The sequence below is a fragment of the Heptranchias perlo genome, chromosome 7 (genome assembly GCF_035084215.1).
Source record: "Heptranchias perlo isolate sHepPer1 chromosome 7, sHepPer1.hap1, whole genome shotgun sequence".
NCBI classification, from domain to species: Eukaryota; Metazoa; Chordata; class Chondrichthyes; order Hexanchiformes; family Hexanchidae; genus Heptranchias; species Heptranchias perlo.
Window position 1 is genome coordinate 56,896,530 of NC_090331.1, and position 288,358 is coordinate 57,184,887.

The 288,358-nt window shown below is 41.4% G+C and overlaps 2 protein-coding genes across 6 annotated transcripts in view; both read right to left on the bottom strand.

Annotated features, from left to right (window-relative positions):
- Positions 1-17,419: 17,419 nt before the first annotated feature.
- On the bottom strand, positions 17,420-159,748 carry ccdc141 (coiled-coil domain containing 141). 2 transcript variants are annotated; one of them, XM_067987652.1, is made up of 26 exons: positions 159,479-159,748; positions 159,062-159,184; positions 139,380-139,571; positions 139,100-139,208; positions 137,220-137,473; positions 134,424-134,543; positions 132,099-132,293; positions 118,064-118,236; positions 110,811-110,952; positions 87,248-87,367; positions 85,764-85,955; positions 84,231-84,404; positions 77,172-77,351; positions 62,310-62,435; positions 60,467-60,655; positions 55,855-56,034; positions 55,608-55,757; positions 45,008-45,148; positions 44,683-44,880; positions 43,287-43,470; positions 33,566-33,684; positions 32,818-32,892; positions 28,809-29,363; positions 24,229-25,217; positions 20,779-20,951; positions 17,420-17,509 (listed from the first exon to the last, which is right to left on the bottom strand). In XM_067987652.1, the coding sequence occupies exons 1-26, from the start codon at positions 159,578-159,580 to the stop codon at positions 17,481-17,483; spliced, it is 5,184 nt and encodes a 1,727-aa protein (XP_067843753.1). In that variant the 5' UTR covers positions 159,581-159,748; the 3' UTR covers positions 17,420-17,480. The 2 variants fall into 2 exon arrangements, with proteins under 2 accessions (XP_067843753.1, XP_067843752.1); XM_067987651.1 differs by lacking the exon at positions 17,420-17,509 and having other exon boundaries at positions 18,360-20,951.
- Positions 159,749-176,881: 17,133 nt separating this feature from the next.
- Positions 176,882-288,358, bottom strand: part of sestd1 (SEC14 and spectrin domains 1) — a 129,094-nt gene continuing 17,617 nt past the window's right edge. For 3 of the 4 annotated variants that reach the window (XM_067987654.1, XM_067987655.1, XM_067987653.1), the window contains exons 4-19: positions 279,388-279,496; positions 262,635-262,725; positions 253,030-253,143; positions 241,130-241,243; positions 232,474-232,571; positions 228,784-228,839; positions 225,664-225,875; positions 211,374-211,496; positions 200,515-200,709; positions 199,123-199,237; positions 192,174-192,333; positions 188,274-188,355; positions 188,009-188,131; positions 185,531-185,722; positions 183,841-183,974; positions 176,882-177,919 (exon numbers count right to left, since the gene is read on the bottom strand). In XM_067987654.1, the coding sequence (XP_067843755.1) occupies positions 177,796-177,919; positions 183,841-183,974; positions 185,531-185,722; positions 188,009-188,131; positions 188,274-188,355; positions 192,174-192,333; positions 199,123-199,237; positions 200,515-200,709; positions 211,374-211,496; positions 225,664-225,875; positions 228,784-228,839; positions 232,474-232,571; positions 241,130-241,243; positions 253,030-253,143; positions 262,635-262,725; positions 279,388-279,496 (2,042 nt within the window). In that variant the 3' untranslated portion in view covers positions 176,882-177,795. Of the gene's footprint in view, positions 177,920-183,840; positions 183,975-185,530; positions 185,723-188,008; positions 188,132-188,273; positions 188,356-192,173; positions 192,334-199,122; positions 199,238-200,514; positions 200,710-211,373; positions 211,497-225,663; positions 225,876-228,783; positions 228,840-232,473; positions 232,572-241,129; positions 241,244-253,029; positions 253,144-262,634; positions 262,726-277,159; positions 277,258-279,387; positions 279,497-288,358 lie in introns of those variants that run through there. The other variant, XM_067987656.1, reaches the window with a different exon arrangement.

Sequence of the window (288,358 nt, forward strand, 5' to 3'; positions counted from 1 at the left end):
AATATTTCTAGGGTATCTGCATTTTTAACATGTCCACCTCATAGGTGCTTTTGTTCAATTTCAAATCCATTTTTGAACTGAAATTTGCGATCAGTGCAGATGCCAATAATGTGTCTTCCCCACTTTGTTGATGTGTAATGACATTAACTGAAGAATTGATATTTTGTGAATGGCAGCAAATTTGATAAATTTAAGTTAGATATTGAAAATAAAATGGTTAAATGATATATAAATCTTATCTTTTTATGCTGAATATATAAAACTGTCATCCAGTCATTAGCACTTATTTAACCACAAGCTGTGTATAGTGTAAAGTGTATATTACAGTCAATAACAGGAAGTTTTTCATTGCACTAAAACAATTCCATAAATACCTGTAACAACTATTGAAGCAGAACAGCAAACTTCTCCTCCTACATTTCTGGCAATGCAACTATATATTCCAGTATCAGCTGAGCCTATATTTCTTTTCATGAATACATGAGTTTTACCAAAATTCTTTATCTAAATAAAAACAATACACTTCATTGTTATATATATTACTAAACTATATAACACATTAGACCTTAAATGTCTGAAATAAATGGATAAATAAAATTAGTTAGCTCACATTGGATTTCTTGGGTGAAATTATCACAAGATTTTTTAACCATATAACACTTGGTTTTGGTTGTCCTGATATAATGGAATGGAGTATCAGGTCTTCCCCTTTCCTTAAAACTGAATCACCAAATTTCTTTTCAAAGACAGGAGGTTTGTCTTGTACTAGAAATAAAAATATAACAGGTGAGTATTTAAGAAAATATATTTATTTGCAGCTATATTAAGATATTTCATTTCGAAGACATCTTTAAAGCAGAACATTCCTCAATCAGGACTCAATATCCAGCCCCCCAACCCCTCCATCATCAGGGTATTGTGGCTGCAGTATGTACGAGCTACAGGATGCACTGTAGCAACTCACCAGGATTATTTCAACAGCACCTGTCTCTCCTGGAACCTCCCCCATAAAGAAGGACAAGAGCAGCAATGTCATGTTAACATTATCACCTCCAAGTTTCCCTCCAAGTCATTTACCATCCTGACTTGGACATATATTGCCGTTTTTTCATTGTCACTGGGTCAATATCCTCTACTTCTTTACTAAACACCATAAGGAGTGCAGCAGTTCAAGGAGAAGGCCCACCACCACCTTCTGAAGGCAAATAGGGAAGGGCAATAAATGCGGCCTTACCAGTATTACCCACATCACGAGAACAAATAATAACATTGATTATAACAGAGACTTCATTTGACCAAAAAAGAGCAGATTGCTCCACATTGATATTTGTGATGAATTTGCATGTATACATGTTACTGTAAAAAAGAGAAAATGAAATGTTTTTGATATAAAAAGTATATTACAAAAATATACAGTATAATAAATGGAGCATGGAGGAAAGCCTATACCATTTTTAAATTATTAATTAATTCATTAATTAAGTGTTGCATGGCTGGGCTATGAACACATGTACATTTTTGGTGAGTTTTTATATTCATGAAGCCACAATATACCAATATTAACGATGAGAGGACTTCTCCACTTATGGCAGTAGTTACCAGCATTAGGTACTCCTAGGTTAGGTAAAATACATACTAGATTGGGTAAAACTCCCTCTATTCTACTTTCAAAATGTGATTATGCATCTACTAAAACCTAAATTGAGATTGCCAAGCCTTCATTTCTTCATATAGCAGTGAGGGGAAACTTTCATACAAGTTTTAAAGATCAATGGGACTCCATTTCCCTAGCATTTCACTTGGTATTCTCTGTGGCTATGATGTGTTGCATCATCCCTCCTCACCTTCCTTGATGTCTCTGCAACCTTTGACACATCTGACCATGTCATCCTCCTCCAACAATTTCCCTCAAATTTTGACATTAAAGGGGGCCTTAAGGCAGCAGGTTCACTGCCACATAGAAACATAGAAAATAGGAGCAAGAGTAGGCCATTCAGCCCTTCGGGCTTGCTCCGCCATTCAAAGTGATCATGGTTGATTGTCTAACTCAGCACCCTGTTCCCGCTTTTTCCCCATATCCCTTGATCCCTTTAGCCACTTAATAGCAATGTCTGCACCCACTCCTTGCAGTCCAGTGGTGCTGGGTACAGGTTGGAATCATTACAGATGGATAGTTTCAATCAAGCCTTGGAAGCCCTGTGCAATGTGGCATTCACGCTGACCCTCAAGGCATCTATTCAAGTAATGGTAGCTGCCACTCCAGAAGCCACAAATATCATTTGAAGCTATTCCTGGCATCTTGATGCTGCAGAAATCTCCCAGGCTAGCAATGTCTCCCCAGTGTTCTGGAAGTCATGGGAAACTACCGCAATGTATTGCAGATGTGGGTGGCTTCCTATTTGCCCATCATTGCAACCACATGCATGGAAATCGCCACCACTGCCTGCACATGAGATTGATGCTCCCTAGTCAGACTGTACCACTGAGATCTGTGTCCCTCGACTTCTCAGCCAAGGGTAGTCATTTCGCCACCCTTTGTAGAGGAACCACCTGCTCCACCTCTTCTACTCCCAGGTCCTCATTGTCACTAGTGCTCAATGCTTCTCTGAGCAACAGCCCTTCTGACTCACTAACTACTCCCTCCCAAATGAATGTGAATGTGTAGTGCTTGCACAGACAAGATGCTATGACGGAGTTTGTATTGGCATGACTGAAGTTGTGGATATGGATGTCCCTAGTTTATCAGCTGACCAGCTAGTTCATTTTCCAAGGCACCTCCTAAGATATGAAACACAGAAAAGCTTGTTTATCTACGCATACAGGGCCATTTCCCCTTGAAGAAATAATTGTTGAGCATTAGGGAATTGCAGTACTTTGAGAAAGGACAGGAAGCCCAGACTATGTATGCGGACCTTTACCAACCCTTTATCAAACTTCTGTTGCCTCAAACCTCTCCACCCTCCACAGTCTCTCCTGTCTGAATGCCTATGAAGTCTAAGGCCACTTCTTCCTATGGAGTTTTGAGTGATGGCGCTCCTCCCGAGGTTGCTTATCTATTATTATGGTTATGGGTGATCTTTTCCTTTGGAGAAAGAAAAGAGAATGTTTAAGGCACATAATTGGCATGGACATTTGCCCCATAGGAGTGATTGCATTTCAAGATGAAATGCATTGTCCCTTTAAATGAAGTATCCTTTAAGACTAGCAGAAGCTCATGTGGTAGTCTATGTGAGTTGACAGAGTGGATGTTAATTAAGATGATGCTTAACTATTTTGAGAGGTCTCCCTATTGCATTAACGAGTTTCTCTGGCACTCAGGTGTGGAGAGAGAAATGATATATATGGGGATATGTGAAGTCAGTGTGAATGTAAGATGTGTACTGGCACCAGTGCCTAGACTTACCTTAGCTACCTTTGTGAGGTCATTGAACCTCTTTCTACATTGTGAGACAGTTCTTGGGGTAGTGGAAGTAGCATCCACCTCTGCCACATCCCTCCATACAGCATGAACCACCCTCCTGTCCTCAGTGCCCAACAGTGTTGCTTTTCTGGCCCTCACCTGCCAAAAGGACCTCCAAGAATGGCTTGAGAATCTGGGGCTTCTTCCAGCTGCTGATACCCTTGAGGCTGCTGCACTTTCAGACAGCTTGGCTACTGCTGTCTTCTACTTTCCAGAAATACCTGTGTCCTTTTAATGGCTGCAGCATTCTGAACACTGCAGTTCTGAATTTCCCTCTCTCCCCACGATGGTAAGCCTATCAGGACCAGTATTATCACTCCAAACCTACCTCACAAACCAAATGAGGGCCCCAGGAGGAAAGTGCAGTGGGAGGAGAATCCAGTCCAATTATTTCAAAAGAAAGCAAACATGTAGCCTTAAAGGTAAAAAAATAAATAAATAACTGTTAACTAAAATGGCAGGGCAGCTGGGACCCTTCGCATGCACGTCCTGTGCCATGTGGGAACCCCAGAACACTTTGTGTGTCCTGGAAAACCACATATGCAGGAAGCGCTAACAACTGCTTGAGCTTGAGCTCAGAGTTTCTAAGCTTGAGGGGCGGCTGGTGTCACCACAGTGCATACAGGAAGCTGAGAGTTTCGTGGATAGCACTTTTCAGGAGGTGGTCAGCTACAGAGAGTTCAGGAGGAGAGGGAGTGGGTGACCACCAGACAGACTAGGAGGAACAGATAGGCAGTGCAGGATTCCCCTGGGAGTGTGGCACTCAAAAACCAGCATTCAGTGTTGAATACCAGTGATGGTGATGACACCTCAGGGGAGTACAGTCAGAAGCAAATCCACAGCACTGTGGGAGACTCGACCGCATGGGAGGACCACAAGAAAGTGTAGCAATGGAGATGTTATGGAGGATTCGATAGTCAAGGGGATAGACAGGCGTTTCTGCAGCCGCAGACGTGAGTCCCGAATGGTGCGTTGCCTTCCCTGGTGCCAGGGTAAAGGATATCACTGAACGGTGCAGGACATTCTGTGGGGGGGAGGGGAACAGCCAGAAGTCATGGTCCATGTTGGAACCAATGACATAGGAAGGAAAAGGGTTGAGGTCTTTCAGGAAGAGTTTCAGGAGCTAGGAAAAAAATTAAAGAACAGGACCTCAAATTAATTTGGTAATCTCTGGGTTACTCCTGTGCCTCGTGCGAGTGAGCACAGAAACAGGGAGATAGTGCAGGTGAACGCATGGCTGGAGAAGTGGTGCAGGAGGGAGGGCTTCAGATTCCTGAGGCATTAGGGCCAATTCTGGGTCAGGAGGGGCCTGTACAAGCCAGGCAGGTTGCACCTGAAACAGAGCGGGAACTAAAGTCCTCGCCGGGAGGTTAACTAGTGCTGTGGGGGAGGCTGTAAATTAATTTGGCAGGGGGATGGGCACCAGAGCGCAGCAGCAGAGAGGAGAGACAAGGTGCATATAAAACTAAGAGGCACAAACAGCAACAGAACAAAGAATAGTGTAGAAAGAGCAGGAATTAGATGGAAGAGAAAAGTAAAGCCGACTAGCATGGTGTTGGAATGCATGTGTGTTAATGTGAGGAGTGTTAGAAGTAAGGTTGACGAGTTACAGGCGCATGTTGCCACATGGGGTTATGGTATAGTGGCTATAACGGAGACCTGGCTTATACATGGGCAGGAATGGAAACTAAACATTCCTGGCTACAATGTATTCAGGAGGGATAGGGAAGGAAAAAAGATGGGGGGTGGTGGCAGTAATGATCAAGGATAATATTACAGTTCTACAGACGGATGATATATTAGAGAGTTCAAAGACTGAATCTATTTGGTTAGAGATAAGGAACAGAAAAGGAGCTGTTACATTGCTGAGTGTTTACTATAGACTCCTAACTAGTGAGAAGGAGATAGAGGAGAAAATCTGTAGGCAAATTTCAGAGAAATGTAAAAATAATAGAACAGTAATAGTAGGGGACTTCAATTACTCTAATATAGATTGGGGAAAAACAGAGTAAAGGGCAAGGAGGATGAAGAATTCCTAAAATGTGTACAGGAGAACTTTCTTAATCAGTATGTTTCTAGCCCAACAAGGAAGGAAGCAGTGCTGGATCTAGTTCTGGGGAATGAAGTAGGGCAAGTGGAGTGTGTTTCAGTGAGAGAACATCTGGCTAATAGTGATCATAATATAATTAGGTTTCAAGTAGTTATGGAAAGGGACAAACAACAATCAAAGTGAAAATACACAAATGGAAGAGAGCAAATTTCAGTGATTTGAGAAGGGATCTAGCATAGGTAGACTGGAAATAAAGACTGGCCAGGAAAACAGTAAATAAGCAATGGCAGGCCTTCAAGGCAGAGATCGTTTGGGTACAAACCAAGCATATTCCCATACAGAGGAAAGATGTTGCATCCAAAGCTAGATCTCCCCAGATGACAAAGGAAATAGAGGTTAAAATAAAACAGAAAAAGGAGGTTTATGACAAATGTCATGTACAGAATATAGACGAAAACCAGACGGACTACAGAGAGTGCAGGGGAAAATTGAAAAAGGATATAAGAAGGACAAAGAGAGAGTTTGAGAAAAGATTAGCGGGTAACATAAAAGGGAACCCAAAAATCTTTTATAAACATTTAGAAAGTAAAAGGATAGTTAAAGGAATGGTGGGGCCGATTAGGGACAAAGAAGGAAATATTTTTGTGGAGGCAGAGGGCATGATTGAGGTACTGAATGAATACTTTGCATCTGTCTTCACAAAAGAAGAGGATGAAGTCAATGTCACAGTAAAGGAGGTGGGAGTAGAGATATTGGATAGGATAAAAATAGATAGAAAGGAGGTGCTAAATTGGTTGGCATTACTCAAAGTTAACAAGTCACCCGGTCCAGATGGGATGCATCCTAGTTTACTGAGGGAAGCAAGGGTGGAGATAACAGAAGCTCTGACCACAGTCTTTCACCGTTCTTCCTTCTTGGCTATGGAAGTAGTGCCAGAGAACTGGAGGATTACAAATGTTACATCCTTTTTCAAAAAAGGGGAGAGGGATAAACCTGCAGGACTAATTTGCAGGGTTACAGGGAATAAGATGGTGTGTGGGACTAAATTGGACAGTTCTTTCAAAGAGCTGGCACAGGCATGATGGGCTGAATGGCCTCCTTCTGTGCTGTAAGATTCTATGATTCTATGTGATGCAAGGAAGTCATGTAGAAAATTGGGGAACTGAAAAACAGTTTCAAGTTATTGCAATAAAAAAGTCAAAATGTCTTTTGGATATTGTTCAATTACAGCTAGCTTGGAAAGATAGTAAAATTTTAATGCTGGCTAGTCACAGTTTTAAATTATTTCAATAGAAGAAATTTGATGCTCAGCTGACAGGCTTTAGTTTATGTTTGGTATTGAAATGAAGTGAGATTTTGCTAGTAGAAAGTTAAGCTGTAGTTACGTTGTGGCTACCTCCCTCCGCTGTGTCCTCTAGCACTAAGAAGGATGAGTAACAATGTCATGGGAACATCATCAGCTCCAAATCACGCACCATCCTGACTTGGACGTAAACTGGGGTTGTTGCTGAGTCATCATCTTGGAATTCCCTACCTAACACCATCATGGGACCACCATCACGAGGACTGCAGTCCATCAAAGAGAAGTCCCACCACCACCTTCTCAGGGCAACTAAGGATTGTAAGGGTTATAAATGTGGTGTTGCCAGCATCACTCACATCCTGAGAACGACTTTGTTTTTTAAAACGGTCTCAGATTGGGATCTGTGTAATGCGATCTCCAACAACACACCTAAGTTATATGCCAACTGCAGATCACACGGAGGTCAACAATGAAAGAGCTCGGGGCATGGACATTTTAAACTGTGTCTTTGCACCAGGCTGGAGCTTTAATTTGTTAGTTTCCATTTCCTTGAGTAGTTTGCGTATTATGATAGCTTTTTCTCTTTCCCAAGTACGTTTATAGCCTCTCTATTTTAACAGTGAATCTTGCAATGAACCGTTATCCCAAATGCTCCTGTCAATCTGCGTATACTTATTTGACATTTAAAACAGCTGTCGTGATTAAATTTAGGAGCATGTTGATCCATCACTAGTGTTACCTCTGTATTGAATTTCAGGCCACTTAGATACAGGGAACATAAAAAGGAATTCTAAAACAGGCCCTTGAACTACATAAATTGTTGTGCCGGATCTAAAAATGCAGACTGTATGTGACATATTCGGGCACAAACTTCCTTTCAATCTTATGGTTCTCAAACTGATATTTATTTTAATGTCATTCTAACAAAGAATGGGATAACACCTGTTTTTCTCCATAATTAAGAATACAGTAAGGACTCAGTGGCTTTGAAACATGAGGGGCTGGAATATCCTCCCTGATCCTGCCTAAAGTCGAGTGGGATAGTGGCAGAAAATAGGGCAAGATTGAGCAGTAAGCCCGCCTCCCTGCCCCAAACTGGACATCCCTCCCCCTACCCCAGCTGGGACTGCTGCTGGCTGTCTCTTTCCCATCCACCACATGCAAATATCATCAGGGGGGGTGGGACTCAACTTCTCGTACCCCAGATTTTGTAATGTTTCTTTTTACGTGAGTCATCCATATTTGGTGTCCATGTCAGAAACTCTTAAACCATGGAATTAATTTTTATAAATTTTGAAATTGAAATTAGAAATATATAGAATTAAAGACAATAAGCACTAATACTTATAAATTGACATCAGTTTAACTTTTTTATGCCTATTTTCTTGGAGTGGTGAATGTGCTTCAGTTCTCCAATGGTCACCCTATTAAATTCTATTGTATGTACTATATCTAAGAAAAACATAAACTTTAACAATAATTACCTCATTATTACATTTTGAAAACACAGTAATATATTGTACTATAAATGGTATAAAAGAAATGTAATTAAAATACCAATACAATTTATAGTCAAATAAATTCAGTTAATTGGAAAAATTAGGTCATAAAAAATTTTGTGATTGAATCGTGCAGTATCATAGTACCTGTTATGCTTCACATAAAATTTGAGAAACAGGAAAATGTTTGGAAAGCACATAGTAACACATTGAAGTATGATCATTTTGCAAGCTCTGTAACCTTTTCAGCAGGTTGTAGTAGTGGTACACTGGCTATTTGTATTCTTAAATATCTGCTGGTAAAGAACTACACTATGATAATGTCAAAGAACAACAAATAATTTTATTTAACAGGTGGTCTGAAAGCAGGACTCCATTACCTTATTCCAAATTGCACCTCTCTACTTGCTACGGGACAAGATATTTGATGATATATCATTCATCCTTACACTTACAAGTTAATAGTTTAATACCCTTTATTCCCCTCATTCCAAATCTGGACTAACGCACTTTCATAACTGCTGGTCTCATGTATATGGATTACCCTACTGACTGATGACACAGTGACCACTTTGGTTGTCTGTGTCTTCCTCAAAGACACATGTATCTGGTGGAATTCTTCAGTCTGACTATCCGCTCTGCCACTTCCACACGCTCATCATTTCACCATTACTCTAAAGCTTGATCCTGCTACTCACAATCTTACTCGCCAGCCATAAATTTTGTCTCTTACACACATTACTGATCTCCTTTGTTTGTTTAAAAGCACTTGCATTTTCCAGTGCCTGTCTCCCTGCACTCACTCCTGTCACTGATTTTCATACAACACTCAGAGGTAATTTTCCTAGCTTCGCTCTGGCCCTGTGCTGGACAGGATCAGCGCCTTTCCTGACCCAGGCCATTAATATGGCTCAGGGGCAATCCCTGGCACAGGCCCACTTCCTGGCAAGGCCTCATGCCAATGGAAGAGGCAGGAAATTGAAGCCCTGAAAATCCTGAGGCAATGTAAAGGGAGTGGAGATGCAGCAAAACAAGTCTCCGCCCCCTTTGCACCCAGGGAATGAGTGCTCTCCGGAGGCAAAGGTCTGGAAAATCACTCCCACAAATTTACAATTTGGCGTGCTATGGACCTGCCTCTCCTCCATTGTCCACCTCAATGGGACTGCCTTTGTTTGATTCCACTCTTACTCATCCAATCATAACCAAAGCATCTCTAGTAATGGCTTCTCTTCCCAACCTGCACCATCACCCCTGGAATCTCCCCTTCCTCATGTATATGTTGCCCCGCGGTGACGTCAAACATGGGGTCAGCTTCCATATGTACACTGAAGACATCCAGTTCCATTTCTCCACTCTTTCTCTCAACCCCTTCACTGCCTCTCAGTCTGCTTACATAGAACTACGTTGAAATTACAGCACAAAAATAGGCCATTTGGACGAATTGGTCTATGCCAGTGTTTATGCTCTACACAAGCTTACTCCCACCCTACTTCATCTAACCCTATCAGCATAACCTTCTATTCCTTTCTCCCTCATGTACTTATCTAGCATCCATCATCTAGTCTTCGATGAGCCACAATTTCCTCCAGCTAAACATTGTAAAAAAGAAATCAAAGCCATTGTCTTTGCAGCCCCACCACAAAGACTTCTTACTTCTACCTCCTTAATATCTGCCACTTCTGCCCCAGCTCAACTTGGATTCTCTTTTGGTCCCTCATGTTTCAAATTTAAAATCCTCTATCTTGTGTTTAAATCGATCCATGGCCTCACCCCTCCCTATCTTTGTACCCTCCTCCAATGCTACAACCACCCTCCCGAACTCTCCATTCTTTTGACTCAAACCTGTTGTGCATTCCCCTTCTCTTAGCAGCTATCATTTCAGCCTAGGCTCCAAACTCTGGATTCCCTCTCGAGACCTCTCCGCCTCTCTCTCCTCCTTTAAGATCCTTCTTAAAACCCACCTCTTTGATCATACTTTTGGTCACCCCTCCTAGTAGCTCATTCTTTGGCTCTGAACCCATTTTTTTTTGCTTATGTCTCTGTGAAGTGCTCTGGAATGCTTTTTCTATAAGGGGGTTACCCACTTCACTGGCTTGGACAGCTTCTAAAGGCCAGTATGCCACATCTGACAAGGTGTACCATCTACCAGACGTACATTGAGTTCCACGTGGGCTGGGGAGGAGACAACTCCCAGCATAGGGATTCCCTGTCCATGGTTCCGCCCCTGCATGTCAGTGACTTAGTAAGGGGTGGCAGAGGCCAACTTACAAAGCCAAGCACAAAATCCTAGTTTAGGTTGGGACCTGGTGTATCTGGGATCTGGCCTATTTTTGAGTCATTGCCCGGGACTCCCGTCGGAATTACAGTAGGAGTCCACTAGAACGGCCAAGAAAATTCATCCCCATTTATTTTTCACCTTACTGCATTTAAGTATAGAAGGAGCTTGCAAAGTATGTGGGTACACTAGGCTGATTTAAAGTTGTGCTTCTACTTAAAATTGAGAATGAAAATCCTGCCTTGACACACTTATTGGAAAAAGAAGACACCTGTGCACGGATTTAAAGGACTAAGACTTGAGCATTGTTCAAGGAGTTTTTAGTCTTATGCATTGTATTTTAACAGTATCTTGTGTCCTTTGATTCTTTTACAGTGCTTTCATTCCTTAGAGCACTTTGATTTCTAATGGTACCTTTCCTGGTTGAATTTTAATATGCATCTTGTTTTGAAGCTTAGTTCCTTTTGGGTGGTATTGTGCATATGGTGAATACAGTCAGGGAGGTATTGTATGCTTTTAAGAGGTACAGTTTGGACACTTAATTGAAAGGCACTGTGCACATTACAAAGTTATAGGCTTTTGCAATTCCTCAAGAATTGTACATTGTGCAATTGCTGCAGAAATTAAATTACACATAATACTTAGAAAAGGTACTGCTTACATGAAAAATACACATTAGAAAGCAAATCTTTAAAAAAGAACTTGAATGGAGTATGACAACCATTTCTAATGATTGTGTTAGACCAAGATTTTATGCCATATTTATGCCCAAGCAATGTAAATTTGATGTGAAAGTCCCAGTTGGTGCTCCAATTTATCTGCTCTGTCAACTATTGAGACTCACTAAACAGATGGCTCCGGGCTGGTGTAGCATTTTATTAGCCTCGGTGTATAGCTGGACCCAACACAGTGCCAAAGAAATCAATGATCATCCTGATGACACTCACAAGTGGGCCAATTACGTGCATGGCTGACTGCAATGGTCCACATGAAATAGATACTCCGGTTTTCTACTAAACTGGGGCTGCCATCGGTCATGTGCAGACATTTAAACATCTCTATACATATATATAGTGGTGCTCTGCATTTCTATGGAAATCAGACTAGCATTATATGGAGGCAGCATCGTCCACCCCAGTTACTCAATGACTGGGAAAGACAAAAAAAAGAGAAAAAAACTTAGGCCAATTAGAATCATAGAAGGGTTACAGCAAGGAAGGAGGCCATTCAGCCCATCGAGTCTGTGCCTGCTCTATGCAAGAGCAATCCAGCTAGTCTCACTCCCCTGCCCTATTCCCGTAGCCCTGCAAATTTTTTCCTTTCAAGTACTTGTCCAGTTCCCTTTTGAAAGCCACGATTGATTCTGTCTCCAGCACCCACCCTGACAGTGCATTCCAGATCCTAACCATTGGCTGTGAAAAAAAGTTTTTCCTCATGTCACCTTTGGTTCTTTTGCCAATCACATTAAATCTATGTCCTCTGGTTCTTGACCCTTCCACCAATGGGAACAGTTTCTCCTTATCCAATCTGTCGAGAACCTTCATGATTTTGAATACCTCTATCAAATCTCCTCTCAACCTTCTCTGTTCCAAGAAGAACAATCCCAGCCTCTCCAGTCTATCCACATAACTAAAGTCCCTCATCCCTGGAATAATTCTAGTAAATCTTTTCTGCGCCCTCTCTAAGGCTTTCACATCTTTCCTAAAGTGCGGAGCCCAGAACTAGACACAATACTCCAGTTGTGGTCGAACAAGTGTTTTATAAAGGTTCATCATGACTTCTTTCCTTTGTACTTTATGCCTCTATTTACAAAGCCCAGGATCCCGTATGCTTTTTTAACCGCTTTCTCAACCTGCCCTGCCACTTTCAACGCTTTGTGCACATAAACCCCCAGATCTCTCTGTTCCTGTACCCCTTTTAGAATTGTGCCCTCTAGTTTATATTGCCTCTCCTCGTTCTTCCTACCAAAATGTATCACTTTGCATTTTTCTGCATTAAATTTCAACTGCCATGTGTCTGCCCATTTCACCAGCCTGTCTATATCCTCTTGAAGTCAATCACTATCCTCCTCACTGTTCACTATACTTCCAAGTTTGGTATCATCTGCAAAATTGTAAATTGTGTTCTGTACACCCAAGTCCAAGTCATTAATATATATTAAGAAAAGCAGTGGTCCTAGTACTGACCCCGGGGGAACACCACTGTATACCTCCCTCTATTCCAAAAAACAACTATTCACCACTACTCTCTGCTTTCTGTTACTTAGCCAATTTTGTATCCATGCTGCTACTGCCCCGTTATTCCATGGGCTTCAGTCTTGATGACAAGCCTATTGTGCAGCATTTTATCAAGCATAAGAACATGAGAAATAAGAGGAGTAGGCCATCCGGCCCCTTGAGCCTGTTCTGCCATTCAATAAGACCATGGCTGATCTTCTACCTCAACTCCACTTTCCTGCTCAATCCCCATATCCCTTGATTCCCCTAGAGTCCAAAAATCTATCCATCTCAGCCTTGAATATATTCAGTGACTCAGCATCCACAGCCTTCTGGGGTAAAGAATTCCAAAGATTCACAACCCTCTGCGTGAAGAAATTCCTCCTCATCCCAGTCTTGGATGGCGGACCCCAGATCTTGCAATTATGCCCCCTAGATCTATAGCCAGGGAAACAATCTCTCAGCATCTACCCTGTCAAGCCCCCTCATAATCTTATATGTTTTAATGAGATCACCTCTCATTCTTCTAAACTCCAGAGAGTACAAGTCCATTCTACTTTTGAAAGCCTTTTGAAAGTCCATATACACCACATCAATCGCTTTGCCCTCATCGACCCTCTCTGTTACCTCATCAAAAAACTGTATCAAGTTAGTAAACACGATTTGCCTTTAACAAATCTGTGCTGGCTTTCCCTAATCAATCCACACTTGTCCAAGTGACCGTTAATTCTGTCCCAGATTATCGTTTCTAAAAGTTTCCCCATCACTGAGGTTAAACTGACTGGCCTGTAGTAGCTGGGTTTATCCTTACATCCTTTTTTGAACAAGGGTGTAACATTTGCAATTCTCCAGTCCTCTGGCACCACTGACTGTATCTAAGGATGTTTGGAAGATTATGGCCAGTATCTCCGCAATTTCCACCCTTACTTCCCTCAGCAACCTAGGATGCATCCCATCCGGACCGGGTGACTTATCCACTTTAAGTGTAGCTAGCCTTTCTAGTACCTCCTCCTTATCAATTTTTAGCCCATCCAGTATCTCAACTACATCTTCCTTTACTGAGACTCTGGCAGCATCTTCTTCCTTGGTAAAGACAGACGCAAAGTACTCATTTAATACCTCGGCCATGCCCTCTGCCTCCATGAGTAGATCTCTTTTTTGGTCCCTGACTGGACCCACGCCTCCTCTGACTACCTATTTACTGTTTACATGCCTATAGAAGATTTTTGGATTCCCTTTTATGTTTGCTGCCAGTCTATTCTCATACTCTCTCTTTGCCCCTCTTATTTCCTTTTCACTTCCCCTCTTAACTTTCTTTATTCAGCCTGGTTCTCACTTGTGTTATCAACCTGACATCTGCCATATGCCACTTTTTTCTGCTTCATATTACTTTCTATCTCTTTTGTCATCCAGGGAGCTCTGGCTTTAGTTACCCTACCTTTCTCCCTCATGAGAATGTACCCAGACTGTACCTGAACGATCTCCTCCTTAAAGGCCGCCCATTGTTCAATTACAGTTTTGCCTGCCAATCTTTGATTCCAATTTACTCGGGCCAGACCTGTTATCATCCCACTGAAATTGGCCCTCCTCCAATTGAGTATTTTTACTTTAGAGTGGTCCATGTCCTTTTCCATAGCTATTCTAAACCTTATGATGTTATAATCGCTGTTCCCTAAATGTTCCCTCACTGACACTTGCTCCACATGGCCTGCCTCATTCCCCAGAACCAAGTCCCGCAATGCCTCCTTCCTGAAATGTACTGGTCAAGAAAGTTCTCCTGAACAAACTTCAAAAATTCCTCCCCCTCTTTGCCTGTTATATTATTGCTATCCCAGTCTATATTAGGATAGTTGAATTCCCCCGTTATTACAACGCTATGGCTTTTGCACCTCTCTGGTAATTTCCCTGCAAATTTGCTCCTCCATCTCTTTCCCACTAGTTGGTGGACTATAGAATACACCAGTAGTGTAACGGCAGCTCTATTGTTTCTTAAGGAAAAAAACTCTGGGAAATTCTTCTCCAACCTCCCAAGGCAATCAAGCAAGCTCCAGGAGACTGCAGTAATTGATAAAACTAGTCCCAGCTAACCCACCTACCTTCTCTAAACCGAGGTACCTTCCACTTGCAGGAACTCATCCAGCTCCATTGGCAACTTATTTCAGAGGTTGGGGGGGGTGGGGTTAATTTTCAACATCACTTCCTGGGCAGTAATGTGGCAGAGCAGATCACCCACTTGTTTATTTCAATGAGATGAAAATTTGATGAGTTCTATAACAGGGGAGCGATGCACTCTGCCACATTACTGCCCAGGCGGTGAAGTTGAAAATTACCCTCAATGATTCTCTGCAAAAATAATTACTTCATGGCAGCTAACCGAACTTTATGCTTTTATACCTTGTACAGATGCTCCCTGGTTTTCTCCTGACTAGCTCAAATAACCTGCCAAGATGGACAGAATCTAATCCCTTCATTATTTTGAAGACATTAATCATATATCATTGAAGTCCCAGTTCCTTAAGCCTATTATTATAACTAAGTGTCCGTAAACTAGGTATCAATCAAGTGACCCTTCACTGGATCGTTTCTAGGGCCAGACGAGCGGACCAAAACAGGGTACAGTGTTCTAGATGCAGCTAAATCGTGCCCTTGTACAAGGTAAGAATTGCATTTCTAGTTTTATATTTAATGGTCCTAGCTGTACATCCCAACACTCTACTCACTTTCACTACAGCCTTGCAACACTGGCCATGGACCTTCAATGTTTTGTGAACTACAACCTTTCCCACTCCGCAGTCTTGAGTGAACAACCCTATATGGTGTGTACATGCTTGGAATTACCTCAGCCCAAATATATCAAGCTGCACTGGTCTATATTGAAAGGCATCTGTCACACACAGTCCATTTCCCAGTGCATCTGAAACTACCTGCAAACTATTTATTTCATTTAAGGTGCTTAATCTCATACACACTTCATGTCATCAGCAAACTTATGGACTGTTCTCCCAATGCCTTCATCCAGATCGTTACTAAAGATGGCGAAAAGTAACAGATCTAACACAAATCCTTGCAGGACTCACTATGACTGGCCCTGATGCAGAGTCGCCACCATTAATAGCTACCCTCTCTCTATGTGAATGCAACCAATGCGCTATTCGATGTAAAATCTCTCAATGTTGATCCCTCAAGACTCCACCTTACTTAGCAACCTTTTGTGCTGCACTTTATCAAAGGCTTTTTGAAAATCAAGGTACACAGGGAGTAAAATTTAACTTTGGCGGCGGCACAAAATGGGTGGTAGTGGATTGACCGCTGTTATATACTCTGCCTTATTTTCCTTTCCATTGACTTCAATGACAAGGAAAATCAGGCAGGGTGTATAATGGACAGTTGATCTGCTACCACCAATTTTACCCCCATAATATTTACCGGACTTCCATCATCCATCAACTTGCAACCTGTTCAAAAAATTGATCAGGTTCATGAGAGAGGACCTCCTTTTCCAGAAGCCATGCTGTGATTCCATGATGACCTCTGTTCTTTCTGGATGATCATATAACACATCTCCAATAATCCCCATTAGCAATTTGCCCGTAACTGAAGTTAAACTAACGGGCTTAATAGTTTCTTGGTTCTGTTGACTTACTGCCCGTTTTAAATATAGACAACCCATAGGCTTCTCTGCTGTCCATGGACAAAATCCCAGTCCTCAGTGAGCTGTTAAATATGAGCCAACTAGTACAGCCCCCGTTTCTTTGATCATCCTAGGGTGAATAACATCAAGGCCAGCAGCTTGATTTATATTTGGAGCCCTAATTCTAGAGAGGACTCTTTCTGCATCCACTTCTCGACATTCAATTTTAGCATCACAACTATGTAACAGCACTAGTAACTTAGCATCATCTTTAATATTGAAGACTGATGCAAAGTAATCATTTAATACCTCAACCATACCTTGGGGCTTCACTCAAATTCACCCTTCAGAACCCCTAAGGGGTCATATAGAGTCCTTGATGGTTCTCTGACACTTAACATAGCTAACAAAGGCCTCACTATTATTACCACGCCTATCTACTATCCTTTTATCTATTGCTCTTTTGGCCAAACTCATAGCAAGTGCCCGCACACTGAAGCCGATACCTAGCCCTATTCTTTTGAGAGTTAAAATATGATTTTAGAAGAGGGGCCAATGGAAAATGGGAAGGTTGTATCTCAATTGTTCTGCAGAGAAATCTTTTATGTCAGTGAAGGGAAAAGGAGATGCATATTTTTCTTTTCTCTGTGCCATGTCTGCTATTTACTAAGATAGAGACAGCAACTGAAAGAACAGTCATGACAAATAATTCTGAATAATTAAGGGAAACCCATTGAAAATGCCTTATAGTGCATTAATGGTGAATAATTGTGGTGTATAATTTTCTAAATGTTCCCAGGGAGAGTCAACAGATCAGTGAACGGTGTTCTCATGTATTGCATACATTTTCTAACTTGTATTTCCTTTTTATAAAAATTTGCTAATGGCTTAAAATAAACTTTTGTAACACAAGTGAGCTTATTGGTGCAAAATACCCCCAATAATCAGTAAGAAGTATGGTTAGAAAAATGAGTACTAATCTCCACAGTTTTTATTCTGGTTTTTGCAGGTGTTCAGAGTTATACTTCATGTGGAAATGTCATTATTCACCATCCCTCAAGTAATAAATCAGAATCTGATTTTAAAAAAAGATCAAGAGAAATAATAACATAGTAAGTCAAATGAACATGGTGACATCCATTAAAATATTCAAAGATGTAATTCTTTTGCTGAAGTTTTAGCACAAGAATAGGTTAAGGAAAGACACATGTAGGCATTCAGGGGCAGCATGGTGTTGGGTAAGAGTAAGGTTATTGTGTGCATTTGTAATTATTGTATTAAAATAGACTGTTCACTGACACAGCATTTTGTTATACATGGAAGTTACAGTCATACACACCACTCATTTGGTGCTGATTTATTTATTCAGATGACGATTACTGGCACAGTTATGTACAGGCAAAGAGAGCTGATGTGTTGTCAAGTGGTGGGATGGGTAATGATTCAAAGGAATGTTGGGTAGTGATTCAAGGGAATGATGGGTAATGATTCAGGGGAATGTCTCTTTATTTAGTGAAGGCACTGTTTTCTCTTTGTGACCGCTCTCATCATAGTTTTTATTTGTTATTGAGATACCTAAATGAGGGGCCAAGGCCTACAGTGTAGGACATCGACAAAGTTGAAAAGAGTAAGAGAAAAATAATGTTTATGTAACACCAAATTTGTGTTTTAAAAGCATGAGGATTGTAGAGGAAGGAAAGATTGGATGAAGAAGGAGTTCGACAGGTTTGAAGTCCCATGAAAGCATGAGTTACAGAAGGGAACAGTGAAATAAGGCTTGATTTGCATAATGAGTTTTCATTTAAACACAGTGAAGATGCAGGTAGGAGGAGGACTGTATATGACGGTGTAGGAGAAACAAGACAGGAAAGTTAAGAGGAGCAATAGCCATGGTAGTGTCAATTAAATAGACAGAGACAAAAAAGTTGTAACTTTTCAACATTCAATTATTATTTTCAGTATTATATTATTCAACATTCTCAATGACCCCTGAAATACACGGGCCACAGGATTACCACTGTAGCCCCCAAAAATTGCAGTTGATGTTTGTACGCAATACTATTGATGCGTTTGTGAGGATTTATTTTATGTGCTCCTCTACTGTTTTGGTACCTGTCAACTTTTTATTTTTGGTTTATGAAAACATCGTGTAAAAGTTCTTTGATCCAACCGATCATTTTTAACTGAAAGAAATTATTATTTCTCCATATTGCATTTTATTTCATTTACATTTCTTCTGATGTATTTGACACGACAGAGAATCTCCAGCCATACATTTTCATGACAAATGGTATTTAAACTGCCAAAATTATCAACGCACAGCTAAATTTTACATTACTAATTAGTTTTATGTTGTGCTACAAAACATTTACAGAAGAACCATCTTATATCTAAACCTGCTTGTGAATCTCGTTCAAAGGTCATCTCCAATGTACTGTACATTCACACATTACAGTGAGTAAAAAACATACTCTGTTTATCTCAAATGTTTCAGGGTGCAGTTATAATGCCACTTTCATGTCAATGTGGTTTCAGGTATGAGTCAATATGAAAGTGACCGCATAACTAAAAATCAAGTCTCAATCTGACTTCCAAGCAAACTAAAGCCAAGTGATGCGAGTCTCACATCAGCTGTAGTATGACTCCAGCTTCATGTGAAACTATATTTTGATGGTGCTCAACTGGTCCTTTTAGACATTATGTGAAATGCTGAGAGAGTTGAGTCTCTGACCCATTTTTTCCTAGCTTTAAATATGAACTGCCCAGGAGCGGAGCATGCACAATGTTCCTTTGTGGTTGCCCCAGTGCGACCTGCAGCACGGTTCAGTCATCCAGTCTGCAAACTTTGCATCGTGCTTCATTCATGCCAGTCAGTATATAACTGCAGCCTAAGTGCTTCTTGGTCACTTTGACTAAACAGAGTTCTGCTGCACAAGTACAACGTACTTCCAGCAATATGGATTTCATTGGTATCACAGTATTAAAGAGAGGAAACCAAATGTAGGTAATGACAATTAAATATACTTAATTCCAAATGTTAATAATACTATGAAGAAATACAAATAGAATTAATCATGTGTTGTCAATACATTGTTACTTGTGATTTGTTAGCATAATTATACAGGTAAAACAAAATGAAATGCAATTCATTATTAATACATAATGTTTCCATAATTATGAAATTATTTTGGAAAATTCACTTCTGGGAATTCTTAATGGTAGTTTTTAAATGACATGGAGAGAAAATATTGAAAGGAAGAACACTGGAGACCTGCCATGCATAATGAGTGGCCCACATAAACATTGTTATAACAATGCACATTTCATCTGCATGTTTTTAAAATTGTACGTTATTATTTCTATTTCCTTATCCATGCAATCTGCTAGATTTTATATTTTAGAGACTATTCTCTGACTGTGTGGGCTGGCTTTTGCCAATGCTACTTTATACTTGGCTGCTGGGAAGTGTGCTTATGATATGTGATATCAGCCAAGAGGTACCACCTGGGGCAATTGCCCTCTAATTTTCTCTCGTTCACTGTTGGAAGGCGCCTGGTCTCTGCTCGTCATCTTCTGCCCACAGACAGGGAACTGACCATGCGGCGATCAATGGCTAAGCACATCTTACATATTAGATGGCCAACCTGATGCACCACTGTGCCACCCATTCATTTCCAATTTTAACATGTTTTTGCAATGCCTCTAATCCAAAAATATTAAGTATTGAATGATAGTAGAAATTATGTGAATAAAGAATACATATTTGACTGTAACTAATTTTCAAAAACGTTTCTATATAAGAACATAAGGATATCCAAAGATTGCAATAAAAAAGGCCTTTAAAGTCATCATCCTTTTTCAGTCTTTTACAGATATTCTTCTTTTACTGATTTCCACTTATATCACTATAATTGGACAATCACAGATACGTTCTTATTGGTGTCACTGATTGCAAACAACTAGTGTTGTTCCTGTTTGTTGAATTACTAAGGATCTACTTTACTGGAAAAATATTAAATTAGAATATTAGTACTTTTGACAAATTAATTTTGTGTCTTAAATGAGCAACAGTAAAGAAATAACAATTCCTGAACAAGTCAGCAGCAAAAATACATTACTAAAGTTATTAGAAAAATCACACAATGATATTGCTTGTGATAAGTGCAGATATTTTAGAACACACAGTGATAGGCAGCTAGGTGGCAGGAACAGTGATATATATTTACAGTAGTTAGGTTAACAGCATATACATAAGAAACAAGCTAACGTATAGTATACACAACACACCAAGACAAGTGAACCAATCTATAATGTCAATGTGGAAACATCTGAGACTGCAGTTACCTTGCACTTGAAGGATAGCACTGGAACTGACAGTACCATTAGAATTTTTAGCTCGTACAACATAAATGCCAGCATCTTTATCAGACACCTTCTCAATGAAAAGAATGTTTTTGCCTTCCTTTTGTGAAATTTTTAAATGCTGATCTGTTGTCAGCTTCTGTCCATTCTTGTACCTGAAGTAAAGAGTGCATTTTTAAGTCAAGCAACTTCCAACACCATTTTAATATTACCATATTTATTTTTAAGAATGTCTAAAAATTAGAAAATTAATTGTATATAAAAGTGTTTTCTGTATAAAGGCAAAGTATGTAATATTTTTAGTATCACATATTTAAAATTTGTTAAGTATTAGCAACAGTCTTAAATGACTTATGACATGCTTTACAAAACATTTTCAATCTCACAAATTCATAGGAGCATAGAATGTTACAGTGCAGAAAAAGCACATTTGGCCCATCAAGTGTTTTCTCCATGAGCCATCTATTCTAATTCAACTCTCTTACCCACTCTCCATATTCTAATATTCCTCTTTTTCAAGCAACTGTCTCATTCCCTGTTAAGTACACTCAGTGACTCAGCATCAACAACAGTTTGTGGCAGAGAATTCCATATTCTAACTGCCCTCTATCTATAAACTACATCCTAACCTTGCTTTTAATTCTTGTTATTATTTTAAATTTATGCTTTCTTTTTACGCTAAGGGAAGGGAGACAAGACTAATCCCTCATCTCAAAGGACTGAGCTATTAGAAAACTTAAGAAAAATGTGAATCCTTCAGCTGTGAATTGAGGTAAATGAAATTGGACTTTATAGAGGAATATAAGATAATGTATCTAAGATGTGGCAGTGATTATTTCACATTCTGAAAATGCATTGTTTTCCAAGCTGTGTAAAAGACATATGCAAAATTTAACATTCAAATTGTCATGGCTATGTGCTTGCAAACTTGCTGCATCTTCACAGTATATTACTTCAAGCCACATTTTCTCAAAGTCAGAACAATTGAACAAAATAAATGAGATCAGGTTTTCAATATTCTAAAGTAATCCAAACGTAATATAAACTAGGACTTTAAAAAACCATACAGAATTATGATATCCCAGGTCATATGCTCTCTATCTATAGTCAGAATCACCCATTAGATGCTATTTTACTACAATTTTCTTTGTACTGCCGTTTTGAGTAAATCCCTCATTGTTTCCTGGAATTGGGATTTTTTGATAAGTGATGACATAATGACTGGAATGATCAAGCCTTATTTTTGTTCCTGCAGATAATCTTGTTCTTTGTACAAAATATAAATACTGAAGAAAATATAGAGTTTATTGAAGTGGTATATAATCATCTGTACAAAAGAATATAGTTCTACAGCTTAGAAGATTACTGATTGTTTGAGACTTGGTTGATGGATGTGTGTTGTATATAGTATCATATAGTATCCATGACCCTATTATGGATAATTGCATTGATGTCATGGCCTTGATGGAAACTTGGTATATGGGTGATGACACCTTTCCCTTACTGAAGGCTCCATGCCTGACAATACCTTTCACCACCTGCTCCACCCAAACCACCACGATGACAGTGTGGCCCTTCTCACCAAATCTCACCTTGGTCTGTCCCTTTATTCCTCTGGCACTTTCTCCTCTTTTGTGCACCTCACCTTTTTTCAAACCTCTCATCTCTCCTTCAAAATTCTCACAGCCCAGCCAAGCACCACCCATGTTTCTCACTGTGATATCCTCATTCCTTTCCTCCCTCAGCATCTGCACTGAGCAATTTTTTTATCCACAGTGATTTCAACCTCCATCTCAACTTATCTTGTCCTCTCTTCTCTGCATTCACTCCCCTTTTGTCCTCCCCCTTAATCTCTCCCTCCATATATACTCACCTACCCATATTCACAGCCACCCCCTCGACCCTGCCATCTCACGTGGCCTCTCTATTCCTATCATCTCAATCACAGACAAGGCCATCTCTGATCACCTCCTTGTATAGCTCCCCATTCACATCTCCCTTCTGCATCCACCCGTGGAAAAAAAACTCTCCTCCAAGTCACTTACAACGGCATGTTTAAACTCCCAGCTGTCATCACCCCCCACCTCAAAAAACCCACCCTTAACCCCTCAGTCCTTGAAAACTACCTTTCTTGAAAACTTCCCTTTCCTCTCCAAAGTTCTTGAACGTGTTGTCACCTTTAAAATCCGTAATCATGTTTACCACAACTCTGTTTGAATCCCTCCTATCAGATTTCCGCCCCTGCCACATCACTGAAACAGCCCAAATCAAATCACAAATGACATCCTCTGTGACTGTGACCATGGTAAACTATCCCTCCTCATCCTTCTCATTCTGTCTGTAGCCTTTGACATGGTTAACCACACCATCCTCCTCCAACACCTCTCCTCTGTTATCCAGCTGTGTGGGACTGCCCTCGCCTAGATCCATTCTTACTTATCCAGTTGGAGCCAGAGAAACTATTGCAATGGCTTCTTTTCTCTCCTCCACAATGTTACCTCTGGAGTGCCCTAAGGGTCTATCCTTGGCCCCCTCCTATTTCTCACTCACTCACTCATTCGCATGATGTTTATTAAAAAGTCTGTTTATAATACGGAATGGTAAGTTATAATGCCACTTATAATCATGCAAGTGCAGAGCTGTCTCCCGGTGGGGAAATTGCAAGTCACAGTCTGCAGTATAACTCTGGTCTTAAACTCGCTTCTTTCTCCAGTTTCTTTCCCCTCATGCCCTCTCCGAGCTCACCTTGTTCATGAGTCCCACGTCCTGCTCTCTTGACCCTATTCCCGTTAAACTGCCGACCACCCAACTTCCCATCCTGGCCCGAATGCCAGCTGATATTGTAAACAGATCCCTCTCCTTAGGTACTGTCTCTCCCCCTTTCAAGTCTGCTGTTATCATCCCCCACCTCAAAAAGCCCACTTTTAATCCCTCTGTCCTTGAAACCTCCCTTTCCTCTCCAAAGTTGTCCTCTCCAAAGCTGTCCTTTTCCTTCCAGAGCTACCAGTCATAGTAAGTGTAACATAACTGTAGCCTAATGCACCTTGTGATAATTGTTTAAGCAAGTTATTCATCTGTTCTGATTATTATGCACAGACAATTTCCATTTCTAAAGGCTCATGAAAGCTTTACCAGTAATTGCCATGCAGCTAATTTGCACATAATTTTTGTGCATAATGGAAGATTTGCATAATTAATTTACTTGTGTCATTTCACTAGTTATCAAAATTCTCATACATTCTTCAAAGTTTTTTGAAAATTTGTCACAGCTGAAAACAACTAGAGTTAGGCTGTAATTGCACTGAAAAAATCAGGCCCATAGTCAACAGCTCATGCTGATCAGCTAAATATATGTTAATGTAATATGAAATGTTCCTAGTCAGAATCAGTTTTACTTGTACATATTATTGCTGTTTGTTATAGATTACCCACCACATCAAAGTTGGTTCTGGGAATCCTGTTACTTCTATTTCCAAGGTCACAGGAGAACCTTCTACCACACTGACATTAGACAAGAACTTGGAGAAGTTGGGAGTGTTGCTAGCCAGGTTGCAAATGGCTGTGCTTCTTGATGTACATCTGAGTTCCTCACAGATGACAGTATCCATATGATGGCCTGTTTCATGCACTGATTTGTGTACACCGAGCGGAGCCGTTAGTGGTTCAGGTGAAGCATGTAAACTATTTCTGTTAGAATCCATTTCTTTTCTAAATCGGCCACTATTAGAACCATGCAGTGACTCCTGTGTTTCAGTCACACTCTCATGCACATCGTAAGTCTGCAGCTGTGTCTCATGCACTTCACAGATCGAATCACAGGCTGATGAATTAGTTACCGTTTGGGATTTTAAGATATGTGAAAGAGTGCTCGAAACAATATTGGATGCAGGAATTGACAGTGGGCTATGGTTAAAAGAAGAAGACCCAGATCTGTATTTTGTGCAGGGCTCGGTACTGAGATTTGGATGAGATGAGGGATGGCATTCTGATCCACTATAAACTTGTGGTCTTGAGTGATTTACTTTATCAGCAGTGGCAACAGGTGCTAGTAGATCAGAGTTGTCAGTCATTCTGCTACAGCTTGTTTGCATCTGTGGTTGGCCACTGTAAGACCCAGCATGCAGACTGTGGGAACTTAATCTGGACATTTTGTCCACTTCTGTTTCAGAATGGAGGATGTTCGATTCAGGAGTCTCAGGAAGTGGAGGCAAAGAAATGTCATCAGGTGACATGCATTCATATTCTTCTACAGATAGGGTTTCATCTACTGAAAGCTCATTTTGTAGATCTGCATCAGTCACTGTGCTGCCCTCAGTGGAAGGATGAAATAGCTCTGTAGCTTCTTGTGAATATGGATCTTCTGCAACTGAATCTGTGGTTTGATTGTTCAGTAATCCATCCAAGTTGACATTTAAAGGTTCCTTAAAAAACAAAAACAAATTCTATCTATAATTTATTTAATTTGCTACATATGTCATGCACTCCTTATTTGAGTATCACTATTTCTGTCATGCCTCGAGGTGGCACCTTGATAATTTTCCCAATATTGTTGCACAGTCACGTCTGCAGTTTCTACTACTGAATCCCAACTAATTAAAGACAGGAATCCACAATACTTGCATCAGATAACCAGGGAGCAGGGGAGATAAGTTCACTTCGTGTCTGCTGTTAAATTCACTGGTGGTAACAAACAAGAACAAAGAAAAACAGGATATTGGCCAACAAGCTAACTATATTATATTCATAATATGCTTAGTCTTCATAAAGAAAATATTTTTTTTACCTGGAAACTTATTTCTTTTAAGGACACCAGAAAGACAAAAGTGGCATCAAGTAAGGAAACCTTCTGTGTTATATGTGAAGCCCATTGGATTAAAGGGATAATGGCAATGTGGATACTAAATTGGCTAAGGGGCAGAAAGCAGAGAGTAGTGTTGAATGGTTATTTCACAGACTGGAGGGAAGTATACAGTGGTGTCCCCCAGGGGGCGGTATTAGGACCACTGCTCTTTTTGATATACATTAATGACCTGGACTTGGGTATACAGGGCATAATTTCAAAGTTTGCAGGTGACAAGAAACTCAGAAAAGTTGTAAACAGTGAGGAGGATAGTAACAGACTTCAGGAGGACATAGACAGACTGGTGAAATGTGCAGACACGTGGCAGATGAAATTTAATGCAGGCTGAAGTGAAGTGATGCATTTTGGAAGGAAGAATGAGCTGAGGCAATAATAAATGGTACAATTTCAAAGGGGGTGAAGGAACAGAGAGACCTGGGGGTTTGCATACAGAAATCTTTGAAGGTGGCAGGACAAGTTGATAAGGCTGTTAAAAAGGCAGATGGGATCCTTGGCATTATAAATAGAGGAATAGAGTACAAAAGCAAGGTAGTTATGCTAAACCTTTATAAATCACTGGTAAGGCCTTAGCTGGAGTGTTGTGTCCAATTCAGGATACCACACCCTTTAGGAAGGATGTCAAGGCGTTAGGGGTGCAGAGGAGATTTACTTAAATGATACCAGGGATGAGGGACTTCAGTTATGTGGAGAGACTGGAGAAGGTGAGATCGTTGATCTTAGAGCAGAAAAGGTTAAGGGGAGATTCAATAGACACGTTCAAAATCTTGAAGGGTTTTGTTAGAGTAAATAAGGAGAAACTGTTTCCACTGGTAGAAGGGTCGGTGACCAGATGAGGTGAATTTTTTTCATGCAGCGAGTTATTGGCCCAGATTTCCCTGTCAAAATAACAGTGAGACAAATGGCACTCACCATTATTTATGCGCAAATGGTACAGCAACTTCAGGCAAGGGGCAGATGCGCGATTAAATACAAATATCCAAAAGTTGCTGTCCAAGTTGCGACCCTCCGCTGTTAGCTTCGCGAAAATGGCACATGGCTGTCTTGCTCACCATTGAAATGCATTAAGAACATAAGAACATAAGAAATAGGAGCAGGAGTAGGCCAATCGGCCCCTCGAGCCTGCTCCGCCATTCAATAAGATCATGGCTGATCTGATCCTAACCTCAAATCTAAAGAACACAAGAAGTAGGAACAGGACCCGGCCACTCAGCCCCTGAGCCCGCTCCACCACCCACAGGGCCTTGACCGATCCGAACTCAGCTTCATGTCCAATTTCCTGCCCGCTCCCCATAACCCCTAATTAAACTCGAGAAGTTGCTGTATTTGTGCGGTAGGTATGAACTAAACTCACCACAGAAAGCTAAGTCTTGTCCATCCAGTCTAAATACCCTTTTAACGACTGCAAAACAACCTATCTGGCACTGAAAATTAACTATTACAAGTGTGGAGACTCATTCTTTCAGGTTTTAATTGTTGGAGATTTTACAAACGTAAAATTATTTTTTTCTAACTTTTCCTTTCTGTCTCTTTTTTTTCTCTCTTAATCCAATCCTTCTTTCCCTCTCTTTATTTCTCATTCTGAACCTGATTTGACATTGAATTCACTCACTTTAACTTACACTTCCTTCTCAGTCCTTGCGTTGTTAATTTCACAATCCTTCAATCTGATTGGTTAAGGAGATATACAGTTACTTGCCCTGTTCACTCAGATCCCAGATGACTTGTTTCCCTCGCTGCGACATTATCCGCTCACACTTCCAGCAACTTGCCATGCAAAAATGTAAAAACCTAAACATGCAAGGGCAAGTCTAACTGTAGCAGGTGCCATTAGATGCCCTGCTACAGCAAAATCTGGGCCATTATGGTCTGGAATGCACTGCCTGAAAGGGAGGTGGGAGCAGAGTCAATAGTAACTTTCAAAAGGGAATTGGATAAATATTTGAAGGGGAGAAAATTGCAGGGCTACGGGGAAAGAACAGGGGAGTGGGACTTTCAAAGATGGCCTCTTTCTGTGATGTAAGATTCTTTGATTCTATATATTTTTTTTTAATATGGCATTAGATACAGGGAAAAATGATTTCAAAATTGGCTTTAGCTAGCTGTAGCTGAATAGAATTATTTTTCCCTGTCAGAAGAGTGGCCAATACACACAATTGTTCAGACATAGCTATAATTTTAACAGCAGAGGTTAGTCCTTGTTACTGGCATTGCCTGTACTCAAGCTAATTGGATCGCTGGGCAATCCTTAGAATCATAGAATCATAGAAGTTTACAACATGGAAACAGGCCCTTCGGCCCAACATGTCCATGTCGCCCAGTTTATACCACTAAGCTAGTCCCAATTGCCTGCACTTGGCCCATATCCCTCTATACCCATCTTACCCATGTAACTGTCCAAATGCTTTTTAAAAGACAAAATTGTACCCGCCTCTACTACTGCCTCTGGCAGCTCGTTCCAGACACTCACCACCCTTTGAGTGAAAAAATTGCCCCTCTGGACCCTTTTGTATCTCTCCCCTCTCACCTTAAATCTATGCCCCCTTGTTATAGACTCCCCTACCTTTGGGAAAAGATTTTGACTATCTACCTTATCTATGCCCCTCATTATTTTATAGACTTCTATAAGATCACCCCTAAACCTCCTACTCTCCAGGGAAAAAAGTCTCAGTCTATCCAACCTCTCCCTATAAGTCAAACCATCAAGTCCCGGTAGCATCCCAGTAAATCTTTTCTGCACTCTTTCTAGTTTAATAATATCCTTTCTATAATAGGGTGACCTCATTCTTTGAAAATGTTTCTCTGCCGTGAGTACCAGGCAGTTGTGTTGGAAGACAGTCCAAACTATATCATTTTGTTCCAATAATATTTACATTGTAAAAAATTAATGTATTTACGATCAACCAATCTGAAAATACATACCTGCCAATACCCTGAACAGCTCAAAATTGCCATGAATCTTTCTTTAAGACAACTAAGTAAAATATTCTTTTTCAGGAATTGAAAATATGCCTTTGAAATAATTTATCATCTATGTGCACTCAGGAATTTTGAAGTGAATTTTAGTAAATATGTTCAGGTCCTGTTCTGGCGATACAGTAATTACCCTTTTTACTACAGCACTAATTCAGGAATATTTTAAAGGAGTACATACATGATCGTATGACAACTGGTCTTCTTGCAGTTCTGTCTGACTATCCAGTGTTGCTCTGTCTTCAGTTTCATCCATGTGATACTCTTTGGAAGAATTTGGAACTGATACTTCTGAATTGTTCCCAAAAGGTGCCATGGAAGGTTTTGTATTTTCTGATGTGTTTTCTATTAGCTGGAGGGCAAAAACCCTTCTTTCTGAGTCAGTGGAATATGTTGATGAAAAGAGCAATTTTGTCTGGGATGGCTTCATACTAAATGGCTGGGACAAGGTGGTGGTATAACACTGAATATTTATCCCCCTTTCACTGGAGATCTTCATGGTATCTCTTACTGTCTGGATATCTTCTGTGGGTGGTCCAAGAACATGACTGTGATCTGTGACATGTATAGAAGCTAGCTTTAGCTCTTTGTTTTCTTTTGCCACTTCAGTTGAGTCCACAGCAAGCTTTGATGAAGCCTCGATCATCTTTTCTTGTTCATGGTTGTGCACTGTTTGATACACTATTTTTAAGCCTGTATCTACAGGTGATGATTGAGTAAAATCACTGGTTTCCACCTAACAGCAGTTAAAGAAACATAACAATTCAGACATTTCATAAGAACATAAGAACATATGAAATAGGAGCAGGAGTAGGCCATTCGGCCCCTCGAGCCTGCTCCGCCATTCAATAAGATCATGGCCGATCTGATCCTAACCTCAAATTTAAATCCATGTCCAATTTCCTGCCCGCTCCCCGTAACCCCTAATTCCCTTTACTTCTAGGAAACTGTCTATTTCTGTTTTAAATTTCTTTAATGATGTAGCTTCCACAGCTTCCTGGGCAGCAAATTCCACAGACCTACCACCCTCTGAGTGAAGAAGTTTCTCCTCATCTCAGTTTTGAAAGAGCAGCCCCTTATTCTAAGATTATGCCCCCTAGTTCTAGTTTCACCCATCCTTGGGAACATCCTTACCGCATCCACCCGATCAAGCCCCTTCACAATCTTATATGTTTCAATAAGATCGCCTCTCATTCTTCTGAACTCCAATGAGTAGAGTCCCAATCTACTCAACCTCTCCTCATATGTCCGCCCCCTCATCCCCGGGATTAACCGAGTGAACCTTCTTTGTACTGCCTCGAGAGCAAGTATGTCTTTTCTTAAGTATGGAGACCAAAACTGTATGCAGTATTCCAGGTGCGGTCTCACCAATACCTTATATAACTGCAGCAATACCTCCCTGTTTTTATATTCTATTCCCCTAGCAATAAAAGCCAACATTCCATTGGCCTTCTTGATCACCTGCTGCACCTGCATACTAACTTTTTGATTTTCTTGCACTAGGACCCCCAGATCCCTTTGTACTGCAGTACTTTCCAGTTTCTCGCCATTAAGATAATAACTTGCTCTCTGATTTTTCCTGCCGAAGTGCATAACCTCACATTTTCCAATGTTGTATTGCATCTGCCAAATCTCCGCCTACTCACCCAGCCTGTCTATATCCCCCTGTAGGTTTTTTATGTCCTCCTCACTCTCCACTTTCCCTCCCATCTTTGTATCATCTGCAAACTTTGATATGTTACACTCGGTCCCCTCCTCCAAATCGTTAATATAGATTGTAAAGAGTTGGGGACCCAGCACCGACCCCTGCGGAACATCACTGGCTACTGGTTGCCAGTCCGAGAATGAACCATTTATCCCATTTCAGTGTGTTTGTCAGTATTATTCTTCAATAAAGTAAGTTTGTGGATTTCCTTTTAACAGTCACCATGTAGGAAAGTACAAAGAATTTTAGTCATTGATGATGTACAGTTAGATACATAGCATGACTCATTCTTTGTTTTTCAGGTTTTAAAATCACATCTTATTTATTAACTTAAAAGCATCATTAAAAGAGTTGTATGCTACCACTATAACAGAGATTTTTTTCCCCATTTAATTTATAGCAGCTCTTTAAAAGTGAGACAAGTTGAGAAAACTGTTTAAAAAAGCAAATGATTTCCTGATATAAACACGAGCATAAAGTATAAAAGCAAAGTAAAAATGCTAAATCTATGCAAATAATTGGTTCGTCCACAGTTAGAATAGTGTGTCCAGTTCTGGGTCTCGTACTTTAGGAAAGTTGTCAAGGCCATGGAAAGGATACAGAAGAGATTTATTAAGATGATATCAGAGACACCAGTGAAAAACTAGAGAAACTGAGCTACATTCTGGACCCCACCAAAATTTGCAGTGTTAGGGGGAAGTCCTTTAATTATCATGCTTATGGCACATGCTTATGCCACTAAGGGCACATCTTGAGTACGTGCCACTTTAATAATATGCCAAAGTCGGTCCGAAGTTGGCTAGCCTGGGGGGGCGGTGCTGTGTGCCGGGTGCCCCACTGAGAAACAAGTTACTGGTGCTCTCGTTTAAAAATTATATATAAAGATGGTTGATGCCAAATCTTCAAGGGTCTGGGACATGATCCCAGCTTGGACCCCCAGGTGGGCCCCACAAGCACCAGTGAGGTGAGGTACATCTGGTCTGACCATCATAATCTCACCAAGCTCATTTTTGAGTGGCCCATCTTCCTCCTTAATGATTCTTTTGTTTTGCTAAAGTGTTTGCAAAAACCTTTGCAACTTCTTTTTATTTTGTCTCCATTTTTTTCTTTTGTACTGTCCTTACCTCTTTTTATTTCTATTTGTAAATTACAGTATTTACATGAGTCTCCTTTGAATCACTAACTAGCTTTCTTGTATGCTTGCTTGTTAGCCTTAATTTTCAGCCTAATCTGACTGTGCAACAATGGAATCACGCTAGGCATTCCCGCTCTTTGGCGCTGTCAGGACGCCAGTATGCTGAGTGAGTTGAGGCATACTGGCCTCTAGAAGGGCAAATGTGGGCCCCACTGATGGTGTCCAGGACAGCGAGATGCACTAGACCCCCAAAGATTTGTTTTAAAACATTACTCCCATAGCTGGGGTTAAAAGGGGGATGGGGGGGGGGGCAAGGCTACCCCAACGTTTCTGGCTGCCATGAGCAGCTGGGTGCTGGGAATGTCTCTAAAGTAGTACTTGTCTCAAGCTAATAAGATGCCCTCCCACTGACCATGAGCATCCTAACATTCAAGGGTATGGTCCCAACGTAACCAACAAGATTGCAACCCGTGGATTTTCGGCCCCTCTACCTGTTGCAATATCCTACCTTTCTAATGCTAATTTCCCTTCTTGAATGAGTAATTAGTCCCCTCTCTTTTTGCTTTCCCTATTTCTTCTAAAAATGTTATAACCTGCAATCTTTAATCTTGAGACAACCAAGCTTCACTTAAAGCAATTATATCATTTTTTCTACTGCAATTATTGCTTCTAGTTTTCTAATTTTATTCCTTATGCTTCCTGCATTAGGGTACATACATTTGAGCCTTTTACCTTTGTTGCTTATAGTAATTATTGTTCCTTCACTGCTTGTCTTCTTTTTCTCAGTGCTATCCTTTTTGTTTGTCCCCTTTGAGTTAAATCTCTTTATCCCTCCGTCCTAACCTCTCCTAAAGCTATCAGGTTTGTGTATTTTCTCCCTCCCCTTTGTTACTCTTGAAGGCATCTTAATCTATAATTATGATGTTGGGGGCTTCAATGCTCATCAACTTTCCTAGTTTTTGGTGTGGCTTGTCTGTCCCTCCCCCATCGTACAAGTTTAAAACCTCCTCCATCATCCAATTAATTCTCTCTCAAGGGCACTGGTACCATTAAATTTCAGATGAAGACCTTCTCTGTGCAACTTCCAAGTTTCCAGAGTTTGCCCCAATGCCCCAGGAATCTGGAACACTCGCTGAAATAGTTTAATTTGTATTTGATAGAGTAACTTTGACATGGTAGGAGTTGGGCTAAAACATTGTCTCTTGGACCAGGATTTGAATGCAGCTAAGAGAATTGGAATGAATGCATTATTTCCCACTTTGTGGCAAAATAAGTGATCATTTTCCTAGCTACTAACAATCAATTTCTGAATTACTTTGTTATTTTTCTGGCAAGCTTATAAATGTTTACCTGTTTTTCCTTCTGAACATTTCTTTCTTCATCTGCTTTGCTTGGATTTTTTGCTGGTTTTTCTGCAGCTTCAGCCTGTTTGATATTAACATGCAGAATGTCAACATAGTCCAAGCTATGTGAAAATGTGTTAGTTCAAGGCACTTGGTTATCATTTGCAGGATGTTTCCTTTGGGTAGGCTCAGTTCTAGGACAGACAAGAATAGCCTGTGCCTAAAGCCAGCACATTTGCTAATTGGAAAAAAATTGTGTGGTGCAAACATCCTAATTTCACCCAAATTTTGTTTTTTTGAAAAAAATGGATTCACTTGCTTCAAGAATTTAACATTTATTGGAGGAAATACAAAAAGTATTGCAATGATGACATCATGTAGACATGTTTACAAATGAACTAAGTGACGCATTAGTTCTACAAAAGTTCCTTTAAACTGTAAGGGTAAGAAAACGAGGGAATTTATTTACATACTTGAGCTGTGGACATTTTAACGTGGTTTTGTACTTTATTTCAAATGACTGATGGAACAATTCATTGTTGAAACAATAGTGGAAACTATGATTGAATAATATTGGACTCTGCTTGCACTATAATAGAGAATTGAGGACAGCAGGACAATTAAAGGTTGTGATCTGTGGTCTCTTCCATCAGATCAATCTGCTTATCCTCAATTCCTTGTAACAGTACAGACAGTCATCCATTATAATCAACAATAAGACTGGAAAATAATACCTAAACAATTTTTGTGCTTACCACATTGTGAAGTTTTGATTCAAGCTCTCTTAAGCCATTGCATAGTTCCTTTATAGATTCAAGGATTTCATTGTGCTTTGTTACCATTTTCTTCACAAGTTTCTTTGCTTCTTCAGGACCTTTAGATGTGAATATAGACATGTTAAGCCAGCGTTGCCTTTCAGAATGAAGGAAGCCAAATCTAATTCCATTCTCAAATACACATTTCTCAGTTGCAGGTAGTTTTTATTTGCAATGTATATTACATTCAATACGGTACATGATTACTCTTTAAACTACAGATGGTGAATAACCAGTACCTCACAACATAAAATAATCTTTAAATATCTCTGCATCAGCCACATAGTCATTATCATGCAACTGTGTGAGCAATAAAAGCTTACCATGTCAATAAGTTATCTAAGGCAATAAATTACTCAGAAATTTATGAACTGATAATATAATAGAGTGGTTACAGCACAGGAGGAGGCCATTTGGCCCACCAAGCCCGTGCCAGTATATAATAAAAAAAATCTTGGGATAGGAGAAAGATAAAGACCAAATAATGGCTGAGATTTCAGGTACAGTAAGATTTCATACAAATTCAGTAGCATTACTGGTTTGTATGATTACCTTTAATTGTGGATTAGTCTGTACATTATAAGCATTAATATTGAGAATTCAAAAAAATTTAGCGAATGCTGATTTTGCTGCTTGGCAAGTGTTGGCATATTGACAACACAAGGGCATTTTTGAATCCATGGAACAATTGTAGCCTGGGGAAGCTTACTATAAAAATGGTAATTACAGGCTAATTAAAGTAGTTATAAAACAACATCCTCTTGCAATTTGAAGTTACCGATCTGTAAGAAGTATTATGATTAAGGTCACTTTGAACAGAAAAGTGAAACCCAAAGTCATAGATATCTAAATGCATTAGTGGCTATTCCAATGCATTTTTTAAAGATGATTTTACAGTACTTGATACAAATCAAGTCAGAAGTCGATTGTCTTTCCGTAAGTTCTGAAAGGGTAGGGGGTGGGGGGAGGAAGGACAGAGGAAAATCAGCTTTTATACGTCCAGCGCAGTTGGTCACTTCTTTACACAGATAGATAAATCTTTACCCAAAGCAACTTGTATCTTTAAAGCTAATTGCTTATCCGTCCAATTATTAACTATAATGCAAACTCTGGAGTTATCTTGGCATTTCACTATTGTAAATAATACCATAGAAAGGGTAGATGGAATAACCATTAATCAGCCAACTTAGAAAGAAGCAAGCAGAAATAGAGTGCAAGAATTACATTACAACTATTAATGCTTGCTGTCAGAATAATTGTGTAAATATAGGTAGACAAGATTTTACTTGCAGACAGTTTAAATATGTTGCCTTTGATAGTAGTGAACTAGATAACTGCACCTTTATAATTAATCTGTGAGATCTGACTAGATTACAAATGAGACCTATTCATATACTGCATTGCTAAAATTTTAAAAAAACAGATTGGAGCAGATTTTCCTGAGGTTGTGCCTGGGTGTAATGGATCACCCAGGCATAGTGAATAGAGGAATATCGGATGGGGAGGAGCGAGCGCTCATCAGGGAGCCCACCGAATTTTCTGTCCATTTAGGTTAGCAGACTGAAAATTGGCAGGCTCCCTTACAGGTGTTTACACAACCACCCACCCCCCCCAACTCCTAATTCTAAATCCTAACGCAGGGGCAGTGTAAAAAATATTGCTAAGCAGAACACTATCAGTGGTGACAGTGAAATTTAGTAGCATGGCACATATGTCCACTTTAAATCACGGTGACAAATGAGACTGCAATGCATTTCTTTACAAGGGAAATTCCTCCTGTCTGCCTGGGTGATCCAGTATAGATGTACACATACATTAAAACCCACTCATGATGAGCTGACAGGAAATTATACCTTAACTTATATGGTGCTCGACAGTTGTCATGCTTGCAGCTACCTAAATCAAATTAATCTTGCAAATCAAGTATTTTGGAAGTATCTATGATTGAATGTTGAATCTGAAACAGCAATATGATAAGGAACCGCAACCTTGTATGCCATAAATTCCTATTTATAAATAGCAGTGAGTTTGGAATATCAAAAATGGTGACAGGTTTGGAAGCCGGACACCGGGACCATAGCAATTGGGTGCAGGGATGAGTGCAATTACTCCTTTTCAACGGGTATCCTGGAGGGGTGGAAAAAAGTCCAAATTTAGAACTGTAGGCCCCAATGATCTATGGGGCTATTTATACTGGCATTGCACGCTACTGACAGCACTTTCGGCCGATGATCCTCTCCATGCTGACCCCGCCATAAATCGTGGGGTCAGCTCATTTTCATATCCTTTGGCATTGGCTAAGCACAACTCCCATGTAACATGGGAGGACTTTGCTGCGGGCAATGCAATGGAAATTTCAGGCACAGGCCTTAAAGAACCTAGAAAGTCTGGAGATTTTAGCAGAGAACTGGGGTTGCTGGGGTTGCTGCAGGTGGTGGAGCTGGCAGAGGCACCCAAAGAAGGGAGCAGGACATTCTTTCATTACAACAGTAACTACAGTTCAAAAGTTCTTGATTGGTTGTAACGTGCTTTGGGACATCCTGAGGTCATGAAAGGCGCTATGTAAATACAAATCTTTTGTTTTCTTTCTTTAAAGAGGCAGGAGAGTACAAAGTTTTAATGAAGCTGACCTACAAACTCTCCTGGGTGAAATGTAGCAAAGGAAAGAAAGATTGCTGACTTTCCATGGTAGGAAGCAGCAAATAGGTATGAAGCCAGCCACGTGGGGGGAGGTAACAGTAGCACTGAGTGCCACCTCTCTCACCCCCAGAACTGCAGATTTGTACAGCAAGAGGCTCAATAACCTGAGGAGGGCAGGCAAAATAACACGCCGGCCACTCTCCCTTTTCTTCTTCGAACACCATGGGCACTAACACACTGTTCATCCTCTAAAACTAATAGCTGCACAAGTTACCCTTCACACTGCACCTGTGGCTGAGGGATTCAATAACAGGATTTGACAATGTATGTGTTTCCATCTCTTCTAACAGCAATTACTTGCATGCAGAACCTTCAAATCCCTTCCTTCACTTGGGCAACCACTAGGGTATAGGCAGACCTATATTATCAGGTCTGTGATGCCACCTGGGAGACATCCCTTAATGGGTAGCTTTCACCTAATTCAGTCAGTCTTGTTATAGGAAAAACTTGCCCATAATGCCTGTGAAAGGCAGGGGATCGAAGGGGTCATTCTGAACATCAGAAAGCTGACCCCCGACAATGAGCAGGCCATGGAACTGTTGGGGAGATAATCTGCTCTGTCCGTTGGGGATGGCGAAGTCTGTGGGACAGTGCAGGCAGGTTAGTGGGCACACACTTACACAGTCACCACGGCATCCCTGTGAAGTAGCACAGTGGCTTTTTCTGTCCTTATGGGTTATGATTACCCATTCTTAGCTTATGCCCTCTTTGACTGCAGATCTACTACAGTAACAAGGGGAAGAGGAGGATGATGATGATGATGATGATGATGATGATGAGGAGGAGGGCGGAAATTTTGTCTTCATCTACTATGATAATGATGATGAGAACAGGACGGTGAGGAAAAGACCACACAAACGTTCCAGGATCAACATTCTCCCAGATGTTTCTCTGCCATGACCACCTTGATCTCACCTCCCGCATCATTGCTTTCTCACTCCCATGCATCAGCTCAGATACTGCCACCTGGGCGGAAGTAGATAGTGTTAGTGAGGATGTGACACTGGGTGGTTCAGAGAACATGAGGGAGCTGGAGGAATGGGGAGTGGGAATGGATGCTCCACCTTCTCAGTGGAGGCAGAGGAGAAGGCTGCTGTGTGATCCAGATCTCACGGGTACTCACCTGAAAAGAAAGATATTTGAGGAACATCACACCTGAGGTCCGTTTCCAAGGATTTGTAGCAACTGACAGGTGTGACACTCATTTGTGGCAACATCCTGGATACTTCTTCTTCATTGTAGGCATCAATGGAGCATATGGTAGCTTCATTGGAATCCGCTACAGCCCCCCATCTCAGAAGCAGCCTGGAACCGGTTGCTCCATCTCCATGAAAGCACAGACTACTGTAGCGAAGAATAAACCATACCTGCATACTGGCTTTCAGATCCTCGGGGCTGGAAATACAGGCTGCTGCCTCTCAGAGCTTTGACAATCTGATAGCTAACATTGGACCAGCCAGCTCGCTGATGAGTGGACATACAGATCCAAGGCACAGTTCAATGGCAATGGCTGGAATGCACTTGCCTGAGGCTGAGGTGTCTCAGGACAGCAACACATCCCAGGCATTCAGCCTGCCCCCTCAGGCCATCATGCAAGTGGTACGTAGGAGGCTTCCTAGGTTCCAGCCCCAGAGTCGCAGCTAACAGCAGCTCCCTCTCAGTACAAAGTTTTCATGAGTGGAAGGCCACCTCAGTCCCATGAGTCTTTTGTACCACAGGAGCAGCCAACCACCTCTCAGGTTGAAACTAGAAGAGGAACTAGAAATGGAGAAAGAAGGTCATGTTCAGAAGTTCATTCACTAGCCATCTCAGGGAAAGCTAAAGGCAGTGTGGCAACTTACAGCAAATCTGACATTCACGTGAAAGATACTTAGCAACTGGTCACACACAATTTGGACATTACCCAAGTGGCAACTTCTTTCTATTACGAAAATTGAGGGAGTTAACAGTAGGAGCTCAGAAAAGTCTCTGCCCAGCCTTCAGGCTAATACTCATGACTTCTGCTCCTCCCCTCAAAGAATAAAATTCAGAGGCTTGACAGGGTAGATGCTGAGAAGCTGTTTCCCCTGGCTGGAGAGTCTAGAACTAGGGGGTCATAGTCTCAAGATAAGGGTTCGGCCATTTAGGGCCAAGAAGAGGAAACATTTCTTCACTCAGAGGGTTGTGAATCTTTGGAATTCTCTAACCCAGAGGGCTGTGGATACTCACTCATTGAGTATATTCAAGACTGAGATCGATGGATATTTGGACACTAAGGGAATCAAGGGATATGGGGTTATGGCAGGAAAGCGAAGGTAGAAGATCAGCCATGATCTTATTGAATGGCGGAGCAGGCTCGAGGGGCCGATTGGCCTACTCCTGCTCCAATTTCTTATGTTCTTATGTTCTTATGTTCTTATTTCTTATGTTCTTATGTTTGATAAAACGCTGCAGAATAGGCTTGTCATCAAGATTGAAGCCCATGGAATAAAGGGGTAGTAGCAGCATGAATACAAAATTGGCTAGGTAACAGGAAGCAGAGAGCTTCTATTTCTTATGTTCTTATGTTCTTTCTCAAAGGAAAAGGTGGCCCATATCATGGTGCTTTTCTTGATATATATTAACGACTTGGACTTGGGTGTACAGGGCACAATTTCCAAATTTGCAGATGACACAAAACTTGGAAGTGTAATGAACAGTGAGGAGGAAAGTGATAGACTTCAAGAGGATATAGTCAGGCTGGTGGAATGGGCAGACACGTGGCAGATGAAATTTGGTGCAGAAAAATGCGAAGTGATACATTTTGGTAGGAAGAACGAGGAGTGGCAATATAAACTAAGGGCACAATTCTAAAAGGGGTACAGGAACAGAGAGATCTCGGGGTATATGTGCACAAATCATTGAAAGTGGCAGGGCAGGTTGAGAAAGCAGTTAAAAAAGCATACAGATCCCGGGCTTTATAAATAGAGACAGAGTACAAAAGCAAGGAAGTCATGATGGAACCTTTATAAAACACTGGTTTGACCACAACTGGAGTATTGTGTCCAGTTCTGGGCACTGCACTTTAGGAAAGATGTGAAGGTCTTAGAGAGTGTGCAGAAAAGATTTACTAGAATGATTCAAAGGATGAGGGACTTTAGTAACATGGATAGACTGGAGAGGCTGGGATTGTTCTCCTTGGAACTGAGAAGGTTGCGAGGAGATTTGATAGAGGTATTTAAAATCATGAAGGATCTAGACAGAATAGATAGAGAGAAACTGTTCCCATTGGCGGAAGGGTCGAAAACTAGAGGACATAGATTTAAGGTGATTGGCAAAATAACCAAAGGTAACATGAGGAAAAACTTTTTTACACAGTGAGTGGTTAAGATCTGGAATGCACTGCCCGAGGGGGTGGTGGAGGCAGATTCAATCATGGCTTTCAAAAGGGAACTGGATAAGTACTTGAAAGGAAAAAACTTGCAGGGCTACAGGGATAGGACAGAGGAATGAGACTAGCTGGATTGCTCTTGCATAGAGCCGGCGCGGACTCGATGGGTCGAATGGCCTCCTTCTGTGCTGTAACCTTTCTGTGATTCTATAACCGTCGGGAATCTCAGGTCATGATTGGTGCTTTCCACAACAATAGACCTCTGAATCCCATGAAGTAGCAGCCCTAGAGACCACGGGGAGCCATGTGGGTGAACCGAGTAAGGAAGGAGATACGAGGGCCAGTGCAAAGGGGGTCGCTTCAAACCCCCTCCCAAAAAAATTTCTGGCCCTCTCATCTTCGGGGGTTCAGGCCCTGACCCCAGGCTGGACCCTCAGGTGGATCCCATTTCTGCTGTTTTCAGCTAGGCATACCTGATGAAGCCAGGCTTTTCTGCACTGATCGTACACTAGGTCCTTAAGGTTGGACCAGCATATCTGGGTCCCAGCCAAGTTTATGGCTGTTCCAATGGCCTACCCTGGCACTACTGTGGATTTTCAGGTCCAATGTATTTAGCCGTTTACAGGATTTCAGATACATTGTAAAATGGAACAGAGAACCTACGAGGCCTATCACTTTTACTACGGCTAGTGGTTTATTCTCATCTTCACTCTTTTTGTTAGGAGGTACTGAATGAAGTTTATCTCTTATCGCTTCATTCTAGTTATTTGGTAGACACATGGATGCATCTTCTCACAGCACAAAACATAAATCTTAACTTAAAGCAATGGATATTTTACTATTTATCTCCAGTTCCAATAAATCATCACAAGTTCCTGTGAAAATTGTTCCCTTCGTAAATCAATTGATCATTTTATTCAACTACATTATTACTGAAAGTAAGTAGTAAATATAAAGTTATCTTGTAATTACCATCATTCATAATGCTATCCAATGATGTTCATGGATATATAAATAATTAGAAAATTGTAAACAATAAGAAGTATGGAGCTGCCTGAATTGGTTCGTTACAAAGAATGTACAGCACAGAAACAGGCCATTCAACTCAACAGGTCCACGCCGGTGTTGATCCTCCACGTGAGCCTCCTCCCACCCTTCTTCATCTACATATTCTTCTATTCTCTTCTCCCTCATGTGTTTATCTAGCTTCCCCTTAAATGCATCTATGCTAGTCGCCTCAACTACTCCTTGTGGTAGAGAGTTCCATATTCTTACCACTCTCTGGGTGAAGGAGTTCCTGAATTCCTTATTGGATTTATTAGTGATTATCTTATATTTATGGCCCCTAGTTCTGGTCTCCCCCACAAGTGGAAAAGTCTTTTCTATGTCTACCCTATCAAACCCTTTCATAATCTTAAAGGCCTCTATCAGGTCACCCCTCAGTCTTCTCTTTTCTAGAGACAAGAGCCCCACAGCCTGATCAATGTTTCCGGATAGGTATAACCTCTCATTTCTGGTATCATCCTAGTAAATCTTTTTTGCTCCTTCTCCAGTGCCTCTATATCCTTTTTATAGTGTGGAGACCAGAACTGTTCACAGTACTCCAAGTGTGGTCTAACCAAGGTTCCATACAAGGTTAGCATAACTTCTCTGATTTTCAATTCTATCCCTCTAGAAATGAACCCTAGTGCTTGGTTTGCTTTTTTTAAAAAATGGTCTTACTAACCTGCGTCGCTACTTTTAGTGATTTGTGTACCCCTAAATCCCTCTGCTCTTCTATCCCATTTAGACTCATATTTTCCAAGGAGTATGTGGCCTCCTTATTATTCCTACCAAAATGTACCACCTCACACTTATCTATATTGAAATTCATTTGCCAATTACACGCCCATTCTGCAAGTTTATTGATGTCTTCCTGTATTTTGTCATAGTCCTCCTCAGTATTAACTGTACCCCCCAATTTGGAGTCGTCCACAAATTTTGAAATTATCCTTCCAATTCCCGAGTCCAAATCATTTATGTATATGGTGAACAACAGCACCGATCCTTGTGGAACACCACTTCCCACTTTTTGCCAGTTTGAGTAACTACCTTTAACCCCTACTCTCTGTTTTCTGTTTTGTAGCCAGCTTATTATTCATTCTGCTACTTGTCCCCTGACTCCACCTGCTCTGACCTTAGTCATGAGTCTACTATGCAGTACCTTATCGACGGCCTTTTGAAAATACAAATATATTACATCTACTACATTGCCCTTGTCTAAACTTTCTGTTACTTCTTCAAAGAATTCAGTATGATTGGTCAAGCATGACCTTCCCTTTTGAAATCTGTGCTGACTATTCTTTATTATATTTTCAGTTTCTAGATGTTTCTCTATTACATCTTTGAGTATGGATTCCATTATCTTTCCTAACACTGACGTTAAGCTAATTGGTCTATGGTTCCTGGACTTGTTCCATCTCCCTGCATAAATATAGGAATCACATTAGCTGTCCGCCAGTCCTCTGGCACTTTTCCCTTTTCTAATGAATTTTTATATATATGTAATAGTGCCTCTGCTATCTTTTCCCTAACTTCTTTTAATATGTGCGGATGCAATCCATCCGAACTTGGGGTTTTATCCTCTCTAAGTTTGATTAGTTTATCAATTATCTCTCCCCTTTTTATCTTAAATGCCTTTACATCTTTTTTGTTCTCTTCTTCTAATGTCATGCCCTCCATATTAGTCTCCCTGGTAAATACTGAAGCAAAGTTATTATTTAATATTTCTGCCATTTCGCTGTCATTGCCTGTGAATTTATTGTGTGTATCCCTTGGTGGCCCTATCCTGATTTTCCTTTTGTTATTTATGTGTCTGTAGAATACTTTACTTTTTTTGATATTCCTTGATAATTTAATTTCCTGGTTTCTTTTTGCCTTTCTAATTTATTTTTTGACTTCTTTCCTAACCTTTTCATATTCCCTTTTGTCATCCATAGTTGTTATGAAAAAGTATTCAACAACATTTGCATTCATATAGCACATTTAACATAGAAAAACATCCCAAGATGTTTCGCAGAGGCGTAATTTTTTTAAAAATGGCTGGTGAACCTTTAAACAACCATAAAAGCTATCAAACTAAGACTGGGTGTGCAATGGGTTAGACCCTGACCTTTCATCTCTAGAACCTGGGTTCAACTCCAGCCTAGACTGAAGGGATGAAATTTTTTTGGCCTGTTGTAAGGATCTTTTGTGAAATGAGCTTGGGCAGTGTCAATCCAGTTCATTCTAGGTATGGGGCCACAGCAAAAAACCTTTTCCTTAAGCGACTGTGGTTGGCATTCTCACCCAGAGAGGAAATGAGGCAGCTGGCATATCCAACTGCATCTTGTAAATATATACACTGGAGTAATAGGATGTGTTCTTTCTGCAGCTGAGGTTGAGGCACATTGTTGGGGAAGAGAAAGTTGAAGAATATTGTTGGGACAGAGTAAGGAAGATTTACTCTGCATCTAACCATTCTAGACTAATCTGGAGTGCCCAAAATGGCAAGAGTTCCAATCCCCTACATTAACGTTGCATAGCTTGATGAGTGTAAAAAAGTTTTAAAATACTGCAGTTATTAGCTCTAACCGTATAGTCGCATTGCCAGTTCTGTGATTTGCTGGATTCTCTCCTCCTGTTGTGGTACAGTAGGCCACACAAACTTTTCAAATTGCTTGTAGAGAATTCCCACTGCTTCCTTTGTCTTGCACTCAGCAGAATACTTCCCAACTCTAACAACTGTACCACTTGCTTCTTCACACCAAAACTGACTCTGAAATGTATATTGTAAATAAGCAAATTGTTAACTCTTGATATATTTAATAGTGCATATACATACACAAATTTATGAAAATGAAACATTACTGTCATCATTTTGTGTGTCCAGAAAATTTATTCTGTCTATCAAGGTTTACATAAGAACCTGTGGAACACTAAAAGGCCATTCAACACATCAAGCCCTTTCCTTCCACAGACCTTGAATAGTCTAGAAAAGTAGAAAATCTCTGTCACTTCTCCATGTACTCTCCATTATTGAAGGAGGCATAAATGCTGTATTATTTTAGATGCCACCATACACCACTTCATATAGTGAGGGGTTACTGTGCTTTTACTCGGTTTTTGATTTATAATCTGAGTACATCTGAAATCATCTTGTTGATAACAGCTTCAATTTGTTTTTACAGATGCATTCAATAAATGGTCAACAATCACATCCCTTATCCACCTTTGCTAATGAGTATATAACCCAACATTTACAATAAAAGCCATATGGCATTCCTTAAACTATCCACTTAATTGGACTAGGTCACTTTGAATGCTATCTGTCTCTCTTATATCCATCAAATTGCCATGTAGCTTGAAGCCATAAATATATTTTATAATGCACAAATACAGAACTACTATAATAGAAGTCCATAGCCCCATGCATTTCATTTTTCATCTGGAAGTAGGGGGAAAAAGGCCTTAAGGGGAAAAAAGTTACAGCACAGTAGCCCCTTCAGTAATGGAGACTACAAAGAGAAAGGACAGAGAAAAGCCAGTATATATTTGTTCGTAGAGATAAGTGAAAAACTTCCCAAACCAAACCCAGGCAAAAACAAAAATACTTAAACTTGGTGCCACTCCCTGTATTTCAAGGACAATTTGAAAATGTGGCTCATCTCCATGCTCCCGTTTCCGTACTGAAAAATAAAATTAGGATTCTCTGGTATTCAGATATGCATGGTTTTGATTGAAGGTTTTTGCTCATATTTAATATAAAAAGAATATACTGAGTTTTAAAAATGCTTGCAAAGCCTTTTCATTTCCCATCAGTCTAATGAGCAGAAAGCAGCTGTGGAGTGAATAATAGTCTGGCAACTTGATAATAAAATAAAGTTGGTAATATTCAACTAAGATAGTGATCTTTCCCATGTTGTTGTTCCTAAGGCAAAAATTAAATGAGGTCTAAATATATACCAGTACTTTAATCTGCATTACATACCTCCTCCATAGCCTGTTGCAAATGCATAGTCATGTCCAAGCTTTGTTTGTATTCCTCCACTGTCTTGTCAAGTTCATTCACCTGTTTTTGTAATTCATTTAGGGATTGTTCAAGTGGATTTACTTCTGCTCTGGGGATTTGCTTTTCTAGCACTGTAGTGATTTTTGTCACACACTGAATCATTTTCTTTTTGAATATCTGAACACAGAAAACACATCAGAAATTCATATATACACATGCGTGTGTGTAACAAAGGCAGAATTTAGTTACACCAAATGTTTAAGTGCAGTGGTTAAAAATGATGAAAATAAGTTCACAGCGTTACCTCAATTTTTTCAGTATATATTTCAACTTGCTGGGCTTGATTTCTGACAGCTTTCAGATTGCGAGATTTTTCATTTTTCTTCAGATAACTAAATTTCAAGTTGTTAAACCTTTTCTTGAGCTCTTTATAGGATTCCTTTAACTAAAGATATATATTTTTACAGGATTATTTATTCATCAGATCAACTTTAAAATTGAGCTATAAAGACTTAGATCAAAACATTCTTGATACAATCAGGGCAATGATAATTAAATACATTATAATTATGCAGTCATAAAGAAGCTGGTTGTCATTTGCCATTCCAATATTACCTAATAGGGATTATACCTAATTGTTAAAAGTAAGTCTTTACATAAATGAATCATTCTGTGGTACCGGTAACAGATATTGTAGCCTCAGTTTTCTGTGGTAATGCAAATATATATTAATTTTGCTGCATCTAGGAGAGAAGAATTTTTAAGTCTTTCAGAGCCCTGTCCCCTGAAGTAAGCTGACAGAGGCATAGGATGGGATGGACGCATTGTCAGCTTGTTTCCAACCTAGGATACTAATGCAGTAGGTCATAGCCAAAGAAATTTGTCACACTATACCAATGAGTGCCAATGTCAGCTGTTGTGGAAAGTCAAACTAACAATGGCAGTACTGTGTTTGAAGGGCATTAATGACTACACTGTAAGAAGCTCAACTGTAAATTAAAGGGTAAAAAAGGTGGTGTCATTGCAATATATTTTAGGACTTTTCCAGCTGTGTTTTTAAATCGTTCATTTAAGTCTTTACTTCTATAGAGAATGCTTTGTCGGACATATTGGGGTAGAAATTGGTATGTGTTGCATCTGTTTTTTAGGCATAAAACGGGCGCAAAGCGTACCAATTTAGCAGTAGGACTGCCTGTGCCCAATATGCGCAGGTTTGATCCCACTGCTAAATTCTTAATATGTTAAATATGTTAATGAGGGGCCTAATGCCAGTTGAAGGACCCCTCTATGACATTTGTTCAGGATTCTTTAGTGGTCCCTGTGGCCGCCAACTCCAGGTAAGTTTATAAAGTTTTTTAAAAACCTCTCTGTGGAGCCAGAAGGAGCAGGGGTCCTTCCCCTGCCCCCATAGTCCAGAAGATTGCACCCCTCTGCCACCCCCCTCCCCCCACCCATTGCCTGATCTGAATCCCTTCCCGGAACTTACCTGAGGCAGCTTCTGGCAGCCTGACATTGATTTTTTCTTGTGGGATGGGCTGCCTGTGGAGGCGTGTCAGGATCCGGCAGCTGGCCGCAAAGATATACTTTAGGCCCAAGGTGCAATCTTGGGAAGGTCTTGGGCGTGCATTGCTTGTGCAGCACCGAGTTGAACTGGCCCAGACTAATTTCTAACCCAATGTTGAAAATCTCTGGTCTTGAAATTATGCTGTGGGATTATAGTATATGAATGCTTTGCACATTCATCTGAAATGACTCTGTCCACTACTCTATCAAATGTATTAACCAGTTTAAAATAAATGGGCAAATTTACAACATTACTTCAAGGCCTATGATATTAATGTTTTATGCGTCATTGCTAGCCACAGATTTGGAACAAGTGCACTGATGTTTAGTGACATTTTCAAAGACAGCTACTGTATATCAAGAGGTAAAGTTACTACCCTTGCATTTTATTCACCCTCAAATTTCTCCCCATCATTTATTGTACCCTTCAGTTTCTCCAGATGACCCATCACCTTTGGTCAAGAGGTAAGGGGGTAACCTATTCCAGATGCTGTTCTAATTTAGATATAAGAATGGAGTGTAGGGATGACTGACCCTGTCATTTTTCCTCTCTCTGTGGGAAGATGAATGGTATCCAGTCTGAACCCCTCCCCCCACCACCCTGTCTCCTCCTACCACCACGGCATTGAATTTTACACTAAGAACTCAGTGGAGTGAGGAATAAAGTCTCTATCCCATCACTTCCTGGCAGCATATGTTGATACCCTAACATGCTGCATCACTGTTTAAATTTCATTTTAATGTCTATACTATGTGAATAAACTTAAAATTACAGCAGTCACAGAGTTGCATATCAAACATTTATGGTCTCATGATATAATTTCTTTGTAAACCAGCTTTTTTTTTTACTTGTCTATGGGTTTCCATGTTTGCATGATAAGCACATACTTCACACTGAAACAAAAAATCTTTCATTTGCAAATTTGCTATTTGCAAAGATTCATTGAAAACACTGGACAATAGAGGGTAAAGAGTAATGATTCATTTTAGTTAGCATTATAACTCTTGCTTAAGATTAGCAAATGACTTGAAATGTTGGAGTACAACTGCTAGAAATACAGAATTATTGGTATGAGAATCACACCATTAAAATTCAGACTCATGTCAAAGAAAAACAGCTGTTTGGGTGTCCTCTTCTCTACATCTTTTTATAGGTCTAAAGTCACTTGCTTCTTTTAAATTCCATGGCACTATTCCTAATGCAGTCTCTGAACTTATTTCAGTTGATGACATTTCACAAGAGCACAGACAATTAAACACACAGTGTAGTTCAGTGTGCATGTACATTATTCTTTCTGGATCAGATAGAATTGTCTAATCACTGGCTCAATGAGTTACATTTGCTGGTTCAATTTCAGTGTCGCCCTGAAAGTGACTGTTTCTAAATATAACTGTTGTGTCACAACTGTGGTATGGGCAGAGCTCCTGCTACCATCTGCTGAAATTTACCTCACTGAAAGCATCACCCATCTAATTTGGATAACATTTAGAAAACCTTTCTTCACATCAGAGCATGGTGGTGCTGTGGTTATATTGTTGGACTAGCAATCCAGAGGTTGTGAGGTCAAATCAAGAGATAAAAATGTTGCATTGCAAATTAGTATAGTGGCATTTTCTTCAACTGCAATGTTTGGTTATTGTATTCAAAGTATTTTAATTGCCTGTTCTCCCCCTTTCACACACCTCAATGAAGAGAGCATCACAAACATACTCAGGTATATTGATAGAAAAAAAAATTATGTATCATAGCGCCTTAGTTACACGTACACAATTTGTTATCTGTATTTGTACGTGTTCAGTTGGATGTAAAAGATTAGAAGAACCAGCTGCTGACCCTTCTGAGCAGCCCCACTTGCTGTGCTGATTATTTATTCACATCAGGAAGGTGTTAGGTAAAACATTAAGATTTTATCAAAGGCAAATACTTGAATGGTTGGCAGTACAACAGCTACCCAGACTTTAATAATTGAAGAAATAAACCCTGTATACATTAAAATAACCTGTTGCCTGCTAAGATATTAGAGAAAAAACATTGTTCTGGTGTATTTGACAGTCACTTTGAGAATCATAAAAGCAAATTAACCTGCAAGTAATGGCAAAATTATCACTATAAAGTTTGGATTATAAATCACATCTGTGTATACATTGCTGCTACATTTTTCTGGTTATCATGTAGGCAAAAACATCCATTTAATGGATAGATATGTAATTCACTCCTTATACTGTGTAAAAGCGTGCATGAAGGTCCAATGTAATGCAATTTTTACAATAATTGTAAGACAAGCTAAGATCAAAGTAATAATCTTCACAGTAACGCTTTTTCTGCATTTACTTGTACCAAGAGGCAAATCTAATAATTTGTTAATTTTTGTTGCTGAGATTACTGTCTTTTCGGCATTAACAAATTGGCAAACGTGTTCTCTGACCCCTTTTATTTTAGCATATACCTTGTACTAGGGACTGAGGGGCTCACTGCTACTTCGTGCCACATTCCTACATGCTCCATGATGACATTCCTTGGTCACATTAAATTACTCTCACCCACACAGTGCCAAAGTGTTCTTTAAGCTAACACTGTAATCACCTTAAAGTACCTAATGGGCTGGATATTGCTTTAAAAATAATGGAGAGGCTAACAGCGATCACCGTTATTTCTGTGCAAATTGGACCGTAACTTCCGGGGGCCACACAGTATCATAGTAGGTACAGCACAGGAGGAGGTCATTCGGCCCATCGTGTCTGTGCCAGCTCTTTGAAAGAGCTATCCAATTAGTCCCATTCCCCTGCTCTTTCCCCATAGTCCTGTAAATTTTTTCCCTTCAAGTATTGATCCAATTCCCTTTTGAAAGTTACTATTGAATCTGCTTCCTTTCATGCTTTCCAGATCATTATAACTCGCTGAGTAAGAAAATGTTTCCTCATGTAGCCTCTGGCTCTTTTGCCGATCACCTTAAATCTGTGTCCTCTGGTTACTGAACTGTCTGCCACTGGAAACAGTTTCTCCTTATTTACTCTATCAAAACCTTTCGTGATTTTGAATGCGTCCATCAAAACTCCCCTTAATTTTCTCTGTTCTAAGAAGAACAACCCCAGCTTCTCTAATCTCTCCACATAACTGAAGTCCTTCATCCCTGGTACCATTCTAGTAAATCTCTTCTGCACCCTCTCTAAGGCCTTGACATCCTTCCTAAAGAGTAGTGCCCAGAATTGAACACAATACTCCAGCTAAGGCCTAACCAGTGATTTATAAAAGTTTAGCACACCTTCCTTGCTTTTGTACTTTATACTTCTATTAATAAAGCCCAGGATCCCATTTGCTTTTTTAACAGCCTTCTCAAAATGTCCTACCACCTTCAAAGATTTGTGTACATACACCCCCAGGTCTCTGCATCCCCTTTAAAATTGTACCATTTGTGTACATACACCCCCAGGTCTCTGCACCCCCTTTAAAATTGTACCATTTAGTTTATATTGCATTTCCTCATTCTTTCTACCAAAATGTATAACTTCACACTTCTCTGCGTTAAATTTCATCTGCCATGTGTCTGCACATTTCACCAGTGTAGTTCAGTGTGCATGTACATTATTCTTTCTGGATCAGATAGAATTGTCTAATCACTATCCTTCACATTGTTTACTACATTTCCGAGTTTCGTGTCATCTGCAAACTTTGAAATTTTACCCACTATACCCAAGTCCAGGTTATTAATATTTATCAAAAAGAGCAGTGGTCCTAACACTGACCCCTGGGGAACACCACTGTATACTTCCCTCCAGTCTGTGAAACAACCGTTCATCACTACTCTCTGCTTTCTGTCCCTTAAGCAATTTCATATCCATGCTGCCACTGTCCCTTTAATCGCATGGGCATTAATTTTGCTAACAAGTCCATTATGTGGTACTTTACCAAATGCTTTTTGAAAGTCCATATACACATCAACCGCACTACCCTCAATTAACATGCACAGTTAAATGTGGAAATCTGGAAGTCCGAGATGCGCTGCTCCTCCAAAAGCTGCGCGAAAATGGCGTCTGACTCATTATTCAAATGTATTGAATGGTGTGAAATTCCTCTACTTACATTATAGATACGGACTAAACACGCCAAAAAAAGGTTAGTGCTTGTCCATTCCATTGTAAGTATCCTTTTAACTGCGTGGTGTCTTAATTACTGCCAAACAACCTCTCTGGCACTGAAAATTAACTTTTACAAGTGTGGAGTTTCATTCCTTCAGCTTTTAATTATTGTCAGACATTTAAAAAAAATTTAAATAAAAATGTTTTTTCTTACTTTTTCTTTCTGTCTCTTTTATCTCTGTCTCTTAATCCAATCCTTCTTTCCTTCTCTATTTCGCTTTCTGTACCTGATTTAACATTGAATTCACTATTCTAACTTACACTTCCTGGTTCAGACGCTGCATTGCTCATTATCAATGCTTCAATCTGATTGGTTAAAGAGACACACAATTGCTTGCCCTGTTCACACAGGTCCCAGATGCCCTGTAGAGGGCGCCGCGCTGAACGGTTCTCCAACTTCCAGTAACTTTCTGTGCAAAACCCCATAGAAAGTCTATGGGCACATGAAAGTCTAACGACGTCGTTCGTTCGCTGCTCACAGCAAAATCTGGCCCATTACCTTGTTTAAAGCAGTCAAAAATACTCATTGAATACCGATAAATCTTTCACTACATGGCTATAGACTACTAATTAAAATATCGCCACTCATATTGTTTTTTAAAAATTCATCTTAACTGGAGTCCATTTAATCACTCATACTGAATCTACAGTAACTGAATCTAAAATATAAGTAATTTATGATTTTTTGTGGCAACAAATGATATCATGTGAAAGAAAACTCAAGATATTTCGGAATGACGATATTCAAAGTGTTCAGCAATTAAAACATGAATAATTGGACTATGTTTTATGCTTGGATCAGATTAAATACTGAACTACCGTTTGGCCTGGATCAGAGTTTCCACAAGAGAAAGGCCATTCAACCCATTTTTGCTCATTCATCCAGAAAGATCCTCCAGTTCTCTCATCCATGGCATCCAACCACTTCTTAAATAATTCCTCGACTCTACTTGGAAGTCTAAATATATATTGTTCATTCCTCCTTTCAAAACAAAAAAGCCCAAGTTCATCCAATCCTGGCTTTTCTCTGTACTGCTTTCAGGCCCTAAATGTCCTCCTTGAGTTTCAGTAACCAAAACTGGACATATTACTCAAGGTGTGGAACATAACAAGAGCTGGTGCAGTGTGATTTACAACATTGAAATTCTATACATGCATCAGAATTATACTTCGCTCAAGAATGTTTATCTGGAACCACCTTTAAGGTTTTTTCTTAAAATCCATTTTTACTGTCAGCTGGTAACGAGCTTGCTTCTGAGTCAGAAGAATGCGGGTTCAAGCCCCACTCTAGGATTTGAGCACATAATCTGGGTTACCACTCCATTACAGTACTGAGGGAGTGCTGCAATGTCAGAGGTGCTGTCTTTTGTTGAAATGTTAAATCAAGGCCCTGCCTACCTGTTCCAATGGTTCAAGTGGACTTTATAGATCCCATGGCAGTATTCAAGGAATTGTAAACAATTTTACAACACCAAGTTATAGTCCAGCAATTTTATTTTGAATTCACAAGCTTTCGGAGGCTTCCTCCTTCCTCAGGTGAATGTTGTGGAAATGAAATCCTCGAAATGAAATCGCATTTATAAATCACAGAACAATGCTTGGTGATTACAGACAGTCTTTTCAACTGCCCGTTGCCAAGGCAATCAGTGTGCAGACAGACAGGTGTTACCTACAAGGTCTCCGAATATACAAATCACCAAAAGAAAACACAGAGATAGAGAGGTAGAAACATAGAAAAGACAGCAACTGACCAGTTATATTAAAAACAGATAACATTTGTTCGCTGGTGGGGTAACGTGGCGCTACACGTTACCCCACCAGCGAACAAATGTTATCTGTTTTTAATATAACGGGTCAGTTGCTGTCTTTTCTATGTTTCTACCTCTCTATCTCTGTGTTTTCTTTTGGTGATTTGTATATTCGGAGACCTTGTAGGTAACACCTGTCTGTCTGCACACTGATTGCCTTGGCAACGGGCAGTTGAAAAGACTGTCTGTAATCACCAAGCATTGTTCTGTGATTTATAAATGCGATTTCATTTCGAGGATTTCATTTCCACAACATTCACCTAAGGAAGGAGGAAGCCTCCGAAAGCTTGTGAATTTAAAATAAAATTGCTGGACTATAACTTGGTGTTGTAAAATTGTTTACAATTGTCAACCCCAGTCCATCACCGGCATCTCCACATCAGTATTCAAGGAAGAGTAAGGTGTTCTCCACTATGCCTGATCAATATTCTTCCCTGAGCCATCACTACTGAAAAAAAGGCTAACTGGTTATTCATCTCATTATTGTTTATGAAGCTTTACTATGCTTGAAATTGGGTGCTGCATTTGCTTATGTAACAACAATGACTCCACTTCAAATTAATTAATTGTATGTGAAAGACTTTGGGATTTTTTTTTATCCATTCATGGGATGTGAGCGTCGTTGGCAAGGCCGGCATTTATTGCCCATCCCTAATTGCCCTTGAGAAGGTGGTGGTGAGCCGCCTTCTTGAACCGCTGCAGTCCGTGTGGTGAAGGTTCTCCCACAGTGCTGTTAGGAAGGGAGTTCCAGGATTTTGACCCAGTGACGATGAAGGAACAGCAATATATTTCCAGGTCAGGATGGTAGTGACTTGGAGGGGAACATGCAGGTGGTCGTTTTCCCATGCGCCTGCTGCCCTTGTCCTTCTAGGTGGTAGAGGTCGCGGGTTTGGGAGGTGCTGTCGAAGAAGCCTTGGTAAGTTGCTGCAGTGCATCTTGCAGATGGCACACACTGTTGCCACAGTGCGCCGGTGGTGGAGGGAGTGAATGTTTAAGGTGTTGGATCGGGTGCCAATCAAGCTCTTACCTCATCTCTGGAATTCAGCTCTTTTCTTCATGTTTGGACCGAGGCTGTAATGAGGTCTGGAGCCGAGTGGTCCTGGTGGAACCCAAACTGAGCATCGGTGAGCAGGTTATTGGTGAGGAAGTGCCGCTTGATAGCACTGTCGACGGCACCTTCCATCACTTTGCTAATGATTGGGAGTAGACTGATGGGGGTGGTAATTGGCCGGATTGGATTTGTCCTGCTTTTAGTAGACAGGACATACCTGGACAATTTTCCACTTTGTTGGGTAAAGGGATGTTTTACGAAATGTGGTAAGATGCTTTATAAATACAAATTATTTCCTTCTTTAAACATTTTAATTAAAGCACTATGTTGTCTTTGGTGTTGAATCAATTTTTACAAGTTTGTTATTCTGCTTTTGATTACAATGCTTGCTGGGTGATGCAGGCTTGCCCTCCCAACCCCAGCTGCTCGACTTTCCAACGCAGTTAATTTTAGCCTGGGACTGCATAGATTACCTAAACCTTCCACCTGTTTCTATAGTGGGAAATTCTCCCAGATATTTCAAGAACCTCTTATCTATTCCTTTCATTAAAGCACTGTCTCCCAGTCTCACTGGAGCCAAATGAATATATCCACATGATAATCCATGTTTTCCTGATATGCTTTCATGATCTGTGTCCTCACTAGTCTTACTGTGGTGTAACTCTCCCTTCAATTGACCTCATGATAGTGGATTGGTGATTTTTAAAGAATGTTTATATTGTTCATTAGTTTGCTTTATTGGTAATAAATGCTAACCTTTTAAAAATCATCAGCCTAACACATGAAATCACCAAAAGTAGCGACACGGGTTAATAAGGCCATAAAAAAAGCAAACAAAGCACTGGGGTTCATTTCTAGAGGGATAGAATTGAAAAGCAGGGAAGTTATGTTAAACTTGTATAGAACCTTGGCTAGACCACACTTGGAATACTGTGAACAATTCTGGTCCATATCATAAAAAGGATATAGAGGCACAGGTGAAGGTGCAAAAAAGAATTACCAGGATGATACCAGAACCGAGAGGTTATACCTATCAGGAAAGATTGAACAGGCTGGGGCTCTTTTCTCTAGAAAAGAGAAGACTGAAAGGTGACTTGATAGAGTTCTTCAAGATTAAGAAAGGATTTGATAAGGTAGATGTAGAGAAGATATTTCTACTTGCGGGAAGAGACCAGAACTAGGGGCCATAAATAAGATAGTCACTAATAAATCCAATAGGGAATTCAGGAGAAACTTCTTTACCCAGAGAGTGGTAAGAATGTGAAATGCACTACCACAAGGAATAGTTGAGGCAACTAGCATAGATGCATTTAAAGGGAAGCTAGATAAACACATAAGGGTGAAAGGAATAGAAAAACATGTTGATGGGGTTAGATGAAGGGTGGGAGGAGGCTCATGTGGAGCATAAACACTGGCACAGAACTTTTGGGACGAACGACCTGTTTCTGTACTGTACATTCTAGGTAATTCTACGTAATGATGTTCACAACTGAAGGAAGAGTAAACTCACAGTATGAGTAGCCAGCAGGACCAATGCAATGCAGTGAGATCACTACGTGGATGTGGACTGGGCAACAATTGCTCAGCAAATAAATGCCCCTGTTTCTACAGCACCATTTTTAACACTGACAAATCCCTTAACACAAATTGCACCATTACAGAGGTCTTGGGTTAAAATTTTGTCTAGGTCCATTTTCGGACCTGAAATACACAATGGGATCACTGTGTGTGCCAGAAGCCCGAGGCTCGTCCCAAATTGGGCCTTTGGCCTCATCAGCATATTGTCGGTGTCCAGAAGTAGCTTACTGATTTGATGAGAAGCAATTTGCTAAGTCCTTGAGGGGGATAACGCCTGTTTCAGGCAGCTGCCAGGGATACCTGGATAGCTACCTTTAGCAATATGGCGGTACCTGTAACCCAGGCACAGATTGAGCGCGGGATGCTGCGCCCCGAAATTGATCTTTTTTGCACCGGTTTTCCACCCAGAAAATGGGCACCAGAACGACCAATTTTTTCTCCTTTGTGTCAGGTAAACAGTCCCTTTTAGTTTAATTTTGTAAACAGTACCATTGATTTTTTTTTCTCATTACTCTATATATAAAAATTTTGAGGACATCCATCGCATGGCAGACATCACACTTCAAGGTATCAAAATTATAAAAAAGAAAGGCAGTCATTTCATGCTTAGATCAATTCCAAGACTTTAATGAGGGAAATTTGCAGATTGACTTGAAGATGAAAATTTACACGGTCTGGCAATCTGCAAACTCTCCTCACCCACAGTATTTATGTTCTAAATTAACTGGTGCTATTTCCAAAGATTTCTCCTTGACTTTTCTACTAACCTCATTTATTTCTTCTTTCATGGTACAGTAATGCAAATTTGACTCCAGTATTTCCCCATATTGATCTGCCTTTGCACTCCACTGGATGCTGTCAGTCTTTAGAACTTCAAGTTTCTGCTGAAGAGAGTCCACTGAAGCCTCAATGAATTTCTACCCCCAAAAAAATATGAAAGATGAACAAGCTTGAGATGAGATGTCCTAATTTGTGTCAATGGAGAAATCTCTGTACAATCCAAATTTAACTTACAGAATGCTGTGTGATGGAGATGATATCCATTGCTAATGTGAGGGCCAATTTATACAAATAGCGCACATGTGCCTGTTTTTCTTGATGGTGACTAAGTTGGATCTTTGCTTGACTGCTATTGTCCGGTGTTGTTAGCAGTCCTGGATATTCCAGCTCTCCAGACTTCATCATGTCCTCAAACTGAAATGAAGATCCATTAATTTATAATTTATGTTAAAAATTAATACCAATATCATTAATAGTTTGGAGATATAACTAATCAGAGTCTAATGTAAAATTAAATCCCCAAATTAAATCAAATTAAGGAGAATATTTTAAATTCTGACAAATAATGCATTCCTTTCATAAATTATAATTTTCAAAAATGTCAAATTTTGAACATTCAGCAAAACACATACAAGTGAATACCTGATACATAAATACTGCTTAAATGAATGAAATCTCAAGTGTATCAATTATTTTCTTACAATTCCCCATTTTTTCAGACCAGTTAAGTGAATTCAGTAACTCATTTAAGGTTGCTTCGATGTTGCAAAAGCGTGGCTACATTCAGAAATATAAATGACTCAACTTACCTTGATCTGCCAGCAGTAGAGACTCACTTTGACTCACCGTGTTGGCCTGCTACATACATAGTTCAATGCACCAGCATGCTTCTGTCAGAATGCAAATTAGTGTCATGATGTGGACACACTAACACATGGGAGCTGCTTGGCTTGAAATTCCCTCTCCTGCTGGCAGCGTACAAATACATCACAACGCATAGAGGTTGACCTCTTGTCACTGATTTCCCAATCAGAGAAAATAGTTTTTCCCTTTACATCTATCAAAACCCTTCATAATTTTGAAAATCTCTATTAAATATCCTCTTACCCTTCTATGTTTCAGTGGAAATAGTCGCATTTCAAGTGTCTCTTCAAAATTATGGTTTCTCATCCCTGTATCATCCTGGTGAAGCTATGCTGTATGTCTTCTATGGCTTTAATGTCCTTTCTATAATGGGGTGCCCACAGTCATTCAACTGTGATATTTAACCATTGCCTTGTACAAATTTATCATAGCCTTTCTACTGTTATAGTCTATGCCCCTATTTATAAAACCCAAAAAGTTATTGGTCTTGTTTATGGCCTTATCTGCCTGCACTTGTGCTTTTAGGGAAATTATATATTTGCACCCTTATGTGTCTCTGTCCGTCCACACCCTTCACTGTCTTTCCTATTCATGTCTATGCCCCATGCTTGTTTTTCTTCTAAAATGCATTTTCTCTACATTAAATTGCATCTTCTATCTGTCAGCCATTTCCACGAACCTGTCTATATCTTCCTGAAGTCTTTTACAGGCATCATTGTTCCTTTCCAAACTCCCTATTTTTATGCTGTTAGCAGATTTTGATAGTGTCCACTATGCCCAAATCCAAATAATCCATACATACACTGAGAATATGGCATATCTGTTGATATTGAGCTCAGCTTCCCCCACACATCTGATCTAGAAAGACTACTTGCTTTTACCATTGCAACTTTGCCTGCATCTGCTCTTCAACTCCCCCTCTGTTGCCAAAACCTTAAACCATGTATTTTATCGCTGTGGCTGGATTTAACCAACAATATCTATGAATATCATTGCTGGCCTCCCTGCTACTAACTTTTATAAACTTCAAGTATTCCAGAATGCTGCTGTCCTTGCTAAACTTAATTGGTTTCCCCTGTTCCTGAAAATTGACTTCAGGATTTTTCTCATTAATTTCAAATCCCACCCTGGCCTGCCTCTTCTTACTTCCATGATGTCCTCCAGTCCTATATCCCTGTGTGCACCTCCAGACTTCCAACACTGGCCTATTTATTGATTCCCACTCCCTCTGCTCCCAACATTGGTAGTCACCCCTTCAGCTACTTTGTCCTTGCCAACTGGAACTCCCTCCTTCAGAATCTCCACCTTGCCACCACCCTCGCTGCTTTCAAAAACCTCTTTAAAACTCTCCTCTTCGACTTTGTTTTTGCCCTCTCCTCCATTCCAACACAGTGTCTCCATGTTATCCATTGCCCTAAGCGCTCAGAAATAATGAACACTGTACAAATATAAATTATTGCATATGTGATAACGGTTAATGAACTAAAATGTCATCATATGCAGCTGTGCTGAGCCATCAGCAGCCCATTTGAAATGGTTTCAGAATGATTAAATAACTGAAGCAAAGTAGTTAACACTGAATAAGTTCAATTTATATGCTAATGAGGTACACTGAATAGATCGCACAAGAGTGGGAGAAGTTTTTGTTCTGTTAGCAATACTTTATTGGAGAGCTAAGCACTCTACCTCTTCATTTTTTTTTTGCCAGGCTTTTGTTACTGTTCCAGTTCTAAACAGCGCAGAAGTTTTCAGCAGTACAGCTGACCAACTAATCAGCCAGTTGTGATATTCTTATGCATTCATTGTGTTAATAAATATACTATTGGTGCACAATGATTGAGATGAATGACTATTAGAACTTTAAAAACAGGACTGTCGCCAGGAGGAGGTTAATCATCGGAATTTGATGACTGGAAATGAAGTCACCATGAACCCTGGAACCAGAGAGAGCGACAGGGGCTGACAGTCAGAGGGACCAAGTGACAGCAGTAGATAACCCAGGGCAGAATGAGTGCACAGGAACATCACAATTGACTGAGCTGATCAAAAACTATGCTGGTTTAAAAAAAGCAAGGCCAGCAGAAGTAATGGCGAAATGTGAAGATCAGCTTGAAGAAGAAATTAATTTTTTGCTGGCAATTGAATAATCTCCACTGTATACCTTCAGTTCTGCGGCCCAATTTATGTTATATCACTGTTCTGAGTGGATTGTTCCACTTAAGCCATGCTTCATGTGTTTATCATTTTGACACACACTAGTAAGTGAGCAGTGAATAAGGCACCACAGAACATTTGTGGTGTAATTCTGAATTTTGACTAAAGTTTTGGTGAGGAACATTAAAAAAGTATTCTTTTAGGTCAAGATTTAAAATTATAAGCGGATTATTTACAGATTTATAGTTTATTATAGTACATCACCTCTAATCATCTCACTGTAATTCATTACAATCTACACATGTCCTGATGATATATTTAGTGGGCAAGGAAAAAATGCAAATAAGCTGAGAATGAGGAATGCATGGGGCTATCTCGCCTAGATGGTGAACAGAGTCTTCTGGTCCAAAAGTTGGAATTTGCACTTTAAAAGATATACATATAACAGCCACACTGACACAGAAAAATGCTATCAAGAATGTACGGTATTACAAATTCGAGAATTTGGAAAATGTGATTCTTTGGCAGTTGAAATAGACTGCAGAACACATGGACCATATGCACCATATTATTCCAATATTCTGTAATGTGCACATAAATGTGAACATACACACTGATTATGTACAAGCATATAAATATAACATGTAATAATGCACAACCGATGTGGATAAAAGAGCTTATTTACTTATGCACAAAGCAAATAGATGACAGTTAATCTCCTACAGAACCAGAAGAATCACAGTCACCAGGGTATCAACCTTTCACATCAACATTTACACCATGCAGCAGCACAGATACATATGCTGTGAGAGATATAGATAATAATGGTAGAGGTCGAATCACAGGTTGAAGTACAGAGCATGAGTGATGATGGGATGCCAGTGGAAGTGGTTCAAGAGGGGGCAGCTGGTGTAGGGTTAAGGTCCACAATGTTGAGTGCTCCTCCAGAGTTGTCTGAGGATATAGACCTTAGTGGACCTGCTTTGAAACTGACAATGATGAGCAATCACTTGAATCTTTCTGCACAAGCGTGGCAGATGGTCTCAGCAGGGCTCAGGAATGCAGTACCCTGATATGCAATGCCATCTCTCAGATGAATGATATCATGTAGGAATGGTTGTCTGGATTGCAGTCCATAGACACAACGACAAGCTGTTCTAGGCTCAGTAGGCCTCATGAGAATGTGCTCTTCAGCAGTGGCATGAGTATAGCAGCATGGTAGCAGCTGATTGGCATTAATGTCAGTGGCAGATCCGTGGCATCACTTAACCCTGCACAAGTGGCAGTAGGCGCTCTTTAAAACAATGAGCCCAAAGCGACTCCAACAAAAGACACCTGTGGCACTATTCCTTTTTCTGATGAATCTTTATATATATATATATATATATATATATATAAAATAGTGCCTCTGCTATCTCTTCCCTAACTTCTTTTAATATGTGTGGATGCAATCCACCTGGACCAGGAATTTTATCCTTGCTAAGTTTGATTAGTTTATCAATTATTTCCCCCCTTTCTATCTTAAATGTCTTATATCTTTTTTGATCTCTTCTTCTAATGTCATGTTATCATTATTTCACTAAAAAGTCAGCACTACTATGCTAATCTATAATAAGACAGATAAAACAGTAATATATAAAAGCCAAATTAGAAAATGGGGTAATGCCAATTTAGATGCAAAGATGTTATGTGAAAGCTATAGAAATAGGATAATTAATTTCCAAAATTATAATTACAATCAAAATTAGAGATGGGATAAAATAACAGAACTGAAAAGTATGTATGCATTTTCAAAGCCACCTTAAAGTATTTACATTTAAGTACATACCTCTTGTGTAGTCTTATGAAATTTAACTGCCATAAGAAGAACCATTTCATAATCCTTTATTTTATTCTTTACTTGCTGATGAAGATTAAGGAGCTCCATGATTTTTTCATTTTTTTCCTTTAGGGAGAAACCTCTCAGTGTCAAGAGCTCAGCTATTTTTATTCTGTATTCCACCTCAGCATTCAATTGCTAGCAAAAAAAAGAAAATTATCAAATGGATATTGTGGGATTAATAATTCATAGTAAGATACAGTAAAAGTAAGTCGTCACATTCCAGTCCAAGACTAACCATTGAAGGTAATTTCATGGTAAATATTTTACTACTATTAAAAACCATTACATTCAGACTGGGTTTCACGATATATACAATATTGCTTCCAACTTATGTTAAGATATATATAGCAACATTAGATCAATTTTACAATCATAATTTTAAAAAATGAATAAAGAAATTAGAGACTTCAAACAACAATTTTATTACAAACCTGAAAATGAATAATAAATACATCCTTTTGCATGCTATTATTTCTGTCTGGCTTACCACATATCTGGGACAATCTCTATGATAAATCATATGATATTTATGGATGAGAAAGGTTATTTAACCGATCTTAGTTCATCTTTCCAGAAAGACTCTAAAGTTCTGCCATTGCAGCGTCCAACTGGTTCTTAAAGGATGCCAGGGTTTTCACCTCCGCCACTCTATCTAGGAGTCCATTCCATGTATTGATCACTCTTTGTATGAAAAACAATTTCCTGATGTCCATCTTAAATTTGCTTTTTACTAGTTCAAACCTGGCTCAGTGGTAGCTCTCTCACATCTGATCCAGAAGGTCGTGGTTTCAAGCCCAATTCCAGAGACTTGAGCACATAATCCAGGCTGACACCTCAGCACTGAGGGAGTGCTGCACTGTTGGAGGTGCTGTCTTTCAGGTGAGACATTAAATCGAGGCCCTGTTTGTCCCCTTGGGTGGACATAGAAGATCCCATGGCACTATTCGAAGAAGAGCAGGGGAGTTTTCCCGGTGTCCTGGTCAATATTTATCCCTCAACCAACATCATTAAAACAGATTATTTGGTCATTTATTTCATTGCTGTTTGTGGGACCTTGCTGTGTGCAAATTTCTTACATTACAACAGGGACTACACTTCAAAAAGTACTTAATTGGCTGCAAAGCACTTTAGGATGTCCTGGGATTGTGAAAGACGCTGTATAAATGCAAGTTCTTCCTTTATTTCTGTGCTACCTTACCCTAATCTCAAATTCAGTTTAAAGTAATTTTCCAGATTTACATTTTCCATAAAATTTACTATCTTATATATCTCTACAAGATCACTTTTCAGATGCCTCCTTTCAAGGCTGAAAAGCCCAAGTTTCAGCAGTCTTTCGTCATTACTCAGACCTCTAATACCCAGGATCAGAATTACTTTATGCAGCACTTTTCCCCCTTAATTTTCTCCACTCCACTCCTGATGCCCTGCAGTACCTTGCCAATGTAACCAGTCTTCATATATGAACCTAGACACTAGGCAGCTTATCCACTTATGGGGGGATTGCATCCAAATCTATCTTGTCCTGGTCCAATGTCCACAGATGCGACTTTCCAGCAATCAGGAGTGTAACTCTGGATGAATTTTCCCTCCCTAGCCTGGGGTGCTGAAGCCAACCGTAGCATTTCTATCACTGCCCTGGTTATGATCAATTAATGTGACATAGACTGAGGAATGAACCTATGACCTTCCTGGTCTGCATGATTCAGTGTGTTTTTTTTTACATGAGCCATCAGGCTCTGTAGAACTTTTTAATTAGTTTCACAACTATTAGAAAGGCAGCACTCCTCACCTGCAAATGTGGCTTTGCTTTATTGAATTTATCTTGCAGTTCCACAATGACCTCAAGATTGCAACCAAGGTCAACACTAGACTTTGGGACAAGCTCATCTTCCAGCGTCTTCAAACTGTGAATTGTCTGAACAAAACAAAAGAATCCAGAGTGAGCCTTTCATTTCAGATAGCATTTAATTTGTCAAATTTCCTGACAATTGAACAATATTTTACTTTTGCAAATCTATGCCAAATTCTGTTTAAAGTTGTACATTGACAGACTCTCAAGTAATTCTGTTAGTGGATTTTCCGTTACTGTCTCACAACAAAAGGGTTGTTAATCCTTCAACAATAACTTCTGCTTGATTCTGGCCTGAGTGGCTATTAAACAACAAACTTTAATAGGTTGACTCACAACAGTATTATAGTTATAAAACAACTGTCTTCAGATTACATTAAATGGCAAGCAATCAATGCAACCTGGTTTGCCTGCGGACTCAGGTCGATCATATCTGGGCTCTGTGGCAGCCTGGGGCGGTAGACTTCTAACTGTCCTCTCGAGAGCTCTAACTTTTGGGAGGGAGCATGAACTATCTTCATATTATTTGGCTGCATTGTTCTGCACGTAAGCATCACTGGTTTTATCTCCTAGTTGTAAGTCCTCCCACTGCGCTGATGCCATGTTAGCAACTCAAGATAAGCTGTTTTACTTAACGTAACTAATGACCTCAACTTTCAACTCTGTTTACAAGCTGTTTGTTCCTCTGAGGAATGCATTGCTTTTCTTATCTGAGTACAGCCCCTATATTCGGCCTTGTATGGACCCACCGATGTCGGTTTCTTAGCAACTACATCGCTTATTTTGGTGTAACCACCTTCTGACGTAAATGTTGTCTATTGTATGGGGTATGGCCTCCCTGATGTTGTGCTGTGCAAGCTGTCCTTCTTCTCACAGAGATGTTGAACACTGCCCCCACTTTAACATTTGCCCTCTTGCTAAAACATTTTGGCGCTATGTGAGATGGGATATTTGACTATTCTTGTTTTAAGCCATATTCTTACAAATTCCATGATAAGTTTCCAAAGGTAAGAAAATGAGAACACACAGAGACAAAAAAAGAGCCACGTAGCTGGCCAAGCCCATTCCTTCTATAGGTCATACACTAATTTACAATTTATTTTAATTAACGTACTATTGGAGGACTGAGGGCCCAAAATTCGTGTTTTTTTAAGGGCAAAAATGGCGTAGTTCCAGCATAGGGGGCAAAAATTTGGAGTGTAATGTAGCTGTCGGATTGCACAACTCTGTCTATTGTATGCTGTTTTTGCTAAATAGCATGTGTATAGTCCTATGTTGCAGCTTCACCAGGCTGGCTCCTCATTTTCAGGGATGCCTGGTGCTGTTCCTGGCATGCTCTTCTACAATCCAATAATAGTGCAACATCAATTAAGGTCAAAGCAGGAAAAAATGGTAAAAAGTCAAAATTAAAGGCTCTTTATCTGAATGCATGACGCAACATAACAAGATAGATGAATTAGTGGCACAAATGGAGATAAATGGGTTTGACCTAATAGCAATTGCAAAATGACCAAGGTTGGGAACTAAATATTCCAGGGTACATGACATTTAGAAAAGACAGGCAGAATGGAAAATGAGGGGGTGTAGCCTTAATAATAAAGGATGACATAGGGACTGTGGTGAAAAAGGATCTTGACTCGGAAGATCAGGAAGTAGAATCAACATGGGTGGAAATTAGAAATAACAAGGGGCAGAAAACACTGTGGGAGTAGTTTATAGGCCCCCTAATAGTAGCAATACTGTTGGACAGAGTATTAATCATGAAATAATGGGAGCTTTTTACAATGGAAATGCAGTCATCATGGGGGACTTTAATCTGCACATAGACTGGGCAAATCAAATTGGCAAAGGTAGTTTGGAAGACAAGTTCATGGAATGTATTTGAGACAGTTTCCTAGAGCAATATGTCATGGAACCAACCAGGGAATAGACTATTTTAAATCTTGTATTATGTAATGAGATGGGGTTAATTAGTAATCTCACAGTAAAAGAACCTCTGGGGGAGAGTGATCATAATATGATAGAATTTCACATTGAGTTTGAAAGTAACATACTTAAGTCAGAAACTAGTGTCTTAAACATAAATAAAGCCAATTACATAGGTATGAGGGGCGAGTTGTCAAAGGTAGATTGGGAAATTAAAGGGTTTGACAGTTGAAAAGCAATGGCAAACATTTAAAGAAATATTTCAATATCCTCAACAAGTATACATTCCATTGAGAAATAAAAACTCCACGGGAAAAGTGATCCCTAAAGAAGTTAAGGAGAGCATAAGATTGAAAGAAGAGGCCTATAATGTTGCCAAGAAGAGTAATAAGCCTGGGGATTGGGAGAGTTTTAGAAACCAACAGAGGATGACCAAAAAAATAATGAAAAGAGAGAAAATAGAATATGAAAGTAAACTAGCAAGAAAATAAAAACAGATTCTAAGAGCTTCTACAAGTATGTAAAAAGGAAGAGAGTAGCAAAAGTAAACATTGGTCCTTAGAGGCTGAGACAGAAGAAATTATAATGGGGAATCAGGAAACGGCAGATGCATTGAACAAATATTTTGTATCTGTCTTCACAATAAAAGACACAAAAAGCATACGAAAAATAGAGGGGAACCAAGGGGTAAATGAGAGTGAGGAACTTAAAACAATTAACATCACTGGAGAAAAAGTACTGGACAAACTAATGGGATTAAAAGCCAGCAAATCCCCTGGACCTGATGGCCTACATCCTAGGGTTCTAAAAGAGGTGACTGCAGTGATAGTGGATGCATTGGTTATGATCTTCCAAAATTCTCTAGATTCTGGAACGGTCCCAGTGGACTGGAAAGTAGCAAATGTTACCCCACTATTCAAGAAGGGAGAGAGAGAGAAAGCAAGGAACTACTGGCCAGTTAGCCTAACATTGGTCATTGGGAAAATGTTGGAATCCATTATTCAGGAAGTGGTAACAGGGCACTTAGAAATTCATAATATGATTAGGCAGAATTAACATGGTTTTATGAAAGGGAAATCGATATAACTAGCAGGATAGATAAAGGGGAACCACTGGAAGTAGCATATTTGGATTTTCAAAAGGCATTCGATAAGGTGCCACATAAAAGGTGATTACACAAGGTAAGGGCTCATGGGGTTGGAGGTAATATAGTAGCATGGATAGAGGATTGGCTAAAGGGCAGAAAACAGAGAGTAGGAATAAACAGGTCATTCTCAGGTTGGCAAACTGTAACTAGTGAGGTGCTACAAGGATTGGTGCTTGGGCCTCAGCTATTTACAGTCTATATTAATGACTTAGATGAAGGGACCAAGTGTAATGTATCCAAATTTGCTGATGATACAAAGCTAGGTGGGAAAGTAAGCTGTGAGAAGGACACAAAGTGTCTGCAAAGGGATATAGACAGATTAAGTGAGTGGGCAAGAAGGTGACATGGAGTATAATGTGGGGAAATGTGAGGTTATTCACTTTGGTAGGAAGAATAGAAAAACAGATCATCTTTTAAATGGTGAGAAACTATTAAATGTTGGTGTCCGGAGAGACTTGGGTGTCCTCGTACAAGAAACACAAAAAGTTAGTATGCAGGTACAGCAGGCAATTAGGAAAGCAAATGGCATGTTTGGTCTTTATTGCAAGGGGGTTGGAGTATCATAGAATCACAGAAAGTTACAGCACAGAAGGAGGCCATTCGGCCCATCGTGTCAATCCTACTTTCCAGACTTGGTCCATAGCCTTGTAGGTTACGGCACTTCAAGTGCACATCCAAGTATTTTTAAATGAGTTGAGGTTTTCTGCCTCCACCACCCTTTCGGGCAGTGAGTTCCAGACCCCCACCACCATCTGGGTGAAAAGATTTCTCCTCAGCTTCCCTCTATTTCTTCTACCAATTACTTTAAATCTATGCCCCCTGGTCACTGGCCACACTGCTAAGGGAAGAGGTCCTCCCTGTCGACTCTATCTAGTCCCATCATAATTTCATATACCTCAATTAAATCTCCCCACAGCCTCCTTTGATCCAAAGAAAACAACCCAATCTTTTCTCATAGCTAAAATTCTCCAACCCTGGAGTACAAGAGTAAGGAAGTCTTACCACAGTTGTACAGGGCTTTAGTGAGACCTCACCTGGAGTACTGCGTACAGTTTTGGTCTCCTTATCTAAAGGAAGGATATACTTGTCTTGGAGGCGGTGCAATGAAGGTTCACTAGATTAATTCCTGGGATGAGAGGGTTGTCCTATGGAGAGAGGTTGAGTAGAATGGGCCTATACTCTCTGGAGTTTAGAAGAATGAGAGGTGATCTCATTGAAACATATAAGGTTATGAGGGGGCTTGACAGGGAAAATGCTGCGAGATTGTTTCCCCTGGCTAGAGAGTCTAGAACTAGGGGGCATTGTCACAGGATAAGGGGTCGGCCATTCAAGATTGAGATGAGGAGGAATTTCTTCACTCAGAGGGTTGTGAATCTTTAGAATTCTCTACTCTAGAGGGCTGTGGATGCTGAGTCATTGAATATATTCAAGGCTGAGATAGATAGATTTTTGGACTCCAGGGGAATCAAGGGATATGGGGATTGGGCGGGAAAGTGGAGTTGAGGTCGAAGATCAGCCATGATCTGATTGAATGTCGGAGCAGACTCAAGGGGCCATGTGGCCTACTCCTGATTCTAGTTCTTATGTTCATTGAACCAGGATGGTGAAGGAGAAGTGAAGGATAAGAGGTTACAGATTGTGGTGGTATACAAGTCTGCTGCTGCTGACAGCCCACAGCACCTCCTGGATGCCCAGTTTTGAGTTGCTAGATCTGTTCTTAATCTATCTTACCTAGCACAGTGGTAATGCCACACAACACAATGGAGGGTGTCCTCAGTGTGAAGACGGGACTTGGTCTCCACGAGGACTGTGTAGTGGTCACTCCTACCAATATTGTCATGGACAGATGCATTGGCAGCAGCTAGATTCATGAGGACAAGGTTATTCCCTCATGTTGGTTCTCTTACCACTTGCCGAAAGCCCAGTCTGGCAGCTATGTCCTTCAGGACATTGCCAGTTCGGTCAGTGGTGGTACTACTGAGCCACTCTTAGCAATGACAGTGAAGCCCCGCACCCAGAGTACATTCTGTACCCTAGCTACTCTAAGTGCTCCCAGTGCGCCAAGTGATGTTCGACATAGAGATGAGGGAAGATGGTCGGTTTATAGGTTTGTATTTGCCACTGATACCCTTACAGATATATATTGTGTGACTTTATTTAGTGTAACCACAGTAAAAAAAAATGAAAAAATCTTTTTTTAAAACACAGATCTGGACTATGCATGAATCTTGCATAAAGTCAAGGGAAAATGTAATGCGTGCCCTGGCAGGTAATTTAATATCTCCAGAAATACGCACTAACTTGTAGCCAGCCCTGGGGGATTGCATTCAAGATGGGTCATCCTGGCCTGAACTGAATGTGATCTCTGTAAGGCTTATAATTTATCCTCAAATTGAAACTGTATGTCAAGTTCAGAACAGTCTAAAATCCAGGGATTAGGAGCTACAGTAAGACTTTTAAATTTCATTCACTTAAATTAAATTAAAATTAAAATTGACCTATAAATCAATGATGAGAAACAAAGAAGTTCTTTATCTTTCTTAATTATAGTGCAAGATCCGAGCCTTTCAAGGTGAAGGATTAGGGTGTTAGCTGAACTTAACTAAAATTCTCTCAAGTGCTGAGGTGCATAGGACTATTGTGCAAATACTGATCAATTTCTTACAAATATCAGAATGGTACGACACCACTCAGTTCTAAACATGATTAAATCCATTTATAATTTAATAATTCATGAAAAGCCACTGCCCAATGATTCTTGCCATCACGATCTTGTTTAGGTAACAAACTCATCTCAGCCTCATGCTCTACTCCACAACTATCAAAGCTTCCACTTGGAGATCATTCTTAGAAATCTCCCTATTTCTCCACCTTAACCTCAAATCATTCTACACATACCCCAACTGTGATAAAAACATCTCACTGATAACAAATCTGACAACCTTCCGACTATTTAGGGGCATTGTGCCTCCCCTGGTTACCTAATCTTCTCTGCTCTTTCAATCTTAGCCCCCTATTTTTCCCCACAGTGAAGGAGGCTCTGAGGTGGCTTTCAGATGATTTGCAGCAAGAGCCTTGAGGAAATTCACATGGTACATCTTTGTCTTTGGTTGTGGGCTGTTTCCCATTTAAGAAGAACGAACGAATTAAGGCACGCTATCATATGGAATGCAACCCAGGATTCAGAAGACATTTCATAATAGAGGTGAGTTGACACTCATTACCAAGGCCTCCTTCCAAGGGCCTAAACATTGGGTCTTCCTTTGCTGAATTACAGACAGTAATACCTCAGCTGAAGAGTCTTTCAATTTGTGGGCTCAGTGACATGAAAAGCACCAACCTCTAATACTGCATTGAGTCACATTGTGACAGACACACAATGGCTGCTTCGGCCCTTTCAGCTGCTACATTGGCACTGGATTTTCCTTGCTCCCAGAGTCAAATTGCCTATAGAGGTTGCTAATAGTGCCAGGAATGCAACATGAATATGCAATGAAGATGCACTGAGGAAAGTTGGGCTGGTTTTGGGAGGAGTGCAGTTTTTAGGCTATTTCCGTGGCAAATCCATCATAGAGGAAAATCTAGCCCTATATGTCACACTGAATCTCGCCATCCTGTACCAAAGGAAGCCTCCTTTCCCCCAACCAGCACACTGGCCGAACTAGATGGAATAATCTAGCAATATCACTCGAGTAGGTGAACGAAATAACAATGAATAGTGTCCCCCATCTCCTCTATCTGTCCCAGATGATACCTGTCAAGGTTCCAGCCTGATAATTCTGTGACCTGAACATTTACATCACCAAATTCCTCTGGTTGGGCAAAGGGCTTTTAGCTGCCAAAACTTGAGCGGGGGGACTTGGCCTCCCAAATATCAGACACTACACTACAGTGTAGTCTAGATCACAGTGACTATGGCTTGGTCTCTGGACTCCAAACAAAACACATGGAGGTGGGGGCTTTCCTATCAAATCCCTGCACAACTTACTATTCATAGGCCCTGGACAAGGCTGTCAGGGAACCAGAAGCATCCTATTATTGTAACGCTCTAAGTCTAAAGAAGTGGGGGGGGGGGGAAATCTGCACCTCCCGAAGATCCCCATGGGTCTATCAATCCTCTCTCCAATCTGATGCAATGGGGAGCTCACCTCAGGTGTATTCAGAGCCCAGGATATGAAAAGGATTGTCAGATTAAGTCAGTTCCTTAAGGTCTTTCCACCAGTTAGCAACAAAGTTCACCTCTCCCAGTATAACTGCTATTTTCAAATGAGACACTGACTCCAGAAACAAACAATACTTTGCAAAGTCCACAATGAACCAAACCCTGTGGAACTCTTCCTCCACTCTCTAACAATCTCCTGCAGACACATCTTCACCCTGTCCACAATACTCATTTGCATGAGCAAAGACAGGTCAGAAAACCCAAGGGAAGCCTGGGAACAAGACTTAGGCCATCCATTAATGGAGGAGGAATAGCTAGAGGTATGGAGACAGGCCATCAACATCGCCATCTATAGCAAAATGCATGAAGGCCAACTTTAGTTCATACACTGTATATACCACACCACACAAGTGCCACAGATTTCACCGCTCCACATCAAATGACTGGGAAAGGCACTGTAGCTGTGGGGTACTCTCTTACACATCCATTGATCATGCCCCCTGGAGATTATAAGGACCATCTGCAATTCCAGAGAACCCAGCCAAGTGCTTGCTGCACCTAACCACTTGAGGGCTCACTGCAATGAGCAGGCAAGCAAAGCTCTCTCGACCAGCAGCAAGAACATGCATCCCCTCTGTAGCAGAATGCAGCCATCTCACAATACATATGTGGCTGAAGCATATGTAGGATGTATTCCACCAGGAAAGATGTTTATCCTCTGCCTGGAAAAAAATCAAGCAGTCTGGGCCTATTCTTGCAGGTTCACTCAATACAAACTCCCCCTTCTATCCCCACCAGCATGGCAACCCACCCACTGACAATGAAGGACAGTAACCCAAACCGACAGAATTACACTGGTGAATATGCCTCCTCGCAGTCCTTCCCCATCTCCAACTGATTCCTAAACAAATATCCTCCATGCCTAAACCTGCATTGCTCAGAGTACAAGCAGAGTAATTCACAGAAACTTGGATGTACTGCTCCTGCAAGCACCAAACCAAGCAAAATGTATAATGGCTTCACAAAATATATGTGTGACTGTACACTTATAAAAATATAGTTTAAAAAAAGATTTATTTTGTTCTGAGATTTGGAGTCACTGGCCTTTGAAACCATTTCACCCCAGACCAACTAAAATAGAATTCATTCAAGTTACACAATCTTTCCAGAGATAGCAGGGGGAATTTTAACCCCCCAGAATGGGTGGGTTGGGGACAGGTGGTTAGTTAAAATAATTGATTTTTAGAGCGTGACCGCAACCCGGCACCAACCCACCCACTTCTGAGTTTAACGGAGGTGCATTTGGATGCGTGCGAGTAACCTAATCACCGTAATTGGCACCTCAATTAGTTCAGGCCGGCGGATAGTTATCGCACCAATTAACGTCCTTATGAGATGCTAATTAGGTCTTTTTAAATTTAATTTTACTGACCTTTAAATTTAACGCCTCTAACGCAGGTTTCCAGGGGCTCGTGAACCTCACCAGAGAAAAGGATGTGAGAACGCACGGATCATCGGGTAAGTGCCTTTATTGCACTGTTTGTGGGCCAGGAGGAGCAGGAGGGTTTCCTAAAGGCCAACAAGCTTACTTGCTGCGATCGGACCCCTGTGATCCAACCCCCCATGTCCGAGACCCTCCCCCCCAATATCCAAGACCTCCCCCGGTGTACGAGACGCCCCCGCTGGTGTCCGACTGCCCACCTCCCCAACGATCTCCGACTTCTCATCACCCCAACGATCTCCGACTTCTCGCCTCCCCAACGGTCTCCGACTTCTCATCACCCCAACGATCTCCAACTTCTCGCCTCCCCAACGGTCTCCGACTTCTCATCACCCCAACGATCTCCGACTTCTCATCACCCCAACGATCTCCGACTTCTCATCACCCCAACGATCTCCGACTTCTCATCACCCCAACGGTCTCCGACTTCTCATCACCCCAACGATCTCCGACTTCTCGCCTCCCCAACGGTCTCCGACTTCTCATCACCCCAACGGTCTCCGACTTCTCGCCTCCCCAACGATCTCCGACTTCTCATCACCCCAACGATCTCCGACTTCTCACCTCCCCAACGATCTCCATCTTCTCACCTCCCCAACGATCTCCATCTTCTCACCTCCCCAACGATCTCCATCTTCTCACCTCCCCAGTGATCTCCAACTTCACACCTTTTTTTTTATTCGTTCATGGGATGTGGGCGTCGCTGGCGAGGCCGGCATTTATTGCCCATCCCTGATTGCCCTTGAGAAGGTGGTGGTGAGCCGCCTTCTTGAACCGCTGCAGTCCGTGTGGTGAAGGTTCTCCCGCAGTGCTGTTAGGAAGGGAGTTCCAGGATTTTGACCCAGCGACGATGAAGGAACGGTGATATATTTCCAAGTCAGTATGGTGTGTGACTTGGAGGGGAACGTGCAGGTGGTGTTGTTCCCATGTGCCTGCTGCTCTTGTCCTTCTAGGTGGTAGAGGTCACGGGTTTGGGAAGTGATGTCGAAGAAGCCTTGGTGAGTTGCTGCAGTGCATCCTGTGGATGGTACACACTGCAGCCACTGTGCGCCGGTGGTGAAGAGAGTGAATGTTTAGGGTGGTGGATGGGGTGCCAATCAAGCGGGCTGCTTTGTCCTGGATGTCGTCGAGCTTCTTGAGTGTTGTTGGAGCTGCACTCATCCAGGCAAGTGGAGAGTATTCCATCACACTCCTGACTTGTGCCTTGCAGATGTTGGAAAAGCTCCAGGGCGTTAGGAGGTGAGTCACTCGCCGCAGAGTATCCAGCCTCTGACCTGCTCTTGTAGCCACAGTATTTATATGGCTGGTCCAGATAAATTTCTGGTCAATGGTGTGCCCCAGGATGTTGATGGTGGGGGGTTTGGTGATGGTAATGCCGTTGAATGTCAAGGGGAAGTGGTTAGACTCTCTCTTTTGGAGATGGTCATTGCTTGGCACTTGTCTGGTGCAAATGTTACTTGCCACTTATCAGCCCAAGCCTGGATGTTGTCCAGGTCTTGCTGCATGCGGGCTCGGACTGCTTCATTATCCGAGGGAATGGAACTGAACACTGTGCAATCATCAGCAAACATCCCCATTTCTGACCTTATGATGGAGGGAAGATCATTGATGAAGCAGCTGAAGATGGTTGGGCCTAGGACACTGCCTTGAGGAAGTCCTGCAGCAATGTCCTGGGGCTGAGATGATTGGCCTCCAACAATCACTACCATCTTCCTTTGCGCTAGGTATGACTCCAGCCACTGGAGAGTTTTCCCCCTGATTCCTATCGACTTCAATTTTACGAGGGCGCCTTGGTGCCACACTCGGTCAAATGCTGCCTTGATGTCAAGGGCAGTCACTCTCATCTCACCTCTGGAATTCAGCTCTTATGTCCATGTTTGGAAAAGGCTGTAATGAGGTCTGGAGCCGAGTGGTCCTGGCGGAACCGAAACTGAGCATTGGTGAGCAGGTTATTGGTGAGTAAGTGCCGCTTGATAGCACTGTCGACGACACCTTCCATCACTTTGCTGATGATTGAGAGTAGGCTGATGGGGCGGTAATTGGCCGGATTGGATTTGTCCTGCTTTTTGTTGACGGGACATACCTGGGCAATTTTCCACATTGTTGGGTAGATGCCAGTGTTGTAGCTGAACTGGAACAGCTTGGCTAGGGATGCAGCTAGTTCTGGAGCACAAGTCTTTAGCACTACAGCTGGGATGTTGTTGGGGCCCTTAGCCTTTGCTCTATCCAGTGCACTCAGCCGTTTCTTGATATCACGTGGAGTGAATCGAATTGGCTGACGACTGGCATCTGTGATGGTGGGGATATCAGGAGGAGGCTGAGATGGATCATCCATTCGGCACTTCTGGCTGAAGATGGTTGCAAATGCTTCAGCCTTGTCTTTTGCACTCACGTGCTGGACTCCGCCATCATTGAGGATGGGGATGTTTACGGAGCCTCCTCCTCCCGTTAGTTGTTTAATTGTCCACCACCATTCACGACTGGATGTGGCAGGACAGCAGAGCTTTGATCTGATCCGTTGGTTGTGGAATCGCTTAGCTCTGTCTGTAGCATGTTGCTTCCGCTGTTTAGTGTGCATGTAGTCCTGAGTTGTAGCTTCACCAGGTTGGCACCTCATTTTTAGGTACTCCTGGTGCTGCTCCTGGCATGCTCTTCTGCACTCCTCATTGAACCAGGGTTGATCCCCTGGCTTGTTGGTAATGGTAGGCTGAGGAATATGCCGGGCCATGAGGTTACAGATTGTGCTGGAATACAACTCCGCTGCTGCTGGTGGCCCACAGTGCCTCATGGATGCCCAGTTTTGAGCTTCTAGTTCTGTTCTGAGTCTATCCCATTTAGAAGGAATCTTACAACACCAGGTTATAGTCCAACAAATTTATTTTAAAATCACAAGCTTTCGGAGATTATCTCCTTCGTCAGATGATTGAATGAAAAGGTTCTCAAATCGCATATCTTATACGATGTTGGGACAGCATCACACCAATCAAAAGGTGTCGTTGTTATTCAAACAGGCCAGTCACGGAGAACAGAACGTCCCAGTACACTCGATATACATTGTGTCTTTTACACAGGCAAGCAGAAAGAAACTTAAAATGGCAGAGAGAGAGAGAGAATTTTAAAAAACATATAAATTTTTTCCCCCTTTTTGCTGGTGGGGTTACGTGTAGCGTGACATGAACCCAAGATCCCGGTTGAGGCCGTCCTCATGGGTGCGGAACTTGGCTATCAACTTCTGCTCGACGATTTTGCGTTGTCGTGTGTCTCGAAGGCCGCCTTGGAGAACGCTTACCCGAAGATCGGTGGCTGAATGTCCTTGACTGCTAAAGTGTTCCCCGACTGGGAGGGAACCCTCCTGTTTGGCGATTGTTGCGCGGTGTCCGTTCATCCGTTGTCGCAGCGTCTGCATGGTCTCGCCAATGTACCATGCTCCGGGGCATCCTTTCCTGCAACGTATGAGGTAAACAACGTTGGCCGAGTCACAGGAGTATGAACCATGTACCTGGTGGGTGGTGTCCTCTCGTGTGATGGTGGTATCCGTGTCGATGATCTGGCATGTCTTGCAGAGGTTGCCGTGGCAGGGTTGTGTGGTGTCGTGGACGCTGTTCTCATGAAAACTGGGTAACTTGCTGCGAACGATGGTCTGTTTGAGGTTGGGTGGCTGTTTAAAGGCGAGCAGTGGAGGCGTGGGGATGGCCTTAGCGAGGTGTTCGTCGTCATCGATGACATGTTGAAGGCTGCGGAGAACATGGTGTAGTTTCTCCGCTCCAGAGTACCCTTCGTCGTCCAGTACTTCCCTGGAGCGGAGAAACCTGGTGTTGTAAGATTCCTTACATTTGTCCACCCCAGTCCATCACCGGCATCTCCACATCATATCCCATTTAGCACAGTGGTCGTGCCACACAACACATTGGATGGTATCCTCAATGCGAAGACGGGACTTCATCTCCACAAGGTCACTCCTACCAATACTGTCATGGACAGGTGCATTTGCAACAGGTAGATTGGTGAGGACGAGGTCAAGTAAGTTTTTCCCTCGTGTTGGTTCGCTCACCACCTGCCACAGGCCCAGTCTGGCAGCTATGTCCTTCAGGACTCGGCCAGCTCGGTCAGTAGTGGTGCTACCGAGCAACTCTTGGTGATGGACATTGAAGTCCCCCACCCAGAGTACATTCTGTGCCCTTGCTACCCTCAGTGCTTCCTCCAAGTGGTGTTCAACATGGAGGAGGACTGATTCATCAGCTGAGGGAGGACGGTAGGTGGTAATCAGCAGGAGGTTTCCTTGCCCATGTTTGACCTGATGCCATGAGATTTCATGGGGTCCAGAGTCAATGTTGAGGACTCCCAAGGCCACTCACTCCTGACTATTTATCACTGCAGCACCACCTCTGGTCAGTCTGTCCTGCCGGTGGGACAGGACATACCCTGGGATGGTGATGGAAGAGTCTGGGACATTGGCTGAAAGGTATGATTCTGTGAGTATGGCTATGTTCGGCTGTTGCTTGTCTAGTCTGTGGGACAGCTCTCCCAATTTTGGCACAAGTCCCCAGATGTTAGTGAGGAGGACTTTGCCGGGTCGACTGGGCTTGGTGTTTTGCCGTTGTCATATCCGGTGCCTAGTGGTCCGATGCCGGGTGGTCCGTCCGGTTTTATTCTTATTATGACTTTTTTTAAGCGAGATTTTACAACTGAGTGGCTTGCTAGGCCATTTCAGAGGGCAATTAAGAATCAACCACATTGCTGTGGGTCTGGAGTCACATATCGGCCAGACTGGGTAAGGACGGCAAGTTTCCTTCCCTAAAGGACATTAGTGAATCAGATGGGTTTTTACAACAATCCGGTAGTTTCATGGCCACCATTACTGATAATAGTATTTTAATTCCAGATTTTATTTAATTAATTGAATTTAAATCCCTCCCCAACGATTTCCGACTTCTCACCTCCCCAACGATGTCCGACTTCTCATCTCCCCAACGATCTCCGACTTCTCACCCCCCAACGATCTCCGACTTCTAACCCCCACAACGATCTCCGACTTCTCACCCCCCCCAACGATCTCCGACTTCTAACCCCCACAACGATCTCCGACTTCTCACCCCCCCAACGATCTCCGACTTCTCACCCCCCCAACGATCTCTGACTTTTCACCTCCCCAATGATCTCCGACTTCTCACCCCCCAACGATCTCCGACTTCTCACCTCCCCAACGATCTCCGACTTCTCACCTCCCCAACGATCTCCGACTTCTCACCCCCCAACGATCTCCAACTTCTCAACCCCCCAACGATCTCCGACTTCTCACCCCCCAACGATCTCCGACTTATCACCTCCCCAACGATCTCCGACTTCTCCCCTCCCCAACGATCTCTGACTTCTCACCCCCCAACGATCTCTGACTTATCACCTCCCCAACGATCTCCGACTTCTCCCCTCCCCAACGATCTCTGACTTCTCACCCCCCAACGATCTCTGACTTATCACCTCCCCAACGATCTCCGACTTCTCCCCTCCCCAACGATCTCTGACTTCTCACCTCCCCAACGATCTCTGACTTCTCATCTCCCCCCAACGATCTCCGACTTCTCACCCCCCCCAACGATCTCTGACTTCTCATCTCCCCCTAACGATCTCCGATTTCTCACCTCCCCAGCGATCTCTGACTTCTCAGCAGTCTCCGACTTGCCCCACCCCATCCAATGCCCAAAGATCACAATCTCTCCCTAACCCTCCCCCTTCCAAACTCAGACTTACCTTCCATCTGCTCCCCAGATACTTTCCCCTCCACAGGCTGCCAGCCTGTCAATCGAACTGGCTATTGGGCAGAAATCTGTTTGAAAAATTTTAAAGCAGGTCCTCCTGTTAAATTCAGTCGGACCTGCAGAAACCCTTCCTTCCGGGTTTCCCGTCCGCAAACCCCGCCTCCAAATTAAAATCCAGGCCAGCACGTTTTCAGAAATTAATAAATGACCCAATGAGAAATCAATTGAAGAAACCTATTTTTTCCAGATAAGCAAAAAGTTTACAAATAATGGTGGTGGTGTTTGAATGATTTATTCAGATGTATCTTACCTTTTTAAGTTCCTCTTTGAATTTCTTCCACATTTTTTTGACTGATTTAATTTGGTTTAGGTGAACTTGACAACTTGTCCACTGGTCTGTGAGAGCCAATTTTCTCTTGTCTAGCTGATCAATAGTATTTTCAACTACATTTACTGACTTTTTCAGGTTTAAATTCAAGCTTTCATCTGTCTGAAAAAAAAAAGAAAAATGCAGTTTGAGCCAGAAGCTATTACATTAAGATAAATGTTTTGCAATGATGATCTCACACTTAATGCACACTCATGGAACAATAAAGACAGTAATTAGTTACAAGCACTCTAAGATGCATCAACCTTGCCATAAAGTTTAGAAGATTAAATTAATTTACACTAATTCAAAGAATGGTATCAGAAAGTAATGATGAGCAGAAATGCAAATGATGAATCCAAACCTTCTTGATCTAGGCCCCTTCATTTGGAACAAACCAAAACCAAGCTTTGCTCAGTTTATATTTGGATTTTCCAGAAATGAACACTTTGAACTGCACAAGCTTTATCCTCGTCACTCAGCTGGAGGAGAGAACAATCTTCTCCTGTTATTCTTAAACAGCAATTTCTTTACTGAATTAACATCCATAGCAGTATATATTCAATATGAAATTATAGTGTAAAGAAACCAAGTCATACTTCATTTCTACGGAGTCGTACAACACCAGGTTATAGTTCAACAGCTTTATTTGAAATCACAAGCTTTCAGAGCTTTGCTCCTTCGTCAGGTGACCAACACAAAGTGACCACTTACTGAGTTCATGGGCAGACGACGGTGCTCACATGGTACAGTATTTAGGGAAAGGAGACCTCGTTCTAATTTGGGTCTTTTATGTGCATAAGCAGCATATATAAAACCAATTTAGGACTGTACATTTAGGTTAGTCATACATAGTGGAGATCAAATTTGTCTTGGATGGCAGCAGTTATGCTATTGTCCTAGTAATCCAGAGAATGTGAGTTCATAAGAACATAAGAAATAGGAGCAGGAGTTGGCCAGATGGCCCCTCGAGTCTGCTCTGCCATTCAATAAGATTATGGCTGATCTTCTACCTCAACTCCACTTTCCCGCCCAATCCCCATATCCCTTGATTCTCAGTCTTGAATATATTCAATGATTGAGCATCCACAACCCTCTGGGGTAGAGAATTCCAAAGTTTAACAACCCTCTCAGTGAAGAAATTTCTCCTCATCTCAGTCCTAAATGGCCAACTCCTTATCCTGAGATTATGCCTCCTAGTTCTAGACTCTCCAGACAGGGGAAACAACCTCTCAGCATCTATCCTGTCAAGCCCTCTCAGAATCTTATATGTTTCAGTAAGATCACCTCTCATTCTTCTACTCAATCTCTCCTCATAGGACAACCCTCTCATCCCAGGAATCAATCTAGTGAACCTTCATTGCACCCCCTCTAAGGCAAGTATATGCTTCCTTAGGTAAGGAAACCAAAACTGTACACAGTACTCCAGATGTGGTCTCACCAGAGCCATGTACAATTGCAGCAAGACTTCCTTACTCTTGTACTCCAACCTCCTTGCAATAAAGGCCTTCCTAATTGCTTGCTGTAACTGTATGTTTACTTTCTGTGTTTCATGTACAAGGACACCCAAATCCCGCTGAACACCAACATTTAATAGTTTCTCACTATTAAAAAATATTCTGATTTTCTATTCTTTCTACCAAAGTAAATAACCTCACATTTCTCCACATTATACTCCACCTACCACTGACTTAATCTGTCTATATCCCTTTGCAGACTCTTTGTGTCCTCCTCACAGCTTACTTTCTCACCTACCTTTGTATCAGCAGCAAACTTGAATACATTACACTCGGTCCCATCACTAAGTCATTAATATAGATTGTTAATAGCTGAGGCCCAAGCAATGATCCTTGCGGCACCGCACTAGTAACAGCCTGCCAACCTGAAAATGACCCTTTTATTCCTACTCTCTGTTTTCTGTCCGTTAACCAATCCTCTATTCATGCTAATATATTACCCCCAACCCCATGAGCCCTTATCTTGTGTAACAACCTTTTATGTGGCACCTTATTGAATGCCTTTTGAAAATCCAAATATACTACATCCACTGTTCCCCTTTATCTACCCTGTTAGTTAAATCCTCAAAAAAAATCTAATAGGTTTGTCAAACATGATTTCCCTTTCATGAAACCTCATTGACTCTGCCTAATCATATTATGATTTTCTAAGTGTCCTATTACCACATCCTTAATAATGGATTCCAGCATTTTCCCGATGACTGAAGTCAGGCTAACTGGCCTGTAGTTCCCTGTTTTCTCTCTCCCTCCTTTTTTGAATAGCAGTGTTACATTTACTACCTTCCAATCCACTGGGATAGTTCTAGAATCTAGGGAATTTTTGGAAGATCAAAACCAATGCATCCACTATCTCTGCAGCCACCTCTTTTAGAACCCTAGGTTGTAGGCCATCAGGTCCAGGGGATTTGTTGGCTTTTAGTCCCATTAATTTCTCCAGTACTTTTTCTTCACTAATATTCATTGCTTTAAGCTCCTCACTCTCATTAGACTCTTGGCTCCCCATTATTTCTGGTATGTCTTTTGTGTCTTCTACTGTGAAAACAGATACAAATATTTGTTTAATATCTCTGCTATTTCCTTATTCCTCATTATAATTACTCCTGTCTCAGCCTCTAAGGGACTCATGTTTACTTCCACTATTCTCTTCCTTTTTATGTACTTGTAGAAGCTCTTACAATCTGTTTTTATATTTCTTGCTAGTTTACTCCCATATTCTATTTTCTCCCTCTTTATCAATTTTTTGGTCATTCTAGCTGGTTTCTAAAACTCTCCTAATCCTCAGGCTTACTGCTCTTCTTAGCAACATTATAAGCCCTTTCTTTTAATTTAATACTCTCCTTAGCTTCTTTAGTTAGCCACAGATGGATCACTTTTCCTGTGGAATTTTTATTTCTCAATGGAATGTATATTCATTGAGAATTATGAAATATTTCTTTAAATGCTCGCCATTGCTTATCTACTGTCATATCTTTTAATCTAATTTCTGAATCTACCCTAGCCAACTTGTCCCTCATACCTATGTACTTAGCTTTGTTTAGTATGTCACTCTCGAACTCAATGTGAAATTCTATCATATTATGATCACTCTTCCCCAGAGGATCCCTTACTATGAGATTACTGATTAAACCTGTCTCATTATACTAAACAAGATCTAAAATTGCTTGTTTCCTGGTTGGTTCCACGATGTATTGTTCTAGGAAACTGTCTCGAATGCATTCCATGAACTCATCCTCCAAACTACTTTTGCCAATTTGGTTTGCCCAGTCTATATGAAGATTAAAGTCCCCCACAATTATTGCATTTCCCTTGTTACATGCTGCTCTAATTTCCTGATTTATACTCTGTCCAACACTATAACTACTGTTAGGGGCCTGTAAAATACTCCCATCAGTGTTTTCTGTCCCTTGTTATTTCTTGTCTCCACCCATTCTGATTCTACTTCCTGATCTTCCGAGCCAAGATCCTTTCTCACTACTGTCCTTATGTCATCCTTTATTATCAGGGCTAGCCCCCACCCCCACTCCCAACTTTTCCATTTTGTCTGTCTTTTCGAAAAGTCAAGTACCCTGGAATATTTAGTTCCCAACCTTGGTCACCCTGCAACCACGTCTCAGTAATGGCTACTAGATCAAACCCATTTATCTCTAATTGTGCAATTAATTCATTTATCTTGTTACAAATGCTTCATGCATTCAGATTAAGCACTTTTAATTTTAACTTTTTACTATTTTACCCTGATTTGACCTTATTCACTGATGCACTATTACCATTAAACTCTCTGTCCCTTCCTGTCACAATCTGCTTATCTTTACCCAAATTGCTACACTGGTCTATGGCCTTGACTTTTCTCTTTGAATGTATAAATTTCCCCTCACCTGAACCCTCCTGCCCCCCCTCTTTTTAGTTTAAAGTCCTATCTATGACCCTAGTTATTCGATTTGCCAGGACACTGGTCCCAGCCCGGTTTAAGTGGAGCCCATCCCAACGTAACAGCTCCCTCTTTCCCCAGGACTGGTGCCAGTGGCCCATGAATTGAAACCCCTGTCTCCCACACCACTTTTTGAGCCACACTGATCTGTTTGACCCTATATCAATTTGGGCGTGGCTCTGGTAGTAATCCAGAGATTACTACCATTGAGGTTCTGCATATTAATTTGGACCCTGGTTCTTCAAACTCCCTCAGCAGAACTTCATTCCTAGTTCTACCTATGTCGTTGGTTGCTACATGGACCACGACAACTGGATCCTCCTCCACATGCTTCAAGTTCTTTTCCAGCCGCGAGGAGATATCCTGACCCTGACACCAGGCAGGCAACACAGCCTTCGGGAGTCTCGGTCGCAGCTGCAGAGAACAGTATCTAACCCCCCTGACTATACTATCCTCTACCACCACCACACTCAAATCACACAGTGACAGTTTGATCATTTGAATTCAGTTTAAAAAGTCTGGAAATAAAAAGCTGGTACCAGTAAAAGTGTTCATGAAGCTGTCGGATTGTTGGAAAAATCAAACCAGTTCACTAATATCCTTTAGGAAAGGAAACTTGCTGATCTTATCTAGTTTGGCCTATATGTGACTCCAGTCCCACATCAACATGGTTGACTCTTAACTGCCCTCTGAAGTGACCTGGCAGGCCACTCAGTTGCATCAAACTGCCACAACTGAGGCAACTAAAGTTGGGCAATAAATGCCAGCCTTGCCATCGATGCCAACATCCCAAGAATATATTTTTAAAAACGGGCAATCGCGAATTGACAGCTTGTTTTACACCACACCCGATTTTCTTTTCCATTGAAGACCAATTTCAATTTCGCCCCCATTATTTCACAAGTATATGAATTTGCTCTTTAAACTTTAAGTCTAATTAGTTTTAATGTAATGACTTAAATCATTGCTTAGACATATCTTTCTTTGACATTTTAATGACAGAATTTTTTCCATGGCACTAAAGTTTCAGACCATTAGTACTTGTAGCGTTTGATACATGCACTCACCAGGCAGGCAACACAGAGTCATCACAATGGAATCCTCTTAAAGTATCTTGCAAGGCAGGCTTCCATGTTTATATACATAGAATGGTAAACTGACTCATCTAGAATGCAGATAATGTTTGGCATTATACATTATTACTTTTTAATCTTCATTCTAATAAAGACAAAGAAAACTTTTAAAACGACTTAGTGAAAATAGACTGCAGAAACATCAGTAGACAACTACAACATTTGGGATAAATATATCAGACAAGCACACTTAACAACTACAATTCATGAGGTTTGCAATGTTACCAATGCGCATTCATAAAGCAAGTCAAATAGTTAAACCCATAAAACTGCCCCCATGATGGCCCGCAGTATTATTTGTCTATTTCACTCAATGCATACACAGGACCTAAAAATATAAATATAATGCCACAATAGCAGTGAAGAAATAAGGATATGAACAAATGCATGGCACAAGAAATGGTCATTCAATTTGCTGTATTACGGACCCTACCTGAATTATTAAATCACCTGAGGGAAGTCAATAACCACAGATTGCTTTCAAAGAAAATAAAATTCCTAAAGGAAATCGAGTGAATGATCTAGTATATCACTCTTACATTCCAGCTTATATTCAGCTTTACCAGCTGCATTCACAGAAGACATTTTCATAGTCCCAACAGAAGCCACAGTTTTCCATAGACCATTTGTTCACCTAAGTCTATGTTTATCCATATAACCTTCACATTTTGACTTTGGGCACTGGTGTGAAACGGCTGATATTGAATCAACTGCTCGATATACATTTCTTCTGATTTTCATTTCCATTGACTTCTGAGTCTAGATCAAGGTTTGTTATGGTAACCTGTTAAAATTAAAGTTTTGTATGGCAAATAAGAATTGATCATAAAAGACAGTGTGCTATTAACAGGTTTTCATGCAGTTGCAGTTCCTGGAACAGAAATAGTCTGATTCAAACACCAGTTGCAGAGCTGCCATATTGTGTCTTGTATAGTGCAAGTTCTCACTAAGTCGTTTTAAAAGTTTTCTTTGTCTTTATTAGAATGAAGATAAAAAGTAACAATGTATAATGCCAAACATTATCTGCATTCTAGTTGAGTCAGTTTACCATTCTATGTATATAAACATGGAAGCCTGCCTTGCAAGATACTTTAAGAGGATTCCATTGTGATGATTCCAAACAAATAATGAATCTGAAAATAGACTGCAGAAACATCAGTAGACAACTACAACATTTGGGATAAATATATCAGACAAGCACACTTAACAACTACAATTCATGAGGTTTGCAATGTTACCAAATATAGTCTAGCATTGACATCTGATACTCAGCACTTTGGATGCCTTGTTAATAATGGAGCTGCCTTCTTTACTCTCTCAAGTGAGCTGACACTGTTTGTAATACAGTGAGATAAAACAAATGCTAGCTGTTAGCAAGTAGTCCCAAAGGAGACTATACCACATGAATTAGTCAGGCTTTATTTTAAACATCAAAGGAAAAAAGCTATCAATAACTAGCTTGCTAGCACACTTGTGGATGTATAAAAAAATCCATTAAAAAAACTAGAGGCAATTTAATGATTATAAATAGGTTTTAAGTTTAATTAGCTTAGTAAAAATATGTAATTCATTCCTGAATTCTATTATTTTGTATCATATTTAAGTTTATTTTTTCTTTCTTCTTTTCAAGAAAGCATCTGATGTCATCTGATTTGGTGACAGTGGTACATCCTAATATTTAAAATTGGCCACGTGACATTAAAACTACATTAATATAACAACTGACATAGAAGATACAAAACTTTTGGAACATAATTTGGGAATTCTGATTTGAGAATGTGCAGAATAAAGGTATCTTCTATAAAGACTACAGGGAAAGAAGAGGAACCCAAATATATCTAAATAAATTGGTGAAGCACAAAGAACCAAGAATCCAATATTTGCAAAATGAATTGCATTAAAACGGTTTAATTGAAAAACTTACCATATTTACTGCACTCTTGAAGTTGAACTCCAGATCTTGGAGCGAAAGAAAGCTCGTAAGGACCGATTGCCATTTGGTATCAGCAAGCTCCAAAACTGCCCTAACATCATCTTCATTGTCTTTTACAGATTGAGACTGGTAACAATCTTCTAAGCTTCGCATAGATGCTTCAACCTGATTCATGTTAAATGTGATGCAGATTACTTTCAAAACAAGACATCACAAAATTTAATCTTGAAATATTCTGATTGGTTTGATGAGGAACTAAAATATTTAATGCTGTTAATGAATTATAAACTAAAGAATTAATAAAAACAAATACAATGACAACATTTAGTCCACCTAATCATTTAAATAAATTCATAAAGCTTTAATTTAAAAACAAATAATGTTTTAATCAGAATAAATAAATACATTATAACATTGCACAAACTACAAAGATGTCTTTAAAAATGCATAATGCATTAAATCTCAGGAGATCATATTTTTCCAGATCTACCATTAATCTAATTGGTTACATAGCATATTTTGTGTTCATTATTAGTAGTAGTCTATTGAGTGCAAGTTAGCATCACAAAATTTCTCATAATGTGGTACAAGTTAGCACTAAATTGGTGGTCTCCCTCAGTGGATGGTGTGAGAAACGGAAACATTCTGTTGGGTAATTAAAGCACATTGGGAAAAATAGAGTTTTACTCATAATAAAATATTACATTTCCATTATTTGGGAAAAGCATTGTGGAAAGTTATGAAAATATATATATAGGTGATGACAATCTGATTTTGTCTAAGCTTTGTCACACATGTATATCAATAGTAAGATAAATATATTTTAAAACAAATATAAAACTGTTCTTAAAAATAAAGACTCGTTTGAATAGTGAATAATGAGGCAATGGTACAAACCAAAGAAAATGCCTTCATTAACAGTACTCTGTTCACTGAATACATGGCATAACATGCAGTGTTAGTGACAGTATTAACTGAGTATTCAAATAAATTTGCAGATATGTACTCAACTGATCATATAATTTTTCTGCACTGGTGGTGTCAACTACATGTCAACTATGATAAATTTAATAACCTGTACTCGCTTTAATTATTCAACATAATTGCTATGTTTTAAAAGTTGCATACAGTCTTGTAGAAAAACATGGCTCTGTCAAAAACAAAAATCCAATAATAATAAAAATAATTAATCTAACTCTCAATCCATGGATTTTAGCTCACACAATCTATTCCCTGATGAACTTTTGTCAATTTGATCAATAAAGTGTTCTTTTTGTTGTTATAAATTAGATTATCTGAGTGCATTGCTATATATTATATGTGTGCATTACTATATATTAATAATGTGAATGTTTTTAATAGTTTTGAAAATTGTAGAGCAACATAAGATTAATGTTATGCTAATCTCAGAACTAGAAAGTATTTGTTAATTTGAAATGATAATCAATAAATGCATTTTGAGCTCTGCACAACAATAATATAAAAAAAGCTTGAAATTTTTCAGTAAGATAAATAAAAAGTCACCTCTTCAGCTTGTTTGAAAAAGGTTGTGTAGGATTGTAAGTGTTCAACCCGTGCATTCAGGTTCCGACACAACACTTTCCATTCTGCATTCAAGGTATTAAACTTTTCAGAAAATGTTTTTACTTCTGGGACTTCAAACATTTCTGCCTGTTTGATGATGTCTGTGATGTGTTTTAATTCATTTGCTACCTCCTGAAACAAATATATCACTGCAGTAAGATGTGTTATATTGACAACAGAAAAACAACAATGTTCTAAAGCCTACACACTCTTAGAGAAGCTCGATTGCATCTCCGTTTATTCAACTCTGCTAAACTGCATTGGTGGCAGTCTTCCTTTTTTCATTATATTACTTTACTGTATTATGCACTACCTTAGAAATACCCGAACAAAGGATCACCCTTTATTTGCACAGTCGCACATTTATTCCTGATCATAAAATTGATAAGGGCTCCTTATTCATTTTTTTAACCAAAAATATTTCTATACAATTTTTAAAAATTCTAATATACTGTCAAAAATGAAACATAGCCAAAGAAAGCATTTCAATTCGCAATGCTGTTTTGTTTTTTAAAAAATCTACTATTAAAAGAGGCAAAGTAGCTGGAGGAGTAGCTTTTGTTCATAGTGCTCCTTTCCAGTTGTTACCTAAGACAAAATTATAAAAATATTTCCCAAGATTAAAAAAAGTGTCAAATTTCAAAGAACAATAGAGATCACTATTTCCGGACTCCTTCCCTCTCAGCTGCTTTGGTGACAGTAGAGATGGCGACGAGCACCCTGCATGACAGAGTGTCTCCATTAATTTTAATGGGGGTCACAACTAAAGACTGACTTTGGATCTAATCCAGTTCTGCCCGACCCCATGAAAAATGACTACCAAGTGGGCATGATGCATATTTTATTTGGAACAAGTTTCCTAGGGCTCTGTAGATCTAGATTGGGCCCCAGGCCACAGTGAATTCTTGTTCCCTCATTTAAATGACTGTAGCATCTCCAACACTGGCCTTACTGAAGCAGCCTGGCAAGAATGTGTTTTAAAACAGGGAAAAGGAAGTTCTCGGATCCTGCATAGGTTCCTGAATTGCAGTCCTCCTGAACACCAAGGAAACAGTGACCTGTCCTATGCTTTCCAGAATAATAAACTTCCTTAGTAAAAATAGAACATACAAGTAGACATTACATATATGTGTCCCATAAAGAAAGTTAAAGGAGGTTCTGTTCCTAGGGATTATACTTTCGGAAGTTGTACTGTGACCCATTTGTGACTGTATTGGATCATCAATGTGGCCTACAACAATGTGACCTATCACAGTACTGTGTTGGGCTCCCAACCATTAGAATCTAGTTCGACATTGGGCAGTATAGTTATTATTTTACGTTAAAACACCAATACATATATAGTTATTAGAAGTAGAAAAACCAATACAGCTCTCCCAGTATACACATGCAGCTTTACAAAAAGATCTGTAAATATATATTACCTTGGATTGATCAGACAGTTCCAGGTATTTGTGCAGAATGTCTTCAGCTTCAGAGAGAGAGGAACCTGGCTCTAACTTACTGGAAAGTCGTGATCTACATGTCTGTAGACATCCTGAGACCTTGAGAAATGGTACATTTATAGTCAAATCTATTTTCTGCAAATCTGTCTATAAAAACAGTGACTTACTTTATGTAACATTTTATTTGATAAATTTAAAGCAGTCACTTCTAATGATGAGAAATGGTGAAATATTTCATATAAGTATTAGTTATGATCAATTAATCTATTTGCTTCTTATCGTTCTGTTTAGCTTTTTCTGTTATTTGAAGGTATTATTTTACTTAGTTCCCATCATCAACATTACAAAAGTTTCTGACTGCTCTTACTTTATATTTGAAGTTCACTTTTGTTTACCATATGATTGCTCTAAAATATATAATTCCATTCAAGCGATAGTGACAAACCAAGAATACTTTGTAGAAAATATTGTCTATTTGCTTTGGTAACCTAAAATAAAAAAAATTGTTCAGTTTACAGCACTGGAAAGAAAAGTTGTTCTCTTAGCTGCTACCATGGTTTCTTTCTGTTGAAATAATTTCTCTTTTACTTTTGGCTTCTGCACAGCTATTTAGTATCATTTTTAAAACACCTCTAGCAACCTACCAGAATGGTTTCCTCTCAGTGCTTCACTTCACAGTCATGCAACTGCACTTGAAATATTTCCCAAGAGATTTCAAAACCTCAATTTTATTTAAGTTGTTATAATAGTTACAAATAACTGTCCCCAATACAGTTACCAAGTTGCTTGGTTGCGGAACTGTCATTCATGAAACCACTCCTACGACGTATGTGTCAACAAGTTTGTCCTTTGGTAAGAGCTAATAGCAGTTGTAACGACTATATAGACCAACAAAAGCCAACCTCCTAATGGGCCATTTATGGAAAGCAACTGCCCATGTTTATTTAATTGAGGTGTAAGGGCATATAAATATTGTGGAGCCTTTTTTTGCTTCGGTTCAGAGAGGAAATTTGTAGAACTTTTTGTTAGATGATCAACAAAGTGAGGTAGAGTCTGAAAGAACAAATTAGACAAGATCTGTGGAAGAAGTAGGCTTGATAGGCTGATTACTCACTGGACTAATGTTGGGAGAGGACTTCATGCACTGTCAGTGACCAACTTACATTATACAGCTGATCCATATCAGGACAAATGAATAATGCTTTTAATCAATTAAATCACTTTCGTTCTTTTCCATGGATTGATACTTCAATTCACTGAACGTGAAAAGTGAAATCTGAATAAACGACATACACAGGGACACAATGGGGGGAGAAATTCTCCTCTTGAGGTCGGAGTGCCAATGGGGCAGCACTTCCATCCGCCCCAACCCAGGTACTTACAGGAACTTGCTTTTCCATTTACCCTGAAATAACGGTGAGCCCTGATAGCCTCACCATTCTTTCATGACAAATTTCCAGACCATTAACTCCTTGAAATTAAAATAAATCTTTGCAATCTCTATGCTAAGTTATTATTTTAAGATTTATATACCCAGTTGTTCTTTGCTTTTAATTATATCAACTGTGGAAGCTAACTGACCTGACCTATCTCTTTGAAAGTTTCAATTGACTCAATGATTTGAACAGTCAACGCTCATAAATACTCTTCAAGTACTTATGGATTTGAATACCTGTCACCTTAACTGCCAGCCATCAACATAATTGAGGAAATCACACAGTGAGTTTTTGTTTGAATACAGCTTGGTCTTTCTTCCAACCCATAGCCTCAAAGAAATTCAAGCAAATTAGTTGAGTCATATGATCTGAATGCAGATGATTTTTAAATGCCTTATGCATCGTGACTTAATTAAAGAACTCACTACCAAGTTAAAATTAGAAAAGTGCTTCATTTTTGTCACAGCTAATACACAAATTTGGTGGAATAAACTTAAACTGCCAATTCTTTTTGATATATCCCATTCTATTTTTAATGAGTATTTCTTTTTAATTCAATTACTACCATCATTTTTCAAAAATTGATCATACATATACACTTTATTTTCTCATCACAGCAGTTAATATAAGCTTTAACAATTCCATATAAGTGGGTGATCTAGTCAAATTATTCACTGAATTATAATAGCGTCTATTATAAAAGTGTCCAACTATTTTTTTAATGGATTTATTGCATCTTGCAGTGCAGTGGCAAAGAGGAGAGGGTGACCTCAGAGCTCAGAAAGTGCACGATTTACAGCAGGCACTATTGTCGTTGGCAAGCAACAGAGTCAGGTACCTGGAGATGTTGGTGCAGCAGTGCACGACTCTCATTAAGGATCAGGAGGGCAGCTGTAATTGAGGTATGCTGACCAAAGAAGACCTACAGGAACATTCTACTATCTGCACTGCACTACCAGTATCAGGTCTCCACAAGGGACATGTCAGGAGTTAACCTCTCCACTAAGTTGGTAATTGAAGTCCTATAGTGCTATATACCCAGCTAAATAAACATCAGCATTGACCAGCATCAAAATAGTTACTGCAGCCAGGGAGACAGGCATGTAAGGTCTGTTACCATCACCCAGTACTTGCACTGAGCTCTGCAATTGGCCACTATCATTATTATTATTGAAATATATTTAACTTCTATTTGCTTTACCTGTATATTTCTTGGGAAGCTGCATATTTTCAGTTTATTTTTGGACAACCAGTGCACATTGAAAGAAAGACAGACAAGACAAGGTGAAAGTGGAAAAAAAAATTTGTGCTTCAATGCATGCGGTATTTTTTAATTATCTTCCACTTCTTTGTTTTTGCATTATACCGTTCTGTGCCATGGACTTCTGTATGTTGGTTTGTGATGCACCCTGCTACTGCATGATTCACTATCGAAGAAATACCAATAGTGAATCAAACAGTTGGATATTTGCATTGCCAAATGGCCAGCTTCATGAGATATAGAAGGCCTGTTATTTGAATCAACAAGTAACCCTGATATACATGCATCAAAGGCTAGGTCCTCTTTCCTTGAATTGATGTGGGCTCATTGCCTTTAGAAGAAGCATCAAGTGTCATTTGTACAGAGCTACATGATGGTGCCAACTGGCTTCTCTCGTGATACTCCACAGAGGCCACTGCTGGAGCCTTTGCTTCACAGTGCCCATTGATCTGTGTGAACACAACATACTGAGGGGACTAAATTAGGCCATGAAGCACCCAATTTTTAGGTGCAACGCAGTCACCTAAGGTTTCAAAATGGGACCCAAGGTCTGGGAAGTGCGCAGTATACTATCTTGGTAAAGGGATTTGCACATGCCCTAATGACAGATAGCAGCCAGAGCCGGCATGCTGATTTGAAGCCACTGTTGCCATTTTGGAACTCCACACTCCAGCCAAGGCCCTGCCTTAACCTCGCACTGTTGAACACGACATTAAACGGCATAAAGGAACCCCCAACCAGCGCTATTTAAAGGGATCGCGAAGTACTTACAGGTTAGTTGCTGGATTATTTCTTCTGGCTGCTGGTGCAATTGTACACATTTTTGGAGGTTTCCTATACTTGGCTGAAGTTTCAATACTCTACAGGGAGTTGTGTGACTTGTCTTGCAGTCCTTTTTGTGTCATTAAAAATATTGTGCTGAAAGAAGTTGATTCCAGACATGGGTGGCCTGGTAGGAATTCTTCTGGGAATTGAACATGACTGAGAGAATGAAGAGAAGCCAAGCTGCTAGAAGAGGGAGAAGGAGGGGGAGCAGGGCACTCAGCAGGAGGCCATATCCGTGGAGGTTCTTCAGGGGGCAGGTCCCTTACCTTACGTGCATGAGTCGTTTTTGGTTCACAAAAGAAGTCGTGACTGAAATCTGTCAACGGCTGCAGCCACAAAGCAGGACAAGGGCAGCATTGCCTGTGGTTGTCAAGGTGACCGTGGCTCTTAATTTTTGTGCCTCTGGTTCCTTTCAGGCTGCTGCTGGAGATTTATGCAACATCTCACAGTTTGCAGTGCACTGCAGTATAAGGGAGGTCACTGAGTTTCTCTATACAATGAGAAACACGTACATCTCATTCCCACTTGCCAGAGACAAGCAGGTGGAGCGAGCATGAGGTTTTGCACGGATTGCAGGCTTTCCCGTGGTGCAGGTTGCCATTGACTGCACGTATATTGCCATGCATGCACCTCATCTGAACTCGGCCATATTCATCAACAAAAAGAGATTCCACTCCCTTATTGTGCAGCTGGTGTGTGACCATAGGCAGCGCATCATGCAGGTGAATCCCTGCTATCCTGGCAGCAATCATGATTCTTTCATTCTGCGGCAGTCCTCTGTTCCACCTGTATTTGAACCAGCACGGCAAGTCAAAGACTGGCTCCTGGGCAACAAGGGTTATCACCTCATGACATGGCTCATCATCCTGGTCAGGAACGCATGCATACATGTACAGCAGGCCTAAAATGAGAACCATGCTGCCACAAGGAACATTATAGAGCACACCATCAGTGTCCTCGAGCAACGCTTCTTCTGCCTGGACCATTCTGGAGGAGCCCTGCAGTACTCAGCTGAGAGGGTATCAAGATTTGTGGTAGTATGCTGCATGCTGCACAACCTGGCCATTATGAGGGAACAGCCTTTGCCACCACCTAACAGACGAGAAGCTGAGGAGCAGGAGTATGAGGAGGAGTAAGTGCAAAAGGAAGAGGTTGAGGAAGGGATTCTACAACGTAGACAGCCCCTTTCTGCCAGGGCTCTATGTGATCAGATTATTCATGAGCAACACCAGTAACCTCAACTACACCTACCCATTCAGCAACAGTCCCACACACCTTACCTTTCCTCTCTCATTGTCCTCTTTCTGACAACACTTATTGGCTCGTCCCTCAGTTCCTTGCCGAAATAAAAACCACCATCAAATGCAAATTCAAATCCAAATTTATCAATTCAATCATTAAATAATACATACAAAATGGAACTAATCACCCTTGTGCATTCTCTTAGTGCCTGTCTTCTCTGTGCCTTTACCTTTCCTAGTGCTCCTATGAAGTGCTTCCCTAGTGGCTGCAGCATGGGATGTGGAAGGCTGCTCACCTTCAATTGAGGAGACTGCAGGTGGCCTTGGAGGAAGACCTCGAGCAGCTCTGGGCTGGGAGGGCCCAGCTTCAGACTGCACCATCTCGGCCTCGACTGCAGCAGTCTGGCCTGGCTGGCTGATAGGCAATAGCAAGGGCACTGGCAGAGTGGCAGGGATGGGAGCAGGAATGATGTCATACTGAGAGAAGACAGCAGATTCCTGTTCCATGGAGCCACTGCCACTCTCCCAGGGCGGTATCTCAGCAATCCTGGTGATGTGTTGGAGAACAGATTACCGGACTGCTGTGACGTCCTGGAAGCCCCTTTCAACAATGGAACGCAAAGCCACAATGGCAGCAGTCAAAGCTTCGATAGAAGCTGTTTGTGCTACAATGGAAGCTGTGACATAGGTCATCAGGCACTGCATCATGGTGGGTTCCAAGGGTGTGCCGATGGAGGTTCCCATGTTGGAAAGGATGGGCTCCAAGCTTTGCGCAAAGCCCTGTGCCAAGTTGGAGGTGAACTCCTCCATGCTCCTTGAAATTGTGCGCAAGCTTTCCAGTCCACCGAGCATATGGTTATGTATGCCCATCAGCCTTCTTCCGTCCGTAGCCTGAGCCATCGAAGTCATCATCTGACTCCTCTGCAGCAGAACTAGTGTGCGACCTCGCCCTCCGGCGAGCTAGCACCTGTGATATCCTTTCCTCCCGCCAAGGCTCCTGCGCACTTGTGCACGGTGTCTCACCATGTGTCGATCTTTCCTCTCTCCTATCCTCATAAGTATGCACAGTATCAGTCTCTGAGCTGGTGGCTGCGAGTGTAAGATCGAGTGACGGTGTTTCTTCATCATCACTGTCTTCTTCCTCTTCCTCCTCTGACTGGGAAGGTTCCAGTTCTTCGTTATCTGAAATGATAAAGGAACAAGGGTTGGTGGTGAGGGGAGAGGAGAAAGTAAGAAGTGTGTGCTTACACCGTCGGCAGCTTGTGAGTCAAAAGAGATTGTGGGATGAGGGAGAAGAGGGAAGAGAGAAGGAGGCTTAGGTATACAGAGACCCTCATAATTGATTCCTCCAGCACCACCAGTATCCACGGATATATACTGATGGCCTGGAAATGTACTTTAATTCCCTTGCTCACTATGCTGTGATGCACCATGCTGATCCACAGTCCTTATATAATTATGATCAGGAAGCATTAAATTTCAGAATTACGTAGTCAAGTTTTTTTTAAAATAGATTCTGTTTACCACAGACAGGATCTAATCACTTTCATTATCTAAAGAGTAAATTATTGTATATCAAGAAATAAACACAAAAAATGTTTTATACAAATGCCCTTCTTGGTTTTTGATCAAAATAATTTCCAAACAGCATACAAGCTTTTTAAAGAAGTAGAAATAATGTTTAACTGAAGATTAGTGGATGTAAATTTTATATAAATATGCTTGAATATGACAGAAATGTGATTTTGCATGATATTGGCTTCTTTAATTCTGTCGCAGTGCGTAAAAAGTTATAAAAGCAGCTTCACTCACAGAAAAACAGATTTGGAATTTCCTCTGTATTTGCGCCCAGTCACACTTAATCGAAGCATAAAGCACCACACGGCTGAAAAGATCAAAGAAAATTGGGCGTAGGTGTGTTACGCACGTAATTACATTACGTCTGAATTTCCCTGATCTTTTACACCAGTTTATCGCTCCTTGTGCCTGAACAAGTCTCAGCTCATTATAATGGCTCTGACTCCATGCTAAAGAGCCATACATGTGAATGTCCTGCAATTACGCTGGCTCAAAACGGGTGTAATATTAAGCCCAGAGCTTTAAGTGCAGCAGGAAACAAAGTGATTTTTCTGGTGTTGTATTGTGATTTTTAAAAATATTTATTGGCACTGAGGCCTGAATTGTATTTTTTGCTTCTTTGAATCCATTTTTTATGACTTCAGTATGAGTCACATTAAAAATGTAAAAACTTCCACGATTGCATGTTCTTAAATATGCTGTGCATAATGTGCATGGATGATGGTTAGGTGCCTCGGAAACATTAATTTTCATAGTTAAAGAAGGAACATGTGGTATGAATTCCGCACTTTCTATGGGTCCGATTTATGTTCTGGCATATGCTAATGAGATTGACGTAGAAATTTAACAGTAAATTGATCTCGACAAAATGGGTGCATGAACGGGTGCAATTTTGGGTGTAACCTCCGAATTATGCCCCAACCGTAAATTTCAACCCTTAGATATTAAGGCCTTGATATTAATCCCCGCCCCGATAGGCGGGAGAGGTTTGGGCAGGTGGTTAAAATGTAGACGTCGGCCAACCCGTCCAAAATCCGATGCAGATGCGGCAATTTTTAAAGTTGCTGTCAGCGGGTCCGACGAGAATCCCACTATTGCGAGGCGGGAGCCTCACAAACATGTTTAAATCAGGATCCTATGACGCAACAAAGACCCCGAACTGAAATGAACTACTGGAGTTCGGGTTTCCCGCAAGTCGGCAAGGTCACCAGGAAAACGGAGGCGGGATTGACATTATGGGCTGGATTTTCTGTAGCGAATGAACGGCACCCGCCGTTCATTAGACTTCATAGAATCATAGAAGTTTACAACATGGAAACAGGCCCTTCGGCCCAACATGTCCATGTCGCCCAGTTTATACCACTAAGCTAGTCCCAATTGCCTGCACTTGGCCCATATCCCTCTATACCCTTCTTACCCATGTAACTGTCCAAATGCTTTTTAAAAGACAAAATTGTACCCGCCTCTACGACTGCCTCTGGCAGCTCGTTCCAGGCACTCACCACCCTTTGAGTGAAAAAACTGCCCCTCTGGACCCTTTTGTATCTCTCCCCTCTCACCTTAAATCTATGCCCCCTCGTTATAGACTCCCCTACCTTTGGGAAAAGATTTTGACTATCTACCTTATCTATGCCCCTCATTTTTTTATAGACTTCTATAAGATCACCCCGAAACCTCCTACTCTCCAGGGAAAAAAGTCTCAGCCTATCCAACCTCTCCCTATAAGTCAAACCATCAAGTCCCGGTAGCATCCTAGTAAATCTTTTCTGCACTCTTTCTAGTTTAATAATATCCTTTCTATAATAGGGTGCCCAGAACTGTACACAGTATTCTAAGTGTGGCCTAACTAATGTCTTGTACAACTTCAACAAGACATCCCAACTCCTGTATTCAATGTTCTGACCAATGAAACCAAGCATGCTGAATGCCTTCTTCACCACCCTATCCACCTGTGACTCCACTTTCAAGGAGCTATGAACCTGTACTCCTAGATCTCTTTGTTCTATAACTCTCCCCAACGCCCGACCATTAACGGAGTAGGTCCTGGCCCGATTTGATCTACCAAAATGCATCACCTCACATTTATCTAAATTAAACTCCATCTGCCATTCATCAGCCCACTGGCCCAATTTATCAAGATCCCATTGCAATCCTAGATAACCTTCTTCACTGTTACCAGGGCTGGAGCGCTTCAGCTATGAAGAGAGACTGGGAAGATTGGGTTTGTTTTCCTTGGAGCAGAGGAGGCTGAGGGGGGACATGATTGAGGTGTACAAAATTATGAGGGGCACAGATAGGATGGATACTAAGGAGCTTTTTCCCTTCGTTGAGGGTTCTATAACAAGGGGACATAGATTCAAGGTGAAAGGCGGGAGGTTTAGAGGGGATTTGAGAAAGAACTTTTTCACCCAGAGGGTGGTTGGAGTCTGGAACTCACTGCCTGAAAGGGTTGTGGAGGCAGGAACCCTCACAACATTCAAGAAGCATTTGGATGAGCACTTGAAATGCCATAGCATACAAGGCTACGGACCAAATGCTGGAATATGGGATTAGAGTAGACAGGGCTTGATGGCCGGCGTGGACACGATGGGCCGAAGGGCCTCTATCCGTGCTGTATAACTCTATGACTGCCCACAACGCCACCAATCTTGGTGTCATCTGCAAACTTACTAACCATGCCTCCTAAATTCTCATCCAAATCATTAATATAAATAACAAATAACAGCGGACCCAGCACCGATCCCTGAGGCACACCGCTGGTCACAGGCCTCCAGTTTGAAAAACAACCCTCTACAACCACCCTCTGTCTTCTGCCGTCAATCCAATTTTGTATCCAATTGGCTACCTCACCTTGGATCCCATGAGATAGCCCATAGACTTGGGCTTTTGCATGGCAAGTTCCTTTCACTCGGCACTCAATCCAACACAGTGCCCTCTACAAGGCATCTAGGACCTGTGTGAATGGGGCTGTATTCCCTTAACCAATCAGATTGAAGCATTGTTAATGAGCGGCATGGAGTCAGAACCAGGAAGTGGAAGTTAGAATAGTGAATTCAATGTCAAATCAGGTCCAGAAAGTGAAATAGAGGATAAGAATTTTTGAATTAACTCTTGATAAAAGAGACAAAGAAAAAGCAAAAAAAATTAAAAATTAAAGCCCACTTCCTGGTTCTGACTCCATGCCGCTTATTAACAATGCTTCAATCTGATTGGTTAAGGGAATACAATTGTTTTTGGGAACATTTTTTTAAAATGTCCCCAAAAACAATTAAAATCTGAAGGAACGAGTCTCCACACTTGTAAAAGTTAATTTTCAGTGCCAGAGTGGTTGCTTGGCAGTCATTAAGACGTACCACACTGTTAAAAGGGTGTTTAGACTTGAAATGACTTGACTTAACTTTTTGTGGTGAGATTAGTTCATATCCATCAGGTCAGTGCAGGAACTTCACGCCGTTTCATTCATTTGCATGCAGAGCCAGCTGGCAAGATGTCATTCTCGCACCGCCTATGGAGGAGGGTCACAACTGGTAGAGCAATTTCCGGATTTCTGCATTTAACAGTACATGTGCAGTTGCTGGAACTTGCTCTAAAACTAGTCAAAAAGCAAACAAATCCCCTGGACCTGATGGCCCACATCCTAGGGTTCTAAAAGAGGTGGCTGGAGAGATAGTGGAAGCATTGGTTATAATCTTCCAAAATTCCCTAGATTCTAGAATGGTCCCATCAGATTGGAAGGTAGCAAATGTAACACAGCTATTCAAGAAAGGAGGGAGAGAGAAAACAGGGAACTACAGCCTGTTAGCCTGACTTCAGTCGTCAGGAAAATGCTGGAATCAATTATTAAGGACGTGGTAACTGGGCACTTAGAAAATCATAATATGATTAGGCAGAGTCAACATGGTTAAATGAAAGGGAAATCATGTTTAACAAATCTATTAGAGTTTTTTGAGGATGTAACTAGCAGGATATATAAAGGGGAACCAGTGGATGCAGTATACTTGGATTTTCAAAAGGCATTCGATAACGTGCCACATGAAAGGTTGTTACACATGGTAAGGGCTCATGGGGTTGGGGGTAATATATTAGCATGGATAGAGGATTGGTTAACAGACAGAAAAGAGAGTAGGAATAAACAGGTCATTTTCAGGTTGGCAGATTGTAACTAGTGGAGTGCTGCAAGTATCAATGCTTAGGCCTAAGCTATTTACAATCTATATTAATGACTTAGATGAAGGGACCAAGTATAATGCATCCAGATTTGCTGACGATACAAAGCTATGTAGGAAAGTAAGCTTAGAGGAGGACACAAAAGCGTCTGCAAAGGGATATAGACAGGTTAAGTGAGTGGGCAAGAAGGTGGCAGATGGAGTATTAAATGGGGAAATATGAGGTTATTCACTTTGGTAGGAAGAAAAGAAAAACACAATGGGCAGCATTTTAGCACCCGCTATCAGTTGCGTTCCTGGCTGGGGGGGCCCGAAAATCGGGAAACCCCGGAGCGGGACCGGAGCCCGCCTCGAAACCGCGCACTTCCGGGTTCCCCGCTGACGCGCCGGCATGTGCGCACGCAGCCCCCGCTGGTGGGAATCCCGCAGGCAATTAAAACCAGCGGGATGCCACTTGAAGCTATTTATTTGGCTTGTTCAGGTCATTAACTGACCTGATTAAGGGATTATGTGAGGAGGGGTGGGATTTTAGAGCAAACTGGGACTGTTTCCCACACTGGGGGAAACGCTCCCAGTTCAAATGGACCTGTTGCAGCTGTCAGCCTGTGGCAGCTGCAAAGGTCCATTTGACAGGTGGTGGGGGGAGACCCTCACTCATTGCAGGAGGCCACTCTGTCACTTGGGACAAAGTTTGGCCTCCACCACCCTCCTCCTGACAATCAAAGTCACCAACTTGCACACTTACCCCGGGGTCCAGAGACAAGTACCTACCTTGCGGACCCCCTCAGATGTACATCTTCCGGATGGGGGCCGCCGTAGCTGCAGTCATGACCTCCTCGGAGGGCGAACAGCATCACCAGCCTCACCAGCCTCGCCGTCCACCTCTGACATGTGGAGCTCCACAACAGAGTGCTGTGACACATCCACCTGCACAGCAGGAGGGAGGGCTACCGCAGAGAGAGATGCGTTGCAGAGGGCACTACCCTCGCCATAGGGTCCACAGGCCGAGGCTCAGCTTCCTGGACCTCTCTGAGCAGCAGTGCACACGGAGGCTCAGAGTCACTCGACATGTAGTCGTGGACATCTGCAGCCTCCTTCATGCCAAGCTGCTCCTGGCTGGCCCGAGCACCATCTTCTTACCTGTCGCTGTCAAAGTCACCACTGCCCTCAACAACCTCTCCTCCGCATCCTTCCAGGGTGCAACCGGGGACATCACCGACGTCTCTCAGCCGTCTGCACAAAAGAGCCCTGCAAATACACCTACACCCACTCTGCAGTGAAACAATGGGTGGCATCAGTTGTGGGTCTTCATAGTGATCCTCAGGAAAGGGCATTATTGCACAGACCAGACAAGATTCGCGAAGACATGACAGTAGTGGTGCCAATATAATATGTAATGTGAGTTGGTCAGAAATTCAATATAAGTAACAACCATGACAAACCCTCAAACACCCTTGTGCATCCCCGCCATGCTCACGACACGTTTGCCTCATGCTGCCTACTGCACATATGTGATGCATGCCCTGTGGCTGCAGCACAGGTAGTGGCAGGTTGAGTGAGGCTGGCCGTGAAAGAGATGCACGAGAGGGTGAGTATGAGATAGAGCCATGAGATTGTATGAGGATTGGGTTGAGTGGTAGTGGCAGGATGAGTACTGGCGAGGTGAGTAGGTGCAGGTACAATGAGGATGAGGTTTGAGTGGGTATGAGGGGTGATGTGACAGAGTAGTGTTGGCAGTGCAGAAGGAGATGTGGGGTGGGGGCGGTGATGTGGCAGACGGAGTGTAGGGGAAAGAGTAAGTGTACTCACTTTGGCTGACCTACTGAGGTCATTGGAGCGCCTCCTGCACTGTATGCAGGTGGGCGATATGTTGGTGGTGTTGGTGACCTCCTCTGCCACCTCGAGCCAGGCCTTCCTGGTAGCAGAGGCAGGCCGCTTCCTCCCGCCCGCCGGGGGGAAGATCTCTGTCCTCCCCCTCCTCTTCACCCCATGTATTGATACCTGGAGTGAGGTATCATTAAACTGGGAGCAGCCTTCCCCCTGGGCTGCTCCATGCTGTATTTTTTCCTATTTGTTGCAGCATCTGTCAGTGGAGGACTGCCCCTTTAAATAGAGCTCCTCCAGCTGACAGATCTCACTGCGCATGCGCCGTACGCCCGACGCGCAGATCAGCAGTGGGGAGTCCGGAGGAGCAGGTAAATGGATCCAATTGGGCTACGATCGCGCGGGTGGCTGACTCATTTCACTGGGCGCGTTACCCACGCGCCCGATAGCCCACCCGCCGAGAACCCGCAGCCCTGGTAACATCGGGCCCAATATATTTTAAATGGTGAGAAACTATTAAGTGTTGGTGTTCAGAAGGATTTGGGTGTCCCTGTACACGAAACACAGAAAGTTAACATGCAGGTACAGCAAGCAATTGGGAAGGCAAATGGTATGTTGGCCTTTATTGCAAGGGGATTGGAGCACAAGAGTAAGGAAGTCTTGCTACAGTTGTACAGGGCTGTGGCGAGACCACACCCGGAGTACCATGTACAGTTTTGGTCTCCTTACCTATGGAAGGATATACTTGCTTAAGAGGCAGTGCAACAAAGGTTCACTAGATTGATTCCAGGGATGAGAGGGTTGTCCTATGAGGAGAGATTGAGTAGAATGGGCCTATACTCCCTGGAGTATAAAAGAATGAGAGGTGATCTCATTGAAACATATAAGATTCTGAGAGAGATGACAAGGCAGATGCTGAAAGGCTATTTCCCCTGGCTGGAGAGTCTAGAACTACGGGGCATAGTCTCAGGATAAGGGGTCGGCCATTTAGGATTGAGATGAGCAGAAATTTCTTCGCGCAGAGGGTTATGAATCTTTGGAATTCTCTACCCCAGAGGGCAGTGGATGCTTCGTCATTGATTATATTCAAGGCTCAGATCGATAGATTTTTCGACTCTAAGAGAATCAAAGGATATGGGGATTGGGCGGGAAAGTGGAGTCGAGGTCGAAGATCAGCCATGATCTTATTGAATGGCGAAGCAGGTTCGAGAGGCCGTCTGGCCTACTCCTGCTCCTATTTCCTGTGTTCTTAAGTTCTCTACCATTTGCATAGAAATAACAGTGAGTGCTGTTAGCCTTGCCTTTATTTTCACAGGAAAATACAGCCCATTGTTTATTGAAGTGCTTAAAGTAAATGACTCCCCATGTGAAAGCTTCTGCACTCACAGTTGCTACCTCAGTTCCTTGTGGGCTATAGTTTTGTTACAGCACTTGGGTTCAGATAGTGATTTTGAGATTCTAGGTTTGGCAAGGGAGAAGTCCATTAAGGGTGCTGCTATTGCTGCAGTGTTCTGGACTGATGAAGAGAAGGAGGAAGAGGAGCACCAGCGGCAGGAGCGAGCTAAGGATGGAGCTGTAAGTGGGCAGGAGAGAAGGCAGCAGGGGCTTCTGCGAGCAGAAGGCCATACCCACCCAACAGGGTGTACAGGCAGAGGCTCAGTTTCCTTGACCTCTTAGAGAAGCAGTGCTTTAGGAGGATCTGTATGACACGGCAGTTGGTTGCTGACCTCTGCAGCCTCCTACAGGAAGACCTTCTGCCAGCTGGACCTGGAGGCCATGCCATGCCAGTGGCAGTTAAAGTAACCACTGCCCTGAATTTCTTTGCTTCCGGCTCCTTCCAGGCTGCGACAGGAGATATATCGACCGTGCCACAGTTGGCACCTCACAAATGTATCAGGCAGGTCACGGATGGATTATTTTCCAGGCCCAACAGAAATATAACCTCTCCGTGTGATGAAGACAGTCAGACAAAGCGAGCATTGGGGTTTGCATCTCTGGCAAACTTTTCAGAGTTGCAGGGCGCAATAGATTGCACACATGTGGCAATCGGAACATTCCCCGACCAGCCAGGAGCATTTGTGAATCACAAGGGTTTCCACTCCATCAATATTCAGCTCGTCTGTAACCATAAAAAGAGGTTCATGCAGGTCTGCGCTCAATTCTCTGGGAGCTGCCATGATGCCTTCATACTGCGGCAGTCAAATATTCCCGCAATGTTTCTACCTGGGACCAACCTGAAAAGATGGCTGCTTGGGGACAAGGGAAACCCCCATCAACTGTGGCTCAAGACACCTGTGAGGAACCCCACCACTCAACCGCAGGAGATGTACAACACTGGCCACATCACCACTGGATGCATTATCAAGCAAGCCATAGGAATGCTGAAGTTAAGGTTCAGGTTCGTCTACAGTATTCGCCAGCCAGGATGTCGCGGATCATTGTTGCATGCTGCGACCTACACAACATAGTACAGCAAAGAGGTATGGGGGTGCAGGATGAAGAAGGTGCTCATGACTCCTCATTGGATGAGGAGAACAATGATAATGGAGACGATGGGGACCCAAACGCACGGCCAGCGGAACATATCGCTGCTCGTGATGCCAGGGATGCTTTAATAGGATGTAGGTTCAGTTAGACCAATGTCAACTGGACATTGTCGCCATACCAACCATAGTCCCTTGCAAAGGCAGTCCTGTGACCCTCAATATACTGGTCCAACATCCCTTAACTTGAGATTCAAAACATCTCTCTTTTTTCCACACCTATTAAAATGAAAACCTGACTGTGAAGTCTACTTTCAATCATGGGACACAAGGGAATGGTCTGAATTACAAAGGTTGAATGTGCTCCACAATCAGAAGATCAAAGTAAAAGTAATTAGACACCCATGTGTTAACCCTTTGTGATCTATATAGCCTTTCTCTTTGTATGCCTGCCACTTCTACATAGTCCTGCCCCTGTGGCTTCAGCAGAGATGTGAAAGGCTACTGTGCACCTTTCTCAGTCTCATGAGGTGTTGGTGGCCGATGATCTCTGGGTTTTGGAGCCCGTGAGGGCCCTGCTACTGACTGCTCCTCTTACACTTGTGCAGGGGCAGTCTGGGGTGCTGGAGTGGAGGAACCCTGTTGGGTATTGGTTAAGGTGGTGGCAATGGATGAGACATGTAGACGTTCTGAGAAAGGTATGCACTTGCCTTGCCCGTTCTGCCATCCCCTTTCCCAGGATATCAGTCCTACTTGTCTGCGGGTGAGCAGAGAGGAGATCAGTGATGCCTTGGAAGTCCTAGTCTGTCTATGATCTTGTCTAGACTGGTAGAGACATTGACGCTCAGAGTCTGCAGAGCCACCATCTGAGCCTGTATGCAGGACACAATGGCTGTCAGCACTGACTCACGTGAGCGCCCTGCTACAATTTCCATAGAGCTCGCCACACACTCCATGGTGGATTGCAGAGTTGAAAAACTCTGCGACATCACCCCAGAATTGCTCGAGTTGGACTCCTCCATCCTCTCTGCCACTGTGGACAGTATGCCTGGCAGGCCCACCAATATCACGCACACTTGCAGCTGTTCCTCTGGCATTCTTCTTTTCAGTGCTGGCCCCAGGGGTTCTGCATCTCTGTCCTGTTCAGCAGAGCTTGGTGAGGACAACGCCCTCTGGCGCGTAATCTCATCAGCTGTCCCTGCCACCATTCTCTGCTCCTGCTCACTTGTGCCGTTAAAGTAACCAAGTTCAGTCCCATCTACCTGACTAAGAGGCCCATTCGAGGTGCTGGTATCTGCGCTGGTGCCTGCAATGCTTGTTTCCTGTGACGGTGCGTCCTCAGGAGGTATTACTTTCTCTGAGGAGTCTTCGTCCAGGGGATCTTGGTCTTTGCGTGATGGCCCTGGAGGAGATAAGGGATAATATTAAATAATAGCACTTTGAAAATGTTGATCTGCACATGAAACACCAGAGTTGTCAATGTTCTGAGGTCCACTGAAGGTGAAGTTGCTTTTGTGGGAGATGCGGGTCTGAAAGATTAAAGTTGTCACCCTCCTTCGCTGGACCGCCAGCCTCGACATGGCCAACGCTGAGGGAGCTGGCGATGCCGCTCATCTCCAATGCCTCCTCCTCCACCGGGGAAACTTGAACTATTTCTTGTGGCCCTCCACCGGTCCCTAGCATTCTGTGCTCTCTTCTCCTGCAAGGTTGGCATGATATACCAATGAGTGGCTTTGAAGAACGTGTAGATCCGATGGATGCAGTGCAAATAGTGGAGGTGAGAATCAGGCACGTGCATAAGGAGTGTGAGTGGCATGCCTTTGAGGATCATGGTAATGGTGGCATTTCAGGATGTGTGATGAGAGTGGTTGGAGGTGACTGAGGTCTAAGAGATGAGATGAGGCTTGCAGTCACTGGCAGTGATGGAGGGAGAAAATGGGAGGTAAGCATGTCAAGGGAGTAAGTGTGAGAGGAGGTGCATTGAGTCGGTCCGATTGGTCCTGATCAGAGTGATGTGGTGGTGAGGAGTGCTTTAAATGGAATAGGACTGACAAGACAAAGTGGGAGGGGGTGCACTGTAGGATCTGGATAAATATAGCCATATGCTCACCTTTCCTGATCTATTCAGGTCATTGAACTGCTTGTGGCATTGAACCCCTGACCTCGGGGTCACACGCCTGCTGCTCACCTCCTCTATCACCTCCAGCCAGGCCTTCTTGGTGATGGCAGCAGGTTTCTTCTTTCCACTGGCGGGGAACAGCACCTCCCACCTGGCCCTTACCGCACCAAATAGAATATCCAAACACGCATCTGAGAATCGGGGAGCAACTTTACCTCTTCTTCCAGCCTTGTCTCACTTCCTGCTGCTTCTGTTCAAATTAAATCCTCCAAATCTCCTCCTCCATTTGATTTCCTCACTGGCGCTGGGAAAGTGCGTCATGCAGGTAGGCATCATGCCCGCTGATGCGCACTGCAGCCGGAAAACCCGGATGTTAAGTTTTATTCAAATGATGCCTGGCCCTTAACATTGGCCAGGCTTCACTGTCCCACGATGCTGTGCATCCCTCACCACCTCCCCCCCCCCCCCCCCCCACCCCACCGCCACCACCACCACGCTCCGTTCCAATCTCCGTATTAATATCGAGGCCTAATTGTTTTGTTGTAGCCTGGTTTCTGAAGGAAAGACCAAGCCATTCAGTTCAAATACAAACATTTTGTGGGATTTGTTTGAACTTGTCTTTGATTGGCAGCTTTGTTTTGAATTTGACACACAGTTATTCAAATTTGTTTGGTCCTGGTTGTTTACTTGAAAGTATTTTTCAGCTTAGCTGGTACAAATTGGGAAGTCAGGCTGAAGCTTTTGGAGAGTTTTATTCAGGCCATGGTCAGTGAGAAAAGGAAAAGAACCACCATATAAGAATGTATGGTTCATTGAGGAGATAGTTAAGTTTAACAACTTTTGGTAACACTTATGTTGTGCCAGTGTGCACTTGTTCTATGCTACTTAATAAATTTGTTGGGCACTTAAAGCCGAAATCACAATCTAGTTTAGTGTTTTTTGAAGTGAAGGAAGATCAAATGAAGGCACATGATAATAGCAGTAGGACAGTCATTATCCTATACCTTGGCATGCTATTAACTTACTTGGATATCTGAACAAGTGAGAGAACTGTCTGGAATATAGGGAGCAAAGGCTCACCTATCAATGTAGTTTGGGATGCTGAACCCAAGGTAAAAAAGGCAACAAGAAACTGCAACTTTGTAATTATTAAACATGCTTTTTTACTTCAAATTTCTTCCTTCCTCTTCTGAAGACGCAGACGCTTGCTGGGGTATGGATACATGCTCAATGGTCCTACAATACCATGCTCAATGAGTCTTTCTTCATGTTTACATTTAGATTGTGTCAACACAATATTTGACCATGTGGGCAGTCTCTGCTGAGTCCAATCTTGCAACACCTGACAGCTAAACATGGCACTTTTGAGCAGAGGTCACTGCATAGCAATCAGAAGTGGGAATCTAGGTTGAATTTTCCCCTGTCTAGCCCAGTTGTCAGAACTTTATCACAGCTGGTTAATTCAGAATAAAAACATTTTTGAGATAACCTAAATGTTCATCCATTTTGTTTTATTTATATTATTTGATAAATATAAAAAAATGAAGTAAAATTATAGATAAGGTAAAGGGATGACAGGAAAAGTAAGTTAGTAAAACAGTAACTCTATATTTTTAGTTAAAAAGAAAAAGACTTGAATTTCTATAATACCTTACCACATCTCTCAAATATCTTGAAATGCTTCACATATCATTAACTAGTTTGAAATGGCTTGACTGTTACACGTAGGGAAATGTGGCAGTCATTTTGCATACAGCAAGATCCCAAGAACGGCAATAAGATGCACAATTGGTTAATCTGTTTTTGGTGATGTTGAATGAGGGAGAAATGTTGGCCATGACAACAGAATTCCCCATTCCTCAAATAATGCGATCTTTAACATCCTGAAGCACTGGAACTGACAAATAGGACCTTGGTTCAACATTACAGTTTAATGATAGAATGCAGTTAGTGGTGCCTCCCTCCTAATGTGTTTTGACATCTATATATGTATAGTTGTTTCAATAACTTTACTCAAAATTTAATTCTACGTCCCCCACAATGTACTGCTTCAAGCGTATGTAACATGCTTTTTTTGGTGGTCAAGGGAAAAATGTTAGCTAGGATAGTGCCATGGAAGCTTTAATGACCATCTGAGACACTGGAATGAGCAGATAGTGCCATGGGAGCTTTAATGATCATCTGAGACACTGGAATGAGCAGATGTGCCTCAATTTACTATCTGATCCTAAGGACAGTCCCTCTGACAATGCAGCACTCCCTCCAATCTAGACTGAAGTGTCAGCCTACATTTTGGGCTCAAGTCTTGGAGTAAGTCTTGAACTCACAACCTTCTGATTCAGAAGTGAGACTGCTACCAACTGAACCAAGCTGACCACTGAGTTCTACTGTAATTTTGAATGGCACTGACAGTTTTGGATAATAACATTAAAGTGGTTAAAGTCTGGTAAATCAATTTTGAGCCAAGCATAAGATACTGGTAAAATTAACTTTTGGACCAAGCTAACTTTGCTGATTACTTTCGTCACTACAATCATACCTCCCACTGTTTTACTACCACCTAATATTTGTTGTCATTTCTAACAGAATTTTCAAACATTTTAATATCTATGCATAACATTTCAATGTGAATTTACTTCTGAAAACCAATAACTACACAAAGCTTTCATTCATAAAATTACATATTATATTTCCCTTTCAAAGGCTAATAAAATAATATTAATTTGACTCGTAAGACACTTTTAGTTTTCTCATTGTCCCTGGAACTAACTGCTTTATTACCATTTTACTTTACACCTTTCCTGGAACAATACTTAGATATATGGCCCAGAATTTCCTGTAAATTTGCACCCAAAAGCAGCGTAATCATGGCACAATGTTGATTTTCAGTGCAAAAGATACAGGAAATTCGGCTATAAGTGATTTACGCCCGTTTCTATGATACGCCTGAATTTCCTCGATCTGTTATGCCAGTTCTTCAAAACCTTCATCCAGACCCTACACCACTCATCAGCATAGCTCCACCTTTCTCCGAATGAGTGTACAATGCAAATTTCCTGTATTTACGCAGGTTCAGGACAGATGTAAGTTTGCACCCAAATTTTTAGGCGCACAAGCCTCCTTTGAATTTAAAACAGTTGACAATGGTTGTGATTATCAGTAGTTCGGTGACACACAAGGTTAGCTATGACTATAAAACTATTTTAAATCATAAATGATAAGGCTGATACCCTGTCATAATAGCAAACAATTCTTACCCATTTCACCTTCATCATATTGGGCTACGAATACAAAGATCGCTTGCTGACCCTTACACTCTGTTTGTAAAGCAATCAGCAGAAAACAAAGTGTTACGGGTCAGCAAGTGATCTTTGTATTAGTAGCCCAATGAAGAGAAAGTGGGTAAGAATTCTCTATGTGTGTCCATTTCCAACGATCTTCCTGTCAAGCTTAGATAAATTTTGTAAAAGTCAGAATCAACCTATTTGATTGTGGGGAAATAGACACGAGTCAAACAATGGTTTTAAATGCTAATGAGAACAGCTATAAAATACTCACAAAATGTAAACCACTGAAGTCTGTAGTATATGTTTGGGCCCAGGTGAAACAGCGATTTACTTGTACTTCTTTCAATTTAGTATACTGTATTCACTGCTCACAATGCGGTCTCCTCTACATTGGGGAGACCAAACGCAGACTGGGTGATTGCTTTGCTGAACATCTCCGCTCTGACCACAAGCATGACCCTCACCTTCCGGTCGCTTGCCATTTTAATTCTCTGTCCCACTCCCGCTCTGACCTGGGCCTCCAACAATGTTCCAATCAAGCTCAAGGAACAGCACCTCATCTTTCGATTAGGCACTTTACAACCTTCTGGATTCAAGATTGATTTCAATAACTTCAGATCGTAATCCTCTGCTCCCATTTTTTCGGACAGCAAGTGCTGGTAATGGTTCTGCTGTTGCTATTTACAGCTCCTCTAGACCCATCTTTTGTTTCTTTACTTGACCCATTACCACCCTCCTTGCCTTGCACCATTATCCCTTTTGTCATTTAATCACTCCTGCCCTCCACCCTATCACAAACCTTCCCTTTTGTTCTTTCCTCCCCTCCTCCCCTTCATTCACTGCCCCCCCACCCCCGCCTTTGCCTGGCTCTGTACTTGCTTAAAAACTGTTAAATCTTCTTCCAGTTCTGACAAAAGGTCATCGGCCTGAAACGTTAACTCTGTTTCTTTCTCCATAGACGCTGCCTGACTTGCTGAGTATTTCTCGCATTTTCTGTTTTTATTTCAGATTTCCAGTATCCGCAGTATTTTGCTTTGGAGTACATGATTGGGGTTTGCTTTGCAAACAAAATGAAATTACATCCAAGTGTTAAGCTTGCATATCTTTAATCTTCTGTCCCATAAGATCCCATTGTTCTTACAGGGCAACCTCCAGAATTTATGATGTTTCCGGGACATCTTAAAACTAATCGAATCAAATTTTTTAGTTGTTAGTAAATTAAATACTGAAATATTTAATTAAGAAAGTAGTATTCAGTTTTAATGGTGAAAGTAGTGGTGAATGGTTGTTTTTCGGACCGGAGGGAGGTGTACAGTGGTGTTCCCCAGGGGTCGGTGCTGGGACCACTGCTTTTCTTGATATATATTAATGACTTGAACTCGGGAGTACAGGGCACAATTTCAAAATTTGCAGATGACACAAAACTTGGAAGGGTAGTAAACAGTGAGGAGGATAGTGATAGACTTCAAGAGGATATAGACAGGTTGGTGGCATGCACAGACACGTGGCAGATGCAATTTAATGCAGAAAAATGCGAAGTGATACATTTTAGTAGGAAGAACAAGGAGAGGCAATATAAACTAGGGGGCACAATTCTAAAAGGGGTACAGGAACAGAGAGATTCTAGGGGTATTTGTGCAAATCGTTGAAGGTGGCAGGGCAAGTTGAGAAAGCGGTTAAAAAAGCACATGGGATCCTGGGCTTTATAAATAGAGGCATAGAGTACAAAAGTAAGGAAGTCATGATGAACCTTTATAAAACACTGGTTCAGCGACAAAACTGGAGTATTGTGTCCAGTTTTGGGCACTGTACTTTAAGAAAGATGTGAAGTCCTTAGAGAAGGTGCAGAAGAAATTTACTAGAATGATTCCAGGGATGAGGGACTTTAGTTATGTGGATCGACTGGAGAAGCTGGGATTGTTCTCCTTGGAACAGAGAAGATTGAGAGGAGATTTGACAGAGGTATTCAAAATCATGAAGGGTCTAGACAGAGTAGATAGAGAGAAACTGTTCCTTTTGGCAGAAGGGTCAAGAACCAGAGGACATAGATTTAAGGTGATTGGCAAAAGAACCAAGGGTGACATGAGGAAAAGCTTTTTTATACAGCGAGTAGTTAGGATCTGGAATGCACTGTCGGGGGTGGGTGGTGGAGGCAGATTCAATCATGGCTTTCAAAACAGAACTGGATAAATACTTGAAAGGAAAAAATTTGCAGGGCTATGGGGATAGGGCAGGGGAGTGGGACTAGCTGGATTGCTCTTGCACAGAGCCGGCACGGACTCGATGGGCCAAATGGCCTCCTTCCTGCAGTAACCTTTCGATGATTCTATGAAATACCATTTGCAGCAAAGGCTTTAAAATCTAATTTGATTTATTTGCTGTAACCAACTTTGAGTTGTAGAGATTTGACAAATCAGAACAATGCAAGAAGGCATTTCTGAGCTATGCTGAAATCACGACAGATTTTTATGCTCTGCCGTAAATTGTACAGGAAATTGAGGCATAAATTCACATCGGCAAAATCGGCGTACGAATGGCCATAAATTGGGCGTAACTCCCCCAAAACTCTCCATTAGGAAATTCTAGGCCATATTTGAAATCAAGGACATGGAATCATTGAGTGTGAAGGTGGATTTTCTTTAAATCTTACAAATTCTATGTTCACTAAGAAAAGCAAAAGGAATAAATTACATTCAACATTAAAATACACTATTATTTTGATTTGATTCACTCTAGGAATAGAAAATTTCAAATGCAGCATTTACATGTTGAGTTATTGAAGCTAGCTGAACTAATCTTTATATTGATAAGAGTGCACTGCAAACTATGTAACAAGATCACACCCATTAGGGTTTCTGATTACCCAATAAGTAGTAAAATAATCCAAAACTACCAAAACATTTTTGGCCATAACTAACATTAGAGATAATAATGAAGACTGCATTATTAAATTGATTATCCTTTGTCTTCTTGGAGGTTTTATCTGTAATTATTCACCTCCCTTGGGATATTAAATTAATTGGGGAGAATCTGTGATATGTGCCATCCCTTGGAAGGAATGGGCTTGATTAAACAAATAATCTGTACTTGTTATAAATTCATTTGAAGGTACAGTATTGAGCAACATTTAAAGGCTAAGACAAAATGCTAGAAAAAAAATAACATTTGTTCGACCAATAACTCACTTCACTTTATTAAATGAATAAATTAATAATCACACCATTTTAATAATATGCAAAGTTCTTCAATGAGGTTTCCTTATAAAATGAGGGAAATGGTTTTATTAAAAGGTATAGATTCCTTTGTATTAGATTTTTTATACCTTTTCAAAATGATCATCAAAGGAAGTGATCAGTTGCTGTTTCTTTAAAGCCAATTCCTTATGAGCAAAACATTGTCCAGTCAGCTGATCTACCCTTTGTTGAATGTAGCCAATCATCTCCTGAATTCCAATGGCTCTGAAACTAAACACACAGAGACAGCTGCTGATATATCTCCAATAAAGGGACTGAGAGAGCACCAAATGGATAGACACATAATAAAAATAGTCTGGTGTCAGTAACCTATACCATTTCCACAAAAAGCAAATCATCCTTCTGACCGTGCAACTTTCAGCCAATGTTTAACAGGAACTGCCTTTCAGAATTTTTGAAACTTCCTTGGAACTATCTAAAATTATAATTTAAATATTAAATATAATTTTTTTGCAAGAAGTTCACTGTATTAAGTTTTGCTTTGCTTTAGATCACAAAAACAATTAAAAACAACAATGGACAAAATTGGGTATTTTGCTATGCTCATGTCTGTACTTAAGTTTCTGAAATAATTTAATAAGTTTTTATGTTTACTCTAAATTTCTTAATAATATTAGAAATGCATAGGGGTTGGTCACACATTAGTTTTGTTATCCAAGTAGTCCTAATGCTGCCACCTATGGACAATTTATACCTGGACATTTAAAGCCTTTCCAGTACTAGCTCCACTAGAAGTTGGCACATATAACCTTCTCAACAAGACTGAAAACATTACAGGCTCTTTTTAGAATCGCAGATAACAGACTATAAAATTATATATAAATAGGTCTCTGAATCAACTGATTGATTGAGATCTTGCTTAGTGTTTATGGGAGTATTGGAGCATGCTTTTAGCGCAAATTAAATTAAAGACTGGAAATTAAATTAAGCAGGTTAACAGATCTTTGGCAGATTCCCTTTCTTAGCAAAGAGAAGCTATCCAAACCCTGGAAACTAAGCTGTACACCTAATGAAAGTTGCAGAAAAGTTGCAGTAAACAATGGGCATGTATGCAGTTTAACTTTTCTGACTATTTTGATTAGTCAGCAACTAAGGCAAGAATTCTCTACAGACATAAATGATGCATTAAAAAGTTCCATAAATCTATCTCCCGTACAGCTATGAAAGTACTATAACTCTGGAATAATAGATATGTAATGTTGAAGGTACAGCAATGCTATTAGGAGAATTTTTAGCAATGGTGATATATCAAACAGATGGATGGCTTATGCTATATATGTATGATTGCTATGGAAAGTGAAGGTCTGCAGTATGCATTATGCTTCACGGATACATGGACATAGACTGACACAGCACAATTCATTTAGCAGGACTCTAAATCAAAGAATCCAGCAACAATGTCAAATTAAAAGTTTATAGGGTCAGTTTTCATGTACTGATGTAAGTTAGTTCTAAATAGTTAAGAACTGCAAATACCACCAGAATGGTAATGTGCTAATAGCACTCAATTTTTGCACAATTATTCACAGATCCAGGTGCCGATTTAGATAATGTGTCAGAAGTGCATTAGTGGTGGGATTGGAAGATTGCATCTATTTGAAATTTAAAGGGATGCAAACAAATAAAGGAAATGGGGGACAACAAAACATTACAGACTTAGAAAAAGCTCAGAAGGTATTTCAACCCATTGACAGCAAAGGTTGCAGGGTAGATGGATCAGGCAAAAATTAAAGTGAAAGGAGACTCTAAGTGCAGATATGAGTCTGTAGGTAAGGGATTGTGCCATTTAGCACTTGACCTCATTTGATGGCTGCTGACTGGAGGCAGTAGTTATGAGGAAGTAGGCCTACCTTACCACTCCATGCAATATCCACATAGGTCAACTTTTCAGCATGCCTGAAAGGAGGTAGAGGCAGTCCTTGCTGCCATTGCTAGCAGTAACTATGATTAACTGTGCCAGCCCTACGTTGCATGGTAGCTGCAGGTGCCCTTGCAGTAAATGGCATAACTCTGCATCTGCCTCTCTGCTGATCCAGAGCCTGTGAAGACAATTCCCCATGGTCAATGCCAGGTAGATGCAACAATGCATCCGCATATGGTTGGTGACATTTGTGGGTCAAGCCAATTAGGCTTTGCTGACTATTGATCACACTGACATGCCTTATTTTGTGCAGCACCAGCTAACGCGTGATATACTGTGATCAGATGCTTCGAAAGACCCGTCCACCATTATGGTTAGTCAGGCATTCACATATCTTAATTATGCCATCAGGTCTGTTGTTCCAGCTTCCTATCAGAATAGAAGCCTCCACATGAACTAATTCACTGCCCAAGTGAGATAGATGCAGATGTGCACAGAAAACCTCTGATGCAGCCTAACCTCCCTGGCATTCCCCTCCTGATCTTCCTGTTTTTCCCACAAAAGGTTTACATATATAGGGTATCTTGGTGGCAGTAATGGGTGCAACAGGACAAAAATGCTATAGGATAATTACCACGAAACCTCACAAAAACCCAAATGGCATCAGAAGAAAAATGGTGCAGAAATGTCTGTAAAACTTTCTATTTAATAACATTACATTGCTTTTTAAATGAATTTTCACCTGTCAAAGATCTCCTAGCAACCTTGGGTACCCATTATATATGTTCTGATGCTGTAAAAAAAATAATGGCCAGAAAAAGACATGGAAGGTGTTATTGTGCACTTCCATGTTATGTGAATATTGCAATGGAGCTTTGGTCGGTTTTAGATGGGAATGCACATAGAAACATAGAAAATAAGAGCAGGAGTAGGCCATTCAGCCCTTTGAGCCTGCTCCGCCATTCAATATGATCATGGCTGATCCTCTATCTCAATACCATATTCCCGCTCTCTCCCCATACCTCATATCTGACACAAAAGGGGTGAGGACCTGGCATTACTGATCTCTGCATTTTTTTTTTGTCTGTTATGCCCTGTGGACTGACATGAAAATTGGTGTCTATCTGTAGACAAGATTCTGTTGAAAGATACTTGGTTGTTGTTTTCAGTTCAGTTCATCATTAACTTCAGGGGGCTGCAAAAAAAAAGTCGCTAAAGTTTTGACACTTGAATTGCCAAAAAAGCTAATAATTTAATTCAGATTGTGCCAAAAAGATCTTAGTTTATAACATCAATTAACATCACTCATAGTGTATTTAAAAGTTATATATATCCTACAGTGTCGCACACAGCTGGGGGTGGGGGGGTGGTGGGGAGGGGGGTGGGGATGTAATTTTGACTTTTGGCAATAGTGTAAAACGAGCCATATCGGATTGACCACCTGTTATACATTGAAGTCAATGGAAATGAAAATTGGGGGAGATGTACAACTGGCGTTGATCCAATATCGCCCGTTTTACACTGTCAGCCAGCGTTAAAATTACCCCGAGTGAGTCAAGTTCAAGAGCAATATTGAGGTCAAGCATGATTCGAGGGCAGAGAGCAAGACTGAGAGGGAGAGATGATGGAGGAGCAGAGGAAGAGAGGGAAGAGGGAATAGGCAGAAGAGGTAAAGGGAGAAGGGGGAAGACGACAAAGGAGTGGAGGGGTAAGAGGAGATGAGGGGAGATGGAAAGGAGGAGGATGTGAGAAGGAGGTGTTTGAAAAGTTTAAGACTTCAATCTACTTCCAGCTGACTCGAAGGTAGGTATAAGAGTACAGTGGGGCTATCAAGTAATACATGTATTTTTCTAATTTAATTTTTTTCTCTATTTTGTGTCAGGTCTATTTGCAAGAGCAGGAGGTTTCTGCCAATATAAACTTTTCATGAATAACTTAAAATACTCCCATCAGCAGAAACTTAGGCCTTGAAATTCCTGTAGGCCTGCTCTACCAGTGAAAGAGTGCTAGAGCGGAGTCTATCTCTATCCAATTAGACAGGTCCAGACCCAGTTCCAAATCCCAGTGATCTGGTCACCTGCATGGATGGAGCAAGCCATCGATGTCTGCAACAGCACATCAGCAGAGCCCACCCTGACATGCTGTCAAAGGGTGGAAGAGATGGCCCTGGAAGAGCCAAAGAACCAGATGAGTTTCCTTTATCTTTGGCTTCAAATGGTGTGAAGAAGGCATTTTTTGTAAAAGTAATCAATTCAGGATCAATTTCCTTTGGTTGGGAGGGTTTAGGGGCTTTCAAAAGACCTCAATGATACTCGCACCAGCTCTGAGCAGCCAAGAGTTCTAATGAGGCCATATATGGGCAAAATATCCAGATTGGTCTGGGAACTTGCCCAGGCATACAACCTTGATATTGGAGGGGGAGGGGGGGGGTGGGGGGGAGGGCAGGTGGAAGATCCTAGGTTCTGCCCAGTTTCCAGCTCCAATGGAATTTTAGGCCCTGAGAGTTTACATTTGGTATTTAGTTAATTTGAGAAAAATTGCATGTACAAATTCAGTTGAATAGAAAAAAAGACTTTCCCCTATAATTCCATAAACATAAACATTGCTTTCTTGAAAATTAGAGGGTATATGTGATATAGTAAAAGGCAAAACATTGTATAAAGCATGCTAATTAGAACTAAGATAAATATGAAAATTTGGCTGGTTATAAAAATTGATTCCAAGAGGGTGATTTTAAACCCCAAGAATGGGTGGGTTGGGGGCAGGTGGGAGTTGAAAATAGTTATTTTATTGGGTCTCAACCGCAAAATTTTCAGACTTTGCATTTCCAGTACTTTTATTCGCCGATATTAAAGCAGGTTGCGGTCGCGACCCGAAAAACAACTATTTTCAACTCCCATCTGCCCCCAACCCACCTGTTCTTAGGGTTTAAAATCACCCCTCAAGAGTCAGTAATCTTGCATGTCATGTTGACATTGATAGACTTGAATGTCATTCTTTTTTTTTATTCGTTCATGGGATGTGGGCATCATTGGCGAGGCCGGCATTTATTGCCCATCCCTAATTGCCCTTGAGAAGGTGGTGGTGAGCCGCCTTCTTGAACCGCTGCAGTCCGTATGGTGACGGTTCTCCCACAGTGCTGTTAGGAAGGGAGTTCCAGGATTTTGACCCAGCGACGATGAAGGAACGGTGATATATTTCCAAGTCGGGATGGTGTGTGACTTGGAGGGAAACGTGCAGGTGGTGTTGTTGCCATGTGCCTGCTGCTCTTGTCCTTCTAGGTGGTAGAGGTCGCGGGTTTGGGAGGAGCTGTCGAAGAAGCCTTGGCGAGTTGCTGCAGTGCATCCTGTGGATGGTACACACTGCAGCCACAGTGCACCGGTGGTGAAGAGAGTGAATGTTTAGGGTGGTGGATGGGTGCCAATCAAGCGGGCTGCTTTGTCCTGGATGGTGTCGAGCTTCTTGAGTGTTGTTGGAGCTGCACTCATCCAGGCAAGTGGAGAGTATTCCATCACACTCCTGACTTGTGCCTTGTAGATGGTGGAAAGGCTTTGGGGAGTCAGGAGGTGAGTCACTCGCCGCAGAATACCCAGCCTCTGACCTGCTCTCGTAGCCACAGTATTTATATGGCTGGTCCAGTTAAGTTTCTGGTCAATGGTGACCCCCAGGATGTTGATGGTGGGGGATTCTGCGATGGTAGTGCCGTTGAATGTCAAGGGGAGGTGGTTAGACTCTCTCTTTTGGAGATGGTCATTGCCTGGCACTTATCTGGCGCGAATGTTACTTGCCACTTATGAGCCCAAGCCTGGATGTTGTCCAGGTCTTGCTGCATGTGGGCTCGGACTGCTTCATTATCTGAGGGGTTGCGAACATCAGCGAACAACCCCATTTCTGACCTTATGATGGAGGGAAGGTCATTTTTTTAAAAATGTTTTATTCGTTCACGGGATGTGGGCGTCGCTGGCAAGGCCGGCATTTATTGCCCATCCCTAGCGAGATTTTTACAACTGAGTGGCTTGCTAGGCCATTTCAGAGGGCAATTAAGAATCAACCACATTGCTGTGGGTCTGGAGTCACAAATAGGCCAGACCGGGTAAGGACGGCAGGTTTCCTTCCCTAAAGGACATTAGTGAACCAGATGGGTTTTTACGACAATCCGGTAGTTTCATGGCTATCATTACTGATACTAGTATTTTAATTCCAGATTTTATTTAATTAATTGAATTTAAATTTGCCAGCCGCCGTGGCGGGATTTGAACTCGTGACTCTGGATTTTAGTCCAGGCCTCTGGATTACTAGCCCAGTAACATAACCACTACGCTACCGTACCCTTGATGAAGCAGCTAAAGATGGTTGGGCCTAGGACACTGCCCTGAGGAACTCCTGCAGCAATGCCCTGGGGCTGAGATGATTGGCCTCCAACAACCACTACCATCTTCCTTTGTGCTAGGTATGATTCCAGCCACTGGTGAGTTTTCCCCCTGATTCCCATTGACTTCAATTTTACTAGGGCTCCTTGGTGCCACACTCGATCAAATGCTGCCTTAATGTCAAGGGCAGTCACTCTCACCTCAACTCTGGAATTCAGCTCTTTTGTCCATGTTTGGACCGAGGCTGTAATGAGGTCTGGAGCCGAGTGGTCCTGGTGGAACCCAAACTGAGCATCAGTGAGCAGGTTATTGGTGATTAAGTGCCGCTTGATAGCACTGTCGACGACACCTTCCATCACTTTGCTGATGATTGAGAGTAGACTGGTGGGGCGGTAATTGGCCGGATTGGATTTGTCCTGCTTTTTGTGGACAGGACATACCTGGGCAATTTTCCACATTGTCGGGTATATGCCAATGTTATAGCTGTACTGGAACAGTTTGGCTAGAGGTGCAGCTAGTTCTGGAGCACAAGACTTCAGCACTACAGCTGGGATGTTGTCGGGGCCCATAGCCTTTGTTGTATCCAGTGCACTCAGCCGCTTCTTGATATCAAGTGGAGTGAATCGAATTGGCTGAAGACTGGCTTCTGTGCTGGTGGGGCTATCGGGAGGACAAGTTAACAAGAATCAACCTAAGATACTTGATGCCACTGTGCAGTTACAAGGACGTTGTATCAGTTTTCTGGGAGGCAAAATACGATCAACTAACATCAGAGACAAAAATAATTTTGGATGTAGAACACAACATTGAAAATATGACAATTTGCTACCGTCAGTAAGGCAAAGTAGATATAATAATTGTTCTTGAAAAATATGCAGGAAACCAAAAAAAATCATGTTTTAAAATTGATTTTCACGAGTGACTATTTTCTAATGTAGTTTTAAATCCTTGTCTAATTTATCGAAGATGTGCAAAATGTCATTAAAACTTTTGTATCTGTAAGGAATCAGTCACTAGTTTCACTGATTTCATTCACAAGGTGGAATTTTGTGTATTCTTTGGACAATACTTACTGGAGTCCATTTCCTACCTTTGGGGATCGACTTTACTCAGTAGCAGTTGTCCCTTAAGTAGAGAATCTGAAGTTGCATCTTTGATTGCCTGGCACAGAGATTGATGTTCTTTAGAGAGTTCTGGCAAGCACAGAGACTTAAAATTAAGGTGTTTCAGGTGGCTCTCTATGCCTCCCAGTACATCAAACCCCTGTTAATAGAAACATAAGTTGACATTACAAAATCATCTTGTAATTTGGATCATAACTGTGCATACAACAAACATTTACAAACCAGACAGCATCCAGTTAATGTGGAAAGTAACTGGATGTTAGCTGGTGTCTAAATTTTTGTTGCAGGCTTATATGGTTGCTGTTAAGCAGCCCCTTTACATTTCTACTCATTTTAGTAGATAATAATGATTAAAATTTTGGCCCATAAGAAAGTATTTAATGGCTAAAGAGCATTCAACACATTATCATAGTAGGGACAGCACAGGAGGAATCCATTCGGCCCATCATGCCTGTGCCAGCTCTTTGAAAGAGCTATCCAATTATTCCCATTCCCCTGCTGTTTCCCTGTAATTGTATTCCCTTCAAGTATTTATCCAATTCCCTTTTGAAAGTTACGATTGAATCTGCTTCCACCACCCTTTCAGGCAGTGCATTCCAGATCATTACAACTTGCTGCGTAAAAAAATGTCTCCTCATGTCGCCTCTGGCTCATTTGCCAATCCCTTAAATCTGTGTCCTCTGGTTACTGACTCTTCCGCCATTGGAAACAGTTTTTCCTTATTTACTCTGTCAAAGCCGTTCATAATTTTGAACACATCTATCAAACCTCCCCTTAACCTTCTCTGTTCTGTGGCGAACAACCCCAGCTGCTCCAATCTCTCCACATAACTGAATTCCCTCATGCCTGGTACCATTCTAGTACATCTCTTCTGCACCCTCTCTAAGGTCCTGGCATCCTCCTTAGAGTGTCGTGTCCAGAATTGAACACAATACTGCAGCTGAGGCCTAACCAGTGTTTTCTAAAGGTTTAGCATAACTTCCTTGCTTTTGTACTCTATGCTTCTATTAATAAAGCCCGGGATCGCATATGCTTTTTTAACAGCCTTCTTAACTTGTCCTGTCACCTTCAAAGATTTATGTATGTGCACCCCTAGGTCTCTCTGTTCCTGCACCCCCTTTAAAATTGTACCATTTAGTTTATATTGCCTCTTCTCATTCTTCTTAACAAAATGTATCATTTCACACTTCTCTGCATTAAATTTCATCTGCTATATGTCTGCTCATTTCACCAGTCTATCTACGTCCTCCTGAAGTCCGTACCAATCCTCCACATCGTTTACTACATTTCAAAGTTTTGTGTCATCTGCAAACTTTGAAATTATACCCTCTATGCCCAGGTCATTAATATATATCAAAAAGACCCCTGGGGAACACCACCGTATATTTCCCTCCAGTCTGAAAAGCAACCATTCACCACTACTCTCTGCTTTCTGTCCCTTAGCCAATTTTGTATCCACACTGCCACTGACCCTTCAATCCCATAGGCTTTAATTTTGCTAACAAGTCTATTATGTGGTACTTTATCAAATACCTTTTGAATGTCCATATGCACAACATCAACTGCACCACCCTCATCAACCCTCTCCGTTACTTCATCAAAGAACTCAATCAAGTTAGTCAAACACGATTTTTCTTTAACAAATCCGTGCTGACTTTCATTTATTAGCCCATACTTTTCCAAGTGTCAATTAATTTTGTCCCGGATTATTGTCTCTAAAAGTTTTCCCACCACCGATGTTAAGCTGACTGGCCTGTAATTGCCGAGTTTATCCCTCCCCCCTTTTTTGAGCAGGGGTGTGACATTTGCAATCCTCTGGTCCTCCGGCACCATCCCCATATCTAAGGAGGATTGGAAGATTGTGGCCAGAGCCTCCACAATTTCCATCCTTACGTCCCTCAGTAACCTAGGATGCATCCCATCTGGACTGGGTGACTTTTCTACTTTGAGTACTGCCAATCTTTTAAGTACCTCCTCTTTATCTATTTTTATCCTATCCAATATTGCCATTACCTCCTAGTTTACTGCTACAATGACAGCGTCCTCTTCTCTAGTGAGGACGGACGCGAAGTATTCATTTAATACCTCAGCCATGCCCTCTGCCTTCACAAGAAGATTTCCTTTTTTGTCCCTAATCGGTCCCTCCCTTCCCTTGACTACCCTTTTACTATTTGTGTGTTTATAAAAGACTTTTGGGTTCCCTTTTATGTTAGCCGCTAATCTATTCTCATACTCTCTCCTTGCCCCTCTTATTCCCTTTTTTAGATCTCCTCTGTACTTTCTGTATTCAGCCTGGTTCTCTACTGTATTATGAACCTTACATTTGTCATAACCTTCCTTTTTCTGTTGCATTTTAATTTCTATATCTGTAGTCATACAGGGAGCTCTAGCTTTGGATGCTCTTTCTTTCCCCCTTGTTGGAATCTGTCTACTCTGTACCCAAATCAACTACTCCTTAAAGGCCTCCCATTGCTCAACTACTGTTTTGCCTGCCAATTTTTGATTCCAATCCTCTTGAGCAAGATCCCTTTTTAACTCACTGAAATTAGCCATCCTCCAGTTTAATATTTTCATATTTGATTGTTCCTTGTCCTTTTCCATAACTATTCTAAACCTAAAGATATTATGATCACTGTTTCCCAAATGCTCCCTCACTGAAACATACTCCACTTGCCACATTTCATTCCTCAGAACCAGATCCAGCACTGCTTCCTTCCTCGTTGGACTGGAAACACACAGTTCCAGAAAGTTCTCTTGTACACATTTCAGGAATTCCTCCCCCTCTCTGCCCTTTACACTGTTACTGTCCCAGTCTTTATTGGGATAAATGAAGTCCCCCATTATCACTACTCTATAGTTCTTGCATCTTTCTGCAATTTGCCTGCAAATTTGCTCCTCTATCTCCTTCCCATTATTTGGTGGTCTATTGTATACACCCAGTAGCGTAACAGCTCCTCTATTGTTCCTTAATTGTAACCAAATAGATTCTGTCTTTGACCCCTCAACTACATCATCCCTTTCCAGTACTATAATAGTTTCTTTGATTAATACAGCCATGCACACCCCCCTCCCTTATTTTCTTTCCTTCCCTATCTTTCCTGAATACATTGTAGCCAAAAATATTAAGTACCCAATCCTCCCCTTCTTTGAACCAGGTCTCTGTTATTGCCATTATATCATAGTCCCATTTGGCGACTTGAACCTGCAGCTCACCAATCTTATTAACCACACTACATGCATTTACGCATATGCACTTCAAACTCATCTTAATCTGCCCCTGTCTGATCGCTCCTATTTCTGAACTATTTCTTACTCTAGTGCTATTTGTCCCTCTCAGTACTCTGTGCCCCTTGTTTCTCCTCTCTAATGTTTCATCCTGGTGCCCATCCCCCTGCCAAATTAGTTTAAACCCTCCCCCACAGCACTAGTTAACCTTCCCACAAGGACATTGGTCCCAGCTCTGTCCATCTTGAACAGATCCCTCCTGCCCCAGAACTGGTCCCAATGCCCCAGAAATCTAAAGCCCTCCCTCCTGCGCCATTGCTCCAGCAATGCATTAACCTGTCTTTTCCTACTATTCCTGTACTGACTAGCGCATGGTACTGGGAGTAATCCAGAGATTACTACCTTTGAGGTCCTGCTTTTTAACTTCCTCCCTAGCTCCTGAAACTCTGACTGCAGGACCTCAACCTTCTTCCTTTCTATGTCATTGGTTCCCACAGGGGCCATGACTTCTGGCTGTTCCCCTTCCCCCCTCAAAATGTTCTGCAGCCTCTCAGTGATTGTCCTTTCCCCTGGCACCAGGGAGGCAACACACCATGCGGGACTCACGTTGGCGGTTGCAAAAACACGTATTTATCCTTCTGACTATCAAATCCCCTATAACAACTGCGTTTCTTTTGCCCCCCTGTGCAGCTGAGTCTCCCACATTGCTGTGGGTTTGCTCCTGACTGCACTCCCCTGAGGTGTCAACACCCTCACTGATATTCAACACTGAATACTGGTTTGTGAGTGCCACACTCCCAGGGGACTCTTGCACTGCCTGCCTGTTCCTCCAAGTCTGTCTGGTGGTCACCCACTCCCTCTCCACCTGGACTCTCTGTAGCTGCGGGGTGAGCACATACAAAAGCTTCCAATGGATAAAGGCCATTCAGCCATCAAGCCCTCTTCTTTCATGATCCATACATGTTTAGCTCAGTCAAGGACACAGGTCCTCCCTCTCCCCTCTAATTAACTGTACATGAAGTTGATACTGACTGGACAGTCAACTGGAATTGGGTGGACATACATCTGCGAACTCCAGGTGAAGAACAATAAAAGGAGACGGACCAGGATAAATTTGATTAATCGATGTACCTCATGAATTTTAAGGATGAGATTTAATTCCATTCATCACATTGATTGGAAGGGGTAAAATTATATTTTGGCCCAAGTAAAACCTAACAGATTTTTTTCCCTTTCTAATGCTGGAATTACGTGTGTAAGAAGATGGTAGAATAATTAGAGGGCAACTGTTAAAAAGCATGCCAAGCCTGAGTAGGCTGCAGGATGCAATGACATTGCTCCTGAACCTGATATTCATGATGATCATGTTCTAAATCAATTACTTAAACTAATTTATTTTGTAGATTATAGAGATGCAGCTTCATCATCACTTCTTTTAATTTTGTTTTTTATGTCGGGGGGGGGGGGTGGGGGCGGAAAGAAAATGGCACTTTTCCATTCAGATCCTGCCTGATTTCAGGTGGAATCGCAAAGTAAAATCCAGGAGTCTTATAGACTGATGCAGTTTCTCACACTGAATCTCTCACCTCCCATGGGTATCAAGTGCTGCCCCAATCCAGTGCTCAATGGGACCACTCCCTCTCCCTCCCCACTCCACCTTTGTGTCACAGGGCCGAGTTACGAGATAAAGATAGATGGATGGTTGAGATAGAACAGGTCAAATGGCCCTCTTCATCAATGTCTATCTTGTGATCTTGTCAACTTCAGCGAAGACATGTTTGAGCACATGAAAAAAACAACATAAAGAACAACTTGCATTTATAGAACACGTAGTAAAACATCCCAAGGTGCTTCACAGGAGCGTTATCAGACAAAATTTAACACCAATCCACATAAGGAGATATTAGGACAGGTGACCAAAAGGTTGGTGAAAGAGGTAGGTCTTAAGAAACATCTTAAAGGAGTAGAGGCAGAAAGGTTTAGGGAGGGAATTCCAGTGCTTAGGGTCTAGACAGCTGAAGGTACAGCCACCAGTGGTGGAGCAACGGAAATCAGGGATGCACAAGAGGCCAGAATTGGAGGAACGTAGAGTTCTCAAAGGGTTGTAGGGCTGGAGGTGAGGCTCTGAAGTGATTTGAACACAAGGATGAGAATTTTAAATTTGAGGCATTGTAGGACTGGGAGCTACTATTGGCCAGCTAGCACAGGGGTGATGGGAGGACGGTGCGTGTTAGGATAGTTAGGATAACATAAGAAGCAACAAAGAAATGGGAGTAGGTCGTTCAGCCCCTCGAGCCTGTTCTGCCATTCAATTAGATTGTGACTAATCTGTATCTCAACTCCATTTACCCGCCTTGGTTCTGTAACACTTAATACCCTTACCTATCAAAAATCCAGCAATCTCAATTTGAAATTTTCAATTGACCTAGTCGCAACATCTTTTTGGGGGAGGGGGATCCAGATTTCCACTACCCTTTGTGTGAAGAAGTGCTTCCTGACATCATCCCTGCATGGCCTAGCTCTAATTGTACGGTTATGCCCTCTTGATCTGGACTCTTCCACCAGAAGAAATAGTTTCGCTCTATCTCCCCTATCAAACCCTTTAATCATCTTAAACACCTGAATTAGATCACCCTTTAATCTTCTATGCTCAAGGGAATACAAGTCTAGTCTTACTTGTCCTCATAATTTAACCCGTTTAGCCCAGGTACCATTCTGGTGAATCTGGGCTGCACCCACTCCAAGACCAATATATCCTTCCTGAGGTGCTGTGCCCAGAACTGAATGCAGTACTCCGGATGCGGTCTAACCAGAGCATTATACAACTGTAGCATAACTTCCACCCTTTTGTATTTCACCCCCTTGAGATAAAGTCTAGCATTCTATTATCTTTTTACATTAGTTTTTGTACCTGTCCACTAACTTTTAGTGATTTCTGCACACAAAACCCTAAATCTCTCTGCTCCTCCACAGTTCCTAGCTTCTCACTGTTTAGAAAATACTCTGTTCTATTTTTCTTAGGTCCAAAGTGGATGACCTCACACTTACCCACATTGAACTCCATCTGCCACAGTTTTGGCCACTCACTTAATCTATCAATGTCCTTTACAACTTTCTGCTCCCATCTACACTATTTACTGTGCCACCTAACTTAGCGTCATCAGCAAACTTAGATATACAGCTCTCTATTCCTTCATCCAAGTCATTGATAAATATAGTGAAAAGCTGAGGCCCCAGTACAGATCCTTGGTGGACTCCACTAGTTAAATCCTTCCAATTGGAGTACATACCCATTATCCCTGCTCTCTGACTCCAACGTCCGAATCAATTCCCTACCCATGTCAACAGGTTGCCTCCAATTCCACGCTTTTTTATTTTTGCTACCAGTCTCTTGTGTGGAATCTTTGGAAGTCCATATAAATAACAATCCCTTATCTACCACATTAGTAACTGCCTCAAAAAAATCACGAGGTTGGTTAGACATGACTTACCCTTTACAAATCCATGTTGGCTCACTCTGATCAGCTCATATTGGTCTTAGTGCTCTGTCCCTAATAACAGATTTAAGCAACTTCCCCACAACAGACCTTAGACTAATAGGTCCATAGTTTCTTGTTTTGTCTCTCCCACCCTTCTTAAATAATGGAGTGACATTGGCAATTTTCAAATCAAGCGAGTTTTGGAAGATCACGACTAAAGCGTCTGCAATTTCCCCACCTACTTCTTTTAATACCCTGGGTGGAAATCATCAGGTCCTGGAGATTTGTCAATCTTCAGTCTCATTATTTTCTCCATCACCATTTTTTTTATACTTATATCAAATCTAGTAAGTTCCTCCCCTTGATTTATTTTTAGTTTTCCTCGTATCTCAGGTACATTGGTACTAAAGACATTATATAAATACAAGTTCTTTCTTTTTATGTCAAATGAAGATGGGTGTGCACACATAAGAGAACATAATCCAGCTGTTGTTTGGATTTGTATTGTAGAAGTATGTTGGTGCTGTGACATTATTCTCAATTTTTTTCTGTCAGTCCTTTTAGTTTCTATCTCCACTTAATGAATTCCTCTTCAAGTTTCCTCATCGACATTAGATTTTAGTGCACTGGTAGAGGAAGCCTGATTGTTTCTTAAGAAGAAACTGATATTGTGGAGACAATTGCAATGGTCCTTAGGTTTACAGTGGATGGATGAAAGCAGATTTCATCCATAGTGCTTATGGGCAATCTAAAACATTTACTTTAATGGGGGAATATTGCAGCCTAAGCTTCATCACTGGATAGAAACCATTGAAAAACTTGATATGACTTGATTAATTTGTACTGTTTAATTCATTCCTGGAGCCATCAGCTACAGAAAATTTGATTTTCAGCCTAATTGGCCAAACCAGCCTGTGGCTCCCGACAGTGCTGCAAGGTGTCAATTTGGAATTACTGTACCCCAGCAGGGTGGGCACCCGTGCAGTGCAATAAATAGAGCTGCGCCTCCTCTATTATGTAAATAACATTGTCTCTGGACTTTGGGGAAGGGCCATTGCAGGGGCAGATGGCAGGGCAGAAGTGCCACCCACCTCACTTCCAGCAGAATAGGACTTTCTGGGCTCTGTCTTTTCCTCTGGGCTACCTAACAGTTCCAGCAACTTTTGACTTCCAGTTTTAATTAAGAGTCCTGTATTTTCTATTTTATTAGTTAAAATAATTGTGACTTAGGAAAAATGCTGTTCCTCTTTCCATTATGTGGTTTGTATGACTTTCCTAACTCGATTTTGATTAAACTAGCTAAAATCACAAGGGTTGAGAATGAGCTTTGAAGGATAATACATAAAATTATTTAATTAGTTCTGTAAGCATGTGCATATCATACATGGCAGGTTTTTTCAGAATAATTAATCAGAAACGTCAGGAAGAACACATCATAAATGTGCTACATACTCAGTTAGCTGGGTAGTGGCTAATTTAAGACTTTAATTTTTCCAAAGTAGTTATTTAGGTAAAGTAGTATGTAGCATAATCCATAGTATACCATGCAAAAGCAATTCAGAACTTCAAGAACAAAACAACAAAATACTTTGAAAGTATACATTATTATATTTAATAACAATGTACTATCCAATACAGTCCCCACCACTTAGAACAGGCACGTTAGTGCTAATGCGATTTGCCTGTTATATGGTTTATATGAATCTATGTTGTTTGCCTATAACCTTATACAGTACTATAGATGAATCATTTGCTCACTTTTGTTTCTTATGCTGCCTAAAAATACCGAACATTAAGCTAAAAAGTCTTAACACAATATTCAGGAAGTACCAAAAGTGAACGTGGCTTTGGGATATCACCTTAGCAGGTGAAATCCTCTATTAGCAACTAATTAAAAAATCTAACTGAGGCTTGAAAGCTGCCCCTGTTCACATATTTGTCAATCATTATGTTCACAATTTCTTCAAACATCTTCAGTATTAACCCAAATCACTTAGAGGTGATTAAGCATAATAGGTAATTACTCCTCAACAGGGTGCAAACTACTCACTGAACACATGTTTCTGCCTGAAATACCCGGCACACATAACACACTGCAAGCAAGCAACTTTGTAATTGACAATAATGGTAATACCAGATGATTTGTGCTATTTGCCCGATTTAAATGATTGCCTGATTTAAACGTGGGTGGTTTAAGTGGTGAAGAATGAATACAGCACATGAACTGCCCTGCCCCACGGTAGCATTTACTGCAACAAAAAAGCCCTAATGATTTGGGATTTATGCAAGTTTTTAATAATATTTCGAGTTTGAGAAATTTGACACATTAGTCAAATGTAATTATATAAATACAGGAAACTACGACTAGAAAATATAGTGGATGTAACAGTGAGGCTGAAAAGAAAATCGGGTAGGGTGGAACTCGGCTGCCGATTTGTTATTGGCTGTTTTGCGCTATTGCCAAAGTTGAATTTCACCCTTAAATTGTTTCTTCACGTTGGGCCAGAATTCGCTCCCGAAATAACGGAGGAGCTCAACAGCGCTCTCCATTTTTAATGACAAACTGAAGGAGCAAGTTCCCATGTTTGCACATGTGCACTAAAATGCGGAAATCGAGAACTTGCTCCTATTGGTTCGCTGGTGATTTGACAGCTTTGAACTAAAGGGCCATCGCATGCTGCAATCGCAGAAATCATTGAAAAATCGCAAACTTGCTCATCTGCCCAGTTGGAAAGTAACTAATTATGCCACCAAACAAGTGTGCTTAAAAATACCAGGTCTAAACTAAGTTTTAAAAGTATGATTAGTCTTCATTACTGCCAAACAACTAAAAATTAAATTAAAAAAATGTGGAGTCTCATATTGCTCCATATTTTAACAGGTTTTGGTCATTAAAAAAAATTAAATTAAAAAATTAACCTTTTTTTTATTTTTCCCTTCTGTCTCTTTAATTTAATTCTTTGGCTTTTTATAATTTTTTTTATTTACAATGATATCCAGAATACTAACTTTAATTGAATGAAGTCTGCTTGCCTGCTTGAGCAATGCAGCCTTAAACTGTGGACGTTCTCTTCCTTACAGATTTTGCAGGCGTGTCTTTTACTCTCACTAACTGTTCCATGTGCGTCTACTCACGCTGCTCAGAGGCTGGGTTGATAACACTTTTTTTTTTAAAGTTCAAAATCAAGCAATTCAATGCAACAGAGCCCACAGTAAGTATTTTCGTTAATTTAATTTGCAGGGGCTCTGCGCGATTTCTGGCCCGTTGTGATTAAAAGGAAATGAGTCTGTGACATTTCTACCGGGGACAAATCTACAGCAGAAGGTGACCCTTAATTTGGGTGTTTCACTCAGTTGGGCTATAAAGATAGTTGGTATGAGAAATACAAGTGCTACAGTAATACAGTAGATAGTTCTGGAGGACAGGGTTAAAGTACATTGTCTGGGCAAAGTAGAACGAATTTTACTTTGCACCTGGTTGCAGTACACCTGGAGGCGTTGATCCTTGGAGGCAAAAGTAAAGAACTGTTCTATGCTTCAGCATGGACATACTTTAATGAGAGTAAACAAAAGAAAAAGAAAAATCACATGGGGTGAAATTGGTAAAACGGGCTGCTGATTTGCTTTGGCCATTTTGCTCAAAGATTTTCTTATCACCCCCAGTGGAGAGACTTGAGCTTTCCAGCCTGGAAAGGAGGTGACTGGAAGGTGAGCTTGTAGTGATACATAAAATAGTAAATTGTATGAAAAAGGTTAATCTGAAATACTACTTTAAATTAAACTGCGGGAGTAGGAGACAAGGGGATATCGGTTGAAACTAGTAAAAAGGTAACTTTTGAACTGATGCAGAGAGCAATCAACATTTGGAATTGACTTCCAGATAGGGTGGTAGAGGAGAGAACCCTCGAATTAGTTAAGACACAAGTAGATGCAACAATGGAAGGTCTGTAGGCTCTTCCTGGATGGATGAAATATGATGGGCCAACTGGCCTTTCTCATCTGCAAGTATCTTGTGATCTTGCAAGTTAGGTCCTCCAGTCTAACTGTACAGCAATTAATATTTGAGTATTAACAGACCTTCCAAATCACTCTCAGTTCAAAGGTTACACCCTTATTTCTGAAATATGACCTAAATTTTCCAATATGGATTATCTCATCTGATTTGTTTACTGATATATTTGTATTAAACAGAATAAATGGTTTGTTACAACGCAAAATGTATAAAGACCTGAAGGACAAGCAAATTTGGCTACACCTTGTCCCTTCAGCACCTCACTGAGACTTTATGCTCAGAACATTTCCCTCCAATTTGAAGGTCTGTGTTAATGATTCATTTTTGGATTTTAAAATCACTCATTGCTCAAAGTCAGAAGTGATTTTGAGTGCATTATTACATTATTGCAAACCACGATACACATATCTGTCAAATGAATACCACCTATAATGAAAATCCACAAGATGGCAGTAGAGAAACAAAATCCTATTTTTCACTTAGTCACAAAATAATCTAACAATTTATATATTGTGCAGAAAGTTGTACAACAGTAAATTTAACTTTCTGTTAATAATCACGGGATATATATGCATAACAAAAGCCCTGCCTATCCAACCTTAGGCTTATTCGCTTTGTAAGACAGTTACTACAATATACTTGCATGGAAATACTACATTTATTGTATTTTTCATGGTTATGGAATTCTATTTTTGGGAAATAATGAAATTTTCTCCACTTTTGGAACCCGGTATCAAGAATGAAGCATTCCAAACTCAGATATAACACAGGCCCCAATGTTCCTTAACTCCAACATAACTATCGCTCAAGTTGAACATTAATATTTCCTGCACCAGCCATTCGTGTGGCTCTTCGTGCATGAGTCTACCTACTTAGTGCTAATTGATACCAATGTATGCAATTTTCTGTTCTGGATCCATATCCATTTGAAACTGGATTGAGACTGCCCAAACTCATTTCATGTAAGGTTTGCAGAGGGCTAAGAGATAAGCCGAGAAATTCCAGCCAGCTTGGGGGAGTGGTGGGGGGCGGAGTTGTAATGAGGGGTTCAGAATTTGGTATGGGACCCAGATCCGCCAGGGAATCCAAAGGGTTTCCATCCCATGTAACTTAAGTTTTAAATTGCAACCAATAAGGCATAGGAATCCCACCCATTTTTTTTTATTTGTTCATGGGATGGGGCGTCGCTGGTGAGGCCAGCATTTATTGCCCATCCTTAATTGCCCTTGAGAAGGTGGTGGTGAGCTGCCTTCTTGAACCGCTGCAGTCCATGTGGTGAAGGTTCTGCCACAGTGCTGTTAGGTAGGGAGTTCCAGCATTTTGACCCAGTGACGATGAAGGAACGGCGATATATTTCCAAGTCGGGATGGTGTGTGACTTGGAGGGAACGTGCAGGTGGTGTTGTTCCCATGTGCCTGCTGCTCTTGTCCTTCTAGGTGGTAGAGGTCGCGGGTTTGGGAGGTGCTGTCGAAGAAGCCTTGGCGAGTTGCTGCAGTGCATCCTGTGGATGATACATACTGCAGCCACGGTGTGCCGGTGGTGAAGGGAGTGAATGTTTAGGGTGGTGGATGGGGTGCCAATCAAGCGGGCTGCTTTGTCCTGGATGGTGTCGAGCTTCTTGAGTGTTGTTGGAGCTGCACTCATCCAAGCAAGTGGAGAGTATTCCATCACACTCCTGACTTGTGCCTTGTAGATGGTGGAAAGGCTGTGGGGGGTCAGGAGGTGAGTCACTCGCCGCAGAATACCCAGCCTCTGACCTGCTCTTGTAGCCACAGTATTTATATGGCTGGTCCAGTTAAGTTTCTGGTCAATGGTGACCCCCAGGATGTTGATGGTGGGGGATTCGGCGATGGTAATGCCGTTGAATGTTAAGGGGAGGTGGTTAGACTCTCTCTTGTTGGAGATGGTCATTGCCTGGCATTTGTCTGGCGCGAATGTTACTTGCCACTTATGAGCCCAAGCCTGGATGTTGTCCAGGTCTTGCTGCATGTGGGCTCGTACTGCTTCATTATCTGAGGGGTTGTGAATGGAACTGAACACTGTGCAATCATCAGCGAACATCCCCATTTCTGACCTTATGATGGAGGGAAGGTCATTGATGAAGCAGCTGAAGATGGTTGGGCCTAGGACACTGCCTTGAGGAACTCCTGCAGCGATGTCTTGGGGCTGAGATGATTGGCCTCCAACAACCACTACCATCTTCCTTTGTGCTAGGTATGACTCCAGCCACTGGAGAGTTTTTCCCCTGATTCCCATTGACTTCAATTTTACTGGGGCTCCTTGGTGCCAACTCGGTCAAATGCTGCCTTGATGTCAAGGGCAGTCACTTTCACCTCACCTCTGGAATTCAGCTCTTTTGTCCATGTTTGGACCAAGGCTGTAATGAGGTCTGAAGCCGAGTGGTCCTGGCGGAACCCAAACTGAGCATCAGTGAGCAGGTTATTGGTGAGTAAGTGCCGTTTGATAGCACTGTCGACGACACCTTCCATCACTTTGCTGATGATTGAGAGTAGACTGATGGGGCGTTAATTGGCCAAATTTGTTTTGTCCTGCTAGAGGCGCGGCTAGTTCTGAAGCACAAGTCTTCAGCACTACAGCCGGGATGTTGCGCCACTCTTCTGCCCAGTGGGTCGCATGCCTGCAGGCGTGGATTCCTTTATGACCCTACAAAAGGCCCAAAGATGAAAATCTGCAAAAGGTAAATGTTTCATGCGAGAAATAAGAAAAATTGCTGAGTTCAACCTTTGGTTCAATAAGCGCCTAAGGCTCCCCTTCTTGGAGCAGCACCCAGCTGATCTGCGTTTTAGGCGGCACAGTGAGGCATGTGCCTCTGTTGCATCTCTACAGGAATAGGTCACACTCCACTATTATTCTAATGATCCCGTTCCCCCAATTTAGGATGAAGTCGTGATGAGGCTAAAGTAGCGGCCCGACGTCTCAGCCCACCATACCTCTGACCCCTCTCCGGGTTCCACGGAAATTTATGATATTTTTCCACAGAGGTGAAAGGAACAATGTACTAGCCTATAGTGCCCACAGTCTCTCAGCCCTCTCAGAAATGCTTCATTAATCATGTCTAAAAAGCTAATTGCATTTGTGAAGTAATTTTATTTCCCTTATTACTTTTTCCCCCTTTCAATTCCGAAGAGAGAAAAACAGATCAAGGTCAACCCTTGAAAAACACAGGTTAAGAAAAGATACACTCTACAGAAGAATGTGAATTTCAGTATACATATGAAATAATTGGCAGTAAAATGTCAATATAGATGTGGTTCAAGAGCTGACCTTATTTGCACTGTTAAAAAATTCATGGGCCTCTTGGAGCAATATTGCTCGTTCCTTCATGAGGAGCCAGAACTCCTCACATAACAGCTTCAGTTTCTGATTTTGAAATGCCATCTGTTCTTTATCTGTAAAGTCTTCCGTAAGCAGAATCTCATCGGCCTCAGCTTTTAATCTTTCAGCAGCAGAGGTGAATTCCTGCAATAAAATGTTTACGGTTCTATTATTTCTTACTAGGAGGACTTCTGCGGCAACACATTTGAACAGCCATATAACCAACTGATATTTTTCTATACTGTAGTACAGACCAGAGGGCATATAAAAGTGTGAATATTTTGAAAGTTATATAATATTTACAGTATTCTAAGAGATCTTGTGTACCATCCTAAAAGATTGCCTTAGAAAGGATTTTCAAAAGTTCAATATTTTTCTGAAGATGGTTATAACAAAGCTGTGAAAAGCTCATTTATAAAGATTTCAGTGACTATGCAAAGTAAAACGTATTTTCCAGTAACTTTGAAGAAATATGCTTACCTTTTGAAGATCTGCAGTACCAGCTGTCAACATAATTAAAAACCTTTAAATTGTGGGGCTAGTTCTCACCAATATTAAATATTATGGTTCTATTTTGGGATTTGCAATGTAATGTAAGATGTAAATACACCTTTGCACCCAGCAAAATATGCTAGCGCCGTCAATATGCCAGGAGCATAAGACCTGAATATCCCCAGCCATGCATGGGAACCAAAACTGGACACTGTACAGCCCAAGTAAATAGGCTTTGGCAACAATCTCTTCACACTGCTTGTGGATCTTGAATAATTTATCCATTATGCCCCTTAGGTCCCCTTTCTGTTTTGTACCTTTAGCAAGTGCTCCTGCTTCATGACACATGCCTGGAATTTTCCAGACCCAAATGCACAACAATGCACTTGTCCACATTGAAGGATATCTTCCATACATGGGCTCATTCCCTTAACTTCTCCAAATCAGTCTGTGACCTATTTATTTGAACTACATTCCAAACTCTGCACATTTTTGGATGGTTCCATTAATATCCTCATCCAAATCATTAATTCAGATTATAAACAATAATGGTCCCAACATAGAGTCTTGTGGGCCCCATTTGTGACCTGGCCCCATACTCTTGCCCTCTGCCTACAAGTTTCCAATTAGTTTGCTATGCAGCATAGTATTTGATCACCAATTCCATATTATAGAATCTTTTCCAATAGTGGTCAACGTGGTATTTTATTGAAGGTTTTCTGAAAATCAAGCTATATAACATTACTGAACTCCTATCATCTACTAATTGATCATTTCCTCAAAAAACTCAATCAGGTTGGTAAGGTAGGACATCTTTTTTCCAAAGCCATGCAGGAATTCTCTAATAACTCCCAAAATCTCCAGTTCATCATAAATGACGCTTAAGTATGAAATAGAGATGCAGCACAGATTCACCAGAATGATACCAGGGCTTAAAGGTTTAAATTATAAGGACAGGTTGCGTAAACTTGGTTTGTATTCCCTTGAGTTTAGAAGGTTGAGGGGTGATCCAATTGAGGTATTTAAAATGAAAAACGGTTTTGATAGCGTAGGTGCATAGAAACGGTTTCCTTTGGTGGGGGTATTGAGAACAATAGGGCATAATCTTAAAATTACAGCTAGGCTATTTAGGAGTGAAATCAGAAAGTACTTTTTCACACAAAGAGTAGTGGAAATCTGGAACACTCTTCCCCCAAAAGGCTGTGGATGCTGGGTCAATTGAAATTTTCAAGACTGAGATCAATAGATTTTTGTTAGGTAAGGGTATCTTGGGATATGGAGCAAAGGTGGGTAAATGGAGCTGGGGTACCGATTATCCATGATCTAATTGAACGGCAGAACAGGTTCGAGGGGCGAAATGTCCTCCCCTGTTCCTGTGCTGTTAATGTCCAAGGAGCAGGCAGGACAGCCTATATTTTGAATGGTGGGGTCCAGAGGTAAAATTGAATAAATAAAGATCCAATCTAAAGCAACAGGCAATGTTGCAATGCCAACAAACCAGAAATTGCAAAACAAACAAGGAATAATCTTTGCAAAAGGTTAGCTGGAACAGTTTTGAAGCTATATTCGATTGCAATGTGTCTTCTGGAGTCTGCTTTGCTCCAGCTTCTAAAGGCAAACAGCCTGGTCTGGCATAATGCATCAGAATTTTAGGGGCAGCAAGGACGGACCCCCAATACGCCTCCAATGAATACTGTACTGAGGCATGTGCCATGGAGCAGTGCAAGCCTCCTGTGCCCCCAGCGCAGCCTCATCAAAAAACCTGGGAGAGAATGCATTTACCTTGGCTTTACAGCCAAACTCTTGGTGCTCCTGCAGCAGCTGTTCATTTTCAGTCAGGGATGAGCCTAGTTGTTCATTCTGTAAATAAGTCTCACCATGGTGCTGGAACCACTGTATCACCTTCATCAAATATACAGGAGAAAATTGATTTATTTTATTTGGCTTCTCAAAGTCATTTATTATATAATATTGTACAGACAATTTATGTTGAGCTATTTTTATTTTTAATAAACAATGCATTTCTGGACATGAGTATAGAAACATTTATGTACCAAACAAAGCTGCCAAACCATTGCATTATGTGTATCTTCTGCAGCTATATGAGTGATTATTAATGAAAATTCATTGGAATAAAAATATTAACTGTATGCAGCTGATAACAATTGTAAATTAAAGCTTCAATTTACATAAGAAATAATTTAACTGAATGACCTGAAAAATTATCATACAACAAAACACAATTAAAATTTCTTATTATGATTGAATTCTAATTAACTTTACAATTTCCTTTATTGCTCAAGGCTGCATAAAGGGACAATAATAGTTTACATTGATAGTTGGCAGATGGTAAATTAATACCGAACAATAGTAATTCTAAATTAATGAAAGCCTGAAAGTGAATTATGTATTTTCTCAGCTACAAACTAAAGTTAGATTAGGATATTATAATTTTTTTTTTGAAGGGGGCATAAATTTTGGGAACTGAATTGAAATTGAACAAGATGTTAGAATGGAAGTTTCCTGTCACTGCTGACAATAAGGGGGTTAAATTCGATAAACCCTGGATCTGGGCACGGGCGTCGCAGTGCACGATTAACCCGTGCCCAGTAGTTGCGATGCAGGCAGCACGTGAGATATCGTGTGAGTGGTTAACACCACTTAAAGGCACCCTGCACCTCTTATTTGCAAAATATAAGATACGGGTCTGCACAAAGTCTGAACGGAGATCAGACATCATACACGTAAAACACACATGCAGGTCCCATCCCTATGTTTACAAACTGCTGAGTTATGTTAAAACAATGAATAAAAGTTGTGCACTACTGAATCCCACATCCTCCAATCTGCACGCCAGACCTCACTAATCTGCCTATCTGAGTTTGTACCAGGCCTGCGAGAGAGCATGCACCAAGGTTCTCTGCTGATGTACTTGGTGCAAGAGGTGGACAGAAGGAGAGGCATCCTATATCTGCGGGGGGGGGGGGGGCAAGAGGCCCTCTAGACATATGCTCCTGACGCAGTGGGAGGCAGTAGGGGATGAAGTTAATGCCGGGCACATAGCACCGCGAACATGGATGCAGCGTAGGGAGAAGTTCAATGCTTTGACACGAGTGGTCAAGGTGATTGAGGTCAACTGTCAAGTGGCATCTCCTGCCAAGTGCACCACTAGCCGCATCCACTGCTCCACGCACTATAACCCCATCACCCACATACCAACAAACTCTTTCAATCAGTACTCAACTCTTCCAATCAGATGCTTCCTCTCACCCTCACACATTACCACTGTTGCAAGCTGCATAGCCATAACTCACAGGTCACAGACACTGGCAGCTACTCAATCATGACAGGCACATCACCCAAACATCTTGCAGGACCACTCACTGACACACATCCCGCTTTCTTGCAGGCCAAGGTGGTGCATAACAAGAAGCAGCAAGTTGCAGTGGCTTCATGAAACATGAACCTGCTGTCCTCTCTCAGGGTGACAGCTTTCCTGTCCCACCACTGCCATTCTACCAGTGCCCTTGCTGTTGCCTGTCAGCTAGCCACTCTCTGTAGAGTGTTGAAATTTTATTATAGGAACGTAGGCAGATAGGAACTGGAGTAGGCCATTTAGCCCCTCGAGCCTGTTCTGCCATTCGATGACATCATGGTTGATCTGTGACCTAACTCCATATACTCGCCGTAGCCTCATATCCCTTAATACCTTTGGTTAACAAAAATCTATCAATCTCAGATTTAAAATTAACTATTGAGCTAGCATCAACTGCCATTTGCGGAAGAGGGTTTCAAACTTATACCATCCTTTGCATATAGAAGCGTTTCCTAACTTCAAGTCCTGGCTCTAATTGTAATTCCTGCATGATCCCGTTAAATAGCGTTGTTGGGGATGGGGGGTGGGGGGGGGTTGCCTCCATGCTGTTTACGACCTGTTCAGCTGTGCGAGGTTAAAACAGTGCGTTGGCTGGAGCATTGAGTTCCAAAATCGTATCTGTCCCTTTAAATTAGTATTGCACACTGATCTAATGCATATTCTCCCTACTTTACATGCTGCCGACGTTCATTATCTGCGAGTGAACGAACACCTTTATCAAGATGGCATCTGGCACACGTAACGCTAGAAGCGTGCGCGCATTCCGGACGCCATTTTGAGTCCTTAGGAGGTCGCGTAGCACCTACAAAACCTACGCGGCCCAATTTGTAGCCCTAGTCTTATGACGTTCATTCTTATCAGTGTGGCTGAATTTCAATCCAGTTCCCACTAATGTTATAATAGTTCACATTAAGTGGATTATTAAAAAAAATTAATTCTCAGGACGTGGACATCACTGGCAAGGCCAGCATTTATTGCCCATTCTTATATATCCCCATGTACTATATACATCTGAAGGCTACTCTCGATCATAGTCTTTATTTTGACAGTATTGTGCATCCCTCAAAACCAAACAGTTTTAAATTACATATGTATACCCAATTCATTATTTTCTGAAAAACAACTCTGTATTTGGGCAAGTATCTTATTATTTCAAGGTCATATTTGTAGTGTGCTGATGATAATATAGATTTGGCTCTTACCGTATCTACCTGCTGGTCCCACTGATAGATCTGCAGAATCTGCTCCAGATCCAGCCGCTGACGATGGGATTGCTCCTCCAACTGTCTCCTCCTGTCCTGTAGTAGTTCCAACAGACTCTCAATTTTCATGCAGCTGCTATGAGCCCCATGAATTAACTCGGAATGCATTTTAGGTCCAGATGCTTTGAACTCTTTGATAACATTGAGGAGTTCTTGACTTTTGTTTAGAAGAGCCATTGAGTTTGTTAAAAGGACTACAACAAAATAAATTGCTCAGAATCAAGTCACAGTTCATCTTGCACACAATATAGTAAATATTTTATACATTTTCTTAAAGACGTCACTTTCATTTGATGATTGCTTGGAGAATATTTCAAGTAAGCCTTAATATATGCTTCGTATACATCCTTCTGGCCAACTTTTCCTCATTTTCTAATAACACTTATTCTATTCTATCAAATAATTTACTTCCATCTTTTTCCTATTTTGCCCTTAAAGTATCCACTGCTTCTCTTTCAGCTCAGAGTGTGAGATGGACTCAATCACATTATCCACTACCATTGACAGTGTGCGCTGTAAGTGCCCAACAGACATATATTTCTGTGATGGGGCTAGGCATCCATTTCCCCCAGCCCCACTCCTCAAAACTAGAATGCTCCATTACCATGAAACACTCCATCTGCTGAATGAGAATGAGTAAGATATGTCCAATTTGAACTAATGCAATCAATGTTGGAATTTGAACTTGTGACTCTCTGTTTCCAAGTCCAATGATCTGCTACTATGCGACTCAGTCTCTCCTGGTTGTCACCTTTTTCTCAAGCCCAGTACTGAAGATGGCAAGACAGGAGCAGGGTGTCATCATAGATAAAGACCTGATGCTTGGCTTGCTGCTGATGAATGTTAATCGATAACTGGTGTCTTCACATCATTAAAAGATGGAATTCACAGTGGAAAAAAAATGGACTTCTACATTAAAACAGACTGCCTACTTACAGTTTAGAAATTCTTGCACAGCCTTTCCAAAACCAGACAGGTGGAAATCTTATTCCTCTCTTCTATCGATTCTCACCTCATCTAACCTTCCTTCACCTGGGACAACAGTTAGATCGGCTGTACTTTCCCTGTAATTGGAAAATCCATAGCTGCACCCCACCCACCCAAAAGCTGCAATCAAATTACAGTGAAATTAGAATTTTAGTCCTACTGCTGAACTACTGCCCACATCACTGAATACATTTTTTCCTGGACACACTTATTAGTTTTTTCTGTGTGCTCAGGCCAATGTAGGATAAAAAATGTCAACTCTAGTTCACACAATCAGTCAAAGCCAATTGATTATGTCTCTCAGTGCCAGCCTGAATTATTGATACCTTTCTCAAAGAGAAGTTGAACAAGTGGAAAGACAGGAAATTGGAAGGGTCATTGCCACATTTACTGAAGTTAGACAAACTAAAAGGTCAAGATAGAGTGGAAGTATTATAGAATACAAGAAAAGCAATAAAGTTGTGTAGTGAAAATTGGGTGTGAAGGCCCAAATTGATTCTGAAGTGAAATGAAGTGAGACTCCCTTCTTCAAGGAGTCTCTGCTTTGCTTTGGTGTTAGGATGGGCCCTGAATCTGGATTCAGACTGCAATTTCACTATAACTGTAGTGTTGGTGTGGAACAAAACCACTTTACACCAATATCACAGCGTAAATGTACACTTAATAATATTTTGTTTTACTCAACTGTGTCTAGTACACTGTCCAAACTTGATTATAAAAAGGAAGTCACAGGCCATGATCTCAGTAAGTCAGGCTAAAAGTCTGCAGATGCCTTCTTCCCATTCTCCTTCCCAGTTACAAAAACTCAGGATACATTTAATACAACAACTTGCCTTTCTTAAGATGTTGATGGTGATAAAGAAGTTGCTTCAAGGATTCAATGTCCTCAAATGTCTGGGCACTGTTCAGAAAATCTTCAGCTCCATCAATTTTTATAGCAAACTAAAAAGATTTTTTTTTTTAGTATAGAATCAACTTTAAGACTTCCATGTCAATTAAGAGATCACTACACAGTGCAAAAGTTTACATTAATCTAACTGTATATTTTAATTCCAAGATCAAGTAAAACCGCTGATAAATTTTGAAATCACTTTTCCTTTGTTGATTACCGACCTCTAAAGCTTGATCGAAGAACTCGGAGGCCATTTTTAGGAGTCTCTTGCGATTTTCAAGCAGTTGGTTGAGAGCTGTCCAGTTATCCCCCAGAGTTTTTCCCATCTCATCATACAATTGGCTCTGGTTTTTATTGGCCTCTGCTGTTTTGTCAGCTTCATGCAGCAAATCTCTAACACCACCTTCATGTGCCTATTACAGAGAAAAACAAAGTTTTCAAACAAAGTTTAAAAAAAAATTCTGTACACTGTAACTGGATGTTTACACAAATGAAGGTAGGAGTCTCTTCATTAAAGCTCATTTTAGAATCAGTTAAAAATGGAAATAATTTAAATATTCTACTTTTTTCCTAATTATTTTTGTTGATTTTTTGAATACTTTTAATTAAACAGTGATAGCTGATGACTTGGGCAACTGGTTCAGACAGATTACTGAGCCTCACCCTGCTTCAGTGCTCATTTCAACAGTCTCATTAATTCAGCTTGGAGGATGAAGAGAGAGGGGAAGTGGGAGAGCAGAGGCAGAAGGGGAGAGAAGGGGGTGGGGGAAGAGGGAGAGGTAGAGTCAGAGTCAGAGAGATAAGGGAGACAGAGGACAAAAAGAGAGTGGGAGGGAGAAAAGGGACATGTGTAACATAGACATCAACCAAACTGGAGAAGAATATAGTGGGGGAAAATGTAACATCGATCCTTGAGGATGAAGTGCCTGGGTCACGAAGAGGCCCAGTGCTGTATAAGAACAGCTGAGAAGGATGAGAAAGCCCTGAAAGCAGTTGGAGAGATAGAATAACTGAAGAAAAACATGTGCTAAAATAAGGAAGCCAACTTGAACAACCCTGCATGACTGTTTGCATTCAAGGAAGACTGGCAACTGAACCATGTGGACCTTGAACTATTGTTATCCTTGGGGTGATGGTGTTCCCATAATGGCGTTCCCATCATGGTGTTAGATAGGGAATTTCAGAATATTCACCCAGCAATGATGAGTTAGGATGGTGTGTGACTTGGAGAACTTGGAGATGATGATGTTGCCATAACATTGCTGGTCTTGTTCTTCTCAGTGGTAGAAATCGCAGGGGAGGGAGGTGCTGTCGAAGTAACCTTGGTAATTGTACATACTGCAGCCGCAGTGTGTTGGTGGCATAGGAGGTGGAAATGGTGTCCAATGGAAGGGGAATCGACCAAGCGTATGCCAACCTCCACACATGTACTTATGAGTTTACTATCACTGACTCATGCTAAATTTTGTTCACATTGCATTTAGTTAGAAATTCCCTCAATTTTTCAAGCCCAGTATGAAAGTGATCAGTTACAAAATCAGGAAGCTTGTGGTATAAATGGCCAAACAATCTGATATCAGTTTCCCAGAATTCTAATGATAATCAGCTTGTAGGTGGTGCTATAAGTGCAACATTAAGTGACACAATGGCCCAGAATTTGCTGTCAAAATAACGGTGAGGCGAACGGCACAGCAACTTCAGGCGAGGGCAGATGCGCAGTTAAATGTGAAAATCTGAAAGTTACTGTCCCAGGTGCACCGCTCCGCCATAAGCTTCTCAAAAACAGCACTTCGCCACCTGACTCACCATTGAAATGCATTGAACAGAGTGAAGTTCCTCTATTTGCATGATAGATACATATTAAACTCGCCACAGAAAGTTAGGGCTTGGCTGTTTCAGTCCAAGTACCCTACGACGTGATAAGTGTTAATTACTGCCAGTCAACCTCTCTGGCACTGAAAATTACAAGTGTGGACTCTCTTTCCTTCAGGTTTTAATTGTTGTTGGAGAATTTTTTTAAATTAAAATTATTTTTATTTTACTTTCTGTCTCTTTTTTCTCTCTCTCTTAATCCAATCTTTTTATCCTTCTCTTTATTTTGCCTTCTGTACGTGATTTGACATTGAATCCACCATTCTAACTTACACTTCCTTGTTCAGGCCTTGCGCTGTTTGGTTCAATCTGATTGGTTAAGGAGACACACAGTTGCTTGCCCTGTTCGCTCAGGTCTCAGATGCCCTGTTGCGGGCGCTGCACCATTTCCATCATGCACTTCCAGCCACTTGCAGCGCAAAATATCATGGAGATTAAATGGGCAAGGACAAGTTTAACTAATGGCGGGCGCCATTCGTTGACCGGCTACAGTAAATTCTGGGCCATTAACTTGATTGGAACTCCACTTAACATTACATGGCAGGCTCCTGTGGTCTGCCCCTTTATCAACCAGACATTCAAAATTGCATAGTGTTTTGAGAATCCTTATTGACCTTTGTATTTATGAGCTGTGACATAAATTTTTTTAACTAATTTTGCATAAAAGCAATAGAAAACTAAAACTCAAGGACTTCACTGCCCCGCTTTCCAATCCCCTTAAACAGAAGCTTCTTTTCCCAATATTGTTCCGCTACTTTTGGCACTGACATTTTGGATTATTTACTTTTACCGAGTTTTTTTTTGAATAGGCTGGTACCCATTAGTGACCAGTATTCCTGAGGCCTCAACATTATCTCAAACTGCCTGACCTACACAAAAAGTTTGATGTGAACTAGATCATAAACTGCTAATAGTCAGGAGTTATTTGTGGAGTGACCCAGCAGCTCCTGATGCTCTGTACCATTTAAAAAACACCAAATTCACATGTCCTTTTAAATGGATTTTTTCGCATTCACCTCCCCCAAGAGACTTTTGAAATGGCAATCCACACAGAAGAAATGTCAAATAGAAAACTGAATGGGAATACCGGGGCTCCCAACACTCCCACTTCCATGTCAGACTTCCTGCATGCCCCATGGGAAAGCTGCCACTCCACTCTCTTAGCTACCAGTCCTTTCTGGACCCATCCTCCTCTCCATGACTTCAACCTCCTATCCTACACCGCCCATTCTAAACGGCATTCGGCAGTGGTCCCATTCTAAGCATCCCATGTTCCTCTCTTGTTGGCTCAATTTTCCATTCACAGCAATCCTCCCCTCAACTAAACCCTCCCTTACTTGCTGGCTTTCCCATGCCTTCACTGCCCGCATGCCCCGCACCCCCCACACACCCCCCTCCCCCATGCTGACCTGAATTTCTGTTCCTCGATACCCCATCCCCCGATGACTGGTTTTCCTGCTCCTCGATCCTCCTCTCCCCCATTGACCTGAATTCCCTCTCCTAAGCACCCCCAACCCTGCTAACTGGCTTTCCCATGTCCCAACCTTTTCCCCACCACCCACTGGTGACCTCTTGTATCTTAACCCCCACTCTTCCCTTTGACTGAACTCACCTGACCTCATGTCCCCCTTCCCTATTGGAAGAATTTTGCAGTCAATAGCACCACCCCTCCCACCCACCCACCACCACACTGAGAAAATTTACTAGGCAAAGAGGCAGTCCATTGAACAGCATCCTCTCTGTTCCCCCTCTCCCCTTTTGTACTAGTTATACCGATAAGTGGTGCTGTGATTAGAGTTTTCAATGTCAAACCTTGCCTATCATCTACTCGCCTGGCGTCCCACACAGCAGCAGCGATTGCATTAGCAGGTTTTTAAGGTATAATGCCGTCGCTTATTGGTAAAGATACGCTGAAGTAAATAATTTCATTTAAGTTTCATCCTCCCCTGAAACTGACCGCAGCAACTGAGTACTCTCTCATTTATGTTGGATGAACCATGAACCTTCAGAATCCCAACTCCCAGCCAAACAAACAAAACTCTCCCTGTGAAACTAGCATCCATGTCCAATCTCTCCTACATTACAACAGTGACTACACTTCAAAAGTACTTAATTGGCTGTGAAGTGCTTTGGGACATCCTGAGAATGTGAAGGGTGCTATGTTAATGCAAGTTCTTTCTTGCCTTCTTTCTTGATAGCCATCCAATCTCTGAAGGCACAGTACCCTTAGGGTTGCCAGCCCTCCCAGATTGTCGGGGAATGGGACATGAATCTCCTGAGCACTGCTGCCGGTGGGGGATAGGGGTGTCGGTGGATGCAGGCTTAGTAGGGTTGCCAACTCTAGTTGGACGTATTCCTTAAGGTTTCATCAGATGACCTCCCGCCTCCAACTGCCCCATTCAGTGAAACAGTAATTTTTCCCTACCTCCAATATTTTAATAACTAATAAATGAAAGTGTTCAAAAAAAATAATTAAAACACAATTATTTTAATTGCCCAATGATTTTTCTCCTGGGTTGCTCACAGCAGTGGCCAGGAGATTAATCTTCAGTTCCTGGAGACTCTAGGACAGGGGTGTCAAACATACAGTTTAATCTGGCCTGCCATGTCCTATGCTTAGTGTTGCCAGCCACCCCGAAATGGGACACAAATCTCCTGGGTGCTGCTTCTCACAGCTTGGGTGAACTGCAGCTTTTAAACTTCTATATTGGACTCAGAAGACAGTGCAATGTACTGGCGAAAGGTAAATGCTCTATTGCTGTTTATCTGCTGATTTAAATTGCTTCTGTGTACATTTCTTTCTTACAATAAACAAGTTGTAAATCAGCCTGAATCTGTCTGCCTTGAGTTTTTCTGCCTATTGGAGAGATCAGAGTATACATCGGGCAACTAGCACTGTTTCTGCAAAATCCACCAATAAAAGGGTAAATTGTTAGCCCCAAGACATGCTACATCACATTCACTCCATGCATGAGGCTAAGTTTCACTTCATTAGAAGGCACAGGTTTGCTTATTGAAGCAGTGTGGTAAGCACCAATAAATACTGTTAGGAAATGGCATGGATGGTAAGTCATTATCATTCATGGTTTCCACAAATTGAAATTCTCGTTTGTTAAGTACAACAAAGATTACTATTCATAAATGCAAGGCTTTGCACCCTCAATAAGACCATATTATCATTTTGCGTTTATTGTTCCCAGAATTCTAAGCTCCACAATAACACTCATTGTAGGCGCATTTCTGCCAGAAACAAGACACTTGCTCATTACATTACTCAACGTTCTGAAAGAACACTGGTGTTCTAATTCATTTTAAATCGCTGGTTTTCATTGGGAGCTAAGTAATGAACAATTGGCATTGTATTTGTTTTAATTTATGTTTGGTCAAGCTTTGCATAAGAAAACATTTGCAGAATCTAAACTGGCTTTTGTTACACCATTCACTTTAATTGAAGTAGTGTTTGTAATCAAATCATTAGTTTAAAGGAAATAGAACAGTAAATGTCAATCTGGAAACAAACTATTGATAGCTAATTATATATAAGAAACCATTGCTGAAGGTGTGCTGGCTGCATTGGGACAAGTAGGAAGCAACCGTGCAAGGGCACTCCTACGAAGATGGACCATGGAGGAATAGTGAACAAAGGTGGCATGATTGACCTTGCTGAATGCTACAAAGAGGACAAGGAGGGATAAAGCACCAGAGACACAGGAGGATTTGATTGGTGATTTTGCCTAAAGTGGCCTCTGTGCTGTGACTAGGGAAAAACCTGGATTCAAGAGATTTAAACAGGAAGTTGTGGGAGAATTGAGCATGCAGCTGGAAGGCGACAGGACCACTTCTTGTCACAATGTTCAAAGAAAGTGAATAAACAGAACATTGAAAGAAATTATTTTATGCACAACAGCTTTACCATCTCAAGCCAATTATTCAAATTCTAAATTATCTGATTCTAACAGCTTGCAGCTTGCGTACAATCACAAACAGATGAATCTTTAGAAAATCCCAAAGCAAATTCCTGAATTCTTTGGGGGTGGGGATCCAATAAATTCAAGATGGCTTCTAAATTCAACTATCCCATTCTCAGGTAAGTCAGAAAGACGAGGGGGTAATTTTCATCTTCAATAGAATAAAAATCAGGCATGTGATCCGTTCTGCCAGATTACTGCCCAGATGGTAAGAGGTGAAAATTTACCCCAGTAGGCTTCAGATTGCAAAATTCAAGTCAACCCAAAATCACATTTTGCACTGAGAACGAAGTTAAACAGTGATTTTGCTTCACTTTGTTTAATGCACATATTGGGCTGGGAATTGCTCGTAATATAATGGTGAGCCTAACAGTGCTCACCGTTATTAATGGCCAAATGGAAGAGCAAGTTCTGGTGACCGCATATGCGCAGTCAAACGCAGAAATCCGGAACTTGCTCTTCCTGACAGCCTCGCGTTAAAGGGACCTCGCGGCTGCAATCAATGGACCAGCACCGACTTGCTGCCCAACTGGAAACTAACTAATCTCATCAGAAAAAAGGTACGTTGAGTTATATCAGATCTAAACTACTTTTAACTGTGTGGTAAGTATTAATGACTGCCAAACAACCTCTCTGGCGCTGAAAATTTTTAAAAACATGGAGTCTCATTACTCCTGATTTTAATAATTTTTGGACAGTAAAAAAAATTTGAATAAAAAAATTTAACATTTTAATTTTTTATCTTTTTCTCTCTGTCTCTTTAACCTTACCTTCTCTTTATTTTGCTTTCTTGATCTGATTCAATAGTACATTCACTAATCTTATCTGCCACTTCCTGGTTCTTAGTTTGCGTGGTTTCTAAATGAGTTTCACTTCCTGGTTCTCACAGCGTGGCTTGTCAATGATGCTTCAAACTGATTGATTAAGGGGACAGAGGGCTCAGAGAAGCCTGGGAAAGAACACTGGACTTGTTTAAGCTCACCATTGAAGGAAGTTGGTGCTGAAAAGCCCACAGATATTTAGTCTGTGAGTTTAAATCTAATGAGCGGCGAGCACTGTTGGTTTGCTGCTCAGAACAATTTCCAGACCATTGAATACAATGAAATACATAACAGAATAAAGAACATCTCCATTTTCTTCAAGGAAGGAAGGCAGGAAGGACTTGCATTTATATAGTGTTTTTAACAACCTCAAGATGGCCCAAAGCACTTCGCAGTCAATTAAGTACTTTTTTTTGAAGTGTAATCACTGTTGTAATGTAAGCAAATGTAGCAGCCAACTGGCACACAGCAAAGTCCCACAAATAGCAATTGAGGTAAATGAAGAGATAATATGTTTTAGCGATGTTGGTTGAGGGATAAATGTTGGCCACGACACTAGGCAAATTCCACTGATCTTCTTTCAATAATGCCAAGGCATCCTTTATGTCTACCTGAGAGGGTAGATGGGGCCTCAATTTAAAATCTCATCCAAAAGACGGCACCTCTGACAGCAGAAGTGGGGGATGGACAAGAATTGTTGGAATGCAGCATTCTTGGAGGGTTGTAGGGCTGGAGGAGGTTACAGTGATAGTGAGGGGCGAGCGCATGGAGGGATTTGTACACGAGGATGAGACAAATAGTGATGTTCACAAAATATGAATTACTGCTGCACTTGATGTTGCCTTTTGCTATATTTCATTTGAACAAATCAAACTGGATTTCCCCAGATCAGAGAACCATTGTGACAGAACATTTTCAGTAATTGGGAGTGAAGCTGTTATTACAACAAGTCACAGAAGGAGGAAAACCTAACAGCCTGCAGACCACCAGTATCAGCTGCTGCTACTTTATCTTCATTTATGGGCTAGAGATCAGAAATTACTCTGGGTGTTAATGTATGAGCACTTAAGGCTTTTGTGTGCAAACCTTTGTCTGCTGTTTTAACAGAGACATTAACTGGTTTAAAATACCTAATTAACACCTCCATCAAAATAGTGAACAGAGGAATGTCATACAATGTCACACAAACATTAATACTAGCAACAGTAATCTCCAGCTTTAGGTTCTCAAAATTCATTGGTTGCTATTCCAGGAGCTTTGGCAGATCACTTAAAATATTGTTTCCACATGTAAAAACACTTTTGTAACTTTTCTTTCCATGGAAAAGAAAAATTTGTTTTTTTAGATATAATGACACTCTGGATATAAAAAGGAAATTTCAGTTCAGTGGAGCTGCAAAAACTGAATTGGAGCCATTGGCTATATTTCATACAACAATATTTTATTTTCCAATAAAATAAATCAATAAAACAAAATAAATTAAATCACAACAAAACAAGATGTATAGTTTTGCTGCATTTCAAACAAAATTATTGGCTTTTGTATCATAATGGTCCCCATAGGACTAAAAATAGCCATGATTCTGACTACAATAACAATTGGTTCAGATTTGTTTGTTCAAACCTGACTCATTGTTGCTTAACAGCAGTATTACAGAAAATAAACCATTTGAAGATAAGGAGTTGGACAAAAAATAAACTTTTGTTGGACTACATGACATTTACATATTTTTTATATATTCAGAAGCAGTTAGTTAAACAGGAAAAGTGCATTAAGATGCAGGAAGTCCCACAGCCCAGAGTAATAAATACACACTGCTTCTAAACATTATAGCCTGTTTCAGTGTAAGTAATTAAGAGTTTGAGGCCTGGGTAGATACCTGTGAGAGTGAAGTGTTTTTTTTTGCCTTAGGCAATTAGGCAGTGGAAAGTCTTATGGGACAACGATTGAAAAAAATAGATATTCAGGCTGAAGTAGTAAAAACAAAATAAAATAACTGGTCTAATTGGAAGGCGAGTCTACAATAGATGGCTTTGATAAGTGGTAAAGGGTAATTCTGATAAAATTTGAAAAATCATTACTTTTCACTGAATTTTTGCAAAAAACACAAAAGATTTTAGTGTTAAGGAATTGGTCAATCTTCCAATTTGGTCTCAGTATCAAGCCCTGCCAGGTCAGATATCACATAGCCAGATGTAGAGAAATGTTTCCCTCCACTTTTCCCCAACCGTGTGCGTCCAACCTCAACTGCAGAACAATACCTACTGCATCAATATGAACGTTGCACTTATAAAATCATGGAATCCTACAGCACAGAAGAAGGCCAAACAAGACGGTCTTTCTGAAGAGATTCCCAATTTGTAGCAAACTATGATAAATTATATATTTTCTGACTAATTTGCTGATGGTGAATTTTCCCGGGGATTAGATAACTCCGGATCGGCTCCCAGCTGGTTCCAATCCCCGTTAAAATGACCGGAGCCGCTCTAACCTCAGCAATTCCACCACATCAGTGATGTCACCAGAACAGCTGTAAAGGAAAAGAGATCCCAAGTGACAGGTCTCTGTTTGAGAAGAAATTTGAAGTGCTATTTTTAAACGTAGCAAATATACTTCTTCCTACATTTTTTCTACATAGACATCGGGGGAGTACTTAAATTAGAAATACTTCCACTGCCTCTTAAATTTTTCTTCCCCTTTTAAATTGTCTTTGTTTTTCTTGGTTATTTTAACTTCCACTTAGGTCGAGTTTTGACATCCAATCCCTCCAATCCAGTTTTTGCCCCACATATCAAGAAAGAGGGAGAGAAGGGAGATGATGAGAGGGCAGGAAGGTGAGGGAGGAGGGAAAGAATAGAGGGAGGGGGAAAGGGTGAGGAGGAGGAGGAGGAGGGAGCAAGAGGGGATAATTGACCAGAAAGTTGGTCCACATGCTGTTAAGTTTGCTCATTTGGGAAGTGGGGGACTGTGTTAAAGTTGCTTATCCAGGAGGAGGTTGTTGGTTTATAGATTGCTTAGAGAAGTAGGGGCTGGTCAATGTTTTTTCTTTATTCGTTCATGGGATGTGGGCATCGCTGGCATAGCCAGCATTTGTTGCCCATCCCTAATTGCCCTTGAGAAGGTAGTGATGAGCCGCCTTATTTAACTGCTGCAATCCGTGTGGTGAAGGTTCTCCCACAGTGCTGTTAGGTAGGGAGTTCCAGGATTTTGACCCCGCGATGAAGGAACAACAATATATTTCCAAAGGTATGGTAGCATAGTGGTTATGTTACTGGACTAGTAATCCAGAGGCCTGGACTAATAAACTGGAGTCATGAGTTCAAATCCTGCCACGGCAGCTGGTGAATTTAAATTCAATTAATTAAATAAAATCTGGAATTTAAAAAAAATAGTATGGTGGTCATGAAACGACCGGATTGTCGTAAAAATCCATCTGGTCCACTAATGTCCATTAGGGAAGGACACCTGCCGTCCTTACCCGGTCTGGCCTATATGTGACTCCAGACCCACAGCAATGTGGTTGATTCTTAATTGCCCTCTGAAATGGCCTAGCAAGCCACTCAGTTGTACAATCTCGCTTAAAAAAAGTCATAACAAGAATAAAACCGGACAGACCACCCGGCATCGGACCACTAGGCACCGGACACGACAAAGGCAAACCAAGCCCAGTCGACCCTGCAAAGTCCTCCTCACTAACATCTGGGGACTTGTGCCAAAATTGGGAGAGCTGTCCCACAGACTAGTCAAGCAACAATCTGACATAGCCATACTCACAGAATCATACCTTTCAGCCAACGTCCCAGACTCTTCCATCACCATCCCTGGGTATGTCCTGTTCCACCGGCAGGACAGCCCGACCAGAGCTGGTGGTACAGTGATATACAGTCAGGAGGGAGTGGCCCTGGGAGTCCTCAACATTGACTCTGGACCCCATCAAATCACATGGCATCGGGTCAAACATGGGCAAGGAAACCTCCTGCTGATTACCACCTACCGCCCACCCTCAGCTGATGAATCAGTCCTCCTCCATGTTGAACACCACTTGGAGGAAGCACTGAGGGTAGCAGGGGCACAAAATGTACTCTGGGTGGGGGACTTCAATGTCCATCACCAAGAGTGGCTCGGTAGCAACACTACTGACCGAGCTGGCCAAGTCCTGAAGGACATAGCTGCCAGACTGGGCCTACGGCAGGTGGTGAGCGAACAAGGGAAAAACCAACTTGACCTCGTTCTCACCAATCTACCTGTCGCAGATGCATCTGTCCATTACATTATTGGTAGGAGCGACCACCGCACAGTCCTCGTGGAGACGAAGTCCCGTCTTCACACTGAGAACACCATCCAATGTGTTGTGTGGCACTATCACCATGCCAAATGGGATTAGATTCAGAACAGATCCAGAAGCTCAAAACTGGGCATCCATGAGGTGCTGTGGGCAATCAGCAGCAGCAGAATTGTATTCCAGCACAATCTGCAACCTCGTGGCCCGGCATATTCCTCACTCTACCTGGTTCAATGAGAAGTGTAGAAGAGCATGCCTGGAGCAGCAACAGGCATACCTAAAAATGAGGTGCCAACCTGGTAAAGCTACGACTTAGGACGACATGCACACTAAACAGTGGAAGCAACATGCTATAGACAGAGCTAAGCGATTCCACAACCAACGGATCAGATCAATGCTCTGCAGTCCTGCCACATCCAGTCGTGAATGGTGGTGGACAATTAAACAACTAATGGGAGGAGGAGGCTCTGCAAACATCCCCATCCTCGATGATGGCAGAGTCCACCACGTGAGTGCAAAAGACAAGGCTGAAGCATTTACAACCTTCTTCAGCCAGAAGTGCCGAGTGGATGATCCATCTCGTCCTACTCCTGATATCCCCACCATCACAGAAGCCAGTCTTCAGCCATTTCGATTCACTCCATGTGATATCAAGGAATGGCTGAGTGCACTGGATACAGCAAAGGCTATGGGCCCCGACAACATCCCGGCTGTCGTGCTGAAGACTTGTGCTCCAGAACTAGCTGCGCCTCTAGCCAAATTATTTCAGTACAGCTACAACACTGGCGTGTACCCGACAATGTAGAATATTGCCCAGGTATGTCCTGTCCACTAAAAGCAGGACAAATCCAATCCGGCCAATTACTGCTTCATCAGCCTACTCTCAATCATCAGCAAAGTGATGGAAGGTGTCGTCGACAGTGCTATCAAGCGGCACTTACTCATCAATAACCTGCTCACCGATGCTCAGTTTGGGTTCCACCAGGACCACTCGGCTCCAGACCTCATTACAGCCTCGGTCCAAACATGAAGAAAAGAGCTGAATTCCAGAGGTGAGGTCAGAGTGACTGCCCTTGACATCAAGGCAGCATTTGACCAAGTGTGGCACCAAGGAGCCCTAGTAAAAGTGAAGTCAATGGGAATCAGGAGGAAAACTCTCCAGTGGCTGGAGTCATACCTAGCACAAAGGAAGATGGTAGTGGTTGTTGGATGCCAATCATCTCAGCCCCAAGACATTGCTGCAGGAGTTCCTCAGGGCAGTGTCCGAGGCCCAACCACCTTCAGCTGCTTCATCAATGACCTTCCCTCCATCATAAGGTCAGAAATGGGGATGTTCGCTGATGATTGCACAGTGTTCAGTTCCATTCGCAACCCCTCAGATAATGAAGCAGTCCGTGCCCACATGCAGCAAGACCTGGACAACATCCAGGCTTGGGATGATAAGTGGCAAGTAACATTCGCGCCAGATAAGTGCCAGGCAATGACCATCTCCAACAAGAGAGGGCCTAACCAGCTCCCCTTGACTTTCAATGGCATTACCATCGCCGAATCCACCGCAATCAACATCCTGGGGGTCACCATTGACCAGAAACTTAACTGGACCAGCCACATAAATACTGTGGCTACAAGAGCAGGTCAGAGGCTGGGTATTCTGCAGCGAGTGACTCACCTCCCGACTCCCCAAAGCCTCTCCACCATCTACAAGGCAGAAGTCAGGAGTGTGATGGAACACTCTCCACTTGCCTGGATGAGTGCAGCTCCAACAACACTCAAGAAGCTCGACACCATCCAGGACAAAGCAGCCTGCTTGATTGGCACCCCATCCACCACCCTAAACATTCACTCCCTTCACCACCGGCGCACTGTGGCTGCAGTGTGTACCATCCACAGGATGCACTGCAGCAACTCGCCAAGGCTTCTTCGACAACACCTCCGAAACCCACAACCTCTAACACCTGGAAGGACAAAGGCAGCAGGCACATGGGAATGACACCACCTGCACGTTCCCATCCAAGTCACACACCATCCTGACTTGGAAATATATCGCCGTTCCTTCATCGTCGCTGGGTTAAAATCCTGGAATTCCCTTCCTAACAGCACTGTGGGAGAACCTTCACCACACGGACTGCAGCAGTACAAGAAGGCGGCTCACCACCACCTTCTCAAGGGCAATTAGGGATGGGCAATAAATGCTGGCCTCGCCAACGATGCCCACATACCATGAACGAATAAAAAAAAAAGTCGGGATGGTATGTGATGGTGGGGATATTGGGAGGAGGCCGAGATGGATCATCCACTCGGCACTTCTGGCTGAAGATGATTGGAAACGCTTCAGCTTTGTCTTTTGCACTCACGTGCTGGACTCCGCCATCATTGAGGATGGGGATGCTTACAGAGCCTCCTCCTCCCATTAGTTGTTTAATTGTCCACCACCATTCACGACTGGATGTGGCAGGTCAGCAGAGCTTTGATCTGATCCGTTGGTTGTGGAATCGCTTAGCTCTGTCTATAGCATGTTGCTTCCGCTGTTTACCATGCATGTAGTCCTGAGTTGTAGCTTCACCAGGTTGGCACCTCATTTTTAGGTTTCCTGGTGCTGCTCCTGGCATGCTCTTCTACACTCCTCATTGAACCAGGGTTGATCTCCTGGCTTGTTGGTAATGGTAGAGTGAGGAATATGCCGGGCCATGAGGTTACAGATTGTGCTGGAATACAATTCTGCTGTTGCTGATGGCCCACAGTGCCTCATGGATGCCCAGTTTTGAGCTTCTAGATCTGTTCTGAATCTATCCCATTTCGCATGGTGATAGTGCCACACATGTTGGAGGGTGTCCTCAGTGCGAAGACAGGACTTCGTCTCCATGAGGACTGTGCGGTGATCACTCCTACCAATACTGTCATGGACAGATGTATCTGCGACAGGTAGATCGGTGAGGACGAGGTCAAGTAGGTTTTTCCCTCGTGTTGGTTCGCTCACCACCTGCCGCAGGCCCATTCTGGCAACTCTGTCCTTCAGGACTCAACCAGCTTGGTCAGTGGTGGTGCTATCGAGCCACTCTTGGTGATGGACATTGAAGTCCCCCACCCGGAGTACATTCTGTGCCCTTGCTACCCTCAGTGCTTCCTCCAAGTGGTGCTCGACATGGAGGAGGATTGATTCATCAGCTGAGGGAGGACGGTAGGTGGTAATCAGCAAGAGGTTCCCTTGCCCATGTTTGACCTGATGCCATGAGATTTCATGGGGTCCGGAGTCAATGTTGAGGACTCCCAGGGTCACCCTCCTGACTGTATATCACTGTACCACCACCTCTGCTGGGTGGGACAGAACATACCCAGGGATGGTGATGGAAGAGTCTGGGACATTGGTTGAAAGGTATGATTCTGTGGGTATGGCTATGTCAGGCTGTTGCTTGACTCTTCTGTGGGACAGCGCTCTCAATTTTGGCACAAGTCCCCAGATGTTAGTGAGGAGGACTTTGTAGGGTCGACTGGGCTTGGTTTGTCCCTGAAGGTCATTAGTGAACCAGATGAGTTTTTACGACAATCCGGTAGTTTCATGGCCATCATTACTGGTAGTTGTTTTCTTAATTCCAGATTTTATTTAATTAATTGAATTTAAATTCCCCATGAACTCATGACTCCAGATTATTAGTCCAGGCCTCTGGATTACTAGTCCAATAACATAACCACTATGCTACCATACCCGTGTGTTGAATAATTTGCTCCAAGGTGGGGTCTTTTGCTTCAAAACATGCACAAGTGGTGGGACCTTCATGATGAAAAAGTTGTTCAGTGAAGGGGGGAGTTCAAGATTAAAACCTTGATGGCAGGGATTTGGAAAACATTTCAGCCACTAGCAAGAAGCACAGGAATGAAAGAAAGAGAAAATGCCGCACTATGAAACTGCTACCAGTTGAGATCACAAGTACTGGTATTATACTCAATTTCATGTGGGTGTTGATAAACACTCCTTCATACTTTTGAAGCGTTAGCCTTGGCTCAGTAGTAGATCTCTTGCCTGAGTCTGAAGGTCACGAGTTGAAGCCCCACTCCAGAGGTTGGAGGACAAAAACTAGGCTGACACTTTAGTGCAAGACCGAGCGGCTGAGGGTGTGCCTTTCAGAACAGGTGCTTACTAAAACAAAGAATGATCACTGGAATGTCTTACTTATTTCTAACTCAGAGCGAAATAGAAACAGCCAAATTTCTGGCTGTTCTGTGGGTGAGTATTGGCTTCTCAAGGAAAAGGGGGAAGTGGGATCTAAATTCTTTTCAATAGAAGGGAGAATGGGGGAATGTTTTGTCAGAGAAGCAAGAATGGCTTTCAGGTGAGGGAAGTATGAGTTAATTTTGCAAGGGTCAATATGGAGACTTCATTGTGTTTAAACAAAACTGCGACAATCAACTCATGATTTTACGTGGTTACCAACAGGGACAGTTAAATGTGGGCCCACTGTTGGGGCTCAGTGCACTTCTGATTTCCACTTTGGTGTTGATAGATTTCTTACACAAGGAGGATACAGGATGATTCATCATGTTGAAGCAATTTCATGAAGATCAACTGACAGTACTATGCAGTTCGTGTCATGAAGCAAGACCACTGTTGACTTTTGTGCTTCCGCTTTCAAGTTTGGTGTTGATAACTTTTCTATCCGGACATCTAAGGTAGATTTTAACTCGAGGTGGACTTCGGGGGAAGGAGCGCTCACACTGCCCACCTGCCCAAAGTCCCTAGGGAGAGACCCATGCCATTTTAAGGGCCAGGTTCATTTCCAGAATCCTGGCAAGCTGTTTGGAAAGTGCGCAAAAGCAGCAGGGGGTCAGGCAAATGAGCAGCAGCATGAAGAGAATGCACAGGATAACACACTGCTGCTGCAACATTCAGATCAATCCCTGACCAGCAGGTCTTTTGACCACTGCATCTACCCAACCCACCTTCCCATCACATGTTGTCTTCTTCAAACCCTCCACCACAAACATCAACTCACAGAGTTCCTATTCAAAGCTACTTCCCAACATTGCCAATAATACTGTCTGCAAACATAACTTCATTGTCACTATTCTTTTACTTCCATCTCAGTCTGTGAGCATGCCTATTGCTTCTTACAGCATGCTTCCACTTGCTGTCAGTGTGTGATGTGTGAACTATTAAGCCTAACCGTGTGCTCCTCCAAGGTGCTACCTGAATATCAGGAGTGCATGAGGTGGCCAGCTGCTGTGTGTGTAGATGGTCTCTTGGGACTGAGGCGACCTCATCTCATGACACCCAAGTTTTGACACAAACCTGCCTACCTCTTACTCCCTCTCCTGCGTGTCTCTCCTCTGGCTCCGAAGCTTGCTCCTCATAGAGCGTGAGTGGCCTGAGGTGGTCAATCACATTTTATATTCCAGTTGTTTTCTCCTTTAAGATGAATACAGAAGTGCATGTGCACTGCAGCTGCCATGAGATGCAATCTATCCCAGATGCCAGCAGGCATTGCAATAGGGGTGATGATAGTGCATGAAATTACATACCATTTGAGGTTTTCAGTGAACTGCACACATCAGGCTGTAAGCCACACTTACAGGTTGGGGGTGTAAGAGCTCTCTGAATCCTATAGGATATTATTGCTAACGTCTTGAAATCCTTCAAAACAGTGAGGGGAAGGTGGTTATAAATATTAACCGTGCTTATTACAGTGCCTTCTTGATTAGCACATCTCACTTTTACTTGCTTGACCTGGTAATGTAAAGAACATTTTGTAGCACCATGTAGAAAGCAGGGGTAGTAGAAGTGGCACTTACTGTTGGGTCTACCTCCTTCCATCGTGCCTGCACTGTTTTTACTGGCCACCTCCCATGTCCCCAACAAGACCTCCTTCCTCATCTGAATTTTGTTAAGCAGTACTTCATTAGAAGCCTCAGTAAAGTTGGAGGCTTGGCACCCTGTACCTGAACTCTCAGATATCTTTTGATGATTTCAAAAGCTGATTGCCACAAAAAAATGTCTGGGCTCTTAAGCCACTGCAGGTGTTTATATCCTGCAGCAGCAGTCAATTCCTCACCCCTCCCACTCCCTGGCAAGCTTCCAATTGCAGGCAGCAACATCACTGGGAATGTTCTAAAATGTTTAAATGAAGCTGACTTCAGAAAACTCGCCAAATGGGCAGAAAACCCGCCTCACTATACTCCCACTGGCAAATGCATCAGATAGGAAAATCTAGCCTTACATCTCCTCCAATGATTTTTCCTCTTGTACCCAGTTATCTTCAATATAACCCAGAGCTCCATTACGGCATCACAAATACCGTCCATTTCCATCTCTTGCCTGAGCGGCTCTCAGGAGTCCCGAGAGGGAGCACTGAAGCAGGCTGCGGGGTGGGGGGGCCGATTGCGATTTTGGATCCACAGCAACCGTTTTAAAAAAAATTGTTACCTTTCGTTGGTGGCCTGTCTTTTGTTCTCCCAGGGTTATTGTATTGGAGAGCATGCATGGATGTATTGTAACATTCACCAATATCAAGTTTGGTGTTTTTAATATCAACTTTCAATCACATATTTAAGATTACAAAAATGTGATATGATTTTAACCAGTCTCCTCTCACACACTGATATGCTGCCTCCTGCCAGGTCTCCTCTCTGATCTCAATAACACCACACATTTATCGGTGACTTGTATTCCACGATGATAGACAACCTAGAAACTTTTACCACGGCTTTGATTCTTGTTGGACTTTTTAAAAATTAATAATTTGTCGTAGACAATTTAAAAACTACAAGCCAGTTACTTTTCCTCAGTGAAATTAAATTGTTAACTAAATAACTTATATGTGCAAGTATAATTCAAATATTAAATTAATTGCTGATTTTTAAAAATGGTTGTAATGATAAGTACCAACACATTCTATTTTAATTTGTAGAATACTACACTTAATTTCAGTGCTATGCTTTAAGGATTCATTTAATATTTTACCCTCTGGATTTATTTTTAAAGTAAAAAAAAATATTTTTAGTGCAATTTTCAGCAAAACTTTTTTTTGTACAACTGTTGTTTTAGTAATTTGTTAACAATTTTACAACACCAAGTTATAGTCCAGCAATTTTATTTTAAATTCACAAGCTTTCGGAGGCTACCTCCTTCCTCAGGTGAACGATGTGGTGTTCGATTTTCCACATCGTTCACCTGAGGAAGGAGGTAGCCTCCGAAAGCTTGTGAATTTAAAATAAAATTGCTGGACTATAACTTGGTGTTGTAAAATTGTTTACAATTGTCAACCCCAGTCCATCACCGGCATCTCCACAACATAGTAATTTGTTGTGTTGGTAATTTTTAAAGTATTATAACTTCACAATGGATAATTTGATCCAGCTGATATAAAGAATCAAAATATCCAAGTATATAACAAAATCAAAAGCAAAGTACTGCGGATGCTGGAAATCTGAAATAAAAACCAGAAAATGCTGGAAAAGCTCAGCAAGTGAGGCAGCATCTATGAAGACCTTTCGTCAGAACTGGAAAACGTTAAAGAGTTGAAGTTTTTAAGCAAGTACAGAGCCAGGGAAAGGAGGGGAGGAAAGAACAAAAGGGAAGGTCTGTGATAGGGTCGAGGGCAGGAGTGATTAATGACAAAAGGGATGATGGTGCAAGGCAAGGAAGGTGGTAATGGGACAGGATAAGAAACAAAAGATCGGTCTAGAGTAGCTGTAAATGGCAACAGCAGAACTATTACCAGCACTTGCTGTCCTCCTTGCCTTGCACCATTATCCCTTTTGTCATTTAATCACTCTTGCCCTCTACCCTATCACTGACCTTCTCTTTTGTTCTTTCCTCCCCTCTCATCCCTCCCTGGCTCTGTACTTACTTAAAAACTTTAACTCTTTAACATCTTCTAGTTCTGACAAAAGGTCTTAGACCTGAAATGTTAACTCTGTTTCTTTCTCCACAGATGCTGACTCACTTGCTGAGCTTTTCCTGCATTTTCTATTTTTATTTCAAGTATATAACTAGTTGAGCAAAGATAACATCACATTGTTTCAAAGTCAAACAGTTACTTTGTACTTATTAGATTTGGATCCAGTTTTTAGAAATTCCATATTAGTCCAGCTGCTATATGTACTGATATCAAGGGCCAAATTTCCTCAGCTATTCTGCTGTAGCTCTGGTAGGAGTCTGGCAGTAAGGCTTAGAAAAAGACCAAGACCCGGATACATCAGGTCTTAACCTCAGTTGGGAAATCCCGTTTCAACCTGAAAGGGTGGGAGTCCTTGCTTGTTCCTTACAAAGCCAGTCAAGTCAGAAGGGGAGGGGCCAGGGTAGGGATCCCTACACTGGGAGTTCCTGCTTCTCCAGCCCATAAGGGACCTGCCATACAATGGAGGCCAGAACGTCAAGTCTGTTGAGGTGTACCAGCCTCTTGGGGAGGGGGTTGAGGTCTAGGCTAGGGAAATGGGCAAATTTTGTTTCAATTTTACAGAGGACACAAGGGTCAAAGTGAGCTATGAATATGGTCTTGAAGGCAGGGGACTGAAACAGCTGGTAGGCACCAGAGTTTCCAGAAGCACGGGGCGGGCATGCTGAGATACGTCCACAACAGCGCAAATGCCTGCCTATCCCATGCTAATGAGATGCTCTCCTACTGATCTCGTAAACTTCAATGTGCTAACTGCTGGTGGACATAATCTCAGTCGAACTGTTGTGATCATAGCTTGCAGATTTTCCCCATCCAAATCTGAGCTGGCAATACAAAGGTCAAAGGTGCAGCCCACTGTAACACCAATGCAGCCCTTTCCTAGAGGTTTGAACTTTTTCTCATTTTGATCATATCTATAGGAGGGTCTATTGTTCTGTTTATCAGCTCATACAGAATTAGCTTTAATGTTGGTCTACTCTGGAACACAAACTATATAAATAGGTCAGCCTTGTTATTTGTGTGATGTGATCGCTGCCAATTAATGGTTACCTGGGCTCAATGACCCCTTACCTTCAATTTAGCTAGAAGGATCTCATGTTCATTCAGTAGTTTCTTTGTTTCATCCACATTACTGCCAATTTCAAGCAGATTTGGTACTGATTCAACCAACTGAAGTTCCACACACATCCCAGACTGAAATGCAAGAAATATTTGATTTACAGGGGACCAGGGTTACCACAACATATAACCTTTGTATTTTCATATTACTTCTACATATAATCAACATAAAATTGTAATTAGTACTTTCAAAACACTTTCATTTAGATCTTTAAAAAGGGTATTTAATACTGAGGCATGCAGAATTTTACACTGGAGTGGAGCTGCAGGCTACGAGTAAAACACAGGCCAAAGTTATCAAAATTCAATTCTCTGCATCACAGATCAATAAAAGCATAGTGCATTTCACTTAAGAAAGAGAAAACTTGCCTTTAGTACAGCTATTACAATTCTTGAGTCTCCTGTTTGGACAGCTACAGTACTAATTGTCGTTGCTGAAGGTCGACCTCCAGAATCACTTTCACTGGACATGGCCTCTTACTCTGGAATTCATACAGCAGATAGATTAATCCCACAGACAGAATTTTCAACTAAATCTAAACGTTAGGCTGTTAAGTAACAGATAAAAGACAATAAAGTTGCAGTGCTCACTGCTGAATATGTATTCAGGAAAAGGGCTCAGCTAACACTGGCTAGCTTTCCACAGCAGAGAACAGCTAGTTAAAAATAGATTGAGGCAGCATGTGTTGTATCACTGCTTTAGGAAGCTGACACACCCCTATTTTGACAGCATTAATCTGCCAGTTCTGCTCCGTTATCAGCAGAGAAACACTGGATGCGGACCTCACACAAAATAAAATGACCTTGGAAGATCAAATGGAAACAATCAAAATTTGAAGAAAATTATTTCTTCCTACAGCAAGAGCTATAAATACAAAGTTGTCTTAATTGAACAGTTTTCAGATTCATTTTATGAATCATGTATCCTGACAGTGTTTTGGTCAAGTTTTATTTCTGAGCTGATAATGACTATACCAGTGTTGTTATGATTTAGAAAAATGTGAGTTGAGATAACAATGTGTTGCAGTTCCTATTCTGAGAAAATGAAAAGGCAATACAAGAAAGTACTGGCATCCAAATCCAAAGTTACAATTTACACCTCACATGGTTACAATGACATAGGTTTTGCCCAAGTGGCAACTTTCTTTTACTGACAAGCAAAATGCTACTGTTACACTTCTTAGCTAGAATTGCATATAAAGCATTGCAGAGAAAATGTATTTTCTGCAATTATTTACCAGTAAACACTGACAGAAACACGTGTCAATTCACAGGACAGTCATGATTGAGTTTCTCTGATGTTACAGGTCAATCATTATATGACTTTAGGAAAAATACTGTTCCCGTAATTCAATAAAGAACTTCAAAAATAAGAGCTGCAGGTCCAGCCCTACTTTTTCAACACTTCTTTGCTATGAAATCATTTCCTGTCTGAAGAAAAAGTATGTTGGGAATCTCAACACAAGTTAACTGTGGGCACAGGGCCACTGCACAAAATTGCCCAGAATTCAGCAGTTATTGCACTCAATTGACATTTTGCATTTAATAGTGGATAAGGGTTGATGTGGGAAACAAAAATTCAAAGCAGTGGAGTAGGGAGTACTATTCTGAGGTTGATGGCAAAGGAATGTTGTTGGAGCAGAGTAGAGGGGCCTTTAGTCTATACTTGTCCTGAGAGAGCCTGATATCAACACTGAGTACCATTCCATTTCCCAGCACCTAATCTTGGAAATTCACCCTCCCCCACAAAAAATAAGTAAACCATTCTATGGGGCCGATTTAAACTAGCCAAAATTGGCATTAACCAGGTGGTAATGGTCTCAAAGTGGAGTCAATATTAACGCTGCCGCCATTCTTAAAGGGGCCTTCCCACGGGTGGCCAGAGATCCCACCCGTTTCAGGGGTAGGCCTCCTTACTATGCAAATCAGGGTTCTACAACTTAGTTAGGACCCCAATTTTAATTTTAAGGGACATATGGCTTGTGCCGTACACAGTCCGCTCATGTGTCCTGGCATTAAGCGTCCCGCGCTTCTTAGAGGGACCACTGCTGCCACTCCACAAAGTTATACTTTTATGGAACCAGAAGGAGCAGGCCTGCTCCTCCTGACTCCACAAAAATACCGCCGGCTGTTGGTTGCAGTCTACAGCGGTCGCTTTAACATTCATATGGTGGGCGGTGCACTTTCAGCTCATAATGAGCGTGCACTTCCTGCCCTGGATATTTGAGGCTTGGGCACAGTGCCATCCAATTTCTAGGCCATAGGCTCTATTAGTATAGCTGTATTGAAAATGCATGGGGCCTGATTTTGCAGTGAAAATAACGGTGAGGCTGACAGCGCTCACTGTTATTTATGCGCAAATCGCACAGTAATTGCTGGCGAGCGCACGTGCGCAGTTAAACGCAAAAATCCGGAAGTTGCTGTGTGAGATGCGCTGCTCCTCCATAAGCTGCGCGAAAACGGCATCTCGCTGTCTGGCTCCCCATTCAAATGTATCGAACAGTGTGAAGTTCCTGCACTGACATCGTACTTACGGACTAAACTCACCACAAAAAGTTAGGGCTTGTCCATTCTGATGTACGTACCCTTTAATGGCGTGGTAAGTCTTAATTTCTGCCAAACAACCTCTCTGGAACTGAAAATTAACTTTTACAAGTGTGGAGTCTCATTCCTTCAGCTTTTAATTATTGCTGGAGATTTAATTTTTTAAATTACTTTTTCTTTCTGACTCTTTTATCTCTCTCTTTTAATCCAATCTTTCTTTCCCTCTCTTTATTTCCATATCTGATTTGACTCTGAATTCACTATTCTAACATACACTTACTGGTTCAGACTCTCTGGTGCTTATTAGCGATTCTTCAATCTGATTGGTTAAGGAGATACATAGTTGCTTGCCCTGTTCACACAGGTTCCAGATGCTCTGTAGAGGGTGCTGCGTCATTTGGCTATTTGGCTAATAGCAACTTGCTGCGCAAAACCCCATAGAAAGTCTATGGCCAAGTGCAAAACTAACGAACGGCTCCGCTCACAGCAAAATCTGGCCCATGATACCCGCATATCTTATGGACATGCCTATCTTTGACATAGTGGAATATAATACCTGACATTAATAAGAATATCTATGTCCTTTGACTAACCCATTATCCGAATGCTGGACCTATCATTGAACATTACCTCAGGTCCTAATTTGGTTAAGGCAATTAGTTTTCTGTGAGAACAGCAAAAGGGTGGTTTACTAAACTGAAAAGCACAATTATCCCCAATATTATATATTTTGCTCAGAATATCTCATTTTAAATTAACCCTACCATGAATCTTTTTTTAATGAAACTGTATGGGATCACTTTCAACTTTGGCAGGGGCAGAAAGCCAATGGTATTGGATCGGCCACTGTTATACATCCTGCCCAATTCTACTTTCCATTTAGAAAATCGGGTGGGGTGTGGAAAAGGGGGCTGATCTGAAACTGTCAAAGTGGAAAATTACTCTCTGCTTCTGTATTTGCATTGGTCACTCTCCAGTAATTTCTATTACTACTTTTACTTTGTAAAATTGACAGCTTCAATTTTATATTCAGGCTACATTGCTCTACACTTATTGAATCCAAATAATTATGATATTTTGGTTAAAACTAGCATTTTGAGCCTAAGATATTCCTAATAGTCTGTGGTTTGTGTCTTCACTGATTTTTAAACAGCTAGTTAAGCAACTTTGTCACATATTTGCATTCAAACATCATTAAGTGTCAGCTGCACAAGATACCAGAAATAGCTGGCACAGCGTATGCTGTTCTTTATCAGAGGCTTGTTCCATTTTTGTCATCACAGCTACTACAGATCTGCCAATTGTATATCACTCACACCACTTTATCTCGCAGCACTTCTGTGTCCTAGAACGGCATAACCTAATTAATTATTTGATAGTTAATGTTACAATGTCCCTTTTCATAGTTTGAATTTTTTTTGTCACTTTCTTCCAAAAATTACTTACAAGTATTATTAGTAGTGATTTTACTTTCAAGTCATTTATTGTACATAAAGATTATGGTTTGATTCTAAATTTATGAAACGTAATCTATATGGCCAGGAATATCAATGGGAAAAAGTGCTGCAGTATTTAAAAAGAATAGGTCTATAGGTTGTACCATAACAGTAACTCTTACCATCATAGTGATCTCAGTGAAACTAACTGGAAATCTAATGATTTTCAATGGCATATTTGAATTTCAGTCAGGAATTTAATACAAGGAATTCATAAACTTAGAGTATAAGCAGCTGCTGAAAAAATATAACACTTCAGTAGTTATTTATTGTAACAACTGTTATCAGTCCAACTGTTCATTTAAAACTAGTCAATCTCCTGTTTTACTGCACATGGGGAGGGAGTAAAGACCAAGTTCAATCTTCAAGGTCAAGTGGGTTCAGAGGGCAGAGGATAATTGTGATGATTGCAACTCTGGAGATCAGAGGGCAAAGGCAGGGTGGTTTAGAGGTGAATGTACAAGGTTAGAGGTTAAGAGTTAGAGATCGGAGAGGGATGGCCGATCAGAATTATAGGTTGGAGGCAAGGAGGAAAGTACAGCTGGGTTAGTGGTTTTGGGGGGGGGGGGGGGGAAGAGAAAAGTAGAGGAGGATTAGAGACCAGGTGGAAAGAGGAAAGTTGGAGCATAGTAAGTAGTTAAATACCTGGAGGGGGAGAAGGAAGAAGAGAATTAAAGGCTATTGGAGGGTCCTGAAGTGGGATTGGAGCTCAGAGGAAGCACCCATTGTGTAACAACACTGACACCATAAAACCATTGAATCATGGAATGGTTATCGCGCAGAAGGAGGCCATTTGGCCCATCAAGCCCGTGCCAGCTCTTTGTAATCGCAATCCTGTTAGTCTCATACCCCCGCTCTTTCCCCGTAGCCCTGCAAATTTACCAATATGGTAAGTATAGCTAGAGTGAAGCTAAGCAGAGGGGAAGGTAGGGAGAATAGGGAGGGAAAAGAGCTGGGGAAAAGATGATAAGGAAAGAGGGGAGGAAGAGGGAAAGAGAGAGCAAAGGGGGAAGAGAGAAAGAGTGGGAAGGGAGGAGAGGGGGAGCAAGAGGAAAGAGGAGGAAAAAGAGGGGGAGGAATGAAGGGGTTTCTACCAAACATCTGTCAGGGTTACAAGCGGCAGAGCGGAAGAAGTCCCAAGGAAATTCCTGGCCAGTAAGTAATGAGTGTTACTTTGTGGACTATGATTTGTATGTATGATTTCTGTTAACCAGGTGATGGGAATATGCAGGATACACAGACACCGACAGTGGGAGATCAGCTGTGGAGTTATAAGATACAAAAAAATTGGAGGAAAGTTTGTTAGGTATTTAAAGTAAGCCACACTGTAGCTGACACACATGGAGTTCTCAGAGTGGGGCAGGCAGCACAGGCCAAATGGCAACTTGAGAAAGCACAGCAGGAGCAGAAGATCACACCCAATAGGGCAGAACAAAATCACTGTTAAAAACTATTATGTAAGAAAAAAGCCAGAAGAGCAAATTAAAGAAATTTGGCTATGAAGTGGAAAGAACTTGCAAAGGGTCAATGATGACTTGAAAGAAGATAGTGGGAGCAGGAGATGAAGCATTGTTTATATCTGGGTCAGGAAGCACATTTATTTATTTACTGGTTAATCTCCTGTGACATTACAAACGAGATATATTGGAGAATATGATCATTTTATTACCTGTCTCTTGATGTCTTTGTGTTGCTGATTCTCTCTGTGTCTCAACTTTTTTTCTGTCTCTCTCTTCTCTGTTGTTGCAGGGAAAATGTGGCTCCCTTCCTATCGTCTCCCCCAATCACCTGTACTTCCCCACCCCCTTGTTCCCATCGCATCCCTTATCACTTCATATTCTCACTACCCATTCTAGTTCCGAATAGTTCCTCACTCCCAACACTGCCCCTATCCTCCCTTCCTATCTGTTTCCCTCAAAAAGGTTTTGTCTCCTTTCATAATTCAGCTTCCAAAAAAATTCAAATTAGAATGAGGGGAAAAAAAAACCTGCCTGTCTGTCTTTCAATTTGTGGCTTTCTCTGTATCTCTCACCATCTTTAGAAATTAGAATCTCTGTGGGCGATTTCCATTTCCTTACCATCCCTGTTATCAGCATAAATGGGGTGGTAGGCAGAAGAAAATGAAAAAAAACTACAAGGCCGCCCAAAGCCTGCCTGACTCAATTTTCAAGTGGGGCTCCATATAGATGGCCAGCATTCCCCTGAAACAGGCGGGTGACTCATTAAAATATTTAAATTGGGTCCTGTTCCATATTTAGGAACCTGATGCAACTTTGGTCTTTCACTGGGTGGACTGCGTGCTCTGAGCTGAACCAGTGGTTCTTAAAGGACCACTGCAGGCCACTCTGAAAAACATTCCTAATCAGCTTTCCCAATGATTTCTGTGGACCCAAGAGGACCATGGACACTCCAATACGTCTTCCTCCAATGGGGAGAGGGTGTGCACACAGCCTCTAGCTTCTCCAGTCGCCGTCTGCTGCCTCATGTTCTGCGCGACCTTCTCCTGCAAGAAAGGCATGTGTTATTGACAGTCTTGTGAGCTGTTCTGAGAACGTGCTTGTCATGGTACAATAGTGCAGATGTGAGGTGTGGGGAAGTGAGAGATAGTGGTGAGAATAGGAGGTGCAGGGTGTGTAAGTAGGAGGAGAAGGAGGTAGAGTGAAGTATGGTGCAGTGATGGTAGGAGAAAGAAGGCAAGTGGGGGAGGGGAGCATTGTGACTAGTGGGACTGCAGGTGTGAGGAGAGAGTAATTGAGCTGGGGGTTGCATTCTTACCTTGACCACTATTCCCTTGAGTTTAGAAGGTTGAAGGGTGATCTAATTGAGGTGATTAAAATGATAAAGGGATGAGATAAAGTCGATACAAAAAGACCATTTCCTCTGGTGGGGGAATCCAGAACAAGGGAGCATAATCTTAAAATTAAAGCTAGGCCATTTAGGAGTGAAATCAGGAAGCACTTTTTCACACAAAGGGTAGTGGAAATCTGGAACTCTCTACTCCATAAGGCTGTGGATGCTGGGTCAATTTAAATTTTCAAGACTGATACTGATAGATTTCAAGGTAAAATTTTGTTTCATAATGCTCCAGTGAAGTGCCTTGGGACGTTTTACTAGGTTAAAGGGTCTATAGAAATGCAAGTTGTTGTTATTGTTGTTCACAAAAATTTCTGTTACTGAGAAAAAAAATGGCAGATGCAGCAATTTTTTAGAAAGCATTTGAGCAATTTATGAGAATTCAATGGCAGATTGCATAATCCCAGGGTAATTTACTCTAATTATAGCATATTGCAAGCCACGCAGTGTGACACCTTTAATGTAGCAAATAGTGATCACAGTGCCACCTATAGGAGTAACAGGCACTGCAGGTAATTATCATAGTCTAAGTATGGTACAGCACAGAAGGAGGCCATTTGGCCCATTGTGCCTGTGCCGGCACTTTGGTAGAGCTATACAATTAGTCCCACTCCCCTGCTCTTTCCCGATAGCCCTGTAAATTTTTTCCCTTCAAGTATTTATCCAATTCCCTTTTGAATGTTACTATTGAATCGGCTTCCACCATCATTTCAGGCAGTGCATTCCAGATCATGACAATTCGCTGCATAAAAAAAATGTCCTCTGTCGCCTCTGTTTTTTTTGCCAATCACCTTGAATCTGTGTCCTCTGGTTACTGACCCTTCTGCTAATGGAAACAATTTCTCCTTATTTACTCTATCAAAATCGTTCATGATTTTAAACAACTCTATCAAATCTCCCCTTAACCTTTTCTGTTCTATGGAGAACAACCCCAGTTTCTCCAGTCTCTCCACATAACTGAAGTCCCTCATCCCTGGAACTATTCTAGTAAATCTCTTCTGCACCCTCTCTAAGGCCTTGACATCCATCCTAAAGTGTGGTGCCCAAAATTGAACACAATATTCCAGCTGAGGCCTAACCAGTGTTTTATAAAGGTTTAGCATAATTTGCATGCTTTTGTACTCTATGCCTCTATTAAAAAGCTCAGGATCCAATATGTTTTTTTAACAGCCTTCTCAACTTGTCCTACCACCTTCAAAGATTTGTGTACATACAACCCCAGGTCTCTCTGTTCCTGTACCCCTTTAAAATTGTACCATTTAGTTTATATTGCCTATCCTCATTCTTCCTACCAAAATGTATCACCTCACACTTTTCTGCGTTAAATTTCATTTGCCACGTGACTATCCATTTCACTAGTCTGTCTATGTCCACCTGAAGTCTGTTATTATCCTCCACATTGTTTACTCCATTTCTGAGTTTCGTGTCATCTGCAAACTTTGAAATTATACCCTCTATACCCAAGTCCAGGTCATTAATATATCAAAAGAGCAATTGTCCTAACACCGACCCATGGGGGACACCACTGTATACTTCCCTTCAGCCTGAGCTTTCAATGAAATGCGTCCCTCACATTTAATATAAAGCTAGTCATTCATCTATGGCAATGCATATGGTAAAGACCAATGTGAATTTTTTAGGTCAAGCAGGCTTAGAGATTGGGGGATAATGAAACCAATGTGGGAGAACAGGAGAGAGGAAGTGAGAAGTGGAAGCTTATAGGGAGGGAAGGGGAGAGGAAAAGAAGAGTTGGGGGAGAGGAGAAAGGGAAAGGGAGGAGGGAAGGGAAAGGGAGGAGGGAAGGGAAAGGGAGGAGGGAAGGGAAAGGGAGGGCGTATGGGGGTTGATGGGAGTGCTGTGGAAGAGGAACTCAGATTAGAACACAAAACAATGGCGGGTTAAATAGTATTTCAGTTTGTTTTCCAAACTGCTGTAAACCTAGGTGGAAGATGAGTTTGAATTATTGGATTTCTCCTAATTGGTTGCTGTTCATGTCAATCTGGGTAACCTCCTCTTCTATTCATTGGTGTTTGTGGGACCTTGCTGTGTGCAAATTGACTGCCACATTTCCTACATTGCAAGTGACTGCACTTCAAAATTACTTCTTTGGCTGCAAAGCACTTTGAGGAGTCCTATGGGTCATGAAAGGCAAGACTTTCTTTTAAAGGGCTACTTAAATCATGTTATTGTGAAATATGTAATTTTTGAATGTCTTTTTTATGTTACAAACCATATATTGGACATTGGTAGGTTGTCCTGACTAATCATTCAAGATTGTTTGCTTCCCTAAGTCCTTAGTAATTTCCTATTGGCAGTTTTCTAGCCGCTTTCCCCGCTATTAATTCGTACATTCCCTACCTCTCCAGTTATGATTTGCTGCTGATTTACTTTGAGCCAATCAACAAAGTATGATGGTGAACATGAAGGGAAAACTGTTACAGGAAGTAAATACCACACTTACAGGAAGTGCAGGGAATACACAAGATTTTTAATATATTTCTAGCAGACTCCCATGGCTCATGTCAGAAGATACACTCTCTCCCTTATCTGTCCTCATCACCTTGGGTGACAGGCATACTTTATAAATGGTGTAGAAATAGCTGAAGACGAGGTTGAAAGAGATCTGGATGCATTAGATTCAGCACGTGGTCTATCAAGATACAGTGCAACAGCAATTAAAAAAGAAAACAGAATGCTGCACTGTATTGTGAAATCAGTAAAGTATAAGTCAAAAGAGTTATGTTAAAAGTGGAAGGTGCTCTGGTCAGACCGCATCTGGTATCCAGGTTTGGGAAACATTCAAGCCTTGGGAAGCAGTTCAAAGAAAAGCTCCAACCTCAGAGCACTGAATTATGGAGGCTCAATAGTATCAAATGAAGGGGACACAGGGGCACTTTATACAAGTATATAAGGTAATTAAATGGCATGGAAAAAGTAAATCTGGACCATTACTTCAAGATAAATCATGCTAGTAGGACAAAAAGGATAAATTTAGAACTAAGGTCATAATTTCTTCATACAAAGAAGAATCATCATTTAGAATAGACTTAAAGGAAGAGTATTAGGGGAAAAACTTTAGACTCGTTCAAGAGCCAGTTGCATGCCATGATGGGGGAACGGTTTCCTTTTGGATGGATGAGTAAAGATGGCAAAATGGCCTTCATGTGTATTCATCTTATGAAAGAAGGATACATACTTATTGGCTGCCGCATTTCCTATGGTACAACAGTGACTACACTTCAAAAGTACTTAATTGGCTGTAAAGCACTTTGGGATGTCCTGAGGTCATGAAAGGCGCCATAAATGCAAGTCTTTCTTTCTTTCTATTAATTCTATACCTTTTGATGATTTTTTCCTGCTTTACAACTAACCTGGCTTCCTGATTCATACATGCATTCCTGCTAATTTTCACATCAGTTACCAGTGTCATATTATATCCACGTGCTGCTTTCTATTTTAAACTTCAATGTGCAATACATTTTTATCTTAATCCTTGAATCAAAGATATGTAGGGGGTTGAGATAGAGCTCCTCAAAATGAAAAACACTTAGTAAACTACCTCAATTTTATAAGATTATGAAATATATTCAAACAAAGCAACATGGTTATGTAGTGACATAGTTAAGGCCATTTTCTATTTGACACATTCAGTGCTTCAGATTTAGAGCAGCTGTCTGCATTCTAGGAAGGCTCCAGAGAGCGTTCTGTGACACTTCAGTAGGAAGCAATGTAGTACTGATAATTACTATTTTCATTGCACTCTGGAATGTCACTGTAGACTGACAATAATCAAAGATAAGTAAATGTCATGAACTATAATGTGATAATTTTGCTGCATTGTTATTTACAACAGGTCCAACATTGGGTATGAAGAAATGTACCTTTGTGCAGAGAGGGGAAAGGTTAAGAAGGAAAGTGAAGAAAAGAACAAGAAACAAAAGGGAAAGGGTAGAATGAAGGGATGCTATAATGTGTTATGTTTCCAGGATGAGAAAAAGGCCATCAGGCCCATATGCTCTGTCATATCCTTTGGCTGACTTTGTGAACGTGCACCAACCATCCTTTCCCCCCCATGTCCTGGAAGAGGCAAATAAACAGACTGGTAATTACTTCAGGAGTCCTCTGTTTAAAAACTCCTCTCTGATCCCACATGGGCAATTAGGCAAGCCCCAGGAGACTGCAGATCCACACATTATTTTCAAGAATAATTTCCTCTTACCTCCCATATGCTGTGATCACCTTGTTTTTTTTTTAGAAATCCACCGAATGTCTTCTTGAAGGACTGGAAGGAATACGTCTCCATCTACCTCCTCTGCATCCGATCACCCTCTGGGAAAAGTAAAGATTCTCAATATCCAACCTCACTCCCTGTTTCCTCAACTTGTATGGGTGGTCCCTAGTTCTATCCAACCCATTGCCTCAAACATTCATTTTTATGTTGTCTTTACCTTTAAAAGTGTTGAAAGGTTAACTACGAATGGTTATCATTTTACTCTGAAAGGTTATCATTTTACTGTAATGACTTGTTACTCAGCCTTAGTAGGTCACATGTTTATATCTTCAGAAGCTTCTAAAAACAAAAAATGAAACCAGAGTCACAGAGAGGTAAAAAAGCAGGTATTGTGAAATACTGTATAAATACCGCAAAATAGATCTTCTATAGATTAAGATATCCAAAGAGATCTATGTTATCTGTTAAAACATGTACATGCTACTTAGCTTCAGCTATCCCAGGGAAAGCCTCAATAGCACGAGAAAGCTGTGATCCACTTGTCCACTCTTATCAATATCTCTATATATTGACTTACATTTGATGGAGCTTCATCATCAAATATAATCAATTAGATATAAATATGAATTAAAACAGAGCAATGTAATGATTCAGGCTCACTATGATTACTTTGTTCTCATGCCCAATGGCAAAAGTACCTTCAATAGGGAAGGCCTTGCTCTTTTTGAACTGGAAGACCTTACGTGCAACTTAATCTGGCATAGCGGACGTAAGTAGTGATGAACCCTTTTATCGATGAAACACGCACTTGAAATGGTACTGGATACCACTACACACTCCAACTGAAAATACTATTTCTGACACACCATAAGCCTTGGACTTCAAACTATCAATCAAGTTTACAAAGAATAAAATTAACAATAGCAAGATTTTAAAAACAGCAGAGCTAGCTAGATTTCAGTACTTCAACTAACTCATGCCTCTTCCAACACAATAAAAGTCAAGATGCTTTTAGAAGTTCTCTGAAGTATTTTCACAATTTGGATCATTCAACCTTGATGAAAAGACTTCGTGTGAAATTAACCCAATAGAGTCCTTCACTTGCCTCTGACCCTTATTCAGTAAGAAGGCACACGTTCCAATTATATTATTCCCTTTCCTTTGAATCACCTGGTAGAATAGAAAGATAGACAGATATCATTCATAATTAATCATAATATGACTTCGTGGAGCGACAGACCCATCAATCAAATTATGCTCAACAGGTAACAGTGTGAACTCTTGGGTACAAGACTAAGGAAATTCACTCACCTACATGACAAAGCAGAGCTATGAATTTGGTAAACGGGATTCACAACGCCTTTTCTTTAAAAAAAAGAAGTCACAGTAAATGGTTTGGAATCTTTCTGGTAATCAAGTTTTTAAACAATCACACGTGTAGAAACAGACAGGATGTGAAAGGCTGTCTCTTAGCTCTCCATCCCATATCCGACTAATCATCAAATCAAACAACTTGGCCTGATTAATGGCCTGCCACCGGCATTGCATTGTAAACAATAGGGTGAGAAACTTCCCGTTGTCTAGCTTTTTCACAACCGTACATATTTACACAAATATAATTAGTGGCATAGTGAAGAAAAGCAACTCAAAGTTACACTACTTGAATTGTTATACTTCAGGGAAGCTAATCAACCAGATGCCAGAAAGCCAAAGAAGACATTTTTAAAGTTGTTACAATACTGGCAAACTGCAAATTCTGAATAAAAATTAAATATAGCAGAGATTCTTAAGATGTGAAAATGGGATACAGGTTATTAGAAATGCACCAAGGGAATAACAACAACTTGCATTTATATAGCGCCCTTAATGTAGGAAAATGCCCCATGTCGCTTCACAGGAGCATAATCAGACAAAAACTGATACCAAGCCAAGTAAGGAGATATTAGGACAGGTGACCAAGAGCTTGGTCAATTAAGTAAGTTTTAAAGAGGGTCTCAAAGGAGGAGAGAGAGGTAGAGAGATAGAAAGGTTTAGGGAGGGAATTCCAGGGTATAGGGCCTAGTCAGCTGAAGGCATGGCTGCCGATGTTGAGGTGAAGGACAAAAGTCCAGAGTTGGAGGAATGCAAATTTCTTGGATGGTTGTAGGGCTGGAGGTTAGAGAGATAGGTAGGGACGACCATGGAGGGATTTGAACATGAGGATGAGAATTTTAGAACTGAGATGTTGGTGGACTGAGAACCAATGTAGGTCAGCAATCATTGGGGTGATGAGTGAGCGGGACTTGGTGCAGGTCAGAATATGGGCAGCAGAGTTTTAGATGAGTTCAAGTTTATGGAGGGTGGTAGATGGCAGGCCATCCGAGAGAGCATTGGAATAGTCGAATTTGGAGATAATAGTTTTATGGTGTGCAAGATGGAGCAAATGTATTCTCCTGCCTGTTACTATGTTACAATGTAAACATGACAGACTATCATCTCTGTAACATCTGATCTTGAATTATCTCTAATCATTTTGCTCTAGATGATGTTGCTGAAGCTCTGTCTCCATATACCCTCAACACCACCACCACCTTAAGTCATGATGTGGAGATGCCGGTGATGGACTGGGGTTGACAATTGTAAACAATTTTACAACACCAAGTTATACTCCAACAATTTTTATTTGAAATCTACAAGCTTTCGGAGGCTTCCTCCTTCCTCAGATAAATGTTCAGGAGCTCCTCGAAGCCTACGCATTTATACATATAGAACAATACATGGTGTTTACTATATGTATAGAATACATGGTGTTTACACCATGTATTGTTCTATATGTATAGTATATATATGTATAGTATAGTAGATATGATATACTACACTATACATATATATAGTATATATGTATAGTATAGATCAGATGTTACAGAGATGATAGTCTGTCATGTTTACATTGTAACATAGTAACATGATAGTCTGTCATGTTTACATTGTAACATAGTAACAGGCAGGAGAAGACATTTGCTCCATCTTGCACACCATAAAACTATTATCTCCAAATGGTGTTTAGAACAATACATGGTGTAAACACTATGTATTGTTCTATATGTGTAAATGCGTAGGCTTCGAGGAGCTCCTGAACATTTACCTGAGGAAGGAGGAAGCCTCCGAAAGCTTGTAGATTTCAAATAAAAATTGTTGGACTATAACTTGTTGTTGTAAAATTGTTTACAACCACCTAAAGTAAAATGCACAAAGGCCACTTTGAAGTCATACACACCATACAAACTACATCCCATACATGATTCCTACTGCATGAATGCTAAATGGGTTGTGTCCAAATGGGCACCCTTCTATATAAATTTTGATCATGCTCCACCATTCAACCATTTTAGACTGTGTTCCAAGAGATCACAAGAACCATGAACGATCTAGCCATCCTGGTGAAACCAGGCCAATGCTTGGTGGGCCTACTCGCTAGGGAGTTAGCACACAGTCCAACATGACTCTTATAAGTTTGAGGAAAGTGCTGCCCACCCTCCCCTCCCAGTCCCCTTTAAGGACTTACCTGAGGACCACTGCTGGAGGCGCAGCAGCCCGATCGGTGAGACCTTTTCTCCGGTGAGTTACCTGGGGACCCCAATTAGGTGTCCACAGTTCGCCGGTTCGATGATAATGAGGCCTGAGGCCTAATATTGCTTGTGCCTCGGGCCTATCCATTCAGGCGCAGGGACTGTTCCCTGTGCGCCGGGCGCGCTCAAATTTTTGGGCCATTAATATTTGGAACTCAATAAAACATCTGAATTACTAAAGCGTTAAACATTAACTTACATTTATATAGCGCCTTTAACATAAAAAGAATTCCAAGGCACTTCACAAGAGCGTAATCCAAAAAAGATTGGTAGTTTGTCAAAGTAGTCTGAAATCACATGATATGGCCTGAAGTGATATGGACAAATACCTTGTGATTTGAACTGCTGTGATATAGGCTTTATATCACTGCATGTCACACGGGAGTAGTATGGCTTATAGATGCTAGACTGTGGAAATAGGGATGTACTTTTATTGTGCAGCTAATTATGCATTTACAAAGTGTGGGCAGGTAGCATATTTAAGTATGCTAATCACTCTTTGGAATAGATTTATCTATACAACCTAAATATTGTTTGTCCTTCGAGAGACTAATTGGCTGTAGTATTCTAGTGAAATCTGCATGTTACATATATTAATAGGATGAGAAAATCTCCAAGATGCAGAGGACTTAGCTCAGGGTCTCTTAGTGTAAACAAATCCTAGACCTCATTTACTGTTGTACTGAATCAGTGAATAATGTCTAACGTCCTTTAGGGAGGGAAACCTGCTGTCCTTACCCAACCTATACGTGACTCTAGTTCCACACCAACGTGGTTGACTCTGATCTCTGAAATAGCCTAGCAAGCCATTCAATTGTATCAAATTGCTACAAAAAATAATAAAACCGGATGGACCACTCAGCTGTGATCTAGGCATTGAATTCAGACACGACTAAGGCGTACCCCAGCCCAGTCGACCCTGCAAAACCACTAATATCAACAACAATAATTTGCATTTATATAGCACCTTTAACGTAGTAAAACGTCCCAAGGTGCTTCACAGGAGCGATTTTCAAACAAAATTTGACATCAAGACACAAAAGGAATATTAAGAATATTTAAGGAGCATCTTAAAGGAGGAGAGAGGTGGAGAGCTTTAGGGAGGGTATTCCAGAGCTTAGGGCCTAGGCAGTTGAAGGCACAGCCACCAATGGTGGAGCAATTAAAATCGGGGATGCGCAAGAGGCAAGAATTAGAGGAGTGCAGAGATCTGAGGGTTGTAGGGCTGGAGGAGGTTACAGAGATAAGGAGGCGAGGCCACTGAGGGATTTGAAAACAAGGATGAGAATTTTAAAATCGAGGCGTACCCAGACTGGGAGCCAGTGTAGGTCAGTGAGCACAGGGGCGATGAGTGAATGGGACATGGTGCGAGTTAGGATATCTGGGGACTAGTGCCAAAGTTGGGAGAGCTGTCCCATGGACTAGTCAAGCAACAGCCAGACATAGTCATAATTACAGAATCATACCGACCACTCAACGTCCCAGACTCCTCCATCACCATCCCTAAGTATATCCTGTCTCACTGGCAGGACACACCTACTACAGGTGGGGGCACAGTGGTATACAGTCAGGTGGGAGTAGCCCTGGAAGCCCTCAACATTGACTGCGGACCCCATGAAGTCCTACTTTAGTGATGGTTTACAATATCTGAAAATACATAAAATATATATTCTCTTCATTGCATATGGATTCAAAGTAACTATTTTTCAGCAACTATTGTAGAAATAAATTAACACAATATTAACTTTCAACTTTACACCTTCGACCTATGCTTATATTGCAAAATCAGAAGTGCTGGTGCACCCATCCTACATTGCAAGCACCTGCTGTCCGAGAGAAAATGAGGGCTGTACAGAATGGGGGAGATTGTGGGCTGGTACATGGACTGGGGATCCCTTATTGGTACACAGCCGCTGGGGTGTTCTACAACCTTGATATCCGCCTGCCTTTTTCTTCCACCTCACTCCCGGGCCACTAGAGCGTACTCCACTTTGCCAGATTTTCCATGCTTCCCTCCTCCTCTGCTATTCTACTGTAACCACTGACACATTTCGGACACATCTTTTATTTCTCTCGTTATTGCCGCCTTGTCTTGCACCATTATCACTGATATCATTTGATCAGGCATTTAATAAGACAAAAAGAAAGCATAATCATATTTTTATATCACCACACAAAGATAAGTTTTACCAATTGATCCAATTGAATCTGATCAAAATTGTTACTCTGTACATTCAACTTACTGTGGAATAAAGCAGCTTAGCAATTTGAATCAAGTCTTTGGAGACACTGAAGAAATACACGTGAGAAGGACACGATATCTAGTCCTGATCACAAGGAGGTACGATTATTACATCCCTGGGTCATGCTTTTGTACAAATTGATATAGGGCAGTGTGAGCCAACACCCATAAAAATAAGACATTCACACTACTTACAGGAATGACTGATGAGACGGTATCTATGGCAGACCCAAATTCATAACAATATCTTTCCCTTCCAGGAGTCTCCCTCACGCAAATGTGTACAAGCTTTTTGATTACCTTTACAAGATCTTAGCGTTATTGAGCAGAAGACTTTTTTTTGGCTAATTTTCTTCCAGGCAACTTATAATGGGAGCAAGACTCAGCAGTAGCAGAAGAAACTGGCTTTTTTGTCCGTTATTGCTGTCTATCAATCTTGCTCACTTTTATTTCTTTTTATTGATATTATTCTAATTACTCCTCTGAACTTTCCTTTCTTGTTCTTTCTAATCTTGCTATCCTACATAGTTTTCCTCTTCTCTGCATTCTGTAGTGTTTCCTGTTCTGATTCATTCTTTCCTAGGACCTCAAAACTATAGGACTCCTTATCTCCCTCAGTCTTTCCTTCCTCCTATCATCTAAAAGACTTAAACCCAAGCTTGGCATCACTTGTTACTTCTTGATTTACCTAATCATCTCTTTTGAACCTTGAGAAGCTTAGCCCTTACCCAGGTTTTTCAATTTTAATATATCCATTTCATACCCATATAAAGGAGACAAAGATCAGTAATACACAGTGTACATGTTGCATTTTATTTTGCAAGGACGAGAACCATGATTTTCCAATGCAAAATTGCTACTTGAAATGTTGGGTTGTCAAAACAAATACAGTCATTTATCTGTATTTTTAAAGCTCCTTATCCACAAGTATCATTTAATATGTAATTGGTATAATATGTAAAACAAATTAGGTATTAAAAACAAAGAAATACATCAAAGGCATTTAAGTGTACATTTCATATTGGCACAAAGTAAAGCAGCAACTTTTTAAAAAAATATCAAAAATTAAGACATAATTGTAAGGGAAACATTTTATCAACATCTAATAACAGATATATTAAAAGCCTAAAAGTACCACAGCACCTGTCTAAGAACAGTAAAAGGGACTGCTTAGTGCATGGACATTCTAAAGATTTTGTAGCACCATTAAGCTTTTGTGCCAACCACTAAACTTAATAGTTGACAGGACTGTAAAGCTCTAGCGGTAGGAATTCAGTTCAGTGCAATGCTTTATATTCCACTCTGTTATTCTCAGATCTTAATGTCATTGCAGCAACATTAATTAGTCAATATGGCTTCTACAGTCAAAGCTGACAATGGTCTGTATTCAAATGTAAGCTTTGCAGAATATGCATGGAATGGTGTCTCTGTTTCCGTCAACTGCAGGATATATTTGTACCATAATTCTATACATATAATGCACACCAGGGGTATCAGGCCCATTTTCCAATGCATAACAGTGCACGTTATATGCAAAAATTGCTTCAAGATCCATTATCAAAGTTTCATATATTATGTACACCTGGACTGTGGACCCATTTTCCAATGTAAAATGGTGTCATTATATGCAAAACGAATTATTAGTATCTGAATGTTGCGCTGAGTAAGTGACTCCAGTCTTGCTATTGGCCGTAAGGTAAAGAGCTGATCCATTAACTGTCTTGTGGGATTGGTTCTGAAGGTTGTGGCTTCTTTTGGCTAACCAATCGCATTTTTTCTCGGATATGCTCTGCTGTAGAGGCCATATCACTTGGACTTCCAAAGTACTGTTCAGTTCTGGAAAATTAACATAGATAATATATTTAAATGTGGAAAAGCAGAATTACTGACATGTAAAAAGATCACAATTACTGAAAAAGCTAGAATGAATTTTTATGGGAAATGGATCACTTTTCCATTTCAACATTGAGTGATTGAAATCATGCTGTGCAATATTAGTACCACATAATGAAATTTCCCTATCTGCTATCTTAATAAAGCCATTAATCCATTTGAAATAAACTTAACAGTGTCAGAGTCAAACCCCAGTTTGAGGTTAGACAGGGCATCATAATCTAATTTCAGAGTGGGGTTTAATTATGACACTGCTATACTTTTCAGCATCAACGTGCCTTAATCCTAATCTCAGAAGAGCGCAAATGTGATTTTATTCCTCCCACTTCTCATACAATTTATTCTTAAGCCCTGTCTGTTGGAGGTTTCTAATGTAGTGCCACTTAGTATCAAATAATTGGATGTTTTGTGCCTTTGGCTAATATCTACTAAGAACTGGGTTCAGAGTGCTCAAATTCATTTCACTTTGTACCTAGCAGCCAACCTAGAGAAGAGACTTTCAACCCATTACTGGGCAGCTTTTAAACCAAGGAACCAGAGGCAAAATAGGTGGTGGTCTACTCCACCTCATCAACCAGTTAAAAGGAAGCACTGGAAATCAGCAATGCCACTATTATTCACATAAATATTTACAAAGTGCCAATAGTAAACATGTTATAAGCATGCATAAATATACACATTAAACAAAAGGCTTCAGTTACTGGTGAAATTTGGTATCCAAACACACTCAAAATTGCTGTTTTCTGTACTTGGTAAAATAACTAATGGGAAGATTATTGCAAACAGAAAACTTATCAATAATGGATTTTAAAAAAAATCCAATGCTTGCTGAGGACAAGGCGCTTATTTTTTAAAAATTCATTCATGGGATGTGGGCGTCGCTGGCAAGACCAGCATTTATTGCCCATCCCTAATTGCCCTTGAGAAGGTGGTGGTGAGCAGTCATCTTGAACCGCTGCAGTCCGTGTGGTGAAGTTTCTTTCACAGTGCTGTTAGGTAGGGAGTTCCAGGATTTTAACCCAGCGACGATAAAGGAACGGTGATATATTTCCAATTCAGGATGGTGTGTGACTTGGAGGGGAAGGTGCAGGTGGTGTTGTTCTCATATGCCTGCTGCCCTTGTCCTTCTAGGTGGTAGTGGTCGTGGGTTTGGGAGGTGCTGTCGAAGAAGCCTTGGCGAGTTGCTGCAGTGCATCCTTTGGATGGTACATACTGCAGCCACAGTGCGCTGGTGGTGGAGGGAGTAAAATGTTTAAGGTGGTGGATGGGGTGCCAATCAAGTGGGCTGCTTTGTCCTGGATGGTGTTGAGCTTCTTGAGTGTTGTTGGAGCTGCACTCATCCAGGCAAGTGGAGAGTATTCCATCACACTCCTGACTTGTGCCTTGTAGATGGTGGAAAGGCTTTGGGGAGTCAGGACGTGAGTCACTCGCTGCAGAATACCCAGTCTCTGACCTGCTCTTGTATCCACAGTATTTATGTGCTGGTCCAGTTAAGTTTCTGGTCAATGGTGACCTCCAGGATGTTGATGATGGGAGATTCGGCGATGGTAATGCCGTTGAATGTCAAGGGGAGGTGGTCAAATTCTCTCTTGTTGGAGATGGTCATTGCCTGGCATGAATGTTACTTGCCACTTATCAGCCCAAGCCTGGATGTTGTCCAGGTCTTGCTGCATGCGGGCACAGATTACTTCATTATCTGAGGGGTTGCGAATGGAACTGAACACTGTGCAATCATCAACGAACATCCCCATTTCTGACCTTATGATGGAGGGAAGGTCATTGATGAAGCAGCTGAAGATGGTTGGGCCTAGGACACTGCCCTGAGGAACTCCTGCAGCAATGTCCTGGGGCTGAGATGATTGGCCTCCAACAACCACTACCATCTTCCTTTGTGCTAGGTATGACTCCAGCCACTGGAGAGTTTTCCCCCTGATTCCAATCGACTTCAATTTTACTAGGGCTCCTTGGTGCCATACTTGGTCAAATGCTGCCTTGATGTCAAGGGCAGTTACTCTCGCCTCACCTCTGGAATTCAGCTCTTATGTCCATGTTTGGACCAAGGCTGTAATGAGGTCTGGAGCCGAGTGGTCCTGGCGGAACCCAAACTGAGCATCGGTGAGCAGGTTATTGGTGAGTAAGTGCCGCTTGATAGCATTGTCGATGACACCTTCCATCACTTTGCTGATGATTGAGAGTAGGCTGATGGGGCGGTAATTGGCTGGATTGGATTTGTCCTGCTTTTTGTGCACAGGACATACCTGGGCAATTTTCCACATTGTTGGGTAGATGCCAGTGTCGTAGCTGTACTGGAACAGCATGGCTAGAGGCACGGCTAGTTCTGGAGCACAAGTCTTCAGCACTACAGCCGGGGTGTTGTCGGGGCCCATTGCCTTTGTTGTATCCAGTGCACTCAGCCGTTTCTTGATATCACGTGGAGTGAATCAAATTGACTGATGACTGACTTCTATGATGGTGGGGATATCGGGAGGAGGCCGAGATGGATCATCCACTCGGCACTTCTGGCTGAAGATGGTTGCAAACGCTTCAGCCTTGTCTTTTGCACTCACGTGCTGGACTCTGCCATCATTGAGGATGTGGATAATTACAGAGCCTCCTCCTCCCGTTACTTGTTTAACTGTCCACCACCATTCACGATGGGATGTGGCAGGACTGCAGAGTATGATCTGTGCCGTTGATTGTGGAATCGCTTAGCTCTGTCTATAGCATGTTGCTTCTGCTGTTTAGCATGTAGTTTGACTAAAAAAAACTTTTTACGGTATTCAGAAGACACATCCATTTTTAGGTGTGCAAATCTGATGTGTTGACGATTAAGGAGAGACATGCATGATTTTCAGTTTAAACTGGTGATATTAATTTCTTACAGAAACATAACAAGAGTACAAAGACAATTTTGAGAGCATAAATTTTCAAAAGGAACCCAGCTTTATGATGAGGGAACTATGTACTTTTCTATTTTAAAACAAAGTGAATCCTTTTTGGATTCCTTGGATGGCCAGTGGATAACATGCTTTGCAGACCAGAAAGGTCTCGGGTTCGATGTAGGTGTGCTTAGCTGGCTGTTCTCAGCTTTCGCCGCAGCAGGGTTCCACAATTGGCCTCAGCATCCCTAAGCTGTACAGGAGAGGAACGATAAACATTATCAGTGTTCCTGCTGCTATACAGTGTTCCCAGATGGAGGTGTGTGTGTATCGATTATCAGGTGAAGGCAGGATAGATTTTCATTGTGATGCTCCATGTACTCAAATGGCCTGATGATGCTCATTGTTCTAGTTTAACATGAAAGATGCTAACTTGAGAAAGCTCCCAAAATCTGCTGCCAACCTATGAACAATTGCCCAAGAATTTCCAGTGTCTATGGAACTGTACTTCATCATGAGTCACTACCTTCAGGAGTGGTTATGAGTTCAAGTCTCACTACAGAGACTTGAGCACATAATCTAGGCTGACACTTCAGTAAAGTACTGAGGAACTGCTGCAATGTTGGAGGAGCCATCTTTCGGAAGAGACGTTAAAGCGAGGCCCTGTCGGTCCTCTCAGGTGGACGTAAAAGATCCCTATTTGAAGAAGAGCAGGGGAGTTCTCCCGGTATCCTGGCCAATATCTCAACCAACATCACTACAATAGATTATCTGGTCATGTATCACATTGCTGCTTGTGGGACCTTGCTGTGTGCAATTTGGCTGCTGTATTTTCCTACATTACAACAGTGACTACACTTCAAAAGGTACTTCATGAGCTGTAAAGTGCTTTGTGACATCCTGAGGTCATGAAAGGTGCTATATAAATGCAAGTCCTTTCCTTTCTGTAGGAGGAAGGTAGAAAATTAGAGGTAAAATTGAAGGAAGAGGGACATTCCTCTCCCCTTACTTCGTTCCCTACAAACCAAGCACATTGCCTAACCAAGATGACAGGTTGGAGTCTCATTTCCAGTCTTTCGACAATAAGCAGTCATCAGGAAGGATGGAGGAATGTTGCAAGTTAATTCACCCTCTACCATTTCCTCACTCCCTGTAGAGAACACATCATATCTGATTGTCTTCCATCCTTTCCAAACTGCCTGAAAAAGAACTCTGTGGGGAAACAGAGGTGTATTCATGCATCTTATAACGTTATGCAGCTTCAGGTTAGTGCACAAGCTATGCAAATAGCAAAAGAAGAAAGCACTTCTGAAGTTTAGTTATAATTTGCTGGATCTTGCACATGATTCCTCATAGAGAGATGGATGTACACTGCCACAACAACCTTTTCTTCTCTTACACTGCCCCAACCTTAGTGATTCATGCAAGAAAACTAACAGATAAATTTACTGTGAAGTTAGATACCACACTAGATTATGAGCATCTATAATATCACAGTTGGATTTACTTAACATACTGATCATAATAGATCGCAAGTGTACAACTTATACTATTTGATGAGCTTTGTGCTCAAAGTGAGCAATGCTGGTGCTGAAGACTAGCACACTTTTTTTATGTTTCTGTTATCCAGTGTCAGCATCAAGTACTCTAAAGTACAGTTATTGCATGGATCAGACAGAAAGAAAAACATATCAACTCTGCCCAAATAGATCCCTTAATCTCAGAAAAGCCTGCTGTCATTTCTAATTTCCATATCAGTTACCATTATGATCTCTGGGTGATTTTGCCAACTTAGCACTCACTTGTACCACTTTTGCACTCTGGGTCTACACATAGTAGGAACTGCATGAAGGCTGCCAACTCATTTCACATACACCCTGACAGCCTGAAGGCTTTCAGACTATTAATCTTAACCTGGCTGAAACTCAGGCCCCAAAGGGTCTGCCAACAAGTTCCTCTGAGCATAAACTATTAAAATCAGATACCATACCCACATCCTATCACCAAAACCGCTTACTTCCACCTCCACAACATTGCCCATCTCTGCCCCTAACTCACGGCTTACTGCCAAAACCCTTATCCATGCATTTGTCCCCGCTAGACATTTCGCCAATATCTTTTACGTCAACCTCCATAAACTCTTAACTCGTTGAAAACTCAGCTTCTCCCCATGTATCCTGTCCCACACTCAATCGGACTTGCCCATCACCCCTGTCCTTGATGAATTACACTTATTCCCTGAACCCTGAATACACTGAATTTAAAATCCTCTTCTTCAAATCCTTCCATGGCTTTGCCTACCTCATCTCTGCAATGTGCTTTACATCCTCTCCCACACCCTTCAGTCCTCCAACTCTGGCATTTTTTTCATTCCTTCCTCCCCAACATTGGTAAGGAATCTTACAACACCAGGTTATAGTCCAACAATTTTATTTTAAAATCACAAGCTTTCGGAGATTATCCCCTTTGTCAGGTGACCTGACGAAGGGGATAATCTCCGAAAGCTTGTGCTTTTAAAATAAAATTGTTGGATTATAACCTGGTGTTGTAAGATTCCTTACATTTGTCCACCCCAGTCCATCACCGGCATCTCCGCATCATGCCCAACAATGGTGGCAGAGCCTTCAGCTGCCTTGGCCCTACTCTCTGGCATTCTCTCCCTAAATCCCCCTGCCTCCGCATTTTTTAACCAAACTTTCAGCCACCTCTCCTAGCTCTCCTATCATTACACATCAACCATTTATTTATTCCTTTAATCGATTTTTTTCCCACCCCTTTCCTTGTAAAAAGCCTTAGAATATTTTCTATGTTATAGACACCATCTGAATGAAAATTGTTTTCACTTGAAAAAGGTGTGAGGATCAGAAAAATAAATCTATTTACCCCATACTATGCAGTTCATTAGTGTTCAATAGATGGTAATAACTGTTCATCTTAGCTGGAAGGATACAGTGCAAGGTATATGTCAACAATGTAAAATCTTACCCATCAGGGTAAATTACAGGCACTGTTAGTCTGTCTAATAGTGATTTCCCAGTGGCTTCAACTTCATCAAATTTTTCTAGAAACTCCTTCCAGGCTTCAGTCTGGTCCTCTAAATGAGAGTTATCCTTTAGAATCTGAAGGAAAAATAGTTACAAATTAATGTGAAACAAAAAGGTATTCGTATAACCATGCTCTGAATAAAATTCCAGTTATTTCTAATTAAGAAACACACATTTGCAGTTAGGAAGTATAAGTTAGACTATTAGATTTTGGATATTCAGTTGCCTAACGAATAGGTGGTATTTTGAGGTACAAGTTTGACTGAAAATACATAATGTGGTTTTATAAAGCACTGCAATACTATTTGCAGTGGAGATCACTCAATTTTTCATCTACTTGGTAAAATACAAGCATGGAGCAAAATAGAACAGTTAAAATTTTAAAAAATTATCGCAGCTATGCATATGTAAACATAGTCATGACACTATACGATACTGTAAAAACAAATCAAAACTAAGCAAACATGATTTTAATGTGATAATGTAAAAATGGAATAAAAATTAAGCATTCTGTGATATGAAAACTCTCACATTGATGTTGAAGTGTCATTTTATTCAAGCCATTACGTTATGTTAAAAAAATAACCATTTTGGCTAATGTTTTAACCTCAAAAATAACAAATTGTAAGTTCTTAACCCTAGGTAAGTGGCAGTTAACTTTTCTGAACATTAATTGTTAAAATAATTATCATTAAATGATGCCTGATACTGCTTGACCTGCTGAGTGTTTTCTAGCATTTTCTGTTTTTATTTCTAATTGCATGGCTTTTTGTAGGCTCATTTAATTTGGAAAAGTGGACATGCTGCATGGGTGTAAGTAGGACTGTTCGGTTTAGAGACCAATGAGAAGTACACTTCTCTTCACCCCCGCCCAGTCTCTGCAGAGTAATGGCTCTTTTGGTGAATACTCAATGTAGACTGGAAACAAATGCACACACATAAGTCACCATCAGTCCTTTAACAGACAGATTCCATTCACACCAACGTAATGGAATGAACATGCTATCCTACAACACTCCAGCACATCTGCTTCAACAAAATGGTGGAATAAAGGGTTCCACACAGTGGAACTGGAACTAGGATTATTTGACAATAACTTTAGAAAATAGTTAGCAGACACTTACTCAGAAGCAAGCGCTTTCAGTTCCTAGTACTCCCTACTATACTGAAGTTCCTCGTTCACACAACAAAAAATTTGGATAAAGTGTTCCTACGATGGCTGAGTAGGCAATTGCTGTTCGTGATATGGTACTGGCTCATACAATCAGGAAGATTCCTGTTGCAAACTCTGTCCTATGCTGTGTTAGTTAATCTCAACCATGATGCCAGTCTGGCACTACATCTGACCTCAGTCCTTCAGGTTAGGAGAGGAAAAAACTAATAATCCAGGCTTCCTATTCCTGATTGGCACCCTTTCTGTAAAGTGTAAATACGGATATCAGATGAGGACAAAATCAAGCTCAGTTATAATGCCCACTCCAAATAAATAGCCTACCGATACACATTGGCCAAGCTCACAAATGAAAAATAACTGAATCACCGCATTCAGGAGAGCAGAGGTAAGGAAAATCTTCAGAGGCACTATTGTACCTCCAAACATTTCTAGGCTAAGAACAAAATAAAACACAAGCCTTTTCAGCAGCTAAGTTGAATGTGTAAGCCAAATTCAGTCTGTGAATCCGTTCTTCTGATGTCACTGTAAACTGTTTCCAGACTCTGTTCAGTCTTGGTAGCGTCTCTCCTGATGACCTCGTGGTGCATCGTAGAGATTGGCACAGCACCACAGTGGCCTGCAGCAACTGTCTTCCATAATCATAGGTACTCTAGATACAGAGCATCATTAGATGAGATAGAAAACAAGATGTTACTCAGAGCAAATCAATTTATTTTATAAAGGCAAAATACAAAATACTCATAAAACTGGATTAAAGACATATTGGGGTAATTACGTTTTCTTTCAAATATTTCGCTTTATTTAAACAGAAAAATCTATTAAGCAATACAGAGTATTTAGAAGTCATCAGTTCACATAGCTTCACAGAAAAATTCAAATATGCTAGACTGTCAAGGAGCATCAATGTTCTGCTACCCTGCAATTTATATACAGTGTGCCACCATACATCTGTATTCTGTCAGGATGCGGGTGTCAAAAGGAATGGATAAATAGGCGGGTTATGTTAAAATTACATCCAATGTCTCAGATCAGTCATCCTTTCATTGGAACTGCCCCTCTGCTTTCTGCAGGGACATTTCCCTAAATATGCCTCTGTTCACTCTTCCATCGCCGTAACTTTTTGAGGCTGTGATAAGGCGTTATATTAATGAAAGTTCATTAGTTCTTTATCTCATCTTTCTCATCAGCACATTGCAGCCCTCTGGTATGAGCATCGTCTCTTGTAACTTCGGACCTTAGCTATCCACCGCCCCCCAATTTTCTTGCCAGTTTCTTACATGCAGCTAGCACTTTGTTCCTCTTCATTTTGGAGCTTTATTTTTGTTCTTTCCCATGCCTTTTCGTTACTTACTGAGATATTTGCACACCCTTTTGTTCTTCTAAAGCCTTTTCACTGCATGACTGAGATGATCTTCGCATCTCATCCTGCAATTTTTCAGCTTTTTAAAAAAAGAATATTTGCATACCATTGAAATATTAATTGTCTTTCTTTGGCAGGATACCCAACTCTCAGCTTTCACCTTGATCTGACAAAGGGTTACATCTGAAACGTTAACTTGTCTTTTCTCAACAGATGCTGACTGACTGCTGAGTGTTACCAGCATTTTCTGTTTTTGTTTCTTGACTTTCTTCCTCTCTACTTTTCACTTTGTTCAGTTCTATAAAATCACTTGTTTATTTTCTAGTCTCCAGTTCTGATGAAGGGCCTACACCCAAAATATATTAACATATTTTTAAATTTTTCACATACTGCTTTTTCGACATTTTCTGTTTTTGTATTCACTACAATTGCTAGTGGTTGGGAACCATTTCCTGCAGCCAAAGCAGAAGTGTGAACGAAACAATAACTTGGCAAAATTCAAGAGATTTCGAGCAGATTTTTGGAAAACAAAAAACTGTCATTTTGCAAAAACATTGCTCAGCAAGGGCTTTCAGACATTATTAGGGAAGGCAACACATTAAGAGCAAGTTTTGTAGGGTGCAATAATGGGCAGTTGCTTTGAATCAAGGGACAAATATCTCTGTATCCTTGGCTGCATTACATTGTTTATACCCATGGTTTAACAGTGCAACAAATTAAGAAAATGGATTATAGAATTGATACTTCACTGTATATTATGATACTGCCCCCTACAGTACGAACATGGAAAAGATTGAAAGTCTCTTGCATGAGACTGTCAGTGTAATAAGGAAATAACTCAATGTTATATATAGCAGAGGTGGAATAAGTTGTCCCGACAAACACAGTACGTAACTAAGTAACCCAAGATTATTCTTGCATACAACTATAAACACAGTGCAATTATGCAGCTTAATACATGATACAAAAAGAACAATATTCCACTCTCAGTATGGGCAGAATTGCAGAACAACAAAAAATTCTAAGCAGTAGTAGTAACAGTAACAACAAGCACTTATATAGTGCCTCTAATGTAGAAAAATTTTCCAAGGTACTTCACAGAGATGAAAGGAAGAAATAGAGATATTAGGAGGTTTGACCAAAAGAGGTTGGCTTTAAGGAACATCTTAAAGAAGGAGAGGGAGTTGGAGAAATGGTGGGGTTTAGTGAGGGAATTCCAGAATGTGGGGCCCAGGTGGCTGAGGCACAACCATGAAAGATGTTGGGAGGCATAACAAACAAGAGTCAGAAAAAGAGGAGAGGGGAGATTCTCAAAACCCGCCTCTTCGACCAATCTTTCGGTCAACCCTTCTAATACCTCCTTCTTTAACTCGGTGTTCAATTTCTCCTTAAGCCTCTGTGAAGTGCCTTGGGACATTTTTCTATGATAAAAGCACTATATAAATGAAAGTTGTTTTTGTTGATAGCTGCAATTATTGACTAGTTAATTAGCTCAAAAGCTGTCATAGTCATCTAATCATATTTGCTTCATTTGTGAATGTAAAGTAGCTACAGCATTATGTGCATCAAACATACCTGGGCAACATCAACAAATTTGCGGTGTTTTTCCAGGAGAACTTTGGCTTCCTGTGCATCGTCTCCAAGTCTAATATGCGTTTTCAGAAGGGCATCCAATAGTTCACTTAGCCATTCAACTGCCTTTATATATGAAGGGGGGGAAAAAACACTTTTATCTGAAACATCATTTGTCATTCAGCTGAGATGCACTATTTTCCAAAATCCAGTTCGACACCCCAGTAAAGAATGTGGAAAAAAATGTATAAACTGTACAATGACTTACCTGTGCAGCATCCTCCTCACATTTGAAAAGCTGCACCATCTGAAGCATTTTCAACCTCCGCACATCCACCATATCTTCACACCTGCAAAGTCCATGAGCACAGGAAGAAAAAGTGATATCTGCTGATCATAAACTTACAAAAATAAATATAAACAAATACTCTGTTTCAGCTTTTAACTTCAGTCAATAAATGCCAGTCTAATTTTTATGGAGTTTAACAAAAATCTCTGTAGAATGAATCACTTTCTTTCACATTTACCCCACTGAATAAACAGGAGCTCCGTATGGTCAACACATCAAATGCTGTGACATTTTAAATTATTAAAATAAATTAGAAACTTTAACTTAAAAAGATTACATCATTAGAGCAAATGTTTAAATTAATGTTTCTTGCAATTTGCTCATAACACTCAAAGTGGTATCTGGAGATTATTAACTCAGCAACTAATTGTAAAATACAAATATGTTTTAGGGAACATAACTCCATTACTAATGAGTTAAATTATGATGTTAAAAAAAAAGATTTAATCATTAATAAGTTTGTACAGTTTTACAAATCACTTAGCAAAGATCTTTGAGATTTTAAAACATTTTACTTGATTGATTAGTTCAGCAGTGCAACATGTCTACTGGCCCCCACCAAGCTTCCTGAGATATCCTCCCTCCGTTCCTTCTTCAGCCTCTGCATTGAGCGACTCCTCATCATATGTAGGAACCAAGGAACATAGGAACAGGCGTAGGCCATTCAGCCCCTCAAGCTTGTTGCGCCACTCAATCTAATTTTGGCTGATCTGTACCTCAATTTCACTTACGTGCCTTTGATCCAGATCCCTTGATACCCTTACCTAACAAAAACTATCAATCTCAGTCTTTTTTGAGGAATGGAACTCCAGATTTCCACTACCTTTTGTGTGAAAATATCATCCTCCGTGATTTCAATCTCCACCTCAGCTCTCCTAACCCTTTTCATTTGTTTTCACTGTCTTTCTGTCCTCCTTATAACCTCTTCCTTCGAATCAAATCTCCTACTCATATTCACAGCGACACCCTCAACATTGCCATATCCCTTGGACTCTACTTCCACAGTCTCGATCACAGACAATTTAATCTCCAACCACTTCAACAACAACAACTTGCATTTATATATCGTAGTAAAACATCCCAAGGCGCTTCACAGGAGCGTTATCAGACAAAATTTGACACCGAGCCACATTAGGAAATATTAGGACAGGTGACTAAAAGCTTGGTCAAAGAGGTAGATTTTAAGGAACATCCTAAAGGAGGAGAGAGAGGTAGAGAGGCGGAGAGGTTTAGGGAGGGAATTTCAGAGCTTACAGCCTAGACAGCTGAAGTCACGGCTGCTAGTATCTCTCACCACCCACATTCCCCTGCCCCTTCCAACTACACGTCCTGCTATGTCCATCCATGGAAGAAACTCTCCCCCACATCACTTACAATTGCACTTATGAGCAGCCGACTACTTAATCTTTGACCCTTCATTTATCACAATACTTCCGAAGCTGTCAATCTGCTCAACTACACCCTCACGTCCACCTTTGATGTCTTTGTTTCCAGTAAAACCATCACTCTCTCCAAACCTGGTCATTCCCCCAGTATGGCCCCCATCTTCACTGCCTCAAGTCTTAGGGGCGTAGACACGAGCGTATCTGGGACACAACCAGTTTAAACATCCGTCACTAGATCTGGATAGACCAATTAAGCGCCATCGGCCCTCACTCTCCTCTGCCAAACTGCCCACTACTCCAGGATCACCCCGGAGAGCAAAGATAACCATTGGCTTCTTTTGTCCATTACTAACCATCTCCTTTAACTCCTTTCTCCTGCCCCATCCAAACTCACCAACAACAAGCGGAAAGAGCTCAGGGATTTCTTTGTCACTAAGATTTAGACCATCTGTTCCGATGTCTCTGCTGCCTCCCACCTTTCCTCTTTGCCACCAAGCCAAACCTTCCCCCAGGTTGTCCCTCTTTTGGTTCTGCTCTTTCGTCTTGCCCACCAACTCAAACCTCCTTCCAGGCTCCCACCTGCCCTAGCCCTGAACCCAGGTCTTTCTCTAGTTTCTTTCCTATCTTTACTCATGCCCTCATTGAGTTCATCTTGTCCATGAGACCCTCCTCCTGTTCCTTTAACCCTTTTCCCACTAAACTGCTGACCACCCATTTTCCTTTCCTGGCTCCTACGCCAGCTGACATTGTTCTGATTTCGAGTCTTTTTCTGGTTCGTCTCCAATCTGCCCTCATGCTCTCTCAGAGCTCATCCTGTCCCTGCAACAGCACCACAACAGACTTTGAAGAGGAAAGGGAGATTGGAGATGGAGCGGTAGTTTGCAAGGACAGAAGGGTCAAGAGTCGTTTTTTTTTGAGGACAAGGGTCACGATAGCAATTTTGAAAGGGAGGGGGACAGTTTCTGAAGACAGGGATCCATTTACAATGTCAACGAGGAGGCGGTGGGGGAATCTCGGCTGCTGCTCATAAGGTGGCAGGACAAATGCCTTAATGGCCCTTTAGAGAATGCCAAAAGAGTCAGAGGATGAACAGTGAGCTCTTGGCGGCCAAGGGCTTTGTTTGCTTGTGACAACTGACCTTTAGGGAAACCTTTCCTAAGGTGTGAAAAGAGTCGTTCTTCCCAGAACAACTAATTCAACAATCCCTTTCAAAGAACACTGTTGCATTCTAATCAGCAAATTAAAAGGCCCTGCCAGTAGACAGCTTCTATCTTAACCCTAGTTACTTTTATAAAAAGCATAACCCTGTACATCTCTAATCATATTAAAAAAATATAATACAGAAATTTTCGTGGTGGCATGACAAAATTCTGCTCAATATCACAATGGCCACTTAGTTGACGTACCCTAACAAGAAATCAGCACTTTGAGGAGAAAAAAAATCCCACTACATATTTTCCCTTTCTGGAGACGAATTTGAACTTTTCTTAAGTGCCTATGCTTGGATTCCCCCAGTGGCTGAATTATTGAAGGCAAATTATGTTATATCGAGATAATAGTACGGATTTACTCTCTGTTCTGTGCTGAGTTAGTTTATCTCAGCCTGGACTAGGGAGAAGAAAAAGCCAAATTTCCACTTTTGATCACCATCCAGTGCACCTGCTGGGAAGCATGCTTTTGTGAATGTCAGATGAGGATGTCAGCTTGTTCACTGAAGAATGGCCATTTCGGTAAACGACCAGTAGACTGCCAGCAGTTACTTGTTGGCTCCTGGTCACTCAATGGCTCAAATTTAAAACTCTCATCCTTGTGTTTAAATCCCCTCATGGCCTTGTTCCTCCCTATCACTGTAACCTCCTCCAGCCCTACAAACCACCAAGAATAGTCTGTTCCTCTGATGCTGGCCTTGTATGGTACACCCACCCCCTTCGTCTCACTATTGGTGTCAGTACCTTCAGCGACCGAGGCGTCGCGCTCTGGAATTCTCTCCTGAAACCCCTCTGCCTCTCCACCTTCCTCTCCCCCTTTAAGACCCTCCTTAAAACCCACCTCGTTGACCAAGCTTTTGGTCAGCTCCCTTAATATATCTTCTTGTATCAGTGTTCATTTCTAACCTACACCTCTGTGAAAGTTTTTTTTCTAGGTTAATGGCCCTATATAAATGCAAGTTATTGTTGTATTTGAAATGTTTCTGAGACATGATATGGCACAATATAAATCCAATTTTTCCAAGCATCCGTAAAAAAGTATTTCTCATGTGATCTACAACACAAAATAGGTTAATAATTCGACCTCTGATTTGCAGATGCTCATTTATCTTTAACAACATCAAGTACACAGCTTGTTTTTTTTCCTTTGATTGGACCAAACTGACATTCCCAATTCACATACTGCAGCTTTATAACTTATCGTATATGCAACTATCAGAGCGTACCTTTGTTTTCGAAGCTGCATATCCTCCATAAGTCCTTGGATATGTTCTATGTTGTCTTTATTTTCAATGGAAACATCTTTTCCAAATGTCCACGGAGCCTGGGATGTCATTTGATCTAAAAGACCTTGACCTTTTTCCTGTAAACTCTGCAAAGCGGTATCTACAAAACAAAAATGTTTAAGATCAATTCTCCTACTTTTATTGCAGTGCAAAAGAAGAAAAAAAAAATCAACTGGCAGTTTAAAAGTGATCTGCTTTGACTCAGTGGTAGCACTCTCATCTCTGAGTCAATTATAGTGTAAAACGAGTGATATCAGATCGACCGCCCATTATGCACCCCATCTGATTTTCCTTTCCATTTCCATTTCCACAGCCTATCCTGCACCTAGTCCCGCTCGCCCATCACCCCTATCCCTGCAGTGCCTCCCAGGTTCCAACACCTTAAAATAAAAGTTCTCATCCTTGTGTTTAAATCCCTCCGTGGCCTTCCCCCTCCCTCCTCCTTATCTATACCAGTGCTACAAATACCCTTCCTTGAACACTCTGTTCCTGACTTTGGCCTCTTGTTCTTCCTCCCCTCTCTTTGCCCCACTACTGGCAGCCATGCCTTCAGTCAACTATGCCCTACAATCTGAAATTCCTATCCTAAACCCCACTGCCTCCTTCTCCTCCTTAAAGCACAACTCTTTGACCAAGCTTTTGTGCACCCCTTGAGATAGCTCCTTCTTTGGGTAAGTATCCATGCTTTCCTTCCACATTTGTGAAACGCCTTAGGGTGATTTCTTATGTTAAAGGCATTATATAAATACAAGCTGTTGTGTTATTTTAATACCTTCAATAAAACTTTTACTCCAAAGTTTCAGTCTGTCTCAAAAGCCGAAGTGATGAGAAGTGTTTTGAACTCACTTAAAACTGGTTCTTATCTGATTGTGGAAATGCAGCAAGCTTTTTTTGGTACCGGGCGAGCGGGGGGTGCATTCACAGGAGGGAATGGGGAGAAGGGTGGCTCAGGGTCAGAAGGAGGTCATTAATGGCATATACTCCTGGATCCACAGTCACCCTTCAAATTACCATACTTCATAAACCTGCACTTCAAGGCTCCTCTCCCTAATCCTCCCAGGCACTTGTATCCCCATTCAAATCTTTGGCAATCCAATATTAAGCGATATGAGAATTTTGGCTACGTTAGTTTTGAAATGGAAACAATTTTTTAAAAATTCGAATGCATTACAAAAAGTTTCCTGCTCTAATAAATATAACAGAGTGCGGCCAACACAGAGTGAACTGCTGAGAGTTTGGTAAGTGTGGGAGTTTGGTGAAGTGGGGGAAGGAGGTGCTGCTTTGCCTTGCTTTTCCTAACTTTTTCCGCAGAGCGGCAGTGGACCTGAGCACTAAAAGACTGAGATTGGGGAATAAAAGCAGCAGCAGACCTGCAACAAGAGAAAACTACGGTGTGACATCATAAGTGAGGCAGGAGAGTCCGAGAGGTGAGCACAGTATAAAAGGGGAGACCAAGAGCGGGAGGAGAGTCTGAGAGTCCAAGGCAAGTCATGGCAGCAGAGCTCGCACCTGTGATATGCTCCTCCTGCACTATGTGGGAAGTCATGGACACGACCAGTGTCCCTGGCGACCATGTGTGCAGGAAGTGTGTCCAGCTGCAGCTACTGGCTAACCGTATTTCGGAGCTGGAGCTGCGGGTGGATTCCACTGTGGAGCATCCGCGATGCTGAGACTATCGTGGATAGCACATTCAGTGAGGTGGTCACACCGCAGGTAAAGATTACGCAGGCAGAAAGGAAATGAGTAAAAGGACCAGGCAGGTAGAGCAGGAGTCCCTTGGGGCCATCGCCCTCTCAAACAGATATTCTGCTTTGGATACTGTTGGGGGAGATGGCTTATCAGGGGAAAGCAGCAAGAGCCAAGTTCGGGGCACCACGGGTGGCTCTGCTGCACAGGAGGGGAGGAAGAAGAGTGGCAGGGCTATAGTGATAGGGGATTCAATTGTAAGGGGAACAGATAGGCGTTTCTGCTGCCGCAAACATGACTCCAGGATGGTATGTTGCCTCCCTGGTGCTAGGGTCAAGGATGTCACGGAGCGGCTGCAGGGCATTCCGGAGGGGGAGGGTGAACAGCCAGTAGTCGTGGTCCATATCGGTACCAACGACATAGGTTAAAAAAAAAGGGATGAGGTCCTGCAAGGTGAATTTAAGGAGTTAGGAGATAAATTAAAAAGCAGGACTTCAAGGGTAGTGATCTCAGGATTACCACCAGTGCCACGTGCTAGTGAGTATAGGAACAGGAGAATAGACAGGATGAATGCATGGCTGCAGGGATGGTGTAGGAGGGAGGGATTTAGATTCCTGGGACATTGGGACCGGTTCTGGGGAAGGTGGGACCTGTACAAGCGGGAAAGGGTTACACCCGAGCAGGACCGGGACCAATGTCCCCGCGGGGGTGTTTGCTAGTGCTGTTGGGGAAGGTTTAAACTAGAGTGGCGGGGGGATGGGAACCTGAGCAGGGAGTCAGAAGGGAGTAAAGTTGAGAGCAGCAAGAGAGGGGAAGACCCAGGGGAAATTTTACAATACAAATAGTACAAACAGTTGTTCAAGAACTAGTGAAAGGGAAAAGCGTAGAGCAGCGGAAAGAAAGTGTACTTTAGGCACGACAGATAAAGTAAAAACTAGAAGGCGTAAGGCGATTAACCCAGCATCAAATCTGAAGGTCAGGCTAGGGTGTGTGGCCCAACTAAGAGTTCTATAAACAAATGCACGGAGTATAAGGAATAAATTAAATGAACTACAGGTTCAAATTCAAATTGGAGGGTATGACATGATAGCTATTACTGAGACATGGCTGCAGGATGGTCAGGATTGGGAACTAAATATACCGGGTTATAAGGTCTACAGGAGAGATAGGGAAAATGGAAGAGGGGGAGGAGTCGCCTTAATGATTAGAGATGAAATCAATTCAATGATAAAGGAGGATATAACGAGAGGTAAGCAGCCAAAAGAGACCTTATGGGTTTAATTGAGAAATAGGAAAGGATCTAAGACTATAGTGGGAATTGTGTATAGGAGCTCTGGCAGCAGCTCTGAAGTGCTAGATTGTATAAATGCAGAGATCAGACAAGCATGTAAGAAAGGCATAGTGGTCTTAATGGGGGACTTTAACCTTCACATAGATTGGGAAAAGCAGACCAGCAACTGTCAGAAAGGTAGTGAATTTCTTGAGTGTGTCTGGGATAGTTTTCTACAGCAGTATGTCCTCGAGGCAACAAGGGGGCAAGCCATACTAGATTTAGTAATGGGTAATGAACCAGATTTAGTTAACGGCTTAACTGTGCATGAACATCTATCCAATAGCGATCATAACATGATCGAGTTCAATGTAGTGTTTGAAAGGGAAAAAAGTGAATCAGCTGCTAAGATTCTAGACTTGGCTAAGGCCGACTTCAATGGGATGAGACAGAGACTGTCCACAGTAAACTGGGCAAATCTGTTAATGGGTAAAACGACTGATGATCAGTGGGAAATGTTTAAAGAAACATTTAACATGATACAGAATCGGTTTATACCCCTGAGGGGCAAGAACTCTACTTGCCAAAAAAAACAGCCATGGACAACTAAAGAGGTAAGGGACAGTATAAGACATAAGGAAAGGGCATACAAAAAGGCAAAAAATGGCACAGATCCTGGCGAATGGCAAAGATACAAAGATCAACAAAGGGTCACAAAACAGATAGTAAGGGCTACAAAAAGAGAGTATGAAAAGAAACTCGCAAGGGTTATCAAAACCAATACGAAGAACTTTAATAGTTATAGTAGGAAAAAGAGGGTGGTCAGGAGCAGTGTTGGCCCCTTAATAACTGAAAGTGGGGATATTGTCATTGACAATGGGGAAATGGCGGACATGTTGAACAATTACTTTGCGTCAGTATTTACAGTCGAAAAAGAGGATAGCATGCCGGAAATCCCAAGAAAACATATATTGAATCGGGGACAGGGACTCGATAAAATTAACAAAAGTAAAGCAACAGTAATGAAGAAAATAATAGCACTAAAGAGTGACAAATCCCCAGGACCAGATGGTTTCCATCCCAGGGTTTTAAAGGAAGTAGGTGAGCACATTGCGAATGCCCTAACTATAACCTTTCAAAGTTCTCTAGATTCAGGAACTGTCCCTCTAGATTGGAAAATTGCACATGTCACTCCGCTTTTTAAGAAAGGAGAGAGAGGGAAACCGGGGAATTATGGACCAGTTAGCCTAACATCTGTTGTGGGGAAAATGCTGGAGTCTATAATTAAGGATAGGGTGACTGAACACCACGAGAATTTTCAGTTAATCAGAGAGAGCCAGAATGGATTTGTGAAAGGTCGGTCGTGCCTGATAAACCTGATTGAATTTTTTGAAGAGGTGACTAAAGTACTGGACAGGGGAATGTCAATGGATGTTATTTATATGGACTTCCAGAAGGCATTTGATAAGGTCCCACGCAAGAGACTGTTAGCTAAGATAGAAGCCCACGGAATCGAGGGAAAAGTACGGACTTGGTTAGGAAGTTGGCTGAGCGAAAGGCGCCAGAGAGTAGGGATAATGGGTAGGTGCTCACATTAGCAGGATGTGACTAGTGGAGTCCCGCAGGGATCTGTCTTGGGGCCTCAATTATTCACAATATTTATTAACGACTTAGATGAAGGCATAGAAAGTCTCATATCTAAGTTTGCCGATGAAACAAAGATTGGTGGCATTGTAAGCAGTGTAGATGAAAACATAAAATTACAAAGGGATATTGATAGATTAAGTGAATGGGCAAAACTGTGGCAGATGGAATTCAATGTAGACAAATGTGAGGTCATCCGCTTTGGATCAAAAAAGGATAGAACAGGGTACTTTCTAAATGGTAAAAAGTTAAAAACAGTGGATGTCCAAAGGGACTTAGGGGTTCAGGTACATAGATCATTGAAGTGTCATGAACAGGTGCAGAAAATAATCAAGAAGGCAAATGGAATGCTGGCCTCTATATCTAGAGGACTGGAGTACAAGGGGGCAGAAGTTATGCTGCAGCTATACAAAACCCTGGTTGGACCACACCTGGAGTACTGTGAGCAGTTCTGGGCACTGCACCTTCGGAAGGACATATTGGCCTTGGAGGGAGTGCAGCGTTGGTTTACTAGAATGATACCCGGACTTCAAGGGTTAAGTTACGAGGAGAGATTACACAAATTGGGGTTGTATTCTCTAGAGTTTCGAAGGTAAAGGGGTGATCTGATCGAAGTTTATAAGATATTAAGGGGAACAGATAGGGTGGATAGAGAGAAACTATTTCCGCTGGTTGTGGATTTTAGGAGTAGGGGGCACAGTCTAAAAATTAGAGCCAGACCTTTCAGGAGTGAGATTAGAAAACATTTCTACACACAAAGGGTTGTAGAAGTTTGGAACTCTCTTCCGTAAACGGCAATTGATACTAGCTCAATTGCTAAATTTAAATCTGCGATAGATAGCTTTTTGGTAACCAAAGGTATTAAGGGATATGGGCCAAAGGCAGGTATATGGAGTTAGATCACAGATCAGCCATGATCTTAAACCGTAAACCATGCAAATAAGTTTCCATCATGATTTGAAAAAAAAGTTCTTTTAAAAACACACAAGAGATGGAATGATTAATTGAGCAAAGATGAAATGAAGTGCTAATCCCCCATGGCAACCTCTTCATGCATTCATAATCTTTTCAATTAACTGTAACATAATAATTTACTCAGCATTAACCATGAGAACAGCTTAAGCATCCATTACAGATAGAAGGAATAAACTGTATAAAGTAAGTTTTCAACTCATTTGCTACCTATAAATTCAAGTAATTAACGGTTTTTTAAACATACAAAACTATATTTTTTTTTTGCAGAAAGTGATTTCCAACTCAATATTATTTTTATGCACACAAGATGCTGTGTTTACCAATATAAACTATGAATTAAAACTTAATCATAGTTTGGTGTGAGGCACATCATTTCTGTTATGAATTTGTTCAACTTCAATTTCATCCAAGAGGTTACCCTCTTGGTATCACCTTCACACTAAATAAACACATCTACGTAAAAGTGCATTTCAAAAAATAAACTGTGTCATATATATTTACATAAAGCAAACACATTGGCACATACTTTAAGGCTGTAAACACATCTTCGGATTTAGATTATATTAATTACCCACATGAATTTCATGTTTACAGTTCATAACACAATCTTTACTTTTAACTGTACCATAATTGTATGTGTCAATTGCTCTGCATATAAAAATAGTACAGCAGATCCTTTCCACAGTTCAATCCTTAAAAACCTTTAGCAAGACTACCATAAATGTCATGGTATAGCAGCGTTTTAATGCAGGGTTAGCGTACTTCAACAATGTTCAGTTTCAGCCTTAAGAGTTGTTGAAAAATAAATTCTTAATTCATGCAAAGAGTCAGACTCATCAAGTCAATATTATTAAAATGTTAAGTAAAGCTAATACAAGCTAATTCTGGCCTCTTGCACATTCCCGATTTTCTTTGCTCCACCACTGGCGGCAAAGCCTTCAGCTGCCTAGGCCCTCAGGTCGAGTATTCCCTTCCTAAACCTCCCTGCCTCTCTACCTCTCTCTCCTCCTTTAAGATGCTCCTTAAAACCTACCTCTTGACTATCGGTTCTAGTATCTCCTTATGTGGCTCAGTGTTAAATTTGTTTGATAATCATTCCTGTGAAGTCCATGGGACGTTTTATTGCGTTAATGGCTCTATATAAATGCAAGTAGTTATTGTTGAAAAAACTGTTTTACAAATTAACCATAAGTGAATGGGTAAAATTACAGGACTAAATAATTTTCTGCAATGCTTATTATATTTAAGTCTACTGAAAATTCATTATATCTTCATTAAGTTTAAGAAATTATAATACAAATTTCTTCCACTTACCAACACTCTTCAGTTTCTCTTCCAGAAGTTTTAATGTTTGCTGAATAGCAGTTCCATCAGCTGGTGCCACATCAGCGCAAAGCATCCCAAGTAATCCATCCAGCTGCTGGGACAACTGTGAAAGATCCATTCACATGACTCAATTTTTCAAGTCTGCACAAATATATGGCCTTAATTGCTCACAATATTCATCAATTCAATTTATAAAATAATAAATTCAACATTTTAAAAAATAAATTCTTCAAATAAAATGGATTGTAAAAACTTAATCAAAAAATATGAATGCATTATCTTTACAGAATAATTGTTAAAATGGTAACTTCACACTACTGCATTAGCTTTTCAGATCTTCTAGACTTGGCAATTTTACAGTAACACACGATGAGGCAGGTCAATTTGTGTTGTGACAAGAAGCAGGAGATTCCGTGAATTTCATATCCAAGTAACACTGTTATTTGAACAGCAATGTGAGTGAACAACTGCAGATATACTGCCTGCTTGAATTCCTTTTGAACTAAAGCGGCACAGTGCTGAAAATGCATGCATGGACTGTTATTCATCAACTTGCTATTGTTGGTGAAAGCTATAATCTTTTCAATCATTAGAAACTGAACAATATTTTTATTGCAAACACGCACAATGCTAGTGCTAGGGTTGCCAACTCTGGTTGGACATATGCCTGGAGGTTTCATCACATGATCACCCATCTCCACCGCTCAGTCAAACAGCCAATGAAAAAAAATGTTTTTTTAATGCCTCCACGATTTTTCCCGAGTTGCTCACAGCAGTGTCCAGGAGATTAATCTTTAACTCCTAGAGACTCAAGGACAATCCTGGAGGGTTGGCAACCCGAACCACTGTTGCAAAAACAAATTGACAGTGTTACACTGCACCTTTGGTGCTGACAAAGCACCAACCCCAAATGGGTCTAACTGTGCCATATCATCTTGAGGTCACCCCAATTAGAAAAGCAGATTCCTCACAACTACAATGACAATCTCTAACCTATCCTCCCCAGCTATTGTAAGATGTGTTGTAGAGGCTCCTACCAAGAAGGGGGTAATTGGAGAAAGGGGGTAATTGGAGAAAGGGAAATGAGGTAATGTATTTATTTTTGCAGCTTGTCTTTTCTCTTTCTTCCACCTTAGACAAGTGCATTTCTGTTAGAAGTACAACTGTATCCTTGACTTTGCTAAGTAGTGGTACCACACTCCCATTATAGCCTCTGTCTGTTAGTCAGCAGGTTTTTTCCATTTGACAACACAGTATAATTAACTGAACTAATTGCCTTTGTTGCCATGGTCCCATCAAAAGCAGCTCATTATGAAACATTTACTTAATTGATATCAGTTTCAGGAATGTATAAAATGGTTTTAGTAACAAGCAGCTTACATCCTGAGCAATACCATGGAATTCTAGTGCTGTCTGTAGCACATTCTGCCTGAACTCCAGTTGGCTGGCCTGACGATAGCAAACATCACTTAGCTGTTGTTGCAGTGCCTTTAGTTCAAGCAAATCCTCTTCATCCCCTGCATTCAACAGTGCTGCAATCTGCTGATTAAGCTCCACGTATACTGCAAACCATTCCTGCAAATATTGAGAAACAAAGTACAGTAAGAGACACAGAATTCCTACCCTCAGAAATCAAACACAATATGCCATTTTTTGGAATGTCACAATTATTTTCCGTAGCATACTATTGGTGAATGTGCACCCTAATAACAGAATTTTTGCATAAATCTGAAGTTTGATATCACAGAAGAACCAACTGGAAATCTTAAAAAAAAACACTCAGGGGGCCTACAGTACCACACTTCAATATCTGATGACTAAAAACAGCTATCAACTCTCATCAATCAATAGAAATTTCACTGATAGGTTGAACAAAACGATCAGTGCTCCACGTAAGCATCTGAGTGCATGTGTGCAGAGCCCTGCGCTCCACACCTGTATTGTACAATGGACACAAGTCAACTTTCCCCTTGCAAATAACTTGTTGCTCGACCTCTTCATTCTACTTGGAGGACAGCAGGACTGATCAACTTGTCCTTCAGTTTGCTCTTCCACCCCTCCCCCTGAAGGTAGTGGTTTGTTATCCGGATAGAGTTTCAAAATTACCATGTGGGGAGAGAGAGCGGGAGAACCCCCAACTACTCAGATCATGATGTAACACGTTGGTTACTAGTCAATCTAAAGGCAGCAATTACTGATAAACCACGTACCTTTTTAAAAAATTGAATTATGTCCTATTTATCCCATTGGAAAGACCTACTCCGAAGCACATTAGCCTACCTTTTCTGATCACCGCCATTTTAATGTTAGTCGTTTCATACAGTTGTTAAAATAATACTGATCCAAAATCTAGGCTATAGCTCTTAAGCTTTTTTTCTCTGTATTTAGCAGCAACATAACTAAAATTATGTCTTAGGAACATTCATTCATTCATTGAGAGGAGATTTGATAGAGGTATTTAAAATCATGAAGGGTCTATTGTAAGGAGTCGCACAACACCAGGTTATAGTCCAACAGCTTTATAGCTGTTGGACTATAACCTGGTGTTGTGCGACTCCTTACATTTGTCCACCCCAGTCCATCACCGGCATCGCCACATCATGAAGGGTCCAGACAGAGAGAAACTGTTCCCATTGGCGGAAGGGTCAAGAACCACAGGGCATAGATTTAAGGTGATTGGCAAAAGAACCAAAGGTGACATGAGGAAAAACTTTTTTTACACAGCGAGTGATTAGGATCTGGAAAGCACTGCCCGAGGAGGTGATAGAGGCAGATTCAATCATGGCCTTCGAAAGGGAACTGGATAAGTACTTGAAAGGAAAAAATTTGCAGGGCTACGGGGATAGGGCGGGCGAGTGGGACTAGCTGGATTGCTCTTGCATAGAGCCGGCACGGACTCGATGGGCCGAATGGCCTCCTTCCGTGCTGTAACCTTTCTATGATTCTTGATTAGAAAACACATCTGCCAATTATTTGCAAGTGGAATTATGATCTACAAATAATATCACTTGGTTAAAATTATTTCGGTCCTCCCTCCCCCCACCAAGAGGTCACTAAAAGTGATTTATTTTTTCATTGACTTGCTGCATGATGCTTGCAGTTTTTGTGCATGATTTTGTGTGAAAGGAATTTAGATTTTGCTCTCCTTCCTCAAAGATAAGCAGTTTGGATGACTTTATGAACAGAGAGTGAAACTTGAACAATTTAGGGACTAAATTACAACCTTGAAAACATTCTCTTCTGTTAATTATGGCCCCTGTATATTACATTGCTGCCTTCCACGGCAGCCAGAACTTCAGAGGCAGAATTGTAATGTAAATGAGGCAATGCTGCTGCTGCAAAACAATTGGAGAACCACCTTAGATTTATCTGGGCTCATCTGGAAGAAAAAGCACAGTAAGTAAAAGTATAAGCACTGCTGTCATTGGCGCTCAGTCCAGTAATATAGTATTTCTACTCGCTGGCCTGTATGGATCATCCTTAGCCATCACATGAACTGTTATTTGTTGCCGCTGGTGGTGTTGATTCCATCCTACTATATAAGCAATTCTGTAACATAAATACATTATTGGAGATTTCATTAAATGCCAATAAGTTTATTAGCTTTCTGTTCGACTGGGGTTATATATACCATGAGGTAGCTAGTTGTGGACAGGATTCATAAGAGTAGTTGTTCCAAATTTAATCTTTGTCTGTGGTGAATTAGCTGACCTTGCCCTAGGTAGCAGTAAGGATTCTACAATCAGCCTCTGTGGCCCTGTTCAGGGAAGGCAAAATTCACCTTGGGCTTCTTCTCTGAATTACTATTCCCTGCTGGAAAGCATCATTACTAATGAAAACATTTACATATTTTGGACACACTGCTTTTTTTCAAATTAGGATTGCAATTCTTTTCTCTGATTTTCATTTCTTTTACCTTTTGTATTTTTCTCAATGTAGCATGGAGAGTTGTAATTTTAGAGAGCTCTAGAACACAAATGTGAAACTGTGTGTGCGGGAATGGCACAGAGGACAAGATTAGGTTCAGTTGTGATGTCAGCTTATACAGATTTTTTTCCCCCTCAAAATATTTTTTCCTTCATGGCATCTATTCCTTCCTCCTCCTGATTTTCACCAATTTTTTTGCAGTTTATTATTCTCCAATTTTTTTAAAAAAGGATTTTTCTATTGGTATTGGAAATGCTGCTTTCAGCTTCATATACCCCACACAACAACAATTTGCATTTATATAGCACCTTTAACATAGTAAAATGACCCAAGGCACTTCATTGGAGCGTTATCAAACAAAATTTGACACCAAGCTGCATAAGGAGGTACACATACACTCTCTTGATGCTCAGAAATAAATATTTCTTCTGCATTCAATTCAAGAGCACAGCAACTTGTGTTAGCCCCTGAGCATTATGAAAAGTAACAGAAGACAATGATGCACAAAGCGCATGAGAACAAGGAGTTGTGATACTTCAAAATCTGGTCAAGGCCACGGAACACTTAACTGCAAATTTTTTTCTCTTCAAATTGACTGCAAATCAAATAACATCATCCCAGTGAGTATTATTCTAATTTGAAGGCCAAGGCTCAAGCTCATAACAAGCCAAGCAATACCTTCTCACAAACAAAGCAGAAAGAAAAAACAGGACACAGATATTACGAATGGGTTCATGGATTATACTTTGCTAGACAATTTTTATATATAGCTGGAGGGCCCATAGACGATTTTTTGCACCTTGCTGCGAAAACCTTGCGACTTGGGTGTACAAGGCACAATTTCCAAATTTGTGACTTGGGTGTACAGAGCAGAATTTCCAAATCTGCAGATGATACAAAACTTGGAAGTGTAGTGAACAGTGAGGCGGATAGTAATAGACTTCAAGAGGATATAGTCGGGCTGGTGGAATGGGCGGACATGTGGCAGATGAAATTTAACGCAGAAAAATGCGAAATGATACATTTTGGTAGGAAGAATGAGGAGAGGCAATATAAACTAGAGGGCAAAATTCTAAAAGGGGTACAGGAACAGAGAGATCTGGGCGTATATGTGCACAAACTGTTGAAGGTGGCAGGGCAGGTTGAGAAGCAGTTAAGAAAGTATACAGAATCCTGGGCTTTATAAATAGAGGCATAGAGTACAAAAGCAAGGAAGTCATGCAGAACCTTTATAAAACACTGGTTTGATCACAACTGGAGTAGTGTTTCCAGTTCTGGGCACTGCACTTTAGGAAAGATGTGAAGGCCTGAGAGCGGGTGCAGAAGAGATTTATTAGAATGATTCCAAGGATGAGGGACTTTAATTACGTGGATAGAGTGGAGAAGCTGGGGTTGTTCTCCTTAGAACAGAGAAGGTTGAGATGAGATTTGATAGAGGTATTCAAAATCACGACAGAGTAGATAGAGAGAAACAGTTCCCATTGGCGGAAGGGTCAAGAACCAGAGGACATAGAATTAAGGCGATTGGCAAAAGAACCAAAGGTGACATGAGGAAAAACTTTTTTACACAGCGAGTGGTTAGGATCTGGAATGCACTGCTCGAGGGGGTGGTGGAGGCAGATTCAATCACGGCCTTCAAAAGGGAACTGGATAAGTACTTGAAAGGAAAAAATTTGCAGGGCTACGGGGATAGGGCGGGGGAATGGGACTAGCTGGATTGCTCTTGCACAGAGCCGGCAAGGACTCGATGGGCCGAATGGCCTCCTTCCGTGCTGTAACCTTTTTATGATTCTATGATTCTAACCCTTCCCAATGCAAACAATCGAATTTGCATCTATCTGGCTGAAAATAGCAGCATGTTGGTTGCAAAGATAATGACGCACACTGAAGGCAACACGTGAAGAATTGTGTTCAATGAATCTAAAGATGCTTTTGATTGTCCTGCTTGTGATCCTTTACAAGATTTTGTGACAAAGCCAACATTAGTTTGTGCAGACACTGTGCTCCCGTCAACAGTTGCTTTGCCAATATCATAGCATAATATGGTCTGACACGGGAGCAAGTAGCAGCATTAAGCATAATTTCAGCCTTATAAATGGTGAAATATGCACAAGAAATAAACCTCTCAGCTGAATCATGGCAAGCTCACCTCATCCACGTCATTACAAATGCAAATGAAGAGCTGAAAGATGTGAAATCTTTTGTGATTGGCTTTGGTCACTGTTTAGGCATGCTAGTAAACCTATTAGCCTGTATCGTGGTGTCAGGAGCCTACAAACCTTGAATGCAAAATGCTTCCAATAGCTGTTCCACACCTGTGGATGAGCATATAAAACGTGCATGCATTGCCTGCATAATCCACACTTCCAAGACTCAAAAACAAAGACTTTTCAACAGTTAGTAGAAAACATAAGACAGTCACAGATTCTCAGAACTAAAGTGGTGTTTCTAGTTGAAAACTTTCAGTGTGGGTTGTTACACAGAAGCAGCTAGAATTCTCGTCCACCAACACCACCTCCTGACACTTGTTGTTTTGGCTGAATTGCATTCCAAGGCAACAAATTGAGTATATGGTGTAAAGAACCAACTCCTTGTTGATATTCTGCTTGAAGACTAAGGACAAGTGATTGCTGCATTCAGAGATTCCTGCAACATTGACTAAAACAACTGAAAGGCAACCCTTGCTCAAAGCATTTATCCTGCAATTTACCATAATGGTGACTGCTTATGGAGTGTCAGTCAGCTGCTCAACACCTTCTAAAAGGCTTTGAATGCTGACTGTTGATGTTACTAGCAAGTGTTGTGTGCTTTTGCAACTCTTGAGGAAGGAAACCTGTGTTGAATTTGCTGCCTACATGGAAGAGTTACCATCATTAGAGTTCTGGCAGTTGTAACTCAATTTGCCCCCAAGCCTTATCATTATAATATCCAGTTCTGCTAATGTTGAATTCATTCTCAAACATGACCTATCCTCATGAAAGTTGATGAAGGAGCATAGAGCCTGAAATCTTCCAAAAACTGCTTTGCCATATGCAAAGCAGGCATTCTGGAGAGAATACCATCTCATGCCTTTTATAAATTTTACACTTTTTGTTCTTCCAATACGGAGTGATTTTTTTTCTTTGATTTCCAGTAGTTTTACATTTTGTACTTTTCTTGCTGCAGCATAAAATAAGTTATAATTTTGAAGAACTCAAAGAATGCTTTAGATGAATAGAAAAGAAGGAAAAAAAATATAAATGTTTTCATTAGTACTTCTGTATGGTTTCAATAATAAAGAGAAAATCCATTCAGTCCAGATGAAACACATTTGCCTTTTACACGCTCAGCCAGTATCACAGAAGGAATGTTGATGACTTGCACTTTACACCTTTTTTCCCAAATGTATAACATAATCTTTTCTCTCATCTGACCTGTGCTTTTGCCTTTTAAGTTTTTTGATGTTAGCTGCTTTTGAAAAGTTGAAAAAAATTCCATTTTTTTTCCAGAAATAGAAATTGAAAGCATGGAGCTTCATTTCTTCCATGGTCAAATAATCTGGAACACTTACTATCTAGGCTCACACATGAAGAAGAATGGCCACTTGGGTGAGGTATTGGAGTACTGTCAGCACCCATAGAACCCCAGCATGAGTCAGCGCCTTCAGGAACGGAAGGGAGAAAATTGAAAAAAAATGTTGCAATTCTCTTGCTAATGGATAAAAAATACTCTTCTAATTATGGGCTACAGTTTTGGGATTGTCACCTTTTAAAGCTCTTGGCAGGTGCTATTGATAAGTCGGCTGCTGATTATGAAGATTTACTGCACTGAACAATATATGCAGGTTATACCATTTCACTGTAAGACATTCTGAAACTAAACTTAATACCACTACAATATGAATCCCATGATATAACAGTACTTTAATATGAATCACAATCATAGCATGAATACAATCACAGGAGTACACCATTCATTTGAAATCCTTGTAGATTTAATTTAAGACAAACACTTGGTAAATTTTATACTAAATCATTTGGTGTATTACAGGACTGTAATACAATTTAACCTTTATTATCTCATATGTAGTCTGCACAAGGACTACATTTAACAATTATTTGGATAATCTAATATTTTATCACTTATTGAAATAATTCACTAAGTATTTGGATGAAGGTAAATCACCACAATTAATTGTACCACTTTCTGGTTAAATATACTTTCAGTGAACTGCCCAGCAGCCATACTGAAAAACACTGATATGAGATTACATTTTCCAGCGTTCTGCAGCAATCCACCCTGCTAAAGACAAAAACTGAATTTCACTGTTATAACAATGACAGCAATCTTCTTTATAATCCTTCTAATTAATTGACATAATATAGTGATAATCTATAATCTTGTTTTGAATGTTTATTTGGGATATATTATATTTTAAATCAGAGTGGGAGATTATGGGATAATAAGTTTTTGGGACCTGTACTTTTCTACATTCCTATAGCTTGTTAAAGGACTTGACTCTCAAACAATAAATTTTAATGCTAAAAGCATATAATATTCTGATTCCAGCTTCAAAATATATTTTTGGAGTGTATTCAACCTAGAAACAATTCTATGGTTAATTTCCATTTTCAGAAGTAAAGCACATTGGCAACCATATCCAATGATATTTTCTTACAATTGCTACAATAATGGGATATTTTTCTAATTGGTTTTTGAAATTCAAATGCCAGGGTAAAATTGGTTTGAAAGGCAAGAAAGATAAAGATCATTAGGCAATATACCCTAATCAGTTCTCAACAGTACTTGAACTAGCACAACATTGTGAGCTCAGGTCAGGAGTTTCTGAAAGAAGAATTAGGTTTATACTGGAAAGTTCTAAAACAAAACAGACTTCAGTGTACAAGTACCTAATTCAAAACTACTGCACAAAGCTAACTGCAGGAGGTTTACTTGACTAGAATGCAGACTGTTCAGTGTTTAGTTATAATTATTATTAAATGACTATCACATGCACCCCACAAATAATTAAACCCACAAGTCATTCATTAGCCAGTTGGACGAGCCAACTCATGGGTACGGTCAACTGACCCAAATTCATCCATTATCTACTTTTTATCCAGAACAACTACCAGTACTTTTCACAACTGCTGTCAAAAAATACCACAAAATATGGTTACAATTTTTTAATACAAAATAATTGGATAAACACATTCTCCTCCAACACACAATTTATTTGATTTTCTTTGGGTAAAGGGTAGGAAAAAATGGTCTAATCTTACTTCACAATCATACATTACAAATATTTTAAAGAGATGGTACCATTTCTAAACTCCTCTGATCTCATCAGAAGTGTACTGCATTCACAGTTGTTACAACATTTTTCATCCATTAGGTAAATCCACTAGATAAAGGGGGCAGCAGCAACATGGATGCAGAATTGGCTAAGTGACAGGATACAGAGAGTAGTGGTGAACAGTTGTTTTTTGGACTGGAGGGAGGTGTACAGTGGTGTTCCTCAGGGGTTGGTACTGGGACCACTGCTTTTCTTGATATATATTAATGACTTGGACTTGGGTGTACAGGGCACAATTTCACAATTTGCAGATGACACAAAACTTGAAAGTGTAGTAAAAAATTAGGTGAATAGTGATAGACTTCAAGAGGATATAGACAGGCTGGTGGTACGGGCGGACACGTGGCAGATGAAATTTAACGAAGAAAAATGCTCATTGATACATTTCAGTAGGAAGAACGAGGAGAGGCAATATAATTTAGAGGGCACAACTCTAAAAGGGGTACAGGAACAGAGAGATCTGGGGGTATATGTGCACAAATCGTTGAAGGTGGAAGGGCAGGTTGAGAAAGCAGTTAAAAAAGCGTACAGGATCCTGGGCTTTATAAATGAAGGCACGGGGTACAAAAGTATGGAAGTCATGATGAACCTTTATAAAACACTGGTTCAGCCACAACTGGAGTATTATGTCCAGTTCTGGGCACCGCACTTCAGGAAAGATGTGAAGGCCTTAGAGAGGGTGCAGAAGAGATTTACTAGAATGATTCCAGGGATGAGGGACTTCAGTTACGTGGATAGACTGGAGAAGCTGGGGTGGAACAGAGATGGTTGCGAGGAGATTTGATAGAGGTATTCAAAATCATGAAGGGTCTAAACAGTTTGGATAGAGAGAAACTGTTCCCATTGGCAGAAGGGTCAAGAACTAGAGGACATAGATTTAAAGTGATTGGCGAAAGAACCAAGGGTGACATGAGGGAAAACCTTTTTTTACACAGCAAGTGGTTAGGATCTGGAATGCATTGCCCGAGGGGGTGGTGGAGGCAGATTCAATCATGGCCTTCAAAAAGGAACTGGATAAGTACTTGAAAGTAAAAAATTTGCAGGGCTACGGGGATAGAGTGGGGAAGTGGGACTAGCTGGATTGCTCTTGCATAGAGCCGGCACAGACTCGATGGGCCGAATGGCCTCCTTCCGTGCTGTAACCTTTCTATGATTCTATGATTTTCCCAAGCATCTTGTACCTAATCTGCACACTTGCATTCTGGCGAAAACTTGGCTGTATAATTCTCTCCTCCCCACCCCCATTATCTGTACAATGCCAGTAAAAGACAACCTACTGATTGACTATTTGTACAGAGAGTTCTATATCTATTTCTGTAACAAACATTGTAAACTATCCTAATCTCTCATCTATTTGAAGTGCATCACCATTGAAGGCTCCCATGCTTTTAAAGTATCTATAGGTCTAGTAGTAAGTTTTGAAATAAAAGTTTATTTCACACTGCACAGGTAAGGTGATCAGAGGCAGAGCCTTTCCATACCGAATTAAGAGCATCCTCATGTAATTTAAGTCTTTTTGACCGCCGCAATATAAAGCATAAATTCACGAAGAACTCTTGATAGTGTCCTGTATGTAAAAATTATTTTCTTCATCATTTACTTTATCTGGATAAGATATATTTTATTGATGAAAAACACTGCAGTGCATAGTTTAAGATTATGGTAACATTGCATGGTTTAGGTTACTAAAACAAAACTATTCATCTTATAGTTATTCATGCCAATATCACAAAAACCCAAGTAGCACAAATTGCACTTAGGGCTATCACACTGCAGTACCAATTCAGTGAACTGCACTCCCTTTCAGCATGACTCCATACTGGGAGCACAGGATCTGTGTAAAATATCTAAGTAATGCTCCACAATTCGCCTGTAATACACTGGCAAAGAAAGTTGCTACAATCAAGGAAAAGGACAAAATAAGGTGTAGATATATAACGTTAAGATTACCTGCAGCAGGATGTAGTTTGACTTTCCCATAATAAACAGAAATTACATGGAAACAAAGGGCGGAATTTGCTGAAAACATGCACCATAATAATGGTGCACTTTATTGTAACTTCATGATTACCTCTGAGTCTAACTATCAAATCTGGAGGCACTCTTCTATACATTAAATACTCATGGAAAGCCTTTAACAAATCTTATTTCTGAGCTCGCTATCTGGCAGCTGCTAAAGTTACAAATTAAAACTTACCTGTTAGACTGCAATTCATCTAGGATTCTCCCATGTGCCATGCACTGCAAACAAGTCCCATAATCTGTTTCCACATTTATTTTTTGGAGAGCAATACCGCTCTAAAGTGATGCAAGATGACATGTGAAGCAAAGTTCAGCACTCCTCCGACTTCACCAGTGGCTGAAAACTAAAAAGTTACTGTAACGTTATGCTGCCCTCAGGTTTTTTTGACCTTCATGAAACATTTTAAGTTCAGTCAGTTATTAGCTCAGTGCACGAACTCAGCATCGAGCAGTCCATCATCCCTTACTTTGCAGCGTTATAGTGCTCTGACAGGTAATGTGAGAATGGGCTAATGGCTGCAAAAATTACAATATAGCTAAGTTTAAAATTAATTTTTAACCTTGGCAATTGTCAGGCACAAGGTTAAGACTCGTAAGCATTCCCTGGAGAATTAATTTGCTATTTTCTAATACTGCAGAGTTTTCAGTGGAATGCCAATCAAGTCATATAGCTAATGGCCTCCTGTTCCATCTATATTTAATGCGAAAATTGTGCACTGTAGAAAGGAACACTTCATGCATATTACAATAGTATGACATTTTATCACAGCAATTTTCTTCAAATCCTCATTACCTTTCCAAAGTTATCTCACTCTTCTCCAAACAGAAATTATAGTTACCATTATAAATTCTAATTTAAAAAATGTCACCTTGAACTCTCTAGCATTCTTAAGCATATTAACTAGTATGTATTAAATATACTTATTTTGTAAACCATGCAAAAACAATCCCTTACGCTGTGCTGACTTTCAATTTCCTCATGTTTCTGTTGCAAGGCTTGCGAAGCTCGAATGGAATCCCCAATTCCCCACTGGGTCCTCAGTTGCTCTGATCCAGGTCCTTCCAGCCAGTTCACAACCTGAAGTGAGAAAATATATTTGGTAATTGACTTGATTGGCAAATCTTCATCAAGAGACTTTCTCGTACTCTCTCTTAGTCTGATCCCACCTAATATCTAATAGGTGTTCGGTGGGATCAGGCTAAGAGAGAGCACAAGAAAGTCTAAGACTGGTTTGCAGTGCATGTGTGTAAATGCACGGTGAGCTGCAGGCGCAAATAGCCACATGGGAATACGATGTCGTGGTGATAACAGGGACCTGGCTCAAAAAAGGGCAGGATTGGGTACTAAATATTCCTGGATACCAGGTGTTCAGGAAAGATATAGGGCAGGAAAGAAAGGGGGGGGGGGGGTGGCAGTATTGATTAGGGGGAATATTGCAGTACTGGAGAGAGAATGTCCTGGAGGGGTCAAGGACAGAATCTATTTGGTTAGAGTTAAGAAATAAAAGAGGTGCCAATACACTACTGGGTGTATTCTATAGGCCACTAACTAGTGGGAAGGATATGGAGGAACAAATTTGCAGGAAAATTACAAAGGTGCAAAAGCTATAGAGTAGTGATAACTGGGGACTTCACCTATCCTAATATAGACTGGATAACAATAATAATATAAGGGGCAAAGAGGGGGAGGGATTTTTGAAACGTGTTCAAGATAACTTTCTTGACCAGTACGTTTCCGGCCCAATGAGGAAGGAGGCATTGCTGGACTTCGTTCTAGGGAATGAGGCAGGCCAAGTGGAGCAAGTGTCAGTGGGGGAGCATTTAGGGAGCAGCGGTCATAGTATCATAAGATCATAAAGTTTAGAATAGCTATGGAAAAGGACATGGACCACTCTAACATAAAAATACTCAATTGGAGGAGGGCCAATTTCAATGGGATGAGACCAGATCTGGCCTGGATAAATTGGAATCAAAGATTGGCAGGCAAAACTGTAATTGAACAGTGGGTGGCTTTTAAGGATGACATGATTCGGGTATAGTCTAGGCACATTCCCACGAGGCAGAAAGATAGGTTAACTAAAGCCAGAGCTCCCTGGATGTCAAAAGAGATAGTGAGTAAAATGAAACAGAGAAATGAAACAGAGAAAAGAGGCGTATGACGGATGTCAGGTTGATAATACAAGTGAGAACCAGGCAGAATATAGAAAGTTCAGTGGGGAACTGAAAAAGGAAATAAGAGGGGCAAAGAGAGAGTATGAGAATAGACTGGCAGCCAACGTAAAAGGGAGTCCAAAAGTCTTCTACAGGCATGCGAACAGTAAATGGGTAGTAAGAGGAGGGGTGGGGCCGATTAGGGACCACACAGGAGATCTACACATGGAGCCTGAGGGGATGGCCGAGGTACTAAATGAAGTACTTTGCATCTGTCTTTACCAAGGAAGAAAATGCTGCCAGAGTCTCAGTAAAGGAAGATATAGTTGAGATACTGGATGGGCTAAAAATTGATAAAGAGGTACTAGATAGGCTATTAGTACTCAAAGAAGATACGTCACCCGGTCCGGATGGGATGCATCCTAGGTTGCTGAGGGAAATAAGGGAGGAAATTGCGGAGGTACTGACCATAATCATCTACACATCTGTAGATACGGAGGTGGTGGCAGAGGACTGGAGAATTGCAAATGTTACACCCTTGTTCAAAAAAGAGTGCAAGGATAAACCCATCAACGATAGGCCAGTCAGTTTAACCTCAGTGGTGGGGAAACTTCTGGAAACGATAATCCGGGACAGAAGTAACAGTCACTTGGACGAGTGTGGGAAAGCCAGCACGGATTTGTTAAAGGCAAATCGTGTTTAACTAACCTGATAGAGTTTTTTGATGAGGTAACAGAGAGGGTGGATCAGGGCAATGCAGTTGATGTGGTGTATATGGACTTTCAAAAGGCGAATGATAAAGTTCCGCATGGTGGGCTTATCATCAAGATTGCGGCCCACGGAATAAAGGGGGCAGTAGCAACATGGATACAGAATTGGCTAAGTGACAGGAAACAGAGAGTAGTGGTGAACAGTTGTTTTTCGGACTGGAGGGAGGTGTACAGTGGTGTTCCCCAGAGGTCGGTTTTGGGACCACTGCTTTTCTTGATATATATTAATGACTTGGACTTGGGTGTACAGGGCACAATTTCACAATTTGCAGATGACACAAAACTTGGAAGAGTAGTAAACAGTGAGGAGGATAGCGATAGGCTTCAAGAGGATATAGACAGGCTGGTGGTATGGGCAGTCACGTGGTAGAAGAAATTTAACACAGAAAAATGCTCATTGATACATTTCGGTAGGAAGAACAAGGAGAGGCAACATAAACGAGAGGGCACAACTCTATAAAGGGTACAGGAACAGAAGAATCTGGAGGTATATGTGCACAAATCGTTGAAGGTGGCACAGCAGGTTGAGAAAGCGGTTAAAAAAGCGGTTAAAAAAGCATACAGGGTCCTGGGCTTTATAAACAGAGGCATAGAGTACAAAAGCAAGGAAGTCATGATGAACCTTTATAAAACACTGGTTCGGCCACAACTGGAGTATTAGGTCCAGTTCTGGGCACTGCACTTTAGGAAAGATGTGAAGGCCTCAGAGAAGGTGCAGAGAGATTTACTAGAATGATTCCAGGGATGAGGGACTTTAGTTATGTGGATAGAAGCTGGGGTTGTTCTCCTTAGGACAGAGACGGTAACGAGGAGATTTAAGGTGATTGGCAAAAGAACCAAAGGTGACACGAGGGAAAACGTTTATACACAGCAAGTGCTTAGGATCTGGAATGCACTGCCCGAGGGGGTGTTGGAGGCAGATTCAATCATGGGAACTGGATAAGTAGTTGAAAGTAAAAAATTTGCAGGGCTATGTGGATAAGGCCGGGGAGTGGAACTAGCTAGATTGCTCTTGCATAGAGCCGGTGCGGACTCGATGGGCCGAATGGCCTCCTTCCATGCTGTAACCTTTCTATGATTCTATGAAGACAATATTACTGAAAATGCCTCAAGAACCAGGGTGTGAAATAGAGCACTGAAAAAAAAAGCAATTGTGGTACAACCAGACTGGGATTGGAGACATAAAAAGGCATATACATTTTCACAGTTTAGACATCAACCCATTAGTAAGCCATTTTGTGTTTCGCTTAAAACCTCAATACTGTAAATACTGTATTGAGGTGCAGTAATGCACTGTGACCTGGAGAGACAGCATGCCAGTCTTCAACTATGATTCCTGAAACAATTCCCCAATTTAGCTGGGCCAATTGGCAGAGATGCAGAATGGAAGCAGGGCATTTCTACAAAAAAGGGGACAGGAAAGGGAGGAGAGGGACAAAACAGAACAGGATGGAGACTCAACAATCATTGTTCATGTGTACCTCCTAGTGGAGGGTTTAAACTGCTTGGATTGGGGATGCCAAAAGAGAAAGACAGTAGTTGCTTACCAACCCAAAAAAGTAAAGTTAATAGGTGCACCAAAAAATCCAATGTTTGCCAGATATGTCAGGATTACACTAACAATCTTGAAAAAGAAAATCTGATTCTATAACAACCAGAATCACAATATCTTTTCAGAATACAGAACACCCTTGGAAGATTGATTTAACATTTAAAATGTTTTATTCCTTGATGAGTAAGTCTGGGATCTTTTATTCATTGTGAGTTGTTCTGAACGTATTCTTTGGGCAGTGCTATTCATTAACCTGCAGGTCAGCTCATCTGAGAGATGACAGCCTGCAAACGATTCAGCACTTTCATATGTGTCATTTCTCATTTGCATCAAAGCAAGGATTAATAAGATGCCAACTCTCTAGCTGCTAAGGGATGCTAGTCAACTGCCACTGACAATGAAAAGTTAAAAGGAACAAATTTACAAACCAGATGTTTTAAGTACTATAACAGAAATCTTGAAATGCATGAACATTTAAGAATTCAGAAAATAAAAACAACCATACTCCTAAATACAACAAACCTTTGCTATAATAGGCTACTTAGGAAGAGGCTATAAAATGCATTTTATCAACCTATAGTATAACAAGAGTCCAATTACGATCACCTTAACGAAACAGATAGCAACTGATCTGAATGGTGAGGCAGTTGCCAGGGGAAACTCATTTGCTGCATAAGTATCTACACTTATAACAATAAATCTTTTTGTTTCCAGTTCAGGTATTTTTGGAAACTGCCCATTTACAGTCATAAGGGTGACTTTAATTGTACCTCAGCAAGAACACGTCACCAGCATGGATGAACACAACCCTCTCAACTTAACAATAAGCTTTGTAGAACCATTAAGGAGGGACTTTAACCTTCTCTTCCATCTGTTTAAACCCCATTTAAAAATAGCTAATAAACAAATTACTTCAACAGACAAATGGGAAACAAGATCAATTCATCTCTCTAACAACATGACTCGAACAACAAACCTACAAGGGGATATAGACAGACTGGGTGAGTGGGCGGAGATTTGGCAGATGCAATACAATATTGGAAAATGTGAGGTTATGCACTTTGGCAGGAAAAATCAGAGAGAAAGTTATTATCTTGATGGCAAGAGACTGGAAAGTACTGCAGTACAAAGGGATCTGGGGGTCCTAGTGCAAGAAAATCAAAAAGTTAGTATGCAGGTGCAGCAGGTGATCAAGAAGGCCAACGGAATGTTGGCTTTTATTGCTAGGGGGATAGAATATAAAAACAGGGAGGTATTGCTGCAGTTATATAAGGTATTGGTGAGACCGCACCTGGAAGACTGCATACAGTTTTGGTGTCCATACTTAAGAAAAGACATACTTGCTCTCGAGGCAGTACAAAGAAGGTTCACTCGGTTAATCCCGGGGATGCGGGGGCGGACATATGAGGAGAGGTTGGGACTCTACTCATTGGAGTTCAGAAGAATGAGAGGCGATCTTATTGAAACATATAAGATTGTGAAGGGGCTTGATCGGGTGGATGTGGTGAGGATGTTCCCAAGGATGGGTGAAACTAGAACTAGGGGGCAGAATCTTAGAATAAGGGGCTGCTCTTTCAAAACTGAGATGAGGGGAAACTTCTTCACTCAGAGGGTGGTAAGTCTGTGGAATTTGCTGCCCCAGGAAGCTGTGGATGCTACATCATTGAATAAATTTAAAACAGAAATAGACAGTTTCCTAGAAGTAAAGGGAATAAGGGGTTATGGGGAGCTGGCAGGAAATTGGACATGAATTTAGATTTGAGGTTAGGATCAGATCAGCCATGATCTTATTAAATGGCGGAGCAGGCTCAAAGGGCCAATTGGCCTACTCCTGTTCCTATTTCTTATGTTCTTATAACATGACAGTTAGTATGATGGATCAAATTCCTCATCCCCTACCCCGCCAAGTAAGCAAGATTCCTCAGTGTTTGCCTGAGGACGTCCCAAAGTGCTTCTCAGCCAATGTGACTTTTTTTAAAATTCACTGTTGTAATGTAGGGAAATGCTGCAGCCAGTAAGCACACAGCAAGATCCCGCAAATAGCAATGAGATAAATGACTAGATAATCGATTTTTTAGTTATGTTGGTTGAGGGATAAATGTTGGCCAGGACTCCCCTGATGTTCTTCAAATAGTGCCATGGGATTTTACACATCCACCTGAGAAAGCAGAAGGGTCCTAGGTTTAACATAGTAAGTACAACAGAGGAGGAGGCCATTTGGCCCATAGTGCCTGTGCCAGCTTTTTGTAAGAGCTATCCAATTAGCCCCATTCCCTGCTCTTTCCCTGTGGCCCTGTTAATTTTTTCCCTTCAAGTATTTATCCATTTCCCTTTTGAAAGTTACTATTGAATCTGCTTCCACCACCCTTTCAGGCAGTGCATTCCAGATCATAACAACTCGCAGCGTAAAAAATCGTTTCCTCATGTCGCCTCTGGCTCTTTTTCCAATCACCTTCAATCCGTGTCCTCTTATCTGAAAGACGGCATCTTCGATAGTGCAGCGCTCGCTCAGACGACACTGGATTATGTGCTCAAGTCTTAGAAGTGGGAGTTTGTGGATAGCGAGACTGTCCCAGATGGCCACACCTGCAGTAAATGTCTCTGGCTTGAGACACTCCGGCTCAGAGTCTTTGAGCTGGAGTGTGAGTCAGAGTCACACCGACACATAATGGAGGGGGAGGAATATCTGGATAGTTCTCTCCAGAGCACAGTCACACCTCAGAGGAAAGCACAGCTGCAGGAAGGGGAGAGTGTGACTGTTAGTCAGCAAGGTAGTGGGAACCTAGGAGAGGGAGAGAAGGAGGTCCCGCAGACACTGGTCCTATCTAACAGGTACAGGGCACTTGATACCTGTGAGGATAAGGATGAAGATTGCAGGGAGAATGCCCAGAATGCTAACCATGGCACTGTGGAGCATGAGGCAGTCCAAGGTCGGTGGGGGTGGGGGGGAAGGATGATCAGAATAGAAAGCTTGTAGTCAGAAGGCATTCTATAATGAGGGGGATAGACAGTGTCCTCTGCAGTCACGACTGAGAGTCCAGGAGGGTGTGTTGCCTACCTGATGCAAGGGTAAAGGACATCTGAGAGCAACTGGAGAGGAACTTGGAAAGGGAGGGGGAGGATCCAGTTGTCGTGGTACATGTCGGCACGAGTGACATAAGGAAGACCAAGAAGGAGGTCCTGCTAAGGGAATATCAGAAGCTAGGAACAAAATAAAAAGCAGGACCTCATGGATGGTAATCTCAGAATTACTACCCAAGCCATGTGCTAATAGGCGCAGGGATAGGCAGATCAGAAAGGTGAATGTGTGGCTGAAAAAGTGGTGTGGGAAGGAGGGGTGCCATTTCATGAGACATTGCCACCAGTACTGGGACAGGAAGGAGCTGTACTGCCGGGACGGACTCCACCTGAACCGGAATGGGACCAGAGTCCTAGCGGAAAGGATAAATAGGGGGGAGCAAAAGGCTTTAAGCTAGCAAGATGGGAGGAGGGAGCAATAACAAAAGCTTAATGATAAAAGAAACAGGAGATGAATGTAAAGGTCAGACCAGGGTAAGGAATAAAGATAACATCAACGTTCAAGGAACAAATACAGTTATAAAACAGACGTATAAAGGGACTGTTAAAAATAAAGTAAAAGGAACAACTATTAAAGGCGAATTGAACTGCCTGTACACCAATGTACACAGTGTCCAAAGTAAAATGGGGGAACTGGAGGTAATAATCCATAACGAGGCGTCCGTAGGAATAACTAAACATGGCTACATAAAGAACAGGACTGGCCACTAAACAATGCAGGTTATAACATAATCAGAATGAATAGGGTAGGAAGATGGGGAAATGGAGTAGCTGCACTAACTAGAGATAACATAATGGCAGTAGCAAAAAAAGGGACATAGCTAACAGAAGGATAGAAACAGAATTCATATGGACTGAAACCAAAGATAAGAAAAGATCAATCACGCTGATCGGGATATACTACAGACTACTAGTAGAAAGGAGGTGGAGGAAGAGATATGTAAGCAAATACATGAAATGAGTAAAGGACATAGAATAATAATCATGGGAGATTTTAACTACCTCCAAATAAACTGGCAAGAGGTAGGTAAAGGGGTGCAGGGAATGGAGTTTTTACAATGTGTGCAGGACTCCTTTCTTACCCAGTATGTAAAAAGCCCAACAAGAGAGAAACCACTGCTGGATCCAGTAATGGGAAATGAACCAGAACAGAGAAGAAAAGTAAGCGTGGGGAACATCTAAGCAATAGCAATCACAACATAATAAGATTTAAGATAAAGATTGAGAAGGACATAAGACAAAGACCAAAGAAATAAATTGGAAAAAAGCAGATTTGAAGGGGATGAGAATGGAACTAGGAAAAATAAACATGAAAAATAAACTGACAAAGAAACAGAACAGCAGTGGAAAACATTTAAAACGGTGATCAATAGAGTCCAGGAGAAATATATCCCACTAAAAAGCAAGAATTAGCCAGTAATGACATACCATGGATGAAAAAAGAAATAAGCATAAGGGCCACTAAGGGATACACACGATAAACTCACAGGTAATAACAACAAAATGGCAGAAATATTAAATAATTACTTTGCCTCAGTATTTACTGGGGAGACTAATGTGGTAGACATGACTTTAGAAGAAGAGATCAAAAAAGATATAACAACACTTAAGATAGAAAAGGGGGATGTAATTGATAAACTAATCAAACTTAGAGAGCATAAAACCCCTGGTCTGGATGGATTGCATCTGCGCATATTAAAAGAAGTTAGGGAAGAGATAGCAGAGGCACTATTACATATATATAAAAATTGATTAGTGAAGGGAATAGTGCCAGAGGACTGGCAGACAACAAATGTGATTCCTATATTTAAAAAGGGAGATAGAACAAGTCCAGAGAACTATAGACCAATTAGCTTAACGTCGGCAGTAAGAAAGATAATGGAATCCTTACTCAAAGATGTAATAGAAAAACATCAAGAAACAGAAAATGTAATAAAAAATAGTCAGCACAGATTTCAAAAGGCAAGGTCATGCTTGACCCACCTTACTGAATTATTTGAAGTAGAAACAGAAAGGGTAGACAAGGTAGATGTAATACATTTGGATTTTCAAAAGGCCTTCGCTAAGGTACCGCATAGTAGACTCATGACTAAGGTAAGAGCGTGTGGAGTCAGGGGACAAATAGCAGAATGGATAGCAAGCTGGCTACAAAACAGAAAACAGAAAGTAGGGGTCAAGGGTAGTGACTCAGACTGGCAAAAGTTGGGAAGCGGTGTTCCACAAAGGTCAGTACTGGGTCCATTATTGTTCACCATTTACATTAACGATTTGGACTTGGGAACCAGAAGTACAATTTCAAAATTTGATAATGACACCAAATTGGGGGATATAGTTAATGCTGAGGAGGACTGCGACAAAACACAGGAAGGCATTAATAAATGTGCAGAATGGGCGTGTAATTGGCAAACGAATTTCAATCTGGATAAATGTGAGGTGGTACACTGTGGTAGGAAAAATAAGGAGGCCACATACTCCTTGGAAAATAAGAGTCGAAATGGGGCAGAGGAGCAGAGGGATCTGGGGGTACGGATACACAAATCACTAAAAGTAGCGATGCAGATTAATAAGGCCATAAAAAAGGCAAACCAAGCACTGGGGTTAATTTCCAGTGGAACAGAATTGAGAAGCAGGGAAGTTATGTTAAATCTGTATAGAACCTGTGTGGTTAGACCACACTTGGAGTACTGTGAACCGTTCTGGTCTCGATATTATAAAAAGAATATAAGAACATAAGAAATAGAAGCAGGAGTAGGCAGAACGGCCCCTCGAGCCTGTTCCGCCATTCAATAAGATCATGATGTGGAGATGCCGGTGATGGACTGGGGTTGACAATTGTAAACAATTTTACAACACCAAGTTATAGTCCAACAATTTTATTTGAAATTCACAAGCTTTCGGAGGCTTCCTCCTTCCTCAGGTGAATGTTGTGGAAATGAAATCCTCGAACCCTTCGCATTTATAAATCACAGAACAATACCTGGTGATTACAGATAGTCTTTCCAACTGCCCGTTGCCAAGGCAATCACAGTGAGCAGACAGAGAGGTGTTACCTACAAGGCCACCGAATATCTGTGATTTATAAATGCGAAGGGTTCGAGGATTTCATTTCCACAACATTCACCTGAGGAAGGAGGAAGCCTCCGAAAGCTTGTGAATTTCAAATAAAATTGTTGGACTATAACTTGGTGTTGTAAAATTGTTTACAATAAGATCATGGCTGATCTTCGACCTCAACTCCACTTTCCCGCCCGATCCCCACAGAGTCCAAAAATGTATCTATATACTCAACGACTCAGCATCCACAGCCCTCTGGGGTAGAGAATTCGAAAGATTCACAACCCTGAGTGAAAAAATTCCTCCTCATTTCAGTTCTAAATGGCCAACCCCTTGTCCTGCGACTATGCCCCCTTGTTCTAGACTCTCCAGCCAGGGCAAACAACCTCTCAGCATCTAGCCTGTGAAGCCCCCTCAGAATCTTACATGTTTCAATGAGATCACTTCTCATTCTTCTAAACTCGAGAGTATAGGCCCATTCTACTCAATCTCTCCACACAGAATAATCCTCTCATCCCAGGAATCAATCTAGTGAACCTTTGTTGCACCATCTCTAAGGCAAGTATATCATAGAATCATAGAAGTTTACAACATGGAAACAGGCCCTTCGGCCCAACATGTCCATGTCGCCCAGTTTATACCACTAAGCTAGTCCCAATTGCCTGCACTTGGCCCATATCCCTCTATACCCATCTTACCCATGTAACTGTCCAAATGCTTTTTAAAAGACAAAATTGTACCCGCCTCTACTACTGCCTCTGGCAGCTCGTTCCAGACACTCACCACCCTTTGAGTGAAAAAATTGCCCCTCTGGACCCTTTTGTATCTCTCCCCTCTCACCTTAAATCTATGTTTCCTTGTTATAGACTCCCCTACCTTTGGGAAAAGATTTTGACTATCTACCTTATCTATGCCCCTCATTATTTTATAGACTTCTATAAGATCACCCCTAAACCTCCTACTCTCCAGGGAAAAAAGTCTCAGTCTATCCAACCTTTCCCTATAAGTCAAACCATCAAGTCCCGGTAGCATCCTAGTAAATCTTTTCTGCACTCTTTCTAGTTTAATAATATCCTTTCTATAATAGGGTGCCCAGAACTGTACACAGTATTCCAAGTGTGGCCTTACTAATGTCTTGTACAACTTCAACAAGACATCCCAACTCCTGTATTCAATGTTCTGACCAATGAAACCAAGCATGCTGAATGCCTTCTTCACCACCCTATCCACCTGTGACTCCACTTTCAAGGAGCTATGAATCTGTACTCCTAGATCTCTTTGTTCTATAACTCTCCCCAACGCCCTACCATTAACGGAGTACGTCCTGGCCCGATTCGATCTACCAAAATGCATCACCTCACATTTATCTAAATTAAACTCCATCTGCCATTCATCGGCCCACTGGCCCAATTTATCAAGATCCCGTTGCAATCCTAGATAACCTTCTTCACTGTCCACAATGCCACCAATCTTGGTGTCATCTGCAAACTTACTAACCATGCCTCCTAAATTCTCATCCAAATCATTAATATAAATAACAAATAACAGCGGACCCAGCACCGATCCCTGAGGCACACCGCTGGTCACAGGCCTCCAGTTTGAAAAACAACCCTCTACAACCACCCTCTGTCTTCTGTCGTCAATCCAATTTTGTATCCAATTGGCTACCTCACCTTGGATCCCGTGAGATTTAACCTTATGTAACAACCTACCATGCGGTACCTGGTCAAAGGCTTTGCTAAAGTCCATGTAGACCACGTCTACTGCACAGCCCTCATCTATCTTCTTGGTTACCCCTTCAAAAAACTCAATCAAATTCGTGAGACATGATTTTTCTCTCACAAAACCATGCTGACTGTTCCTAATCAGTTCCTGCCTCTCCAAATGCCTGTAGATCCTGTCTCTCAGAATACCCTCTAACAACTTACCCACTGCAGATGTCAGGCTCACCGGTCCGTAGTTCCCAGGCTTTTCCCTGCCGCCCTTCTTAAACAAAGGCACAACATTTGCTACCCTCCAATCTTCAGGCACCTCACCTGTAGCTGTCGATGATTCAAATATCTCTGCTAGGGGACCCGCAATTTCCTCCCTAACCTCCCATAACGTCCTGGGATACAATTCATCAGGTCCCGGAGATTTATCTACCTTGGTGCGCGTTAAGACTTCCAGCACCTCCCTCTCTGTAATATGTACACTCCTCAAGACACCACTATTTATTTCCCCAAGTTCCCTAACATCCATGCCTTTCTCAACCGTAAATACCGATGTGAAATATTCATTCAGGATCTCACCCATCTCTTGTGGTTCCGCACATAGATGACCTTGTTGATCCTTAAGAGGCCTTACTCTCTCCCTACTTACTCTTTTGCCCTTTATGTATTTGTAGAAGCTCTTTGGATTCTCCTTTGCCTTATCTGCCAAAGCAATCTCATGTCCCCTTTTTGCCCTCCTGATTTCTCTCTTAACTCTACTCTGGCAATCTCTATACTCTTCAAGGGATCCACTTGATCCCAGCTGTCTATGCATGTCATATGCCTCCTTCTTCTTTTTGACTAGGGCCTCAATCTCCCAAGTCATCCAAGGTTCCCTACTTCTACCAGCCTTGCCCTTCACTTTATAAGGAATGTGCTTACCCTGAACCCTGGTTAACACACTTTTGAAAGCCTCCCACTTACCAGACCTCCCTTTGCCTGCCAAAGGACTCTCCCAATCAACTTCTGAAAGTTCCTGTCTAATACCATCAGAATTGGCCTTTCCCCAATTTAGAATTTTAACTTTTGGGCCAGACCTATCATTCTCCAAAGCTATCTTAAAACTAATGGAATTACGATCACTGGTCCCAAAGTGATCCCTCACGAACACTTCTGTCACCTGCCCTTCCTTATTTCCCAAGAGGAGGTCAAGTTTTGCCCCCTCTCTATTCGGGCCATCCACATACTGAATGAGAAATTCCTCCTGAATACACTCAACAAATTTCTCTCCATCCAAGCCCCTAATGCTATGGCTGTCCCAGTCAATGTTGGGAAAGTTAAAGTCCCCTATTATTACCACCCTATTTTTCTTGCAGCTGTCTGTAATCTCCTTACATATTTGCTCCTCAATTTCCCGTTGACTATTTGGGGGTCTGTAGTACAATCCTATCAAAGTGATCTCTCCCTTCTTATTTTTCAGATAAGGAGACCAAAACTGTACACTGTATTCAAGGTGAGGTCTCACCAAAGCCCTGTACAATTGTAGTTAGGCTTCCTTACTCTTGTACTCCAACCCCATTGCAATAAAGGCCGACATGCCATTTGACTTCCTAAATGATTGCTGCACCTGCCTGCTAACTTTTTGTGTTTCTTGTACGAGGACACCCAAATCTCTCTGAACACCAACATTTAATAGTTTCTCACCATTAAAAAATATTCAATTTTTCTATTCTTCCTACCAAAGTGAATAACCTCACATTTCCCCACATTATACTCCATCTGTCACCTTCTTGCCCACTCACTTAACCTGTCTATGTCCCTTTGCAGACTCTTTGTGTCCTCCTCACAGCTTACTTTCCCACCTAGCTTTGTATTGTCAGCAAACTTTCCTCTAAGTCATTAACATAGATTGTAAATAGCTTAGGCCCAAGCACCAATTCTTGCGGTACCCCACTAGTTACAGCCTGCCAACCTGAAAATGACCTGTTTATTCCTACTCTCTTGTTTTCTGTCTGTTAACCAATCCTCTATTCATGCTAATATATTACCCCCAACCCCATGACCCCTTATCTTTTATGTACCTTTTATGTGGTACCTTATCAAATACCTTTTGAAAATCCAAATATACCACATCCACTGGTTCCCCTTTATCTACCCTGCTGGTTACATTCTCAAAAAACTCTACTATAGAGGTGGTGAACAATGTGCAAAAAATGGTTTACTAGGATGATACCAGAACTGAAAGGTTATATCTATTAGGAAAGATTAAACAGGCTGGGGCTCTTTTCTCCAGAAAAAGACTGAGGGGTGACCTGGTAGAGGTCTTTAAGATTATGAAGGGGTTTGCTAGGATAGATGTAGAAATGGTGTTTCCACTTGCAGGGAAGACCAGAACTAGAGGCCATAAATATAAGATAGTCACTAATAAATCCAATAGGGGGTTCAGGAGAAACTTCTTTATCCAGAGAGTGGTTAGAATATGGAACTCGCTACCACAAGGAGCATTTGCGGCAACTAGCATAGATGCATTTAAGGGGAAGCTAGATAAAGAAATGAGGGAGAAAAGAATAGAAAAATATGTTGATGGGGTTAGATAACAAAAGGGTGGGAGGAGGCTCAAATGGAGCATAAACGCTGGCATGAACCTGTTGGGCTAAATGGCCTGTTCCAGTGCTGTAATTCTATGTAAGTGGGGCTTGAACCAACAACCTTCTGACTCAGAGTCATGGCTGACACCCTGGCTAATTGTTCTCCCCCCTAACTCAGGGACTCCCAAGGCCAATTGCAGTATCCCAACTGTCAGCCTGGATTAAGAGTAGGGAAGCCAGCACAGATCAGGAATTGTCCTGGCCTATAGGACTCTAATCTACAAGCAGTGAGCACAGTAGTCCCAAGATCAAACCGTTGCATTTTGTAGAAATGGGGATAACATTCAGAATTATTACTCACCTGCATAACTTTTTGTTGTATCTCCTCAAGTTGAGTACGTTTACTACGCTGTCTGCAGACCTCTTGATATCGAGTGTACTGTTCTCGTAGAGAATCCAGTAGTTTCACTACTTTGGGCTGAGCTAACAATTCATCATCCATTGGGGACCATGACATGCCTCCTTCCAACCCATTAAAACGACGCTGTTGCAACTCTGATAGCAGTTCATGACCTTTAGAATAATGTTATAAAATATTTCAATGCTAACGCACAATTCAATCTCTATAGTATATGCCACTGGTGCAAGCATCTTTTACTTCAATACTGAAAGATGAAATTTTTAAACTGATATTAATAGACATCTGTTTGATTAAAGGGACATTTGCTCAGGCATAGATTATTCCCTTATAAGTGTAAAGACTGCTGCTTTATGAGCATAACTCAGATACTACAACTAATCCACTGTGAAAAAGTCTTGCAGTTATGTAACCTTCCACTACTGAGCTATTACAGAGACTGTCCTAATGGAGCTCACAGAAGAGTTCATTTAGCACATGAAGAAACATCACAATTCAAATATCATATGGATTTTAGTGTTCATATAAGCGGGTCATTTAGGGTTGGCAGGCGTAACTAGTGGGGTGCCGCAAGGATCTGTGCTTGGGCCTCAGCTGTTTATGCTATATAGCGATGACTTAGATGAGGGGACCGAGTGTCATGTACCCAAGTTTGCTGACAATACAAAGCTAGGTGAGAAAGTAAACTGTGAGGAGGACACAAAGAGGCAGCAAAGGGATATAAACAGGTTAAATGAGTGGGCAAGAAGGTGGTCGATGGAGTATAATGTGGGGAAATGTGAAATTATTCACTTTGGTAGGAAGAACAGAAAAGCAGAATATTTTTTAAAAGGTGAGACACTAAGAAATATTGATAGTCAGAGAGATTTGGGGGTCCTTGTACACGAATCACAGAAAGTTAACATGCAAGTACAGCTAGCAATTAGGAAGGCAAATGGTGTGTTAGCCTTTATTGGAAGGGGGTTGGAGTATAAGAGTAAGGAGGTCTTGCTGCAATTATATAGGGCTCTGGTGAGACCACACTTGGAGTACTGTGTACAGTTTTGGTCTCCTTACTTAAGGAAGGATATACTTGCCTTAGAGGGGGTGCAAAGAAGGTTCACTTGATTGATTCCTGGGATGAGGGTTGTCCTATGACGAGAGATTAAGTAGAATGGGCCTATATTCTCTGAAGTTTAGAAGAATGAGAGGTGATCGCATTGAAATGTATAAAATTCTTAGAGGGCTTGACACGGTAGTTGCTGAGAGGATGTTTCTCCTGGCTGGAGAGCCTGGAACTAGGGGTCATTGTCTCAAGATAAGTAGTCGGCCATTTAGGACCAAGATGAGGAAAAATTTCTTCACTCAGAGGATTGTGAATCTTTGGAATTCTCTACTCCAAAGTGCTGTGGATGCTCAGTCGCTGAGTATATATTGAAGACTGACGTGGATAGATTTTTGGACACTAAGGGAATCAAGGGATATGGGGATAGGGCAGGAAAATGGAGTTGAGGTAGAAGATCAGCCATGATCTTAATGAATATGGCGGAGCAGGCTCAAGGGGCCTTATGGCCTACTCTTGCTCCTATTTCTTATGTTCTTACTGCATCATGAAACTGACCTGTTCATATTACAGAAAGTTTCAGGAGTACACAAACAAGAAGTTGGCCCACTCTCCAGCATCTTAATAAATTTGATGAATTGTACCACAAAGGCATAGGAATATGGGGCAGTTTAGATCAGAGCACAGGGAAACATATACTGAGCCTTATCTAAAGTAAAATGCCAATAAACCTGATTTTCTAGCCATTCAGATACTGAAAAATGCAAACTTTGTTCCAACTAAAAATGATTGTTCAGATCATAGACTTCTCATGACGCCACTTATTCTATGGCCGGGGAAAATGAAGGGTGGGCTCCTGAGGTTGAGTTCAGCAAGAAAACGGCTGAGCATGAATAGGCCTGGTGGTCTTTTTTCATTCTAAGTACAGAACATAGCCAGTCTTGGGATGGGTTGCATGCAGTTGTTAACACTGGACCGGAGGCCTACCCTCAACGGCTTTCTCAAGATACCTGAACATCTGAGAAGCCCTTCTCGACAAAACCAGCATTCTACTCTTAAACTGTGCTTCATTGGAAGACAATGCAAACACCGCAGATGACCATGTCACCAAAAATGCATCACAACAGCATAATCTGTATGAGCTATAATTCAATTGAACCAAATACTTCTCACAAAAAAGGAAGAAAATGTTGTCGTGTGGGGAAATATAAACATTGAACTAAACAGTAGAGGAGGCAACAAAAACAAAATCAGTTGCGGCTACAAACTGAATCCTAAACCAATTCTGATATAAAAAAGACTTTTTTCTATTGATGAACAACAGCAAAACAGTGCTACCTGCAGAAACCAAGAATGGAAGAATTGAGACAGGCTTTTCTACAGCATGGGAGCAGGTACCTCAGAATCAGAAAAGAACTTTCTACAAATGTGTTTACAAGTTCACAACACCTAGCACAGAGAGGCCTACACTCATGGCTTTTATGAGGCTACAGCAAAAAAAAACTTGAATTTGCCCATTTGTAACACTGACACAATTCACACATTTGGAGGTTAAATGAATAATAATCAAATTTATTTAATGGCCTAAAAAGTGGCCATACGCTAAAAATTTTGGTCATTGTTAGTGCTTTGATAATAGTGTTAATGGATACGTTCGCATGAAAAAGACGCTTCCTCCTTTTAAACATGTGAAAAGTCCAAAATCGCAATATTATCTGACTGGCAATATATACACAACACCTAGGTGTATTATTCCATTAGTGGAATTAACTCAACTCATTTGTTAAAAGTGGCACTGATATCTAAGTTGTTACCCTATACATGCAAGGTTCAAAACAGATACAACAACATGCCTTTAACGTAGTAAAATGTCCCAATGCAGAGATACAACTTAGATCAGATTTTACAGAATTGATCATTTTAAAAAGTTAATTGCATAATTAAATTTAGTATGTTACTTATTTAATATATGGCAATTAAAATATTTCCAAACACTTATAATATTTATTACAAAAAATTACCTGTTTGTAATACCGTTTCTGGATCCACGGAAGGAAGAAAACTGTATTCTACAGGTCTATAAATTTAAAAAAAGGTTAAACTTTGTAGATGCCAGACAAGGTGCAAAACAAAATCACAGACATAGCAATTCAGGACTTTAAAAAAAATAGGATTCTCAAATATTTTACAACAGTTGAGTTAGCACTATATTACTGCAATATTACCTGAGTTTGCCCTTGGAGATCTGTGCACATAGTACAACCCCCATCTAGTGGCACCAATACGTACTGTACCATTTCTTATATACTTCAAAGGTTGGCCCTGACCTCAATCAGATTATACATTCTACTTCAGTTCGAGGTATATCAAGTTGGGCATCTATATTTTCTTTGTTTAAGACTGTGTGGCCTAAGTTTGAGAATATACTTGGCCTAAGACTAAGAATATAAATGAGTACCATCATACATCCACAAGAGGCTCTGAGAAGGCACATTACCTAGGTTTTTATATCTATAACCCACAACCATATGTGGTACTGTTTGCATACATTGAAGCTCAGTTGTTTTAAACTTTTTTGGAACAGATCAGAGGATGCTGCACATACATTTCCCAATATACTGCATACCCCATCTACCAACTGAAGTTTGACAAAATAAATCCAGACAAATTGAAGATGCTCGGGGTCTCTCTGAAGATATGTTAGCCCTCTGAGCAGAGGTCTCTACCCAGAATGTTAACCCGTCTTTTCTTTTTTCACCTGCTGATGGAGCTGCTGTGCAATTTCTGCATTTTCATTTTTCTTTATCTGATCCAAGCAAATTGTTTATCATTGGACAAGTTAAAAATTAGGAACTATAAAAAGATATCATATGAAACTTTTTCACCAAAAGAATTCAGGTGTAAGTTACCAGGAAAAGCCATTGAAGTAAACAGTATAAATTAGTTTTTGAAATAGAGTTGGATTTGTTCTGTAGAGAGAAGGGATTGAGGTATATGGTGAGAAGGTGCATAGGTTCCAACCCAACTTACGAAAAAAAAATGGGCTTATTGGCATTAATGGTCTTTTCCTCTTCTTGAAAATTCTTATGTTCTAATCTAGTACAGTATTCAGTTCCAGTTAAAAAAAATAGTCCAGACTGAATAATTTATTACCTGATTTTTAGTTTTAAGTCTTATATGCTAGTACCATGTTTATGTAACATATTATGTCATCTGACATCAAACTCTTTTAGGTAAAGAAAGAAAGGCTTGCATTTATATAGTGCCTTTCACAACCTCAGGACATCCCAAAGCACTTTACAGTCAATGAAGTAGAATCGTATAGCCAGCTTTAATACCTTTTACATTATACATCTGGAGCAATGCTTTATTATTAATGTAAGGAGTCGTACCACACCAGGTTATAGTCCAACAGCTTTATTTGAAATCACAAGCTTCCGGAGCTTTGCTCCTTCATCAGGTGACTTCACCTGACAAAGGTGCAAAGCTCCGAAAGCTTGTGATTTCAAATAAAGCTGTTGGACTATAACCTGGTGTTGTGCAACTCCTACATATGTCCACCCCAGTCCATTACCGGCATCTCCACGCCATGTTTATTATTAATGACCTTGGCCTGTAATGACCTTCCATGGGAGCCACTTTACTATTATTAAATACTACTAGTGAAAACAGTCTGAAATTCTGTCTGTTGCCAACTAGCAACAGGGTTAACATCAGCCAGCTGACAGAAATTAGGTAATTTAGATGGATTAAAATTAAAACATTGCACACTGTAATACTTTTAGAAGACTAGGAATAATGGGTGGAACTTTCAACACCGGAGGGGATGTAAATGGAGCAATATTGGATCGGCCGCCCGATTTTCCTTTCGATTGACTTCACTGGAAAGGAAAATCAGGAATAGCGCATTACGGGCGGCCGATCCAATATCGTCCATTTTACACCCTCTCTGAAATTGAAAGTTCTGGTGAATATGTTCTTTTATGGTGAATTTTTACCCTAATCAAGGTCAAGGACACTGGTTCTGAGAAATAGGACATGTGAATGAAGCTAAAATGTAACTTTGGTGAGGTTCCCAAAAAAGAACTGGAAAGCAGCCCATGAAAAAAAAGCTAAACACAAATGGCCAGCAGTTTTTCCTGAACTGGAGAAAAGCTTAATGGTGTAGGTCAATGAGAGTTAACAAGGAGGAGTTGGTGCTAGCATGATCAAAATCAGAATTAAAGCTGTATCTATTGCTAAATAATAAGGGATATCATTTAAGGCTTGTGAGGAAAAATTCCTGTGGCAAAATGATCTAAGGTGGTGCAGTTGCTTCAAACAAATTTCAGGCTGACTTTGATGATAAACTAACTCCATTTCAACATTTCATATTGGAGCAATGCAAAAACACAATTTTGAACTGCCCTGCATTAGAAACAATGATGATATTTGATATCTGATACAAATGTCCTAGTATTGTAAAAGGTATCAAATAGATATCCATCAATACCAAGGCAATGAAAAGTTGCAGCTCATAGTAATGCTCAACTGCATGGTGAATGAAACTAAGTTACCTGCTTCCATTATAAATTTAAAAAGACGCTGCTTATCATAAGATTTCCAAGGAGCTCTCAAGTGAAAGTACATCCTAAAAAGTGGATGAACAAGGCTCTGAGGCTGGATTGGACTGTTAGACCTGGCACTCTGCCTAATGCAAAATGTCCTAAACACATCCTGAATTCAATCAGATACCACTGAAAATTTTCCATCAAGAGAGAAAACTATTAAAAAAAACAGAACATACCCAGTACTGATCCCCAGTAAAACAATGTGCAGGATGTAACAATGAATAAACCGATTAAGACTACTCTGAGAAAAGAGATATGGCTAAATGACTTCATACCTTCACTGCTGGAGGTTGTTCGTTAATTCTGACTCTCAGGAAATGCTGCATATCTAAAGCCATAGGTAGCTCTGAATATAATGGAGATGAATTTCCGTGGGCATTCTCCCACTTGTCTGCTGTAACTTCGGAGGAGGAGCCATTGAAACCAGAGTAAAGTGGCTGTTTTTCAAGGTTTCTGCAGCTCTTCCACTGAAGTTACGGAAGACAATCGGTACAACCCCTGTGGAAATTTATCCCTAATGTTCTGTGGGAGGGAGGCAAGCCTTGGCTCAACCAGGTGCAAGTTGTTAGACAGTTATTATGTGGTCACAGAGCTTGACTTGAAGGACACTGATGTGCTCAATTTGCTGAATCTGATGCTTTCTAAACTGTTATTGCTATTTCTTCTTGTACTTTTACTTTTTTTATATTCTCAGAATGTGGACGATGCAGGCAAGGCCAGATATACTGCCTAGTTCTTTTCCCCGATTAGGTGGTGGAAGATCTTCTTAATAGCGATTTTTTTTGAACAACTGAGTGGCTTGCTTGGCAACAACTGCAACCTGTATTTATATAGTGCCTTTAATGTAGAAAAACATTCCAAGGCTCTTCACAGAGGCGTAATCAAAAAAAAAGGAAGCCGAACCAAAGAAGGAAATATTAGGAGACAAATGCTTGGACAAATAGATGGTTTTAAGAAGGGTCTTAAAGGAGGAGAGAGAGAGGGATTGGGGAAGGGAATTCCAGAGCTTGGGGCCTGCTAAGGAAGGTTAAAGAATAAAAATAAAAATCACAGTACTTGTTAGGTGAAACTACAAATCATCATATCACATTTTCTTCCTACCTTTCTTTCTCCTGTTGATTGCCTCTCTCGGATCCATTATTAATTAAAGCTAGTTCATCCAGCAATGATGTAGATTCCTTTGTGAATTTTTCAAAGACCTAAGTTGAATAAGAAAAATCCTTTTTTCCCCAAATTTTCAGCATTAAGATCACTTTCAAACTGATATGCAAATTAAAACTAACTCGCTCAGAACAGATGCAGCTGCAGAATATCATTTGGGATCAACAATAAGGATCTGGCTAGACAGGGTCATTCAGCAAAAGAATATTAGCAAAAGGTATCTGAAAAATTCTTTCAATTCACCAAAATCAACTAAAGAAAAATAAACATCTCTTAATCACAACAAAACTGTCAACAATGACAACAAGATATTGATCCTTCAGTTCAGGGACTTTGCATTTTGCACTTTAAAGGATAATTGCCTTCCTTTCTGAAAGAGTGTTTGGTGAACATTTTTCATGTGGGGGGCGGGGGGAGGAAAAGAGAATAGAAGAGAAATGCAGAACTATTCATCAATTTCATCAGGATGAAGCACCATGCAAATGACAATGTTGCATTTCAATGCAACTTGCATCACATTGGACACATGTAAACTTTAAAAATGGTTTGCTGAAAGCTTCTTCATGGACACAACACATTTTCAAAATAAGTATTTGCAAGGGATCATTCATAGTTTAACGTGGTTCTGAAAATAAAAGGATGTCTTGCCTGGGCATGATTGGGCACCAAACAAGGTCTCGGAGTAGGCTGCATACTTGCAGCAGAATAATTAGTCCACGTGAACCGAAGAAATATGGGATAACTGACTCAAGAAAAAAAACTGCATAATATAGAGGATGAAAAACGCAGGATAAAACATTTCTTTCAGCTGAAGTCTGCTCCACTGAATATACCTTTAACATTTATGTCCTGCTACTGTCCTGAAAGTCATCCAATAAAAATTTCAAACAAGACATAGGGAAACTTACAAGTTTGTATTTAAGCTAAAGGCACTCAATTATAATACAAAAAATTCAGCTGGGTTCATGTGACAAAAATTAATGTCCTGTTGTGTTTTTGTATTTTTAAAAAATATAATGGAACAAAAGTCAAACAATGTGCTGTTTGTAAAATTAAATGATCTATCAGCTCCCAGATCTAGACTACCAATGAGCAGACTTTGTATCTGATTAAGAAGATTGGTTTAATATCTTAAGTGATCTATCCCAGTGTCAATAACTGCTTTTGTTGAACAATGCTAGATTTCTATCCCTGCAAACATAAAGGTGCTTCATATTTGATATATGTTAAAGATGGTTAGCCATTGCGCGGAGTTTTTCAGATAAAAATTAGCTTTAACCAGTTCAATCTTGCTTCTCTTCTACTATGATTCAATGGGTACTCATATTAATAATCTGATTTTATTACAACATGTTTGTTGCTGCTGAGTTCAAAAGAAAATACAATTAAAAAACTTGCATAATATTCCACTTTGGGGCAACTGCTGAATTTCAGGGAGACAGTTTGACGCAAAAGAAGGATTGTGCCGGAGTGAGAGATAAGGAGGTTTCATTTGCAACAGTTGTGCGCTGTAATCGCTTATGTTCACTTCTTCAGCAGAAGATTCCAAAGAATAATTGGTCACTTGTGGATAATAAACTGGTCTTTATGATTGGATTATTGCTAGTATTACTTAATTCTAAACTGTTTTCCATGCTCCCATGTGGTCTTTAAATTGCAATCTGTAAAAGTGCAACAGATTAGATCAGTCCAACAGTGCATTTGATGGTAAAAATGAATAACGAAATTCTTGTGTATGACCCTACAGTACTTTACTTGAAATTGCTGTCTTCAGTGATTTGAGGGAGTTTCTAACAGGGATGTTTTGTCCATCTCCTGTTACTGCATGTGTGGAATTGTGCGAGGGTCACTGGGAATTCTAGCCAATACAAAGAAGAATGGTGCTTAAACTACTCTCACAGCATATGGGACGTGAAGGACTGAGTTTACACAACGTAAATTTAAGTAACCTAAATTATATTTATCAGCTTGGGAAATCTTTAAATATGATTGAATCAGCAAAGTGAAATGCCAGCAACTGCCATGCTATAGTTCATCAAAATTTTTAACATGTTTATTGCATGTAGCACAAGAGAACAAAAAGGCACAAACATACTTTACTTTTCCTTGGCAGATGCTGGACCTCAAGCTGTGAGGCAATCTATGCAATGTATGCATCAGACATAAGCACGCTGAGTCAGCACTCTGCAATGAGACAGTGTCCCCGATGATTCTTCCACTATGTAATAGCAGCAATTCCTGGTTGAATTTGGAGTTTAAATGAATGAGAAAGACTACAATCACATACAGTACCAGGATTCCCTGAAGAAATGTCAGTCAATGCACCTAGCTCACTGGGCTATTAAAATGAATAAGGGAAAGTTACAAGACAGCAATCAAGAAGAGGATGAAAGAGCAAAGGTAGAAAAGAGAATAATCTAAAAAGCTTGTTGGGTAATGGCAGCATTTCACAGGAATATAATTTCGAGCAGGGAGCTGACTGGCAGCTTGTAGATGAGGCCCGGGAGTTAAAATCGCTGAGGCCAGACACAACTTGGTGCAGTGTTGCTGTTGCTTACACAATCTAACCTGTACTCCCTTCCATCCATACTAAAAGACTACATTTTCAATGAAAGTGGACAGCAATATTTAATAGCTATCTATGACAGAATTTATTACATGTAATAGTTGGCAATTACAGCCCTCAAAAAATGTGTACAAGGGAGTGTTCATGAAGGTTGTTAAACAGATCTCGATCTAGCACAGGTATCAAAACTGGCTTCAACTGTTTACTGGTAAGATGTTCTGAGAAGAAGTGGGACAGGTTTAGGGGAAGATATGTAATTTTGGCAGAGGTGGCCCACATCTAAATAGCAGTTTGATATTCGTACTCGAATCCTTTGACCTTCCCATTCTTAATAGAAACACATTAATTCCATGTTTCTGTACCAATGTGCACAACCTTATATTTATTCACATTAAAATCTTCTATGCTTTGTCCCATCAACTTAACTTAACCAGATTCCTTAGAATGTAACCAGTCTCCCTTACAGAAACCATTTGGGCCTATAACTTGGTATTATCAGCAAACTTTATAACATTATTATTACAAGTACTCCCCTTCATATACTTCATGCATAATGTGAAACCCACAATAAACTTCAACAAAATTCCATTAATCACTGCTCCACACATAGCTTTTTTTAAGTCATCGCCTTCTGCTTTCGAGTGGCAACCCATTTGTAGTTCAGCTGCAATTATTTTTTTCACCTCCTTATTCAGCCATTATAGTCTTTTCCTTGCTTTTTTTCTCTGCAGTATGACTTTGTGTAGACTGAGGAACTGATGTATTACATTATTCAATCACCAGCACATATCACATCACATCTGCAAATGAGTTGCCAATTTACAAAAATGCAGGGAACTATAGACATGTGAGGTTGACATTGGTAGTTAGGAAAATATTGTGAAAGAGAGAAAAGTGAAGTATCAGGAGAACGGTAGAGTGATAAATAGTAGTCAACATGGCTTTATAGGTGGTAGATCTTGAATGTCAAATCCACTAGAGGTTTTTGAGAATAAAACTGAGTTAGTTGACAAAAGGAAATCAGTAGATTAATACACCTAAACTTTCTAACAAAGTGTTTGATGCATTACTACATAGGAAATTATAAATTAGAAAGGCATGGAATAGACCGAAAATTTTGAAGTAGATAACTAACAGGTTGAGTTAGTGGATACAAAGTGTAATTGTTACGAGATTCCATTTATATAGAGAGAGGTTACAAGTGAGGTACTCCAGGGGTTGATTCTGGAGTTTTTTTTGTTTTGGATGCATGTTCATCATTTGGAGGGCGGCACTGAAGATTGCTCGAACCATCAAGTCAAGTATTTTGGATGATGGGATAGAAAGTTGTTAGAACCTATCCGGTCGATTGGAGGAAGAGACTGGAAGCTGTCAGAACCAATTGGATCAGTTGGAGGGTGATACTGGAGACTGTTGGAACCAATCAGACCTTACTTTCTCCCATCTTTGGTTGCACATGAACATGAAACAGAAACCAACAGCTCATTTAATTTTATTGAAAATCACAGTCACAGATTTGTTTATATAATGCTTGCATCCAATTGATTTATATATAGCACATAAACTGCTAAAATGCAACTTTCAAAAACTTTTCATTTTCCTCAAAGCAACATTTTAGGGCATACCTGGCCGTCATTATATGTGATGATTTATTTTTTTCAGGACTGGTAGCAACTCCTTTTTTTGAGATGAGACGAGGATGTTCCCAGATGGGAATACATTAACTAACTTTATTTGAGTGTTCCTGTCACTACATATGCAGAATCACTGGATTTTGGTGGTAAAGTTTTACAAAATTACAGAAGATTTACAACAACAGCTTGTGTTGATGTAGCATTATTAACATAAAAAAACATCACAAAGCGCTTCACAGAGGTACAAGGGGAAAAAATGGGCAAAGCCAAAGGAGGAGATAGTGGAAGGGTGGCCAAAAGCTTGGTCAAAGAAGTAAGTTTTAAGGAGCATATTGCACTGCAGACAACACTAGCACATCTGTATGAATAATAAACTTGTTTAATGTCCAAAGATGTAGAAATCCCTAAATAATTTCAAACTGTTCAATCCCGCAACCCCCCCCCACCCTGGACATTTCATTCCTCTGACTCTCCTCCTAGGCATTCAGCTGCCTAAGCCCCATGCTCTGAAATTCCCTCCCTAAACTCCTGCACCTCTTCATCTCGCTATTCTCCTTAAAACTTACTTCTTTGACCAAGCTTTTGGCCACCCTTCCACTATCTCCTCCTTTGGCTTTGCCCATTTTTTCCCCTTGTACCTCTGTGAAGCGCTTTGTGATGTTTTTTTATGTTAATAATGCTACATCAACACAAGCTGTTGTTGTAAATCTTCTGTAATTTTGTAAAACTTTACCACCAAAATCCAGTGATTCTGCATATGTAGTGACAGGAACACTCAAATAAAGTTAGTTAATGTATTCCCATCTGGGAACATCCTCGTCTCATCTCAAAAAAAGGAGTTGCTACCAGTCCTGAAAAAAATAAATCATCACATATAATGACGGCCAGGTATGCCCTAAAATGTTGCTTTGAGGAAAATGAAAAGTTTTTGAAAGTTGCATTTTAGCAGTTTATGTGCTATATATAAATCAATTGGATGCAAGCATTATATAAACAAATCTGTGACTGTGATTTTCAATAAAATTAAATGAGCTGTTGGTTTCTGTTTCATGTTCATGTGCAACCAAAGATGGGAGAAAGTAAGGTCTGATTGGTTCCAACAGTCTCCAGTATCACCCTCCAACTGATCCAATTGGTTCTGACAGCTTCCAGTCTCTTCCTCCAATCGACCGGATAGGTTCTAACAACTTTCTATCCCATCATCCAAAATACTTGACTTGATGGTTCGAGCAATCTTCAGTGCCGCCCTCCAAATGATGAACATGCATCCAAAACAAAAAAAACTCCAGAATCAACCCCTGGAGTACCTCACTTGTAACCTCTCTCTATATAAATGGAATCTCGTAACAATTACACTTTGTATCCACTAACTCAACCTGTTAGTTATCTACTTCAAAATTTTCGGTCTATTCCATGCCTTTCTAATTTATAATTTCCTATGTAGTAATGCATCAAACACTTTGTTAGAAAGTTTAGGTGTATTAATCTACTGATTTCCTTTTGTCAACTAACTCAGTTTTATTCTCAAAAACCTCTAGTGGATTTGACATTCAAGATCTACCACCTATAAAGCCATGTTGACTACTATTTATCACTCTACCGTTCTCCTGATACTTCACTTTTCTCTCTTTCACAATATTTTCCTAACTACCAATGTCAACCTCACATGTCTATAGTTCCCTGCATTTTTGTAAATTGGCAACTCATTTGCCACAAAACCTGTAAGTAGTGACTAGATTAGGTGTCTGTCATAAGATCATAAGAAGTAGGCCATTTGACCCCTCGAGCCTGCTCCGCCATTCAATAAAATCATGGCTGATCTTCGACCTCAAATCCACTTTCCCGCCTGATCCCCATATCCCTTGATTCCCTTATAGAGTCCAAAAATCTATTGATCTCAGTCTTGAATGTACTCAACGACTGAGCATCCACAGCCCTCTGGGATAGAGAATTCCAAAGATTCATAACCCTCTGAGTAAAGAAATTCCTCCTCATCTCAGTCCTAAATGTCCGACCCCTTATCTTGAGACTATGTCCCCTAGTTCTAGACTCTCCAGCCAGAGGAAACAACCTCTCAGCATCTACCCTGTCAAGCCCTCTTAGAATCTTATATGTTTCAATGAGATCATCTCTCATTCTTCTAAACTCCAGAGAGTATAGGCCCATTCTACTCAATCTGTCCTCATAGGAGGACCCTTTCATCCCAGGAATCAATCTAGTGAACCGTTGTTGCACTGCCTCTAAGGCAAGTATATCCTTCCTTAGGTAAGGAGACTAAAACTATACACAGCACTCCAGGTGTGATTTCATCAAAGCCCTGTACAATTGCAGCAAGACTTCCTTACTCTTGTATTCCAACCTCCTTGCAATAATGGCCAACATGTCAAAATGTGTCCAATGTCATCCTTCCTATTATACTCTGCTTTGGCGCCCATCAGGGCTGGGTGCCTTACTCTCTTTTCATGACTTTAGTCTGTTGAACACGATGGTAATTTCTGTATCTATTCTTCCTCTTGCCCTTTGAATTCCAACCCTGTATGTGAATAGCAGTCCTCTGATTCATTTGTATATACTGACATGAAAAAATCATTAAAAAGACACCTGCAATTTCTTTGTTGCCATTATTTCTTTATCACTTGCTTCCGTCAAATATATTTATAGAAACCTTTCACATTTTTTTTTATGTTGTCTGCAATCCTAATCTCATTAGCCTTGAAATTCAGCTGTGATTCTCAGCCTCCCGCCTTAACGCCAATGGAACTGCCAGAGAAATGGCCAATAACTGCTGTTTTCAGCCATTTCTTTAAGGGAACCCTCCTCGAATATCAGGCCCCGTTATCTCTTTTGGCTCTCCTACTCAATTTCATCACCTCTTTCACCTTTCCTACACCTGTCACTGTGTTTAGTCATAACTGCAGTTTTATACCTAGTGCAAGACTTTTTTTTAAATCTCTTATCTCCTGCATTACTTCTCTTGTTGTCCACAATGGTTTCCTACCTTCTATCCTGCATATTTTGCCTGACAGCGTGTATTTGTTTTGCAGTCCCCCAATTATGTCTGTGACCATATTCCATTTGTCTTCTGCACCTATCCAATATAACACTGTATGTCAATGCATCGTTCTTAATTCCTTCCTCATTCCCTCAAAGTGTGCCTTCTTAAAGTTAAAAATCTCAGTTGTACTTCCCCCTTTTTTCTAGTACGTCTTATGTTGATCTCCGCCATGTTGTGGCTACTGTTAGCTAACTGCTTACCAACTGGCTGCATCTAACATTTCCTGGCTATTGTATAGTTGTAGTATCCCTCCCCCACCCCACTCCATCCCCGCCGTAGCTTCTATAACACTTGAGTCATACCAAAGTCCAGAAATAGCAGTTCATTTTTAAAAAATCTTCTTGTGTTCATTGAGGTATGGTATTTGTTCTGGGGAATTAAACAGTTTCTATTTCAGGCATCTAGTATCAGCTTCAAGCACTCCCAAATGAGTTGCAGTTTAGCGCTAACTCTCTACTCTTCCATAAAGATATGTTTCAGCCCCAATCTCAGATGTGCACCGTTGGTGCACCAGTATCGCAGTTTTCAAAATCCCACACCAATGCATGACATTGCCACTTAGAGCCAAATTAGGGGTAGCTCTGCACTGTAGCTCCAATGAAATCTAGACTGAGATTGCCCAAACTCATTTCACTTGGGACCCTTACAGTCAGACAGAGGACACTTCAATCCCATCCATTTATGCTGTATTTGAACTCAGATGTCAATGGTAAAAGGCCGGTATAACCCACAGTACTACTTAGTTCCCCAGCAACTTACTTATTTTAGTTCCACTATCATTTCCCAGATTAATTCCTGACAAATCGGAATTCTCCATCAAAATTGTATTACCGTTCATACATAAGTGACAAAATGAGTTAAACACACTGAGCTAAAACCTAACAATACAGTATACAAGGTCACTTCTTCCAGTTCGAAGATGATTTATCATTCATATTCTGAAAACTATAGTCAATATTTGTTTTGTTTTACATTTGAGCTAAAGGTTATTTACTTCTAAAGCAGGAAACGTTCAGCTGTTATGGTCTGACTGTAAACTGATGACTGAATTGTCCACTGTTCTTTATGACAGTGGACAATTCAATTCACTAATGTCAAAGATGTTATCTGAAAACAGCTTCCAACTTTTTGCCCCTAACAGATAATGGTTCTAAAACCAGACACATTCCAAATTTTGTTTCAAGAGAATTATAACATAAAATATGTTAAGTAATGATTTAAAATCTGCAGTATATCCATTATATATGAAAATATTGATCATACATTTCCCTAATGTCTATGTAATATATTATTATTTTATGTGCTGATTTTATAATATTTGTACAGCTTCACAGTACTAACCAATCTTTTATTCAGCCAGTCTATGTGGTCATACAAAAGCGAACCTCCAAATTCTTCTGTTAATTGGCATGGTTCTATGTAGCGTGTAAGCTTGTTGGCAGATACCAAAATTACCTGTTGGGAAAAAAATAAAGTTAGCAAAGTAAATATTTCTAACTCCTCCTTTTCCTATAAAAGTCTGAATAAATTTATCCTGTATAAATACAGTGTACGTCTTACAGAACAAGTCAGAATTTTAATTCAAAGAATGTGTAAGTAATCTATGACTTTTCCCTGAGCTCCTAGTACAATACTGTCCAGTCTATAGACTGCCCATAAGCATACTATCCACAAGCCTGGAGACACAAAAATTCAATATGAATTTGTTTTTCCATGATCTGACTGAAGTGGACTTGGTCCAAATTATGCCATAAATTCTTGCTAGGCTGCCTCCATTGTTGGTCTCAACTGTCTTCAACTTTAATTTTTTTAAGATACAAAAACCTCAAACTATAATGCCTCCAAGCAAGATATTCCCAGGTCCAGGTCATAAAAACAATCTAATTTGAATGCAGTCTCAGAAGGAATCTGAAAAAAGATGCAATATTCTGTGCTGACTCATTTGGAAGGCGTCTGGTTCTGTAGGGCTCACACAATCTTCGGCAACGAAAATCGCAAAAATGTTCAGGCTCATCTCTGCCATCTGACACTGCAGTTGACAAAGAGATTAAAGTATCAAAATCTTTCATACAAAGTTATTGGTGCTGGACGATGTTTCAGCTGGCAACTCCCATCCCTTTTGTTTGGATCGACCAGCCTGAGAAATACCGCAAAATCATGTGCAGCCTTCAAAGACTGACTTGTCAGTTCTAACAAAGAATTTTGACATCACCAACTACCAAGCAGAAAATGCTGGAAACACTCAGCAGGTCAGACAACACCTGTGGAGAGAGAATCAGAGGTAACGTTTCAGGTCGATGATCTTTCGTCAGAACTGGAAGATGTTAGAGATGAACAGTTTTAAAGCAAGTACAGAGCCAGGGAGAAGGGGGCAGGTTTGGAAGTATTCTTTCCGAGAGTTCAATAATGGTTATCTGAGGACAATGCTAGGGATCTTCAACCGCATTTTGTTTTCTGCAGATGGAGTACAAACTTTCTACAGGGAACAGCTGCTGATGATTTACTGCCCGATACCGTGTGCTGTTGGCAACAAGCTGTCCTGTGACACCTCCTCATTCTCTCCTAGACACCCTCATCATAATCAGGGCAATGGTTGCCTAAAACCTTCTTCCTGCTAATCTTCTGTAGTTGGAAAGTCCAATTCCTTCTGATCTACCAAATTTTGGAGTGCACAACAAGCCACAAAATTCTTGACAACCTTACTGGGCTGTATTTTAGGGCTTCCATAACTATTCCAGACAACGGAAGCAGTGCTTAAGAATCCTGGTGATCTGCTCACTAGTCATTCGTGTAGCACTCAATGCTTCATTCTACCCGTTTTCGACTTCTGTCTTGGGATGATGGAGATGTGTTATCAGCCATGGCTGAAGCGGGTACTCCTGGTCTCCTATTGGCCATCATGACATATTGCTCTGGCTGTTTCTTGGGTAGCATGAATTGACATACAAAATGAGAATGTTTGTGTCACTCACAACCTGCACATTCAGTGAATTAAATCCTTTCCTGTTGATGAAACTGAGGGGTTTTCATTATTCGCACATGGATCGCAGCGGCGTCTTCACTTGAGGAAATCCCACCACTCAAAAAAAGATTGCCCTTTCACTCTGCTTTGGTGGGTGCATGGGGACGGTAATGAAATCTGAGGCATCAGTCACCTGTTTAATGCAATGATTCAGGGCTGATTGACTTATGTGATTAATGTTACTGGAAGCCACGTGATAACATCGGATTACATGATAATTTAGAGTGATTGTCATCTTTGCAGCCACTGACAAGGCTGTGCCCCTGGTAGAAAGAGGCTGCAGATCAGGTACTAACATCTGGCATCTCTTATTTACTGCCTCCAGGGGGAGCCAGAGCTTTCTTATACGTTGCCTATTGAATAAAATCTAGATAGGATTTCCTTGATCTGCAGATTCTCTGGTGTGGATACCAATGGGTTAGATGTCGCCTACATGTATGATGCTCAACTCTCCTGGCTTCCATCCTCTCCTCCTCCATGACCTGATCATTCTCATCATCAAAGCACAGGAACAATGGAAATTCAAGACAGAAATCCAATACTTCCCTAAAATTAAATTAGATTTTTAAATTGTTTGTAGAATCTAGTTACAACATTTAATTCCAGAGATTTCAATAAACTTCTTTACTGACAGTTACTTCCAGGCTTTTCAGTCTGACAGGATCACTGATTTTTCTAAGAAATGGTCTCCACTGTGCATTTCTGCCTCTGGAAAGCTGTTCTGGTCTCAACAATGCTACCTTTATCGTGGTAGTGTTACCTGGGACCAAGAAGTGGGGAGAAACAAAGGGAAATCCCAAGGACAACAAGGCTACATCCCCCACCTTCATCTACATGCTATGGAATGGACAAATTCAGCCTACATCAGGACCATCACAAGAAAATAATGACAGAATTTCTTTGGGAAGGGGTTTTGGCAGTAGGCCTCCCACCCCATTTCCCTTGTCATACCACCTCTGTACTGCCCAAAGTTGGGTGCGTTTCATCAGGAAAATCAATGCCACATCCCAGAAAAACCTAGGCCTAAATTTCTCTCAACAGTACTCTCAGTTTCTTATTTTTTTAATCCAATTTCTTATCGAGTCCCACATTCTACCCTGGATAACTCACGGTTTTTAATTTAATTTGTAGTCTTTCATGTGGAACTTTATAAAAGGTCTTATGGAAGTCCAAATAAACTATATAATGGGGCTTCCACTATGAAAATAAGTCACAGGGTTTGTCCCCTCCTAGATCTATGCTGCTACTTTTTAAGCTACTGTGTGTAGACAGTTCTCCAACCTAATCACTAGATAATTCTGGTGAGAAAAGCCATTCATTGTATGATAATTCAGCCATCCAGAAGCATCCCACACTCCCTCCATTGCAGCATCCAATTGCTTCTTAAATGATTCCAGGATTTTCTACCTGGCAGTATGTTCCATGTGTTGATCACTTTTTGTGTGAAACAGAATTCTCTGATATCAGTCCTTAGTATATTGCTATTGATACAGTGGCTAACAGACTTGCAATTATCTTGGTCTGATTTTCCCCTTTTTTAAATACAGACACTACATTTGCTGACTTCCAATCCTGCAGCAGCTCTCCAGTGTCCAATGAATCTTTTATTGCTGCATGGCTCCATAGCATTGGCAGCTCTATGGTAGCTTACACAGGTGGCTATTTTTCAATTATGAGCTTAGACGGTGAATGTTATCAGCCTATTTAATCATGAGACATTACGACCAAGCACAATTCTGTCTGTGCCTGAGATCTACACATGCAATTTCTGACAGGAGTTATTGGATAGCAACTCTACTGATTTTTCACTCTTACTAGCCCAGTGAACCCAAGATCAGTTGTAATCTTTAAGTTGCCTATTGCAATCCCAGCTGCTATTCACAAACTCAATGACCAGGAATTGAAGTGGAGACCTTCCCGGTCTCTGGCTCAGTTGCATGCTAAGCAATTCACCTATAAACTGACCCATCTCGTACTTCCACTGATGTTATAGGCCTATTGGCAACAGTAAATGGGTGAATAGCTTGCTCCATTCCTAGGTATCACTGACATACCGAACAAAGAGAGCCACGACATCACTATCTCAGTCAAATACAGATCTATGATTGATTTAACTGCAAATGATTGTCACATTGCGTCAAGCAGATTAGAGCAAGGGAACACGGCAATATGAATATAGAATATTTATGGCCTTGAGGGAAATGCTGCCAAGGTTACATTAATGAAATTGCCAACATTCTCCTGAGATTCTTTTATTTATCTTTTCTGACATAATTTGACACTCGAGTGATTGTTGTATGTGATGCCTACTAAATTAGCTGGACATTTTACTGAACTTAGTACTTCTTTGGTACTGGGTACTTTGATTGAGGAAGTACAACTTTAGGACTTGTAATGGTAAAAATGAAAAAGAATTAGTATCCTACTTGAGTTAATTTTGTTATGCAGATTTTTGGCTTATTTTGCAACTTATAAAATTAGAAGGAGTTGTAGCTATTCAGTTTTATGGACAACCATACATGTAATTCATTAGTTCAATTAGATTAGAGACAAGAAAATCTTTTTCAGCATCACATTACAATTTTCCTTATCACGACGTCCAGCACAAAATTTTAACCCTCCCCCCAAAGATTCATATTCAAATTCTACTAACGTTGAAGATAGAAGCAGGCACAACTTTCCCAGGTTATTGGCTCAACATCAATTCACCTAAAGCGCTCAGACTTTGATTTTCCTTTGAGCAGTTTAGTCTCCTGCTTAGACACAAGGAGATCACTGAAACATAGATTGACCAGGTTCATTTTCCTTTTTTAATAGAAATTGTTGCATGATGAGGCTATGTGGATAACTAAGTACTTTATTAACTTAAAACCGAAGTCTTCATTTTATAAAATCTGATTGGCACGTTATGGTGACAGAATTATGCAAATTGTGAATTAATTTATGTACTTTATATATTATGCAGGTTAAGCCAATTACAAAAGAACTCAAAATATCATAAGTAACTGTTATATAGGCAAATTGCCAATGTATTATTAGGCAATACAGTAATAGATTATAGTCTAAAGAGATTAAATTTTAAATTCTATTGCCAAATGAATGTAGTTAACACAGTTCACAAGATCACAAAATAATTAGAGATGAGGGAGACCACTCGACCCAACTTGGTTCATCCATCTAGGGTTCCCTCATTGTAGCATCCAATTGATTCTTAAATGATTCCACGGTTTGTCTCTACTTCTCTATCTGGAAGTCGATTCCTGAACAATTTCTGCTATTAGTCTTAAATTTGCCTTTTGCTAGTTTGAACCTGTGTTCCCTTGTCCTATTCATGGAATTTATCTTGAAGTAATATCCCGCATTTAATTTTTCCACACCATTAAATATCTTAAATATACTGAAAGAAGATCACCTCTTAGATGTCCCCTTTCAAGGCTCGATAGTCGTTGTTTCTTCAACCTACTCCCACAATTCGGATCTCCGATACTAGGGATCAGCTTCATGGTGCTTCTCTGCACTTGAGCGATTGAATATTTCCCTTGTATCTCGATGACCAGAACTGGACACAGTACTTGAGGTGTAGTATGATCAACTTCCTCTGACATCTATTCTACTGATGTGGAGATGCCGGTGATGGACTGGGGTGGACAAATGTAAGGAGTCTTACAACACCAGGTTATAGTCCAACAGTTTTATTTGAAATCACAAGCTTTCGGAGGCTTCCTCCTTCGTCAGGTGAGTGTAGGATTCCATAAAGGTAAAGCATATATAGTCAGAGAACAATGCCTGGTGATTACAGATAATCTTTCCAACTGCCCGTTATCAAAGCAATCAAAGGACTTGAATGGTGTTCAGACAGGGAAACATTACATACACGACTACCGAATACACAAACGGTCACAACACAAAGACAGAGAGAGAGAGAGAGAGACACCCGAAAGGCAGAGAAAGAGAGAGAATGACCAGTTGTATTAAAAACAGATAACTTTTTTTTCCGCTGGTGGGGTTACATGTAGCGTGAAATGAACCCAAGATCCCGGTTGAGGCCGTCCTCATGGGTGCGGAACTTGGCTATCAATTTCTGCTCGACTATTTTGTGTCGTCATGTGTCTCGAAGGCTGCCTTGGAGAACGCTTAACCGAAGATCGGAGGCTGAATGTCCTTGACTGCTGAAGTGTTCCCCGACTGGGAGGGAACCCTCCTGTCTGGCAATTGTTGCGTGGTGTGCGTTCATCCGTTGTCGCAGTGTCTGCATGGTCTCGCCGATGTACCATGCTCCGGGGCACCCTTTCCTGCAATGTATGAGGTAGACAATGTTGGCCGAGTCGCGGGAGTATGAATCATGTACCTGGTGGGTGGTGTCCTCTCCTGTGATGGTGGTATCTGTGTCAATGATCTGGCATGTCTTGCAGAGGTTGCCGTGGCAGGGTTGTGTGGTGTCGTGGACGCTGTTCTCCTGAAAGCTGGGTAATTTGCTGCGAACGATGGTCTGTTTGAGGTTAGGTGGCTGTTTGAAGGCGAGTAGTGGAGGCGTGGGGATGGCCTTAGCGAGGTGTTCGTCGTCATCGATGACATGTTGAAGGCTGCGAAGAACATGGTGTAGTTTCTCCGCTCCGGGGAAGTACTGGACGACGAAGGGTACTCTGTTGGTTGTGTCCCGTGTTTGTCTTCTGAGGAGGTCTATGCGATTTTTCGCTGTGGCCCATCGAAACAGTCGATTGACGAGTCGAGCATCATATCCCGTTCTTACGAGGGTGTCTTTCAGCGTCTGTAGGTGTCCATCACGTTCTTCCTCGTCTGAGCAAATCCTGTGTATTCGCAGGGCCTGTCCATAGGGGATGGCCTCTTTGATGTGGTTAGGGTGGACGCTGGAAAAGTGGAGCATCGTGAGGTTGTCTGTGGGCTTGCGGTAGAGTGAGGTGCTGAGGTGCCCGTCTTTGATGGAGATTCGTGTGTCCAAGAATGAAACCGATTCTGAGGAGTAGTCCATGGTGAGTTTGATGGTGGGATGGAACTTGTTGATGTCATCGTGTAGTCTCTTCAGTGATTCTTCGCCGTGGGTCCATAGGAAGAAAATGTCGTCGATATATCTGGTGTATAGCGTTGGTTGGAGGTCCTGTGCAGTGAAGAAATCGTGCTCGAACTTGTGCTTGAAAATGTTGGCGTATTGGGGTGCGAATTTGGTCCCCATGGCAACCCTGTGTGAGAACCTCTCTGGATTCGTCGAGGGCATCCTGAAACCCATCGTACAGGGAACCCCCAGCTTCTGTCGCGACACTACAGACTTCCTACAAAAACTCAGCACCCACGGACCAGTTGAACCAGGACAATGGATGTCTCGGCACTCTACACCAGCATCCCCCACGATGACGGCACCGCTGCAACAGCCTCAGTACTCAACACCAACAACAGCCAATCTCCAGACGCCATCCGACAACTCATCCGCTTCATCCTGGATCACAATGTCTTAACCTTCGATAACCAGTTCTTGACCCAAACACACGGAACAGCCATGGGGACCAAATTCGCACCCCAATACGCCAACATTTTCATGCACAAGTTCCAGCACGACTTCTTCACTGCACAGGACCTCCAACCAGCGCTATACACCAGGTACATCGACGACATTTTCTTCCTATGGACGCACGGCGAAGAATCACTGAAGAGACTACATGATAACATCAACAAGTTCCATCCCACTATCAAACTCACCACGGACTACTCCTCAGAATCGGTTTCATTCTTGGACACACGAATCTCCATCAAAGACGGGCACCTCAGCACCTCACTCTACCGCAAGCCCACGGACAACCTCACGATGCTCCACTTGTCCAGCTTCCACCCTAACCACGCCAAAGAGGCCATCGCCTATGGACAGGTCCTGCGAATACACAGGATTTGCTCAGACGGGGAGGAACGCAATGGACACCTACAGATGCTGAAAGACGCCCGCGTAAGAACGGGATATGACGCTCGACTCATCGATCGACAGTTCCGACGGGCCACAGCGAAAAATCGCATAGACCTCCTCAGAAGACAAACACGGGACACAACCAACAGAGTACCCTTCATCGTCCAGTGCTTCCCCGGAGCGGAGAAACTACACCATGTTCTTCGCAGCCTTCAACATGTCATCGATGACGACGAACACCTCGCTAAGGCCATCCCCATGCCTCCACTACTCACCTTCAAACAGCCACCTGACCTCAAACAGATCATCGTTCGCAGCAAATTACCCAGCTTTCAGGAGAACAGCGTCCACGACACCACACAACCCTACCACGGCAACCTCTGCAAGACATGCCAGATCATCGACACAGATACCACCATCACATGAGAGGACACCACCTACCAGGTACATGGTTCATACTCCTGCGACTCGGCCAACGTTGTCTACCTCATAAGTTGCAGGAAAGGATGCCCCGGAGCATGGTACATCGGTGAGACCATACAGACACTGCGACAACGGATGAACGCACACCGCGCAACAATCGCCAGACAGGAGGGTTCCCTCCCAGTCAGGGAACACTTCAGCAGTCAAGGACATTCAGCCTCCGATCTTCGGGTAAGCGTTCTCCAAGGCGGCCTTCGAGACACACGACAACGCAAAATCGTCAAGCAGAAATTGATAGCCAAGTTCCGCACCCATGAGGACGGCCTCAACCGGGATCTTGGGTTCATGTCACGCTACATGGAACCCCACCAGCGGAAAAGAAAGTTATCTGTTTTTAATACAACTGGTCATTTTATCTCTTTCTCTGCCTTTCGGGTGTCTCCCTCTCTCTCTCTCTCTCTCTCTGTCTTTGTGTTGTGACCGTTTGTGTATTCGGTAGTCGTGTATGTAATGTTTCCCTGTCTGAACACCATTCAAGTCCTTTGATTGCTTTGATAACGGGCAGTTGGAAAGATTATCTGTAATCACCAGGCATTGTTCTCTGACTATATACGCTTTACCTTTATGGAATCCTACACTCACCTGACGAAGGAGGAAGCCTCCGAAAGCTTGTGATTTCAAATAAAACTGTTGGACTATAACCTGGTGTTGTAAGACTCCTTTCATGTATTCTACTGTTCAGGCTAAATAGTTCAACATACCATTGATTTTGTTGACTGCTGCTCTGCAATGGTTGAACATGTTGAGCATCAAGTCTACGAAGACTCCTAAATGTCTCTAAACTTCATCCGTAGCTATTTCAACACCATTCATGGAGTATGTATGCCCAACTATTTTTCCTTCCTATCTGCAGTATCTTATAATTGTCTGCATTAAATTTCAGCTGCTATTTTTCTGCCCACTTACATATTTTGTCCAACACATTCTGTAATTTCTGAGCTAGCTCCTCTGATTCCATTATCCCCCCTAGTTTGGTATCATCTGTAAAGTTGACCAATTTGCATTAAGTTTCTGAATTCAAGTCATTGATTGAAACTAGAAACAGCCACGGTCTCAACAATGAGCCCTGGGCCAACCTGCTTAGTACCTCCCCCACCTGACATAACTTCTCTAACAAGCATCCAATGTGTTCCACCCTTTAGGAATTTCTTATCCTTTCTCAAGATTTTCCCTGAATCCTGACAGGTTTGCGATTGATTTATAGCCTTTCATGCAGAACTTTGTCAAATGATTTTAAAAGTCTAAGTACAACATATTACAGGTTTTCAGTCCATTTGAGATATCATTTTCTCAAAGAAGTCAAGAACTTGCTCAATGTTAAGACTCTCGGTTATTATTGTACAGATAATCTTCAAGTTTGCTCCTGATAAACAATTCCATTATTTTTACACGGGATTATAGCATGGCTAATGGATCTGAATTCCCGGTTGCTGCGTTTTGTTGCCCTTTTGGAATAGACACACCACTGTGGCCTGTTTCCAATATACTGGCACCTCCCCAGTGTTCCAGTGACTCCTTCATAATGACTGTCAATGCATCACAATGTCTTTCCTGGTTTCTCATTGCACTCTGGGGTAATCATCCATTCCTGGGATTCAGTGGTTTTCGGTTCTTTTAGTTATATATCAGTCATTAACTTTGCCTAGATTATCTTTGTTTGGGGGACCTTGTTGCTCATATCTTCCCTTGTGAATATTTGAAGGAAGTAAACCTTGTGAATATTTAGCATCTCATGTTTATCCTCTGTTTCCAGCATCTTTCGTGGTTCTCACCTTTTCCCTGACTATCTTCTTCCTGTTGAAATACTAGAAGAACTTCTTACTGTTTTGCCTTTTCAGCTATGGCTTTTCTAGATCTCTGTTTTCCTCTCCGATTGCTCTATTAACATGTCTCAACATGTTCTTATACTCATCCTCAATATACTCAAGTCAATAGTATGTTGAACTATTTAGCCAAGTGAACCCTTTACAGTTTCTCTCTGCAGGATTCATAGAGGTAATTTTTCCTCTTTATTAAACTTTTGATTTGTTTGTTGATCCACTTAAGGTCATGCTTGCTTAGTCTAAGCTTGGTGAATCTCAGTATGTACTTATCCTGCATGCTCAGCTTTAGTCTTTCAAAGGTGTTCCAATTCTCTTCCATGGAAGTATTGCTGAACACCCTCTCCCAATCAATTTGTTTGAGTTGATCTCTCATTTCTTTGAAGTTAGCCCTTTTAAAGTTATATAACTGGCGTCTCATCTTCAGAATATCTAAATCCTAGATCGTATTGAATTTAATCATTCTGTGGTGCTATCCCTCAGGGCTCCACAACTTTCATTTTCTGTACAATATCTGGGTCATGAATAAGTACCAGGTCAAGATGAGCACTGTCTCTTATGGTTTCCCCAATGCACTGTGTCATAAATCAGTCATATTATAGATATTTCTACACCATTCATGGAGTATGTGTGTCATCAATTTTTCCTTCCTATGTGCAGTATCTTAAACTTGTCAGCATTAAATTTCAGCTGCCATTTTTCTGCCCACTTATATATCAAGGGAAGATATGAGCAACAAGGTCCCCAAAACAAAGATAATCTATATTCATTATTCTGGCTCCAAACCGCTCAGGTTTTTCCAATATGTATTTGATTGATTCAAGTCACCCACTAAAATAACATTCCTGTTTTCACATACTTTTCTTATTTCTTCATATTGCAAATTGTCTTCCTTCTTAGTCTTATTTCCCAGGGGATGCTGACATATAAGCCTGCATTCACCATATTTTCTGACCACTACCTTTGCTTTACATTCTATACCCTGAATGCTATATTCATTACCATTCCCTGGTATTAACCAGTTCAGTCCACGCAGTCCATTTCAGTAAATTTTCAACAGCTAGTTAGGTTAACCTCTGGCCCATAATATGCAGATTTTACTGTGTATTCCCAAGCGTTTTCAACAAGTTAATGAGCTGAACTTTTGAATCATTCAAAAGCTGTCAGAATCAAATATCTGGCCACAATTATTATGTGATAATTGAACCTTTGATATAGTAACTTACAGCAGTGATGGGTTTTGCACCCAACATATGCCAAATCTAATTTGAACAAACAACCAGGAAACTGTGATTATAGCATGGACTGCAATGTCACTTAGCCAAATTATGTTTTATTGTGTAAGAACACAATAAATATATTTTCTTTCATCCATCTTTTATCAACTTTCAAGTACAAATAAAAAAACCTAAAGTGCCCAATCCTAAGAACTTGATTAATTTGTTACAAAAGCTCAGTTATACTCATTCTTTCAATTTCCTTCACATTACTTTTTAGGAAGTTAAGTAAAAATGTGAACCTCAGTAGGCTCCTGCCTTGTACTAAGTAGCAATCATATAAATATAAACCCATTAAAGGCCACTTAACAAAATTATCAAAATACAATAAATAATGAGTCAATTGTTATAGATCAAATTTATTAAAATTCGATGATTTTCACACCACCAGCTATAAATAACTCTGTTATTTACATAAAATGTAATTTTCAGAAAGCCAGAAAGAAGATGTGTATAATTTACCTACTGAGAACAATAGCTGTTGATGTAATATAAGTGTTTCAAAACTAAATATTTATCATGGTTTCAAACATCAGGAAGTACAATGTGCAGTAACTCTGAAGATTTTGCATTTGCAGATATTGATTACCATCATTAGAACCTGGTTTTCATTTCTACAATGACAAGTGAGCATAATGAATGCAAAATAATATTGCACACTGTAAACGAGGTAAAACAATTTCAAGAATGTCATATCAATGCTGGAAAACACATCAGTGTTCACATACCTCAAATCCTAGTCTATCTTTCTCCTTCCAGAAGCAGAAATGAGTCACTTTCTTGTCCCAGAACTCATCTGGTTTCACCACACACACCAGAGACACTTCAGCAGGAATCACATTCTAGGTAACAGAAGAAAATCTGGATCACTTTCACATGTAGTGTTTTTTACAGAGATACTGGAAATATTACATACTATTAGTTGTACCTGTAAAGAGAAGACAAGGAAGATTAAGGTCGTTCGGTTCACAGTGGCCACTTTTTTGTTTCCTCCAACACAGCCACTGCCAATAGTGTGGAGATGCCGGTGATGGACTGGGGTTGACAATTGTAAACAATTTCACAACACCAAGTTATAGTCCAGCAATTTTATTTTAATTTCACAAGCTTTCGGAGGCTTCCTCCTTCCTCAGGTGAAATTCACCTGAGGAAGGAGGAAGCCTCCGAAAGCTTGTGAAATTAAAATAAAATTGCTGGACTATAACTTGGTGTTGTGAAATTGTTTACAACTGCCAATAGTGACAGGAAAGTGAAGTATAAGACAACACCTGATGCACGTAATTTTTTTTAGAAACGCCAAGGAGTTAACTTTTCTTAATTTATATGTGAGGTAGTGAACAGAAGCCAAATGATATGTTTATTTAGCTCTTGTTTGCTACTATAAATATGCTAAGAGGCAACATAAAAAAATTGGTTACAGACAAAAGAGTCGATTTTTAATCTTGGACTGTATTATAGCCACGTACAATTCAAGACTCTGCATGCCAATCATAGGATAAAAGCAAGTAATTTATTCTTATACTGTTTAGTCTAATCTTAAGAAAATTACAATTTTTTAAACAAAAAATGCTAAATTCCATCAAGAAGTCTCCCCAATCATACAAAGAATGCTGGAGATATTGGCATGAAATTCCATGCTGTTTACGGCATTTCTGGGGCCTAAAATCACTTGACTGGCCAGCAGATTTGGGCAGAAATTATTCAGACCAGTTTTCCACACCAAAAACAAAGCACCTGAATTTCCAAATGTAATCTGGTTTTTTCTACTGTGTCCCCATTTATCTAATCGAGATATAATTAAATGAGGACCAGTTATACTGCAACCCTAAATATCCTGGCCTGGAGTTTCCTCCGTATTTGTGTCAAGATATAACAGTAATCTGTGCACAAATTATATGGTATAAAAGATTGTGGAATTTTGGACGCAAGTGAATTAGGTGTACGAGTCTCCTTGATCTTTAATGTCCGTCCATTAAACCTTCCGTCCAAACGAATCTCCAACCACAAAACTGGCCATGCCTCTGACTTTAAAATGCGAGTATCCTCCAATTGCACTTGATCAATCGAGACTTACAGAAGTGAGGAGTTTGAGCCTGAAGATTGCTGAAAGTTTGAGTAGCAATTACTGCAGCTAGAAATTACATTTTAAGAGCAATTTTTTGGCATTCAAAAAAGACAGCTTTGGACTTACTTCTGACTGCCCATGGGAGTGTGAGGCCACCAGAAGATTTTGACCCCTCCTCCCCCACTCACAGTGAGAGTTCTTCAGGAATAAGAAAGTACGATGTAAATGCATATTCTCTTTTAATACAGCAAAATCCAAAGTGAACAGGAGCAAACCTACTCTTTCCTAACATCATGCTTCCGCATCAAGGCTAAATTCTTTCTCTTATTCTCTTTATTTTTTCTCTTATTCTAGTGCTTCTCCAAGGTGTAACCTCAGGGCCAGTATTGCAAGAGGTGGTTGGCTGCTCCTGTGGTACGAAAGGCTCATGGAACTGAGGCAACCCTACCCTCAATGGAGCCTGCTCCTGGGAAGGACTCACTGCTGGTTGCATGTCTGGATCCTGTGCTGGGTAGCCTGTGTGCCTCCTGAATGCCACTAGCATAGTGCTCTGAGGGGGAAGATTGGATATCTGATTTTTGCTGCTGTTCCATGAGACAGCAGGCAGGTTGACTCTAGACATCACTATTCCACTGGACCCCAGATCTGTGGGAGGCCTGGTCTAACAGTAGATATCAGATACTAAAAGTCCCAGCATGCAGGGGCCTACATCCCAGACACCAGGGCTTGGGAGCCACTTCGCACGGTACTGTCTAATCTGAACCCTACTGCGGTCTGTACTTCCGTGAAGGAGGAGGAACCAACTGGTCTCAGGTCAATTCTTAGGTGGCGAACTGTTGCCATAGTGAAGCTGCCTGCAAAGAATGTTGTCACAAATCAGGACAACAGGCTCCCGAGTCACAGCTGTCAGCTGCCACGCATCCTCAAAACTGACTCCAGAGCCTGCATGTAGGTGTGCTTGATGTTTCTCGAATACCCTTCTTTTTAGACAAGTGCCCATGATTTCTAGGCCACACCAACACTTCCTTGGCCTGCTCCTCATAAGAGGTTAGCTCCTTAATGTAGGGGGTTTCCCCTCTGGTCCCCTGTTTCTCATGGACATTGTGTGCAAGTTTCTCCTGCAATAAGGTTGAGTGAATTAGGTGAAGGCTAGCAATCGAGAACTGTCTTCCGTGTGTTTTCAGATGGCTGATGTAAGAGAGGTGGTGGTATCATCCTGTTAAAGTAGACAAAGGGGTTTTAAGTATCTGCATGCAAGTAATTGCTATTAGAAGAGATGGCAATACATACTGTAATATTCTGAATTAGTGATTCCCTTAATCAGAGTGTTGTGTGAACAGTTAGTTGTGCAACTCTTAATTTTAAAGGGTGAAGAACAAGGGAGAGAGCCTGGTGTGTTACCTGTCTGCCCTAGTCAGGTCACTGAATTTCTTGCTCCACTGGTCTGTACTTTTGGGTTGGAAGAGTTGGCACTAAGTGCCAGTGCCACCTCCCTCCACATGGCACAACAGGTTTTTTTGAGGCTTTCTCCCATGGAGATTCAGCAGTCTCTCTCTCTCTCTCTCTTCAATTCAATCTACTCAAGGAACATTTAAGAAGTCAGTATCACTGAATACCAAGCCCCTCTTGTGTTCCTCTTTGCCATGCCATTATCCTTTCTTCGACTGTTACGACTAATCCTCCAGTGGAAGACATTCTTGCAAAGTGGGTTAAAATCATACATGAGTCATGACAGTGAAATCAGGTAATCGAAACAATTTCCTACTTACCTGCTGCTCCAATCTTCAGCCAGAATTGCCGTTTCAAAGGTTGCACTCTAATTTCCAAGCACCACAAGCACAATACTCTCAGTTTACATGGGATTTGAAATAGAAAACTACTAATGGATATATGAATGAGCTGACTAAAAAACTTTGGCACATTCAGCACTGCAGAGCATCAACAGGCACAATTCCAGACTCACTGGTACAAATCTAGTGCAACTCGCTGTGAAACTTCAGGACAACTGTGTTTTTGTTCAGGACAGGGTCACCACTGGGTAAGTTGCTGGGCAAAGGAAAAACTTCCCAGATACAACACGTTATTGGAGTACGTGAGTGCGCTGTCCTCATCACGTAATAGTGTAGTGAAAGTGGATTTAGAAATTAGTTCAGGGATCCCCCAAGAGCTCAATCAGTAGTCAAGCTACAGAGACGAAAAAGTTTCCAATTTGAATCCCTGGTCCACGTTGAGTTAGATGTTCTTAGGCAGTAAGGACCCAACAATTGGTCTCAGTACGCCTAGGTTAAGAATGGGAAAATTGACCAGAGTTTCTATTCATGATTTTTTTTTTAGTGGCCTTGCTGGTAGTGTTCATACGGACATCAACGAGGACCGGATTGGACTGTAAATACTCATATTCAAACCTAATACGTGAAAAACTGCCACTTGGACAACTGGTGCCCATAGAACAGGACCTCAACAAGGAGTCAATGTCAGCAGCCGGAGAAAATTAGTAAGAAGAAAAATATCTGTTTTAAAACAATGGAAATGGTGCAGTTTGTTCTAATATAATGCTTTCAGACTTTCTATTCTGCCCTATCAGCGTATACTGTCATGCAGTCAAAATGTCAATGTTATTTCCTAGATCCATCTCTTCACCACAATAAATACTTGACATTGATGTTTCCTGGTATGATTTTACTGCGCCTGGTCAACAAGATTATAAATCTTCTACGATGACATGTGCAGCATATAAACACTTACTGCAGACTTAAGTGGTGGTTTATTTTTGCACACATGCATATTTGAAATATTCTCAATGTCATGCTGCAGTCATCTTATTTTAGGACGATGGAAAAGATCATGTCAACAGTTTCAAAGCATAGTGACATTTTGATTTTAAAGTAATCATATTATATTGGTACATACATCCTATCTATAAACACACACACACACACACATATATATATACATCCTAAGATATTTAAAACAGATCATTATTTAGGGACAAATGACACCAAAGAAAGGGAAACTACCATGAATACAGTAACATCACCACTTTGTGCCACTGCAAACTGGTTTCCTTTGCACAGCATACAAAAGACACAGTGTAATTCTGGAGTCAGTTTTTTGATTTGACCCTGGAGCACAACAGGGAGTCTCTCGATAATTGCCCCTGAACGAAGCCTCCCCACCTGGTTACACTTTCCAGCACCTGCCCCGTCCAAATCACCATGTTGGCAGCATGGCCTTCATCACCGAATCACATCTTGGTTCTTCCCCGTATTAGGAACATAGGTACAGGAGTAGGCCATTCAGCCCCTCGTGCCTGCTCCACCATTTGATAAGATCATGGCTGATCTGTGATCTAACTCCATATACCCACCTTTGGCCCATATCCCTTAATACCTTTGGTTGCCAAAAAGCTATCTATCTCAGATTTAAATTTAGCAATTGAGCAAGTATCAATTGCCATTTGCAGAAGAGAGTTCCAAACTTCTACCACCCTTTGTGTGTAGAAATGTTTTCTAATCTCGTACTCTTGTACTTTCGCCTCCTTCGAGCACATCATCTTGATTCACCCCTCTCATCTCTCCTTCAAAATCTTAATTGTCCAATGCCCCTCAAACCTCACCGAGTTTCAAGATATACTCCCTCCTTTCCTCCTTTAGCCTCTGTACTGAATGACTCCTCATCTTCGGTGATTTCAATCTCCATCTCAGCTCCCGATGCCCTCTCTCCTAATTTCACTGCCCTCTGGCCTCCCTTAATCTCTCCCTCGATATAAATTTTCCTACCCATTTTCTCAACCACCCCCTCAACCTTGCCATCCGTCATGATCACGATCAGACAAGGCCACCTCTGACCACTTCCTTGTATTCCTCACCATCCACATCCCTCTACCCCTTTCCAACTTCCTTGTGTCCATCCCTAGGAAAAACTCTCCCCCAAGTCACTTACAATTGCACTAAATCCCAACTGTCTAACAGCTGTTCATCTGTTCAACCACTGCCTCTCCTCCACCTTTGATGCCTGTGACCCCAGCAAAGCCTTTACTCTCTCTCATCCTAGTTAATCCCTCAGTATGGCACCCACCTTCACTCCCTCAAGTCCAAAGGACACCTGAGTGTATCTAGCGCACAACTGGACGAACCATCCATCATCAGGTCCGGCTAGACTGTATTAAGCTCTATTGTTCCTCACTCTTCTGCCAAAAATATCCAATACTCCGGGATCAACCTGAAGAACTAAGATAACCCCTGGCTTCCATTCTTAACTACCATCTTTAAAAAAACTCTCCTCTGTCCCCTCCACCCTCGCGTCCAACAAGTGAGAGGAGTTCACTAAGAATGAAACCATTCCTTCAGCAAACTCTGTGCTGCCCCCCTTTCTTTTTGCCCACCAAACCAACCCCGATCCCCAACCCTGAACCCGCATCTTTCTCTAGTATCTTCCTCATGTCCCCTCATGTCCTCTCTGAGCTCATCTTGTCCATGAGACATACATCCTGCTCCTTTGACCCCATTCCCACTAAACAGCTGAAGACCCAACTTCCCTTTCTGGTAGACGATATTGTAAATGGTTCCCTCTCCTCAGACACTGACTTCTCCCTTTCAAAATGCTGTCATAACCCCCTTCCTCAAAAAGCCCACCCTTGACCCCTGTGTCTTCGCAAGCTACTGCCCCATCTCTTTTCTTCTTTCCTCTTGAAAGTGTTGTCACCTTCTAAATCCAAGCCCATCTTTTTCACAACACAATCTTTGAATTTCTCCTATCAGGATTCCGACCCTGCCACAGCACTGAAATGGCTCTAATCAAAGTCACATGTGACATGCCTTGTGACTGTGGTCAGGTGCATTATCCCTCCTGGTCTTCCTCAAACTCTCCATAGCCTTTGACATGACCGACCACACCATCCTCCTCCAACGCCTTTCCTCCATTGTCCAGCTCAGCGGGATAGTCCTCACTTGGTTCCACTCTTGCCAATTCGATTGAAGCCAGAGTAACTCCATCAATGGCTTCTTTTCCCACATCCACATTGTCACCTCCGGAGTACCTCAGGCATCTACCCTTGGCCCCCCTCCTCTTCCTCATTTACATGTTGCCCCTTGGCAACATCTGCAAACATGGGTTCAGCTTCCATATGTCCGCTGACAACACCTAGCTCTACCTCTCCACCACCTCTCTCGACCCTTCCACTGTCTCTGTGTTGTCAGACTGCTTGTCGAACATCCAATCGTGGATGAACTGCAATTTCCTTCAGTTAAATACTAGGAAGACTAAAGCCATCGTTTTCAGTCTCCGCCACAAACTCCGTACTCTCGCCACAGATTCCATTCCTCTCCTTGGCTACCGTCTCAGACGGTTCACAATCTCGGTGTCCTACTCATCCCCAAGCTGAGCTTCTGACCTCATAGTCTCCATCACTGCCTACTTCCAACTCTGTAACACTGCCCACCTCAATCCCTGCATCACCCCATCTGCTGCTGAAAACCTCATCAAGACTTCACTAATCCAATGCGCCCCTGGCCAGCCTCCCATCCTCCACCCCGTGTAAACTTCAACTGATCCAAAACTCTGCTGCCTGTATCCTATCCTACATCTGGTCCCACTCATCTATGTTGGCTCACCATCCCCCAACGCCTTCAATTTAAAATTGTCCTCACATTTAAGTCCCTTCATGGCCTTGCCCCTCCCCAACTCCTCCAGCCCGACAACCCACGCTACCCGAACTCTCCATTCCTCTGACTCTGGCCTTTTGTGCATCCCTCCCTCCATTCACCCCACCACAGGTAACTGTGCCTTCAGCCGGCTAAATTGCACACTCTGGAATTTCCTGCCTAAGCCCCTCCATCTCTTTATCTCCTTCTGCGACAGGTCTATTTTTGAAAATCTTATGGTTTTTTGAAGGATGGATTTTCATCATTGGAGCCAGCCATCACTCAAGTTTTTTCTTCTGCATTGTGATGATTTAGCACAGTAAATGTATTTAATCCTTAATCTTGTCTGTACAATTGGCATTGCTTGGTGACAGGCTCCCCCGGTGAAGCTGAAGGATGAGAAGTGTTCACTGAAGACCCACTGGGGTATGGCCTCCTGCACAGTGCCCTCCTCCTCCCTCTTCTCTCAGCTGCTCATGACTCTCTCCTGTTATCTTCACTGCTCGTCCTCGTCCTCCAGCCCCAAAGTCAGACCTATCGGACCACCCATGACTGATATAAACCTGTTTCCAAAGCAGACAAAAACAGTGCAGCACCAGCACAATGTTGAAGTTAGAGTTCCCTTGTGGAATGCTGAAAATTGCCAAAAAAGGCCCAGAAGTTAACCAGCAGTCCAAGAGGACAAACCAGCAACTAACCTGTATGGAGTTGATGAGCCCTTTAAAAGCACTCCTGCAGAGTTCTTGCTGAATGCTAGCATCATGAGTTGCTGGGCGAGTTTATCATGTGGTGAGTCAGGCGCTGTGCCAGACCAATTTCACGAAAGGTCCTACAACAAGCATAATAATTGAGCAGACCGGGGTCGGGGTGGGGGGGGGGGCGCAGAAGTCCCAAGATCTGAGAGAGCTGGGGATTGGAGAAAGGGGTGCAAGCATGGAATCTGTCAGCACTAGGACGGTCTGCCAGCATTAGAGAAGGTTGGTCATCTTTAATGTCTGGTAGTATTACAATGGACAATGGTGAAAGCTTTTTACCAGATGTACTCCCCACCACTGCGACTCACCGTGCCCAACACCACTGCAGAAATGCCCACCCTGCCCCCCTGCCATGATTGGACCTGATCCCTGCCCTAGAGACCAGTGAGAATTACTTTAAGTAATACAGGTTTCTCCACTGCTAGGGGCACTCATGAAAGCCGATCCCCCAACTGCAACTGAACTCCAAGCCAACTGCAAGAAAGAAAATCAGGGCTGAAGCTCCTGGTGTTCAGAGCAAAAGGATATCACTGTTTTGAGGGGTTGGGAGGGACTTGGGTTGGGAGGAATATTGGGGCACAGGGAAAAAGATGTATTGGAGTATCAGAGTACTGAAAGAAGGGTTCTGGGGGTTAGTGAGAGCACTAGGATGATGGTGGTAGTGGGGCAAGACAAAAAGGGGGTTCCAAGGTCTGGAAGTAGTGTGTCAGTGTGGCATTAATTGAATTGGGATTCTACATTTTGACAGTGCTGGGAGGGTGGTGAAGGAGTGTGATGTTTGGATCTGGGAGCACTGCAGTGGGGGTTCTGGGAAGACTGAGAGGGGAATTTCAGCGTCTGGAGGTACCAGGGTGTAGTGAGAGTGAGGTGTCAGGATATGGGAATATGGGGAGGAAGGGGGAAGAAAGAGAAAATAAAAAGTTCTGGGGTGTGGATATATTAGTACAGCATTGGGATTTTTGTCAGCCCAAGAACATAACTATTACTTGTACCTTCAGAAGAAAGTATTCCGTAGCCAAAAAGAATATCTGACCCAAAAGACTGATAATAGATATTATTTCTACAAAAATAAGGCTGACATCATGGAGGTTAATAATTGAATCCATTGCATTTACCAACATGAGGTTAATTTTGTTGGTACTACATTACCATTGTTCAGATAACTAATGAAGCACATCTTTTTATGTACATGAATAGAATTCACTAATTTCCCCATTGAGATGGACAATCAATCCTACAAATCACAACAGATTCCTGTATCTACATAAATGCTGAATTGTTTGACTTAGTTCAAAATACTACATAAAGACCAATGTTAAAAAGTCATTAGGAGAGGTGGAATTTTGGCAGACAATTGAGGTTGCTGAGCAGCCAAGAACTCATACAGCTCAAAGTTTCCCAACACTAAGATACAGCAGCCAAATATGCAAGGCTTGGCCCAAAGCATCAATACTTCAGTCCAAAACCAAATAAATCTCTCTCCTGTGTTTTTACAGCCGTAATTACAGAGGGGAAAATTTTATATGAATTTCACATAGTAATCTAACTTGTATGTTTTCAATAAGCTACCAAGCCAACTAACTATTTACTAAAAAAATACCTAGGGAGAAAAGACTACAAGTTCCATCATCGTACAACCCTTCACACGCTGCCAAATGTCCAGTTTCTTTGCATAATCCCAGCCTTCCTCTGAACAGCACTAATTTTATGGGGTTATTAGTATATGAGGGATATGATAGCATGCTTTCTGCACCATCATGTAGATTTTAATGGATATGAATAAAACTGGAACAGACTAACAAAGACAATCTAATTTGGATATCTTGTGAAGTGAGTTAGATGAGTATCTAGTAAGTGTCAAGAAACTTCACCTGCAGCATCAGTACAACCGTCTTCACCACATTCCACTGAGATTTCCGTCCATCCACAATAACCGTAAAACCTCTGGCTTTACACTTATCACTGCAAGAAAAGAAAAATCAACTTGAACACAGACGGTCAGCCAGAAAAATGTCACTAGGATATTTAAAGCAGAAATAATATCCTAGGTCATATTTTTAAAAGTTTTCAGGAGCTTCAATGTATCTTTTAACTGGTAACGTGAGCAACAATCACACAGTTCCCCTGCAAAGACTGGTCGTGGGAATCGTCCAAAAACAATAAAACTGTCACAAGCAGAAAATATGCAGACATGTAAATTCCAACTAAAAGGCCTGAGTTTTTAAGTGTACAAAAACACAAAGGTCTTTCAACTCAACACACAATTGGGTATTGGATGCAGCACATAGTGCAATGGCTAAATTTAGGGGACTAAGTTGGTTCAGACAGACAAACAATTTATCTTGCCAGTTCTTCTTCTCCCCCCCCCCTCATCATTTATCTTAAAATTAATTCAAGTATTTCACAACAGGAAGTCACTTGTTAGATTTTACCAAAGTCTTCAATTTATTGAGGTCACAGGCCTATGTTTGACAGCATAGAAACATTCCTAGATAGACCACCAAAAGGAAACTCAACTTTGTTGTAAATTTGATGAGGGACTTTCTCTTACCAATTTACAATTCTATAGCATTCATTTACAGACAGATGTCTTGGATTTCTTCACAATGTAGTGGATACCGAGCATGCGGGAGAGAGGCGTTAGGAGAGGGAAAAAAGCATGGTTGATGAAAAGAGCTTTTAAGGAGGCTTTTGAAAGCAAGGAGGGGACATGGTGATGGAGTGTCTTTCATTCACAGTCCACCTCTGTGACACTGCTCTTTCGTAGTTCCACCCCTGATTATCACATTCCTGATACTACATCGTCTCCTATTACTTCTCGTCCCATATTTGCATGGTCACTTTTGTTGTTTTTCGGGGTTCTATCCTTGGCTCCTTCCTCTTCATCATTCACATACTCCCACTTGGCAACATCAAATGGAAACATGGGGTCAGTTTTATTAGAACAGAGAAAGAGAAGTAGGTCGGTGTCAGAGGAGTGGAGGACACATGCAGGGAAATACAGCTGGAGGAGACTGCAGAGGAAGGGAGCAGATGAGGCCATGGAAGTATCGGAGGTGAAAATGAGAATCTTGCGTCAATTCACTGAGGGACAGGGAGACAGTGGAGCTTAGCAAGGATGGGGCTGCGGGTCTCAGCCTCAGCCTCCATTCCATTCCTTTCTGCCTCATCCGCCAATCCCACCTATCTGTCTGACTCCCAAACCCTCAGCAGGCTGACTCCAAAGGTTTTAAAGAACATAACTGTTCTTTAAAGAAGAGCAGGCCAAAGAGACGAATATATATTTTTAAACAGTTCATACTACAATAGATGGTTGAAGGCCAGAGAGGGCAACTACCTGGAGTGGGACAGGGGCAATGCCTCAATGCCCAGGAGAAGCCACAGCTAGTAGTATAAAACAGGGACCATGAACAGAACCAATACGATGCCTGGAAGCCCAGGAGTAGCCGAAGAGGATGCAATCAACCAGCCCGTGGGAGCAGGATGGAATGGTGCCTGTGGGCCCACAACCAGGTGAAGGGGATATCAATTTAAATGTTAAAAGATGGTGGGGAAATAGAAAATTAAAAAAACATTACATAAATAGACTTGGGAAAGAGCAATTCATCTACTAGCACCACATAGTGTTGGAAGGACTAACAGGTAAATATAATCGTAAGTAGGAATAGTTGAGCTTAATTATAAACAGGCATCACTCAGGCGTGACAATGTCAAGAGTAAGTGTGGCAAAGGAGTGAGATGTGACACAATACTGACAAGAGCATGACAACAGGAAGTGCATACATACACACAGTTTTACTTACACACACACATCTGTGAATCTTTCACAGCATTGCTCATGAATAGTTTTGGGCCTTGAACACTGTTTAGATTATCTGCTAATATGGGCTGCCCCTGTAAGGCTACTGCTCCAAAAAGGCAAATGCATGAAATTGTATTTATTGTTACAATTATAAGGCAGTTATAATTGTTCATAAAGTTCAAGGGTCCTGGTCAATGACTGGCTTGGCGTGCCAGAAAAGAAGTAGAAATTGGACCGCGTTGTGCCCGTTTTACAGGCGGAAAACGGTGTCAACAAGGCCCAATTTCGGGATCCAACATCCTGGGCCCCAAGGACGCCTGCAAGGCTTCCAACCTGAAATTAAGTCGTTCCATATTTTAGGTGTCCGGGATGTTTGCTTAAAACAGGCATTAGGCCCCTTGAATATGCTAATGAAGGGCCTAATGCTTGCTTTAGAACCCCCTCTGCCAAATTGGGCTGCACTGGCAGGCATCAGGTTTTTTGGGTATGGATGAGGCCGACCCAGCAGCTGCCACCGAAAAGGTAAGTGTAAACAATTTTCATTTAAATTGATGTGGAGCCAGGATGAGCAGGAGACTCCTCCTGGCACCACAGCACTTCTGATGGCTCCAATCGGTTTCCTCCGGGATTTACCCGAGAGTCGCTGCCAGCGAGGCAGTCAGCCCGAAAATGAATTCTGCTGATGGGCAAATGCCTGCAGAAGCACGACAGGCTCCAACAGCTCGCCGCAATAATACAGATGAGGCCCGAGTGAGGACCGATTTATTTCAATCCTCGCGCCTCCGTCTTCAGGCGCCTGCGCCCATTTGGTGCCTTAAAATTGGCGTAAACTAATTTCTAGGCTCAAGGAGCTTATGATTAGCAATTTGCGAGCGGATCTCACTTGGTGGTTTCTCACAGTAAGTTGGATGATGTGCCGTTTTATAGTGCAGGATTGTGCATGTATTATTCTGCTGTTAAGGTGGAGCTTGATCCCTCTACAGTCACAAAGTCTATTGTTGTTAAGTAAACAGAGCCAAAAGTCAATCAGAGTTTAATTGTTTGGTAAAGATGAAGTCAATCAGAGTTTCATTGTTCTTCAGACGGCAAATTAGAATCCAGAAAGAAATGTCTGACTTTCACCTTTTAAAAAAAATATTAAAATTGTGGTTAAGATTACTTTTTAAGGCGTAGTCTGCAAGTATTCATTCTTATGTGTTAATAAGGTAATTTCTATTGGTGGGGAGTTTGTACATTCAAAATAAATATGTCTTTCTCTTTTATTTTCCCACAATCAGCTGCAATAAATTTGCTTACACGTGAGAAAGGTGTGAGGAACAATCCTCACTTCTATTCACTTCCTTCCAATATACTCTTCTTTCCTGAACGTGCTATCTTGTACAATTCCGCAGTGCACCAATCATACTGGAAATCAAAATTTACTCAGATGGCCTGGACAGGAAGTGCTGGCAGATTATTCTATCATGGGAGTCATTACAGCTGTGTCTGACCCTGATCATGTGTGTGAATTTCCAGACAGGAATCATTAAAAGGAATCAGGAATGAGAATTTTAATTTTTACATTCACTTAACCAGGAGCACTGAGGCCTCTTTGTGGTACCCCTACAGTTGCTCCAATTGAGATCGGATAACTCAGCACACACCAGTGATCAAATCAAATACCCTCCAGGTTTATATTACGCAGTTCCACATTAGATAGTGTATTCATTTTGTGTTTTTATTAGCTCCTTTACCTATAATTCAACAAAGAATCTGTGTATTCTAAACATATTCTGAAAACACTGAAAAGCCAAAGGTTTTTTTTAAACCTAGAAATAGCAACAATATCTATGACTCTATTTTATGCTTGATGAAAAAGTAAACCAACAGTCCATTTTATACCCTGTCAGATATAGTAAATAATAGTCTAGGCCCATAAGGGTTAAAGGATGCAGCTAGCTAAAATAATAATCTTGACCATATTATCGAGGTTGTTATCCTTTTACGTATTAAGGGTCTTCTACCATATTCAAAACACACCCAACATTTCAGGTATTCATTTGTAAAAATGATTTATTGTAAATTTCTACTGCTAAATATTAAGTTGAATCAGACAGATCCAAATTAATGGGAACATCAAGATTTTTACTGCACTCTTGCAACAAACTAAAAGCTTAGATTTGAGTCCTCTGCAAATAATTTGGCTTCTCCTAAAGGCAACCACCACGTTGCCTTGGTCTTTCATCCACTACTTTGCCCTAGACATTTATTGCTTGCAAGCATGACGTTATTCTACAACTAACAAATATATGGCATGATGTACTTTGCTTTTCTTCAATATCAAAGGAAAAACTCATACATACATCAACTAAATAATAGCCTTAAAAACAACAATGCAAATTCATCAACTATTGAAAACTCTCTGTTATAAAAAGCTTGTTTAAAAACAAAGTTAATTTTTAATTTTGTTTAAATCCTCATTATGTACACAAAGGGTAATGCATAATGTATAGTTACTTCAGACAGTCGTAAATTCCTCCAAGTTGCTCCCGCTTTGCCGCCGTAACATTGCCGGAAGTGGGTTTGTGACACACTTCTGACAAAGTTCTGGCCGATGACCGAGGCAGCTCTGAGGAATTTCCCAGCCTGTCTGGTCTCAGCCTGGTAGTCAGTAGGCAGTTCACAGCACAAACCTGCGTTTCAGATGGATATAAACAAGCGGTAAAAGCCAGCCAATTGACATCCCATTCTCAAAACTGAGTAACTCAGGCAGAGACTGCCTGATACCAACTGGGGTGCAAACCTAGACTGGGAAAGAAACTATTCCAACCTGTGATTAATGTGCTTGACATATCTCATCACATGTTTCACTACAATATAGGTCAGGTAAATACAGACAGTGCAGTGGAGCACAGAGTGAACACCGCAGAGTTTGGTGAGTGTGGGAGTTCGGTGAAGTGGGGGAAGGAGGTGCTACTTTGCCTGGCTTTTCCTAACTTTTTCCGCAGAGCGGCGGCGGACCTGAGCAGCAGGAGACTGAGAATGGGGATAGAAGCAGCAGCAGACCTGCAACAAGAGGCAACTACTGTGCGACGTTGCAGGTGAGGCAGGAGAGTCCGAGAGGTGAGCACAGTATAAAAGGAGAGACCGAGAGTGGGAGGAGAGTCTAAGAGGTGAACGCAGTGTAACTCTAAGGCAAGTCATGGCAGCAGAGCTCGCATCTGTGATATGCTCCTCCTGCACTATGTGGGAAGTCATGGACACGACCAGTGTCCCTGGCGACCACGTGTGCAGGAAGTGTGTCCAGCTGCAGCTACTGGCTAACCGTATTTCGGAGCTGGAGCTGTGGGTGGATTCACTGTGGAGCATCCGCGATGCTGAGACTATCGTGGATAGCACATTCAGTGAGGTGGTCACACCGCAGGTAAAGATGACACAGGCAGAAAGGAAATGGGTGACCGCCAGGCAGAGTAAAAGAACCAGGCAGGTAGAGCAGGAGTCCCCTGCGGCCATCTTCCTCTCAAACAGATATTCTGCTTTGGATACTGTTGGGGGAGATGGCTTATCAGGGGAAAGCAGCAAGAGCCAAGTTCGGGGCACCACGGGCGGCTCTGCTGCACAGGAGGGGAGGAATAAGAGTGGCAGGGCTATAGTGATAGGGGATTCAATTGTAAGGGGAACAGTTAGGCGTTTCTGCGGCCGCAAACGTGACTCCAGGATGGTATGTTGCCTCCCTGGTGCTAGGGTCAAGGATGTCACGGAACGGCTGCAGGGCATTCCGGAGGGGGAGGGTGAACAGCCAGTAGTCGTGGTCCATATCGGTACCAACGGCATAGGTAAAAAAAGGGATGAGGTCCTGCAGGGTGAATTCAAGGGGTAAGGAGATAAATTAAAAAGCAGGACCTCAAAGGTAGTGATCTCAGGATTACCACCAGTGCCACGTGCTAGTGAGTATAGGAACAGGAGAATAGATAGGATGAATGCGTGGCTGCAGGGATGGGTGTAGGAGGGAGGGATTTAGATTCCTGGGACATTGGGACCGGTTCTGGGGAAGGTGGGACCTGTACAAGCGGGAAAGGGTTACACACAAGCAGGACCGGGACCAATGTCCCCGCGGGGGTGTTTGCTAGTGCTGTTGGGAAAGGTTTAAATTAGAGTGGCGGGGGGATGGGAACCTGAGCAGGGAGTCAGAAGGGAATAAAGTTGAGAGCAGCAGGAGAGGGGAAGACCCAGGGGAAATTTACAATACAAATAGTACAAACAGTTGTTCAAGAACAAGTGAAAGGGAAAAGCGTAGAGCAGCAGAAAGAAAGTGTACTTTAGACACTACAGATAAAGTGAAAACTAGAAGGCGTAAGGCGATTAACCCAGCATCAAATCTGAAGGTCAGGCTAGGGTGTGTGGCCCAACTAAGAGTTCTATATACAAATGCACGGAGTATAAGGAATAAATTAAATGAACTACAGGTTCAAATTCAAATTGGAGGGTATGACTTGATAGCTATTACTGAGACATGGCTGCAGGATGGTCAGGATTGGGAACTAATTATACCAGGTTATAAGGTCTACAGGGGAGATAGGGAAAATGGAAGAGGGGGAGGAGTAACCTTAGTGATTAGAGATTATATCACTTCAATGATAAAGGAGGATATAACGAGAGGTAAGCAGCCAACAGAGACCTTATGGGTTGAATTGAGAAACAGGAAAGGATCTAAAACTATAGTGGGAGTTGTGTATAGGACCCCTGGCAGCAGCTCTGAAGTGGTAGATTGTATAAATGCAGAGATTGGACAAGCGTGTAAGAAAGGCATAGTGGTCTTAATGGGGGACTTTAACCTTCACACAGATTGGGAAAAGCAGACCAGCAACTGTCAGAAAGGTAGCGAATTTCTTGAGTGTGTCCGGGATAGTTTTCTACAGCAGTTTGTCCTAGAGGCAACAAGGGGGCAAGCCATACTAGATTTAGTAATGAGTAATGAACCAGATTTAGTTAACAGCTTAACTGTGCGAGAACATCTATCCAATAGCGATCATAACATGATCGAGTTCAATGTAGTGTTTGAAAGGGAAAAAAGTGAATCAGCTGCTAAGATTCTAGACTTGGCTAAGGCCGACTTCAATGGGATGAGACAGAGACTGTCCACAGTAAACTGGGCAAATCTGTTAATGGGTAAAACGACTGATGATCAGTGGGAAATGTTTAAAGAAACATTTAACATGATACAGAATCGGTTTATACCCCTGAGGGGCAAGAACTCTACTTGCCAAAAAAAACAGCCATGGACAACTAAAGAGGTAAGGGACAGTATAAGACATAAGGAAAGGGCATACAAAAAGGCAAAAAATGGCACAGATCCTGGCGAATGGGAAAGATACAAAGATCAACAAAGGGTCACAAAACAGATAGTAAGAGCTACAAAAAGAGAGTATGAAAAGAAACTCGCAAGGGATATCAAAACCAATACGAAGAACTTTAATAGTTATAGTAGGAAAAAGAGGGTGGTCAGGAGCAGTGCTGGCCCCTTAAAAACTGAAAGTGGGGATATTGTCATTGACAATGGGGAAATGGCGGACATGTTGAACAATTACTTTGCGTCAGTATTTACAGTCGAAAAAGAGGATAGCATGCCGGAAATCCCAAGAAAACTAATATTGAATCGGGGACAGGGACTCGATAAAATTAACAAAAGTAAAGCAACAGTAATGAAGAAAATAATAGCACTAAAGAGTGACAAATCCCCAGGACCAGATGGTTTCCATCCCAGGGTTTAAAGGAAGTAGGTGAGCAGATTGCAGATGCCCTAACTATAATCTTTCAAAGTTCTCTAGATTCAGGAACTGTCCCTCTAGATTGGAAAATTGCACGTCACTCTGCTTTTTAAGAAAGGAGAGAGAGGGAAACCGGGGAATTATAGACCAGTTGTGGGGAAAATGCTGGAGTCTATAATTAAGGATGGGGTGACTGAACACCTCGAGAATTTTCAGTTAATCAGAGAGAGCCAGAATGGATTTGTGAAAGGTCGGTCGTGCCTGACAAACCTGATTGAATTTTTTGAAGAGGTGACTAAAGTACTGGCCAGGGGAATGTCAATGGATGTTATTTATATGGACTTCCAGAAGGCATTTGATAAGGTCCCACATATGAGACTGTTAGCTAAGTTAGAAGCCCATGGAATCGAGGGAAAAGTACGGACTTGGTTAGGAAATTGGCTGAGCGAAAGGCAACAGAGAGTAGGGATAATGGGTAAGTATTCACATTGGCAGGATGTGACGAGTGGAGTCCCGCAGGGATCTGTCTTGGGGCCTCAATTATCCACAATATTTATTAATGACTTAGATGAAGGCATAGAAAGTCTCATATCTAAGTTTGCCGATGACACAAAGATTGGTGGCATTGTAAGCAGTGTAGATGAAACATAAAATTACAAAGCGATATTGATAGATTAGGTGAAAGGGCAAAACTGTGGCAGATGGAATTCAATGTAGACAAATGTGAGGTCATCCACTTTGGATCAAAAAAGGATAGAACAGGGTACTTTCTAAATGGTAAAAAGTTAAAAACAGTGGATGTCCAAAGGGACTTAGGGGTTCAGGTACATAGATCATTGAAGTGTCATGAACAGGTGCAGAAAATAATCAAGAAGGCAAATGGAATGCTGGCCTCTATATCTAGAGGACTGGAGTACAAGGGGGCAGAAGTTATGCTGCAGCTATACAAAACCCTGGTTGGACCGCACCTGGAGTACTGTGAGCAGTTCTGGGCACCGCACCTTCGGAAGGACATATTGGCCTTGGAGGGAGTGCAGCGTTGGTTTACTAGAATGATACCCGGACTTCAAGGATTAGGTTACTAGGAGAGATTACACAAATTGGGGTTGTATTCTCTTGAATTTAGAAGGTTAAGGGGTGATCTGATCGAAGTTTATAAGATATTAAGGGGAACGGATAGGGTGGATAGAGAGAAACTATTTCCACTGGTTGGGGATTCTAGGAGTAGGGGGCACAGTCTAAAAATTAGAGCCAGACCTTTCAGGAGTGAGAGTAGAAAACATTTCTACACACAAAGGATGGTAGAAGTTTGGAACTCTCTTCTGCAAACGGCAATTGATACTAGCTCAATTGCTAAATTTAAATGTGAGATGGATAGCTTTTTGGCAACCAAAGGTATTAAGGGATATGGGCCAAAGGTAGGTATATGGAGCTAGATCACATCAGCCATGATCTTATCAAATGGCGGAGCTGGCACGAGGGGCTGAATGGCCTACTCCTGTTCCTATGTTCCTAATTATGTCTGGATGTATCTCGGTACATCAGATTACTGTTGTATAGGTTTCAATGTCAGCACATGCTTTAAGATGGGCAATCTATATGACCACAATGACAGAAAAATTTGTAAATGAGATAAGAACAGACTGGTTCAGGAAGGGCAGTACATATTTGTATAAGCATTTGGGAGAAGGGATAACAAGAGTGCAGAAATGTGCAAATGACTTTCAGTGTTGTACACTCAACCATGTGAGTAGTGTAAAACTTCAAGTTACCTATTCCTTTCTAAAATCAAATGGATTTTTCTCATTATTTACCTGTCTAATGCATAATACCAACCTCATGAATTTCAAACAAGGTCAGATTAGCTAACTAAAATATATTAGAAAACAATGAGTTGTCTCATAATTCTAATGATATTGCACCTGCAGGTGGCACTGCAAGCATAATATAACATCACTACTGGACTGCAATTGCACTGAACCTAACGTTACATGATGGTACCAAAACGAACACAGCTAAAGTAGTCTCCGGCAATTTAAATTAAACTCACCCCACCACCCGTGAGCTAGAAATCAGAACACCACCCCCACCCCCCCAATCCCGGCCCACACACTGACCAGGATTTTGGCCCTGAAACTCGACAGAACAAGATCAGCAAGTGGAGAAAAATAAACTAAAAAAAAAAGGCAAACATATATTCTGCCAGTAAATCTAAGGGCCTTGGCCAGTGGAATTTAATATGAACCCAAATGAATGTTAACATGCTGAATCATCCTTCAGCAGGCCTTCCCCAAGGGCTTCAGTGACCTCCCTTCATGACTCGCTCTATGGTCTCCGCTTGTGAAAGTCCATCCAACATTTTAGTAACACATGCAACAAATTTTAAATTCCCTCCATGCAAAAGTTGACTGTCCATCACCAAGTTACAGATTGGCTCGCCCTCAATCTCCCTCTTGCTCTAACCCAGTCATAATAGCTGTTGAATCGGCCGCCCTAAACCCTGTCCCTCATGAAGTTCAACATTTCAGTGCCTGCAAAGATTGATGCAGCAATATAACCCAGGCCTTGCGGAGAATGCAGTCTGGGCTGAAAGAACTCCTGGGGGCACCTACCTGCCCCCTGCTGGAATGAGCTCCTGAGCACCACACAACCTCACTACCTGTCCCACCCCTGCTGAAATTCTTCCTCCTGGGAACAACAAACCATCCTCCATCTCCCGCTGAGTATTCCCAGACAATTTTGGTTGCAACCAGGTAACATCACACCCCCCCCAATCCATGTGTGCCAGGCGCTCTGAGTCCTCAGCTTCCCCAACCCCCCCGCATTGTCGGCCCACTTGGACAATGTTGCAACCAAGCTGTTGCAAGTGATTGTCAGGCAGCCAATACAATACACTCCCCCAGAGATTGTTTTCCAGTCCCTTCCCTCATCCCCCACCCCCAACACCCTCTCGTCCTGCTGAGACATTTTGCTGAGATCAAACCACTTCCTACCCCTGCGCAGAAAGTTTTTCAGCCTGCACCACCCCAGGCTGAGGCTGTTTCCCAATGCTGAAGTGGTTTCCCTACCTTTGCCCAACTGTCCCGTCCTACTTCTATCACCCTCCCTCCTGCTGTCACTCTCCACATTCCCTCCTCCTCCCCTTCCCTTTCCTCTCCTCCACAACCCTCCTATCTGCCACCCCTACCTTGGTCCAATTATCCCCCTCCCTCTAACATTGCTTGACCTGAATACTTCACTTGGTCAAGTGGCTAAAATAAAATTTAACGCTTAGGTTCAGTATGTTATGGATATATGGCCTGGTCTGACAAGCCTGTTTGGTACCATCATAGAATGCAGACAGAAAATACACTTAGCACTATGGGATGGAATTTCCTGTGGGGAGGTATCCCAAAGGATGTTTCCGAAATTATACCCATTCCCGCGCCCGTTCTGCCAACGTTAAGTTACACCAAAATTTCCTGCCAATCTCATTAGCATATGGGGGCAAATGGCGTCTCAAAGTGTTACGGTGGAGCCTTATAAAAATGGAGGGCAAAAAAGTTTCCTTCAGAGTTAGGCTGGAGAGTGCAAGATAAGTGATAGACTGCTTTCTGCCTTAAAGATTTTTCATTAATTCATTTAAGTTGTTCAGTGGAGAATCTCTTATTGTCTCAAATCTTTCCCTTCTCACAGATGAGTGCTGCTGAATCACAAAAGATGGCTGCCAGGAAGAGGGCCTTTAACTTTGTGGAAGGTGACCTGCAGACCCTCCTGGTCAAAATTGAGGGAAGGTGGTACCAGCTCCACAGCTCCCCCACACACCAGTCCTCACGTGTGATCAGGAGGCGGTCGTGGACGAAAGTGGTAGAGACACTGAGTGCCACATCCATAGTTCCCAAGACGGCGGCGCAGTGCCGCAAGCATTTCAATGACCTCATCACAGCATGGAAGTTAAGACACTCACCATGGACACCACCACACTCAAGTCTCTGAGACAGAACACGTTGATCAGTGACCTTGCAGCGAAAGCCCCCGGTAAGTTTCAGAGCAGTTGTCCCACACATTCAAACAACTACAAGCCTAATTTTTCTCTCCTTTTGTCTTTGCAGGGCAAGATGGCACATAACACCCGGGAGAGGGCAAGAATCGGGGGAGTCTCAAACCTGCTAAAGTTTACATGAGTTTAACTCAGGTTTCCAACGGTTCCTAGCGTTGATTAATATTCATTAAAGATTTATTGTTGTAAATAGTTGTTCAAATTTCTGGAGTTTAATATTACCACAAAACACTGTTTGTTATTAAACTACATTACTCAGGGTCTATTTAAGGTTTAAAGGAGTTCCCTTAAGAATTTGTTCAAATGTCCAAATAGTGTTTAACTTTTTAATGAAAAATTTCTAATTAAACTTCACTAATCATATGAAACATTTTTTGTAATAATAGTCTTTGAAGTTAAAGAGAACTGTGTCTGATCCTTCTTCTGGTTGCGACCTTGCAGGGGTACTCATTGGATAAAAGTCTGTGCCACAAGCTGACCTCTGACTGCCCTGCCCTATCAAAATGATGCCTCCTGTGGACGCGCCACATCCCTTGGCTCCGGCTCCAGCAGTCCAGGATCTTCTATTTCGATTGGCTACATTGTTGACGTTCAAATTATGCTGGCCACTTATGTCAACATGAAGACCTTCCGTTCTGGCGAAGTTGTGCAGGGCACAGCACACGACGACTACCCTCGCTACCCTCTTTACCCTCTATGGGGACTATTGGAGGACACACCCAGGCCTGTCCAAGGACCTGAAGCAGCTCGTCAGCACCCCAGTGGTCCTCTCAACCACCTGCCTGGTGGACGCACGTACTTGGTTGCATCTCTCCTCAGCTTCGGTCTATGGGACATAAAAAGGCGGCATCAGGCACGGCAGCAAAGGATGAGCCTTATCACCAAGGATCCATCCTTCCACTTGCCCACAGTGCCTGAGCAAACATGCGATGACTGAGTTGCACACAATAAATGCATCATGACAAGCCTCTGCATGCTGTGCGTTCTCAAGCAAGATATGCAGCTGGGCATCACAGACTATTTCAACATTGAGGGAGTGGTAGCCCTTTCTGTTTATGTAGTTTTGTGAGTTCTGATACAACAAACAACAACTTAGTAAAATGTTCCAAAATGCCTCACAGGAGTGTAATCAGGCAAAAACTGATGCCGAGCCAAAGAAGGAGATATATTACGACAGGTAACCAAAATTTGGTCAAGGGGCTGGGTTTTAAGGATGGTTTTAAAGGAGCAGAGGTTTAGGAAGGGAATTCCAGAGCTTTAGGGAGGGAATCTTAGAGCTTAGGGCCTAGGCAGCTGAAAGCACCGCCGTTACTGGTGAGGTAATGGAAGTAGGGAATGGACAACAGACCAGAGTTGGAGAAACACCAAGTTCTCAGAGGGTTGTAGGGCTGGAGGAGGTTACAGAGATAGGGAGAGGCAAGGCCATGGAGGGATTGAACACGAAGATGAGAGTTTTAATATCGAGGTGTTGCCAGATTGGGAGCCAATGTAGGTCAGCAAGCACAAGGGTGATGGGTGAATGGGACTTGGTGCAACTTAAGATAAGGGAAACAGAGTTTATGGAAGGTAGAAGATGGGAGGCCAGCCAGAAGAGCATTGGAATAGTTGAGTCTGGAGGTAACAAAAGCATGGATGAGGATTTTAACAGCAGATGGGTTGAGGCAGGAGCAGAGATGGGCGATATTATTTAGGTGGAAGTAGGCATTCTTGGTGATGGAGAGGATATGTGGTCGGAAGCTCAGATCAGGGTCAAATAGGATGCCGAGGTTGCGAACGGTCTGGTTCAGCCTCGGACAGTGGCCGGGGAAGGGGATGGAATCAGTGGCTACTGAACGGAGTTTGTGGCAGCGGCCGAAGACAATGGCTTCGGTCTTCCCAATGTTTAATTGGAGGAAATTTCGGCTCATCCCAGACTAGATGTCGGACAACATGGGGCAGTGGAGGGGTAGAGGTGGTGATGAGGTAGAGCTGGGTATGTAACCTGAAACTGTGCTTTCAGACAGTGTCGCCGAAGGTAGCAAGTAGATGAGAAGTAGGAGGGGGGGACAAGGATACATCCTGGGGGACTTCAGAGGTTACGGTGTAAGGGAATGAAGAGAAGCCATTGCAAGAGATTCACTGGATAAGTAAAAGTGGAACCAGGCAAGGGCAGTCCCACTCGGATAGACAACGGAGAAGAGGGGTTTGAGGTGGATGATGTGGTCAACAAAGGCTACAGACAGGTCAAGAAAGATGAGGACGGATAGTGTGCCACTCACGGTCATGTAGGATGTCATTGTGACTTTGGTAAGGGCCGTTTCAATGCTGTGGCAGAAGTGGAAAACTGCTTGGGAGAGGTTCAAACATGGAGTTGCGGGAAAATGGGCACAGATTTGGGAGGTGACTGCACGTCTTTATTGCGATGTGTGTTCCCTCGATTGGCCCTTTGCACTCTGGGAAAGCCAACAGTCCTGTAGAAACTTAATGCCCTCTGCCTTTGCCCCATCACAAACATGTCAAATCTAATGAATTTTCCAGCCTCACGGAAAAGAGTGTCAGTTGTCTGCGAATGCAAGATTTCACTAATCTCACAATCTGCCCCTTGACTAATCCTGCACAAATCTCTTGTGGATGCCTGGAAGGATCCAGACCTGAAAAAGTTGAGGACCGTGGTCACCTTCATGTCTACAGTTAAGGCTCTGCTGCATTTCGACTGGGCTTCAAGTCATCGCGGAGCGAGTCGCAGAGTTGGCCAAAGGCCTCCTTTGAAAAGCGCAGCCATTGCAGTCAGCTCATCCAACATCTCCTCGAATGTCTGTCGAGGCTTACCTCCCGAGGGCGGATAATTGCGTGTGGGGTGCTGTTTTCGCTCGTGGTGCTTCACTCGTCAGCCTGCCTGTCTCTGGTTCTCTTCCTCCTGTTCCTCCCTTCTCAACGACAATGACAAGGAGGGGTAGAGCCAGTAAAAGAGACATTTTTATTTCTCAAGAAGACCGGAAAATGACTGTCAGGATTCACAGGACGAAAATGGCTTCAATACATCCTGGAATTGCTGATTTGCGGCTGGTTAAGGTGAGTACGGGTGCCTGTGCACATGAATATCTGGTTGTTATTTTAAAAGAGTTTCTGAACCAGCGCAATTGCAGTACCCCATAATAGACTTGTAAGCAAAATTAAAGCTCATGGGATTAAAGAGACAGTGGCAGGATACAAAATTGGCTAGGGGACAGAAAGCAGAGAATAGTGGTGAACAGCTGTTTTTCAGACTGGAGGAAGTATACAGTCGTGTTCCCCAGGGGTCAGTATTAGGACCACTGCTCTTTTTGATATATATTAATGACCTGGACATGGGTATAGGGGGTATAGTTTCAAATTTTGCAGATGACATGAAGCTTGGAAATGTAGGATGTGGAGGATAGCAACAGATTCAGGGGGACATAGTCAGACTGGTGAAATGGACAGACACATGGCAGCTGAATTTAACGCAGAGAAGTGTGAAGTGATGTATTTTGGTAGGAAAAATGAGGAGAGGCACTATAAACTAAATGGTACAATTTTAAAGAGGGTGCAGGAACAGAGAGACCTGGGGGTGCACACACACAAATCTTTGAAGGTGGCAGGACAAGTTGAGAAGGCTGTTAAAAAAGCATATGGGATCCTAGGCTTTATAAATAGAGGCATAGAGTACAAAAGCAAGGAAGTTATGCTAAACCTTTATAAAACATTGGTTAGGCCTCAGCTGGAGTACTGTGTTTAATTCTGGACACCACACTATCAGAAGGATGTCAAGGCCTTAGAGAGGATGCAGAAGAGATTTACTGGAATGGTGTCAGGGATGAGGGACTTCAGTTATGTGGAGAGACTGGAGAAGCTGGGGTTCTTCTCCTTAGAACAGAGAAGGTTAAGGGGAGATTTGAAAGAGGTGTTCAAAATCATGAACAGTTTTGACAGAGTAAATAAAGAGAAATTGTTTCCAGCGACTGAAGGGCCTGTAACCAGAGGACACAGATTTAAGGTGATCAGCAAAAGAGCCAGAGGCGACATGAGCAAACATTTTTTTACCCAGCGAGTTGTAATGATCTGGAATGCACTGCTTGAAAGGGTGGTGGAAGCAGGTTCAATAGTAACTTCCAAAAGGGAATTGGATAAATACTTGATGGAAAAAATTTACAGGGCTATGGGGAAAGAGCAGGGGAGTGGGACTAATTGGATAGCTCTTTCAAAGAGCTGTCTTTCAAAGAGCTGGCAGAGGCACGATGAGCCAAATAGCCTCCTCCTGTGCTGTACCTACTATGATACTATGAAGTTCACAGCTCTAAAGCTTGGGGGTAGAACCATTATAATGAGGCGAGATGCATTCAGGCACAGGGATCAATAGACGGGGTGTAAAAGATCAAAGAAATTAAGGCATAGCGTAATTACATGTTCAACTCATGCCCAATTTTCCTAGATCTTTTACGCCAAGTATTTGCTTTGCTCTCCGTTTACACGTGTCTCTGGGTGCAAATACATAGGGAATTCCACCCTTACATACCAGAAATAAAATCTGGCAGCCTTTTTTGCAGTGAAAAGGAGAATTTAAAAGTGTGCCTTCAGTTTTGTTTGAAATTTCAAAAGTACTAATGTCATTTCCTGTGTACAATTCACAAATATCCATAAAAGGTACATGGGGTGAGCAAGGAAGTCAAAAAAATTAGCACTCTGCCAAATATCACTAATCTTCATCATCCCAGGATGAAACAAGCAAACCATTTATCACAAGAAAATCCCTACAGCTTTAGTGATTTTAAAATTTTCTTCCTGTAATACATAACTGAGAGTTTACTAAAACAAGTCAGTTTTAATTGAAGAAAACAGCACTTACAAAAGACAGTTATAAAATACATCTTTACAATATTTTTGACTCATCGCAAAATAATCTGCATAGAAGTGTATCGAACACAGACTCATCTGACAAAACAGACTTAATAATCATTAGTGACAGTAGTTCACAGGTTGAGAAATGTTAGTACAAATATTTTTAAAATACAGATAGAATACATGAATAGAAGAGTCACCTTGGAATGCTGAGCAAATAATCCAGAGTGACACTCAGTTCATCCATGTTTGTTTGCTCGGAACATAATGGAATTGTCAGGATAAGGCCACTTCTTCTGTCCTTGCCTCCTATAAAGGAGACAATAAATGTTGTCAGCACATTGTGTTTGTAAAGACAATCCCACAAAATCTTATCACTACACCATGGGAAGAAAAATAGAACACTCAAATCCTTTTTGTGATTTTCAAACACAAAGTCATTGTTATGCTGTATTTAAATGCTACCCGTCACATTTTAACAAGTGCAGAAGAAAGCTCCTGCCTTTTCCCAAGTCCAAATTTTGCACTGGACTTGTTTACTCTTTTATTTAACTGACCTCCTACTTAGATGCTTCCATTGCTTATTTCTGAACTCAGCACCATTTCTTAATGTTTACTGTCTTCCTCATTTACAACTACTTCCATTGTGATTTAACCTATATTGACTGTGATGTGGAGATGCCAGTGATGGACTGGAGTAGACAAATGTAAGGAATCTTACAACACCAGGTTATAGTCCAACAGTTTTATTTGAAAATCACAAGCTTTCGGAGGCTTTCTCCTTCGTCAGGTGAGTGTGGGATTCCATGAAAGGTACCGCATATATAGTCAGAGAACAATGCCTGGTGATTACAGATAATCTTTCCAACTGCCCGTTATCAAGGCAATCAAAGGACTTGAATAGTGTTCAGACAGAGAGACGTTACATACAAGACTACTGAATATACAAACGGTCAGAACCCAAAGACACACACAGAGAGAAAGAGAGAGAGAGAGAAACATTCTCTCTCTTTCTCTTCCTTTTGGATGTTTCTCTCTCTCTCTGTCTTTGGGTTCTGACCGTTTGTATATTCAGTAGTCTTGTATGTAACGTCTCTCTGTCTGAACACTATTCAAGTCCTTTGATTGCCTTGATAACGGGCAGTTGGAAAGATTATCTGTAATCACCAGGCATTGTTCTCTGACTATATATGCGGTACCTTTCATGGAATCCCACACTCACCTGACGAAGGAGAATGCCTCCGAAAGCTTGTGATTTTCAAATAAAACTGTTGGACTATAACCTGGTGTTGTAAGATTCCCTATATTAACTGTAGTAGTTCTAATTTCACCCATTTCTCTCCAATAATACAATACCCCACAAATTCTGCCACAAGAACAAGCTAATATATTTTTGATCGCACATGCTGGCACACATGATCATTTTTGACCCACTAATGCAGAAATGAACTTTGCTGTCCAGTTTTCTATTTCTCACAGATATAAAATTGCCAGCTCCGAAAACCGTGAGGTGGCAAAGACTGAAAGTTGCATTCTTAAAAGCTGCAGTATTCTTTTAAACACAATTACAAACAGCAGTGTTATTCTGATGTAATCCACCAAAGATTAACTAATGTTTCTACCTCTCGTAGAGAAAGGGCACTAAATTGGTGATTGCACTTAAAGAAGCCACAAGAGACAGTGTTGTGAGAAATGTGAAAAAATAAGTTTGTTTCCATTATGAATGTGAACAGAGAAATTTGTAATGGAAATAACGGACACAAAAATGTGACATAAAGTGCAATAAGAGCGCACGGTTTTGGAGACAGGAAGTATATATAGATGTAACATTTTTAATTATGCATTAACAGGTCACCTGTAGTGTTGCTCATAGTGAATTTACCATACAAGGTACCAGGTCTACTAATTTTCAGTGACTAAATAAGTCAAATTCCTGAATGCCATTTTTATTAAATAGTATTCTGGGATTTTCCCTGGTGCTCTGGGGATTAAAGTCCAATTGAACATGGCCTGTGCTTGAAGGTGGGGGGGAGGGGGGGTGAAAATTCAAAAGTATTCTGCAGAAACATTATTTCAGTGAAGAGTGGTAAATTGATGGAACAGGCTCTCGAGGGAGACGGTGGAAGCAGAAAGTGTTAATTCATTTAAATGTAAATTAGATTGATTTTTTTCAGAAAATAATAATCAGCCTCTTGACTGATTTTAGGCCTCCATTATCTCACCCAGAAGTTCACTCCAAATGTTGGCCACTATCTGTGTAAAGCATTATCTGATATCAGATACAAATTTGCCTTTCACTAGCTTGAACCTGAGGCCCCTTTATCACAGTGTTAAGGTACAACCTGAAGCAGCATTCGAGTATTCCTCAAGAAATTTTGCACTGATTTCAAAAGAGTGGAATGAAACACTTCCTATGAAACACAGTAGACGCCTGGATGGTGTAGTTCCAAAAGTCTGTTGTGAGGATTTAAGGATATTCAGAAATTAGCAAATAATTTATAGAAGATTGATCTCCTGTTCCATTGCTCAAGGATAGACTGGGGTCTGGAGCATGGTTATGATCTTTAGTTGCTATTATGATGATGTATTTACCTGGCCTATCCCTTTAATGACACTGCTCAGATACTCCCTGTGGGGAAATGTTCTAAATAGGCACACCCTGAGGGGCATTTCTGTAGAACGACAGCTGCTTATAAATCATTGGTCTGTCACTGGGAAGAACTCAGTTATCAAGATCAGAAAAAACAGCAGGAAATGACTTTGTTCTCTCTGATGTGCAATAGTTTTGCACAAAATCTATAACATAACTGCTAGACCATGGGTATATCAACTGTGCAAAGCAACCAGTCAATTATTTGATTGATTTTCCCCTCGAAGACATGAACTTGTGCCACAGCATGGCTGTAGAAACACCAAACACCCTCAGCACGGCAAAGGACCAAGATTCAACACATAAGCTGAGACACTAAGCACCAATTTGTTTCCAAACAAACCACCAGTTATAGCTTTTTGAACCAATAGCAGATGTGTAGAGCTTAAATATGAACAATTAAACACGCTAGCTCCAGATTTTCCAATGGCTTTAAAATAAAAATTCTCAGGATGCGGGCGATGCCAGTATGGCTACATTTATTCCCCATCGCTAGTTTCCCCAAGAAGCTAGTAGTGGGTTGCTTTCTTGAACTGCTGCAGTTGGTGCAAAAATGGTGCTCCTACAACAATGTTAGGTAAGGAATGCCACAATTTTGATCCAATGACCATGAAGGAATGGCGTTATTTTTATAAATTACAACGATGTATGCCTTGGAGGGAAACTTGGAATTGATGGCGTTCCCATGATATTGTGCTCTTATCCTTCTTGATATTAGAAATGTCGGGCTGGGAGGTGCTGTCAAAGCTTGGTGAGTTTCTGTGGCGCATAGGAACATAGGAAGGAACATAACAACAGGAGTAGGCCATTCAGCCCCTCTAGCCTGTTCCGCCATTCAATTAGATCATGGCTGATCTGTATCTTAACCCCATCTACCCATCTTGGTTCCGTAGTCCTTAATACTCTTGCAAACAAAAATCTATCAATCTGTTCTGAAATTTTTAATTGACCTAACCTCAAAAGTTTTTTGGGGGAGAGTGTTCCAGATTTCCACCACCCTTTGTGTGAAGAATTGCATTCTGACATCACCCCTGAACGGCCGAGCTCGAACTTTAAGATTATGCCCCCTTGTTCTGGACTCTCCCACCAGAGGAAATAGTTTTTTTCTCTATCTACCCTTTCAAATCCTTTAATCATCTTAAACACTTCAATTAGATCACCCCTTAATCTTCTATACTCAAGGGAATACAAGCCTAGTCTATTCAACCTGTCCTCATAATTTAACCCTTTTAGTCCTGGTGCCATTCTGGTGAATCTGCGCTGCACCCCCTCCAAGGCCAATATATCCTTCCTCAGGTGCGGTGCCCAGGGCTGAATGCAGTACTCCAGATGCGGTCGAAACAGAGCTCTGTATGGCTGTAACATAATTTACACCCCTTTGAGATAAAGGCCAACATTCAATTAACCTTTTTAATTATTTTTTGTACCTATCCACTAGCTTTTAGCAATTTCTGTACTTGTACCACAAATCTCTCTGCTCCTCCTCGTTCCTAGCTTCTCACCGTTTAGAAAATACTCTTCTATCTTTCTTTAGGTCCAAAGTGGATGACCTCACACTTTCCACACATTGAACTCCATCTGCCACAGTTTTGCTCACTCACTTAATCTATCAATGTCCCTTTGTAACTTTCTGCTCCCATCTACACTATTTACTGTGCCACCTAACTTAGTGTCATCAGCCAACTTAGATATATAACTCTCTATTCCTTCATCCAAATGATTTATATAGTGAAAAGCTGCAGCCCAAGTACAGATCCCTGGGGGACACACTGGTCACATCCTGCCAATTTGAGTACATACCCATTATCCCTACTCTCTGTCTCCTACCTTCTAACCAATTCCATATCCAAGCCAACATGTTGCCTCCAAACCCATGCTGGCACTCTCTGATCACCTCACATTTGTCCATATGAACAGTCACTGTCCCTAATAATTCTAGTAACTTCCCCACAACGGACGTTAGACTAATACGTCTATAATTTCCTAGTTTATCTCTCTTACCCTTCTTAAATAGTGGAGTGATATTGGTAATTTTTCAATCCAAGGGGGCAATTCCTGAATTCAAGAGTTTTGGAAGATCATGAGTATCAACGACTTCTTCACCTACTTCTTTTAATATCCTGGGGTGGAAATCATCGGGTCTTGGAGATTTGTCTCCTATAGATAGTACAGTGGAGGTGGAACGGGTGAATGTCAATTCCAGTGACAGGGGCACATGCTGCTCCCATGCAGTGCCGGGGCAGAGGTGTGGGTGGGAGCAGCAAAATAATTGGCCCTCATAACTTTTAAGAATGCAAACTTTTAGGCTCAATTCTGTCTTTAAAAATGATTATAAAAGGACATTATCTAAAATTACAAAAATCTGAAAATTGAAAGTTCTTGCTTTCTGTTGGTGTCGACTCCAGGTTAACCCTGGACACTAGTTCCTCACGGAAGCCTCAACATAACACTAGAAAGTTCACTAGAAGCTTCACTAAAGCAAACTTATGTATCCAACTAAGCATCCTCATCTTGCCTAAGCACATGAATTGTCTGCCCAAACAACTTGTTTACCACAAACTCCATTCTCCAGCCACTGATTCCATCCCCCTTCCTGGCCACCGTCTCAGGCTGAACCAGACTGTTTGTAACGTCGGCATCCTTTTTGAACCTGAGCTGAGCTTCCAACCTCATATCCTCTCCATCACCATCTACTTCCACCTCCATAATATCACCTGTCTCTGCTCCTGCCTCAGCTCATCTGCTGCTGAAACCCTCATCTATGCTTTTGTTACCTCCAGGCTCGACTATTCCAATGTTCTCCTGACCAACCTCCCATCTTCCACCCTCCATAAACTTAAGCTCATCCAAAACTGTTGCCCATATCCTAACTTGCACCAAGTCCTGTTCACCCATCACCCCTGTGCTCGCTGACTTACATTGGCTCTCGGTCCTCGAACAGGTCGATTTTAAAATCCACCGAAAACTCTGCATTTCTCCAACTCTGGCCTCATGTCCATCCCCCACTTCCTTTACCCCACCATTGGCGGCCATGCCTTCAGACATCTGGGCCCTAAGCTCTGGAATTCCCTCTCTAAACCTCTCAGCCTCTTTCTCCTCCTTTAAGACCCTCCTTAAAACCCACCAAGTTTTGGTCATCTGTCCTAACGTCTCCTTCTTTGGCTCGGCGTCAATTTGTGAAGCTCCTGTGAAGTGCCATGGGACATTTTACTACATAAAAGGCGCTATATAAATGCATGTTGTTGGTATAATGCTGTAATTGCTCGTCATCCACTCATGCACGTTTTGGCTGCTGCTGTCTCTCTATCTACCTTCTGCCTATCCCACCTACTCCTGCCACATTTTCGCTCAACTTCTCTCTCCAAGTCAAGTCTTCACTATTCCCCTTCCCACTGCACTGCACAGGGAACAATCCCTTTGGGATGCTACGGGGGGGGGGGGGGGGGGGGGGGGGAGGGTTTGGTGGTGGCAGAAATGGCGGAGGACGATCCGCTGAACGTGGACGCTGGTGGGGTGGAAGGTGAGGAGAAGGGGGACCCTATTGTGGTTCTGGGAGGGAGGGGAAGGGATAAAGGTAGAAGTGCGGGAAATGGGCTAGACACGGTCGAAGGCCCTGTCAACTGCAGTGGAGGGGAGTCCTTGGTTGAGGAAAAGGGAAGACATATCAGAAGCACTGTTGTGGAAGGTGGCATCGCCAGAACAAATGCGACGGAAATGGGGAAACTGGGAGAATGGAATAGAGTCCTTACAGGAAGCAGGGTAGGAGGAAGTGTCATCAAGGTAGCTGTGGGAGTCAGTGGGCTTATAGTAGATATTGGTTGACAGCCTGTCCCCAGAAATAGAGATAGAGAAGTCGACGAAGGGAAGGGAAGAGTCGGAGATAGACCATGTGAAAGGAAGGGTGGACATTGGAAGCAAAGTTGATGAAATTTTCCAGTTCGGGGCGAGAGCTGGAAACGGCAATCAATGTACTGGAAAAAGAGGAGAGGGAGGGGACCTGAGTAGGACTGGAACAAGGAATGTTCCACATAAACCATAAAAAGTCTAGGACCCATATGGTTTCCCATAGTGACGCCTTTTATTTGGATGAAGTGAGTGGAGACGTTGTTCAACGTAAAAACAAGTTCAGCCAGGCGGAGGAGGGTGATGATGGATGGGGACTGGTTGGGCCTTCGTTCAAGGAAGAAGCGGAGGGCCCACAGGCCCTCCTGGTGGGGGTTGGAAGTGTAGAGGGACTGGACCTCCATGGTGAAAAGGTGACTGTTAGTGCCGGGAAACCGGAAACCGTGGCAGAGGGCGTCAGAAGAGTCGCGGATGTAGGTCGGAAGAGACTGGACAAGGGGACAAAAAATAAAGTCAAGATAGAAAGAAATAAGTTCCCTGGGGCAAGAACAGACTGAAACGATGGGTCTACCTGGGCAGTCCTGTTTGTGGATTTTGGGAAGGAGGTAGAAGCAGGCTGTGTGGTGTTGGAGGACTCCACCCTATCACAAACGTTTCCTTTTGTTCTTTCCTCCCCTCCCCTTCCTCCCCACCTTTGCCTGGCTTTGTACTGGCTTAAAAACTGTTAAATCTTTAACTTCCTCCAGTTCTGATGGAAGGTCATCAACCTGAAATGTTAACTGTTTCTTTCTCCACACAAAATGAAAGATACTGGTTGAATTATCAACAGGATTTTCAAAAGGCCTTCGATAAGGTACCGCATTGTAGACTCATGACTAAAGTCAGAGCATGTGGAGTCAGGTGACAAGTAGCAGAATGGATAGCAAGCTGGCTACAAAACAGGAGAGAGAGAGTAGGGGTTAAAGGTAGTTATTCAGACTGGCAAAAGGTGGGAAGTGGTGTTGGGCCCACTGTTGTTCACCATATACATAAACGATTTGGACACGGGACTCGGAAGTAAATTTCAAAATTTGTGTACGACACCAAATTGGGGGGTATAGTTAATACTGAGGAGGACTGCGACAAAATACCGGACGACATTAATAAACTTGCAGAATGGGCATGTAACTGGCAAATTAATTTCAATATAGATTAAGTGAGGTATTACATTTTAGTAGGAAGAATAAGGGAGCCACATACTGCATGGATAATAAGAGTCTAAATGGGGTAGAGAAGCAGAGGGATCTGGGGGTACAGATACACAAATCACTAAAAGTAGCGAAACAGGTTATTAAGGCCATAAAAAAAGCAAACCAAGCACTGGGGTTCATTTCTAGAGGGATAGAATTGAAAAACAGAGAAGTTTAGAACCTTAGTTAGACAACACTTGGAATACTGTGAACAGTTCTAGTCTCCATATTATAAAAAGGGTACAGAGGCACTGAAGAAGCTGCAAAAAAGATTTACTAGGATGATACCAGAACTGAGAGGTTATATCTATCAGGAAAAATTGAGCAGGCTGGGGCGCTTTTCTCTAGAAAAGAGAAGACTGAGGGGTGACTTGATAGAGTCCTTTAAGATTATGAAACGGTTTGATAAGGTGGACGTAGAGAAGATGTTTCCACTTGCGGGGGAGACCAGAACTAGGGGCCATAAATATAAGAAAGCACTAATAAATCCAATAGGGAATTCAGGAGGAACTTCTTTACCCAGAAGGCCTTCGATAAGGTACCGCATTGTAAGAACCTTGGTTAGACAACACTTGGAATACTGTAAGAATGTGGAACTCGCTACCACAAGGAGTAGTTGAGGCAACTAACATAGATGCTTTGAAGGGGAAGCTGGATAAACACATGAGGGAGAAAAGAATAGAAGGATATGCTGATAGGGTTAGATGAAGCAGGAAGGGAGGAGGTTCATGTGAAGCATAAATACCAGCATGGACCTGTTGGGCCGAATGTCCTGTTTTTGTGCTGAATAATCTATGTAACAGTTGTTGTAACTTTAACTCAAAACTAGTTTGATATTTTAGGACATCTGTTGTGAGAGGTGACTAATTCAGCATTAGCATTTCAAATTATGCAACTAGGTCACCTATTAGTATGGTAAATGCAATTATAATTAAATATGTTCAGCACTTATGACTAGTTTGTTGCTAATGTGTTAAATAATTTGCAGCAAATTGCCTGATTTTTTTTGCGGGTGGGGGGGGGGGGGGGGGGGGGGGGAGGAGGATGCACGATTTTGTCTATCTGTCTCGGAAAGAAACAAACATTCTAAAATGAATTAAGAAATAATGCTATAAACTGGCGATTTATGTGGGAAAACTTAACCACATTCATTGCGGATTCCGTTAAAAGCTCAAAGATTTTTAAAAAAATATTACCCATACAAGAATGTGTTGGTTCTCTATGTTATTCCGTGGATAAAATGTGGCAATTAATGTAACTCTTTAACGTAACAAAAAATCCCAAAGCTCTTTATATTCTTGCTCAGGCTTGACTCCCAACTGTAAAGTAAATTATAGGCAGTGGTCAAAGAGGTACATTTTAAGGAGGCATTTGGAGGAGGGAAGAGACGTAGCAAGGCAATGGGCTTTAACAAAAATAAAGAGAGTTCTAGAGTGTGCTGGCATGTTG

Excerpts from the sequence above, each read along its gene's own strand:
- ccdc141 (XM_067987651.1), bottom strand. The coding sequence starts at position 159,580 with ATGTCCAGTGAAAGTGATTCTGGAGGTCGACCTTCAGCAACGACAATT. Across the intron at positions 62,436-77,171 it reads TCAAAGAGGAACTTAAAAAG|ACAATTCACAGTTTGAAGAC; the intron begins GTAAGATACATC and ends TGTTTTGTTCAG. Across the intron at positions 43,471-44,682 it reads TGCAACAGGCTATGGAGGAG|AGTCAGTTTTGGTGTGAAGA; the intron begins GTATGTAATGCA and ends TATACATTTCAG.